At 40.0% G+C, this 262,545-nt stretch overlaps 4 protein-coding genes and 1 pseudogene across 7 annotated transcripts; 2 read left to right on the top strand and 3 right to left on the bottom strand.

Moving 5' to 3' along the window:
• Positions 1-34,287: 34,287 nt before the first annotated feature.
• Positions 34,288-117,422, top strand: XPO4 (exportin 4; the record flags this gene model as incomplete). 2 transcript variants are annotated; one of them, XM_080926014.1, is made up of 23 exons in its annotated part: positions 34,288-34,356; positions 49,630-49,735; positions 55,062-55,203; positions 59,578-59,716; positions 68,528-68,644; positions 69,336-69,488; positions 79,941-80,054; positions 84,228-84,385; positions 84,623-84,797; positions 92,640-92,816; positions 93,397-93,539; positions 94,001-94,146; positions 95,000-95,177; positions 99,739-99,898; positions 100,607-100,776; positions 102,908-103,082; positions 105,979-106,272; positions 106,989-107,169; positions 110,042-110,160; positions 111,432-111,562; positions 112,276-112,393; positions 113,606-113,698; positions 115,747-117,422. In XM_080926014.1, 23 exons carry the CDS (start codon positions 34,288-34,290, stop codon positions 115,942-115,944), a joined length of 3,456 nt encoding a protein of 1,151 aa, XP_080782140.1. In that variant the 3' UTR covers positions 115,945-117,422. The 2 variants fall into 2 exon arrangements, with proteins under 2 accessions (XP_080782140.1, XP_080782141.1); XM_080926015.1 differs by lacking the exons at positions 111,432-111,562; positions 112,276-112,393; positions 113,606-113,698.
• A 9,375-nt stretch (positions 117,423-126,797) lies between these two features.
• EEF1AKMT1 (EEF1A lysine methyltransferase 1) lies at positions 126,798-146,091 on the top strand. Of its 2 annotated transcripts, none has more exons than XM_080925926.1 (5): positions 126,798-126,831; positions 131,784-131,946; positions 139,059-139,141; positions 145,019-145,299; positions 145,802-146,091. In XM_080925926.1, the coding sequence occupies exons 1-5, from the start codon at positions 126,821-126,823 to the stop codon at positions 145,930-145,932; spliced, it is 669 nt and encodes a 222-aa protein (XP_080782052.1). In that variant the 5' UTR covers positions 126,798-126,820; the 3' UTR covers positions 145,933-146,091. The 2 variants fall into 2 exon arrangements, with proteins under 2 accessions (XP_080782052.1, XP_080782053.1); XM_080925927.1 differs by lacking the exon at positions 126,798-126,831 and adding an exon at positions 126,846-126,881.
• Positions 146,092-149,387: 3,296 nt separating this feature from the next.
• Positions 149,388-169,823, bottom strand: IL17D (interleukin 17D). Its single transcript, XM_080925914.1, has 3 exons — positions 169,094-169,823; positions 168,416-168,711; positions 149,388-151,950 (listed from the first exon to the last, which is right to left on the bottom strand). The coding sequence occupies exons 1-3, from the start codon at positions 169,106-169,108 to the stop codon at positions 151,644-151,646; spliced, it is 618 nt and encodes a 205-aa protein (XP_080782040.1). The 5' UTR covers positions 169,109-169,823; the 3' UTR covers positions 149,388-151,643.
• A 35,640-nt stretch (positions 169,824-205,463) lies between these two features.
• On the bottom strand, positions 205,464-205,836 carry LOC308428388 (ribosomal protein eL22-like 1; the record flags this gene model as incomplete). Its single annotated transcript, XM_080926811.1, has 1 exon — positions 205,464-205,836. The coding sequence occupies exon 1, from the start codon at positions 205,830-205,832 to the stop codon at positions 205,464-205,466; it is 369 nt and encodes a 122-aa protein (XP_080782937.1). The 5' UTR covers positions 205,833-205,836.
• A 16,939-nt stretch (positions 205,837-222,775) lies between these two features.
• Positions 222,776-244,637, bottom strand: LOC308428382 (PRAME family member 8-like; annotated as a pseudogene). The gene is made up of 2 exons: positions 244,351-244,637; positions 222,776-223,331 (listed from the first exon to the last, which is right to left on the bottom strand). The product of its transcript is annotated as a PRAME family member 8-like (transcript).
• Between the last annotated feature and the right edge of the window lie 17,908 nt (positions 244,638-262,545).

The raw sequence follows: 262,545 nt of genomic DNA on the forward strand, positions 1-262,545 counted from the left end.
AGCTTTACTTGTCCCACCAGGGAAACAATGACTGACAGAAGCTCACAGCCTTTTGTTGGAAATAATGATTGGTTTACTCTGTGGTAGTCATATGGTTTAAAAAGTCATTATTTCCCTACAGACAACAAATGGTCATACTTGTGCTTCCTGGGAGTACAGAATAAGGAGAAATGTAATGTGCCTTGGGAGGCTACTGAACCTTTTTTTCCCACCTGTTTTCTTGACAATGGGTCCTAGCAGCTATCCCAACATGGAAACAAACTCTTATTCTAAGCAATGCTGAGATTGAGCCCAAGGTCTCATGCTGAGATTGAACCTCAGGAAAGAGCTACACTACCACGAAGCTATACCCCCTCCCCAAATCTCTTCATTCTTTATTGTTACTGCATAGAATTTCATTAGCAGTTTTTAGAAACAACCTCCTTGTATTGACAGTAAGTAACTTGGGTATGTTTGTTTCCAGACAGGACCTCATCATGTAGGCTGTTTATGAACTCACTATGTGGAGCAGGCTGATCTCCAACTCACTGAGATGGCACCTGCCTCTGCTTCCCAAATGCTGGGATTAAAGGTGTGTGCCTGCCAGGCTGGCCTCCCTTTTTTGAGAAACCTCTATACTGATTCTGACAATGATTGTACAAACTTACATTCCCACCACTAAAGGATAAGCATTTCTCCTTCCACATACTTGCTAGTACTTGTTTTCTTTTTCTTTCTTTCTTTCTTTCTTTCTTTCTTTCTTTCTTTCTTTCTTTCTTTCTCTTTCTTTCTTTCTTTCTTTCTCTTCCTTTCTTCCTTTTTCCTTCCTTCCTTCATAGATTTATTTTATGTGAGTATACTATAGCTGTCTTTAGACACATCAGAAGAGGGCATCTAATTTCATTACAGATGGTTGTGAGCCATCATGTGGTTGCTGGGAATTGAATTCAGAATCTTTGGAAGAGCAGTCAGTGCTCCTAACCACTGAGCCATCAATCCAGCCCTAGTACTTGTTTTCTTAATGATGGGTACTCTAACTTCAGTGAGATGCCATTTTGAAGCTGTCTTGGTTGAACATATAGAACCCCCTCAAGCTATTGATGTTGTAAGGAGCAAACTGGATGGTGGGGGCTCTGCCTTAACAAAGGGGTGGTTAAGGGCACTGAATACATTTTTTAAAAGTAATTGTTGGCATGTGCATTTCTTCTTTGTCTCTCTATCCATTAACCCTTTATTGATTGTATGATCTGGCTTTTTATTTATCTTTTGGTGTTTAATGTTGTACATCCTTGATATTCATCTAGTGTAGTTGGCGAAGATTTCTTTCCCCATCCTGTAGCCAGACTATCTTAGTTATCTTCCCTTGTTGTAATGAAACACCTCGATCAAGGCAACTTACAGAAGAAGGGGTTTATTAGGCCTTGCAGTTCCTTGGAGTAGAATCCTTGGTCACAGGAGTGGGAAGCTAAGGAGTGTCAACTTGAACTGCAAGCCTGAAATAGAGGCTTTGCCTCAGAGTCTACCTTTAGTGACATACCTCCTCCAACAACCACTCCTAAGACTCCCAAACACCACCAGCTGCGGACTAAGCACTTAGATGCCTGAGACTGTGGAGGACATCTCATTGGGGCTACACAGTTTTTGTTCCTGAGCTGCTCCTGCCTTAGCCTTCTGTGTGCTGAAATGAAAGTGTGTGCCATCACATCCAACTCTACATGAGTTCTTGGAAAGTACATTAGGAACAATCTCTTTCTATCTCTTGCTACTTCTCTCCAAACAACCACTTTTGCCTTCAACTTTGTTCTAAGGTTTCCATTATATCCTTAACACGTTTTTAATGATTTATCTTGATTTATTTTTCTTTTAATAACTACATTGTGATCATTTTCTCATACTTTCTACCCCAATCTGTTTCTATCTCAATCCATGTCTATCATAATTTTTAGATGTTGAATTTTTTAATATAACATTAAGGCCATATAAGTTGTCTTTGAACCAAATAATACATTGTGGTTGTGTTTCTCTTCCCTTTAATATTTGACTCCTTATTTAATTTGCATTACTGTCTTTAAACCTTCAGAAGGTTTGACTTTCCTTGAGATTTTCCCCTTATTTAATGGAGTGGAGGTCTTTTTTCCACTGGCTGCTCTTCCAGAAATCCTGAGTTCAATTCCCAGCAACCACATGGTGGCTCACAACCATCTGTAATGGGATCCGATGCCATCCTCTGGTGTGTCTGAAGACAGCTACAGTGTACATAAAATCTAAAAGAGAGAGAGTGAGGAAGGGAGGAGTTGGGGGAAGGCAAATATCTGTTCAGAGGAACATGGAAATTAAATGGCAGGGCCAAGGCTGAGACCCATGTGTCAGGAAAACCAAAGTGATTTTCTCCTGTTCTTGCCCCAAATCTGTCAACACAGGAGACTTTGGTTGTGGGGAGTCGAATGCGGACGCCATTACAAGATGGTGCTGGCTCCCACACGGTTTGAGGTAAACAACTCCATATATAGTAATGCTCTTGTCAGCTAAGGCGCTGCACCCTGTGCATGCGCAGTACATAACCTATCTCCGGCCAATCCCGAGGCCTCTGGTGTCAGCAGACTGGTGACAACCAATCATGGCAAGCCCTGTATGTGCTTCTCCCTATATAAGCGGACAGCTAGGGTAGTTCGGGGCCCCTTGCTTCATGCTCTCCCCTTCAATCAAGAGGCTCCCACAATAAAGCGTGATCTGAGAAGAATCCTCTGGTGGTGGTCGTCTTTCCTCGCTGGTCGAGGAGCGCGCCACATTTGGTGACCTCAGAAGGCAGGTTATCTCCTGCTAGCAAGTAATTCTTCTGCACCATCACGAAATAACTAGTCTTCTAGGCTACTTGGAGGTCAGGTCCTACAGGTTGAGGGATCTGTCCCCAAGAATGCCTCTGCTTCAGCTACCAACCAGAAGCCTGTCGGCTAGACTAAACAGTTATAAATCAGGGTCCCTTGTTTGGCTTGCTGGTACATACCTTTAATCCCAGTACTTGGAAGGTAGATATAGGTGGATCTCAGTGAGTTCAGAGACAGGCCAGAGTTACACAGTAAGACATGGCCTAAAACAGAATTCTATAATATACCTTTGGCTTTGATGGATTTGTTAAGTAGTGCCTACCCAGGTTTATTATGAAGGATATTACAAAACATGCAGATACGGAAGCACTTAAGGAAGGTACAGGGCAGGGGCCTTTAGAATTTTTATGAGGATTTCTTTCTATAGTTGCATGTATTTATCAGGTTTTTATTGCTGTGATAAAGACATGACCAGAAGCAACTTGGGAAGAAAAGGCTTTATTTAACTTTACAAAAATCCCCTTACTAAAGAACACAAGGCCTAGGGGCAGGAACCAAAGGAGAGATCATGGAGGAATGCTGCTTACTGGCTTACTCTCCATGGCTTGCTAAGCTTGCTTTCTTTTTAAACCATGTTTCACAGTGTAGCTACTGCTGGCCTGAAACTATGTAGGCTAAGCTGGCCTTGAACTTGGATACTCTTGTCCTGCTTCCCAAGTGCCGAGACTAAAGGCTTTTGCCACCATACCAGACATTTAGCCTGCTTTCTTACACAACCAAGGACTCCCAGCCTAGGAGTAGCACCACATCCTGGAGTGCTGGGCTCTCCTGTATAAGTCATCAATCAAGAAAATGCCCTATAGATTAATCTACAAGCCAATCAGATGGAAGCATTTTCTCAGTTGAGGTTTCTCTTCCTAGAGGACTAGCTTGTGTCAGGTTGATTAAAAAAAAAACAAAAACAAAAAACTAACCAGGATGGCCCAAGGGATTCCATTCTAAGCACAGAGGCCAGTATATGCCTCAGTTTCTCTCTTCCCCAGAGCTGAGAAGATAGAACTGAAAAGTCCCAACCTTCTAATCCTGCCTTGGTCTTTGAGATGTCACCAGTCCACATCCTCTGTGAAGGAGTTGACAGGCAGGAGTCCACTGTTAACATACAAAGTGGCATGTATCACTTTAATTATTTCAGGGGTTCGGGGAGATGTACTGGTTAAAGGTATGTTATTAGGAAATAACTGTTAGATGTATTATTTCTCACTGCTGTGTTCATGACAGAGAGGGGGGGTGGCAGGAATATGAGGCAGTTGTTCACACTGCACCCTCTACAGAAGGGAGGAAGAGACTAGACAGGAAGTGTCCCCTTATAAAACCTCAAGCCTCCACAACCTTCTCACATAGCCTCTAGCTGGGGAACATGTGAACCTGTGTGTAACACTTTACATTCAAGCTACAATTAGAATCATGTGTTTCAGAATAATCACAACTTGCCATCTCTGTTTCTATATCACTTTCTGGAAGATTTCCTTGACTTTATCATTCAGGGTTATATTAAACTTTTTTTGAGGGGTAGGCATTTTTTCTTGTTCCCTAGAGTTCATTTTTGTTTGCTAATCCAGTCACTCTTGTCTTACCCCTTTATTGCTTGTCTGCATCTCTCTGAGGTTATTTTTTTAAACTTTATTTTAAAAAACAAAGATAAATGTATAGATTTTTAAGCATTTTTTGCATAAAAGTATACAAACACATTTTTATAAGGTTGTAATTAACTATTTGTGGGTACCTATACATACACATATGTATATATGTAACAATAATATAGGAAAAGAGGTTATTAATTTGAGGAGATAGGAGAGAAACTGGGAGGGGCTGTAGAAAAAAACGGGGATGTGATACAGTTCTATTTTAATTAAAATATATTCTTTTTTTCCCTTTTTTCTTGATCTTCACACAGTCTGTGGGTTGTTTCTGGGGTGTTCAGGGCTTTCTGGGGTTAGTATCCCATTATCAGTGACTGCATATTATGTCTGTTCTTTTGTGACTGGGTTATCTCACTCAGGATGATATTTTCTCTAGATGCATCCATTTTCTTAAGAATTTCGTTAGGCCATTGTTTCTGATAGCTGAGTACTACTCCATTGTGTAAATGTACCACAATTTTTGTATCCATTCATCTACTGAAGGACATCTGGGTTCTTTCCAGCTTCTGGCTATTATAAATAGAGCTGCACTCTCTGAGGTTATTATTTCAAGGTAGTCTATACTTCTTGCACAACTGTCTCTCTTTCCTCTAGCTTCTTTCTAAAAGCTTTGTGCTGTTTTGTTTTGGTCCTCACTTTCATCTGGGGTCTCCTCACATGACACTATTTTACTTGCTTGAAATAATGGCATTACTAAGATATGAAAATCACACATTATGAAATTCACTCGTTTACAGTGTCCACTTCTGTAGTGCACATCTCTAATGCTTGGAGCACTTGAGAGACTTAGGCAGGAAGGTCATGTATTTGAGGCTAGCTTGTGCAACAGTGTGAAAAACCTTGTCTTAATAAAACAAAATGGGGCCAGAGAGATGGGTTAGTTAAGAACATCTTTTCTAGAGGACCCTGGTTCCTCCCCTTCACGCCCCTCCCCAGCACATATGGAGGCTTACAGTAGTTTCTAATTCCAGTTTCAGAAGATCCACTGTCCTCTTCTGGCCTTGAAAAGTACTGCATGCATGTGATGCACAGACATACAGGCAGGCCAACACCCATAACACACAAAATAATTTTTAAAAATTAATTAAAGCAGCTATGAAAAGAAAGAAAAAACTATATGTTTGGTAGGTTTTAACATATGTATGTAGTTGCATAATGACTATAATTGTACCACTATTCCCGTCAGCAGTCACTCCCCTATGTCTCTCCCCAATATGGACCACCTCAAAGGAAGCTAAGAGTCTACCTTTGGTCTCTATGGATCTGCCTCTTCAAGATATTTTTTATCATTAACCTTTAAGCACTTTGTGACCTATTGTGTTTTGCTTCTTTCGCTTAGCAACCTGTTTTCCAGGTTTATCCACACTGTAGCACCTGCCAGCATTTCATTGCTTTCATGGGCAAGCAATATTGTTACAGGAATATGAGGTTTTATTTGTGCAGTCACCAGTAGATGGGCACTTGGATGATTTCCACTGTGGGTCTTCTGTGAATAGTGCTGTGTATGAGCAGTTTTGTACAGATGTTTTCATTTCTTTGGAGTGTATGTACCCTTAGTGTAAAATTGCTGGACCAAGTGATAAGTTTGTGTTTAAGTTTTTGAGGAATTGCCAAACTTTCCCAAAGCAAAGAACCAGCCTACATCCCAGGAATGCAGGACATCGCTGTGTTCTCCCCATCTGCACTGGCATTCTTCTTATCTGTCTTCTTACCTTAAGCAGAAGAGGTTAAAGGAGTTTTACTTCATTGTGGCTCTGGTATGAATTTCTTTAAGGACTAATGATATTAAGCTACGTTTCATGGGCTTATTAGTTTTATATCTTTAATGAGAAAATGTCTCCAGATTCTTCACTTACTTTTACATCTAATTTTATTTTGCTCATGGCTTATGAGAGTGGTTTATATATTCTCTGTCCAAGTGCCTTATCACAAATACAGTTTTCAAATATTATTTACCATTCCCAGGATATTTGACTTTCAAGTTCTTTAATAGTTTTTATGTGTATGGATGTTTTGCACATGTGCAGTACCCACAGAGGCTAGGAAAGGGCATTGACTCCTCTAGGACTGGAGTTATGGATGGTTGTTAAACTACCTTGTGGGTGCTGGAAACTGAACCTTGGTCTTTGGGAAAGGCAGACAGTGCTCTCAACCACTGAGGTGTTGAGGTTTTATCTTTTACTGTCTATTGTAATGCTAAGTGTGGCCCCCAAGACCTGGTGTCCCTATGACTTTGGCCTCAAGTTAATTCTGATAGGTAAATAAAGATGCCAACAGCCAACAGCTGGGCAGAAGAGATATAGGTGGGGGTATAGGGGGATTGGGGGCAGAGGAGGACCACAAGGAAGGATGGGGTGCAGGAGAAGAAAAGGAGAAGCTGCCATGGGTTAAGAGTCAAGAAGCATGGTCCTGAGGGCTGGCCAATTGGAGCTATGAACAGCCCAGATGAAACATAGTAATAACTCAGGGTTATCAATAGGAAATAGATTCTAACAACATGGAGGGTTGACAGCTGCCCAGCTCTTGTGTTGTTTAAAGCTAATTGTAAAGATAAAGGCTGTGAGTGTGTGTGTGTGTGTGTGTTTTAAATCTGGCAACTCAATAACCAAAAAAACAGAAACCCTGGGCCAGGATTTAAATTCTGAAGCGTCCTGCCCCAGTGTCCAGTTTCTTTTTGCTTCCATATCTTTTCTCTTTTTTTCCTTTCTTTTTCTTTTTGCTGTCCAGTCCTGTCCTGTCCTGTCCTTGCTTCCTTCCTTTTGTTTTTTGAGACAAAAGTTTCTCTATGTAGGCCTCGATGTCCGACCTCAAACTCAGAACTCCACCTGCCTCTGCCTCCCAAGTGGTTAAAGGAATGCACCACCATCACCCAGTTTGATTTTTAGTTTGAGACTTTTTGTTTTTGTTTTGGGTTTTGGAGTCAGGGTTTCTCTCTGTAGCCCTGGAACTCACTCAAGAGAACATGCTGGTGTGGAACTCAGAGATTCACTTGCCTGTCTCCCAAGCACTGGATTAAAGGTGAGTGACACCACTTTCAAGCTTGTTTTCAGTTTCTAAGTGGTGAAATATTTGTACTTCTCATTCTCAGTACAAATATGCTTTTTATTTTGATGGTGTACATTTTTCTTTATAGTACTGGGATCTACTACAGAACTACATTCCCATTTTCTAAAATAAGAATATCTTGCAGCCCAGGCTGGCCTTGAACTTGGTTTCCCTAAGCACTGGGATTACAGTTGTGCTTGCCAGGATGTGTCTAATAACTGATTTCTTCAGTTGCTTATGCTCTTGGTGCTGTGCCTAAGAAGTTTGTACTTAATCCAACATCATGAAAAATGTACTCCTATATTTTTTTCTCCAAGTATTTTCTAGTTTAACTCCAACAGTTGGGTAGATCCATTTTAAATTTTTTGTGAGATGAGAAGGAGGCTCTAATTTCATAAGCTTGGGTTGAACCATTTGTCCAAAAGACTCTCCTTTTTTTTTTTTTTTTTTAAACTCTTGGTGTAGATTTTTTTTTTAAAATCCCAATCCAGGGTTTCTACCATGCCTTTGACCATTTAATTCCCAGATAAAACATACACAATCTTTATATTTACACACAATCTTAAACAGCACAAGAGCTGGGCAGATACCTACCCTCTATGCTATTAGAATCTACTTTCCTATCGATAACCCAAAGTGATTACTATGTTTCATCTGAGTTGCTCTTAATTCCAGTTGACCAGCCCTCAGGGCAATGTTTTCATGAATCTTAATCCAGAACAGCTTCTCTCTCCTCCTCCATCTTCTTTTCCTCACGGCTCAACTCTGATCCCAAGCCCAGGAATCCTAAACCCCACCTATGTCCCTTCTGCCCAGCTGTTGGCTGTTGGCATCTTTATTTACCAATCAGAAATAACTTGGAAGCAGGGTCACATAGTGCCACTTGGATCTATGTGCAGACTAGGGGCCTGCACTTAGCATTTTAATAGACAGAAAAACTAACTCAACAACTTTTTATTTAATTTTGTGATTTTCACATCATGTACCCAATCCCACTCATCTCCCCATCCCTTCCTATCTGTCCTCTGCCCTTAAAATAAATAAGATAAAATAGAATAAAAAAAAAAAAAAAAACTTGTCATGGGAACTATAGTGTGTCATAGTATGTCACACAGGTTTCCATCCACATTTTTACTTGCAGATGTTCATTGCAAAGAGTCATTGGACTCTTCGGAGGCCTCTGGCTTCTGCTACACCTTCCCAAGGTCGTCAAGTCTCCAGTCCCACCTTTCTCCACAGTGCATGTATCGCTTGTTCTCACTTTCTCTCCATCACTCTTTCATCTACCACAGTGGTGCCAGCAGCAAGTGCTTGGGTGTCATTGTTCTGGCTTCCATGGACTATTATTTTTAAGGTTTTCATTAGCAATATTAATTATATGTAATAATGGGTTTAATTATAACACTTTCATACATGCACATAATGTACTTTTGTCATGTTTACCTCCATTAATTTGTTTAAAAAAAGAAAAGAGTTAAAAATAACAGAAAATCAATTTACTAGTTCAGAATATTGCATACTCAAGGATTCTGGTTCCATTTGAAGTACTAAAATAAATAAATAAATAGGCTATAGATGTGGATGTTTATTTCTGGACCCTCAATTGTATATAAATAACCTTTGTCACCTGTTATTTTTGTCATTCTTGTTTCAGGTTTTTTTGGGGAAGGGGGTATGGGTTTATTATTGTTTTGGTATTTGTTTTCTTGTTTTGTTTTCTATTATTGTCTGGTATTGGTGTTTTGTTTGTGTGTTGTTTTGTTTTTGAAACAAAAGTTTCACTACTCTGTAGCCCTGGCTGACCTGAAATTTACTATGTAGATCAGGCAGGCCTTGAACTCACACTGATTTGTCAACCTCTGCCTCCTAAGTGTGCTGGACCACCACTATCTCCCTATGTTTTGTTGTTGTTGTCTATTGTTTTTGACTAGCTCTGGCTGTGGCTAGCCTAGAACCTATTGTATGGAGCAGACTAGCCTTGATCTTGTGGAGATGCAACTGCTACTTCTCTATCTACTTATAAAGTATCAGGAAACCAGAAGCTCCACTTGAAGTCTGTATCCTTAATCATACTCCATTTAGATTTTGAGACAGGATCCTTCACTGAGCCTCTGGCTTCTAATTGGCTAGGCTGGCTGGCCAATGAGCTGGAGGGATCCTTTTGTGTCTACCCTCCACCATTAAATGCTGGGACTATAGGCTTATGCTCATGTGACTGGCTTTTTACATGAATGCAGGGAACCTAACTTATACCTATGCATCAAGTACTTTACTAAGCCATCCCCACAGCCCTCACTGTACTCTTGAAAAACAATGAAACAAAACACCTTTCCTTTTCCTGGATTTCATCCTCCCTCATCCAATTGATTCATTTCTTTTGTTAAAGCAAGGATGGGAAATGGAGAGGGGGGTGGGAGGGGGCAACTTGAGTTTTACTGACTTGCCTAATAGGAAATGAGGCATCCAGAGTTAGTTCTTTCTAGAAATTGCTGGGAGTGGGAGCCACCTGGTGGCCAAGCCTATGTAATGAGGCAAATGTCTTAGGACTGCTGGGCTGAAGTAATTTCCAACGTATCAAAACTGCAGCTTGGTTTTTATTTTTTAGATACTTTCACTAGCATACAGTAATTATTTCAAAACAATGAGCTTTAGTACTACACGTGTCTCACACCTACAATGTCATTATTCAGAAAGCTGAGGCAGGAGATCACTGCAAGTTCAAGATCTGCCTTGAGAAATCCTGCAGAAGATGGGAAGAAGGATTATAGGAGCCAGAGATGTCAAAGGCATCAGGAAAAATCTACAGAATCAACTAACCTGGGCCCAAAGGGGTTCACAGAGACTGAAACGACAACCAGGAAGCTTACATGGGACTAACCTAGTTGTGCATCTTGGTTTTCATGTAGGATTCCTAACAACAGGGCCAGGTGCTTTCTCTGACTCTACTGCTTGCCTTTGGGACCCTTTTCTCCTACTGGGCTGCCTCTCTAGCTTCAATAGAAGATGCACCTAATCTTACTGCAACTTGATATGCCAAGGCTGGTTTATATCCATGGGAGTGGGAGTAGGAGGAAGGACTTGGAGGAGAGGCAACAGTAACCAAAGACTGAAACACCCACTCAACAAAGACCAGACCAGATATCAAACATTAAGAAATACATGAAATATCATAACTCCAGATGCCTAGATACCAGCATGAAAACAGAAACATGAACAGCCAATACAATATGCCTTCACCAAAAGCCAGTAACCCTATTCCAATAGGCCTTGAGAAAAGCACAAGACAAAGACTTCAAAATAGCAACCATGAATATGTTCAAGGACCTTAAGAGGATATGAATAAAGCCCTAGTGGAGTCTCTGAAAAGACAAACAGTTGGATGAAATAAACAATTCAAGACATGAAAATTGAATTTAACAACAACAAAAAATTACTAAAGAAAACTGAAACCAAAATAAAACTGGAAATGAAAGATTTAGGAAGTCAAACAAAATGTTCAAATCTCACCAGTGGACTATAAGAAATGGAGAGGCCAGGCATAGTAAGTGTGTTCCTTTAATCCCAGCCTTCAGAAGGCAGAGGCAGGTAGCTCTCTCTAAATTCTAGGCCAGCCTGGTCTGCATACGGAGTTCCAGGACAGCCAGGAGCTCCATGGAGAAACCTTGTCTCAACAAACAAACAAATGAAATGAGAACACAGCATTCCAGACCTTCCAGGACATAGTGAAGGTGGTCCTAAGAGGCAAGTTTGTATAGCACTACACCAAAAAATGAGACAGAGATCATATAGGTAACTTAGCAACACAAGTAAAAGCTCTTGAGCAACATTCAAATAGAGTAGATGACAAAAAAATAAACTCAGGGCAAAAACCAATGAAATAGAAACAAGCAAACAATACAAAGAATCAGTGAAACAGATTTGGTTTCTTGAGAAAATTAGTAGGGCCAACAAACCTTTAATCAAAGACAGAAAAAAAAACTGGAGATGATGGTGCATGCCTTTTATCCTAGCACTCAGGAGACAGAGGCAATAGGATGTCTGAGTTCAAGGGCCAGCCTAATCTTACAGAGTAAGTTCTAGGACAGAAGACCCAAATTAATTAAAGATGAAAAGGGAACATTATGTCAGATACTAGGGAAATTCAGAAGATTATAAGGACATACTTTAAAAACTTGCATATCACCAACTTGGAAAATCTAAAAGAAATGGATATATGTTGGTACATACAGTCTACCAAAGTTAACAAACAGAACCATAACCTCTAGTGAAATAGAAGCAGTAATTGAAAATGTCCCAACCGAAGAAGCCTAGAGTCAGATAGATTAAGCACAGATCTACCAGATCTTCAAAGAATTAGTACTAGTATTCCTCAAACTATCCCACAAAATAGAAACAGATTACCTAATCCTAGTTACTAAGCCACCAATATACCCTGATACCTAAACCTCACAAAAACTCAAAAAAAGAAAATTATAAACCAATATCTCTTATGAATATAGATGCAAAAATTCTCAATAAAATACTTTTAAATTGAATTCAAGAACAGATCAAAAAGATTATCTACCATAATTAAACGGACTTCTTCCCAAGGATGGTTTATTCTATGCAAATCATTAAATGAAATTCAACACAAACAGATTGAAAGATTAAAACCACATGATCATCTCATTACATGCAGAAAAGAAAAGGCCTTTGACAAATTCTAACACCCTTACATAATAAAATCCTGACAAACTAGTGATACAAGATACATACCTCAACATAATAAAGGCAGGTTACAGTAAGTCCACAGCCAAAGGAACCTAAATGAAGATAAACTCACTGTATTTTTACCAAATGAAAACAAGGTTAGGATGTTCACTCTTTCCATACTTAAGAGTACTTAAGTCTTAGCTAGAGCAGTAGTACTAAGAAGCCCAAAAGACAACCTGGAGCTGACTCTGATGCAATCACATTAGGGTCTCTTTATTACAAACTTTGGGCTTACTCACTGCCACCTCACACGAAGATTTGGTGAAGCAGCCCTGAACCTTTGTTGGGACAAGGTTTTATAGGAAATGGCAAACTGGGGGTAAGGAGGTTTGAGCCTGACAAGCATTGAATTGGGGGCAGTGGGTATTGTTGTCCTTTAACATAATTGACTGGTGTTGGGTGTCAAACCATAAACTTAACTTCTGCTTTTCTCCTGACTGGTAGTAGTTAGGAAGTGAAGTTTCAGGGGTTGGCTTGTAACCTGGAGGTGCAGATTAGTTGGGGAAACTGGAAACTGGTGCTAGATGCTTGTTGGGGAGGAGTAACCTGGAAGGTGGTGCTAGGTACTGGGAGGCCTGTTAATTTAAGTCAAGTTCAACCTTAGGTCAAGTTCTCTAAGATGGAGTCTGAATCCAAGATCTGGTCTCTCAGAGCAATAAGACAGCAGATCATGGAGATACAAGTAGGACAGGAAGAAATCAAAGTATCTTTGTTTGTAGATGGTATTAATAATATACATAAAAGATCCTAGAAACCCCAGTGGGGAATTCCTATAGCTGGTAAACTCTTTTAGAAAGTGTAAGGATATAAAATTAATAAACAAAAAAACCAGTAGCCCTCTTGTTAAAAGATGACGTCCCAGGGGCTGGAGAGATGGCTCAGTGGTTAAGAGCACCGACTGCTCTTCCAGAGGTCCTGAGTTCAAATCCCAGCAACCACATGGTGGCTCACAACCATCTGTAATGGGATCTAATGCCCTCTTCTGGTGTGTCTAAAGACAGTGACAGTGTACTTACATATAATAAATGAATGAATGAATAAATAAATAAATAAATCTTTAAAATAAAAAAAAAGATGACGTCCCAGGGTTTCAGCACCAATGTTAGGAAAAGGATGAAGAGAGGGGGAGGGGCGGTGGGATATGGCCCATGGAGGTGTGGTGAGGCCTGAAGGCGAGGGGGATGCCTCTGGGGGATCCACATTGGGAATCCCTTCCCCTGAGGGACCAGCTACACAGCATAGAGTTTATTCAGGTCAAGGGGAAGTTAAGAGGGCAGTAGAGGGGGGGTGGAGGCCAGCGATGAGCACATGGAGAGAGAGGGGAGAAGGGAAGGGGAGGAGAAGGGGTGAGAGAGCAAGAGAGGACAAGAGAGAGAGAGAGACAGAGAACAAGAGAGCAAGAAAGAGAGGAGGGGGCAAGCAACCCCTTTTATAATGTCAGGTCACTGGGGCGGAGCATACATGACTGTTGCCAGGTAACTGAGGGGTGGGGTTTACAGAATCCCAACACCTCCTACATACAAATGACAGACTGACAAAATAGAACAGAGCAACATTACCTTTCAAATAACCTAAAAGAAAAGAAAAGGAAATAAACTTGGGATAACTACAATCAAACAAGAAGACATATAATACAAACTCTGAGTCAGTGAAGAAAGATTGAAGACATCAGAAGATGGAAATGTAAGGTTTGAGGATACAAGAGTTTCCAAGAAAGTGTTTGAGGTCTAGGAAGGTGTTTTGCGGTTGGTAAATTCAAGTTATAAATGTTAGTTAGAGGATGTAAAAAAACCTTGGATGGTGATAAGAGAGTTAAGGGACATGGGAGGAAGGAAAATGCTTTAGATCCCTCCTTCCCCTCGCTGTGCTTCTGCAGCACTGAGATGCCGAAGTTCAGAACTTCTACATTAAACAGTAGTAATGCTAACATATCTGAAAATAATCTTTGTAAACTTAAAAAAGATTCTTATAAGACTCAGGGAATCCACTCAAATCCACCTCCCAAAGGTCAAATGGGCTCTGATAAGTAATATAAATCAACAGCCTGTTTCCTTCCCCCACCTGCCCATTCATGAGGGTAGGAGCCTAGTCTTCACACAAGGGCCCAGCCAGAGGGGAATCCTTAGCCTGGCTTGTTGGAATGTAAGGCTGTCTAAGGGGTATCTGGAGAAAGGCAGGCTGCCAGACCTCTTCCTCAGCTGCTGCTACCCTGGAGTTGGTAGCAGGCAATGTGACTCATTGAGCAGCTAGATGCTGGAGCTGGAGCCACTAAGCAGAAAGTGGCTTTGGTGGTCCTGTGCATGCATCCAGCTCATTGGGCTAGGACCAGTGACAGTGCTTTGTGGTAGAAGACTCTTCCCGCAAGTGTTATAGATCAATAAGACAATCTCTGGTGAAATAAATCATGCATTTTATTAAACCTTGTGGATAGGGACCTTATAAACATTTTGGGATGGGATGGGACCTAGGGGTAGGTGCTTCCTATTAGCTTGGTCTGAGATGTTAGGGATGCTCTATCTGCATGCAAAAGGACTTCAGGTGTTGTCTCTACATGGCGAATTCTCATGGTCTTCCTAGTAGGGTGTCATGGTCCTCCTAGTAGGGTGTCGTGGTCAGGAACCAGTTAGAACTCCTGCCTATGAATTTTCTTGGGGTTCTGCTACAACCTTACCAGTTCTTTTTTCTGGTGGCACAGTCATTGCTCCACAGGAGCCCTTTCCCTGGTATTGGGACCCTCCCTCTCCCAACCTGCCAAGATCATGGGCCTAGAAATTTCAAATGTTCACTGAAGAAAAATGTTTTTCCCTAAATTCTTTAACTTTATCTTCTTTATAAAGATATAGCCTTAACATATATATCTGTTCCAGCATCCTGTCAGGTCCAGGTATTCCCTCAGAGCCTACATCAAAGATAGCCCCAAAGCAGTTACCCACAGGTGTCTGGCCCAGCCTTCAACTGGGCCTGCACACTCCTACCCCTAGATGTTCCACAGCTTGAACAGCAGTGAAACAACCTGCTCTTCCTGCTGACATCCCGAAGCTTTTTGCCACCAATCCCATAATAATGCCTCAAAGTCAGCAGGACATAGTCATAGACAATGACCTAACCCCTGATTCATTTATTATCAACAAAAGACTTGGGTGTTGGGTTTCTGACCCTGGACAATGAACTGAGGTGCATGTTTTACATACCAAAGCAGACCTGGCCTCCAGGTTCTCCTAGCACCCCTCAGTCTCTACCTGGCATACCCTGCCCTTTACCCTAAATTTTCCAGGCCAAGGGCTGGGTTGTCCTACTTCTGGAGGCTCTTCCCTATATAATCCAGACATTTTTCATTCTTGTCTTTGCAAACACGCTCTCTTTCTCTTTCTCCTCCCCTCTGTTTCCCTGATGGTGATGAAAGACTAGGATAAATCCTGACCCCCTAACAGGTAAAGTAGAAGATCCCTAGCAGGTAGAGTAGAGCCAAAAATGTAGGATAGCCAGTTCAGCGACTCTGTTTCAGGAACTGACTGACCATAAAACCATAAAAGTTAAAATAACACCCTATAGACAATCGTGAGAAACCGGGTGTTTCCCTGGTGATTCTTCACTGGTATTTTTGGCATTCTCCCATGATGTACTTACTCCCTCCTTCCTTGGGTTGTAGTTCCATCTTTTAAAAACTCCTTCTCCCAGCCACTCAGGGTCGAACTCCTTTACCCCATGCGTGGGATACGAGTCCCGACCCCAGTGCACTGGTTTTGTTAATAAACCTCGTGTAATTACAGCAAGGACGGTCTCTTGTGAGTTCCTGGGGGGAAGGTCGTGTTATCCTAAGACTTGAGTGAGGGTCTCCCCTCTGCAGGGGTCTTTTATTTGAGGGCTCGTCCGGGATTTGCGACCACCCTCATCTCCGAAGACCTATTTGGAGGTGAGATATTGTCTGTGTCTTTGTAATTGTCTGTGTCTTTGTAATTGTCTGTGTCTTTGGATTTCTGTGCCGGCTAAATTCTGGTTCTGTACTTTTGGTTCTACAGTTGCTCGAGAGTTCTGGTTCTGGTTTTGCAGTCGCTTGTGTCTCGGGTAGAAACGGAGACTCATGTCTCGGGTAGAGGCGGAGAGTGTGAGTATTGGTAGACGTGCCAGGGGCTCACTGACTGCATTGCCTTGGGAGATGTCCCCAGAGGTCTTAAGGAACCCCAGGGACACCTGGGAGAATCCTGTCTGGGTGCCAGTGAGGATACAGTAGTTCTCCTGGACTGGAGAAGTTATAGCCCTCCCAGCCATCTGTATTTCTGGAGTGGTTTTGTCTGTCTAGGTGGATACAGGCATCTGTTAGCCTTTGTCTCTGTGTCCTAGGTTTCTGTTTTGTGTTGTGACTTTGACAGTGCGACAGACTTTGATGACTCCTCTGAATTTGACTTTAGATCATTGACCTGAAGTTAGGGATAGAACATACAATTTGTCAGTTAATATTTAAAACGAACTATGGCAGACTTTTTGTTCCTCGGAGTGGCTGATGTTTGGCTTCCAGAGAACACCTTTGACTTACATTACTGTCTGGAAAGATCTGGTTCAGAATCCCCCACCTTGGGTCAAGCCCTGGGTGCACAAACGGAAGCCAGGCTCCTGAGCCCTGGCTCTCTGAGTCGGAGCACAAACTGATACCTGAAGCTCTGAAGCCTGAGACTTCGCCAGAGAACCAGCTTTCGGCTCCTTCTAAAACCTATCTGGACATTGAGGAGCCTCCCAAATGGCCAAACTCTCCACCACCCCCTTATCCTTTACTCCCAGCACCTGAGAATTCGGCTGCCACGAGGGGCGAACCAGCAGCTGGGACCAGAAGACAAAGAGTGCAATGTCTGGGGGGACCAGGCTTGACTCTGGCACTGCTGCTACATGCCATTGGGCCCCCAGTAGACACACCCAACCTTCAGCCCCTTCAGTATTGGCCATTTTTCTCTGCAGACCTTTATAATTGGAAAACTAATCACCCTTTTCAGAAAACCCCGCCAGCCTGACCGCGTTGGTAGAGTTTTTGATGTTTTCCACCAGCCCACCTGAAATGATTGTCAGTAGCCTTTGCAGGTCCTCCTCACTGCCAAAAGAAAAAAGAGGATCCTATAGGAGGCCCTAAAAAACATCCCCAGAGCAAATGGGGCACCAACCAACCTTCCAAATGAAATAGATGCCAGGTTCCCCCTTAACCGACCTCATTGGGACTTTAATACGGCAGCAGGAAGGGAGTGGCTGACAGCCTATCACCGGGCTCTTGTGGCAGGTTTCAGAGGGGCTGCTAGGTGCCCCACTAATTTGGCTAAGGTAAGAGAGGTTCTTCAGGGACCTGTTGAACCACCATCTGTGTTTCTTGAATGTTTAATGGAAGGTACAGGCATTATACTCCCTTTAACCCAACCTCTGAGGGTCAGCAGGCAGCAGTGGCTATGGCCTTTATAGGGCAGTCAGCATCAGATATTAAGAAAAAGTTACAATGGCTAGAGGGATTGCAAAACTATACCTTGCAGGATTTGGTGAGGGAAGCAGAGAAAGTGTTTCATAAGTGGGAGACTGAGGAAGAGAAGTGAGAAAGAGAGAAGTAGGAGGCAGAGGAAAGGGAGGACTGGGGGGACTGTAGACAAGAAAGGAATTTGACTAGGATTTTGGCCACAGTAGTGAGGGACAGGGAGTTAGGAATCAAGTCTGGCACTAGGAAGGAACCTCTCAACAAGGATCAGTGTGCTTACTGTAAAGAAAAGGCTACTGGGCCAGAGATTGTCCCAACAAGAAGAAAAAGGGACCCCAACAACAGGACCCCTGGACCTGTGGCCCCAAAGTTTTGACCATAAAAGTCTCAGGTTCAAGGAGCTACCAAAACCAAACAATGTTTATGGACTATCTGAAGAACCGTGGATCTTGGAGTGGGCCAGGTATCCCACTTATTCATAGTAATACCAGACTGTCCCCGCCCCTTGTTGGGGAGAGACCTCCTGACTAAGATAGGGCACAGATTCACTTCCACTCTGATGGACCAATGGTTAGATGGCCAAAAGGGGAGCCTGTGCAGGTTCTAACCATCTGGTTGGAGGACGAGTACCAACTCTTTAAGCAAAAACAGCCTGCCTCAGATCAGATGGACTGGTGGCTGCAGGCATATCCACAGGCCTGGGTGGAGACTACAGGAATGGGGGAGGCTGAGAACCAGTCCTTGCCCATATGTAGCTGAAAGTCCAGGCTAGCCGTGCGTCAGCACCCCACGTCAAAGGAGGCAAGAGACAGGATCAAGACACACATCATCCTGATACTTCAACTTGGGGTTCTGCATAAGTGTCAATCAGCCTGAAACATGCCTCTCCTACTGGTGCAGAAACCTGGAAGCAATGACTGCTGGACAGTTCAAGATCTCCAAGAGGTAAACAAATGGTGGTCGATCTCCACCTCACGGTATTTAACCCCTATAACCTGTTGAGGTCATTGCCCCCATCCAGAACCTGGTATACAGTACTGGACTTGAAGAAAATGCATCAGTGGACTCATCTAGAGGTAGACAAACTTGTAAAGACTGTCTTGAGGTCAAATTATTTTGTGCCAGATTTGAGTAGATAACTGTGTGCCATGCCAGAAAGCAAATGTAAGTAGAAGGCCGTGGGGGAGAGAAGATAGACCTGAGGTTTACTGAGAAGTTGATTTTACAGAGACTGAGCCAGGAAGATATAAGTATCTATTAGTCTTTATAGATACCTTTTCTGGGCGGGTAAAAGCCTCCCCACAAAGAGAGAAACGGCGGTAGCAGTCATAGCTAAGAAGATTCTAGAAGAGATCTTCCCTAGGTTTGGCACCCCTAAGGTAACTGGATCAGACAATGGGCCAGCTTCTGTTGCCCAGGTAAGTCAGATATTAGCTCATTCTTGGGGACCAATTGGAAATTACATTGTGTTTATGACCCTAGAGCTCAGGTCAGGTAGAAATGATAACTAAAACCCTAAAAGAGAACAAAATTGGCCTTAGAGACCAACTGGATGATTTAAACTCACCCCTTACGAAATTCTGGGGGGGGGGATGCTCACTGAGTCAGGAGGAGTGCATGATCCTGATGCTGTTCTTTCTAGACCACTGCTTGCCCACCTAAAAGCCCTAGATGTAGTGGGATGTGAAACCTTGAAACAGCTGAAAGAGGCCTACAAAACTGGGAGTTCGGAAGTACTCCACAAGTTCTAGGTTGGAGACGCTGTCCTGGTCCGATGTCATCAAGTGGGAAACCTAGAACCTCGCTGGAAGGGGCTGTATCTGGTGCTCTTGACAACTCCCACAGCAGTTAAAGTTGAAGTTATTTCAGCTTGGATCCACACATCCCACGTCCAGAAAGCACCAGAACCATCCCAGGATGAATGGAAACTGGAAAAGACTGCTGACCCTTTTAGGCTGCGCCTGTGTTGTAGGCGTAACTCAGATGAAGGGTAAAAATCTCCATGCCCCTCAAAAACTGACTTGGCAAGTCTCTACACAGACTGGAGAGGTGATATGGTCCACCTCCAAAGTGGCACCACCATTCACATGGTGGCTAGCACTTACTCCTCACTTCTGCCCGTTGGCAGCTGGGCTGGACACCTGGGACATTCTGACACAGACCCTCAGAAATTGCCTCTGGAAGTCCCTGGGAGACTAGGGTTTTACGTTTGTCCCCAAGATGGCCAAGACTGGGCCACCACTCAACGGTGTAGGGGCCTAGAAAGTTTATATTGCACTGCCTGGGGATGTGAAACCACTGGAGAGGCCTACTGGAAACCCAGTTCCTCTTGGGACTGGATTGTAGTACAAAAAATATTATACCTCCCCACTCCAGTGGCGGTGTGGCCGGTGGGACGCAGGAATCTGTGGCACCAGCCCCACTTGTTTGCCCTTAAATATTACCTTTACCACCCAGGGATGGACGGGAGATACATTAAAATGGTTGACAGGAAGGGCTTGGGGTTTTCAATGGTATTTTCCAGATAGATTGCTTAAAAGGGATTTAGGTGCTGCCTTCACAATACAGTTAAAGGTAGAGAGCTTTCCCGCTCAACCCATAGGTCCCAACAAAGTGTTACCTGAACAGGGACCCCCTGCTCCAATTACTCCAGTGACACCCCCACCTGCCATACACCCCTCTAGGTCATCTCTAAGTTCACCTTCACTCTCTCAGAGCACCAGACAAAGATTGCTAAACCTGATCCAAGGAGCATTCACTGTATTGAATGGGTCCAGCCCTAATATGACAAAATCCTGCTGGCTTTGCCTCTCTGCTGGATCCCCTTATTATGAAGGTATTGCAGTGACTGGGACTTTTATTAACTCTACTAGCCATGATGCCTGTGCCCTGCAGGTACCCTTGAAGATGAATTTGATGGGCACTCGAGACCGTTCTGCAGGGAACCCATTTTTTTTAACCTTAGCAGTCATATTAGGGCTTGGAGTGGCTGCAGGTGTGGGAACGGGCACAGCAGCACTAATACAGACCCCTCAATATTTCCATTCATTAAGATCTGCAATAGATGAAGATTTGCGAGTCCTAGAACAATTCATATCTCAGCTTGAAGAATCACTGACCTCACTCTTGGAGGTAGTTTTGCAAAATAGAAGGGGTCTAGACTTACTGTTCCTTAAAGGGGGGGAGGGGCTATGTGCTGCCTTAAGAGAAGAATGCTGCTTTTACGTAGATCATTTAGGAGTGATTAAAGACTCTATGAGTAAGCTGAGAGAAAGACTAGACAAAAGAAAAAGAGACAGAAGAACAACAAGGATGAGGGATGGTTCAATAGATCATCACATGGCTGACCACTTTAATCTCCTCATTAATGGGGCCTCTTTTAATTTGGTTTTGCTTCTTACATTTGGACTATGCATCCTGAATAAGTTAGTAGCTTTTGTTAGAAAAAGTGAGTGCTGTGCAGATTTTGATGTTGCACCAGCAATATGGAGCTTTACAAGGTCAAGAAAATCAATAATATGAAGATACTAAGATCTAGTTGTATGATTAGAACTAGGCCCTAGAAGAAGTGGGGAATGAATGACCAGGATAAATCCTGACCCCCTAACAAGTAAAGTAGAAGATCCCTAGCAGGTAGAGTAGAGCCAAAAATGTAGGATAGCCAGTTCAGCGACTCTGTTTCAGGAACTGACTGACCATAAAACCATAAAAATTAAAATAACACCTTATAAACAATCGTGAGAAACCGGGTGTTTCCCTTGTGATTCTTCACTGGTATTTTTGGCATTTTCCCATGATGTACTCCCTTCCTCCTTGGGTTGTAGTTTTTTCCTTTAAAAACCCCTTCTCCCAGCCACTCAGGGTTGAACTCCTCCACCCCTGCGTGGGATACGAGTCTTGACCCCAGTGCACTGGTTTTGTTAATAAACCTCATGTAATTGCAGCAAGGACAGTTTCTCGTGAGTTCTTGGGGGGTTGTGTTATCCTAAGACTTGAGTGAGGGTCTCCCCTCTGCAGGGGTCTTTCAGTGACTTCTCTGGCCTCCTTCCTGGGGCATTGAACTCTCCCATCCAAGAGCAGTTTCCCAATAAACCTGTGTGTGCTCATAAATGGGTAGGATTAATATGGTGAAAACTGCCATCCTATAAAAATTGATCTACAAATTAAACTAAATCCCCATCAAAATTCCAAAACAGTTCATCAACAAATTTTTGTTGTTGCTTTTTTTTCAAGACAGGGTTTTACTGTGTAGCCCTGGATGTCTTGGAAATCAAAGTGTAGACCAGGCTGGCTCAAAACTCACAGAGATTTGCCTGCCCCTACCTTCTGAGCACTGGGATTAAAGGCATGGGATACCACCAACCAGCTAATTAAAAAAAAATTATTAATTTTCTCACTGGGAATCTGTGATCAAGTTATACTGAATGAGAAAAGAATCTCTCTTTGTAGGGAGCCGTTTATGCCACACCCAAATATGGCGCCGGCTTCCCGCCGAGAACTCGGCAAACAGAGCTGTTGCCCAGCCAAGAGACTTAGAGCGCATTCGCCATATATGTCACAGCCTGCTCTGTTACACCTCTTCTTCCATCATCCCCCACCCTGAGTCTGAGGTCAGCCTGGTCTACAAAGTGAGTTCCAGAACAGCCAGGGTCACAAACTGAAAAACCCTGTCTTGAAAAACAAAGAAGGAGGAAAAGGAGGAGGAAGGAAGAAAGAATAAGAGGAAGGAAGGAGGAAGAAGGAAGAAGAGGAGGAAGAAAAAGGAGGAGGAAGAGAATGAGGATAAGAAGAAAAAGAAGAAAGACTAAATAGGGAACGAGGAAGGGCTGAATCCAGCTAGTGAACCTGAGTCCTGGAAGAGGATTCAAAACTAATTGTTTTCCTAGTTCTAATTCTGTCTTGGAGTTTTGGGTTTTAGTGTTAGATAAATGCATAAAAATATATTCAATAATGAAAGTATAAAATCCAGTGCAAAGGAACCCAGTTCCTGTTCCAAATGGCTACTCTTAACTGTATAGCAGTTCATTAAGTCTTTGGGTCTGGCTACTTTCAGTGTGTGATTTCTTTCTTTTTTCTTTTTGCAACATTTTAAAATAATAAAACCAAACTGAATAAGAATCCTCAAAAGAAGAAAACACAGAACAAAACTTTATAAACAACTGGGAAAAAAAGAGAAAATACTAATGGCCAATAAAAAAAGATGTACCTCTGTTGGTAGAGTACTTGCTCTGCTTATAGGAAGCCCTGGGTTGGATCCTCTTTATTATATTAATTTAACTGAGAATAGTATCTCACACTTATCATCCCAGAACTGAGAAGGCAGGAGGATCAGATATTCAAGGCGAGCCTTGGCTACATAGTTTAAGACCAGTGTTGGAAACATGAAACCCTTTCTCAACCAAGTGTTCGCCATTCTTAGTCACCAGGGAAATGTGAAATAAAACTGCTCTGATATTCCGTTTCTCCTCAGGCAGGATAGCAATCATGAAGAAGGCAAATGGCTACAAACATTAGTCCAACTATAGGAAAAGGAGAACCCATATCTTTGCTGGTGGGAATGTAACCATGTATAGCCATTATGGCAACCAGTATGGGTGTTCTTCAAAAGGAAAAAAAAAAAAAAGTAGAACTATTATATGGCCTAACTGCCCCACTCTTGGGTGTATACCTGAAGGGCTCTAAGTCAAGAAACCAGCGATACTAGTCTATATTTATAGCTGCACTATTCATAATAGCCAAGAATTGGACCAGCCCTGGAACCACCCTAGATACCCATCAACAAATGACCTGATAAAGAAAGCAGGGTGCAGATATATAACAGTTTTATGTAACAGTAAAGGGAAATGACATGACATTTGCAAAACTGAAGTGACTAAAAATTGTGTTACATGGAACAAGCCAGACTCTGAAAGAGAAATTCTATTGTGTTCTTTTATATGTAGTGCCTAGATTTTAAATGAAATGTGGGGGCTAGACAAGTGGCTCAATGGTTAAGAGCAGGTGGTTCTTCTAGAAGACTTGGGGTCTGATTCACAGCATTCACATGGCAGCTCCCAACCATCTGTAACTATAATTCTAGGAGATCTGATACCTTCTTCTGGCCTCCACATAAATGTAGTACACAGGCATGCATACAGGTAAAACACCTGTACACATAAAATAAAAACATAGTTTAAAATTGAATGTATCTGTATAGGTCATAAAACTCGAAAAATATGAGAGCAGAGAAAGAGCTCTTAAAGGAAAGGAAAATATAGAAACAATGACAGATAAATAAAAAAGAAGAGGCTCAGTGTGGGGGATGCCCGTAATTCCAGCACGTAAGGCATGAAGGCAAGAGGACCAGGAGTTTAAGCTCACTCCTAACTACATGCTAAGTTCTAGGACAGCCTAGGTTATATGAAAACTTCCAGGCTATGGACCTTTGGAGAAATTAACAGCATAGAAAGAATAGAGAATTGCTTCAAATCCCACTCTTCATTCTGAATAAAGATAAGGATTGTCCTGATTAGTTTTATGTCGACTTGATACAAGCTAAAGTCATTTGGGAAGAGGAACTCTCAGTTGTAAAAAAAAAAAAAAAAAAAGCCTCCATAAGACTGGGCTGTATACATGCTGGTAGGGCATTTTCTTTATTAGTGATCGATGCAGGAGGGCCAAGCTCAGTGTGAGAGGTATAAATCACGGGTTAGTGGGCCTGGTTGCTATAAAAGAAAGCAGGCTGAACAAGTCATGAGGAGCAAGCCAGTAAATAGCACTCTTCCATAGTCTCTGCATCAGATGTTGCCTCCAGGTTCCTGCCTAGACTGTCTCTGATGATGACCTACCTGTGTTGTGGAAGTGTTAGGAAAATTAGCCCTTCATTTCCCAAGTTACATTTTGGTTGTGGTGTTTCATCAGAGCAACAGAATTCTGAGACAGTACAGTCAGATAAGGTGCCTGAAATAGTCTTTGATAAGAAGACTTGAGGGTTAGAGGCTGTAGCTCAGTGGTTCAGTACTTGCCTAAGATGTATAAGACTTTGGACTGGATCCCAAGACCAAAAAAAAAAAAAAAAAAAAAAAAAAAAAAAACCAACCCAAAGTGGAACTTTGTTGTTTTGAGAAAAGTAAGATTCAAATCTTTTATAGAGGCAGGGATCCTGCCATGGGTGAGGAAAAGGGTTCTAGGTAGAATGTTTGGCTTGTGCTAGGCCCTGGGTTTTAGCTTGTGTTAGTGTGAAAGGGAATGACCCCATTGGGTTATATATTTGAATGCATAGCCACTAGGGAGTAGAACTATTTGAGGATTAGGAGGTGGAGGACTGTTGGAGTAGGTCTGGCTTTGTTGGAGGAAGTGTGGCATCTTGGGTGGGCTTTGAAGTTTCAAAAACCCACACAGGCTCAGTCTCTATCTCCCTGCCTGTTGTCTGTGGATCAGGATATAATTCTCAGCTACTTCTCTAGCAATATGCCTGCCTGCCCACTGCCATGCTCCCACCATGATGGTAATGGATTCACTTCTGAAACTGTAAACAAGCCCTAATTACATATTTTATTTCTATAATATACTTATTTTTATGTGCATTGGTGTTTTGTCTATGTATGTTTATGTGAGGGTATTGTATTCTAGAGGTGCAAACAGTTGTGAACTGCCTTGTGGGTGCTGGGAATTGAATCTGGGGTCTCTAAAAGAGCAGTCAGAGCTCTTAACCACTGAGTCATCTATTCAGCCCCACATACTTTCCTTTCTAGGACTTATCTCAGTCATGGTGTCTCTTCATAGCAATAGAACAGTGACTAAGACAGTGTTCCTGCACTGCAAAGTATTTATAACTTAAATATCAATCTTTTTCAAGTATTCAAGCATTTCAGTGTTCAGCATTAAGAACTAAGTAACACAATGGCAGAGCTGTAAATGTAACTTTTATTGGCAAGGTGTAATTGTGATCTTGGAGGCTTACTGCTGAATAAACACATCCTTTATAGTTCTCTCTGAACTTTGTCTGGCTGGTTCAACCCTGCTGTTTTGGCCCAAACTCCTCTCCAAGCTGACTAACTAAAATGACTTCTCAGCCTCTGACTGAAGTGCTCTGATTGACCTCAAACTAACTCTGGCAATCTGCTCTGGTCTTCTGGCTCCTTCTGATTCTCTGGCTCCTTCTGTCTTCTCCCTGGAACCTTAAAGAAACATAAACACAGTCCTAAAACCTAATTGAGAAGTGTACAAAAGCAAAAGCATCATGAAACATGCAAAATTAGAAAGTAACAGAAATTAAGATAAAGATATTACTTAAAGAGTAGATAGTTTTATTTGAATATGCATTGGTGTTTTGCCCTTATGCATGCATGTTTAAGGATGTCAGATTCCCTGGAATGGTAGTTACAAACAGTTAAGACAGAGAACTGACCCACTGCCATCAGAACCGACAACCTGCCCACAGAGAGCTGATCACCCAGGAGTGCTCTCATTCCTAAGCCCACAGGTGAGACCCCACTTTCTCTCCACTGACTGTCCAAAAAGAGACTCACCAGGACTCACAGGGCACAGGAATCATGGGGATGCCTGGGACTGAATCCTTCTGGTCTCCATCTGAGCCCAGAGCTAGGGCTGTCCTACTGTCATCAAGACCCAAAACCTGCCCACAGAGAGCTGATCACCACAGAGAGCTGATCACCCCTAAGCCCACAGCCTCACAGGTCCACAGGAGGGACAAGCTCCAGTCAGAGAAAGTAAGACCAACCAACATCACAGATAACAAGATAGCAAGAGGCAAGTGCAAGAACCTAAGCAACAGAAACCAAGACAACCTGGCAACATCAGAACCCAGTTCTCCCACCATAGCAAGTAGTGGATATCTCAACACACCAGAAAAACAAGATCTGTATTTAAAACATACCTGATGATACTTTAAGAAGGACATGAATAACTCCTTTAAAGAAATACAAGAGAACACAGGTAAATAAGTAGAAGCCCTTAAAGAGGAAAAACAAAACAAAACAAAAAAAAAATCCCTTAAAGAGCTACAGGATAACACAGCCAAACAGGTGAAGGTATTGAAAAAAACCATCCAGGATCTAAAAATAGAAATAGAAATAACAAAGAAATCACCAAAACCCCCCCAAAAAACCCCCAAAAACAAAACAAACAAACAAACAAAAAACAAAAAAAAAAAAAAAAAAAAAAAAAAACCCACAACCCTGGAGATAGAATACCTAGGAAAGAGATTAGGAGTCGTAGATGCAAGCATCACCAACAGAATACAAGAGATAGAATATAGAATCTCATGTGCAGAAGATATCATAGAAAACATTGACACAATAGTCAAAGAAAATGCAAAAAGCAAAAAACTCCTAATGTAAAACATCCAGGAAATCTAGGACACAATAAGAAGACCAATCCTAAGAATAATAGGTGTAGAAGAGAGTGAAGATTCTAAACTTAAAGGCTAAGTAAATATCTTCTACAAAATTATAGAAGAAAACTTCCCTAACCTAATGTAATCCACTATGTAAACAAACTCAAAGAAAAAAACCCACACGATTATCTTATTAGATGCTGAGAAAGCATTGACAAAATATAACACCCCTTCCTGTTAAAAGTTTTGGAAATATCAGTAATTCAAGACCCATACCTAAACATAGTAAAAGCAATATACAGCAAACCAAAAGCCAACATCAAACTAAATGGTGAGAAACCTGAAGCAATCCTACTAAAATCAGGACAAGACAAGGCTGCCCACTCTCCCCCTACCTATTCAATATAGTACTGGAAGTCCTAGCCAGAACAATTAGACAACAAAGGAAGTCAAAAGGATACAAATCAATAAGGAAGAAGTCAAAATATTACTATTTGCAGATGATATGATAGCCTACTTAAGTGACCCCCAAAATTCCACCAGAGAACTACTAAACCTGATAAACAACTTCAGCAAAGTGGCTGGATGTAAAATTAACTCAAACAAATCAATAGCCTTTTTCTACTCAAAGGATAAACAGGCTGAGAAAGAAATTAGGGAAATGACATCCTTCACAATAGTCCCAAATAATATAAAATACCTTGGTGTGACTCTAACCAAGCAAGTGAAGGATCTGTATGACAAGAACTTCAAGTTTCTGAAGAAAGAAATCAAAGATCTCAAAAGATGGAAAGATCTCCCATGCTCATGAATTGGCAGAATTAAAATAGTAAAAATGGCCATCTTGCCAAAAGCAATCTACAGATTCAATGCAATCCCCAACAAAATTCCAACTCAATTCTTTATAGAGTTAGAAAGAGCAATTTGCAAAATCATTTGGAATAACAAAAAACCCAAGATATCAAAAACTATTTTCAACAATAAAAGAACTTTTGGGGGAATCACTATCCCTGACCTCAAGCTGTATTACAGATCAATCGTGTTAAAAACTGTATGGTATTGGTACAGAGACAGGCAGGAAGATCAATGGAATAGATTTGAAGACCCAGAAATGAATCCACACACCTATGGTCACTTGATCGTTGACAAAGGAGCTAAAAACATTCAATGGAAACAAGACAGCATCTTCAACAAATGGTGCTGGTTCAATTGGCAGTCAGCATGTAGAAGTATGCAAATTGATCCATTCTTATTGCCCTGTACAAAGCTCAAGTCCAAGTGGATCACACATAGCACCAGGTACACTGAAACTAATAGAAGAGAATATGAGAAAGACCACATAGGCACAGGGGAAAAAATCCTGAACAGAACACCAATGGCTTATGCTCTAAGATCAAGAATCAACAAATGGACCTCACAAAACTGCAGCTTCTGTAAAGCAAAGGACACTGTCAATAGGACAAAATGGCAACCAATAGATTGAGAAAAGATTTTTACCAATCCTACATCTGATTGAGGGCTAATATCCAATATATACAAAGAACTCAAGAAGTTAGACCCAGAGAATCAAATAATCCTATTAAAAATGGGGTACAGAGCTAAACAACGAATTCTCAACTGAGGAATATAGAATGACTGAGAAGTACCTAAAGAAATGTTCGACATCCTTAGTCATTGGGAAATGCAAATCAAAACAACCCTGAGATTCCACCTCAAACCAGTCAGAATGGCTAAGTTCAAAAACTCAGGTGACGACAGGAGATGCTGATGAGGATGTGGAGAAAGAGGAACACTTCCATTGTTGGTAGGATTGCAAGGTGGTATAGCCACTCTGGAAAGCAGTCTGGTGGTTCCTCAGAAAATTGAGGAGGATCCAGCTATACGACTCCTGGGCACATACCCAAAAGACACTTCAACATATGTAATGAGGACACATATTCTACTATGTTCATAGCAGTCTTACTTATAATAGCCAGAAGCTAGAAAGCACCCAGGTGTCCTTCAACAAAGGAATGGATACAGAAAATATGGTACATTTACACAGTGGAGTACTATTCAGTTGTTAAAAACAATGACTTCATGAAATTCTTAAGCAAATGGATGGAACTAGAAAATACCATCCTGAGTAAGGTAACTCAGTCACAAAAAACACACATTGTATGTACTCACTGATAAGCAGATAGTAGCCCAAAAGCTCAGAATGTCTAAGAAACAATTCACAGACCTTCTAAAACTCAAAAAGAATGAATACCAAAATATGGATGCCTCAGTCCTTCTTAGAAGAGAGAACAAAATACTCATGGGAGAAAATACAGGTACAAATAGTGGTACAGAGACTAAAGAAAGGATCATCTAGAGACTCTCATCTGGGATCCATCCCATATGCAGGTACCAAACCTAGTCACTATTGCTGATGCCAAGAAGTGGTTACTGGCAGGAGACTGATATTGATGCTTCTTCAGAGGCTCTGCCAGAGCCATATTGATACAGGTGAGGATACTTGCAGGTAACCATCGGACTGAGCACAGGGACCCCAATGGAGGAGCTAGAGAAAGGACTGAAGGAACTGAAAGGGTTTGAAATCCCAGGGGAAGAACAACATCAACCAACCAAACCCCCAGAGCTCCCAGGGACTATAACATCAACCAATCAATAAACTAGGAGAGATCTATGGCTCCAGTTGCACATGTAGCAGAGGACAGCATTGTCTGACATCAACGGGAGAAGAGGTCTTTGGTCCAGTGAAGGCTTGTTTTCCCAGTGTAGGGGAATGCTAAGGCACTAAGGTGGGAGTGGATAGTTGGGAGTGAGTTCATCTTCATGGAAGCAGGGGGAAGTGGAACAGGTATGGGGGGGTGAAGGGAATAACATTTGAAATGTAAATACAGAATATCCAATAAAAATGATAAAAAAATAAAAAGACAGACAACTTAGGTCTTCTCAAAGAGCAGCCAGTACCACTGAGCTATCTCTCCAGCCCCAGAATGGATAGCTGAAAGGTGAGTTCTCAGATCTCTCTGGCTTTAGCAGGCTCTTTGTTGTGTATGTTAGGGAGGGGTAGTCGGAGCTGCTGGTTTCTGCAGCAGCAGAGTTCTTGGGGTTAACTGTATTTCACTTAGTGATATACCTTTTCCTAAAACCTGAATTAAATAAGGATTTCTGTTTCCATCACTCATATTGGAGGATTCCTAGCCATTGCTGCAAGCAGGTTTGACTTTGGCTTTTCTCAATCACTAGAGGATATCTGTGTTTTGACCTCTTTGAGAAGTTATTGTCAGCCCAAGAACCAGCTATCTATATCCTGACATCTTATCAGTAATTCCTCATTACTGCTGTCAACCATCCAGGTTCTGGATGTCCCTTTTTTACCTTCAGCACAGAGGTACCAAGTAGCTTCTAAGTCAGTCTAGTTTACAGGCCCATCTTTGATAAACTTTCCATGAAATAGCACTGTGCACTTGAAACACATACCACCATCAAATAGTAACTTGAGTTTTTTTTTTTTTTAACCCTTATTAATTACTTTTCTGTTGCTATGATTAAAAAGCAACTTAGAGAAGAAAAGTTTATTTTGGCTTATGGTTCCAGATGGACAGAGTCCATCATGTTGAGAAAGACAAGCCAACAGTCAATGGTGCCAGGAGTAAAAAGCTGGATTACCATATTTCATCCACACTCAGGAAGCAGAGACATGAAACAGGAATTGAGGAAAGGCTATAATGGCCAAAGCCTACTCCCAATGAAGTAATTCCTCTGGCAAGGTTCCACGTTGCCAAAATAGCACTACTAACTAGCGACCAAGTGTTCAAATACATGAATCTGTTGGGGGCATTTTTTTTATTCAAACTATCACATTTCCATAATACAACACTGTTGTGAGAGGGGTAAGCTGTTGAATAAACTATCATTAACTCACAAGTGAAATAAATCCCAGCACTTGGGAGGCAGAGGCAAAGAACCTAGCATATGGAAAATCTGGAACCCAGCTGTGAAATGTAGGTGTGGATGCAGAGTGATTCAATATAGCAATACATATACACATGCACAGATACGATGGGAGATTAGTTAGCCTTATGAGAGAAAGAAAGAACATACTCTACAAGTATGTTAGTCTTGAAGATGATTTTACTTCCTTCCCATTTGGATGTCTCACTTATTCTTCCCTACTTCCTCCGATAATGCCTTTCTGTTTTGTACTAAATACAAGTACAAGACACTTGCATTTGTAGATTTCACATATTCAATCAAAGATTTTTTTTAGTATGTACATGAACACATGCATCCATGTTAGCAGTATATGTATGTATATATTTATGTGTGTGTGTATGTGTGACTACAGTGAATTGAACCTGTGTACTACAAGAGAAGTTAAGTGTTCTTGCCTGCTAAGCCATCCTTCATAGCCCCCTATTTTATTTTACTTTTTTCTTTCTAGGGATTGAATTCAGGTCCTCATAGTTGCAAGGCAAGCCCTTTATGGACTGAGTTATCATCTATTCTGGTTGCTTCTCTGTTGCTTTGAGAAAAACCATGACCTTGCTGAAGGTGTTTATTTCAGCTTACCATTCATCATTGGGAAGCCATGGCTGGAACTCAGGGCCAGCCAAGACTGATGTAAAAGCCATGGAGGAATCACTTGTTCTCCAGGGCTTGCTCAGCTTGTTTTCTTATAAAGCCCACGGGTGGCACCACCCACAATGGGCTAGGTCCTCCCATATAAATCATGAATCAGGAAAATGTCCCACAGACATTCCCACAGGACAACCTGGTAGAGGCACTTCCTTTTCCCAGCTGGCTCTAGTTGGTACCAAGTTGACAAAAACCTAGCAGTACATTTCTTCAGCTCCACAGAGATGCTTTGCATAAGTCACAAGTGGGAAAAATACAAGCTCTTTTAGTTTACAGTTTTGGAGGTTCAAAGTTCAAGACTAGGTGGATGTTGTTTGGTCTGTGTGAACGCAGTGAATCACAATGACAGAAGTGCATCTCAGAGTGAGCAGCAGTCAGACCTCAAGGCAAAGTGGAGAAACTGGCAAGATTCTATACCCTTAAAAGTTCTTTTTTTTCCCCCACACCTTTCATCACAGTACTCAGAGCAAAGGTAGACAGATTTCGGAGTTCAAGGTTAAGTTTTAGGATAACCAGGGCTACACGGAGAAACCCTGTCTCTCAAACGAAACAAACACCTCAACATAGTTGGAAAGTGAGATGATAGAAAATTATTTAAAAAGATGTTAGTTTGTAGTTGTTGTTTTTAAAGACAGGGTTTTTCTGTGTTAGCCCTGGCTTACGTATAACTTGGGTCTGTAGAACAGGCTGATCTCAAACTCAGATCTGCCTGCCTCTGCACATCAACCATTAATCAAGAAAATGTCCCACAAATTTTGCTCACAGGATAATTTGATGGAAATAATATTTCAATTAAGATCCCCTTTCCCCTGTGTGTCAAGTTGACAAAAACTAACAAGCACAGTGTATATTACAGCTAGCTGTATGAGAGCAGACAAGGGTGCAGAGGTCAGAGGACAACTTTCCAGTCAGTTCTATCTGCTGTGCATTTTAGGATTGAAGTTAGGGTCTCAGGCTAGTACTTCAAGCTCTTTATCTGCTGAGCCATTTAGCTGGCCCAGGTTCACACAAATCTTAGCAGGAAACCACCATTTACAGTATTTTAACCAACTTTGCCATCTGGTAATGAAATGAAAGGCACTTTATTTCTCAAGCAATAAAACATCTCATTAATTTACTTTCTCAAAAATAGTAGAGATGTCAAAAAAAAAACCAAAAAAACCCAAACCAAATAACAACAAAACAAAACAAAAAAACAAAAACAAAAACAAAACAAAACAAAACAAAAAAAAAAAAACCTAGCTATGCTCTTTAATACCAGCACTGAGGAGGCAGAGGCAGGTGGATCTTTGTGTTTGAGGCTGGCCTGGTCTACAGAGTGAATAGAAAAATCCTGTTTAAAAATAAAAGCACCGAGGGTAGATGGGGTGAAGAGAAGGAATTACATCTGTTTCAATAGTGATGCAATTCTGGGGGCTAGAGAGATGGCTTACTGGTTAAAAGCACTGGCTGCAGTTCCAGGGGACTCAGGTTCAACTCCCAGCACCTACAAGGCCACTTACAACTGTCTACAGTTCCTGTTCCTGGGGGTTTGCCACTCTCAAACAGAAATACATGCATGTAAAACACCAATGCACATAAAATTAAAAAATAAATCTTTTAAAAATTAATGCAATTATATTTTGGAGGCACAAAACCCTGCCTCAAAGCGGGGTAGGCAGAATTACACATCTCTGGGGAAACCAGAAAGGCTTCAACACAAGGAACGCAGAAACGTGGATTTACCCCCCTCCCCCAACCTTCAAGCAGATCAGGCACTCAACAAAATTCAGAAAAGGGAGAGGTCAGGTCGAAACAATAAAATGTTTCAACTAGACCACTTCTTTTGAATACTGAACTAGCTAGTGTCGGGACTACTTTTTGGATATAGACTTAAAAACAAAAATCCTAAAGAATGGGAGAGAAGACAGCGCACCTTTCCTCACACTCTGTACTTAGAACTGCTATAAAAACTCCTGAAGCACAAAGCTGATGGCAGTTGAGCTGTTACTGGATTCAGGAAGCCTGGTAGTTAAGGAGAGGGTTTTAATCAAAACCAAGAGTTCCATCCTCTAATGCCCCCTTCTCACCGCAGAAGGAACCGCGGATAGGGAGACAAGAAACGCATGGATGCAGAGCGCTTCCAAGGCTAAGAGATCCAGCTCCACGCAGGACAGCCTATGCTAGCGTGAGGAAGCTGCGGCACGGGCAGGACACCAGTACCTTAACTGGCAGGCAGCTAATGGGCAGCGCGACTCCGACCCAGGACCGCGCGGCCCGCGCCTAGCAGGAAACCACGCATGCGCAGAGCCCAGAGCCGCGCGGGATGCCCGGCCGCGGCTGATAGAGCCAACCGCCCGGCCTTGCCCGATGCCGGCTGCCGGCGCCCTCTTTCCAGCGCCGCGACCGCGCTCACGCTTGTCTCCTCCCAGCTGCTCAGGACTCGGTGGTCCCGTCAGGCCGCTGAGGGCGCGACGCCGACGGCGGCTGCGACAGCCCCGGAGGCGCGAGAGGCGCCGGGGTCGCGGCGGCGATTGGCCGGCTGCGGCGCCTGCTCCCATAATGCAGCGCATGGCGCGTCATTGAAGAGAGACCATGATGGCGGCGGCGCTGGGGCCCCCAGAAGTGATCGCTCAGCTGGAGAACGCGGCCAAAGTTCTGATGGTGAGGACGCCGGGCTCGGAGAACCGCAGGATCAGTGGGACTCCCGCTGGTTCTCTTGGGTTAGGCATTCTGTCCGCTGGGTTGGTGGCTGGGAAGGGCCTTGGGATGAACCCTGAAGTGGTGGTAGTGGCGTGGCGCAGGATTCTCCATCCTACTTTCCTCCTTGGTTCTTTACTTTCTAGTGCTATCTCCTTTCTTGACCGCCTTGCTCCTCAGCCTGGCATTGGGGTGGAGTGGTGTAAGATGGAGAGTTTCATGTGCCGCCAGCTTCGCTCTATACCGCGCTGGGCAGACTGGGTAGCACGGGGTGAACCCCGCAGGACTTGGGTCAGGAAACATTCTTGGGACTGTGTGCATGACTCTAGGGAGTTTATCCTGTTAAGTGAGGGATGGCATAGTCTGGGTGCTGTTAACAACCCTTGTTCCCTTGTGCATAGGGTCCACTAGTCCACTAGCTCTTTGCCTGACATGCAGTCTGTTCTGGGTAACCGCAGCAGGCGGCACGTGGACGGACCGGCAGGAGGGAGGGAGGGAGGCTAATCTTTAGGACCAAGGTCGTTGGGGCAAAACTTGGTTCAAGACTGAGCTCCTTATGGGTTTCGCGTTTTGGAAAACTGACTCTGTTGTACTCATTAGTTGAAGTCTTACAACTACCACTAAATAGTTTGATTAGGGTGTTTGAACAGGACGAGTCCGAATTATGAACAGTATTCTACACAGGGAGCAAAAGTAAGGATAAACTATGTTCAGTTACTTAATAAACTGCGTGTCTTATGCTTGCTTGGCTCAGCTTAATTTCTTTCTTTAATTTTTTTTTGTAAATTATGACGACAGCATTTGTAGCTTTTTTTTAAACTTAGAGGTTCATTTTATTACTTGAACTGATTTAAACTTTTTAACAACTAAAAGCAGCCAAATTTTTTTATTGAATTTTTTTTAACTTACATTTCAAATGTTATTTCTTTTCCCGTTTTCCCTCTGGAATCCCCCTCTCCCTACCTCTATGAGAGTGTTCTCCCACTCACTCACTTCCTCCCATTTCCCTGCCCTGGCATTCCCCTACACTGGGGTATTGAGCCTTCATAGGCCCAAGAGCCTCTCCTCTCTTTGATGCCTGATTAGGCCATCATCTGCTACATATGCTGCTGGAGTCATGGGTCTCTCCATGTGTACTCTTTGGTTGGTGGTTTAGTCTGGGGGTCTGGTTGGTTAATATGTTCTTCCTGTGGGGTTGAAAATTCCTCAGCTCCTTCAGTCCTTTTTCTAACTCCTCCATTGGGCACCCCATTTTCAGTCCAATGATTGGTTGAAAGCATCCGACCCTGTATTTCTCAGGCTCTTGCAGAGCCTCTCAGAAGATAGCTGTATCAGGCGCCTGTCAGCATGCACTTCTTGGCATCCACAATTTTGTCTGGGTTTGGTGACTGTATATGGTATGAATCCCAGGGTGGGGCAGTCTCTGGATGGTCTTTCCTACAGTCTCTGCTCCAAACTTTGTCTCTGTATTTCCTCTTGTGATATTTTGTTCCCCCCTTTAAAAAGAACTGAAGCATCTACTCTTTGGTCTTCCAATTTCTTGAGCTTCATGTGGTCTGTAGAAGATTTTTTTTTTTTTTTACCCTGAACTTTTTTACTTTAAGGTTAGTTTTAAGGATTGTATTGGAGCATTATATTTAAGGATATTTTGCCTGCCTCTGCTACCAAGTGCTGGAATTAAAGTATGTACCACCACACCTGATGGGGTTGGGGAAATGGCTTTGTTTTGAGACAGGGCCTGTCCTAAACTTGCTTTGTCCACTCTAGCCTTGAATTTTCTGTCTCCTTGCCTCAGCCTCCTGAGTGATGAGATTATAGGTATGTACCACCTTGCCTGCTTGGAGAAGTATTTAAATGAGCTTCCCAAATTCATTTTTCAAAAAGATTAAGGTTGTTGCCTTTTGCTTGAGGATAGTACCTATTATACAGAGTAAAACAGTCATACTTTCTATGCTAATATTTTCTTCATCGAGAGTTTTTTTTCTTCAAATTCAATCAGGTAACCTAAATGTAATATTGAAAACTTGATATTGAAAATACATATTATATTACAAATTATAACAAATATCACAAATTATAACAGAAATACTGGACTGTATTATTTTAAAGTAAGTCAATATACAAATATTTCCCATCCCATTTCCCCTTCTTATGTAATCTGCAGAACAGTTTAAATATGCTTTGCCTTTTCCACTGGCTTTTACAACATATATTCTATGTTTTTTTCCTATTTATTTATTTACTGGCTTTTACAATACATATTCTATGGTTTTTCCTATTTACTTTATTTATCTATTCATTTTTACATTAATAATGATATACTATGAGTATTATCTCTGACTTTTCCTAGCAATACCTTTCTGAACAGTAACAACTCAAGCTATACAGAAGTGTGGGCTATGAGGGCAGTTATAATGTTCCTACCACTCTTCAGTGATGACTGTTTCCTGAATAGCCATGTGGAACCTCTAGCATTGTAAAAAACATACATATAGGCCTACCTGCTGTGGCTGCTCATTCTTCTAATTCTAGCACTTAGGAAGCAGAAGCTTCCTAACACAGGAGGATCTCTGTGTTTGAGACTAGTCCTGGTCTACTTACTTCTAGGATTGCCAGGGCTACATATATATTGTGAGACCCTATTTCAATAAAACCCTAAGAACCAAAATAAAACAAACAGCAAACAAAAAGTATATCAAGAATTATTATGAAAATAACCAAGAACTTTTTAAAGACAGGGTCTCTACACAATCTTGTCCTATCCTGGAACTCACTACATAGACCAGGCTCATCTTGAACTCACAGAGATCCACCTCCCTATGCCTCCCAAGTAAGTACTGGGATTAAAGACATGTGCCACCATACCTGGAACCAAGAACATTTTTATAGTAAAAATGAAAGGTCTTCAGACTTGATATGCCACTTAGTAAAGTATGTATAGAAACTGCAATAATTGAACAATAATTTCCACGTGCATTGGCCTGGAAGAGAATAGAGAGTTGTAATGGAATGATCCAAAGCAAATAAATATGATGGTGCTTTAAGCTGTCAACCTAAGGGGCAATAGATTCTGCTAGTAGAAGTATGAAATATGACAAATTGTGGTAAAAGGTTTGCATTAAGTTTTAAAAGCCTTAAAAATTCATCAGTTTTTTTTTCTCCTGCTATTTCACTTCACAGTCTATATAAATAAACTGGTATTCTATGATAGTTAATGAAATTTTATGGAATTAAAAAAAACATAGATCTAATGTGTAGTGAGTTTTTGGGGGGAGGTGCACGGTTTGAGACCAGATCTTTTTATGTAGCCCTAGGTGTCTTGGGACTCCCTAAATAAATCAGGCTGGCTGCAAATTCACAGAGATCTTGGTGTGCCACCACACCCAGCCTGATTTTTTTTTTTTTTTTTTTTTTTTTTTTTTTTTTTAATGAAAGGATCTGAGTGGACATGGAAAGTTGTTCAGGATAAGTAAGGTAAAGGTACAGAAAAAAATGTCCTATTTTGGTTTCTTTAAAACATAAAAAATCTAGCAGGATGTGATGGCTCATGCCTTTAATCCCAACACGTTGATCCCAACAAATTCAGGCTGGATCTCTGAATTTGAGGTTAGCCTGGTCTACCACAGATAACAGTAGTTCTCAACCTTTTTAATGCTGTGACCACCTAATACAATTCATCTCTTTATGTTTTGGTGATTCCCAACCATAAAATTATTTTTATTGCTGCTTTATAACTACTTTTGCTGTTGTTATAAATTGTAATGTAAATATCTGATATGCAGGATGTCTGCTATGTGACCCTTATGAAATGGCCATTCAATCCCTCCAAGGGGTTTGGAACCACAGATTGAGAACCACTGAGAGTTCTGGAGCAGTCAGAGCTACATGGTGAGATTCTGTCTCAAGAAACCAAAAACAAAAAAACAAAAACCCAAAAAAACAAAAACAAAAAACAAAAAAAAAAAAAAAAAAAAAAGGAAAAGGAGAGGAGGAGGAAGACTATCTACATGTATTTGGGTATCCATAGAACTGGAAGGTCTACACTAAATTGTTCAGAATAACAATGGACTGTGATTGATGTGGCAAGAGCCCTTGGTTTCTGTTTTAGTATATAATTTGAAGTTTTTATAGTATAAAACATTACTTGAATCATAAATGATTTCTGAATTCAGGTCCCCTGCAAGAACAGTACATGCTCCTAACTGCTATACCATCTCTGTAGCACCCCAGAATTAATTTTTTATTTGATAATTGTACGTATTTTTTTTGGGGGGGGGGACCAGGTGATATTTAAATACATGCATATATGTACATAGATATTATGTAATGTTCATAAAGAAAATTAGAAGGGTGTCATATAGTTTACACTATGGCTGGGTTTGTAGTGTTGCATTTGTCAGGTTGTTCTGTTTCCAATTCATGTAATTGCTGCTAGCTTAGCATAATTTTGTCAACAAATATGCCTTTTAAGTGAGGAAAAGTTAATAGAAAGGAGATAGGGACTTACTCTGTAAATTATGAGAAACATTAGGTCACCTTTTAGTAACTATTTCACAGTAGGGCCTTTCAAGGTTTATACTGTACAAGTTAATCTTGTGGTGACTGTAAAAATCCCAGATTCTATTGTCTTGTGTAGAGAAGTCCTGATTAAGTAGACAGTATTTCATTCTATTTCCTGGTCTGTAGATCTGAAAGCTCAGCAGAGTTGTTGGCCCTGCTTTACATTCTAGCTATGAAGCTGTTCTCACCAAGAATCTTTTTCTACCAGGGCTAGCTACATAATTTGCAGGGCCCAGTGCAAATAAAAATGTTTAAAAGGAGATTGAAAGTGCTCCTGAAGGTTGCAAAATTCAAAGCATTTTCTTGTTAAATATTTTATTATAAAGCAGGTGGTAGGGAATGACTTAGTTGGTGAAGTGCATACTGGGCAATCATGAGGACCTTCATTTAGTTTCCCAGAAGCCAGATGTAGACATGCATGTGTATGTTTGTAACTGTAACTCTGCACTGGGAAGAAACAGACAAGCAGTCCCTGGAGCTTGCCACCCAACCAGTTTCAGCAGTTGATGAGCTCTGGGTTCAAAATGAGACCTTGTCTCAAGCAGGACAAGATGGAAAGCATAGAGGGAAACATCCCCTCTAGTCTCCACAGAACACCTATGCATGTGCATGAATGAGAACACACTATGCATATATGTAATAGTAATTTATGAATAAGATCAGTCACAGGACATGGTACTTTGGTATCACAGTGTTTAAAAATAATTACTATTATTAACTGTTGTGGTAAATATTAAAAAATGATTCTGTTGCTATCGGGCCCCTTGGTCTTACTACTCAGGAGCTGCAAGCCGCCCTCTCCATGAAGTTCCCTTCCCCAGGCGATTCACTCCCCCCACCCTGTTGCTTCTGTCCTGGTGATCCAGCACAAACATTACTCCAAGGCCCGGTAGCTTATCAAGGAGGCTTATATATTAAATTCCCAATCCACAAACCCTCTACACAATAAGCTTACAACCAATGGACAAAGATACAAACTGCCCCTTTATACGAGATAAGAAGACTCATAGAAACCCTCAGAAATAATAATAGCAACCTTGACAAGCCAGAGATGCGCCGAGAGAAACATGCACATCCTCCATCTCCATTCCTCCTGGAATCTCTCTTTCTCCACCTCCAGCCTCCACTTCTGCACCTAGACCTTTCCCTGCCTATCTCTTTTCTGTCCAATCATGTATCTCCTTAACATAAATCTACAATTAACTTTATTTTATTTGTATGGGTGTTTTGCCTATATGTATGTCTATGTACCATTTGTATTCTGAGGTCAGAAAAGGATGTCAGATTCCCTGGAACTGGAGTTTAAGGTTGTGAGCCACTATGTGGGTATTGAGAATTGAACCTGGGCCTTTTGGAAGAGCAGCCAGTACTCTTTACACTGAGGCATCTCTCCAGGCCTCATGATTTATATATAATATAGTTGATGTGATATCTTGATTGGTCATGCCTTTCTATAAATGTATTAATTTTTTTATTGTATTTTGTTGTTTTGAGATAAGATCTCACTTCCTGGCTGGCCTGGAACATAGAGCAGGCTGACCTTGAATTCTAGAGATGTATGTGTCATGTGTTCTCAAAATTCTTTTTGCAAGTTCATCTTCAGTCAGTAGAGTTGAAAGTGACATCACTGGCTAATGCCAAACATGAATGCAGTTTTTCTTTCAGAAAGATATTTCTGTTGATGCATCTATTAGTACTGCTGCTGCATTTTAAAGCTAATAACATTAGAGTAGTTTTCTAGTTAAGTATTTTGAAGTATTGAGTACCTTTAGAGCTGGTGATTCTTATAGATTAAAAAAATTAACTATACAAACCAGGCTTATGTAAAGTTTGAATTTAGTTTAGATGTAAATGTACATAGTATTTCTGTCTTCTGACAGTTGTTACTGGTAGAAGTCATACAGTACAGTCTTAGAGAGTCACTTCATGAATTATAGAAGTAAAAGTCTCTGATTATGCATCTTGCTGTTTTATCTTAAGTTACGAGAAAATAACTTTGAACTTCTTCCTCATTAGAAATTAGGTCATGTAAAATATCCCTTTAGGTTGGTGGGATAGCTTCAGTGGTAGAGCTCTTGTCCAGTGTGCATCAGGTTCTGTGTATAAAACTAATCTCTCCATTTTTAAACTTTTAGTTACTTGCTTTTTTGGTGGAAATTCAGAAGCAGTGTTTGTAAACTGAAGAATTCTAGTGATTTCTTGAAGTGATTAATTCTTTTTGGTCTATAATTTATTGATCCAAGTTCACTGAGTGTAGATGACAGTTTCTGTCCTGGTGCTCAGGTTGTGGTTAGGGTTAAGGGTTAGGCTCTACTCTAGGTTCCTGCATAGTCTGTGTGTGAAGTACCCTAGCATTTCACTGTTGCCAGCCAGGGTTAGGTCTCACCTCAGCTACCTAAGAGACCTTGGTGCCCCAGGTGTGTACACATGTGGTTGGCCCCCACCCTTTGGACTTTGCTTAGAAAACACAAGTTTCTAAGCACTTCAGGGCAGCAATAATGATGCCCTTTTGAGAGCAGAGGCCCTATGTGACTGTATAGAATGCCCACCCCTGAAGCCTGCTTGGCTCTTGCATTACAGAGCCATCCATCACCGTTGATTGGCTCTCTTCCAGAGCATTTCTTGTCTCAGTTCAGTTGACTTAAGATGCCCTTCTCTGACTTTTGCCTACTTAACACTTTATTCTCAGTTTCTTTAGTTGTGTATTTTGGTCTAGACTAATGCTTGTTTGTGGCTCCCCTTGCTTTGGTAACATTTTTTAAGCATGCAGTGATACACAGTGTGACTGTTGCTTACTGCTGCAGCTAGCAGAAAGCCCTTGCAGCATCAAGGGGTCATGTGAATTGCTAACTCACTTTTGTCCTGCAGCATCAGGCTTATAGAGGGTTACATCATGTGCATTTGATAGTCATTTGAGGTGGAAATATTTGAGCAGAATGTTGTAGGGGAAGGCAGTGTTGTGGGAGAGTCTGAGACAGACTTCTCAGGTTTGAACAGACCCATTTTTCTTCCAAAGGGCAGCAGCAGGCTTTGGATAAGTTACCGGCTTGCCAAGCTTCTTAGAGCACTTCTCTCTCTGTGAGTCTCTGGCCACTCCAGTTTTCTTAGTTCTTGCTGTTTTCCATCTCAACACAAGGCATTTCATAAACAATTCATTCTGCCTAAAGAGTGCTGTTGACTTTTCAGGGAAGCCTTTGTTAACCTGGAAGGTAAGATCCACCTTTTCTGTACTGACCCACATTCACAACTGCCTGTGTGTTATTTGATCAATATTGGCCTCCCTTGTTAGACTCTTAATATCTTTAGTTTGGTCTTTGCTTGCTTTTCTTTGAAGTTTTTGCCTAGCATCTGGCACAAGGCTTGTCTTAGAGTAGTTGCTTTAGGATATGTTAATGAAGAAAATGAATAATTAAATTCAGAAGGAAGTAGGTTGTTGTGACCCAGAGGAAATAGGCAGCTGTGGCCTGTATTAAGTCCTTTTTGTCACCACAATTACCTTGAGTTTTCCTATTGGTGGGACTGAGGAGTTGTGGAAGGTGGTAAGATTTTGAACAAGATTGGAGTGGGGAATATATTAATTTTTTAATGCCAAAATAACTGAGGAAGGAGAAATTACTGTGTGTGTGTGTATGTGTATGTGTGTGTGTGTGTGTGTGTAATTTGGGGAAGGTGAGAACTAATTCCTCAAACAGGCTTAGACTTTGTTTTTTCAATGTTCATCTAAAAATTAATGAAAACTTTATTGTAATCTATAATATAGCCATGTTTAATTACGAAATTATTTACTTTCACCTATGAGGTGTCATCATGGAGAAGTCACACTGTGTGTGTGTGTGTGTGTGTGTGTGTGTGTGTGTGTGTGTGTAAAAGTACAGGTGGAAAAGTTATTGAAGTCATAGGAATTAAAAGGCAGTATAATAAAGTGTCTAGAATATCTGGTTTTTGTTTGTTTTTTTCTAATAATGATGGTCTGTGATATTTAGCAAGTTAGTTAGCCTTGGTGTCTGTTTTTCAACTACAGTAGGATAATGAATGGGACTGGAGACATGGCTGAGTGGCTGAGAACCAGGCACTGACTGATTGCTCTTGAAGAGGATCTAACTTCAGGTTCCAGCACCCATGTTAAGTGATTCACAACCTCCTTTAACTTCAGCACTAGGGGATCTTAGACCTCTGGCTTCCAAGGGCTCGTAGTCACATGCATACCCACACAGAGACATGATTACAATTGAAATAAATTTTACAAAATTAAATAAAACAGGGAATAACATTTTTAAAAAGAATAAAACGATTATTTAAGAATGTTTTCACTGCTCTAACAAACCTGTGTTTTCTTCTTAATATTTTATTAAAGTTTTGTTTCAGTTTTACATCTTAAATTTTCCTATATATAAAGTGGATTTATTACTTTGTACAGTGTATATAAAGATCTAGTTTTATTTCTTTAAGATATCTAATTGTTACTGCTCCACCAGCCTGGCAAATTTGACCGTCCCTCATTGATGTGTCTTACTTTGATCTGTTACTGGGAATTCTCTCTGTTCTTTTTTAATTTTGCTTCAGGAGAGTGGAAGGAGGTGCATGTGTTAAAAATCTTTGCTTTAAGGCTGTCTTTAAGTTTGAACCATTCATTCTTTCAGAAGTGTCTGTCTGCTTTGGCAAGCTTTTTCTTATTTTTCAAAATTCTACTCTTTGGCTCTTTTCATGTAGTTAAAATTGTACAGCTGTAAAAACCTTGTTGAGATTTTTAACAGGATTGTATTGTTTAATTTTGAAGGACCTGTATACTTACTTTTGAGTGTAGGTCTTATGTTACTGACTTCTCATTGCCAGTGGGAATCTGAAATGTGAATAAGTATTTATTCTTGAGATTTCCATATGAATATGCTGCAGAGATAGGATTGAAGCTGGGCTTCTCTGATTGTATATTCTATTCTTGTCATCAAGTGATATTTAAGGCTGTGTAAAAGCTATGAGATAGTGTAGAACTGTATACATCAGGAAAAAATTAAGAGCACCAGAGAGGAGAGCTACAGAAATACATAAATAAGACTGTGTGGGAAAGAGGAGAACATGAGTTAAGGCAAAGTTGTGAGGAGTGAGGAATATTTTGCAACAAATTAGAGAAGGTGATAGAAAATGAAGGGAGTCTTAGTGGAGAGCTCAGCATTCTGGGAAGCTTTTAGACATGGGTTTCATGTATTGTCAAGCTTGGTTCTTGGTATGTACTCAATTTTTCTTTACTTTTTTTTTTAAGCTTTGAAAATAAGAATAAGATCATTTTTGGGAGACTGAGAAGAAAACATAGTTGGTAGGACAACTTTGGAACTAGAGGAGCTTGGGGGATTGATTAATCACGGCCTTGACTCTCACTTGTTAATTAGCAGAAAAAGACAGTGCCTCGAATCTGTAGAATTTCTTGTAGAGCACAATTAAACATGCTCATTCATTCATTCAATCAACCGATTAATTAATTAGTTATTTAATTATTTGGGTTTTGTGGTTGTTATGTTGTTTTTTGAGAGAAGGGCTCACTATCAGACTGGCCTCAAACACAGAGATCTTCCTGCTTCTGCCTCTTAAGTGCTGGGAGACAATGTCCCCCTATGTAGACCAGGCTGGCCATCTGATCTCTGGGTGCTGGAATAATAGAGTAAATGAAAGTATCAAAATTATCATTTTATAGGAATAGTTTTAAATTTAAATAGGAACAGTTATAAGAGCCAAAGGTTCAAGAAAATATAAAGGGAAAACTGAAAGTTAAAAAAATTTTAATTGAACTCTTCACTGATTAAATCAAAAGCTACTAATATTTGTGTGTTTGGTTGGCATGACTGTCATTTTGTAATTAGAACATGAAGCCATCTATTAAAAGATGTATGAAAGTGTTAATTACATATTTATGGTATAACTTCAAACCATGTTTTCTTTTACTTTCATAGTGTTTTTTTCTGTCTACAAATAGTACCTGATTATTCAGTCTGACTTTAGTGTTCTGTCTTTTTAATGACCTGTACATAATTGTATATATAATAAGCTAAGAATATTAGCATATTCTACTGAGAGGCAAAACTCAATGCTTATCCCTGGGATAAGGTTCGTTTTGTTTTTGTGAGATAGGGTTTCTCTGTTTAGCCTTGGCTATTCTGGAACTCGCTCTGTAGACCAGGCTGGCCTCAAATTCAGAGACTGACCTATCTCTGCCTCCCTAGTGCTGGTAGTAAAGGCGTGTACCACCACCACCCAGCCCAGGGATAAGTGTGTGTATTTGAGGTCAAATTCTGGTTATGATTTTTATTGACTTGGCAATCATGGGGATTTAACAATTTCTAATCTTAGATTCTCCATTTAAAAGAAGGAAGATAATTCTTACAAGGATGTTCCTGGAATTAATGAGTTAATATGCAAAAAGAATTTGGCATTCTGTCTGACAGTTTTATTATGATTGTAGTGTTATGACTATTATTTACAGTTTAGAACACACTCATTGCTTTCTAGGCAAAGAGTGGAAGGTCTATAGAATGGGATTTGGAATTAGTGGCTGTTCTGAAGGAAGGCTTAGCAGCATGGTAGTAACAGCAGTTAGAATCATTTAGTGGATGCAGGGCTTATGAACTCTGTGATTCCTGCCTTGTCTTGTAGAATCATGTAAGTGCATTCCTAGCTCTGGCATGGTGCTCAGTATATTCCATGTCAAATACACTTGAATAGAAGCAAAACACTGTGCATGTCATTTAACCCCCCTGCATTAGTAAATAATCTCCAGAATTCTAGTTTTGGATTCTTTTGGCTTTGAGTCATTGTAGGTTTTTACCAGGTTTTGTAAACTAGCAACTGCTTGTCTGTGCTGGTGGGATAGTGAAGTTGGGGAAAGAAATGTCAATCTTCTTGTGTTGGGGTTGTGAGTTTTGGGTCCTGATAGCCTGTATTTATTTGTAGGAACACACTCAGTTTTGTCCCATCTTGCTCTTTCTTTTCCTGATGATCCTGAGATTAGTCTCTTGCCTATCACTGATCTCTGCTACCATCTCCCATTGTTTCTACGGCTGATGCCTTTTATTCCAAATGTGAAGTGTGAGTTTTTACTGTTGTCAATGAGAGCTAAAAGGTCTCTTGTTACCATTCTTTACTGAGCTTTACAGACCATTTAGAATATCTCAGTGTCTGAATTGGGTCCTTGAAGAAGGCTTAAGGGAGGTCAATTCTTCTACTTTGAGCTATCTAAGAACTTTGTTCATGAGAATCCTTTGGTCATACTGCCTTGGTTTGATTCCTAGTTCAGATTTCTATTCTAGCATGTCCCTGAGCATATTGATGACATTATCTGTAGCTTAGTTTCCTTGTGAAACACAGGCAACATGCAAGAGGTACATTCTAGGATAGTCAGTGAATGTCTAAAATCTGTACTTAGTTCTTTCTGTATAGTTTTCCTCACATATTCCTGCCTATGATGAAATGTAGTATATAAATTAGGTCCAGAAATCAATAACAATTATAGTGAGATAGAGATGTTATTATAGTGTGCAGTCTTAAAATTGCTAGCAATGGTTGGAAAGATGGCTCAGTGGTTAAGAGCACTGAGTTCAAATCCCAGAAACTACATGGTGGCTCACAACCATCTGTAATGAGATTTGATGCCTCTTCTGGTGTGTCTGAGGACAGCTACAGTGTGCTTATGTTAAATAAATAAATAAATAAATAAATAAATAAATAAATAAATAAATAAATCTTAAAAATATTGCTAGCATCATATAGCTTTTGTGTTTTGTACTCATTGTTCAGGAAAATAAATTTTGTTTGAAAACTGGCATACTGTGACATTTGAACTGATTACCAAGATGGCTGCTAGGAGACATGAGTAGATAGTGCATGTGCTAGACAAACATGATTTTGCATTTCTGGCTGGATGGAAGGGTCTGGCACCAGAATTCATCACACCATTACTCAGACTCGCACACAGTTCAGAGTTTGAGTTGCTTTTTTCTGGAATTTTGTCTTTTTTTTTTTTTTTCAGATTACAATTCATTTGTAGGTAAGAGAACTACTGTAAGGTTAAGCTTAGAGTATGGGGGTGGGGTGGGGTTGGGTGGTGGAGGAAGGTGGACCATTGCTTCTTCCTCCAAGTTGTCAGGATGAGGGCAATTATAGCTGCTTTCTTCCACTGTTCCTTTTTTATAATAATGCTTGGTGATGCTAAGCATCTCTCAATCCTTTTCATTGAGTGCTGCTCTGTTTTGTATGTGGTAGGTTCTAGGGACTTAGAGGTGAGTATAACAAAGTCCCTGGTGCCGAAACCTAACACAGCAAAGGAAGGAAGGGAGTGACATTATGGAGAGTTTGGTAATTATTACATATATAGAGAAGGAGATTTTACTCAGTGGGGGAAGGATAATAAAGGAAGGGCTGAGGACGGTTTTTAGAGGATGAGTTGGGATTTCTGAAGGAAAGACCTTTGGCAAGTATGGGTGGGGCACATTAGATCAGGACTATTTGGGAAACTTTTAGAAGAAAGTATGTATATATACACTTTAACTTAATCCGAGTGCACAGGTGTACACACACACACACCACAAGTGTCCCTTTTTACTGGTTCCTGGTTCTATCCTTCTGAATGTTTTCTATTGCTCTTTCCCTTATTACCTTGCGGTACTGAACCTGAAGCTCACTGGTTCAGCTAGGCTGGCTGATGGGGAGCTCCCAGGATCTGCTACCCACCCCTCTTTTCATTCCCATACTGAAGTTACAAGTGTGCATAGTCATGCCCAATTTTTACAGGATGCTGGGGATTTGAACTCAGGTCTTCATGCTTGCATAGCCATGGCCCATGAAGCCATCTCTAGCTTTTTTGGGATTTTCTGACTGAGATAACTTGTTTTTTGAAAAATCATTGCTAAATCATTTTAAAGCGCTTTTGCAGTTGTTGAGATGGTGTATACTTTATTACCTAGACTGCTTTTGAACTCTTGTACTCAAGTTATCTTTCTGCCTTAGCCTGACAAGTACATGGGGCCACAAGTGCTCAGAACAACAGCTTTCTTTCAAGAAAGAATTTACAGTTTTGGATTTAGGAATCTAAATTCTGTCCTGCCGAATATGTTGACCTATTAATTTTATGTGGATAATATCTATTTAGGTGCCTAAATAATAACCTTTAAACTATATGCTATACATGAATGTATTCATATCTTTACTTTTTATAAAGTATGTGTGAGTAGCAGAGAATGTTTGCACCATTAGCTATAGAGGGAGTGTTTGTTTATAGAGTAATAACATAAGGGTAATGAGAAGAAAAATGATCCAGACTGCCCAGGTAACCCAGTGTTGATTTCTATTACAGCTGTGTGAGTGGGTGGTATTCACTAATCTGCAGTGTTAAGTATGGAAACCTTGAAAAACACAACTAACTCTGTTCTCATGGTTAAAAAAAAAGAAGAGTTTACAGATGAAAGGGCAAAAACTTCTAGTTTGGGTAGTTACTCCCAGTATTGTGTTACTGAAACCTAATTTGAAGTATTAAAGAATTTAAGTCAGTTCTGTAACACAAAGTTTGGTTTTTCCTCTGGAGAGCTGTAGGGGGTGCTATAACCTTAGGAATAATGAACACTGGCTTTAACTAGCTACAGAAATTCAAAGGGCAGAGTGTCAGTATTTAGAAAGATTGATAAGACAATATGTTAGTCTGCTTGGTTGAAAAAAATGTGTTTTATCTTTAAGATTCTTTGGTATAGTTAAAATTACACTCTTTTTTTTTTCCGTTGAATTAATGTCTCACTGTGTTAATGTGTGTCCTACACTGGCCTCAAATTTAGATCCTTCTTTCAAGACATGTGCCACCACATCTGGCATGGTTGTCTTTCATTATATTAGTTAGAATGATAAACTGTTATCTTTCCCAATCTCTTCCCCTTCCCTTAGGTCTTATATCAAAAGATAATTAAACCATATAATGAGAATAATTTTAACTAAGTCTTAGTAGAGAAATAAGCCTTGTAATAGGATTCTATTTTAGCTAAATCTTTTTCAGTAAAGAAATAATTCCCAGCACCCACATGACAGTTCACAACTATCTGTAACTAACTCCAAGATCTGACAACCTCACACAGACATATATGCAGGCAAAAGCGTAGCAATTTGCATAAAATAAAAATATATTAGTAAAAAAAAAAGAAATAGCTTTGGAAAACAAATTATTGCACTGAAGAGGAATTAAAATTTTTAATTGAGTTTATTGTTCAGAGAATTTGTATAATGTTCTATGAAACCCAAACTTTTAATATTTACAGATTTTTGGTAACTTGGATTCAATTTCTGCCCACTGAAGAGCTTTGGCATTTGAAATTTGTTAAGTTAGTCTGAGCAATAGATTTTGAAGCAAAGTATGTTAAGGTTACCTACTTTTTTAAAAAAATGGTATATCTAAGTATCTCATTTTCTGAATTGTAGGCAGCTTTAAACAGTTCTGAGGCAAAGCTTGTTTCTTTGTTTTTTTTTTTTTCTGAAACTGTATTTTATATATTTATTTTGAAGTTCTATACTGTAGTTTCTTAAAAACTTAAGCAAATGTTTTACCCTTCTTTTCTCCCCCAAAAGGGAAAAGGTTTTCTCTGCAGTGGAGAATGCACTGATGTTGTGCAGGCTTTCTCATTTGTTTGCTCTGTCTTTGTTTTTACTCTAAAGGCACCACCTTCCATGGTCAGTAATGAACAACGCCAGCATGCAGAGCACATATTCCTGTCATTTAGAAAATCCAAGTCACCGTTTGCAGTTTGCAGGCATATTTTGGGTAAGTTTTCACTTTAAAAATATTTTCACATAACCAGAGCTTATTTTTCTGTCTTGAATGTTAGTTATTATAAATCCCTTTTAACACAAGCAGATTTGTGCAGTTAGTCTTTCTTACTAAGGATTTCTGTATTGCAGTAGGTATATTTAAAGTATTCTGTGAAACCAGAAAGGAGACTTAGGGAGAAGGATCTGATTTTGTTTGTTTGTTTTGTTTTCAAATGGCATATCATTATAGGAATTGTAATTAAGTTCCCTGATGCTTTTTTAAAATTTAAGGTTTTTTAGGGGAAGATCTGTATTTTCTCTCTTTTAGTTTCTTTTTTTTTTTTTTTTTTTTAAACTGGTTTATATTCAGCTTCCTTAGCTGAATTAGTCACTTTTGGGAAGGTTATCAATATAGGTAAATAAAGGAGTGATTTGTACTTAGGGTTCTTATGTCTAACATATACAGGAATGGTTTCTTACAAAACAGTTACGGGAATGATAGTTCTCTTGTCTATGATAGCATTTCCTGAGAGTTGTATATAATGCTGCCATTTGCCTCTTCTGTACTTTTTGATAGTAAAAAAGGGGGAGATTTCAGTTTGTTTGTTTTTGTTTTTCAAGGGAGGGTTTTTCTGTATAGCCCTGGCTGTCTTGCTGCTCGTTCTGTAGACCAGGCCTGCCTTTGCCAGGAGTGCTGGGATTAAAGGGATGTGCCCCAACACCAGCATTGTTTTTATTTTATAACCTGATTACTGTTGGCCTTTTTGTTTAGTTGGAAGTATCTTACTTAAGTTTTTAAAAATTTTTTTGAGTCTGTTTCTGACTACAGAATTGATTACTTGATAGGAACTAAAACATCTGACCATTTATTCTTATGATTCAGGTAGGGTTTATCTGTACTTCCCAGTACTCTTGGTTTTTATACAGAGATAAGCTATAATGATGATCATGTCTTCTAAAATGTTTTACATATCAGGCTTATAAAGTGAGTGGTCTTAGGTTGTAGTGGAAAGAGTTTTGTTGAATTATGAGATCTGGCTGCCAGTGGTGTTTCTACACAGCGTCAGCTTGAAGAGGTCAGCCTCTCTGAGCCTCTGTCATCTTTACAATAAAAATAATGATACCAGTTGCCTTCATGGGTGTGGGCATAGCAGTCTTAAGGTCTTGGGAGGTGCCCATGTTGTCGTGCATAAAAAAAGCATTTTGTGGACAATAAGTGAACATAACCACATTAATTTATTAGGTTTTTATTATTTTTTTTAAAATGATCATCTAAAAGTAAGTGCTTTGGCTGGCAGGAGCTAGGAGCGGTAGGAAGGTAGCTGTGTCAGTCAGAAGAGCTTATCTTTAAAGCAGTAGTTGTTAACAACTGCCTTTTCAATGCAAAATGAAGCCATTTTAATGGACTTTCAGTTGAGTTTTATACTTGAATGCATTTGTTTCTTTTACTAAGACATTCTTTTGCTCATACAGCATATTTAATTAATATTAAATAAAAGGAAGAGCTAAAACATCAGTCTAAAGACTTTAAAAGGAGTAACATCTTATTTTTACCATGAAATTATTTTGAATTCACAGATTTGAGAGACTATTGTGTTAAACTATGAACCTAAAATAGTTGGAGTTTGAGTTTATTGGCAGATAATTCACCTGCCTCACCTAGGGTTCCACCAGCATTTCATCTGACTTTCTGTTGAATGCAGCTGTGATTGTCGACTATGTTATAAGCATTTTATTAGCGTTTATTTGCTTATAGCACTCTCATTTTTCAGTGTGTGTATTTATGATGTACGGTAGCTTTCATAAGGGCAGAGCTTGTCTGGACACTGTAAAGAGCAGTAACCCTGTTTTTAGTTGTGCTTAATTCTAGTTGTGCTTTCAAAGTCAGCTCAAGTTTTACCTGTTAACTGCTTGAAGGATGGAGTCCGCAGCAACATGCACTATCATGAATGTACTGCGAAGCTCTGGGTTACGTTAATGTTTGCATCTAAACTTGACCAAAAATCTTTTTTAACCCCTTAGTTGCTACCAGCACAGAAGGGCAAATTCCTCTAAGAAGACTTCTCATACAAGTGGCAGTCAATCACAACTCAAAATTTTCACATTCTTATTTAGGGATGATACGTCATTTTGTAGAATGTCTGGGAAATATTATTTTCTGATAAAGAGCAAGTTTCTGTCCTCTTAAAGCCTTCTCTTTTCTGGCTTCAGTTTTATGTTTTCATTTCACCTTATTTCTTCTTCTTCTTCTTCTTCTTCTTCTTCTTCTTCTTCTTCTTCTTGTTCTTGTTCTTGTCCTTCTTCTTCTTCTTCTTCTTCTTCTTCTTCTTCTTCTTCTTCTTCTTCTTCTTCTTCTTCTTCTTCTTCTTCTTCTTCTTCTTCTTCTTCTTCTTCTTCTGTCTTTTTGCTTTTTTTTTTTTTTTTTTGGCTTATGTGTGGGTTGTCTGACTGTCTCTGTGTGTGCACACGTGTGTACATATTGCATGCTTAAGTTTAGACTGTTTCACCTAAGATGTCTTTGGCACTTAGGAACTTACTAGTTTTTTTTTAGGGTTAAATGTTTTTGTTTTGTTTTAAAAGACAAAGAAGCCCGAGTTTAATTCTTGCTAAAGAAATAACCAAGAAATGAGGGGATTGGCTTATTACTACTTCTGAAGTGACTCAGTAGTGCTCCTTTGCCTTCTCAGGGAGGGATGGGCTCTACTCACTCATCTTAGGCAGCCAGCGCAAAATGAAACAAACTAGCATGTTTAGTAGGGCTAGTAAACTTCTCTGTATCTGGAAAATTGTCATTGGTAATACTGTCAGTTTTATCTTCAGCTGAGACTTTACTATTAGTAAATGTAGGTGTCATTATATAGGGAATAGCTGGCATTTCAGAGCTTACAGTCCTGTGGTTTGAACAGAAACCTTTAAGGTTAGACTGCAGTGGCTGATCTATAGTAGGCTTGCTTTTATATTTAGAACACCTTTTTAAAATTAGTTTTCCTTTATTATTAGTTTTACTTCAAGTTTTTTCAAAGGGTGCTATTATGTTTCAGACAAAATATAATTTATTTTTTGTTTTAGAATAAAAATGACTTAGTTCTGTAGTCATTGAAGTTACTGTGGTAGCAAAGAAGGCATTCTTCAAAGTAGCCTTAGGTAGTTTATCATAGCACTTGTAGCCAGCAGCAGCTCTTCCTGGAGTGAGGTGAGAAATTGTAGCTGAGTTGTTAGTTCGTGTCAGTCATCTTCATAGCAGAGTGAGACTGAGGCCTGCGTGTGTGCAGAAGCTCTGCTTCTGAGTACTAGTCAGTGTGCAGAGTGCTTTCTGGCTTCTTTTACACATATGCTGTGTGTAAATGCACACTTTGAAGGCTAATAGCACTGTTTAATCAGAAAATGTAATACTCATTTAGGAAAAGTCCTACTTTTCAATTTGGAATTTGGCTTTCTTTTCCAGGATTTCTCCATCCTTAGATACAGCTTCTTATAGTAAGTTAGAGATCCTCATTTCCTGCCATATAGAGGTAGGTGTTGAAGAAAAGTTAAGAAGTATCTCTTGAAAACTTTGAAGTGTCATTCTTGTGCAAGACAGAGAAAAGGCTAGGATAGAAGCTCGGTTAATTTAAAATAAGTGTGTCTCAGTATTCAGCTGACAAAAGGTACCTTCTTGGTCTTGCCTTAGCACACAATTGTGTGCTTAGCAAGGATTAGTGTTATTTAGGTGGTCATGTGATGTAACATTTCCTCTCTGTTGGGCAGCAGTTTCTTCAGCTATAAGATGGAGCAGTTGTATAAGATGATCTTTGCTGTTTTTAACCTTCTGTGAGGCCTTCATATTTTTGCCTTCTCAAAATCTGTAGTCAAGAATTTAATTGTAGATGGAAGTGAAGACAAACAACATCCTTTCAAAAACAAATTTTAGTTGAGATTATATAACTCACTGTTTTTAGACAGTCATATTTCTTCCTAAGGGAGATAGATATAACTTGTTTGTGGCTAAAATTGTTTGACTCTGATAAAACTTCCTGCCACTCCATCCTCATTTCTGGAAAATTAAAATTTTTCTATAATAAGGTCACATTTCAGAAGCTATTTATTTTTAAAATTAATCACTTATTATATTGTAAGTTTTTTTTTTTACATTTTTGTGACTTCCAGTCATTATCTTAATCAGTTCATGTTAATGTAGCAAGGACTAATCAAACCTTAGAAACAGAAGCCCCAGATTCCAGAAGGTTCTTTCTACTTTTGCTATATTCAAGCCTCCTGTCTATAATGACATGCTCTTATTTAGGTACACCCATATTTTCACAGGTAATGTGTTGAGAACATTGGTAACATTTTTAATACATGAGCTTGCGCTAGAACCCAGTGCCCAGCTATACTTCCTGCTCGTCTGAGCTCTCAAAGGCATCATTTTTGGCCTAAACTTACTTTCTCATGGCTTTCAGATACTCATATTCAGTGTTCTAGGCATACAAATCTGGAGTCTAATCAGACTTTATTAAGAGTTTCACATGTTTATTTTTTAGACTTTCAAGAATTTCTACTTTTTCTTGACTTCATTTTGACTGTTTTCTCCCTTTTGATAGTGCTATTTAAAAACTATAGCAGAATACACTAACAAAAAAATAGAAAATTAATATAAAATATTTTTTACCATGTTAATTTTCTATTTTTTTTTTCTGATTCAGGTTTTAGCTCAGATACTATACCTTGCTAGGTAGGCGTGGTCTTTCTAAGTGTAGCCTTGGGATTTTACTCAGTTTGATCAGTACTGCAATCAGAAAATTAACAAGAACTTCTCACCTTGTGTAAATGTGGTTCATTAGATTTGATCATTTTGAAACAAAGAGCTTGGATATGGCTGTTTATTTCTGAACTTGCTATTGAGGTGGGCCATTCTGACGAAGGCTATAGTATTTTAGCAGCATGGCTCATCATAAATAGTAATGTTCAAAGACCAGTTTAATAAGATATTTTTCTAATAAAAAATTTCAGTTTTGCACAGGGTGAGAATCTCTTAGTCCACTTTCTGATTGCTTCATATTTTTATTTTTACTTTTTAAAGCTGTGTTATTTTTTAGTTCTTCATGCTTTGGAAGTAACAGTTGAAGAGAGGTGAGGAAAGTTTGTGAAAATTGTGATCGTGATTAGATGCCACCTGCCTGAGGTGTCTTCTGAGAGGAACTAACCTCTTTGTGGTGCTAGAGCAAGGTCACTGGATTAAAACCAGACCAGGTAACCATCTTATTCCTTGTCTGAAAAGTTCTGTCTTAAAATTAATAAATGCAAAGTACACATGGTAACATGAATTACTGCTTAAAAGGGGTTTTTAATTTTCTCTCCAGAAACCAGTAAAGTGGACTATGTCCTTTTCCAAGCTGCCACAGCCATAATGGAAGCAGTTGTCCGAGAGTGGGTTCTCTTGGAAAAAGGCAGCATCGAGTCACTGAGAACATTCCTCCTAACCTATGTTTTGCAAAGGCCTAAGTAAGTACCTGGGTGGTACCACTAAAATAGAGGAGGCTGTGTTCAGCCTCTATGATCTGTCCTACTTGACAACCCTTCCTTTTTAATGGTGATGTGTATTGGCAAATTCTGTGCACTAAGAGCGCTGACTGCTCTTCCAGAGATTCTGAGTTCAAATCCCAGCAACCACATGGCTTCTTACACCCATTTGTTATGAGATCTGATGCCCTCTTCTGGTGTGTCTGAAGACAGCTACAATGTACTTATAATAAATAAATAAATAATAAATAAATAAATAAATCAATCAATCAATCAATCAATCAATCAATCAATCAATCTTAAAAAAAGAAATACATGATACTGTTCTTGCTAAACTTTGAAGAATTTGATTATAAATTAAGGTTGATTTTTTTACTGTCAAAACTTAATTTTTTTTTTTTTTTTTTTGTTCTTAGATGCTTGGTAGTATAGTTTATTTCTTTTAATATGTTAGAGGAAGTTTGGCAAAGGCTGAGTATTATAAGATGTAGCTACATAGCCCCAGAAAGGAAGAAGAAATTAAACCACCAATAAGCCAAATGTTACCTACATATACATAAAATATTTTAGAAGAAAAAAATATTAATTTCTTTATTTACTTTGAAAAAGACCAAATTCCAGGAGTGAGGTAAATGAATTTTCTTTAATGTTTAAATATTCTTACAAGACTGTACATTGATTCTTTATGGGATTAACACACTTTTGCTATATTAGATGATTGTTTTGATCTGTACTGGCAAAATAATTTCAAATAAATTTTGATAATATATTCTTATAGTTAAAGAAAAGTTGAGAGAAATCTTCGTGTTTATATTTATATGATAAAGAAAGTAACTGTGTTTATCTGTAACAATACTTTTAAAAAGATTAGGGGTTGGGTATGTATTGCAGGTTTTCTGTTTTATATTGTTATTTTAAGCTAGAAATGGTATATCCTGCCTCTAATCTCAGCATTTGGAAGGCTAAGGCAGAAGGAATGCTTCAAGACAAAGCTAGACTGGTCTGCAATATGAAACTGTCCCTAGAAACTGGAAAAGAAAAAAGAAAAGAAATATCTGCCATGGGAGCTGGGGGGGGGGGGCAGTCAGTGGTTAAGAGCACTAGCTGTTCTTTCAGAGGACCCAGGTTCAATTCCTAGCATCCTAAAACCTTGCATCTTAAAACTGTCTATAACTCCTTTTCCAGGGAATCAAACGCCCTCACAGACATACATGGAGTCAGAACATCAATGTGCATAAAATAAAAATTAACTTATTAATTATTTTTTAACAAAAGAAAAAGAAAAAAAAGTTGAAGAGATGGAACAGTAATGGTGCTCACAACCATCTATGATGGGATCTGATGCCCTCTTCTGGTGTGTGTGAAGACAGTGATAGTGCACTCATAGAAAAAAGAAAAAAGAAAAAAAAAATGCTACTAGAGGCTTTAGTATTTAGGCCTCTATGTCTAAAGAAGTTTTTGTGGTAACCTTTGACCCCAGGCCTGGTTATTGTCAAAAAGCATCTTTATTTTCTTGGGATTTTGCTGTTTTTACTTTCCTAGAATAGTGATTTGACACTTTTTATGTGTTTGAATCAACTTTCATAACAGAATAATTTTCCTAAGTAGTCAGGATACATTACAATAGGATTTCTGGCCTCCTTGACAGCCTTTCACCACTCTATTCCAGAACTTTGCAGAAGTGGGGTAAATGTAAAGTGATATTGAGTATGTATAATATAATGTGTATGTAATTAAGATGTTTATACATATGCTTTCTTGTGCTATCAACATTAATTCTATTCCTAAATCATTTTGATTAGTTAAAAGCTATTTTAGAGTTGGTTATCAAAGGTTGTGTTGAAATAGTTCATTTCTTTTCTCAACTGCTTGTATGTGTTAGTGCTGTGTGTATGGTGTTAGGTGGCGAAAAGATCTTGTGCCTGCTACATCTAAGTATTGCCTCTTCCCCTAAACTATTTTGAAAATTTTTTAAAACTTACAGCAAAGATGCCACAGTAAGTAACACAGTGAACACATACCCCTTTCCTGATAGAAGCTCAGTTAACATTTTGTCACATTTGAGCAAATTGCCACCCACATACAATGCTTTCATCTTAAATACTGACTATATTTCATACTATCAATGTTCTAGACCTAATTGTCATATTTATATTATTATTAAATATCATTCTGATTATATGTTTGAGTTCCTCAACTATTTTACTAAGGTTAGGTATATTTTCCAGCCCTGGGTTATTTTTCTTAAGAGCAGTCTGTCTCTTTGGCTCTGTTAATATATGCTTTCTATATTTAGGTAAAATATGTTGTTTGTCTTTCAGTCCAGAATTTAACTACAGTTAGATGTTATATCCTGTTATGCATTTTTTAAATATTTTATGTGTTTGGGTACTTTAAATTTTTAAAGATTTATTCATTTTTATATGTATGAGATTTTTGCTTACATGTATATCTCTGCACCACGTGTGTGCCCATGGAGATACCAGAAGGCATTAAATCCCCTGGAATTGGAGCCATCATGTGTGTGCTGAGAACTGAACCCATGTTCTCTAGAAGAGCAGTAAGTGCTCTTGACATTTCTCTAGCTCCTGTGTATGAGTATTTTGCCTGCGTGTATATATATGCACATGTGCATGCCTTGTGCTCAAAGAAATCAGAAGATGGCTGGAATTATAGGTGGTTGTGAGCCACTATGTGGGTGCTGGGAATCAAACCTAAGTCCTTCATAAGAGCAGCAAGTACTCTTAACCACTGAACCACTTCTCTAGCCCCTGTCACATCTCTTTAAAGCCTGAGTAATTCTGCTCTTTTTTTGTTTTTAATTACATGGGCATTCTTATTTTATAGAATGCTCTCTGGTGTGGATTAGAGTCAAGTAACAAATCTTGATGTACTATACAAGCAGGATTATACAGGTAGCTTATGTGGTACAGTCTAGTGTACATATGGCTTGTGTATTTCGGGTCCTTAACCACTAGATAGATGTATAGGTTTTTTTTCTTACCTCCCAATTGAGGTAAAGTTTGGATCTGGTTTGATATAGTATGCCTTTTTTTTCTAGAGGCAGGTAGCATATTAGTCAAGAAAGCAATGTGTATTCATTACCATTCTGCCATACTTGACTCTGTGACCTTGTTCAATTTATGTTAATTTTTTCAAACTAACTTTCTGATAATTAACTGGGTTAATAATGTTCCTTGAACATGTTAATTTACAGAAACTCTTTCATAAAACCTATTAAATGTTTTAATTTTCTAGTTCTTGCCAATAGAGATTTTTTTCTTTTGGGTAAGGTCTCACTATGAAGTTCTGGCTGGCCTGGAACTTGCTATGTGGACTAGACTGGCATCCAGAGGTCGTCCACTAGCCTTTGCCTCCCGAGTGCTGGTAGTAAAGGCACCTGCTACCACCCCAGCCCAAAACTATGGAAGGAATATTTTGACTTTAGTTTTGATATAGGGACACGTGTTTGAAATTATTAATCTTGAGTTTTACATAAGTTAGTGTGCTTAGAGTAGGGTAGTTGATTTTCAGGATAGTGTTAAGTAGTAGTAACAGATAAGTCATGTCACATGCTGGTGCCTTGGGAGCCTTTAGTAATAACTTTCTGGAGAAAGTGACATCACAGCTTTGGCAGAGGGAATAGAACGTAGGACTGGAAGCATGAGTGTTGAGCCAGAGACTGAGTTCCATATGCCTGCCTACTGAGTGTGTGGAAAGAGTGAGGTCAGAGAGCAGAGTGGTGCTTGGCTGTCACAGACTTTAAAAGTACATGACTGTATGTATAACTGTCCAAACTGGGATACCTTTGAAAGTAAAAGTAGGCAATATTAATAATTATTCGGGACAACAGAATACTGGAACTCTTCTAGGAAAGCTACAATTGGTCTTGTTGCCCATGGTAAGGGATGTATTTGTCTCAAGGGAACAAGGTCACATTTTTATGTCATTTGAGAGGTTGTATTATTATAAGATTGGTGTTTTTGAATCCTAACCTTTAAGAAGAGGTTCTGAAAAGGCATTTAAGTCCTGGCCTAAAATGAATGATGTAGCCTAGATTAGGGGAGAACATTAGTTTTTACAGTATTCCTGACTATTGTCTCCATTTTAAAGAAGAGAAAACCAAGACTTTATTTTGGGTTGCACAGCTAGTAAATAACAGAGTAGCCCAGGGTCACTCAGGTAGTAAATTGACCTTGGTTAAAGCTGTTCAAGTGTATGAGTTTTTCTATAATTTAGGAGATTATACTACTCTCAGGTTAGATGGTATTATTAGAAGCTTCTGGTACAGTGTGAAACTTGTGAGTATTTATATTAAATATAGGTAAATGTTTTCACAATTTTTATGTTTTGCAGCCTCCAAAAGTATGTTCGGGAACAGATTCTATTAGCAGTAGCAGTAATTGTAAAAAGAGGATCATTAGATAAGTCAATTGACTGCAAAAGCATATTTCATGAAGTCAGCCAGTTGATAAGTAGTGGCAATCCCACTGTGGTAAGTATGCTAACTGCTTGTATCTATAAATATTTTTTATTTTAACTATCACTTATTGCATTCTGGCAATAGTAGTATAAAAGAAAGGCATGCAAACTAATGTGCCAAGCAGTTTTTATTTGTTCAGACGTTTCTTCTGATCTCTAAATATATGTGTGTAATACAGATATAGTATACTTAGCATTTTCATTTGAGGCTTGTTTTTTTCTGTGTTGCCACTGTGTTCATAATCATTTTAACTGATCGTAAAACATGATGAGTTAATACACCATGATATTCTTTTTTCTGTGTGTGGAGAGACCAGGACTTTGTTTATATCTTTAGCTGGCCTGGAATTCACAGAGATCTGCCTGCTTCCCCTGACTCCTGAGTTCTGGGATTAAAGACATACACTATCACTTGTTTTTGTTTTTGTTTTTTTTCCCCATAGTTTTAATCATTCTTTTGAACATTTCTTCACTGTAAGCCTTGGAAAGTACCAATAATTATAGAAATGAATGAGTTAAGTGTAAATGGTATTTAAGATAATAAAAATCATCAATTACACCATGATTTCCAGGTGATTTTTATCTTGTGAGTAGATGTCAGGCCATTGTTCTCGACCAAATTGCTTAAAGGAGCATGGTTTTCCTGCCCTGTCCACATTTCAGGAGTGTCTAGGTGTAGAAATTTCACCAGAGGCTATATTACTGACTAGCTCTGACTCCTGGGATGGTCCCTGTGGAACTGGAGTTAGTAGTACCTGGACATTCTGATTATTAGGTATCAAATCTAAGTAGATTTTTTTTTTTTAGGTATCACAATTAATTTTTTTAATTGAAAGATTTATGTGTGAGGCTGTACAATTTACAGACTCTTCTGTAAGAAGTATGGAACTTATTTATTAGTCGTGGTAAGACTTGAACCCAGATCCTTGCACAGGCAAGGCAAATGCTGTGCTACTGAGCACTGAAGCTGTTTCTGTTTCTGATGTAGAACTGTGCTAGTGTTAGAATAGTTTTAAAATGACAACCAAGATTATTTATATGGACTTGGTAGTCTTCCCTTTCACAGGAATGACCTTGTGTGTAGTCTGATAATCAGTGTGCCCTGGATGTTCTGGGTTGCATTACTCCCAGAGTTGCTCCCCTTTTAGATTTTGTTTTGGGACACCCTGTTGCATTTTGATAGTCTGGCCAGTTAAGTGGACAGGATTGGGCTGGAACAGTAGCATTGGGACCTGTGGCTAAAGCTCTCTGGATTAGATTGTTTTTCCAGGTAGGCCTCTCCTGCATGTCTCTTAGTCCTGGGAGAGCACAGTACAGGTAAATTGTCCTTGCTTTTTTAGGAGTAAACACATGCTAGAAACCTAGTTTTCTTCTTTCTTTTCCCTTGGATAAATTTAATGTAGCACAAAAAGTGATTCATGGCCAGTTGACAATAAGCTTATCTTGAGTCATGCAAATAACATGTTCTACAAAGGATAAAACAGACAGTGCAGTTAGAGAGCATTTTGCTATATTTATAGCACATACATTTGGATAAATTTAATATCCTTGATATTCTTGAAATGGTCAAAACCAAGACCCCCCACATATACTAATACATTTGCTACTTCCTGTGCATGTGCATGTTTGCTCATGCGTGCGCGATTGCGCGCGCGCACACACACACACACACACACACACACACACACACACACAGTTTTTGAGTTAGGATCTTGCTTTGTTACTGGCTAGTCTGAAATTCACTGTGCAACAGTCTGGCCTTGAACTTTTTCTTTAGTCTTCTCTTAGGATTGAAGGCATGTACCACTGTATGCAACAAGGTTTTTGTTTGTTTTGTTTTGTTTTTTTTTTTTTAGTAAAATTTCTAAATAAGAGGACTAAGAAATTCTGTAGTATTAGCAATTTAATATGTTGGAGATGGAACCATTTTTAATGATAGATTGAAATGATTTTGCTGAGCACATTGTAACATTAAACTTAAAAATCCTGTTTATGTGGTAAGTAAAATGTAAACATTGTGGTCACACATCTTTGCCAGGTTGTGTAAAGCTAGTTTAGTAGGTCCAGAAAATGAAATTGCAAACCAGTAAAATGTTTTAGTGTATCTTCTTGGATGGTGAAGAATTTGTGGGAATGGTTCGGAAATTTAAGGCTTTCTTAGTTTCATAGACAGGAATAACCTCAGAAGAAATGGTTAGAGCTTTGGTGGGAAAGTAGCATGCTGAAACAGTTGGTGGTCGTTTATGTGGTAGTTTCATGTGATACATGAAGAGATAGATGCCAGTGATAGAAATCATCTGACAGCTTTTTAAAAACTTTTTAAGTTCCATTTACTGTTTTATGCATGTGCATATGTGGATGACGTCTGGGAATCAGCTCTTCCCTTTCACCTCGATTCTGGCAGCAAGTGCCTTTACCTTCTGAAGCAAGCAAGCAGTTGCCCTGGCTGATGGTTTTCTGTGGATAGAAAGAGCTGACCTTAGGAGCTGTGAAATCAGATAACTCAACTTTCTCTTGTACTACCTCTAGAAATGGCATCTCTACAGACCTTCACTGGCCAGAAATTAGTGTTTGGCTGCTTACCTTCCAAATACTGGTGTTGGTTGTCTCCCCCCCCCCCCCCCTGCACTAGCTCTATTAGTCTCATGAACCTTACATGGATTTTGAGGCAGTTACCAGTTGTAGAGCAACTGTTTTTGGTTCATAGTTACAGTTCTGCCAAATCACCAACTTCTTACCTGGAACAAATATACACTGTAAATTGTCTAGGCATTAATTCCTTATAATGTAAAGCAGATGTCCTAGTGTCATTCAGAAGTGTTTGCACTATCTCCCTAGCAGCCTCTCAAACCATTCTTTGAAAATCTTGGGAACATAAGGTCTAATAAGTCACCCGATATAACGATTCTAAGTGTTGAAACACAGAAGATGGTATCTACTAGTGAAAGCTAATTATTTGTATATTTAAAAGATATGGTCAGCACACTAGCTTACTTTTAAATATTTTTAAGAATTATGATTGTGGTTTCTTGCAGATCATTTTATAGAAAGTTTTATAAATGTGTAAAACCTTGGAGAGGATATTTGATTATAGTGCCTTTCTTTACTGGTGTGCTCTTATTTTTAGCCTTTATAAAACCCTTTTTTTTAGTTTATCTTTAATTTTTATAGAAAATAGAGTTTTTCCATATAATCTGATTATGGTTTTCTCTTGCTCAACTCCTTCCATATTCTCCTCGCCCACCCAAATTTATGCACTTTCTTTGTGATTAAAGTACAATTATCTAAAAATAATAATAAAATAAAATAAAACAAAAGCAAACCAGAATAAGACATAGAATTTTTAAGGAACATTTCTTAGATGGTGTAGCTTTCTGTGTGCCATAGTGCATTGGTGATGTATCACGCATATACAGCTAAGAACTATGTCATTCATTCTCATCTTTGCAAACAGGGTTTCTTAATTCTGTGGTTATTTCATCTCAGCTGGGAACTGTCAGGCCTGCTGTCAATACTAGTTTGAGAGGAATAGGGAAACTCCTTCCTGGGAGATTAGCTTAGGTTATTTTTTAGGCTGACATACAAACTAAAAATTTAATCTATTTCATGTTTGCCTTATTTCCTTTGAAAGTAATAAGCCTATGTTAAATCATTCTGAAAGATAGTTAAGCAGTATTTAAGCCTCCTTTTCCTCTCTTTTTCATGTTGGGCAGAAGTGGGTGTGAAATTCACTTGTCTACCCAGGGCTGCCCCTGGATGAGATAGACAAGTTAATCTCCCTTATCGCAAAGTCTCATTGATGTTTTCTTAGAAGAGCAGCTGGAGGTCTGCTATATAGTATGGCAACCTTTCATACAGTTTATTCTTGGTAATAAAGATCCTGAGGCAAGAGCCAGGCTATTATAAGAGACAGTCTTAAGCTTGTGAAGTGAGAAGGCAATCTGTCTCTGGGGGATTTTTTTTTTAAGTCTTTTTTTTCCTCACGAGCATGAAATGAATGGCTTTGACAAGAAATGTGAATGCTACTCTTAGAATTTTAAGATGAAGACAGAGTTTTAAAAATTGTCAGTGAATAAACTTTTGAATTTCTAGTATTTCAGTGAAAGAAACTATACTATGAAAACAGTCTTTCTTTGAGAGTAGGTGTCATGTATCCCAGGTTGACTTTAAAATTTGGGATATAGCTATGAATACCTCAGACTTCTGATTCTTCTGTATTATCTTTCAAGTATACAAATTGCAGCCATGCACCACCAACACTCAATTTTATATAATGCCTGGGACCAAAACCAGGGCTTCGTGCAATACTAGACAAGCACTCAACCAACTCAGCTCATGAAGACTTTTAGACTTTTTTTCCCGGTAACATTGAGACCTTATTGTCTTGTCTTCTATTTGCTTTATAGATCTAGATTTATAATCAGCAAAAATAGGAGTGGGACATGAGTGATTACTCAGTGTTTAAGAGCCCTCCCTGTTCTTCTAGAGGATTGGGTTTTGGTTCTCAGCACCTGCATGGTAGCTCACAAGTGTTTGTAACTGCTATTTTAAGAGATTTGATGCCTTATTCTGGTTACATACATACATGCAAATACTCATAAATATAAAGAGTAACCTTTTTAAAAATTAGGAAACTTAACATATTTATTTTCTACCTCCTCCTGTGTTAATAGTGATATACAAATAATTAAAGATTCATTGATTCAAGTAATATCTAATGATTCTCTTCTAAGTGATAGTTATCTCATAGTTCTAATTTTGGCAGTCAAGAGGTAGGACCTAAACAACTCAATTATATGATAATTACAAAAATACTACCTTTGTTCTACCTTATCCTAATTGTTGCATTTACGAAGTGCTTACAATAAATAATTTAATTTTAATGCAGTGTAACTGGTAGGCAAAGAGTAGATGAGACTTTATCCGGATGAAAATGAATTGCCTTGCCTGCAGTTAAATGGGAAACAGTGTTTTAATTTGCATTTTTCTGTTTCCCTAGTCTAAAGAGTAGGTTTCTTATATTCCTAAGGATTTCTACAGGCTGTTTTTATTGCTAATACAGGCACAATAGATTTGTAACTGGGTTTCTAAATGGTTACCAAATGAGGATGGTGAGTGAAGAGCTGCCTGCTGGTGTTGTCCTATTGCAGGCAGCAGTGAGCCATAGACTGCCACAAAGGCCACTTGAGAAACCCTGGGAAGTGCACATAAATCAACAGGCATGGGAATCTGATAGCCTTTTGTTTCTCTAACAACCATTCATTGTCATATAATTGCTATAAAAAGGGCTTCTTGTAGAAAAATATACAGGGTATAAGTTCATTTAAAACATTTTTTGTTGTTGTTGTACAGATACAAACTTATTCTTTATGATCTTACATAAAGGAAACATTTTTTGTGATAACCTCTTAAAATTCTGAAAATTTGTGCTTATGGCTTTAGTTAAAGCCCTCCTTAGTATGAAAATCTCCTGTTTCCCAGTCCATTTTCATCAGATTTCGCTGAAATTTCTAATGACAGCTTTTGTTGTCCTTGAGTATCTAATATCCACTTGATTATCAGAGTCGATCTCTATAGTATAGAATGCTATCTAGCTGTGACTGACAAAGGGCGGAGTTAGCATTTGAAAGTGCTGGTGGTTAGACGGGGAGTAAAAGGCACTGTGCTTATGTCCCTGGAGCACTGAATGAATGCCTGCAGCAAGTAGACAGGAATCTTCTCCAGTGGTAAGTGAGACCCAGAGTTCATGATGTTAATTTCATATCTACACAAGTTTTTCAAATTGAACTCTTTTTTTGTAGTATCTGAAAATATCTTACTAAATTTCAGTTATCTGAAAAGTGATGAGTTTAGGTGTGGGTCAAAATAGCATCTAATATCTGCATGCTCTAATTATCTTCATGTATTAAATTTTAAGTGATGTAGTGAAATACAAAATAATTTCTACTAAGAGATTTCTGTTTTTTTTTAAAACTAGAGAAAGGAGTATCAAGCATATAAACTGTATGTTTTGTAACTAATATGTGTACATGCATTAAGAAACTAAAGAGCTATATATAAATAGCTTACAGTAATAATCCCCAGATAGTAAGATTATAGGTAATTTTATTTTATCTTTTTTAACCTTCTATTTTTTCAAAGATTAAAATATGCTATATTATTTTCACAAGCTGAAAAAATACTTATGTTTAGGAAGCTAAATCTGTGATGAGAACACATCTTGTTCTTAGTGTTTGTGTATTGAAAATAAGGGTTAGAGGGATGTTCCTCCTTAGGAGCTCTCCCACCCACAGAAGCTCTTCTCTTACTTTTCCTTAATAAACGGACATTCATCTGAAGAGTGGGGTCAGGGAGAGGTAGAGGAATTGAAACTATACTCACTTGCTTTTATGGGCTACTGTGCACATCCTATGTGAGTTTGCTTTGTTGGATGGCAATGTTTTTGATGCAGTTGGCTTCTGTTGGCTCCCTGTATGCTGAGCTATACTGTATAAAGGAAACCTACTTGTTGAAAATCTCAGTCCCCCAGCAATGTTCACTAGCTTTCCCTTGTTTATATTTTTATTTATTCATTTGACCATGAATATGAGCTTAGGAAATACTTATAAGATCAAATCTTTATTATGAATATGTTTTAGTAATTAAAATTAGGCATTGTACTAAAAATCTGAATATGACCATAGTTTCAAAATATAGCACTTTGTGTAAGTACCCAGAAACCAACCTGTGGTAAGTTGTAAATTACTTGTAGAAAGGTATTATAATGCATTATTTTTAAGGATGGTGACAGTTTGCATTTAACAAGTGCTTCTAGATTTTCAAAAGTGAAGTTAATGTGTAAATTATGTTTAGTGATTCATATCTGAGGTTAGTTTTCTTGTTTTAGACATGTTTTCAGATATTTTATTTCTTCATGATATAGTTGGTGTGGTATTACGTAGAACAGATGAATGAGAAGTAAGGCTAAGAGTTACAGAATACAGGCTACTAAAATTGTCTTCAGAATTATAGACTCAGACATTACTAGGTCTTGTGAGCTTATGTTTTTCTCTAAACTATTTATTTAATTTTGTTTATTATTTAGTATATTTCTCCCACCAAATCTTTTATAAGACTGTGTGTATGTGCATTTATGTATATAATCACATTTAAAGATGTTTGATATTATTTTAATATATCTGTGAAGTATTGATTGCTGGTGCTTTAATTTCCTTTTTAACTTTCTGGGGAGTATTTTTGAGGCAGAGTCACACTTTATAGTCTTTTAAGCTGGCCTCAGATGATCCCCAGCCTTAGCCTCCAAGTAATGAGGATTTGGAGAACTATGAACTATATGCTTCTATGCTTGGCTGATGAATGATACTTTAATCACCATTTAAAATGAATATTATTTAACTTAATAAATGCTTGAAATCCCTTTGAACAGTAAAGATAGGAACAAATTGCTCTCTACACGAGGTACTTATGCCTGATTTCTCAGACTGCTTTTCTCAGTCCCGCAAAGGTATTTAAACAGGCACACACTTTTCTGGAAGATTTGGGGATGAGTAGACTTTTGTATTAAAATGAGTGTATATTTTGAAGTAAACGAGTGTGGGGAACAGGGAGGGCTAAGTTCATTTCTAATGAGGAACACTTGCCTAATGATCGTAATGACCTTGGTTCAACCCTCAGTACAGACAATAAATACTAACAGAAGTGTTTATGTGTGCACAAAAACTAAACTAAGAGTAGCTATAGAATTTTCATTATTAAAGAAGGCACTTTTAATAGATACTTCTGGATTTTTCAGAATTTATGAAGTTACTTACCTGTGCTTATTTTGATTGTGATAAGAGGTGAACAGTATCTACTTCCTTTAAAACTTAAAAAAAAAAAACATTTTTAAAGGAAAAATTTAAGAAGTAAAAGTAGTTAAATGTTTATCCATGTAACTGTTACTTACCTTAAGCAAACATCAGTTCTACAAGTCTTTAGGAATTTCACTTTATGTATATTTGCTAAGATTTGTCAAACTAAGCATTTATAAGGTCAAGGTACTAACATCAGAAGCATTTCTGAACAAAGATACAGTTGGTAGGGTGGGTCCCACTGTGTTCAGCTGTTGTGTAAGCTAGCAGAAATAGTATCATCTTGACTTTAATCTTTCGGTTGTTCAGAGGTAGTGTGCATATTTCTGTTTAACCCCTGGAAATGTGCCAAAATAATTCATAGCCTTATCTCCATCCTTGTTACCTTGACTCTAAATAGTCTGTGAATAAGATTGAGGAATTGATATTCTAAGTGTATCTCGTGGACCCAACAAAAAGGAAAAGTTTCATTCTTTGATTTAAAAGGTTTTGAGGTACTACCTGTTTGAGGTAGACTAAAGTCTCTATTACTTTTCATCTGTTTGAGAACACATTTTACGTTCATCAGAACATAAGAGTGGGAGGCATGAGGCTGAATGTTGATGGCCTCTGTTAGATGTCTACCCTCTTCAAGTAACAGTTCTTTCAAGTGTAAAAATGTATGGATTATCGTGTAATTTAAATAAATCAAGGTGTCAGACAATTACTTAATTATTAACAACCATTAAAAATATCAGTTGTGCTCTAGGATTGAGTAAAATTGTGTCCTGAGTTCCAGTCTTCTGTGAGTCCAGATGTAATGTTAGCATTTTCCACACTACTTGGAAGGAGAGCCAGTCCTCTTAGTCACATTCAGGGTTCTGCTGGACAATTAGAGGCTCTGGAGCTATAATATAGAAATTATGTTTGAACAAAATATATTGAAACTAAGTTTTGAAAAAAATAATGACTTAAAATTATTTCTATCAATATAGCAAACTCTGGCCTGTTCTATTCTAACTGCTCTATTGAGTGAATTTTCAAGTTCAAGTAAAACTAGCAACATTGGACTGAGTATGGAATTCCACGGTAACTGCAAACGAGTCTTTCAGGTATTGATGCCTTTGTTTTATGTTTTAATTATTGGGCAGTCCTTTTTGGTTTGTTCCCAGTGGTGAGAGTATTTGTTTTAGGTATTTGAGTAGTAGCTTATGCCTGAAGACTTGTGCTGAGCTTTCATAGGATACAGTAAATTGTTAAGTTTGATTTCTGTAATTGATAAGTTGAAATTCAGTTCTCATCTTTAAGTAACAAAAAAGATAACATTATAATAAATATATTCCTTTGTTTATTGTTTTCTTATCAAGTTTTGATATAAATATTTCAATTGATTCTTCTAGCTTTAAAAATAGGACTGGCACAGTGCCAAAGAAGGTCATATATTTAAAATGTTATTGCAGATGGTGTGGGCTCTTTGTCTCTCGAGTGTATTGTTTGACTCGAGTAAAGTTATGTGAAGGCATTGGCTTAAGTCCTGAGGCTCTGCACTATAGCAACTGGCTTTGCCAGCTCTACTGTCACATTCGCCCTCAAAGGCTTTCTTGCATGGAGGAGCATTTATATTACAGTTTATAGTGTCACTTGAAAGCACACTGATGTTAGAAGCCTCAAGATGGAAAACATTCTTAAAGAAGTAGTACCATCTAATGGAAACCTTAAGGTTCTTGTTTGTTTTATGATTCTAAAAAGGAATGCACTTTGAGTAAGCGTCTTGCAAATTTGTATGTGATTTATTGTTCATAGGAAGAAGACCTTCGTCAGATCTTCATGTTAACTGTTGGAGTTCTGCAGGAGTTCAGCAGACGGGAGAACCTCAGTGCTCAGATGTCCTCAGTGTTTCAGCGATACCTTGCACTAGCCAATCAAGTCCTGAGCTGGAATTTTCTCCCTCCAAATTATATCCTTTTAACAGTGGGATAACAATGGGATAATGGTATTGACTTTGTAAAAGATATAATCATGAAGCTCAGTCCTGTATATCCTTAGCTTTTTGTGTGTGTGATGCATTCTTTTGGGTGGAGGTTTTATCTTTTTGAAGAAATGGAATTTTATACTGTAGTACAGTTGACTGTAGAAAGGATGAAATCATATTTACTACACTTCGAAGAGGATTGAATGTATGGCGGCTTTTGGTGGTTAATATGGCTGTTGCTGACTAAGGAAAGAATGGTAATTCTGGGAAGTAAAAGACAAAATGTATTTTGAAAGAAATGCATTTTTATTCAGCAGTATTTCCTTTTGGTTATGTGATTAGATTGTTTTCTGACTTTGCTTAGTTAGGACGACTTTGTTTTTGTCCTTATGCTTATTGCTTAAGTGTATGTAATAAGGTAGTAATATGCTTTTGGTTCAGAGCATCTGCTGCTGAGTGTAAGGGCTGTGGTGCCTGCTTGTAGCTTTGTTCAGTCAAGGAGATCTAGGTTTAAGATCTAGGAGCTTTAATCTGCCCTTTCCTAGGGCTCTGGAAGAGTTTGTTTCAGAGAAAAATTTGATTCCTAAGAAGATAAGAAATCTTATCAGAACTTTAGGTTGAGGCTCATCTTTGTTCCAATAGAGTCAAGATCATATATGTAGGTTTGAGACCTATAAAAATGTGAGACTTAAGGTATGTGATAAACTGTGATTTCCATTGTCAAGTTACTATATTTGTCTACTAGAAAGTAACTGTAAAAGGCAGGTGGTATGAGAGAAAGTGAGTCACTGACTCGTTAAAGCAGGAATTCTCCAGGCTTCTTTGCTACTAAGTTAATCACATTCTCCTTTATGTCTGTTCTTTCTTTTTCACCTGTTAACCAGTTTTATATCTTTAATATATAAATTTAATTCTTTAGAGTTGTAAGGGGTACATACTTTCTTTTTTTACTTTGGGTTTTTGAGAGAACTGATTTCTGTAGCCCAGACTGGCCTTGAACTTACAGGTGTCTTTTTGCTTCTTCAGTGTTAGGATTTTATTTTAGGCCTGAGTTGCCATGCCTAGGCACATGCTTTCTTAACTCTTCATTTTTAAAACATTTTTCTTTTGAATGTCACATTGTTTGCTTCAGGCTACATTTTCTTTCTTTTCAGTCCCTCTCTTTTGAGCTAAGACAGAATCTGCAAATCTAGCAGTCTGGTCTTGAACTCATGATTATTTTTTTTTCAGTCTCCCAAATGGTAGAATTATGGTGTATGATACCACATCCAACTTGTTTCTTTTTTTTTTTTTGTTTGTTTGTTTGTTTTAATTTTATATATTTTCATTGTATGAATGTTTTATTTTTCATGTGTGTGTCTGTTCACCACATTTGTGATTCTTCCCATGAGGTTAATCAGATCCCCTGCAGCAGGAGTTACAGGCAGCTGTGAGCCATTTTGTGGGTACTGGGTATCAAACCCAGGTCCTCTGTAAGAACAGCCAGTGCTCTTCCATCTCCCAGTTCCTTGTTTTGTTTTTTAAAGGATGACTTGGCAGACTTTATTCAAAAGAGTCTATTGTTAGAGTTTAACTACCACTGTAGCAGGATCTTGTTGTGAACCAAGATTAGACTAGTTCCTGCTCTAAGTTTTTTAGTTAAAAAAAAAAAAAGATCAAAACAAACAAACAAAAACAATTAAAGGGGCAGTCACTGAGCCTGCATCGATCTGCACTAGGTTCTCTGAAGGCATGCTATGGTTGTTAGTCTTGTGGTTTTGTGGGACTCCTTTAACAGTGGGAGTGGGGGCTCTCTGACTCTTTCACTTGCCCTTGGGGCTTTTTTCTTCCTACTGGGTTGCCCTGTCCAGGCCTTGTTTTATTGTAACTTGTTTTTGTTGTTGTTGTTTTTACTTTGCGAGATAAAGTTTCTCTGAGTAGCTCTGGCTGTTCTGGAACTGGCTCTGTAAACCAGGCTGGCCTGGAACTCAGAGACCTGCTTGCCTCTGAAAGGATTAAAAGTGCATACTACCACCACTGCCCAGCAGTCTAATTGTAACTTGCTATACTTTTTTCTGTTGTTATCATTTGGAGGCCTTCCCTTTTCTGAAGGGAAATGGAGAAGGTATGAATCTGGGGGGGAGGGAAGTTTAGGGATGGTGCTGTGAGGGTGTATTGTATGAGAGAAGAATTAAAAAGCAAAACAATCAGAATGGAAAAGATAGCTTAGTAGTTTAAGCATTGGCTGCTCTTCTAAAGGACCAGGGCTCTATTCCTAGCACAGAACCATCTGTAATTCATTTCAAGGATATGAGGCTTTCTTCTCCTCAGGCACCAGGTACCCATATGACCCACAGATATCCATGTAGGAAAATCACCATTATACATAAAATAATTTTTATAAGAAGGTCATATATGATAGCACACACCTGTAAACACAGCATTCACTTGGGAGATAAAAGGAGGATTGCCATGAGTTCAAAGCCAGAGTTACATAGCATAGACAGAGTTTTAAGAAAACCAACAAAACAAAAAAGACATTGAAAAAACTTGGAACAGATTTTAAAAGTACCAGTCCATATGGAACTATCAAAACATTAATTATGTATGTAGTAAAAAACAATAAAAATTACACTGCATATATCATAGCCAATTCTAAGTGTTCTAGGGGAAAATATAGTTGGCAGAAAGTTACTATTTTGAAAAGAGAAACAGTTTCTTCAGAGTTTGGAAACAAAATTTGTCTGAAAGATACACACTCATAAAATATTTTATGAAGTCTTAGACACAGCATTGGAAAATAAGCACTACTGCAGTGTTGCCAAAGGACATAATTCCTCTAAAGGCCCTGAGGGCTGCTGGGTGAGCTTTGCCACCTGTGATAAGAAGTTCAAGGTTATCCTTGGCTGCATAATGAGTTTCAGGCCAACCTGTGAAACATGAGGCCCAAAAGAGGGTCTGGATCAGGAGGGATGGCTAATCTGGTAAAAATGCTTGCTGCTCTTTCAGAGGATTCAAATTTTCTTCCCAGCACCAATGTTGGACAGCTCTTAATTGCCTGTCTGGCTCCAGGGGATCTAATACCCTCCTCTGGCCTCCATGGACACATGCACAGACACACGTACACATAAATATAAAAAAAAGAAAAGAAAAAAATCAGAGACACTGGCTTTGATCTCTCATTTTTCCTGCCTCAGCCTCAAAAGTTCTGGTATGTACCACCATGCCTGGCTCATGAGAATATTTTTCTACTTCATACTTAAGAGTGAATGTTTATGTGTACAGTGACTTGTATAGTTCCATATATTTGTAAGCTAGACGATACCTGAGTGTTCTTTTGAGTGATAGACTTCAGTTTAGGAGAACTTGGCAATGACATTAAAATGAAGGTACATTAATTAATGAAATTCTTCTCAAAGAACCCAATTCTGACTGAGTTATATTTTTGACAGTTGCTTGTAGAGCCATCTATTGTATACAAATGGTAGGGGGAAAGTTGGGAAAGTGTTTAGATTTGTACCATAGAGAGTCAAATAGGGAAGCTTAATTAAAGTGGATGTTGATGGCTTTTTAAAAACTCATTACCTTATAGGGGAAACAAATAGTAGCAAGTAGGTCTTAAAAAATGTCTTAGTCTATCTTATGTCAAATGTTTGTGATCGTTTAGAATACCATGCTGTGTTCATTCACCTAAATAAATCTTGAGGTGTAATTTTTTTAATGTATTTTAGTTTTTTATCTTTTTATTTGATATATTACCTGTATAAACTGATAATATAACTGCTCCATGGTATGGTATTTATTGTAGATATGAGGGGAAGACCCTATCTCTATAAAGTGGGAACAGCTCAAAGGTCCATCAGCTGATAAGTGAATAAATAAGATGTGGCATATCCATACAATGATATATTATTTGTTAATTAAAATAAATGAAGAACTAAGAAAGTATTATGAAAGCTCAGATGTAGAGAGAACTTTAATACGTGCTTGCATGTCTATGCAATATTCAGAATAAGCACATTGGAGATAGAATACATAGGGGTTACCTAGAGCACTGGTGTTGGGAAGACATGAGGGATGGCTGTAAAGCATACCAGACTTCTGGGGTGATGAATATGTTCTAAATTTAGATGTGCTCATGGTACATAACTGTGAATATAGTATGGCCATTGTATCACTGAACAAATTGTATAGTATGTGAATTATGTCTCTGTGAAGCCTTTAAAAATAGCTGGCATGCCAAGGTTTATCATGCTGCCTTACTGATTAGCTGTCATCCTTCTCCCTGTGATTCCTTAGTAGAATTGTATTGTAGGGAATGATTTGGAGTGAAGATGGAATTTGGGGAGTCATTACTGTAATATGGGCAATTGAAATTGAGATAGTGGTATCAGTCCTGCAAAGAGTAACAGGAAGCTATGGTCTTAAAAGGCAGAAAGAAGCCAAGGAGACTGAGAAGACCAGCTGAGTATATGGGAGAAGCAGGCCAGGAGAATTAGAGGAGAAAAGACAAGAGTTTCAAATAAAGGGAGTCAGTATCTACTTTCAAGGATTACTTGTAGATAGTTTTTAGTTACATCTCATATCATTTAGACTTATGAAAATCTGTTTGAGGGGGAGGGTAAAGTTGTATCTAGAGATGGAGTCATGCATAGTGAGTGAAGAAGGTGAGTGTAGATATTCCATAGAATATCTCAGTCACCTGTGCTGCCACTAGACTGTGAATTTGAGTCAGGAGACGACTGGAGAGGAGAATATTTATTGCCCAAGGGGAAAATAGAAATAGGATTTAGGAAAGGTTATGTAATGTTGGGTTAGGCCAGTGATATAAATGTTAAGATGGCATAGGCTCAAACTGAGATTGTGAGGAAGGTAGGAAGCCTTGTGTTGGTGTGGGATACGTGACTTCATGATAACAGAGTTTTGTTAAATTTGGTTGGATTAGCTTTAAGATTGCTTGGATCTAGATGAACACAGTATAGAGTCTGATGGAATATTTAAATACAGATGTTGCACAGAGTTGTGTTCCTTCAATTCATTGAGTAATTAATTTCACTCCCACTGTTGTTTGTATTGCTATTGATGTGATACATTGGGCAGTAGGTAAAATGAATAATCACTATTTGAAATCAGTCATATTCTTTTCAGGTGTGTTTCTATATTCCAGAAAACGTATTTAAAAAGAAACAGCAGAGTTTCTGACTCTGGGCCATTGTGGGGAAAGAGTCATTGAAGAACAGACTCTCTAGTCTTTCGGTAGTTAATTGTGCTGATTATATGCATAATTGTTCAAAAAATTCTGTTTAATTTTGTAACTCTTGGACATATTGTTCCTGCCTACCTTCCCTCCTGATATATTCCGTTCTCCTCTTGGTTCTAGACGGTGCTCTACCACACTACTTCTAGTCACTGCCATAGAAGGTACTTACAGTGCAGTGAGAGTGCTCAGAGGCAGAGAAAGCAAGGTGGACTAAGTTGTTGTTTCCAAAGTCATTTTATCTTCTCTTTCTGATGTTTACATAGTTCTTTGTGTAGTTTAAGTTTGTGTAAGAATAGAGGGATAGAATAAATAAATATTTTTAAATCAAACGAGTGAACGGCCTTATTCAACTGCCTTGAAAACTTAGGTCAAAGGTGTCTGCAACCTGTGTGTTGGAGGCAGCTCTGTTTGGTACCCCTTACCTTTTGGATTGGGAAGTTCATTCATTCATTCAGGTGTAAGTTTAGGCAAATATGGTTTACCTACTATATTTCTCACTAGAAAATGATTTATTTAAAATACTTAACACTTGTAAGGAATTTGTCTGCTAGATTCTTAATTGCCAGGCTAGGTTATCTCAGTTCATTCTCCATGAACCACAGCAGGGCAGTCCTAGCCTGTGCTCTGCAGCTTAGAGTATGGTGTTGCTTACTTTGGAAAGTGATGGTTGTGGAAATAGAGCTGCTCTCTGGATTATATAGGTTGTCTCTGCTTTAGGTTTTCGGACAAGTGAGTCATAAGGAAAGAAGAACTATGTGGAGGGTTCTGCTTTATTGATTCCTAAACTGAATCCTCCTAGGTCTGTCTATGCATTTAACTTAAGCAGCAGAGTCTTTGTTGTTTTTAGAAAGCTGTTAAGCAGAAAGCACATTATGACCATGTGAGTTTAACCCTTTTGAGGACTAATTGAAGCAATTTTTGACATAATTTAGTGTATCATTAGCAGATTTGGGTTCTTTTTTTTAAATGTTTTTTTCTTTGTATTCTAATCTCAGAAAGATGTATTTATTTTATATGTGAGTGCATTGTCACCTCTCTTCAGACATACCAGAAGAGGGCATCAGATCCCATTGCAGATGGTTGTGAGCCATCTTGTGGTTGCTGGGAATTGAACTCAGGATCTCTGGAAGAGCAGTCAATGCTCTGAACTACTGAGCCATCTTTCCAGCCCCAGATTTGGGTTCTTAATTACACTGGTGATATAGCAATACAAACCTATTGCTGTTAATGTAAGATTACTAGTCCACTCAGTTGAATATACAAAGGCAGTTTTAAATGTTCTACTAGTGCTCTTGGTATTGTATATTTGTTTAGATAAAGATCATCATGTAAAATTCACGTTCCCACTGAGAAGATATTAACATTGCCGCCTCATCAGCACTTGTTTTTTATGTCTGTGGTCATCCTTCTTGCCTCTATTTCCCTAGTGCTGGGATTATAAGTATGTGCTCCCAGTTTATGTAATGTTGGAGATTGAACCCAGGTCTGCATGCATATAGAAAAATCACTTTGTCAACCGAAGTCCATCCTCACATTTTTTTTTCTTTCAACTGTCACAATATGATACCCTTACTGAAGGTATTAGTAAATGAACAAGAACTAATTTGTTTATGTAAGTTCTTGTGTCTTTTCAAACTGCTGCTCTACCCTGGAGTTGGGATGGATGTACTTGCTGAGAACCGTCTGTTATTCAAGAACTTGACACAGAAGACTTAGTGGGATTAGCCAGTGAGAGTCAATAGTAGGGAGTGATTAAACTTGTCCTCTGGCTCTTGGCCTGTGTGTGTTTGTCTTGGTCCTGAAGTTACTGAATAGGGCAGGTGGTGTGGATGTGTTTTTGATTCCTCAGAAGTCTGTGAGCTTTTTTTCTTTGGAAAATTTGAGAGACTCTTTGTGGAGAGGGGCAGGGAATTAGTTTCTGCTCCACACTACAGTAGAATTTACATGCAGCTCTGGCTGATTTTCCAAGAGATTAAGATAGAGTTGAGCTTGGAAGCCTGGTTGAATTTTTTAGCACTTTAGTTCTGCCCTTTGTTAGAACCTGGCTGAGACTGAGTGGGTTTGTGCTTAGTACCATGACAAACAGGGCCTACAACACTGGGACCCTGTAGCTTCTTAATTCTGTCAAATATGAAAAAGGGAACATTAGATGAGGTTGACACAATTTTCAAAATGACACAGGCTTATAATCAGTGCAGCTCCATATGAATACCTTACTTGTGAGGTTATATTTTGTTGGTTGCAAATGAATTATGTAAAAATGTAAATTACACAAGCATTTAAATATTTAGAAAAGTAAAATTATTCCTCAGAAAAATTTGGAATTTACACAGTTTTTTTGTTTGTTTGTTTTGGTAAAATAATAGCTATTTACTGTTGTGATTCTTGTGCTTCACGAGATCTGCCTTCTGTGGTGTACTGCATACAATGAAAATAACTGATCAATCATTAGCATACCACTTAGTCATTTAGTCAATGAGAATCAAAGCTTCGAAATCTTATAAAAGAGCAACTACTGTTTATTTAAGTTATTTTTAATGAAATTTGCTTTATTTAACATTAAAGTAATTTCTTAATTAAAAGTACCTTATTGTTCTGGTGTGAGAGAGAAGTGATCAGGAGCACATGCTCTCTTGATACAGAGCTCAAGTGCCATGGTACATGTGGAGGTCAGAGGACAAAGTTGCAGACTGGTTTCCTTTCTACCTTTAAGTGAGTTCCAGGGATTGAATTCAGACAGGCATCTGACATGCACAGCTAGTACTTTTACTTAGCAAGTGATTTTGCCAGCACTCAACTTTTTGTTTGTTGCTTTTTGAGATCCGGTTATCTATGTAGCTCTTGCTGTTCTTGAACTCACTATGTGGAGTTCTGCCTCCCAAGTGCTGGGTTTAAAAGCATGTGCATTGCATCTGGCTCAGCATTTTTGTAGGACATTGTTGTAAGAGTAGAAAAGTTAGATTTCTAAATTTTGACTGTAATGATTGGCTCTTTGTTATTTTTTTATTTAAAAATTGAACTATCTTTGTTCTTTACATTACTTTGATATGTATAGTCTTTCTACATATATTTTGATATGTCTAGACTAGATCTGCATGTATGTGTTCACTTCAGTGTCATATGATCTCTAGACTGAAGAGGGCATCATGCCAGTTCAAATTATGCACTATTTAAATAATTGAGTGTGTTTCATTACTGACCTTTAATAACATAATTAAAAAATACCTTTACTAAAAGTAAAAAAGATAAATGGGTTTGTTTTCTGTTTTAAGAGACACAAAGCCTTGATTTATTTACTGAGATGATCTGTTCTGAACGCTAAAGATCCCTTACCACTTTATTGTGAATTTTAAAGGCATATAAAAGGCTACACTGCTGTTGAAATAAACAACAAATATCAGCAGTAAGTCCTTCAGTTTTTTTTTCTAAAAGGTGAATCACTTTCCTTTGGTAACTCTTGGTCATTGGCCATTTTTCTTTGTGCTGTTCTGGCTTCCTTTTCTTAGGGTTTCATTCTCTGTGTCCACAAGGGGGCGGATAAAGGAAGAGGGAAATGCTAAAGGAGCCTATTCAGGGTTTCTCTTTTGTTAGTCAGAATTAGGAGTTTGGGAATGACACCGGAAAGAAACAGTGATTTCCTTTCTTAGGACAACTGAATGTCCTCCACAGCCCTCTTCAGAGACAGAGACAGTCTTATAAATAACCAACTTTTAAAGGGTGGTTTCCAAAGCATTGTTACTTATGGCCTCCTGTTTTTTTCTGCAAATAATTTCTCTCTTTAAAAAAAAATAACTTGGGTATGAGGAAATGGTAGCATTTGACTGTATGCCTAATTTTTTTTTTTTTTGCAAGAGTGTCATCTTAAATGCCTGTATTGAGATTTCTCACTGTATGATGTAAATATTGCCTAGTTCAGTTTGCTTCACAAAGAAGTACCATTTCCATTCTAGGCAGCCTTCTCATTTTTTAAAGCCTCGTTTACTATGGCAGTGCCATTGAGTAAATTACATTCATCAATATCTACTGATATATACCTATTATGATGATTAATTTATTTGCAGCAAATGTATTCAGTTGAAGTATATTTGATATTGAATACCTCAACATCTTGTATACTGTTTGAGTCTATGGGAAATGCTACTTGTTCAGTATGTGTAGGGTCGTATATGCTTATGTATATCAATGTACATGTGTATATATTTGTGTAGAGGACAGAGGACAATTTCTGAAATCATTTTTTAGGAGACAGGGTCTCTTCTAGCCTGGAGCATATCAGGTAGGCCAGCTGGCTGTCTAGTGGGTTCTGGAAGATCCATGCCTTTCTGCCTTCCCTGAGCCTATGGAATTTTGAATAAAAATACGTTTTCTGTCAACTGCTTAATTCTTTGTTTTGACTTGGTGTTGGGCTACTGTGATCTCAATTTTTCTGTTGCTCTTTTATGTTCTTTTCCTTTGAATATTTTATATATATATATATGTGTGTGTGTGTGTGTGTGTGTATGTATTTGGAAAACTGCTATTTTTCCCTATAATCTTATGAGATTTATTTTGTGTATATGATTTTAGCTGTTTAAGATAATGGGTGAAGTAATGGGGCAAAGTTACAGAAATTGATTCTTTAAGTTTAGTTTTTTTTTTTTTTTAAAGATTTATTTATTTATTATATGTAAGTACACTGTAGCTGTCCTCAGACACACCAGAAGAGGGCATCAGATCCCATTACAGATGGTTGTGAGCCACCATGTGGTTGCTGGGATTTGAACTCAGGACCTCTGGAAGAGCAGTCAGTGCTCTTCACTGCTGAGCCATCTCTCCAGCCCCTTAAGTTTAGTTTTTGATGTCTGTTTTTAAGTCACTTCTCCACACCCCTTCCTTCTGTTGCTTCTATTAAGATCTCTAATTCCAAAGGTTTCTGTACCCCTACAGTATGGTACACATAAGGACTAAAACCGGAAGGACTAAAACTGTTACCTAACATTCCTATAGCATTCTTTTTTTCTAACACTTAATGCCTTTTATTCCTTAGCTTCATGCCTGAATTATGTACCATATGTGAAGAGGCTTAAACTGTTTCCATTGCATTCTTTCTGTCTGGCTGCTGTTATATTTAGGGTATACTTATAGTTTAGACAAAGTAAGAATTTTTTTTTTTTTTTTTTTTTTTGTTGTTGTTGTTGTTGACCTTGACACTAGATAACTGGGCAGACATTATATAGCTATGTTTGAATCCTCACAAAATGTGCTGTTGAAGCCGACAGAATCCTGGCGGGAGGCTCTTCTGGACAGCAGAGTTATGGAGCTTTTCTTCACAGTAAGTCCTCATCTTCAACTCTAGTTAGCAAGGGGCATGGTAAGAGGAAATGCCTTTGTTTTTCATAAATAAAACAGGACAGATTTTCCCCTTGTTGGTTTCTCTTCTCAAAACTGACTTGCTGAAAGAGAAATTATGACAAAGTTCTTGCTAATTTGCAAATACTCTTCATTTTGAAGGACTTAGATTCTACAACAAAACTTCTTAGACTTTGTAACCACTCTTTACAGTCTTAAAAATTCAGAATTTCCTAATAACTTTTGTTTGTGAGGGTTACATAGCTATTGTTACATTACATAGTGTTATCACATTATGAATTCAAACTGATAGAAGCGAAAGAAGATAAAGGTATGAGTCATGGTCTTTTGTTTAAAATATAGCACATTCTTACAATAAAAGTAAACTGAGATCTGGCTGAAAACTTGGAAAAATACTTTATTTCACTAAAAATATTAACAGGAAACTATTATATCACAACATAAATACCTTCAATGAACAAATACTTTGAAATGTGTAGTGAAAACAACTGGGATTTGGTTTTGTTTGCTTTATATTTTGGCAAATCTCTCTAACATCTGGTTTAATAAAAGCCAACCAGATTTTCCTGTTTTATCTTTCAGTTTGTATTTAAATAATGTGACCTTAAGAAAAGTGTTCTGTGTGCATGTATGCAGTTCATAGGGAAGAGCAGAAACGTGTTAGTGCTCTTATGAACACAGTACGCAGTGGCTAGTAGGTTGAGGGATTCCTGGATTACATTTTGAGAACTGCTCCCTAGTGAGCTATATTCACATGACCTGAGCTAAGTTAATGTTTAAGGGCAATTTATCTTGAATATTTCAATTTTAACTTTAAAATAGCCTCTTAGTATCATCTAGCTACAAGAAACAGTCTATTCTCTCGTGTGCCAGTGAGTTTTAGAATTTAAAAATACATGTATATGTTTGTTGCTAATTTTCAGTTATAGAATAGGTGTATAGTTAGATCAATAACTTGTACAAAATAAAAATCAATAAAGTCTAAGTAAACACCACTTAAAAGATAAGAATAAGGCAATTTTGTTTAATTTGAGTCATAGTTTATCTTTTCATGTGTTTTAAAGTATGAAGGAGCCTTTTTGACCAAACCACTTATATTTGAGTGCTGTGGTATATATTTTAAAATGTTTAGAACATATTTGTCTATCTTTAGCCATTCAGAAAACACATTTTCTACCATAGTGTCTTATTTTGTAGTTGTGCAGATCACACTCTGGGTCTTATGTGTGCCTGATAAGCAATGTGCCACTAAGCCTCATTGCTGCCCTTCATAAGGTGTCTTCTATGGAAATCTTCAGTCTGAGCATCCAGTTTCCTTTTAAAAAACAGAGGGGGAAAATGTAAAGCCACAACCAAGATCAAACAGTACTTGCAATTAAATTTTAAGGACTTTATGTGGGACATAGCATCTGACAGGAATTGTTTTGATACAAGTCCAAGTTTGGTTCTTTGTATTTTCTCGACAGAAAGTAGGTCCCACTCCAGCAGTTTGTGAAAAGGTAAAAAAACTTTCAGGCGTATTGCAAACATCTCCACTAGATCTGAACAGCTGTCTAGACAAAGCAGACAGCTGCTCCTGTCAGCTGTAACTACCACATGCAAATAACTTTGAATTTAAAAGTTAACCCTTTTCTACTTTGTCATTTTAGTAGTTTATGAGTATACCTATTTTCATTTAAGCAATTTATAAACATTTTTTGTTGCAAAAAACATAATCTATTTGAGTTTTACTAAATTTACCTTCATTTATATGAATTAATTACTCAGTTTAATCTTTCTTTCCATTAGATGTCATTATTATGCTAGATTTCAGTAGATAAATGTACTGTTGCGTGGAGTGAAGCCTTTTCTTCCTCTTCTTTCAGACAGTACTTTCCTGGTTGTGACTCTAGTATTTGCCCTCTGTGTGGATATTGGCATTCTCAGCTCTGCTTTGCTTTTTATACCCTCCACACTCCCAGGCTCATAATCTGCATGCTCACTGGGTGTTGCCATATGGTAGCATACTGGTATCTGATGTTGAAGCAAACTTGAGAAGAAATCTGTCCTTCTTCCTAACTTGTGCCTTCTATATGCTTATTTGGTGAATGGCCTCTCTGTGTTTGCCTCCCTGGTGTTAAGACTTGGTTCTCCCTTTGCTTCCTTTCTGTATGGAGGTGGTAGATCTATTTTTTAATTGTATGATATTCTTCAGATTGAAATCCATGTTCAGTTATGAGAGAATGCCTTTGCAAATTGACTGACCATGAGTCTGTATTATAAGAATTAAATGTTTAACATGAATTTTATGTGCACGCTGTTTCATGAAACAAATTAATCCTTTGTCCCAGAACAGTTTTTTATTTTATTTTGAATTATAAACACTAGCTCTCTCATTCATTAAGCACATTCATTCTTCTGTGTTTTCATTCTGGTCCAGGAGTGAATTGGACATCTGGCTCCTATGGAGCAGACTATGTGACAAGTCTCTCTTGTCCCAGTTTGCACTCTATGTCTTGGTACAGTCTGGTCCTGGGCATCTCAGTAAACTTTTGACTAGGATTCAGAGCATGAATTGTGCTTTTAATATAAAGAGCTTAAAAATACGTATTCTAGAGTTTGCAACCAAGGTGTACATATGATTCTGTGGGTTATACTTTGAAGTTACTGTGTAAAGCATAATATACATTGGTTTATAGGTTGAAAAGTATTTTTGTTCCAGGTCAAGGGTTAGCAAACTCTTTCAATGTGCTATCATTGCTGGCCCACAGTAAATATTTTAGGCTTTATATATAATGTGGTCATACTCAAATCTCTCACTGTAGTGGGAGTCATAAATTGAAAATAAACAATCAAGAAAAGCTGGTATTTCAGTAAAACTTTGCTGGTAGTTGTTAAATTGAGTACTTTGTATAATCATCTTTTGAATTTTTTTTTTCCTTTCTCTCACTGTATGAGAAAAGCCCTGCTCTAAACTCTACATCCACCCAGATTTGGTCCATGGGTCAATGACTTGGCAACCCTTGTTTTAGACCAGAGTTTTTAAGTCATTTAACTGTAATGTTTAGCTCTATTATACTGGCTTAAATTTCTTGTTTTGACCTTAAGTCTAGAGGCTAAGGTTAGTAGAATCAATTAACAAAGATTTACTATGTTCACAATGTACCGTACTGTACCAGTGAATGCATTTTAAAAGTCAAATAAAAACATTCTGGTGTCAATTCATAAGTGATTGACAAGAGTCAAAGACACAGTGGTTTAAAAAAGAAAGGAGGGTTAGAGTGCTTCAGTTAAATGCCTGTGGGAAGTAGCATAGGGCTAGCTGGTATGGAGGTGAATATGAATATAAAGAAAAAACTTTATAATTTGTTTCTAGCATTTTCTGTCCTATTTTAATGTCAGATCATAGAAACGAAGCCTTTAATATCTGAATTTAATAGTACTGATGTTAAGGAGCAATATTCTGAGAACCTGTTTTTGTTTGTTTGTTTTTTTTGTTTGTTTTAAATAAAACATTGGGTAGTATTAGCATTTCATTATTAATAAAATCTAGTTGTATGGTTAAATGGATCTATGTATTAAGTGCAAATTTTATTTAAAAAACATTCAGTATTAATAGTGATACTATGATATTAAATGAAATGTAAGCAAGTTAGACCCATCTTAGAACTTAAGCATATGCTCCCTGTTCATGAGTGGAGGATATCTAGAGCTGGTGATAGGTAGTGTACAACTGTTTACTTCCCCTAAGACAGCATCTATACTGGATTGAACTTGTCTGCTAACTTTAGCAAGAAGCTGTGGTGGGGCATAGTTAGCATAATACAGATGACTGTCGTCGTTGCTGTTTTTAGCAGAAGCAGTATGTCTGACTGGCTAGCATCTGTTTTCTCTCCTTGTCATAATATGCTAGAGACAGTTCAATTTTCAAAATATAGGTAGCCCTCAGCTAAAAGTTAACTGAAATGCCCAAAGTCATGGTCTATGATGTCAGTTGAACTGAAGGATGATTTTTGGGTTTGGTTTAACTGAAGAGTTAATTTTCTAGAAATGACCAGCTACAGGGAATTTTTCTCTTACCTCATTTGACATGGCTCTCACATGACCCCTACAAAAGAAGAATTTGTTTTTATGGATTAGTAATTCTTTCTAACAGGTACATCGAAAAATCAGAGAAGATTCAGATATGGCACAGGATTCTCTACAGTGCCTTGCCCAGTTAGCTTCTCTCCATGGACCCATCTTTCCCGATGAAGGATCCCAGGTTGATTATCTAGCACACTTCATTGAGGGTTTGCTGAACACTATCAATGGGTAGGTATGCTTTTTCCTTTTGTACTGCAGTGGGAACCTTTTCTTCTAGTACTTAATACAAAGTGGGGTGGGGGGAGCTAAGGATTTTTGGCTTTTCCTGTTCTGTGTTTTGAAGTAGAACTGTATAGCTAATTTGAAATTAATACAGAGATGTGCCTTTAGAAATGAATGGCTGATAATGTTTTTGTTTGGAAATGTAGTTTATTTTGTATGGATTAATCCTCATTACTTTTGTAGGATTGAAATAGAAGATTCTGAAGCTGTAGGAATCTCCAGCATTATCAGCAATCTGATAACTGTGTTCCCTCGGAATATTTTAACTGCCATCCCCAGTGAGCTCTTCTCCTCCTTTGTAAACTGCCTCACACACCTCACTTGTTCTTTTGGGCGAAGTGCTGCATTAGAAGAAGTGGTGAGTGACTTCTAAAGTCTGTCTGTGTCTGTTTCCCATAGGAAATTGGTGTTATTGTTAGAGCATTGTCTCATGACAGTTATTTAAACTGAGAACTAGTAGCTGTTGTTAAAATTACATTTTGTACATATATTAGTGGCACTGTGTATGGAAACATGACATGAATCCATTATGGATTTAAATTAGTCTTGGAAATTATAATTTTGAAGTAATTAAAATTCAATGTTTTTGTTAAAGTATGTCAATTAGCCCATTTTAAAAGTGTTTTACAAGTAGTGCTAAATAATTTCATGGTTGGATATAATTATGTACAACTAAATTTTATCTATGCTATTAGTATTTTTATTTAAGACTTAGTTGGAAATTATGTGATGTGTATTATTTATTAGTATAATTTGTTAAACCGATTTATATTTAAGTTAAGACTGGTAATAATAATGATTTTGGGGGTATGTACACTTTTTTAGATGCTTTCCAATTTTTATCTTTAACTTTAGAAAGTATTATATAAAAATTCCTTGACAATAGTTACTTTGTAACAGTTACTATGATAAATAACTAGTAATCATGGAAAATAATTGACTTATTTCTATAAAGTAGTTACATAGTTGTTAAAATTGATTTGTGTGTGTGTGTGTGTGTGTGTGTGTGTGGTTATGCATTAAAAGAAGATACCTCTTAGAATTTCATGTTAAGTCCTGAGTTTATATCTCTGGAAATGTTTAGCAATTTGTAAAGCTTCTGAAATGTTAGGGATCTGGGAATGGTTGTATTTATGTAATTAGGCTCTTTTAGAATTTAATGAGAGATTATGAACAGGGAAGACAGGGCTTTATGTGATGGAAGCTATATATTAGAGAGGTAGAACTTTATAGGCATCATGTGAAATTTGCACTTCTCAAGATGGTCATTTCTGTTTTAAACATATAAGTCCATATTGAAGTTAAATGTCCTAACTTAAAAGTTCTTTCACAGGCCCAGACTCAGATGTGAAGTTTGATGTAACATGGCTTCCTTGTGATTATTCTATTTTGAGTGAGATATAGTCAGGATTTAGTATGTTGATTATCTGTTTAGACACACAGCTACTTTTAGCTTCTCTAAGAGGGTTCCTAGATTTAGTAGACTGGCTAGAATATATGTAATATTGTTGGTTTAGAGATTTTATCTTTGAAATTTATTTGAGCATCTGTCAATTTGGCATAGAATTGTCGGAATATAGGAAGCTAAATCCACTTTCAAAGAAGCAGATATTTCTTAGCTTCTTTCAGAAGGCATGCTGTACTCAAAGTTAGACTATACCTAATAGGTTTCATTGAAGAAAACAGCTGTTTATGTCTGTTAATTCTCTCAGTTTATGTTTATTTTTAATAGTTATTTTTAAGGGTAACTGGCTACCAACTATATAGGACAGAAAGAAATTTTGTCTGAAGCTTTGTATTAATTGTGGAAGCCACATTAGGTACGCCTGGGCAAGTTGAAGGTTGGGGGGTTGTCCCTGTCATGTGACTTGTATGAATGCTAAACAGATTTCCTTAAAAGGCAGTTAAATCTCTTGTTTTATTATCTTGTGTATATTGGAGAATATTCAGCTAATAGCTGAAGGTCACAAACAAATCCAACCAAAGCAGATTGGATCTTCTTACTTACGTATGTTATCTTTTGTTTTCTTGGCTACTGAATACTAGTTTTAATATATAGAGTTGTACTGAGATGGAGAACAAATACTTCTTTAAGGAAATTTTGGAAAAATTGAGTATGTAAACAAACAGCTAAGGAAGCTGAAGATACATCTGAAGGGAGGCAGTGGTTCATAGGCTGAATGATCATAAACACAGGCTGTTGGGAGACTTTTTCAACTTCATTAAGTATGTTTCCTCCTTGGCAAAATCAGGCTAACAGTGATGTGCTCCCAGCCCCCATTTTGTTTTGGGGTGGGGTGGCTTTTTTTTTTTTAAAGAGAGCCTGGGTCTCATTTTGTGTTTTCTGTCTCTGCCTCTACCCAAGTGCAGACATAACAGATGTGCGCTACTTACCTAGCTTCCTTCTGATGTGAAAATGCCTATTTGAGGTCAACCCTCTGCTCAATGAGATAGAATCTCATAAAGGGACTTTTTTTTTTTTTTAATTGGCGTTGAAGTAGAGAACAGAAAGCAACAGTTAACTCTGGGAGATGATGCTGTTTTGGTATAACTTGACCCTTTGTTGTTAAGAAGTCCTCCTTCCCTGTGATTCAGATAGCTGAACAGGCACCCTGAGGATATTCTAGCCCCTGTTCACTCATCATGCTTGCATTTCTTTTCTTGGAGAAGTTGAAATGAGATACAGGAATATTGTTTAGGCTTTGTATGGTGAAATAATATTTCTTTCCAAAAATTAAGATAATTTTGGCTCATATCTCTAAGAATATTTGGGAAGAAATCTTTTAACTATTGCATCTTAAAGACTATTATTTTATAGTATTTTGAGAATTACTTTCAGAGCTGAGTGTAGTGGTACACATCTTTAATCTCATACTTGAGAAGCAGATTGGTTCACAGAGTTCCAGGACGGCCAGTTCTACACAGAAAAGTCTTATCTTGAAAAAGAGGGAAAAAAATTGCTTTGTTATATTTAACTCGGGTTGGATCACAAATCTTACTATACAATGTTTTGTGACTTGAATGTTAATCAATTTTAATGTTTTAAATAGGTGTTTTAAGTCTTGTAAGAATGCATTTGAAGTATTAGAAGTGGGATTAGAGTAAAGTTTATTGACCATCTCACTGTTCCTTAATATGGTGTTCTTTGTTATTTTAAAATCTTTTTATTTATTTTTATTTTATATGCATTGGTGTTTTGCATATATCTATATGAGGGTGTCATATTCCTGGGAACTGGAATTACAGATGGTTGTAAGCTGGCATGTGGTTGCCAGAATTGAACCGGGCCAGTAGAAAAACAGCCAGTGAGTGCTCTGAATCACTGAGCCATCTCTTAAGCCCCTCTGTCTTTAAAAAAAAAAAAGTTATTATTGCCTTATTTAACTTAAGTGATACAACAGAAAAATAACAACATATAACATATGGTCTTTCAATGTGTTTGTTGATATTTTATTGTACAATGCAAATATTATTTGTGGTGTGTCATTGTGTATGAGGTTGTGCCAGTACCAAAGTATTTTAAACATTGCAAAATATTTTATTCATACAAAGTATACATGTTTTGTTTAAATGTAATGAATAATATAGAGGGAACAACTCTTTATCACCAACCTAGATTAAGGAACAGTGTGCCAGGTGTGGCACAATGGCTCATGTTGGTACTTCCTGCACTCAAGAGGCTAAGGCAGCAAGATGGTAAGCTTGAGGTTAGTCAGGACTTCACAGCAAAGAAGTGTGTTGATAGAGCTCTTTTGTCCTTGTGTATCTGTGAATTGTGTATAGTTTCCTGCTCCCTTCCTGTTCCTGTGATCAGGTTTCTCTTATATTCCTTGGTTCTGCCAAATACTCTTTTCCCCATGTCTGCAAGTAGATGCTGCTAGTGAATATCCCTGCTGCTGTACATGGCACTGTATCTCTCTGTCATCTTCGGTGGCTGACTTTATTTCTATTCTCAAAGTTCTTATAGGCTGGAAATAGGAAATTCCAGAGTTCAGTAAGACTAAAGAACTCCTTAAAAGTTATCCTTATAAATTAAATTCTCTGTGAAATGAATTGTTTGCATCACTTTAATTGCATATTTTTATGCAACAATAATTACTTAGGAAAACAGTCTGGGGGCTGTGTGGTGCTTTGAATAAGAATGGCCCCCATAGGCTCATGTTTAAATGCTTAGTCCTCCGAGAGTGCAGCTACTTGGGAAGATTTAGAGGTGTGGCCCTTTTGGAGTAGTATGGCCTTGTTGGAGGAAGTGAATCACGGGGGGGGGGGGGGGGGGGGGGCTTTGAGGTATTAAAGAGCCCAAGCCAGGTTCAGTGGCCTTCTTTTCCCTCTACCAGTGGATTCAGATGTAGAGCTCTCAGCTACTTCTCCAGCACCATGTCTGCTTGTGTGCTGCCATGTTCCCTGCCATAATAATGCACTAAACTTCTGAAGCAAGCTCCAGTTAGATTTCTTTGTAAGTGTTCCCTGTTTGTGGTATTTCTTCACAGCAATAGAACACTGATAAGACAGGCTAAGAATGTAGCTCAGTGGTAGAGCACTTAATCCATAATACCTGAGGCCCTCAGTTTATGCTCTATTGTCATGAACATGGGGTGGGAAGGGCAAATAAAAAATATTTGGTAATGTTTTCTAGGTGGGCAAATACTAGTTCCCAGGAGTCAGGGATAGAAGATCTCTATGAAATTTACCTGCATTAATTCATGGTTGTCACTCAGAGTCTATGGGTTTCACAGGGCTCATTTCTGGTGGTCTAGACTCATTGTTATATCATCATCATCATCATCATTTCTATGTAGTCTTGACTGTCCTAGAACTTGCTATGTCCACCAGGCTGGTCAGAGATCTACCTGCTTCTGTCTTTGCTTCTCAAGTGCCAGGTTTAAGGCTACCTCCCAAGTGTTGGGTTTTAGGTATTTGCCACCATGTCCAGCCTCCTGGTGGTATAAATGCTTTGGATTTGGACAAATGCATAATGATCTGTATCTTACCCTAAAGAGTATTTTACTTCTGTAAAGATTCTGTGTGCTTCACCCGTTCATTATTCTACACCAGGCTGTGGAAACTACTGGATGACAACATATTTCTCCCTGCTTCCCCCACCTCCTTCTCTCTCTTCCTTTCCTCTCTCTCCTCCTTTCTTCCTCCCTCTCCCCCTTCTCTCTTTGCCCCTGCCTCCAAAGTGATGGAATTTAAATGTGTGTACTGCCATGACGAGACACACTACTCTTATTGTCTCTAAAATCCTCCTTTTCCAGACTATCCTGTATTTGGAATTATAGAATGATGTTGGGCTTTAGTCACTGAAATTATATTCATTATCAGACAGGGACCAGAGCAGATTCCTGTCATTTCACTATTTTTGGGACTGTATATTAAAGCTTAAGTGTCCTTTTTTTCTGTATCTGAAGCTTCATATCTTCCCTACATCTTCAGGCTAGTTATAGGCAGAGAGAGAAGTGCTAATAATCATGTTTTTGTTTCTCCTCCCCTCTTCATATTTAAATGGAGTAAAGTGGGGTCAAGTAGGTCCCATAAGCTCTAAGCCCCTCTCCAAAGCCCTTCTGGCATTAGGCCTTACAGTGCTCAGAGCATGAGCACATAGTGTCTAGATTGGTCTCCTTAGTCATCTGCGCACATGCTGCCAGCAGGCTGTTGGGTCTGGGCCAGAGTGGCTATGGAACAGAGCCAAGGTGTTATGAAAAAGCACCAGCTTAGGTTTCACTTCTCTGGGATTAGACTGGAAGATCCAGTTGCCAATTGTCATCAACCAAATTTCTCACACTTTGCCTGATGAGTTACTTTATTAGTGTACAGAAGAAACCAGAGGTTTGTTTTTTTCCAAGAAGCTCAGTCTTTATTTTAAATCACCATCCAATGTATAAGGTCTTGTGTATTCTACTTGATCATTCTAATATCGTGCTTTAATGGAGGAATTGTGGAGAATTCCTTTAATAATACGAATGTAAGGTTTTAATTTTTTTAAAAAACTTTTTACATTTTGATTCATATCTTAAATATGTACTTAGAAAAATGATAGTAGGTCTTTAAAATGTCCTGTGTTTTTCTTTTTGAGACTAGATCAGAGGATGCTACTCCTAAATCCTTTTAGATATGTTACTAGTCTGTTTATTTTGGCAAGATAAACTGTTAAGACTTGACAAATGATGTCTGCAAAGCACACGCCTTGTTAAGTATATAAACAAGCCACAGATGTTTCTATGGGAAGAAAGTATCCTATTCACTTCAGGACTCCAATGCTTAGCTCTTCAAATTTGAGGAAATTATAGAAGGAACAGAGCCACCTTTCCTATTGTTTATAACCAACAGTGTGCTTTGATTTTTCTAACTTAAAAAAAAAACTGTATACTAACTGTAAAGAATAATTTTCACATGTACATGTAACATGCTTTGATCATATTCACCTGAACCACTGCCATATTGCAAAGTACAGGCAGCGTAGTTTTTCTTTAAAAAACAAAACAAAAAAAAAATGCTATCTTCGTGTACTTTTGTTGAATGTACTCTCATGAGCATTACAGTTTTGCTTTTTTTTTTTTTTTTAAGATTTATTTGTTTTATATATGTGAGTACACTACAGCTGTCTTCAGACATACCAGAAGAAGGCATCAGATCCCACTACAGCCACCATATGGTGCTGGGAACTCAGGCCTTCTGGAAGAACAGTTAGTGTTCTTAACTGTTAAGCCATTTCTTCAACTCCTACAGTAGTTTCTTGATAGAATCAAGAGGAAGCTTGATCTCTGTACTCCTAAGGCCAACTGAATATGTTCCTTGCCTTTCATCTTACCTTATGTGTGAGGGTCCTATCTACTCAGTTGATGTTCCAGCACATCCAAATTCCTGGTCTTTGCGGCTTTTTAAGTACAGTGGTTTGTTTGCTTCTTTGTTTGTTTTTCATCAGAATATTAGATCAATCTAAGGATTTTAGACCACAAATAGCTCTGTAGTCTGTTATTTGTATTTCTCAACTATTTCTTGGGAAATTCCTTCGTTATGTCTCAGTGGTGTGGTTTTGGTATGAAATTTTAACTGAGAAATAGTAGCTATTCATGAACAAGAAAGAATGGGTAATGAAATTACAAATAATCACCTGAATAGTTAAGATCATGACAGTCTCTGCACCATGGGGTGAGGGGCTCAGCTGGGTGAGGAGAGGTGTGGCTTCCTCTTGGTTTCTTACCTGCTTACTCTTCCTTCCTTCCTTCCTTCCTTCCTTCCTTCCTTCCTTCCTTCCTTCCTTCCTTCCTTCCTTCCTTCCTTCCTTTATTTCTTTTTTAAAGCATGTCACATATCTTCCTTTATAGGAAAAACCTTAACTGATGAAAAGTAAGAAATTATTTATTTTTACATTCTTAAGCCACTTAGCTTACTCTAGTGATGGGGTAGCTTTTACATTCTCTAATATGAGTTGAGTCAGTGGCTATTATATTTCTTGAATATAATAAATATTTCTTACTATGTGGAATTAGCTGTCTTTTTTTATTAAAATAAAGTACTTCTTGTTAAGGAATATCTGTAAAACTTAGCGATCTGATTAGACCAATTTGCTTTTTTACTAATTTTAAAGTCACTTGAAAATGTTGGTCTTGAAGATTGTAGCCCAGTGGTAGAGTACCTGCCTAGCATATGCCAGGTCTTAGATTTCATTCCAGTACAAGAAAAACAAATGTGTAAGAATTATACTAATAATGTTGTATATTCTTGTTTTTAGCTTTTCAAAAAGCTAATACCACTTTTATTTTTAAAACATAAATTCCACAAAGCACTAAACAGTTAGTCTTTTAAAATAAACATTAATTCCATATTGCCAAAGACTTACTTCTTTTGAAATTTGGGGAATTTTATAAATGCTTAATAATTAGAGATGCTTTTTTAAAAAGGATTTTATTATTTATTTAGATATGAAAACTCTTGCTGTAGCTGTATTCAGACATACCAGAGAGGGCATCGGATCTCATTACAGATGGTTATGAACTACCATGTGGTTGCTGGGAATTGAACTCAGGACCTCTGGAAGAACATTCAGTGCTCTTAACCTCTGAGCCATCTCTCCAGCCTGAAATACTTTTCTTTTAAAAGCATTTAAAAATTGTTTTTGTACATAACTGTATACCTCTTCCAATGCCCATTTATTTCTCTGCATTGTACTTGTTTAATGAATCCTCTTCTCTTTTAGCTTGATAAGGATGACATGGTATACATGGAAGCATATGATAAATTGCTGGAGTCCTGGCTAACATTGGTCCAAGATGACAAGCATTTCCATAAAGGCTTTTTTACACAGCATGCAGTTCAGGTGTTCAACTCCTATATTCAGTGTCACCTTGCTGCTCCAGATGGCACAAGGAATTTGGTGAGTTTTAAGCAGGGTGGAATGAAAAATTACTATAGGTTCTATTTAATCATATTAGACAACATAAAATACTATAAATTTGGGACAAATTCTCTCAAAGAATTGCTGATAAAAATGTGGTTCCTTTTATATATCTACCAGTTTTCATGTGTGGGCTGTTAATTATAATTGCCTCCTTTTCAAGTTTCCAGTTAGCCACTTCTGTCTTACCAGGTGTCTGGTAACATCCTATATTAAATAATATCCTATATTCAAAGAACTAGGGAATCATAAGATGCTAGATTGTTTTAATGACAAATGACAGTCCCCAGCATAAGAGGTATACTATAGGTATGCAGCTAGCTGTTAGCATGTGCACAGAGAAGCATTTTGTTTCTTCCTTCTCTTCAGTGCTATCCTCACCTCACCCTTTTGATGGCTACCAGGACTGCTAGCAATGTTGGAAAAGAATCCTAGAAAGGTGTGTCTGTAGGTTGGCTCTGACCAGGTCTTCCTGAAGCCAGACAAGGTCATAGACACACAAGCCTTATGGAACATGATGCTATATTTCCTCATTGTTTCTCTTCCTTTCATCAAATAGACTGCCAATGGTGTGGCCTCTCGTGAGGAAGAAGAAATAAGTGAACTCCAAGAAGATGATCGAGATCAGTTTTCTGACCAATTAGCCAGTGTAGGAATGCTAGGAAGAATTGCTGCCGAACACTGTATGCCTCTTCTGACAAGGTACACACAGTTCAGGAACCCCTTGGAGAAGAGCTCTCTGCTCACAATTTCCTGGAGAGCATTGAACACCCCCACCCCTTCCCAGCACATTGGACCCAGTGGACAGAAGCATGTTATGATTATAATTTTTTTGGCTTATCCAGTTGGAGCCCAGGCACTACAGTGTAGACTGCAGGAATTGTGGAAAACAAGGCATGAGAAATGACTTGGAATAACCAGTTTCAAATGCCTGTCATATAAACCTTGCTTGTTCGTAAAGCGTTATTTTAATTCTATGTCATAAAATATACATTATGTTTCTTCTAGTGCTCTTGAGAATAGTTGTGTACTATAAGATTTTTAAAATATATGTATTTTGTGCCAACATCTTAGTTTAAGTTGTGAAGTTATATTGAAGTTATCAGTGTTCTAGACCTTCCTATCCTGCACTTGATTAAGCTATTGTTTCTTTTCTCTTTTAGTTTATTAGAAGAAAGGGTAACAAGACTCCATAGCCAGTTACAACGGCATCAACAACAATTACTTGCTTCGCCCGGATCAAGCACCATTGATAACAAAATGCTTGACGATCTCTACGAAGATATTCACTGGCTTATTTTAGTTACAGGTTAGTTAAGAAGCTTCATATATTAAAAAAAATAATTTAGAGCTGGGTGTGGTGGTATATCCTTGTAATCCCAGCCCAGAGGAAAGCTGAGGTAGGAGGATTGAGGTTTTGAGGCTAGCTTGGGCTACCTAGCGAGACCCTGTCTCGCATCAACAATATATATATAAATATATTTCATATATAGTGATGAATGACTTGGATACAGATGCTGTTTGAGAAGTAGACATTTTTTAAAAACCACTGGCTATCATGTTATATGTCAAGTGTTTCCTTTGGATCATGTTGTAGCCCCTTGAACTAGTAGTGTTCTGTGATGTTTATCATCATCATCACCATCACCATCTCTTTCCCAACTAACAGATGAAAAGGCTGAAATATAAGAATGGTCATACAGCAGTCATGGTTTGGAGACAGAATGCAAGTCTAGGCAGTCGGACTTTTAGGGTCTTTTTCCTTGACCACTACCCTATTAGTGATTCTATATTGTAATCAAGGGAAAAAAAACAAAACAAAAAACACTTGACTTTTAAAAAGTTGTATATGAATAAATTCATGATATAGTAGCAGAATTCCTATTAACAGAATAAATGACTCAAGTTTTCAAAGCCTACATGTCACCATGCATTATGATACTAAACCATTTGACCTTGATCCTTTACTGTATTTTTGAGGGCTTTAGTTATCTAAGAAATTGACAGTTGCTGCACCTCATCTTGAAATTAACAGATTAACATTATAATTTACTTTTACATCAACCTATATGATGTATATAAATCAAAACTGAAAGCATTTATAGTGCAATTTGGTAAATAGATTTGTTAAGTGTTCATTTTTAATTTTTTTTAAACTGAAGGCTACCTCTTAGCTGATGATACTCAGGGAGAGACTCCGCTAATACCTCCAGAAATAATGGAATATTCCATTAAGCATTCATCTGAAGTTGACATTAATACAACACTTCAAATTTTGGGATCTCCAGGAGAAAAGGCTTCTTCCATCCCAGGGTACAGCAGAACAGATTCTGTGATTAGGTAATATGAACTCTATAGCTGCGCTCTTGTAATTTATTGTCTCGTGAACTCTGAGTTGATGGGTAGTTGACTGGAGGGGTAGGCGCTGCACTGTAAATTGGATACATGAAAGAAGCAAGAACTTAGAGAAGCCTGGAAACACAAGGATGGCAGGGGCACGCTAGCAGGAGTTGGCAGGACTATCTAGCACTGACAAGAACAAACGTAAAGTGAATCTGAATGCAGGACTTGGAAACAGTTTTGAAACTATAATTTATTAAGAATTTAGTGTTTGTCCATCACTAAACAGTAATGATGTATGTGTAGGAACCCTTCATAAGGGAAAAACAGGTTTTAGAAACCAGGTGAGCCTTAACAAGTATGTATTGCTTATGTGTCAGTGGCTTCTTAAGGAAAACTGTCATTATTATATTATAGAAATAGTTATTCTAAATATGTGAAACTTGAGAGCCCTGTCAACGGTAATTACAAGACAGCAAGACTGCCTTTGAGAGGATTCACTATTCATCTTCCTGTTAGTAAAGGCAATGTTTTTATTCTTAATTTGGAAACTACAGGGAGTAAATTTGAATTAATCGTATTTTTAAAGATTGATTTGAAAATGTTTTTTTATTCATTGTCTTTGAGTCTCAGTTGCCTTGCAGAGAGTAGAGATGGTGGTAGCATTGGCTTGTTAGTTACTCGGGGTTATGTCCCACTTTATTTTTTCAGTGCAATCCTAAGAGAACACTTAAGCCTCTACAATAGAAGATACGGGTTTTGTTGTTATGTTGTTGTTTTAAGGTCAAATATGAAGCTGATACCAAGGAATTGTTTGGAACCTTATTTTCTTTATTGGTACATTCTTTTGTTTGCCATAAATATAAGCAAAGGTTTTTTGGGTTTTTTTTTTTTTTTTTTTTTACTTTGGTTTGTATCCTGGTGAATGTTATTTCTAGGATTGTTTATTTCCAAGCTGTGCCATGGGTGTGTTGTCCTACTTCTTGTAGCAGGTACCATTAGGACCATTTCCTTTATATCAGTGTGGGAGCAAATCATTTTCATATTAGAGAGCACCAACTATGGAGTGTTAGAATAGCTAAGTTTTTGTTGTTTTTATCTAAAGAGTTATTGTAAAATTGATTTGATATATGGGAGAAATAGCCTTTGGTTCACTAAAAATGTAGTTCATATTTCTTGAAGAAAATGAATTTCTCCCCCTTTAGAGTTATTGTTAAGGGAGACCTGGTCAACAAGTGATGGGTGTGTTAGAACACAGGAAGTGCTGTGGGTGAAGAGCCAAATAGGGCAGGGCACCTGAAGCACAGACTGCTGCAGGGCTTCTTACAATCTCGATTCACATGAGCTTCATTTATTAAATGACTCCTGAGCAAGGATTAAGGTTGTTGATAAGAGAATCTTGAATGTGCCCAAGGGAAGAACATTCCAGCTAGATCGAAAAATAAAATAACTAATGTAAAGGCCTTGGCCATTACTGGCATGGTCAAGCAGATATGGACAGAATGCTATTGTGGACCAAGCTGAGAGAAAAAAGATTTTTAAAGGAGATGGAATTGTAGAAATAAGTAGGAGGAAAAGTTCACCTTCAGGTGTTGTAAGACATCTTTGCATTGAGGAAGATTGGGGTGCTGCTATAAGTTCTGAGTAGGGAAGTAAGTCACACATACAGAGCTTTCCCTGATTTCCACTCTGATTACCAGTGTAATGAGTGGGGAAGTGTGGAGACTGCCTGTGGGTCTAGTCATAATCAACAGAGTTATCAGTAGTACCCAGACTAGGTTACAGCAAAAGGTTGTGAGACTAAGGCCTGATTCATCATGCTGACTTTTTGGTTTATTACAGTTAGAATGCAAATATAATATCAGACTGATTTGGGAAGCTGAGGACTGCTGGAATATAAAGTATTCGACAGTGTAACTTGACTAGGCTGGGATTTAAGGATGGGACTCCTAAGACACCAGAGTGTTTCAGAAGTCTTATTTTTCCTGATCTACTGGCATAATATTTGGCAGACTGCTACTTGAACGATGAGAGGAAGGAAGGCATTGTGGGATGGAGAGGCACTGATAGCATAGGAGAGGTGAGGTTAAAGAGGCAGGAGAGGGGTCTGTTGGGTTCATGAGCAGAATTTGCAAGAGGAAAGTGAGCTGTTTTATAGTCTTATGGAAGGTGGAGTTAACTGACAGGCCAAGTTGGGAAGCAGTTCATTTTCAGTTTTAGGGAGAATTTGGAAACTGGCTCTTGGATTTGAGAGGCGTTTCTGAGAGTTCTCCAGGCTACTGCTGATTTCTGGGCATGGTACTGAGAAGAGAAATAAGGTTCCCAGGGACCGCCTGACCTCTGTTTCTACTGCCCTTTTAGCTCTGTCCCACTAGACAAAAGAAAGGCTCAGGCTCCCAGTTTGGACTGGCATGTATATGGGTGCCCGAAGACTACCAAAGAAAAGGGCAGTTCCAGGTCACCTGGTGTTGGTAGCTAGGTAGCCAGCAACATAGTTCATTGCATCACACAGCACCAAAAGGGGCCCGGGTTTGGCCAGATGGAATGACTTGATCTTGAGTTGTTTTTTGGTTTTTGTTTGTTGTTTTTTTTCTTTTTAAGACCAGCCCCCCCCTCTAGATTTATTTATTTATTTCATGTATGTGGGTATGCTGTAGCTGTCTTCAGACATACCAGAAGACGGCATTGGTTGCCCATTACAGATGGTTGTGAACCACCATGTGGTTGCTGGGAATTGAACTCAGGACCTCTGGAAGAGCAGTCAGTGCTCTTAACCGCTGAGCCATCTCTCTAGCCTGAGTTTTGTCATATAACTTATGTAATTCAAATAACAGATACCCTTAGTGTTTGAAAAATAACTTCTGTTTTTTAATGGGAACAAGTTTTTTGTTTTGGGGGTTTTCTTCTCCAGTGCTTATATCTCTTGAGAAAGAAATCAACTTTTTCGCTGCACTTTGGTTTATTCTGGCAATGAGTAATATTCACAAGTATATAAACCAAGTAGGAGATATAAAAACCCTTTTGTATTATTCCCCAAAAATGCACAAAATTGGGCTGACAATGTAGCTTAGTGGTAGACCACTTTGCCTAGCATGTGTAAGCTTCTAGGTTGGAAGCCTAGCACTGGGGTAAATTGCTTTGTAATTTAAAATTGTGTTACATTTGTTCTATAGTATGCTGTTAAGTATAATAATAGTAAGTCAATCCAGAAGACTTTTAATTTCTAAAGGTCTTCTTAAAGTTTTATAGACATTGAAAATATATAAAAAGTATAATATATAAATGTTTGTATTATAGAAAATAGTGCAATTGGTAAATAATGTTCTTTGTGGAAATAAAGTTTGAATAAAGGAAGTTAGTTTTAAATAGACAGTGGTAGTTGTCAACACTACAAATATTGAATTTCAGTACATACTTTTAAAGTACCAATATAACCTTTTTATTTTAAATTTTCTTAGGCATTTAATTATATTTAAAATAATTTAGTATAACAGGAAAATTTATTACATCATCATTGGTGAATATAAGGTTATTGGGGTTTCTGTTATTCTTGTTCACGTAAACTATGAAATTTAGAAAGTTTGAGCACTGGTTCATGCGAATAGTTTGATAGTGTGGGGGGTGGTAGTTACAGGGGATGTTAGACAGACACTTCCCATTTAAAGAAAATCCAGAGAATAGTCTTCAGTAAAGATTGGGAAATAGTAAGCAGATAGGTTGGGGACATAGGAAATGAGAACAGGGCAACCATGGAGGGAGCTCCTTCAAAGGGGCAGGGTGGTCAACAGCACCAAGTACTTCTTGGTGAGAGATCAGGTCAATAGAGAATGCACACGCCCATCTAGTTTGATTACACATGAATTTTGCCTTCTTGAGGTCAGGAAGGAATAAAGCAGAGGCCAAACCATAATGATTAGAGTCTTAGTCTGGGCACTGATATTCATTACAACTTGTGCTTCCTTGTTTTTGTTTTTGTTTTGGTGAAGTCAACTTAGAAATATGTAACTTCTTCTATGTCCCTTTCCTATTCCCATAACATGGGAATAGATAATATGTTATTACTTACTTAGGTAGGTAATAATTCTAGGATGTTTTTATCTTAAGATGCCATTAAGAATCAAGATTACAAGACAATATGCAGGACTATGGGATTTGGAGACAAGGCTGAGTACTTAAAACATTCTATTCTAATAAGTTAATTCTCAGATCTTAAAGCATAACAGGACTCGTCTTTTGTGACACAAAAATATAAACTGTCTACTGGAGGAGCGATGAAAAATTTGGCTTATATTCTGAACATTTAATTTTATGTGTTCCTTCATTTTGAATTGGGAACTACACTTTAGACAATGTCGCTAAGATTTATGTCTGCAGTTACAGCCTGAGCAGAGGGTGCTTCTCATTCCTCCTTTGTCTTGACTCTAGAAGATCAGAAATGATGTGGGGACTTTATCTACAATCCTATTGATGAAATTTTCACACATAGCCTGGTATAAAGAAGCAAAAAAGATTTTTATAGGGTAAAAAAGTTGGGTTAGCAACTTCTGTTTTCTCCCCACAGGCTGTTGTCTGCTGTGCTAAGAGTCTCAGAAGTTGAATCTCGAGCAATAAGAGCAGATCTCACTCATCTACTAAGCCCTCAAATGGGCAAAGATATTGTTTGGTTTCTAAAACGCTGGGCCAAGACTTACCTCCTGGTAGATGAAAAACTGTATGATCAGGTGAGGACATAAAAACCAGTAAGTCTTTTTGGGTTTATGATGATGGCAAGTTTTGTCTGTCTGTCTGTCTGACATATGAAAACAAAACTGTTAGCTGGGGTTGGTGACACATACCTTTAGTCCCAGCATTCAGGAGGCAGAGTTAGGTAGATCTTTAAGTTTCGGGACAACCATAGCTAAACAGAGAAACTGTCTTAAAAGAAAAATAGAGAAGGAAGAGGAGGAGAAGGAAAAAGAGGAGAAACAGAAGGAGGGGGAAGAAGGGAGAAGAACAACTGTTTAAGAGAAACAACTCTGGCATAAAGAAATGAAAAGGATTTTTACAGAAAATATAAGGGACTTGAATGCTGTTGCTTTACATTTTTAGAGTACGGTGTTTGATTTTATTGATTTTTAGCTAGTATTAAGATACTTTACCCATTATATTACTATGTTTTTATATTGTCTTTGAGATGTGCGTGTCTGTTTTAAATATGTCACTTTTCAGTTTGTTAATAATTACTATGAGATTAAAACTGACAGAAAAATTAGTTGAAAAACATGGGTGGATTGAGGATTATCTTTTTTATTCAACAAATGAAAAATGATAAAACTAATGTGAAGTGAGAACCTCCTTAGGTTTCTATGTTAATTTCCTTGTTGATTTTCTGTGGATTATTTTTTTAGCTGATCTTTCTGACTTTAGAAATTCTTACCTTTTCTCTTAAGATAAGTTTGCCATTAAGCACAGCATTTGGAGCGGATACAGAGGGTTCCCAGTGGATTATTGGCTACCTCTTACAAAAGGTCATCAGCAATCTGTCAGTGTGGAGTAGTGAGCAGGACCTTGCAAATGATACTGTTCAGCTCCTTGTCACTTTGGTAGAAAGAAGAGAAAGGTAAGGAGTGGGGAGGAGCAGGGACTTTGGTTTTCTCTTTAGTGACTGGCAAAAGGTTACAATATCTAAGCCCATTGATTTTCAAAGTAGTAGTTTAAAACCTCTTCATAGTGTTGTTACAAATGCATATGGCAGCTTTCTCTTTTATTGATGGATAATTGCATTGGCTGTTGGCATCAGAAAACCTGTTTTTAAAACCTTTTAGGAGCTGGAAAGATGCCTCAAAGCTTACATACACTGGCTAAGCTGGGTGGTAGTATTGCACTCTTTTAATCCCAGCTCTCTGGAAGGCAGAGGCAGGCAGATTTCTGTGAGTTCAAGGCCAGCCTGGTCTACAAACTTAGTTCCATAACAGCCACCATACAGAGAAACCCTGCTCGACAAACAAACAAACAAATAAATATCAACAACAACAAAAACACTGGCTGTTCTTCCAGAGGACCCTGATTTGATCCCCAGCACACAACTTGTAGCTTACAATTGTAATGTGACTCTGGTTCCAAAAAATCTGATGCCATCTTTGGGCATCTTTAGCCACTGGGCACACACAATATACACAGACATACATGCAGTCAAAACACTCATACACATAAAATAATAATCTTTTAAAATCCACTTTGATGTTTAAAATTTTCATTTGATATATTTCAGTATGCCTCCCACACACACCTTCCTGCCCCTCAGCCCTCACCCCCTCAGAGGGTGTACCATTGGCGGTCCTATGTGGTTTCAGCTCAAGAGATCTGTCTATGTTTGCCTTTCAAGTGCTAGCATTAAAAGCATGTGCCATCATGCCTGGCTCAGTGGTCCCCATTTATTGGTGAGAACAACTGATGTTTAAACTGATGTTGCAAAGTAAAACTTTTAATGCTTTCTATAGTAAATTGTAGGTGTACTTCTTTTTTTTTTTTTTTTTTTTTTTTTTTTTTGCATAGGAATTTTATTGTTGTTGATGCTATTGGTTGTGACTGCTGTTCTGAAAGATCTCACTTGAGCATGAGATTCAGGACTGTTCTAGCTCCTTGTCCCTGTCCCATGTTTTCCCTGGGGAATCTGATTCTGCCTATCCCAAATAGAGAGGATAGCAACAGACCAAGGGAAGGACAAGCCCAGATTGCTGAAGCAGTGAATTTACTGGAGTATGGGTAAGGGGTTACTTACAGTGCAGCTGAATTACCAAAAGCAACCTCTCTACCTCCAATGAATGGCTGCTCATAAATGCTCATCACTGGAGCTTCTTGTACAAGTTGGGGCAGCCACAGCACCAGTGAGTCGCCTTAACAATTGATTACCACTGACAGAACCTGGGAGATGGGCTTCCTTAGTCTTAGAAGTTACCTAATCCTCTCCTACCTTCCACAAGGAAACAGCTATACAGCCATTCTCATTTTATAGTCAGATAATTGATGGTGAAAAGAAACTAAGTAAAAAGTTTTATGTTCTCGAGCAATTACTGGGTTTAAATGAAGACCAGTGTAACTCAAGAGTCCATATTGTGCTACTGTCTTTTTAAATTTATGTTCAGAGGGGTAGAAGAGGTAACTCAGTAGTTAAGAGCTCCTGAAACTCTTCCAGAGGACCAATGCTTGTTTCATAAAATCCACACTGAGTGGCTCACAGCTGTCTGTAACTCTAGCTCAAGAGGATCTGGTATTGTCTTCTGGCTGCTACAGACACCTATGCATATGTCACACACAGACTCACATATCCACACACAAAGAATTACATTTAGTCATATTCATATTCTCAGTACTAAGGAGGCTGAGGAATGAAGATTTCAAGAATGTGGTCAACCTGAGTAACATAGCAAGGCCTTGTCTTGTTAAAATTGGCTAAAATTAGATGCCATGTACCTCTCAAACCTCTATCCCTTTTATTATATGAATTGCCTGCATGGGTTCGCATGCACCATGTTTCTGCAAATGCCTGGAGAGAAAACTGGTCTTCACAAACTGGAGTTATAGGTGGTTGTGAACTGCCATGTGGGTGCTAGGGACTGAACCCAGGTCCTTAGTAGTAGTCACTTTTAACCATTGAATCATCTCTCTGGCTCTGTCCAGTGTTTATTTTCTTAGTAGATATATATGTAGTGAGCGTAATATAACTTATGTTTTATTATTTCTACCTGAAGGGCAAATTTAGTAATTCAGTGTGAAAACTGGTGGAATCTAGCAAAGCAGTTTGCAAGTCGAAGCCCACCTCTTAATTTCCTGTCCAGCCCAGTGCAGAGGACACTGATGAAGGCTCTGGTCTTAGGAGGTTTTGCACATATGGACACAGAAACCAAGCAGCAGTATTGGACTGAGGTAAAAGTTTCTTCTCTTTTAATTCTTCTTTTACCTTACAGATATTATAAAAGAGTCTTGAGACAAACACTTAAATAACTTTCCTTATGTTTTTCCTCCTCATCAACCAGTGGAAGCTTATTTGATAAATACTGTGTCAAAGCGTATCTGGCCCTACTTATCTGACATATTGACTATTATTAATGGTTTCTACGCTTCAGGTACATTTTCCTAAGCCAGATGAGAACATGAATTGGTGTATCTTTATCAAAATGCAAAAAAACAAGGTGGGTGGCTCAGAGATAGAGCACTTGCTTTAGCATGCCAAGGCCTTGGGTTAGTCAGCCTGACCCCAAAAGCAAAAGAAACAGTGGCGTGAAAAACCACAAGGCATTTTCTGTCTTGAAAAGGAGATGAAAATTACAGTTTATTTTGTTTCCTGGCACTTCTCTTACCATAATCGGCTTAACAACAGATTCTCCCTGCCTTGAATTTAGGAGGCTGCTTATGTGTCCCAAGAAGGTGTTCATAGAGTTCTTTTTAAGGTCTACAAGATGAGTCTGTGGCTTTTGGTAGTTAGTGACAACCTTTGGCACTTCTGTTGTTCACAGGTTCTCTGTGTACTCTACATGCAAATACTCTCAATGTATAAGATACTGTATTGGAGTAGAATACATTCCTTTATGACTGAATTCTAACTTACTTTATCTCAAACAACTTTATTCAAATGAAGTCATTTTCTGAGCTTCTAATTTAACCATAGTGTGGGCACCTTCTATAATAATTTGTTTCTTGAATCAAGTGTATATGTAGAGGTCTGGTCTCTGGTTCTTATATCTAGAGTGTTTAATACCTGTAAAGGTAAGGGCACAAGAGTAGATAGTCATCTATGTTTTTATAGCTAAGCTAAAACAGGCTGACTTTTTATATATCCCCCCACACCCTCTCATGGAGCAGGCGTCCAGAGAAATGATTCAGTGGCTAAGAATACAAACAACTCTTCTTGAGTATACAAACTTGTCTCCCAGAATCCCCTTTGGGTGGCTCTCAGCTCTCTTTGACTCCAGGTACAAGAGACCTGATACCTCTGGTTTTGTGAGCAAGTACATGCATGTATACATACCTACCACATATAAATATAGACACAGAGCCAGAGATTGACCATAGTCATCTTTGTCAGTTGCTTTCATCCTTATTTTTTGAAATAAGACCTCTCACTGTATCTGAAACTGATTTCAGCTACACTGGCTGGTCAGCAAACCCCAGAGGTCATCTTGTCTACTTCTCTCTTTCCCAGCACTGGGATTATAGGCACACAGTTTATTCATGAGGGCTGGAGCTTAAACTTAGGTCCTCACACTTTATGTGGTGACTTGGCTGGTTTTCTGTTTCATTGCTGTAAAAACACACCATGACCAAGGCAACTTAAGAAATAAAGCATTAATTATGGGCTTGCTTACAGTTTCAGAGAATGACTCTATAACCATCCTAATGGAGAACATGGATAGCAACAGGCAGGCAAACATGGCACTGGAGCAATAGCTTACATGTTGAGATAATAACCATGAGGCAGAGAGAAGCTAACTAGGAAAGACGACTTAACCTCTTCCAACAAAGCTACACCTTCTAATCCTTACCAAAAAGTTTCACCATCTAGGAACCAAGTATTTAAATATGGGCCTATGGGGTCCATTCTTACTCAAACCACCATATGTAGTAAGTACTTTACCAACTGAGACATTTCTTTAACCCTCTAAATACTCTTAACACCCAGAACAGGACTATCTGAAGGTGTATTCTATGGCAAGAATTTTGAAGAAAGACAGGGGCTTTATAATATGACTGTATTACAATAGAAATTGGCAAACTGGCTCATAGACCCAACTTGGTTGCTGTGTCTGTAGATAAACCTTCACTGAGTTATCACTCTGTTCATATAGTGCTACTGAATTGAACACTATGCAGTACTTACTCTCTGGCCCTTGATGGAGAAAAACCTTTTTTGATTTCCTATTAAGGAGTTCTGATTCTTTTCATCTTTATAATTCTTTGGCCAATCACCTGAAAAAAAATGTAGAGAGAAGCTGCAAAATTAAAAAAATGAATGTTGACCAGAGACCCTGTACCCAAAACAATTATATGTCTATGTGCTTACACACACATACACCCTCTATAATCTTATCTTTATGAAGCAGAGGCAAGAGGATTTAAACATCAGTTTGAAGTTAGTCAGGGATGCACAGTGAAACTTTTAAAAAAAACTAATAGGGGCCTGGATGGAAAGATGGCTAAATGGGTAAAGCACTTGTCCTAGGAGTATGAGGACGAGGTTTCAGACATTCAGCATAAAAAGCTGAATGTTTGTGAAGGTTTACTTAAAATCCCAGTACTTGTCAGAGAGAGACAGAGTATCCTCAGGGCAAACTGGTACCTAGGCTTGCCAAATTAGCAAGCTCTAGATTTCAGCAAATACCTTATGTCAATAAAATGGATACCTAATGCCAACACACGTACAATAAAACTAAAAAGAATTGTGAGAAAATAACACCGCCCCCCCCCCCAAAAAAAGGAAGAACTTACAAAGAATAGAATCAAAAGAACCATATTCTGTGATTTGTGTGCCATTTCTGTGTATGTAGCACAAGCTATGATGATTCTCAGTATAAGCAACATAACTCAGACCTGTAATTGCAGCATATAGAAGTCAGATGGGATTCCTAAGAAAATGAGACCAGCCTGTTCTACCTAGCAAGACCCTGTTTCAAAGACTTAAGGGGTAGTGAATCTAGTGGTTCAAATATTCCTTGATTTGTATGCTCATTCTGCACCAATGAGAATATTTTGGGAAACATACTCATCCAAGCTGAGGAATTCACTCTGCATCTTAGGAAGTTTATGCTGTGATGTTCCTCCACAGGTTCTTCAGCCTCTTCAGCAAAGATTCCTGAGAGTGATAAACCAAGAGAACTTTCAGCAGGTGTGTCAGCAGGAGGAAGTCAAGCAGGAGATCACTGCCACACTGGAGGCCCTGTGTGGCATTGCTGAGGCCACCCAGATTGACAATGTAGCCATCCTTTTTAATTTTTTAATGGACTTCCTTAACAATTGCATTGGATTAATGGAAGTTTACAAAAATACTCCAGAAACTGTCAATCTCATTATAGAAGTTTTTGTTGAAGTTGCACATAAACAAATATGCTATCTTGGAGAGGTAAGTTTTATTCCTTTATTTCTTCTGGATTACAAGTCTGTGAAGCGATAATATTCCATTCTTTGCTTCACATTTAGTGCATAGTTTGTTTCTCCAAGATAGGGAGTCAAGCTGAATGAATTGTTACTCTAAAATGTTAGTATTATAGGAGGACTAATATTGTAAACATAGCTGTACTCTTATTATAAGTATACTTTTACTATTGATCTTTAATTGTTCTTGTTGTTAGAGGAGTCTTTGTTTTATTTTGGTTTTGTGATAGGGTCTCCCTATGTTGACAAAGTTGTCCTTAAACCCAGAGTTCCATCTCCCTCCCTCTCCCTTCCAAGAGCTAAGATTAAAGGTGTGTGCCACCACGTCCAGCTTCTTTTATTATTGTTGATGATGCAGTGTGGGTATGTGTGTGAGTGCTACAAGTCATGGGTGAGTCTCTACTTTCTAAGACAAGGACTTACCAACTGACCCTACGACTTACCAAGTTAATCAGGCCAGAAGGGCCTTCTTCTCCTTAGTACTGGGATTGTAATCGTGCACCACCACTGAGGATCTATATTCAGGTACTCGTGTTTGTTTGGCAAGTACTTTACTAACCCTGACTCTCAACCCTTTGTTATTGTTAATAGTAGAGTTATTATTGTAATTTAGAGTAGATTTACACTTTGACTCACCTACACTAGATTCTACAAAGTAATATTGCTCTTCATATTTTCTTACAGTCTAAAGCTATGCATTTATATGAAGCCTGCCTTACTTTGTTACAAGTATATTCTAAGAATAACTTAGGGCGGCAAAGGATAGACGTTACAGCAGAAGAAGAGCAGTACCAGGACCTGCTTCTCATTATGGAGCTTCTCACTAACCTTCTCTCGAAGGAGTTCATAGATTTTAGTGACACAGGTAAAGTCTCTTGGAGTGATCTTCACATTTGCTATTATTGTTTTTGTTAAAGTTACAGATTATTTTCTTCCAGTAAAGTCCCATGAGGAAGCTCATTTTTCCAAACAAATGGAAGTAAATTTCTTTGGTTGAAGGTAGACATAAAGGCCTTTCTCTTGTCTATTTTTGAAATATGAATATGATCTTTTATTTGTTCAGTTCTCTCTTTTGGTATAAAAATCAATTTATTCTATTTTGATCACACAATTTTGTGTTTTTTGATATACAGGCATAGGTACTTTTTAAATTTTTATTGGTTATTTTATTTATTTACATTTCAAATTTCAAATTTTCAAAAATTCCTGGTTTCCCCTCTGCAAATCGTCTCTTCTACCCTCCCTATCTCCTGCTTCTACTCTATCCTCACTGCTGTAGCATTCCCCTACTAGGGGGCATCGAGCCTTCACAGGACCAAGGGCCTCCTCTCCCATTGACGCCTGATAAGGCAATTCTCTACTACATATGCAGCTGGAGCCATGGGTTCCTCCATGTGTACTCTTTGGTGGTTTAGTCCTTGGGAGCTCTGGAGGGGTGTGGGGTCTGGTTAGTTGGTATTGTTGTTCTTTCTATGGGGTTGCAACCCGCTTCAGCTCCTTTAGTTCTTTCCCTAACTCTTCCAGTGGGGTTCCGTGCGTGCTCAGTCTAATGTTTGGCTGTGAGCATCTGTATCTGTATTAGTCAGGCTCTGGCAGAGCCTTTCAGGGGACAGCTATATCAGGCTCCTGTCAGCAAGCACTTCTTGGTATCAGCAATAGTTACTGGGTTTGATGGCTGTGTATGGGATGGGTTCCCAAGTGGGGCAGTCTCTGGATGCCCTTTCCTTCAGTCTCTGTTCCACTCTTACCCTGTATTTCCTTTAGACAGGAACAGTTCTGGATTAAAATTTTTGAGAAGGGTGGGTGGCCCCATTTCTCAACCAGGAGGCTGTGCCTAACCTCTCAATATGGTATCTACAGGTTCTCCTTCCCCTTTGTTGGGTATTTCAGCTAATGTCATCCCCACTGGGTCTTGGGACCCTCTTGCTTTATGGCGTCTAGGACTTTCTGTTGGCTTCCCCCCGCCCCCAATTCCCCATTTCCCATTGCTACACACTTCTGTTCAATTTCCTGACCCTCTGTACACCTTCCCTGTCTCCTCCCACATCTGATCCTATTCCCCCCTTTTCCCTTTCCCCCTCCTTTCTTCCAAGTCCCTCCCACTCTCTACCTCCCAATTACATACATTTTTTATCTAAAAGAAAAATGGGTTCTGCCTCCCTTTTCTCCTCAGTTATGCTGTTCTTGATAAATGTTAACTGCTGCTATTCCCACAATGCCATGCAGCAGGTGCCATGCTATTCTCACTTTACTGAATAGTTGGCTTACTCACCCACATGCTTGTAGCTAGTACATTTAAATTCACATTCAAATCCCTACATGTGTCTGTATACCCTGGTCTATAGAGCAGCAATTCTCAGTCTGTGCATCAAGTCCTCTTTAGCAGATATCCTGCATATCAGTTGTATTATGATTTATATCAGTAATCAAAATTGCAGTTATGATGTAGCAGTAAAGTAATTTTTTTGCTTGGGGATAACTACAACATGAAGAACTGTATCAAAGAGTCAAAACATTGAGAACCACTGCTTTAAAGGGTATTTCATTGCCTTTTCTATGTCTTCTGAGATGATTGTCCATCAAACTTGGCATTTTATGGATACAGCATGGAAAATCTATTGAAGTGGGAAGTACTAGATTTTAGACTTGATAGTCAATTCTGGCAGTCCTCATGTTTGAGGTGTCTGGGGTTTGAGCTCCCCTGGTCTTTCCTCTGTAACACTGGGCCATTATGGTCCGAAAGGGTTAGAGAGATGACTCAGCCATTAAAAGCAATGACTGGCTGCTCTTCCCTGAGGATCTGGGTTCAGTTTCCAGCACCCACATAGCAGCTCATAATTGCCTGTAACTCCAATTTCAGGGGATCTGACACCTTCACATAGGTAGACAGGCAGGCAAAACATGGATACAAATGAAATTAAAATAAATATATTATTCTTAAAAATAACTGACAGACAAGAAGTTATCAGTCAGTCAAATGCATTAGGGGTAGCTTATCTCTGCTTCATGTGTTGCTGCCAAACTTTCTTAATTGTTCTACAAATTTGTTCAGAGTAACAGGCAGGAAGAAGTGCAGCTGCTCTACAAATACAAGAGGCTGAGGGGCTGTTTATCCCCACTGCCTTTAAATGCACCCTTGCCTTCAGTGCAAATTCTCTAAGGTTTTGAAAGTCTCTCCCCTCACTAGTTAGCTTTACCAGCCTGTTAACTTTATCTTCAAACCTGATAGAAGTGGGTTGTTTTTATAAGAGAAAACCTCGTATCTAGTATTGCCTCATATCATGCATTCATGGTCAGAGATTTTTTTTTACTTCTGTGGAGGTTCTCTAAGCTGGTACTGTAGCAGCCCAGGTTAGTTACTTGTCCAGTTCTTGAAATTGTTCTTGATCTGTTGACTTTGTTGGTTCATTTTTCTTGTTCACTGTCTATCCTGTTAGTTTCATAGTTCAATAGGCTTACCCAAATTAGCTGGAGGTACTGAGGTAAGCCGTTAGGGCATTAATGTTAACTTTGCTTTCAAGAATGTCTTTTGTCCTTATATACTTTACTGAATTGGGTACTCAGATTCTCCAACAATAATAATACAAAAGAATGGCATGGGCTGGGCTTATCAGATTTCTGTTATCCATTTGTATTTCTTGGGTCTTTAAACTTGACTATGTTCATGTTTTCATAAAAAAATATGAGCTTTGGAAATTGAATTTATGACTGTACAAGTATGCTTTTTATTTTGATAGATGAAGTGTTTAGAGGACATGAGCCAGGACAAGCAGCAGGCAGATCTGTATCAGCAGCTGATGTCGTTTTATATGGAGTAAACCTAATTCTGCCCTTAATGTCACAAGATCTTTTGAAGGTAATTAAAATAATATGAACATAAGAATATTAACATTTCTGTTTCTATATTTCTACTACAGTTTGCTGTACTTACCTCTTAGTACACAGGCCCTAGTCCTGTGTGTGCAGATAATTAGTGACTCGTTTCTTCAGGGACTACCAGAGAAGAACAGTTGCTAGCAGTTCTAATTCTTTTAGGATTTGTCATTTTGCTTGTAAACTTCATTCTTGGCCAAAGGAGCCAGTGATGGTGACTGTTTTCAAGCATGAGAAATGTAGAATTTTCCATGTAGAAATGTGATAGTAGAAACCAAGGTAATTAAAAAGGTGTTTTTTTGTTTTTTTTTTTTTTTGTTTTTTTTGCATATTATGGCTGTTTTGTGCCTTTTGTTCTATCAGTCAGTATTAAGGGTAGCTGGCACTGAGGTTGCCTTTTACTCATTCCAGAAGTTCTCTAGGGGAGAGGTGTTTGGGTGTTATCAGAGAAGGCTGAGGCAAGAACAAGGCTATACTAGAGGAGGAGAAGGGTGTGTCTATGAACGTATCCCACACACGTGTGCACTAACTGTATCAGATAGGGTGGGTGGTGGTAGGACAGAGGTAGTGAGTGAGAGATAGAGACAAAAGACTTAAGGGTTACTCTTTAAGCTCTCCTGTGTATTTTTCTTTCTGAGGAATGTCTATTGGGTAATGCCTGCTAACCCATGAACCAATAATTTTTGTAACTACTCTTGGAATGGGAGAGTTTACTTGGCTTTGTACACTTGTTTGCTTTTAATGTTTTTCCATTCTACTAGGTCAGCCATTGTAAACATGTGGTGCACGTTTTCTTTGTGGTTAGACTAGATTGCCTACTTTCCCTCAGTTCTTCAGGGTTGTCCAAGTAGAAAGATGGAAGAGGACTGACTACTACTTTATGCTTAACGTTTATCAATTTCACATGTTTTCTAACACATTTAAATGGGAATTAACACATTAACCAAAGCCTTTGTTCTCAGATCATTTACTTGTTTGACTGCTTTGCTTATTTGTTCAGGGTCAACACAGAATACCAGGACTTTTCTGTATTTCCCATTAGCCTCCAGGAAGAGAATTCCTTCTACTATGTGGTTTTTGAATAACAGCTACTGAAAGATTCCCTTTACTGTAACTTATTTTACATTTCTGCAGGTCATAATGTTTTCTATATTTTGTATACATCTTGAAGATTGTTAATAGTAGTTATGAGCTTGTTAGTTTTTTGTTTTATTAGACAATATTAAACAAAAATATTTAATATTTCTTTTTCAGTTTCCAACCCTTTGTAATCAGTATTACAAATTGATTACATTTATTTGTGAGATTTTTCCTGAAAAGATACCCCAGCTTCCTGAGGATCTGTTTAAGAGTCTGATGTATTCCCTAGAACTAGGAATGACATCGTATCCTTTAAATAAACATTGTTATTAGGGGAGGGAGATTCCTAGTTAAAGTTTAAAGTTTTAAAAATGATTGTTTTTCCTTTATAACTCAATTTGTAACTGCTTTAATTCGTTTCCTCTCTTCCCTCCCTCCTTCCTTCCTTCCTTTCTTCCTCTCCCCCCCCCCCCCCGCCTCTCTTTCTCTCTCTTTTTCTTTCTTTCTTTTTTGAGTCAGGGTTTCTCTGTATAACCTTGGTTGTCCTGGAATTCACTCTGTAGACCAGCCTCTGCCTACCCAGTGCTTTGATTTAAGGTTTGCAGCACCATGCCCAGCTCTAATTCTGTTTCTTTTGTGAATTTCTATGATTTTTTTTCTTTTCATACATACAGCACCTGGCCATTCCTTCATTAGGTCATATGATATATTGCAGTTGGTTCTCTAGTCTCAGCTTACTGACATTATAATGTCATCATTTGTATAATCATCTGCAGAAACAAGTTAGACATCACTGGATCTGGAATCTCTCAGAGACCATCTAGTATAGGAGGCCATCTAATATGGAAATACTTCTTTTCTAACTCAGTTGAGACACTGCAATCTGGCCTACCCCCTACCATCTGAATTCTTTCCTACAAAAAGTCTTATGTTGACTGTAGCTGTCATTTTTTCTTTTTTGATCTTTCATAAAGTCAGGTATATCTGATATAGTTTGCTCTTTGACCATTGTGTTCAGAATGAGTTCAGAAGTATGTCAGCTCTGTCTCGAGGCCTTGACACCATTAGCGGAACAATGTGCTAAAGCACAAGAAACAGATTCATCACTTTTTCTAGCAACACGACACTTCCTTAAGGTAAGATGTTTGATGGGAGCTGAGACTCAATATAAGCTCTGTTACAGAGTGATCAAAGCCATCCTCAAACTAAAAAGAGGGAGCTTTTTATTTGTAGGTATATGGGTGTTTTGTCTAGATGGATGTCTTTGTGTCACATGAATGTCTGGTGCCTGTAGAAACCAGAAAAGGGCATCAGATCCCCTGAAACTGGGTTTACAGACAATTGTGAGCTATTGTATAGATGCTGGGGATAGGGTCCTTTGGAAGGGCATGGTCCTTTGGAAGGTATTACACCCCTGAGCTATCTTGCCAGACCCATGGAACTCTTTGATTTAAATGAAGATGTACTGTTAGGAAAGAGGAAATATTTTATTTGCTGTTTTTTGTTGTTGTAGGTTGGTTTTATTTGATTTTGACTTTTTGAGACAGGGCTTCTCTGTGTATCTTTGGCTGTTATGGAACTTTCTATGTAGACCATGCTGGCCTCTAACTCAGATTTACTTCCTTCTGAGTCCTCTAAGTGATGGGGTTAAAGGTGTGTAGAGAATAATTCCTCAGGAACATGTTCTCTTCCACTTCTGTTTTGGTTGTTTGTTTGTTTGGGTTTTTTTTTTAAAAGAATTATTTATTTATTTATTTTATGTATATGAGTACACTGTAGCTGTCCTCAGACATTCCAGAAGAGGCCATCAGACCCCATTACAGATGGTTGTGAGCCACCATGTGGTTGCTGGGACTTGAACTCAGAACCTCTAGAAGAACAGTGTTCTTAACTACTAAGCTATCTTTCCAGCCAGCCCCCCCCCCCCCCCCCGTGCCTTTTTTTTATTTTTTGTTTTTTTGGTTTTTTGTTTTTTGTTTTTTTAAGACAGGGTTTCTCTGTGGCCCTGACTATCCTGGAACTCACTCTCTAGACCAGTCTTGTCTTGAACTCATAGATATCCACCTACCTGCCTCTGCCTCCTGAGTGCTGGGATTAAAGCTGTGCCCCACCACTGCCTAACCCATTTTGTATCCTTGAATGATACTGTAAATATTATGAGGAATTTGATACTTTTGATTTAGGTTCCATAGAAAATGTGTGTTTTTTCGTGGGTTAAAAAAATGATTTAAAAATTAACTGGTTAATGTGAGAAATAGACTATAACTGCAGTCCTCTTTTCAGACCAGAAAGGACTAGAGATTTAATTACTGTATATCTTATGGATATATCTCATTATATACTTTCAGCTGGTTTTTGACATGCTGGTCTTACAAAAGCACAACACGGAGATGACAACTGCAGCAGGAGAAGCATTCTACACATTGGTGTGTTTGCACCAGGTATTGCACCCCTTTACACACTGGCTCTTCATGGATACAGCGACACCTAAGCCCATGACCCCAAGGAGGTTTCTCAGCTTCCTCATGAGCTCTAGAATTATGTTTTATATTTATAGGCAGTCTGTCAGATCAAAAGATCCTGTCTCTGTTAGGAGCCATTCTCTGATGCAGTTCTCACTCAAGCTTAGCTTTAACTGCTTTTGCTAGGAGCCAGGTGCATGTGTACAAGCGACTGGTGTCTTTGAGGAATTCAGAAAGTGGCAAGGTGAATCAGATTGGGAGCAGGAGTTTGCCTTCACAGAGTGCAAAAAACAAGAGTAGTATTTTGTTTAGTGCTTTGAAAACAATGCATTATTTTGTTGTTGCTGAACCTTAAAGATCCTAGAACAACACTGCCATGGGATTAACTTAACAATGTGTATCCCAGGCTGAAAGTAGGCCTTTCTTTCTTGTGCTGTGCTCTTGTATTTTTTACAAGTATTTCCTTTCAGATATGTACTCTTTCTCTATCATGTTGGTTACTAAGATATCATGGGTTTCTTACCCATGTGTATAAAAGCCAGTACATTCTGATTACCTTGTCAAGAGTCTTTAGAGTTTTCATTTTAGAGAAGCTCAAAGGGGCCTGGGAGATTCACTTCAGAGAGTGCTTTAGATACTTTCCACCAAGCCTGATTACTTGAGTTCAATTTCTTAGTCTTATGTACATGGTAGAAGGAGGGTATCAACTATACAAGTTGTTTTTACACACACACACACACACACACACTAAAAAAATCTAAAACAATTAAATAAGACAAAAATGGTGCACATGAAGGGACCCATGGCGCCAGCCGCATATGTAACAGAGGATGGCCTTATTGAGCATCAGTGGGAGGAGAGGCCCTTGGTCCTGGGAAGGTTTCATGCCCAAGTGTAGGGAAATTGCCAAGGTGGGGAAGTAAGAGTGGGTGTTTGGGTTGGTGGGGTGAGCACCCTCATAGAAGCAGGGGAGGGGAGGATGGGATGGGAGTTTTCAGAAGGGAAACCAGGAAGAGGAATAACATTTGAAATGTAAATAAATGAAATACCCAATTAAAAAAGACAAGCATGGTGAAAAGAGGACCAACTCCTATAAACACACATAGCACATACTCATAAATAAATGTCAAAAATGGTTTGGTTTTTTTGAAAGACAAAAGAGTGTGGGCACTTTGGAACAGCTAGTGTGATTCCTGCTGCCTGGACCAGAAGCAGTCTTGTTTCTTAAGTCAGAGATTATCTAAAATTATACTGGCCTCCTGAGCAGGCCTATCCTTTGCAGAAAGCAGTTCAGGTAGCCACCCTGGTTCTCTGTTGTAGATAGTGGGGTGGGGGGTTGGGAAGCTGTGCTCTACTTCTCTTTGCTGTATATACTGTCTGATTACTTCATTTGGATGTTGTGATAGTCCAAGAGGCTCATGAAAATTAATGGCAGACCAGCTTTCTCCATAGTGCTTCTATACTAGGTCACTTTCCCTTAAGCGCCTGCACACTAACCTGTATACTAATGTTATGAGAATGGATAATAAAAATAGAGGATGCCCCACTGCCACAGCGCTGGCTTGGGACTTTCAAAGTGTTCTGCCTCTACTTTGAGAAGCTCTCAACCCTTCTCCATGCTCCTGCTACCCTCAGAACTGGGAGGACAAGATATTAGCATAAGCCACTGGAGAACTGTTCACCTTAACATTTCAGGCACAGGAGTTCTGAACAAAATATAGACTGACCAGAAGAGGCAAAGCTGGGACCACATAGGTCTGGAGCCAGAATGTTTGTACTCACGCTTTATAGCAGTATGATTTTCAGTATATTGCTTAATGTGGCAGACCATCTGTAAAATGGGAATATTAATAGTGATCTCAAATAGCATACATATTAAAATAATTAGTGCATAGATAAGGCAAGAACAAGACCTAAACACTGAACTGTTATAAAGTTTTTGTCTGCCTTGCCTCAGAGCCAACCCCACATTCCCTGCTAGGAGCTCCAAGGAAAACATTATTAAAGCTGCCTTGTTTCTTCTGCAGGCTGAGTATTCTGAACTGGTTGAGACATTACTATCAAGTCAACAAGACCCAATCATTTACCAGAGATTAGCAGATGCCTTCAACAAGCTCACAGCTAGCAGCACTCCTCCTACCCTGGACCGAAAACAGAAGATGGCCTTCCTAAAGAGTTTAGAAGAATTTATGGCAAATGTTGGTGGTCTCCTTTGTGTAAAATAAACAACAGAGCTATATGCTTAACTTAGATCCTTTCTGCAAAGTGCACTGAATTGCTGAAAGTTGACTTGAGTCTTGTCCTGTTCCTCAGTTCATTTGACCATTTTGGATTTTGGCAAGCCTGAGACTTTGGAATTTGGTGAAACAGGAAGGAAGGGTCAACTTGAAATCAGCTTTGTCATTAGGTGTTAGCCATGATCTGCCATATACTTGTCTTCTAGATTCTGAATGGTGATTTACATTTTTCAAAATGCAATTCCATATATGTGCAAACAGATATGGGCACCATGAAATTCATATTCAGTGCCTTTTCCCCTTTTTTCAAAGCATAGGTGGCTAGCCAAAGTTGATATGTTCTTGGCATTAGTTTTCAGAATATCCATAGGTCCTCCTCACTTGAGGATCTGGTTGTAGGAGGGGATTCCTGGACCCTACTGTGCATCATTAGAATATTTGGTTGTTGGACTCTAGAGTATCCATCTTAATAAGCTCCTTCCCTCCATTACCCTAAAAGTTTTGAATCAATGCAAGAGATGCTGAAAATGTGTAATAGATTTTGTGCTTTCCAACATTTCCTACCTTTGGTGATTATGATTACGCAGGAAGAAAATCCTTGTGTTTATTAGATTCATAGTCCGTCTTTTCCCCAAATCCTCCCTTTCCCTTTCAGCTTCACTGTTGCAGGTTTTGTGTAATTATTTCAGGTTTCTAATCAGACTGTGATGCCTGAACTTGAAGAAAGTACGTGTATATTTTTGTTCCATAAAGATGACTTTAGGAACTGTAGCCATTTCATTGCCTTAATTTTAAGAGGAAAAGACAAACTAGATTTGTTTTAGAGAGAAATTAAGTCTTGACACTTAAGAGTTGGCTTTGGGTATTAGCTGCTATGAACCTCTTGCCCCTTTGATTATGTATTTATGTGAGTTTATCGGTGAATGGAAGAGCATCCCATTGTGGTTGCCTTTCTCAGTGTGTTTCTGTCCAGCCACACAACCCGTATCTACTCTGAATGGCTTGCTTAAGCAATAACTTTTTAATGGGTGTGAATTACTAATTCACGCAAACTATTGCACATCGGGGCATTAGGGGCAATAATTATGCTAAAGTGGGTGTTATCCTCATGTCACAGGAGGCGCACTAATTCAATTTCAAAGACTTAAAAATTTAACTTTAGTTAGACATGGTGGTGCGTGCCTGTATTTCTGGCATTCAGGAAACTGAGTATGAAGGCCAGGCTAGTCTAGGTTACAATGTATGATCCATCGTTAAAAAAAGAAAAATTCTCTTTAGCTCCTCTGGCTTTTCTAATCAGGATTTTTATACTGCTCCCTTGCTCCTCTTAATTTTTGTGTCAGCTTTAATTATGAAAATGAGAGCTCATTTATAAATAGCAGGCCTCTGACACTGCCCACTGCAGGACCAGTCACACAGTGCAGTGGCAAATAGAGGCCTCTGACCTAGGTGCATCTGAGACTGCCATAGAAGGGCAGGCTCCTCTGCTGTTCTTGATGCCTCTCTGCTAAACCATCTAGCAAGAACTGTCCTCCTACCTGAACTGCACAGTCGTGCATCTTAAGAGCTGATGCTCTGGGAATTTTGTGTAACTCTGCATAAGCAGAGCATCTGGATTATATCCATCCTGTACCTGTGATGGTAGGTGTGCCAGGATGCAAATCTTAGGGCCATAACTTTTTTGAAAGTCCTTTCTTCTACATTGATCACCATTTAGTAACTGTAAGATGGGGGGGAGCGATCTCTACTGCAAAGAAGATACATGCTTTGTATTTTAAATACTTGGAAATTGTTGTTTTTCGATTTTTTTCTTTTTAATTGATCTGCAGTAGCAATCACTCTGTTTTGTATTGTTCTTGATGTCTGTGTTTCCTCAGCAAGTGTGGTTTCTGTGTACCTGTGTGTGTGAAGGGTATGGGCCTTTTGACAGAAGGCCTTGAGGTACAACTGAATAGATAGGTCATTGGCCAGGACAAAGCAGTTACAAGTTCAAGCAGGGATGCATAGGAAAGGATGCTTTGGTGTGTAAGAGAGTATCTATCTGTGTATAATAACTTGTATTCAGACAGAACTATATTTATTAAATTTGACGAGATGCTAGGATGATATACTTCAATTCTGTTACACCCTTTTAATTGAGGACTTCTTTTTTTTAAGATTGGACCAAATAATGTTTAAATGATCACCAGAATGTTGATTAGTGGCAAGCTGAGGGAAAAGACCCTACCATATTTTAGATAATGGGAATGCCACTTAATTGTCCCACTTACCTTTCAGGGCATTTGTGAATTTGTTCGCTTTACTGAGTATTTGTTTAGTTTGGTCTTTTGCCCAGTTTTGATTTTAGCTTTGTTTACTAGTGCTTCATGAACTTCTGAACTGTATTACTATCCCGCTTTTTTTTTTTTTTAAATGTTCTTGCCCTAGTGGGTATTGAGGCCACTGACTTCATGCTCATGAACTAGCTTTTCCAATTCAAACTGACTGTTAAGTTGTTGGAAAATGTTTTTAAAACAAAAAAAAAATATGTGCCCTTTTAAAAATACATGTTAAAGGGATACTGTCAAGTATTTGGTTTTATGATTTTTTTGACCATTTGTTTCCTGGGGCACAATCAGTAAGTAATCTACACAGTCACATGGAAGTTGTCTGCTAACACTGGTGCTAATGTAACAGCTCCTGCAGTGGCTCCTTATGTCTCCTTTAGGTTCTTTAGGAAAGGGTAATTTGACTGATATCCTTGTGTCCGGTTGGTAGTTCTTTGAATATTTCAACTACCTGACAGTATTTGTCAGAGTCCTTTTCCAACACAGTAATTGACTCTTCTGGTAGAAGACTGTTATGTAAACATGTAATTTTTACCCTAAATTTAACTTAAAATTTTAAACTTATTGTATGGAAAATATCTAATGATAATCATTTTAGTCTGTTCAGATGAGATGGCTACTACTGTTTGTCACAATTTCACTTAAAAACATATATATAATTTTCCCCACTCAACACTTTTTGAAGTCAAGTCTGCATACTCACCTGTCTTTTATTTCTGTTAATACTTGTATGAATCCCTCAAATACTGAAGGAAGGCTAGCTGTTAGTTTTGATAATTTCAGGTTGGAGCTTCCTAGGGGATAGTGTTGATTGTGATTGAACCCTGAAAATATTTTTCTTTGTTATATTCTTACATATATTTTGTTTGCCATCTTTGTTGTTACAGGTGATTGTCATTGGCCCTTCTAAGTTAGCTGTGTCTTGCAAGTAATTATCAATACTGTCTTCTGAGTAAAACAGCATTTCAAGTCTGAAGGAACTGCAGTGTTGTACAGAGGGACTCTTGTCTAAGAAAGAGAAAGGAACTCATCTGAATATGAGGAGGTTTGGTTTGGTTGGTTTTCAAGACAGGGTTTCTTTGTGTAGCCCTGGCTGTCCTAGAACTCAGAGATCCATCTGCCTCTGACTCCTGAATGCTGGGATTAAAGGCATGTGCCACTATACCTGGCTAGATATGTTTTTAATATTATAATTTTCTACAAAATCTTCCTCAATAACAGATGACTTGGATATATAATAGTATTTTAAATATTTAAAAATTATGTGGATTTTCTCTGACTAAAAACACTGCATTTCTTTAAAACTTGGCTTTCTAGAATTAGAAAGAAAAATGTCCAATTTTGACATCTAGTTGAATTCAAGTTGATTTAAAGGGCTATGGCTCAAGTTGAACTTCATTTTACCTTAGGCATAAAAATTGTGAAGCGTTCCTGGTTGATTATAGTGGCAAACCATGACCTATGTAGCCAAAGAATATATTTGGTTCAGGTAAAACTAGAAGATTAATAATGGACATTCATTTTGCTAGTTTTGAAGATGGATGAAGAGATGTTTCTGTCCTATAGATATATATGTGGAAGTCTCTTTAAAGACTGAGATATTCAGCTGTGGTCATGATTCCCTCCTGTCGAGTGGAAGGTGTATGACTGGCACCAGTCAGCTCCCTGTACCCACTGTGGCCTGCTCTTCACCTGTTCCCAGAACTTCCCAGTTGAGGGAAGGTTTGGCTTCTTGTCCTGTTTGTATTTTTAGGCCTCTGAACTTTTAGGAGCTGTCAGGTGTGTTCTGGCGGCTAATTTCCCTAGCCTGAAGTAATTTACCATATCTGCACTATGTACCTACTGGGGGGTGGGGGTGGGGAATCTGACCTCAAGTGTGCTCTGAGCCCAGGTTTCCTCATATGGTGTCTTTTTCCACGAAATTATGACAAATTGCAAATCTTGGTGTTGTGATCTTATTCTCTGTACAAAGAAGGAAGCTCTATGCCATGAGCTGTGGTTTAATGGTCACAGAATGTCAGTACTGCTGTCATTCAGCACGTGTAACATTTTTACGTTTATAAATATTAAAATTTTAAACTTACAGTAAGACTTTTTAGTTTTTTTTAAGAGACCCAGGGAGTATATGCTGTTTAAATATTTACCTCTATTAATATAACTAATGAAGGCATTTAATTTTTCAAAAGATAACTGCATTATGATTTTAGGAAATAAACCAAGGCTATGTGTAGAGCCAGTTATATCCTGAATATCAAATTGATAAAACTTCATTTGTATTTTTTAATCCATCAATGGGCGTTAAAATATGTGTTTTCACTAAATATTTTTATTACATTTTTGGTTTGACCATGTGTGATTTGTTCATGGGTGCTGTCTTAGTGTTTTACTGCTGTGAAGAGACACCGTGACCACAGCAACTCTTGTTTTAAAAAAAAAAAAAAAAGCATTTAACTGGAGCTGGTTTACAGTTTCAGAGGTTTAGTCCATTATCATCTTGGCATGAAGCGAGGCAGCACACAAGCAGACATGGTACTGGAAAAGGAGCTGAGAGATCTACATCCAAATCTGTTGGCTGCAAGAAGCAAACCACTAGGCCTGGCTTGGATTTTTGAAGCTTCAGACCCTACCCCAAATAATACACTTCTCCAACAAAGCCATACCTCCTAATCTTTCCAAATAGTGCTACTCCCTGGTATATAAGCATTCAGATCTATGAATCTATGGGAAGAGGGAGGCATTCTTTTTCAAATCACCACATTCCACTCTGGCTCCTATAAGCTTGTAGCAATATTATTAAGCAAAAAATGTGTTCAGTCCAACTTCAAGTCTCCATGGTCTATAGCAATTTCAACACTGTTTTAAAGTCCCAAGTCTCTTTTGAGACTCAGAGAACTCTTAACTGTAATCTGCTGTAAAACCAAAGGTAGACCATATACTTCCAACATACAGTAGCACAGGATATACATTATCATTCCCAAAGGGAAGAAATACTGGGCTAAAACAAGAACAGAAAACAAGTTGGGCAAACTCCAAATTCTACATCTCATTGATGTCAAAGCATTCTTCAGATCTTCAACACACCTTTTATTTTTTTTTAACTTCTTTCATTTTTGTTGGTTGCATCAACCCCCCCCCTTCCTTTCCTCCCTCCCTCTCCCTCCCTGGCAGGCCCACACCTGGTCTGCTGCTTTCCTTGGCAGATATTCCACAGCTCTGACCTTAACATCTAGGAGTCTTCAATGAAATCCTAGTTTCACCTTCATAGCATCACACCATGGGCTCCCTGCTTTCTTTTCAGAAGTTGGAAGTTTAGCTGGGTGTGGTCATGCCCTTATGTTACCACTCTCTTTATTCCTTTTACCTTAGACTTTTCTTTAAACTTGTTATGTGACTGAACAATGGATTTAGCTCCCCGAACACTTCCTGATGGTCTTCCCCCCCCCCCAAACTGTACATTTTGTATTTTTTCTTGCTCAGCTTGCGCCTTTTTGTTATAAATCTGCATTAAAATGACCACTAATAACCACATGACAGTCAATACTAGGCTCTCCTGAAATCTCCTGCCAATCCCAGTAATCTAGAACTTCAAATTAGCTTGGGGGGAGGGGTTTCAGACACAAGCAGAAAGCAGCCATGTTCTCCAAAATATCACAAGAACTTAGAATATTAGGGCTGTCTCTAGGCCAGTTACTAATATTTTCTGAAACCCTTGAGCCCAGGCCATCATAAGCTGCATTACTCTCAGCATCACTCTCTTCCATGCTCCAGGTATGGCCCATCAAGCCCACTTTTAACTGCTTTCATAATTCAAAGTCCATCAATAAACAGCATAGTCAGGCTTTCTTAGCAATAGCTCACTTCTGGCACCAATTTATGTCTTCATTGGTGTTCTGTTGTTATAAAGAGACACCATGACCACAGCAACTCTATAAAGACAAAACATTTAATTAGGTCTGGCTTATAGTTTCAGAGGTTTTAGTCCCTTGTGGTCGGAAGCATGGTACTGGAAAAGTAGGTGGAAGCTCAATCTGGATCCGCAGGCATTAGGGCTATCTTGGGCTTTTGAAACCTCCGAGTCCATCCCCAGTGTCTCCAGCAAAGCCACACCATATCATTTCAAATAGTGCCACTCCCTGATTTACAAGCATTCAAATACATGAGCCAATGGGGGATCATTCTCATTCAAACTATCACAGGTACTTAGGGAGACAATTACTGAAATGTGGTTATTGGTAAATTGGTGAGTCTCTGTGTAGAGTACCAAGAGAGGAAGTTGAACCCCCTAGAGTTCAAGTTACAAGCATTTGTGAGCTGATTTAGAAACTTTTCAACATCTGAGAAGGAGGCAAGAGGAGGATGTTGGGTGGCCTGCTTTATTACTGCCTTAATCCCTTGGGACAGGGTCACTTACTGAACTCGGATCTGGCCAGCAATGCCTACCTCGAATAAGGGTTGCCAGGGATAGACTTATGCAGCCACACTAGGCTTTATGTATGGGTGCTGGGAACTCAGGTCTTTCTATTGTATGCTGAACCATCTCTCCAGCCCCACATGCTAATTTTTTAAAGGAAGAAAATGTATCGAAAATATTTTAACCTGATTTTGCTTAGAATAATGTTTCTTGTGTTTGGAGTTTTGTTTCCTCTCTATGTATTAAAAGCAGAACCATATACATAGGCAGGAACCACTGAGGGTCAGATCTTTGGAAAGGTTCAAAATATAAAATTCTGTTTTTTAAATGTTATGTTTAGGGCTGGAGAGGTGGTTCAGTGGTTAAGAGCACTGACTGCTCTTGCAGAGGTCCTGAGTTCAAATCCCAGCAACCACCTGGTGGCTCACAACCATCTGTAATGGAATCTGATGCCCTCTTCTGGTGTGTCTGAAGACAGCTACAATGTACTTATATATAATAAATAAATAAATCTTTTTTAAAAGTTATGTTTAAAATTATATATAGATATAGATTCTGGATGGGATCTTGTTCCTTCTGTATTATCTAAAATGACATTTTCATTAAACTTTAGAACTAAGTGGAGACAAAGGGTTAAGTTGGTGACTTCCAAGAGGGAAGATTGTGGGTGAAATTCCACACAGTGCATTTGGCATAAATCTAAACATACATGTCAGCAGCCCACTGAGTTCCTCTATATTGAGTGGATTTTAACAGCATGAAACCCAACTGGGTAAAGTCTGGTGTTTTCCAAAGTAATGAGGAAACATTGCTGTCAGGGCTGAAAAGATGGAGAGAGAACACTTGTTCATTCAGAAGACCCAGATTCAATCCTTAGCACCCATATGATGGCTCACAGCCATCCATAATTCCAGTTTCTGAGGATTCAACATCTTCTGGCCTCTAAATGTATATAGTATATATAGCATACGAGCACACAAAACACACCAAAATATAATAAAATATTTTTTTTAAGAAAGGGCTGAAGAGATGATGGCTCAGTGGTTAAGAACACTGACTGCTCTTCAGAGGTCTTGAGTTCAATTTCCAGCAACCACATGGTGGCTCACAACCATCTGTCACGGGATCCAATGCCTTCTGGTGTGTCTGAAGACAGCTAAAGTGTGCTCATATACATAAAATTTTTTAAAAAGTAAAAGAAAAACTGTTAACAATAGAACTTAGTAGGGATGGGGTATTTTATTCTATAGTGATAGTGTTCTTAAGGGCACTTTCCCCCCTAATGTTTATGTGAGTGGTTACATGAATGTATATGCACCATGTGCATGCTTGGTGTCTGGGAGACATAAAAGGACATGAGAGATCTCCTGAAGCCAGTTTCAGGAACTTGAGTCACCTGGTGGTGACTTTATCCTCTAGAACAACAATTCCCACTGAGCCATTTCTCCAGCCTTAAAAAAACGATGCTTTTAAACAGTGATAAATAGTATTGGATGCTCACCAAGTTCCATGTTAACTACTTATAAGGATTCAGTCACTTGGTAAATTCATTCTAACAAAGGCTTTACAACCAACAGTTATTAAATATTGTGTATAGATTGTCCTGAAGCTGTTTGTATTTTAATGTTAATTCCACTTCCCCAAGAAGGGTTGGCTAGTCCTTGACTCCAACTGAAACCTCCCATTTTAATTAGTAAAATAAAGGAAAGCCAGTGACTGGGCGGGGTGAGGAAAGTAGAGAGGGCTGAGAGATATGAGGAGGTCAGAGGACTGAGTTTAGAGATCGTGGCAACATGGAGCTTACCAAGGACCAACTGGACCCAGGTGGAATTTATTGGTGTTAAAAAACTATGAACATTAAGGGTTTTACAGGCCTAATATCTCATATAGAAGGGCAGTTTGTATCTTTATCTATTTGATGCAATCTTGTGTAGAGGATTTGTGGATTGAGAATTGAATATATAAACCTATATGAAAGGCTCTCGAGCTGTAGAGTTGTGCCTGTGTGGAATTTGGGGATATAGAAATACCCCGGGACAGAGGTGGAGAACAGGCGGTAGTAAACCACCAAGGGAAGGGAGTTGCATGGACAAGTTGGGCTGGTGGCGGCTCAGACTGGGCTCCAGAGGTGCGTGGGGCTCCATATCAGGGTCAGGCCTGAGGAGTGAGACCTCAGGGCCAGTAAAGAAATAAACCGTTTTTTATTTTTTAATATTTACTGCAACAATTGTGTGTTCACAAAACTACAAGTGGGTTCAGTCACATGTAAAGGTCAGCACTTTTCCTCACTGAGCTCTCCATAGATGGTCCTTAAATTTTTTACATTAGACATACTACTCTTGTCTCTATTATTTCAAAATGACCGTGTTTTCAGTCAGCTGTCTTGGTCCACTTGTGCTCTATACAAGAGGATATTTGAGTTGGTTTGTTTAAAGAACAGCATTGTTTCTTATGGTGTTCTGGTGGTCAGAAAGTCCAAGATGAAGGCATGAGTGTCTAGTGAGGGCTTTTTTGTTTATTCACATAACTGAAATTGGAGAATGGGAGAGAGGAAGGGGGGAGGGGAGGGAGAGATTGCAAGCAACACCTTCTGTCCAGTCCCTTTAGAAGGGGTCTGATGTTGTCAGTGAAGGATGAGACTTTAGGCTTCATCACTTCTTAAAGCCTCACTAAAGAATGCTGTCATATTGGCTACATTGAATTTCTCATGGTATCATGGAAAGCAAGGGATTTCTATGCACCTGATTCTGTTTCTGAGAGGAAAAAGTCTGATTCCCAAACTTGACTTTCCTGCCAACACTAACATATGACTTAGTTTATTATCAAATCTTATTTTGATTTGATTAATAATTTAAATTATTTTTTAAAAGATTTATTTACTTATTATAAGTACACTGTAAGTGTCTTCAGACACACCAGAAAAGGGCATCAGATCTCATTACAGATGGATGTGAGCCACCATGTGGTTGCTGGGATTTGAACTCAGGACCTCTGGAAGAGCAGTCAGTGCTCTTAACCACTGAGCCACCTCTCCAACCCCTCTTAATTATTTTTAATTTGTGTGAAGTTAAAATCTTAATTGGATTTCCTTCAATACAGTCTAGTATCTTGTATCTTGTGTGACTAGAATTCTGGAGACTCCCTTTGCTTGGTACTTTGGGTGATTTGAATAATCTTGTGGTAGAGCTCTCAAATGGTGGAGTCTGGGTTTACATTTCAGTAATATGTGTTACATAAAAAAATACATTTTTTAAAGGGCCAAGTTTTCGAAGCAATTGGACGAAGATCTTTGTGAGTTTGAGGCCAGCTTGATCTGCAAAATGAGTACCAGGCCAGCCAGAACTACATTAAGAACCTGTCTTGAAAAACAAAAAAACAAAACAAAACGGTTGAGCTTTCTGGTGTCTTCAGACACTTTAGTATTTAAAAATAGCATATAATTGGATACATGAAGATAATCATTGTGGGCATACATACTTAAATGGGAACTTTAAAAAATTAGGTGCGAAATAGCTTTAGCACAAGGGTTTTTTATTACGTCCTAAAAGTGGGTGGTTTCTTCATTTTCATTTAATAGTGTTTTTTTCCCCCGTTTTGATAAGTTGCACTTGATTTGAACTATTTTAATAGTCATTCGTTCAGAGAAATTGAAATAAAAAAGTATGGTTTTCTACAGACAAAACACTATACAGATATTGTGACACAGTCCATTATCAAGTTGTTTATTGAATGACATCAGCAGCTGAACAATGATGATTTAAAGCTGCTCAGCCAGATCATGAAATCGATAAAGGGAGAAGAGAACGGCAGGAATATAATGTAGTTTGCCTACCCTTGGGAAAGAAAAGAAAATCTGTGACTTCAACATTGAAAGCTCTGAAAGACTAAAGGGTTTAAAAGTTTTTTCTGAATCCCCTTAATATTATGAATCCTTTATTTAGTCCGTGATTCAATTGTAAGATTGAGTTCTATATACCAAAAAACCTGCCTACCCCAACCGGAAAATAACTGGGCGGGACTAGACGCTCATTGGCGCCCTCTGTCCAGTCGGCTTCAGCGCAAAGGCGGAGGTCCACGCCCCTCGAGCCCCCCCCCCCCCCCCCCGCTCGCCTTGTGACGACTGCGCATGTGTCCGTGGTGAGTGGCGGGCGTGGAGTCGGGCGGCAGAGAGTCAAGGGCAGTTTCGGGTGGGTTCTGAACTTTGGCGTGGGACTTTGTCAGTGGAGACTGCGGCGGATGAGCCGGGTCCACACTGACCCTTTGAGACTTTCCCAGTAGGGACTCGTCTCTGCGGGTTCCGTGGACTTGGACACCTTGAACCGGAAACAATTCCTTAGTGGTCCGGTCAGAATGGTGTTCTAACCTGATGCGGGAAGACGGCGGAGGTGGGGTGGGGGCAAGAATATACAGGTGGGACAAGAGGAAACCACGAGCCTTGGCCTGGGGCTTGGGTGGCTGGGCTGTGCATACAAACTTACAGCGTGCTGTGTGTTTATGGTCTGCTTTCTCTGTAGAAGTTTTATCTCAGGTCATGATGGGATTTATTATTTTGAGATGGTCTTACCGAGTAGCCGGGCAGGCCTCGAACTCCTAGCATTTTTCCCCGTGTCACCGCACCCAACAGTCTTTCTTTAAATAATAAATAATACTTAACAAAATAATCAGTGTTTAGAAAATGAAGGCAGAGAGAGACTTGTATGAAAATGAAAGCACAAAAAAAGATTTTTATAGCTGGGTGTTAGGCAGTGCATGGCAGATCTCTGAGTTCAAGGCCTGGACTACAGAGCATTTTCTGGGACAGCCAAAGCTACACACACACACTCACACACACAGAGAAAGAGAGAGAGAGGGGGGGGGGAGAGGGAGGAAGGGAGGGAGAGAGAGAGAGAGAGAGAGAGAGAAAGAAATCCTATCTTAGATAAATAGATACCTTTGTATACAGATCAAGTTCAAGGACAGCCAAGGCTACACAAAGAAATCCTATCTTAGATTAGATAGATGGATGTAGACTGGCAGACAGACCGAGATAGATTGCCTGGTCTACAAAACAAGTTCCTGGACAGCCATAGAGACTATCTACCAGGCATTTCCAGCCTTTGACATTGCAAATGCTCAGGAACAACCAAGTTGAAAGCAATGTCATTTCTAGTTACCCTGGGTGCATATGTCTGAGCCACAGGTTGAGCATACCTGACTGGCCATTCTCTTCCATTTGTCTTCTAGTACAGGTACCCAGCCTTCAGTTTAATAATGACTCTGATATGAGTCTTTGGTTCATTCTCTTCCTGCTGGGTTACACTGTCTTGACCTAAATATCTTGGAGAAGGTACTTTGATACTCTGTGGAAACATATAGTATTGTTAGTTTTTTGTTATTGTTTGGGTAGATGATATGTGTGGAAATAGAAGATTTTTATACAAATCAAGAGTCCCTGCTGCTGCTGATCATTACAAACCTCCTCTGCTCATCATGGTAGTGCATCTTCCTGTAACCCCGTTTCCATCCTTCTCTATCTAGGCAAACTGCTTTGACTTGACTTTTCACCAGGTTCTTCTCTGTTCCTCCACGATGCTGAGCCTTTCTTCTGAAATAGAGCAATCTCCACCTTGCCATTTCTTTGTCTCTGGAGTTTCTAGACCTCCTTACTAAGGATATTTCAGGATGGATATATCTTTGAAGTAGAGGGCTGTTCTATGAACTATAGGAAGTTCAGCACCATAGCTGACCTTTATCTACTGGTTGCCATAAATATCCTTGATTATGACAATCAAAAATATTTCCAGATGTCTGCAAGTGTTTCTCCTGGGAGAAGAGTGACTCCTGGCCCTCCCATGAGAACCACTGATATAGAATATGAGCCAGTAACACTCCAGGTCAGTTTAATGTAACACAGCCCTTTTCAGACCTGCCTAACACAATATCACAAGCCTACTTTGATATTATAAAAAAAATACAAAACAAGGTAACACATACTTGTAATCTCAGGAAGCCAAGACAGCAGGATCATGAGTTTGAGGCTAGCCTAAGCTACATAGTTCCAGGAGAGCCTGGGCTAAATAGTGAGACCCTGTCTTCTGTATTTCCCATCTCTCCAAATGGTTAGTAATGACAGGAACTTCTGTCTTCGACCACTACCATAGTAAATAGAACTTTACCAAGCATAGTTCTCACACATAGAGGTAACCACTATATAATCTTATGGCTTTTATGTACTTTTTTATCTTCACAGTTCTGAACTTTATTTAAATGAAGTTATTCAGATTTTCTGTGGTTAGTACTGGGGATTAACCCTGTAGTTTTTTACATGCTAGGCAAGCACTTTGCCACCAGGCCATACCTCAATCCCTTAATATTTTACATTTTATTACAGGATATCACTGAGTTTTGCATATGTATATTCATATTTCTGTATACATATGAGTATATAGGATAAATAGATTTTTAGAAAGGATGAACTATGATAGGCAAGAGTGCTATGAATGCAAAATGAAAATTAACATTTTAGCCCCTTTTCTGGGAATAATTGGGAACAAAAAAATACAGCAATGTATAAAAACTTTTTTTCACTTGTGATCATCACCTAAGATCATGAGTCACCCTTCATACATAGGCATATAAAATAAATCAAACACTTACTGATAGTAACCACACATTTTTTTAATTTTTTATTGAGTGTGTTAGGGCACTTTGCCTGCATGTATGTACATATGTATGCTGTGTGCATGCCCAGTTGCCTGCTAAGCCTAGAAGAGGGCATTGGATCGCCTGAAGCTAGAGTTACAGATGACTGTGAGTCAGCCTGTGGATGCTGGGAACTGAGTCTGGGTCCTCTGCAAGAGCAGCCTGTGCTCTTAGCCACTAAGTCATCTCTCCAGCCCCTATAAATTGTAATTCTTTGATGTACATATAGTTTTACTACTACACATAAAGACAGATTTTCATACTAATAGATACACTTGATTCTTTTTACATAATGAATTAAGTCATGGCTGAATATTTACTATTGCAGGGTGTAGAGCCTCCAGCATTTCCTGGAGTTCATCAGCTTTGGTATGATTGCCATTAGTAAGTATGTACTATGAGTGGTAGGTGTCCATTATTGCCACTTCAGTAATGTCAATTCCAAGGCAAAATTCATTAAATGACTTTTTATGAAACTGGAACAACTAGTTACAACAGCATTTTTATTTCTAGATTTTATTTTCAATTTTTAAAAATTATGTGTCCTTTTGTGGGTGTGTATAGTGCCTGGGGAAGCCAGAAGAAGGCACTGGACCCCTTGGAGCTGGAGTTACAGATATCAGCCTCCCAGTGTGGGTGCTGGGAACCAACCTCAGGTCCTCTGCAAGAACAGTATGTGCTCATGACTACTGAACCAATTCTCCAGCCTCACAAACAATAGTTTTTAAAATCAAATATTCTAACTCAGTACAATCTAAAAATACTAATTTGATACCTAAGTGCTGAGGAATACCAGTAGGAAAATACCAAATATGTTTTCTGTAGTTCATTGTTTCTTTAAGAGTAGAAAACTGAGCATAGTACAGACAACAAAGTTCATAATGTGCTGTGTGGCTTGATGCCATGCCTCCTGTTGTATACAGAGCCAAGGCTATAGTAACAGTGCTTCACGAAACAGCCTCAGACTCATAGGTGCTGAGTTCTCAGTTAACTTTTGGTTGTTGCATATCTAGTAACCTTTCACTGATACCAACACTCCCCGCCCCCCATTGCACATTTAGCTATGAAACCTCATGTATGAGGTCATAACCCTTAGTTTAAGAAGTTAAGGAACATCTAGGCTATATATGCACAAGTTTTTTAAGGTTTGGGGCACCAGACATTCATGTGGTACATGGACATATGTGAAGGCAAAACACCTAAAAAAAAAAAAAAAAAGCAGGTAAAGAAAAGATTGAACACATTGAGTATGGATATGAAAAACTCTTCCTGTTAGTAGAGATTAAAAACTGTGTATCAAAGATGAATCTGGGGTCTGCTGAGATTCTTTAGTGAGTAAAGTTTCTTGTGAACAAGCCTGTTGCCCAGAGTTTGATTTCTAGAACCCAGATTGCCAAGACTTTTTATCAAATATGTTGCAAAACTATAAACTCTGCAGGCCCAAGAACCTCAGTAAATCCAAAGTACTAAAAACATGTAGAAAGTGCACCAAGGAAGAAATAAATAGAAAAAAAATCTTAAAGACCACTGGGAAAGAAAGACACAGAATATGAGAGTGCTGTGGCACCCTGAATATTCGAAAGAGAACCACTCTCTAGGAGTGGGTTCCTTTCCAGTTCTGTTTGTTTGCTTGCTTTTTGAGACAGTGTCTCCATGTAACCCTGGCTGATGTGGAACTAACTATGTAGACTTGGTCAAACTGCCTCTCCCAAGTGCTATGATTAAAGGGGTGTGCCCCATGCCTGGCTATCATGCCTTCTTTCAGGGTTTCTGCTGCATCTGCCTCCTATCTCTACCTCCTATTTTTTACCAGTACTGGGGCTGGGATATCATGCAAGCTGCCCCATCTGGTTGGTTGGTTGGTTTTATTTGCATTTTAAGTGAATGAGCATTTGTCTTAATAGATGTCTGTGTACCACATGCATTCCTGGTGCAAGTAAAGGCCAGAAATGGGCATCAAATCCTCTGGGACTGGAGTTATAGCATATTGTGAGCTGCCCTGTGGGTGCTGAGGATAGAATGAGATCCTCTGGAAGAGCAGTCAGTGAGTGCTCCTGACTGCTGAACCATCTCTTTATCCCTTCATCTGGCTTTTTTACACGGATTGCAAAGATTGACCTCAGATTACCAGGGTTGCACAGCTAGTGATTTCACCTGCTAAGCTTCATCCCCAGGAAGTTTAGTGTGTATGCTTTCTGTTTAAAATTCACTTCTTACTAGGCAATGGTGGGCATGTCTTTCATCCACCCAGACAGGTGGGTCTCTGTGAGTTTGAGGCCTGGTCTACAGAGCAAGTTCTAGAACACCTGGGGCTACATGGAGAAACCCCGACTCAGAAAAAAAAATTCTCATTATTATTTGGTGGGCATAGGAAACAAGTACATACAACACATATTCTTGCATTGCAGGTCGCAGACACTTTGTGAAATGAGTGATTCAGAAGATGACGACATACCCCAGCTTTCTTCCCATACCTTAGCTGCTCTCCAGGAGTTTTATGCTGAGCAGAAGCAATCCGTCAGCGGAGAAGGGGATGATAAATACAACATTGGGGTAATAGAGGAGAACTGGGTAAGTGAATGTATCCATGTTGGGAAGTAGCAGTGCGGTGTGTGTAGTTGTTGTACTTGTCTTCCCTCTACCTCTGTCACTCAGGAGCTGAGAGCTCCATCGAGCCAGGGCAGAAGGCAGCAGATGGATGCCCTAGGACAGATGCACAGACTTTCCTGGCTCTGACTAGCTGTTGGTGATCAGAGAAGGGGTTTTGCAGGTAGTGGGACAGGAATGTCCTGTCCACAAGGCACACTCTATTGGTTTTCATAGGACCCAACTGGTTCTGTGGTTGAAAAAAGATCCAACATTTCAGTAAAAGGAATAGCTGAACCTAAGCATACAATTGAAAATTGATGAGAGAATTTTTAAAAATAGGTCAATTTCTAGTTTTATACATTTTGTATTGTAGCCATATAAAAGTAGGTGTGGTGTAGGCTATGGTGCATGCCTGTAGTCCTAGCACCCAGGAGGCAGAGACAGGAGGATCCAATAGCCTCGGGTCCACCACAACAATATAATGAGTTTAGGGACATAGCAAACCCTTGTCTTAAAAAAATAAATAAAACAAAAAGAAGTAGGAATTAAAAAAATAAACTACTAAGGGACATCTCTAACATAAGTATTTTAAAGTATCAGTTGAGTAACAAGGTTTCACAATTGTCTGCTAGCTGAGGTAACAGGCCCATCTTTCCCTGTCATTTGGTAAGTGGAGAAAGGTCTTATATCTTGTTTGTTTGTTTCAATTTTTGCATTTGTGCCCAGTTGAGATCCTTTAATGTATGTTACACACAGTTTTCTGATCACTCTCCAAACACACTTAAACCTACAGTATAAAAATGTTCCCCTTCTTTATGCTATGTGTTCTATGTAACCAATCAGCACCTTTGTGATTTCCTTTCTTATATATTTATTTTTTGTTTTGTTTTAAGCTGGCCTTGAACTCCTGATCTCCTGCCTCTACCTACAAGTTCTGGGATCACAAGTGTGTACCACTTCACCTAACTTGTCTATGAATTTCACCTTTTAGCTTGATCTTCAGATAAGTAGCATGAATTTGAAGTATTATTCTTTAGGTGGGCTGTCTTTTTTTTTTTTTTTTTTTTTTTTTTGGTTTTTTAAGATTTATTTATTATACTGTAGCTCAAAGGGCATCGGATCTCATTACAGATGGCTGTGAGCCACCATGTGGTTGCTGGGATTTGAACTCAGTACCTCTGGGAGAGCAGTCAGTGTTCTTAGCCACTGAGCCATCTCTCCAGCCCCGGGCTGTCTTTTTCTTCAGCTTAATCTTTAGATAATTATGCAATTCTTTTCTGACTCTAAAAGTAATATACGGTTGTTGTACAAAATATATAAAAAAGCAGTTACAAAGCTAGTTTATTCCCACTACTTACATATCTAATTGGGGGAGTTTAATTTAGTTTATTGATAAAAGTGAGGAAATATCCCAAGGAGATCTTTTTTTTAATTCCAGCACTCAGGATGCTGAGACAGGGGGATCATTAGATCAAGGCTGTGGTACAGCCATATCCACTGGAAATTTCAGAAGACATGAAGCCAGCACAGCTGAGCTGAATGCTGTGATTGCTGTCATTCTTTCTCTCAGTTTTAGGTTTTGGTCTTCACATGCTGCATTCTTGGGAGCTTTCTGCATTATGATTAATTTTATATCTTTTTCTGAGAAAATATTTAGGAAAGTCTTAAACTTACTTAAACTTCTGCTTTAAGGGAAATAACTGTCTGGCCCTATTCAGAAGTCTTCCTGTGTCCTGGAGATCGTTAAGCATGGATAAGTCTAATATTAGCTGGGAATCCCTGAATGAAGCTGTTACTCCAGGAATCTGTTTGGGACATCTGCCCCCAGGCAATCTCAAACAGTATAATTGGTGAGGATCCACAGAGACAATTGACAAATTCTGACTGGCCCGGAGAAAAGGTTACAGATTCAAGGCCTCCCTTTACGATAGTTTAGAGCACTCTGAAAATGTAGTTGAAAGATAGGTGGTCATACAGGATATACCCCTGGAGGAATAGAACTCAGTAAATGAGATAGATAACTAAGATAATCTTTTTCTACTTTATAGAGCAGGTGATAAAGCAATATGCTATAAGGAGTTAGGTGATACTATTTGCTATTTATAAAAGACTGGTTCATAAAAATTTTCTGTTTGTCTGGAGTGCTTTAAAACTGCAAACACTGTCAGCCTAAAAGCAGGCTGTCATAAAACGAATGTGTTTGCCTTGACAAAAACATTCTTTAGATCCTTTGAATTGAAGTTATAGTGCTAATAATAAAAATACAGCTTGTTCTATTTGTACTTTCTAATTGTGACTGAACTTGTAAATCTGGACATGTAATGAAAAATCGAACCCATGTCCAAAGACAAATGATATAATTTGTACTGTTTGGATAATCACCAATCTGTCTGTGTTCTGTGAAGCCTATATAAAGAACAACCTGATTGCTAGTCACTCAGAGCTGCAGGATTCCCCAGACCACCACCTCTGATTCTTTCCTCTGTGATTTTTTTAAAAATCCCAGCACTCAGGAGGCTGAGGCAGGAGGATCAGTAGGTCAAGGCTATGGCACAGCCATATCCACTGTCCCCCAGGAATCTTGGCCTGAATTATATATACTATGAGACCCCATCTCAGAAAACAAACAAAAGTAACCAAGGACTGGAAATGTAGCTCATTGGTGGACCACTGCCTAGCACGTATTCCATACATGTATTCCTGTGCTCCATACCTGGCAATGCACACACATCCACACGAGCATACAGAGACACAAGAAAATTCTGGATATGGGAAGTAAGGAAAATCCAGGAGGAGGGTTTATTAGTAAAGTACTTATCAAGCAGACATGAAGCCTGAGTTCAAGTTCAGCAGCACTCATGTAAACAGCTGGAAAGGATGATGTGCACTTGTGAGCCCAGCACTGGGGAGGTAGAGACAGGAGGATTCCTAGCCTACAACCAGCTAATCCAACCACATTAATGAGCTCCTGAGTTAGTGAGAGCATTGTCAAAGAAATAACAGTAAGGTAAAAGGTGATAGAAGGAGATCCCAGTTTTAGACAGACACATGCCACACACACAAGATCCTCAGACCTTCCTGAGGAACAGCAGGTCTTCCTAGAACCTTAGGATTAGAGCCACATTGCCCCTCTCAATAACTCTAAAGCTGGATACAATGGCACATCTCTGTTACTAGCACACAGGAGGGTGGAGGCAGAAGGGTCAGGAGCTTATGGTTATCTTCAGCAGCATAGCAAGACTGAAGCCAGTCTCATCCCTACCACCCAACCCATAAAAGAAACTAGGATTGCTGGCTGGGATGTTGGCTGCCTTTAATCCCAGCACTGAGGAGGCTGGAGCAGATGGATCGCTGAATTCTAGGCCAGCCAGGGCTCTGTATCAAAAGATAAGTTAATGAAGGAAGGAAGGAAGAAATTATAAATCTAAAGTGCTGAAAATATTCTGATAAAAGTTGTATTTAGCTAAGTTGTCAATCAAGTATGAGAATAGAGAAATACATTTTAGACTTGCAGCACTTCCTCAACAAAGCTTAGCTCTAGCAAGTAAAGGAAGGAAAGAAGGCATGAGCTCTGCTCTAGCAAGGAAAATGTGAACCAAGGAAGGTAGGTGTGAGCTCTAGGGAGGTGACTTTCTGACACACAGAGCAGGAGATAGTTCCCAAAGAACCATGACACCAAGTCCCAGGGAGGTGCTTTCTGAAACCTGGACAGTAGTGAGCTCCAGAGGGCAAAGTAGAATGACAGAGGACCCCACAGGAAGTGAATTCTGTTCAAAAGCCAATAGAGGGTTTGAGAACTGAGGGTAAGGATGAAAGACTAGACACAGCTCATTTGTGGACACAGCTCGTGGGAGGGGGGGACAGGAGAATCAGAAGTTTCAAGCTACATAGGGAGTTCAAAGCCAGAGTGGGATATATGTAAGACCCTGATTGTAATAAAGAAAGGGAAGGAGCAAAGGGAGTGGGGGGAGTAGCAATCATGCACGTATATTAACTAGGAAGAACCAGCAATCACACTGAAAAAGAATGTACTCTTAGTGTAATTTGTGGCTCAACACTGTTGGTTCCAGTTATCCAAAATGTGGATTCCAAATACCTCAGGAGATGAAGGGAGAAAGTGTGTGAGAGAGAGCAAAGTGTATACCATAGGAACAGATGGTTTAGAGATTGATTCTAAGCATAGTGATAGAGGTGTGGAGCAAAGAGATGAAAGAAAGCAAGAATTGAAGATGATAGCTTCTGAAGAACAGGGCCCAAAAGTGAGGTATGGAGTAACAGGCTTAATTTTCTTTTTTTTTTTTTTTTTAAAGATTTATTTATTTTATTTATGTGAGTACACTGTAGCTGTCTTCAGACACACCAGAGAAGGACATCAGATCCCATTACAGATGGTTGTGAACCACCATGTGGTTACTGGGAATTGAACTCAGGACCTCTAGAAAAACAGTCAATGCTCTTAACCTCTGAGCCATCTCTCTAGCTCCCTTTTATTGTAAATCTAGTAGTTTGGGAAGAAAGGTGCTTTGCTTATAAAGCTGTGTTCCTATAGTACAGAAATAGGACTTTGGTTCACTACTTTGGAGGTGGGATTAAAAGGATCAATAGGGGGCTGGAGAGATGGCTCAGTAGTTAAGAGCCCTGACTGCTCTTCCAGAGGTCCTGAGTTCAAATCCCAGCAACCACATGGTGGCTCACATCCTTCTGTAAGGAGATCTGATGTCTCTCCTGGTGTGTCTGAAAACAGCTACAGTGTACTTAAATATAATAAATAAATCTTTTAGAAAAGGGGGACCAGTAGTTCTTGAGTAGGGGAAGGAGAGAAAGGAAAAAGAAAATAAAATAATTTTCTTATGGAATGTCAAGGAAAACCAAACCATAGACCACTGACAGTGTGGGATGAGGAAGGGCCATTTGCAGCCTTCCTGTAGACAGCTCAGCTCTTGTGACTACGCCATCCCTGCCTCTGTGATGCAGTGAGATGAGGCTCCATAATGTCCCCTGCCAAGGAGCATTCCTCCAGCCGTCCGTGTGAATCCATGTAGATACAGACATGAATTCATGCATTCATGGAATGGCACATGTACATTCTGTCTTTGGAAACATTGTGAGGCTTGTGTTTACAAGTAAATATTCATTCAGCCAATGATGTGCAAACTAAATGTGAAATACATAAGATTCCTGGTTTTCTTAAAATATTACTGATTTAAAGAATTGCATATTTTCATAACATTTTCTGTTTTGAATAGCAAATTTAGTTTTCGTAATTTTGAAGACTGCCTTGTTTTGAGTAATACAAACACTGACTAGTAAACCCTTCCAGGTAAACCTAGCACATACAAGGCACTGAATTTAATTTCAGGAGTCCAGGGTTGGAGAAATGGCTCAGTGGTTAAGAGCATTGACTGCTCTTCCAGAAGTTCTGAGTTCAATTCCCAGCAACCACGTGGTTGCTCACAACCATCAATAACGGGATATGATGCTCTCTTCTGGTGTGTCTGAAGACAGCTACAGTGTACTCAAATGCATAAAATAAATTAATAACTACAAAAAAATTTCAGGAGTTCAAAGGAAGAAGAAAAATATTTAGCCAGGCCTGATAGCTCACACCTGTGATGTCAGCTTTCTGAGGGGCTGAGGCAGAATGGCTGTGAGCTTGATTGACATCAGCCCAACATGAGCTGTAAGCTCCAAATAACAGTTTAATACTAATAGAGACACATGCACATACAAATAAAACTCCAAAAATAATATGAGTTAATAAACAATCAAGGATAGTATAATAGTAAACAAAGAGTATTCTATGGCAGGAGCAATGGCTGCTGTGTACGCACTGTGATGAGAGAAGGACCTCAGTGCAGACGGGGCAGAGGCCCAGGGGACAGCCCAGAGCATAAAGATATTTGCCAGGAAAAAAAAAGTCCAGAGTGACAGCTGCATTGCCTTTAACAAAGTTAAGCACATAGAACATCAGTGCCTTGGTCTCTCTGGATGGACTACAGTCCACTTTGGGTACACACTGAATCTTTGTCACCTGTTGGATGATGGATGGATCACAGCCCACTGATTGGGTGTATGCTGTACCTTTAGCAGAGTACATTGTGTGGGTGCACACTGCATCTTTAGCATAGCCCACTGAGTAGGTGCACACTGTATCTTTGTAACCTGTTCTTCACATGGTAGGCTCTTGGCTTCTTTGTATCCTTGACAGATTTTCATTACTTTAAAAATAATCTTCTAGAACCTTGAGCCCCATGTATGCCAGGCAAACACTGTGACCTACATCCCCAGACCCTGGGCAGAGTTTTAAGTCAAAGACTGTTTGTACAACAGCTAGGTCTTGCTGGGGGCAAATGGTAAAGAAATGGGCTGATTACAGAGGAAAACCAAACTTCTTTTCTTCACATTAACACCACCCTTCGCTTACAAGATGAATACATAAGTAAGGACCACCAGAACTTTAAGGAAAGTCATCAGTCAGGATGAAACAAAACATCAAAACTGGGGGCCGAAGAGACTGCTCAGTGGTTAAGAGCACTGACTGCTCTTCCAGAGGTCCTGAGTTCAATTCTCAGTAACCACATGGTGGCTCACAACCATCTGTAATGATATCCAATACCCCCTTCTGATATGTCTGAAGAGAGCAACAGTGTACTTGTATAAATAAAATAAATAAATCATAAAACAACCCAACAAAACTAAAGCAAGTCATAACTGTAAGTAACATGGAGGAGGTGAAGACGGGGAAGCCGTGGAAACCGCCAACTAGCCACAGCAGTCTTCAGCGTGCTTGCCTCTGCCTCTGCCTCTGCCTCTGCCTCTGGATCTGGATCTGTTCAGTGTTGGCCCACTCTAGAAGCCAAATCCAGTTCAGGTGGGTACCTTCTGCTACCAGGGGAGCATTGGCTGGTGTTAGCTCTGTGATATCAGCAGTCTTCACTACTCAGTGTGTAGATTCTGTTGATGTATTTGGGAACAGTACCGATCTTAAATAACTTAGAAGAAACGTGAACTGATGGCAATTAAGTTTGTTTAGGAGGTGTGAGTTGAAGCAGTTTATATAAACTCTGAGATGCTGTCACCTGTCCCTGTTACAGCAGCTGAGCCAGTTCTGGTACAGTCAGGACACTGCTTTGCGCCTTGCACAGGAAGCGATCAGTGCTGCTGGAGAAGGTGGCAGGTGAGATTCAAAGTTTATTTCTTTTTCTTTTCTTATTTGAGGAACAAATTTAGTTTGAGGAACACATGAAAACACAATCATGTCACTGAAGAGGCACAGGTATATAAGTGAATATTTTGAATGTTCTTCCTAAATGAGATAATTTCTTAAAAGTCTGAATTACAATATGAAAATGTTGTCACATGGTTTGCCACTCATGACTCACTCAGAACTACTTCATAGCTAGGTAGTGGTGAGGCAGAGGCAGAGGCAGAGGCAGGTGGATCTCTGTGAGTCTGAGGCTAGGCTGTTCTACAGATTGAGTTTCAAAACAGCCAAGGATACACAGAGAAATCCTGTCTCAAAAAAACTAGATCCTCCCTAACCCTAACCCTAACCCATACTAAGTATAGGTACACTAGGAAATGTATTCACTGTAGCCTCTCTTTGACACACTCCTCCCCTCACTCACACACTTCTGACTCCTATAGCTCAGGCTACCCTTTATAGATTTTAGAGCAAGTTACATCCTCCACTTAAGGGGAAGATATATTCCTAGGACCATTCTCCTGGCCACCGTACCAGGATCTTCCAGCCACTTATGCCCTAGGTACACATCTCCTATGCTTCAGTCCCTGGGTTACAGCCTTGTCTATGTGGGTCACACCCATGGTTTCCACAGAAGAGGTCTACAGGAGTGAACCTATCAGGAAGTGGTTTTGGTTTCCTCTTTCTCTGAATTATAATAGTTTTGCTGAGTGTCTAATTCTGAATTTTGAAAATGTTGTTTAAATTGTTAAGAAACCCAACATTCAAGCTGGGCACTGGGGAAGCAGAGACAGGCAGATCTCAAGGCCAGTCTGGTGTACAGTGAGAGTTCCAGGACAGTCGGGCCACACAGAGAAACCCTGTCTTGAAACAACAAAAACAATCAAAACACCAAAAACAAAACCGAACATTCAAAAAGAAAAGAAACCCAACATCATTTTGAATATTTGTAGAAAATGTGCTTCCTCCATCTCTATCCATGGCATGTGTGGAAGTTTCTCTTTATTCCTGTTTTTCAGTGTCTTGATGGCACTGACCCTAGGGAGCCCCAAAGTAATCCTTTCATTCTTGTTTGATTTGAGGATATACTAAATTATTTCTTTGATTTCACCCATCATTACTTCTCCCTCAGAATAACACCCTGGCTGAGTACTAAGCTTTCAACTCCTGAGTAGTGTCTTCTTCCTGCACACCCTCTCAGTCGATGCTAAAGTGATTTTCCCTGCTTACTTGATTATTGGATATCTATTGGATGTTAGGTGTTCTCCTGGCATGTTTGATGAGCCATGTCTCTTCCTTCATTCCTAAGAGTGGGTGGGACCCTTGTTATGCCTAAGGGTAGACCTCAACTGTTCATTCTGTTTGGCCTGTGCTGAGGAGTGATTTCAGGGTCTACCAGTGAACTGCACTCCCAGTTCCTCTCTTTACTGTGGCGTCTGTAGTGAGGGGATCAGGATGAGCTATTTCCCAGAAAACTTCTAAGTCTGTCCAATGTGCTGGCTGGAGGTCCAGGCAGGATTCCCCTAATTCCTGCCAGAGGTTACAAACATCTGGTGCTGGTGTTCTGGGCCCTTCTAACTTCTCTTCTCCCTGCCATGGAGCTGGAATTGAAGCCCAGAGCCTTTTAGCTGGCTCTTCCATGAGCTACATCTAGCCCTCTTCTAATTCCCATAGGGTACCACTCTGTCGTCGGTGCTGGGTGTTCCCTCTCTAGCATCTGACAAGCCACAGAATATTCTTCCAGGTCTCTCTAGTTACCTCAGGACATGGGGATGTGAAAGAGAATACTGGGAACAAGCTGTTTCTTAAATAGATCTCTCAACAACTTCTGTTTTTAGCCCCACCTTCACTCCCAGGTCTTGAATTTCCTGGGTCTGCGTTACCCTGAGCCCCTTGGGGATGCTTCAATGTAAGACGGGTACTGCCCAGCTCCCCTGGCTGCTAATGCCAGGCCAACAAGCCAACCACCACCCATCTGTCTGCTCTTTAGCTTCCTAAGTGTAGTGCTTTACCTCCTGTCTGCTCCTCACTCTCTCTGTTCCCTTTGCTCTCAGAAATTTATGCCCAAACAACAAAACAAAATGAAATTTTACTTGTTTGCTTGACAGACTTGGATAAGAAAATACATCCGAATGAGTGTGTCCCTGTGTCTACTTCAGCTGCAAGTCTTGCTCTTCTGTCTTTTGATTTTCTGTTTTTCTTTCTTTCTTTCTTTCTTTCTTTCTTTCTTTCTTTCTTTCTTTCTTTCTTTCTTTCTTTCTTTTCCTTAGCTTGCTGGCTTTCAGCCACTGATAAATACTTGAGATATTGGCTCATTCAGGAGGCTTTGGTCATGATGAGTTGGCCTTGGGAAGCAGTACTTACGGCAGAGGTATCAAAGGAAGCATGTTCCTTCTGACCCAGCTTCCTCTCAGCCCCTTCTAATGTCAGAGACCAAGGGTTTATCTGTATAGGACATTTGAGGTTTAAGCTATTAACAGTATTTTCTTAGATACACTGAATTTTCCCATTAATTATTAGTTTTACCACTACATTAATTAGATGCAACTTTTTTGTTTTTTAAGGAAAGTTTCATCTTCTTGCCTTTCCCACTCCAAGGGCTTAGATTTTAAGTGTGTACCACCAAACCTGACACCTTTTTTTCCTGAAAGGTGAGTTAGTGTTTGTTGGAGCCATGGCAAACTGTGTAGGCAGCATATAGTGGGCTGCTATGTTGTGCTCCTCCACTGTTCCTCGGGCCTCTGGGAGTAGCTACTCTTATACGCTACAGTTTCTTGGATTTTTAGTTTTCGTATTTTTTATCTGTTTGTTTTAGTTTACTTTTATTAGTTCTTTGAGAATTTTGATTATATTCACTACCCTACTCCTCCCAGGTATATTCCCCACCCCTACCCCCACCCCAGTCTACCCAACTTTATGCTTTTTTTTTTTTTAAGCCATCAGGTACAGTTTGTATGGAATATGGCCTTCACTGAAGTGTGCTCAACCACTAGGGGCCTTAAAGAAAGCTGACACTCCCTTTGCCAGCAGCTGTCAGCTCCTTAACTAGAGGTGGGACTTGTTACCCACCTCCCCTCTCTGTGCTAGAGTTTCATCTGGCCTGAACCTGCACAGGTCTCTTTGTTGTTGTTTTGTTTATGTTTTGAGTTAGCATCTTACTGTGGAGCCCTGGCTGTCCTAAAATTCGATGTGCAGACCAGGCTGGCTTTGAACTCACAGATCCACCACACCCAGCTCCCTGCACAGGCTTTGAGCATGCTGCCTCAAGTGCTGTGAATTTGTGTCTTACTGACCTCTGTGTTCAGAAAACACTTTGCTTGTAGTCATCCACCACCCATGGCTCTTTAAGTCTTCCAGGCTCTTCTTCTCCTCTTCCCAGTGATCCCTGAGCACTGGGAGGAGGGAGAATGGTACAGATCTCCCACTTAGGGCTTATGAGGAGCAGCATTCTCTCTTGCTTGTAAGAAACATGCCAGGTTGGAGAGACCGGTAGGAGTTAAAAGTGTTAGCTGTTCTTGCAAAGGCCCTACATTAGGTTCTAGACACTGGCATGGTAGCTCACAACTACCTGTAACTCCAGTTCCAAAGGATCTGATATGCTAATGACCTCAGAAGACCATGTATGCATTTGTGTACACACATCCATGTACATATCCGCATACATATGTAGTACATATATACATTCATACATACATACATACATACAAAACAAGAGGAGCTGGGGTAATGCTTCACTGTTAATTTTAAACCACTGGCTGGTCTTTCAGATGGCCTGGGTTCAAACCACCATCCACATGGCAGCTCACAGCTATCTAAACTCTAGTTGGAGAGGATCCAATGCCTTCTCTGGCCTCCATGGCCACCAGGTGTGCATGTGGTACACAGAAAACACACATAAAGTAAAACTATTTTACATCTTTAAAAAAAAGGAAGAAAAGACTTATTTTAGAAGCTTAAGTTTAAAATTAACTCCTTTTCAAGACATACTTGTTTCTGTCTGTACTGTTTGTATATGATGTGTGTGTATACCTGTGTCTATCTGTACTGTTTATATATGGTGTGTGTATACTTGTTTTTCTGTGAGGGCATATGCATATCACAGTACAGGGGACAGCCTTGGGTGTCCATCCCATCTTCTACTTTATATGGGTTCCAGGCATGCAAAATAAGGTAGGTCATCAGGCTTTCCTGAAAAGCTTTACCTGTGGAGCCATCTCCCTGGCCCTTAAGCCTTTTAAAGTCAGTAATCCATGCATGTAACACAAATCTAGAAGTTACAAAAGGGATGGAGAAAAAAGGATAGAAAGTCTAGCTTGTTTTCTTTGTATTCTCTGGGACCCAGTCCTCTCCCAGAAATCACCTATATAGCTCTACACCCATGAAAGCAGGGGCATTGGCACACCTGCAACCCCAGCACTTAGGAAGTGCAGGCAGGGGGATCAGGAGTTCAGTGTCACCACAGCTATGTAGTGAATTTGAGACTAACCTGGAACACATGAGATCCTGTCTCAGATAAACAAAAAACCCACAAAATAACCTTATATTGTGGTAGGGTTCACTCTAAAATAATAGGTGCATTATTTAGGCTTTGGGTTAGCCATGTCTAACTTTAATCATAATGTGTCCTTTATATTTTTTTTCCATAAACATGAGTATATTCTTTCAGCCTCAACATTGTGAGTTACACAAGTATTTTGGTTTGGTTTGGTTTTGGTTTTGGTTTTGGTTTTGTAAGACAGAGTTTCTCTATGTAACAGAGCCATGGCTGTCCTGGAACTTATTCTGTAGACCAGGCTAGACTCAAACTCACTGAGATTCTCCTATCTCTACCTCCCAAGTGCTGGATTAAAGGTGTGTGCCGGAGGTTGGGGATTTAGCTCAGTGTTGAACCTTGCCTAGCAAGCACAAGGCCCTGGGTTCCATCCTCAGCTCTGGAAAAAAAAAAGCGGGGGAGGACGTGCCACCATCCCTGGCTGGAGTTGTACATTTTAATTACCAGGTTCCTCAGAAGTGAAGCCTGTAAACTTTTCTTTAAACATTGCTAACATTTACTTACACTATTACTTCTTTTAAGAAAATATCAGATTTCTTTGTTCAACAAAATTTTGGTGTCTATATTAGCAAGAAAAACTTCTTTAGAGTTCTTCTCTAAGAGGTAGAACTGATGAATTTATAAATCCTACACTTAATATTCAGTGGGTTTTTTTTTTTTTTTTTTGTTTGTTTGTTTGGTTGGTTTTGGTTTTTTGTTTAAACCCAAGGAACTAAGGTAAAAAATAGGAGCTGTCAATGTTAAACTGAATTCTGTAATTAGTAGCTTTTAAATATAGCATGGGTTTCAAGTGTTTCCATTCTTGTGTCCAATGTATTTGTTAATATCACCAAGAAAACCTGAAGTATGAGCATCTGTAATAAATGCTGCTTACAAACACTGACATTTGGAAGAAAACTTGAGATCTTTGTTGTAATTTCATCTAACATGAAAAGTGGGCACTGTACTTGATGCCCTAGTAACCATGGGAACTGACAGAAATGTCCTGCAAAGTAAACAGGGCAGCCTTCCCAAAGCCTCAAACACTGGAAACCACTTGGCTTAAGGTGGTGAGGCTTCAGGAGATGTACTGGGTCCTTATGTATAATGTCTTCAACAGAGACTAACCTTAAACCATCCTAGGATCTACCTTTTAGGGAATAGCATATTACATCTTAGTTGTTTTGGAAAAGGATCAGATATGTACAGTAAATAACTTTTTTCTAGAATCAGAAAAACAAACAATTCCTGAGCACAGAGACTTTTATGAAGTTATTATTTGAACCATTCATGATTTCATGCTATGTACTTGCTTCCAGAATTGCATGTGTGAGTGCGCCCAGTGTGTATCAGAAGCTCCGGGAGCTTCGTGGGGAAGACATCTCTGTATACATCTTTGAATATGACAGAAGATTCACCATATATGGGGATGAATTTATCTTCTATGATTACAATAACCCACTGAACTTGCCTGAGGGAATTGCTGCACATAGCTTTGACATTGTGGTTGCAGATCCTCCTTACCTGTCTGAGGAATGTCTCAGGAAGACATCCGAAACAATCCAGTTCCTAACTCAGGGCAAGATTCTGCTGTGTACAGGTAGATGCCACCTTCACATCCTCTAAGAACCTCTGTCGGGTGCTGGGTTTAAGAGTTTCAAGAGATCACAGAACTAGATCCTGAATCTGCCACTTACTGTATGACCTTAGCCAAGTTATGTGACCTCTCTGTGCCCCAGAGGGCCATTGTGAATTGAGTTATATAACACACATGAAGTATTTAGCATGGTCTGACCTGTGCACATGTGGATACATGTTAGATATTTCTTTTGTCTAGTCACCACTATTATAGACACATACATGCACATGGAACATCTGTGCATCCCATAATATACACATGCCCACAATAGAAAGAAGTGGGGAAAGTACACACTTTGCAAACATGTTAGAGGAAGTAAAGAAGAATATACAGACTGTATCCTATGTGCAGTGGGAGTATCCCCAGTTATTCTGTGGTTTTCATCTAGGGCCCTCTTGCAGCTCAGATGAGCCATGCTTGGGGTCACTTCTGACTTTTAGCTCACTTGGTCTGTTCTTTGCAGGTGCCATCATGGAAGAGCAGGCAGCTCAGCTCCTGGGTGTGAAGGTGTGCAAGTTTATTCCAGAACACTCCCGAAACTTAGCCAATGAATTCCGCTGTTATGCAAACTATGACTCTGGGCTGGATTGTTAAACTTAAATGTACAAGGCCATAGTTACAATGAAGAACTCTGCATCCATTTCCCAATTCTCTTTCTGTGGAAACATCGTGACCTCCCCTTCACTCTGCCCTGGTTGGGCCTCCTCTGACTTATTTTTCAAAATAAAATAAAAGTCATTGCTGATTCTGTCATGAAGTTGAGATTCTTACATCAACCCAGTTCTGTGGACTTAAAGTGAAAAGAAATATTAGAAGCTAATTGTTCAACGTGTGAAAATAGAATGGCAGGCTTTTGCCTGCCCAGTAGACTGAGAACTCTGGCAGCTCCTCAGAGACCTAACCTACCTCCATGAAGCAGCTTGGTCCACGGCCAGAGTTTGGACTCCTCCTGCGTCCCACCTTCCCTCCAGCTCTGAGAGCTCTGGTGAATGTGGCACCTTGCTCTAGACGAGGAAAAGGCTGGCAGTGCCAAGCAAACTTCATAACCAAGTGACAGCTGGGGTGTGCTAGAGCCTTGCTGTTATAGCTGTTTACACCCTTCTGTGCTCCAGGAGACTATACAAAAGCAAAGGGACAACTTAGGCCACACCTGTCAGTAATCCCAGCACTAGGGAGGTTTAGGCAGGAGGAGTGTCCTGTAAGATTCTGCAAACAAAAGCATGGATATGTAGAATTCAGAGAGCTATTGAGAGACATCATGCTGGTTGGAAAAGCCCACACTCCCCACCACAATACTTGAGAATGGAGAACAGCATAGCAATGATGGGATCAGTGTGGGCATGGCAAAGAAGGCTGAGTGTGGCCAAAAGGGGCCTTCTTTGTGGAACTGGGATGTTCTGTCCTTCCTGTGGTATCAGTTTCACATTGCACAGTGCACGTGAATCTGGCTGACTCCAAGTGGCATCCAAGAACAGAAACAGCGTCATCACACTACAGTTACCCAACATACTGCTTTCAGGGTACTAGGTCTCAGGCCCTCCTTCCATATGTCAAGAAGTGAGCTCTAGCTGGACTATGGAAGGATTTCTGGTGCTAAGGTAAAAACCAGCTTTCCTCGGAAACTTGTGAAACCAGCTTTCCATGCCCAAAAGGACTCCCTCTCCCTGCTACTCATCCTCTGAACAATCCACCCTGAGCTGTCTTGGTACTTCCTGTTCTCTGTTCTCATCTCTCGTAAAGTCTTCGTATGCTCTTACTAACTCCATTATTCTCTTCTTTCTCTAGCCCTGGCCATACCCAGTCTGTTTTCCTTTCCTCTGCTCTGAACTCCCCCAGGTACCCCCATTGATATATTCTCTCTTACCCACAGTAAAAATCTTTCCCCTAATGGAGTGGCCATGTTAGCAGTTTCTGTGCTTTGCCCCTTCACAGAAAATGAGTTAAGGGTACACAAGATCACTCTGATGGTTTGGTAAATTTTGAGACCTATGATCACATCAAAATTGAAAAATAAAAAAAAAGGGGGGAGGAGGAGGAGAAGAAAAAGTAAAAGAAACCCCCTTCTCTGGGATAGGATGTCTTTCTTTGACCAAAAGAATGTCAGATGGCCAACACATGTGACATATCCCCCCACTCCCACACTGACCAGCTTTTCCTCTGGACACTTCTTTTTCCAGGCAGAAGCTGCTTTAGCATCTAGTCCTTGGACAGCACCACAACTGACCTGTAGGAAAGGGGAAATGATCCCAGTTGTGCACACCTGTGCTGGCTAGTTTTATGTCTGAAGTTTCAGGAATCAAACACTTTGATGTTTTTTTCATAAAAGAGTTAACACTCATGAGCACTGAAATGAACTCAGAAGGGAAGTCATTGATGAGAAGTTATGGCAGGGACTCATTGTGCATTGTCTAGCTCAGCATCTTGACAAGTTTTTGTCAACTTACATAAGTTATAGTCATCAGAAGAGGAGGCTTCAATTGAGAAAATGCCTGTAGGCAATCCTGTTGGGTATTTTCTTAATTGGTGATTGTTGGCCCAACCCATTGCGGATGGTACCATCCCTAGGTCCTGGGTTCTGAAAGAAAGCAAGCTGAACAAGCCATGAGGAGCAAGCCAGTAAGCAGCATCCCTTCATGGCCTCTGCATCAGCTCCTGCCTCCAAGATCCTGCCCTGTTTGTGATCCTCCTGTCCTGACATCCTTTAAAGATGCACAGTGGTGGGAAATGCAAGCCAAATAAACCATTTCCTCCCAATTTGCTGTTGGCCATGGTGTTTCACCACAGGAATACTCACCCTAATTAAGACACCAGAGAAGGTGGGTTTGTTACTATAGCTAAATCCAGCCTATCCTGACTCATAGGCAGAGGCCAGGCATGGCTCTCAGATTCTCAGACAGCATCATTTTAAAAAATGCTAATTTTTATGAGCTATCTGGCACATGTTGTACATTGTTTAAAATGTTCTTTAAACAATAGTCCCTCCCTTACTGTTTCCATATGAACCAACTTGCCACAAACTCCTTAAGTGAGAAACAGACATTAAGTGGCAAATTATGTGTAGAAATGAAATGTCCAACTTAGGAATTGTGGACAGCTAACAGTGGAAAAATCAGAAACCTACTTGTCCTGTAAGCTGGCATTTTTTCATCCAAGAGAAGTCTAGAGAACTAGGCCAGGAAGCCCTGGCTGCCCGCCCCTGCCCCTGCTCCCATCCCTGGCCTGTCCCGGTCCAGCCCTCTGGTGCCAGCTAGACCCTCAAGTATGCAAGGCCAGCGCTCTAACCTGATCTTCAGCCCTGTAACTAAACAAGTTTGTTTAAGAAGCAGCCAACATGCTTTGTGGCTTTTGGACCCTTGATATTGCTTCAGCAGTGGTAAATCTGTGTTCATACATGACCTGTTTTTGAACCTCATAAAAACCTGCAGCTGTTTCTGCAGCTCTTGGAACACATTGGATGCATTCCTGTGGAGGTACTTTGACAAGTTTGAGCAGGACCAGGAGGTGTTCTCTCTCTCCACTCATTCTGCCTGCATAGATGCTCAGAAGCAACTTGGCCTCTCCTACTTTTTATATGGTTTGAATGTTAAGTGTCCCCCATAGGTGCATGTGTCATTTTCAGATGAACAAGTTCTAGGCCAGCCTGGGATACATGAGACCTAGTCTCAAAAAGCATAAAAACAAAAACAAAACAAACAAACAAAAAAACACTCAACCACTGTAGAAGGATTGGTGGTCCTTGTGCTTGCTCACAGGTAAGTCCTAGGAACCTGGCATGTTAAACATACAGGAGTGTTGTTCCTTCAAAGGAACAGACATAACCTGTTATCTGCCCAGAAGTCTGGAACAGACATGTTTAATAACATGGTAACCTTTTTAGACCTGTTTAGACCACAGCAGATTCTCCCTATGTCCTTATCCTGAGTTTTTTTTTTTTTTTTCTTTTTTTTTTCTCAGTCTATACAACCCATCTTTATGGAAGATGTCAGGTACTTACAAATAGTTTCAATGTAGTCATATTGTATCTTTATTTAGTTTACTTTGTGCTTTACTGTGTACATGCAATTGAGTTGTCACCAAGAAACTTTTCACCAAATTGTACTGTGCTTAAATATGCCTAAAATAAAATACTTGGGGTCAGACTCCCAGATACTGAATCAAATTACAGAACTACCTTCTTGCCTCCTGTGAATCATTGCTCTGCTAGTCATGGTTGTAGTCCCTGAGCAGCACACCACAAAAGCCACTCTGCCACAAAAATGATCAAAGTGAAGGCAGGCCCTTCTCACACCAGCTCAGTAAAATGTCCCACAGGAGTTGTCCAAAATGGTGGCTCCTGTTAAAATGGCCTCCACAACATCTCCTCAGTCTTCAACCCTCACAGGAACTACAGTAGCTGTCTACAGTGATGAATTGCCCCCAGGGGCTGCCCACAGTGGTGACACATTTCCTGCCTCAGCCTACAGCTTTTGTGAAACACCATTGCAGGAGCTGTCCCCACAGGAGCTGTCCACAATTACATCCTATCCTACCCACAGCACCCTCACAGAAATGGTGCCTCAGAAAAGCCAGCTGCAGCTGATTATGACCTGATTTGAGCAAGAATCAGTGTCAGATTCCATTAGTGTATAGAATAATGTATAATTTAAAACTTAAGAGTTACTTCTGGAGTTTCTCATTTAGGAGATGGCAGAACCTGGAAGTGGGGCCAGGAGGAGGGAGTAAGACACTAGGGGCATGCTTCTGAAGAATATCTAGGGACTCTGGATTTTTTTTCTCTCTGTCTGTTTCCCCATCACCATGAGCTGAGCAGCTCTGTTCCATCTGCCCCCAGCCATATGTCCCTTGCCAGGAACCCACAGCAACAAGGCCAAATAAACTATAGGCTGAAGTCTGATGTTCTGAGCACGGATAAATTCTCTACTGAAAGTTGGTGTTGCTGAGGTATTTTAACACAGTGACAGAATATGGTGCTATGACATTTCCCAGATGAGGAAAACAGCCCAGAAGAGAGCTAACATGTGGCAGCCCAATTCCCTTCCGGCAGCTCTTGTCTTAGTTTAAGAAAGAGACTATGTTTTGTCCGAAGTTGTTGCCCAAGAGTTTGGTGACAGGAAGTGAGCATTCAAAAGACACTGTATTAGCTTCCTATTGCTCTAGTACAGTGCCTGAGATAAGCATTAAAGCAAAGGTGTACTTGGGCTCACAGTTCTGGAGGCTCCAACTTAAGGTAAATGGGACTCATTGTTTGGGTCACTGGTAGGTTTGGCAGATGGTGGTACCAAGAAGCCTGTGACGGGCAAAATAGGTGTAGGGCTAAGTGCAGGAGACAGGTCCCCCTGGGCACATCAGGAGTGACCCAGGGACCTTCCTGAGCCCTTTTTATTTTCTGAAAGTGAGTCAGGAGAGGGTGTGGCTCATTGATACAGATCCTACTTTGAATGTTTGAAGGCCTGCATTCCCTCCCAACACTCCAAGCATGTTTACCTGAGCAAAATCTGGGAAGAAAGGAAATGTACACAGTCAGGGAATCCTTCAGCCCTGTTGTTTTAGTGACTGAAAAAGAATGTGCCCAGAAGTAGACTTCCCACCTAAATGAGAGTAAGGGTTTGGTTCACAGTTTAACACCCCGAGACTTGGCCTTCCCTCTTCCTCCTCCTCAGAGTTGGCTTGATCCAAAAGCCCATAAAACTAAGCCCATCTGTGATTGGAGATCCCTAAGAATTGGCTAAGATGTCACATTCCACCTCTTGCCACAAATTAAGACCAGTGGCTTTCGAATGTGAAAGAATAATACCAAAAATTTAATCCTCATGAAGTTGAGACCATCCATACGCCAAAGAACAAAAGGAAATTTAGTTCCTGGTTCCTCACATCCCTCCCTCTCCACGGACCTGGGAGGCCTTCGGTGCACAGATCAGGAGCATCCTTTTCACCTTGGTAAGCCTGGGCAACAGGAGGGACTCAGAGACAGGGCACAGTGCAGCTGAAAGAAGTTCATCTGAGCAACACAATTATGCGCTCAAGAATCCTACTAGAGGAAAACCAGACGTATATGGTGTGCTTGTATATCAAAAATGTTTAAAAATAAATGCTCGCTCTAAATTACTAGTATGAAAATAGTTTCTGCCACTATTCAAAATAGTAGTAGGTATGTAGTGTCTACTTTGAAAAAATATATTTAAAGCTTATGTAGCTGTCCTTTTGGAAAAAGAGGGCAGCGGGCAGGAATCATGGGGTGGGTTTTGTGAGGATCAAGGGACCTGATGCACACACAGGGAGCTGGGCCATGGCGGCAGTCCCCGGCATCAGCGCCCCGCAGGCCTATCAGCCGGCCCCAGCAGCAACTTGTCCATGCTAGAGTTGGCATTGTCCGCGGACTTGTCCGGCTCGAGCACACAGGTGCAACCCACCGGGATGGTGATGTAGTGTTCGGCGTACACCCAGCGGCCGCCCACGCAGGCCGCCGTGCGCCGAAGTACCACGGCGGGAGAGAAGACTGGTGCGCTGCGAAAGCGGAAGTCCTCCTCACCATAGAGCCCGGTCAGGCAGCCTCGGCACAGGCAGTAGGCTTCCGGCAGGTACCGTGGAAAGCGAGCGGGGTCGTAGGAAATCCTGCAGACAAGAGCGAGAGTGAGGGCTGCAGTAGGAGCATCACTGCGACTTCAAGGCCAACTTGGGTTACATAGCAAGCCTGGCCAAATGAGAAAGGCCTGAGAAGGCTGGACTTGACATGCAGCCCGCAGTGAGCGTTCTGGTAGGGCATATCTGGAACACAAAGCTGTGAGCCCCGACCCGGAAAAGATGCTCTATTTGACCACTATCATTTCAGATGCTGAAGGCGGCATGGACCACTATGCCTGAGTGCTTGTAAAACCACCCTATGTCAAAGTCACTAGCACCACATAGCTGACCAATGCATTAAGACAGGACATGGCATCATTCTCCTGAGCTGCTATGTTAGTTCTGAGGAGCCATCTCTGTGATCCCAACTTCCAAGCTTACCAGGCTCTGCAGGTCCAGATGTGTTCCCTGCTGGGAGGTATGCAGGGACTAGTTCCTACAGAGAGTCACACCTGTGCAAAAGGCCACAAGGTGACCCTGTCCAGATGCATGCTCTCTAAAGGAGCTAAAGCAACAGCAGGGAACAGGAGAGCTGGCCAGGGATATGTGAAAAGTGAAAATAATGGTATAAGTTCCATCACTGATTTTCTTCCAACTCTTATAAGTTTCAACTCATATGCCAAATGTAAACACCTCCAGGTCAGCCTATGGACAAATCCCAGGGGAGGCCACAGGTCAGCTAAAACAGGTGGCTCACTTGGAGACAAAAGCAACCCCAGAACAAGAGCCTGCTCTCACAGAATCCACCTACACAGCTACAGAAACCCAGGGGATCACGAGGAAGAACCTAGGACCCTTCTTGATTGTCCCCTTTAAGAAACAAGGGTTATCCCCACTGTTTGTGAGACTTCTGTGTGCCTAAATTCATGTTAATCTATCCATCTAGAACACAGGCGATCACTTTCCTCTGGACAGAGTTCTAGAGACCCTCATATCCATCATCATGGCCTTGACCTTTGCTAACATGTCCAGCAGCAGACACATCTGAAGATCTACTATTCATCAGCAAGGGAAGCACCAAACAGAGGCCTCTGAATCTAGTGAAGAAAATAGAGGCAAGATGGGGAGAAGAAGAGGAACAGGCTTGGAGATCTTTCTGTTTTAGAGTTGATGTGGGAGAGGGGACACTGGCCATGCCATTCCTGCAGAGTATAGTATACACCCAAGGACAGTCTTTCTCCTTAATACTAACAAGAACACTTGCCCACAAAAAGACCTTACTTTGAAAGTGCATTCAGAGCACACATGCCATAGCAGGACCTCGTCTGCAGAAAGCAGCCCTGAAAATGGTGGTGCTGTTTGAGAGAGAGGTATATAGGGTCAAGAAGGCCTCCTGGGCATAGAACAGTTTGATTTCCTTTACACACTGTTTCTAGGGACCAGAGAGATGGCCTGTGTGCTAGGTGGAGAGATAAATGCAGCCTGACCTAAGCAAACACTAATTTTGCCCTTCTGTGCTTCCCTCCACCACAAAGTATGCAAACACCTACTTTTAAAGTCTGTTGCTACTGTTTGCTCAGTTCCACTATCAGGAATTTGGGAGCAGAATGAACCTAGTGAGTGCTTGCTGGGACCCATCTGTCTCCTGACATTCCCTCTCACTGAACATATGAAGGAAAAGGAAGTCCTAACTAGCTAGGATGCATAATGTCTGCAATTATTTTCAACATTTATCCAAAAAACTGATAGAACTCGATTCAGTCCTAGTTCAGGTAGCTGGAATCCAGGCAGAACATCTATGCACACCCAAAGGCATGCAGCAGAAATGAACACAAGTAATCATGTGGACTGTGACCCAGAGCAAGAGGGTAGAAGGATATTTGGAGTAGAGGTCAAAGTCACAGAAGGAGAGTACAAGGTGGGAGGCGTCAGAAAGGAGAGTGATTCTGTGTCAGGAACTTAAACCTTAGTTAAGGATATGGATGGGATGCTGACAGGTTTCATTGAATGATGTGACCCAGTGACACTTTAGAAAGATCCCCCCAGCTTCCTGGTAGAAGCATGTCTGGGACAAAGAGGTAGATCTTGGTTAAGGATAGGGTTTGAATGTCAGGATATGGTTTGTAGTTAGATATGGAAGCATGTGGAGGGAAAAGGATAACAGCAGGAGACACCAGCTTTTGAAAAGCACCAAGTCTGAGTACAGAGACTAGAGCTCCAGGCTGAGAAAGGCAGAGCCTAGAGATGGGACTGCTCAAAATTTTCAGTGAGGATGGAGCCAGTTCATCAGACACAGACATAAAAGATGTTTCAGTCTATTTGTTGGAGCTATAGCATAATACTAGAAACTGGGTAATTCATAAAGAATAGGATGTTTACTTGGGTATGGTGTTGCATCCCAGCACTGGGGAGGTAGAGGCAGGAAGATCATGAGTTCAAGGTCAGAGTGGACTACATTGTATGGTTTCAACCACTCTTTAATAAAAGAGAGGTTTATTTAACATTTAGCTCGGTTGATTTAGGAGTCTTGGAAGCTCAAGAACATGGCATTCTTGAAGCATTTTACATGGCAAGGCATATCAAATAGCAAGGCAGATCAATCACCCCAGCTCAAATTCTTTTCATTATGAAGCCATTAATGCCAACATCAAGTGCTATGACCTAGTCACTTCCCAAGAGCCCACTCCAAACATACCACCAACATATGAACTTGAAGACTGAGATTCTTTCTTTTCTTTTTGTATTCTTTTCTTTTTTAAGATAGGGCTTCTCTGGGAAGCCATGGCAGTCTTGGAACTCACTCCATAGATCAGCCACCACCCAGTTTGTTTTGCTTTTATGAGACAAAGTCTCATTATATAGCCCTGGCTATATTGGAACCTGCTATGTAGGCCAGGATAGCCTCAAATTCAGAAAGATCCCAGGTGTGTGATGGCACATGCCATTAATCCCTCTTCGAGTTTGAGGCCAGCCTGGTCTACAGAGTGAGAGAGAGAGAAAATGAGTTTCAGGACAGCCAGGGATACATGGAGAAACCTGTTTTGAAAAACAAACAAGTGAAAAAGAGATCTGTCTCTGGTTCTTGAGTACTGGGATTAAAGTTGTGTGCCACTACTCCTAAGCTTGAAATTACTTTTAAATGAAGAGCCAAAAAAAAAAAAAAAAAAAAAAAAAGAAAGAAAGAAAAAAGAAAAAGAAATCCAAAAAATATTGTAATTAAATCATGGGAGAGTCATGGAAATCTAAATCTGACTGACTGACTGTAGTAGAGGGCATCAGAGTGACTGAACTAACAGTTGGTGTGTTGAGACTCTGATCTGTGTGGCAGCACCCTTGACATTTGGCAGTTTGTACACCAGTGGAGACTGGTGATGGCCCTAGGTACTTTAGTGAGCTCACAAGGTTGTGGGGCCTGCTTCTAAGATCATACAAGCCTGTGAACAGGCAAGACCATGGGCAGCAGGCATTGGGATCATAACCAATTCCAGTAGAGGGACTGGGAAATGCTACAGGGACCTGGAGGATGAAGTATAGGGCTTTGCTAAGCAGAGAGGCAGAGGAGGCTGCAGATAGAATGAAACAGCACACACCTGGACCAGGAAAGAGATAACTGTTGCAAAAAGTCACATGGCTGGAGTGATGTGTATGAGGGTTAACATAGGGCATGCGGGTACATATGCATGAGTGTGTATAGAAGAGAATGAGTGTGTGTAAGCATGTATGTGTGAATAGAAGCATGGGAAAAGGTTGGGTGTGAAATATGAGGACATGTGTGTATGTAGATGTGAGGCTATGTGAGCATGTATGGTACACAGCTGTACATATGGACTTGAGCATGTTTGAATGTGTTAGCATGTGTATTCATGTATGTGATGGCAGGCTAGAAAATCTGGTGGGCGGTATGGAGTGTATAACAGCCCTGGAGCCAGAGCAGGACAAGAATTTAATCTCACAGCTCTTTGAATGGGGAAAGAAGACAGATCACACAGCATCCAGAGAGATTCCTGAAGAACCCAAGGAACCTCTCAGAAGACCTACAGAGATGAGGCACTTCTGTTTGACATGTATGTTTGCCCTGAGACCATCTTCTATCCAATTCAATATCAATCAACATCCTGGATATCCTTTGGGAACAGCCAGCACTCTGGTGTCACTCTGGTTAGTTTTGTAGGTGAAACTATTCTTGCTTGGGTACCTGATAGCCAAAGGCCTGTCCAACTAAAAATATCTATCCCAGTATACCAGTTGGTCCCCAGGCCAAAGCTTTCCCTTTTCCTTTGGGCTAAGGCCAGTGACAAGATACTCCCATGTGCCATCCTTACCTGCCACCTGGGATAGAATGTAGAAGTATGGGGTATTTTCAAAATGTCTTTGACACCTAGATTGTTTCCTCACACAGGAGGTGTTCAACATAGAGACCAGATGTGCCATTCATGGCAGTGGCTCTCACTCAGAGGGATCAGGACCACAGAAGGGCAAGTAGCCCCTGAGTTGGCAGACACCCAGCTCCCTGCCAAATTAAAAGGAATCACCAGCTCTGTGGGAAAGCAAGGCCTCTGTGGACCCTTTCTCTTCCCAAACATGGAAATACAACCCACCAGAAACCACCTGGCCTCTGAGGCCAGGCTCCTGTCATCTTTGAGTTTGCTGACCGCTACTCTATGCAAACTTGGCCTGGGACTCGGTTGAAACACATCAAGTTTTCCCCACTGATGAATATGTGGTGTGGCCCTGGCCCTGTGTGAAGTTTGGCTCTGGTGAGTGACAGCTGGTGGGGCTTAATCCAAGAACAAAGGACAAGTCCTCCAGAGATGATTAGAGGTGATGGAAGCTGGGCTCTTGGAGGAATTTAAGTGACAGCAGAGACAGAAAAAGAGCTCTGCCTCTGGGGCCTGGATATGGTAGGAAACAATTCTAAGCGGTCTGGAGGCGGAACTCAAAGAACAATGAGCACATTCCCTGGAGGAATTTGCCACCTGATGTGTGCTTATGAGGGCCAAGTGAAGCCGGGCAAGGTCTCCCACATCCAAAGCATTTCCATTTCAAAGCCATGGAGTCCAGTAAGACTGATTCTCTCTAGGCAGGCAACCCAAAGATCCCCACTCATAGGCACCAAACAGGGTTGGGGGTGGATTGAGGGGGGCCTGGCCAGAAGTCAGGGTGTTAGGAAAAGGATGGAGAGTTGCGGAGGATATGGCCCATGGAAGGTGAGGTGAGGCCTGGGGGAGAGGGAGATGCCTCTGGGGGCCCATATTGGGAATCCCTTTGCCATGAGGGACCAGCCACATGACAGTATAGTACAGAATAGAGTTTATTCAAGTCATGGGAGAGTTAAGAGGGTAGTAGAGGCAGAGAGAGAGAGAGAGAGAGAGAGAGGGGGGAGGGGAGAGACAGAGAGAGAGAAGAGAGGAATAGAGAAGTAGAGGCCAGCCAAGAGCATGTGGAGGGAGAGGGGGGAAGGGAAGGAGAAGAAGAGGGGTAAGGGTGCAGGAGAGCAGGGCTGCAAGAGCACAAGAGGCCAAGAGAACAAGAGAGAGGAGGGAGCAAGCAACCCCTTTTATAGTGTCAGGTCACTGGGGCGGAGCATACCTGGCTATTGCCAGGTAACTGAGGGGTGGGGTTTACAGAATCCCAACACAGGGCACCCATGAGTAAGTAGGAACAAAATGGGCAGCCGGAAATCTTGCACACTAGGGACTAGTGAGTTTAGCCCAGCAGACTTTCCAGAAAAGGCAGGGACCTGTCAGATATAAGTTCTGGAAAGAAAATGTTGATACAGTCTAGTTGCTGGCCAGTAACCCAGAGCAAGTCACTGATGCTGCCTATTAAGGGAGATGATCTGATAGAAAAGCTACCTCTCCAGTTTCCTGAAGGCTCATAGACCAGGCTTGACTCTCCAAGGTTTTGGAAAATTCCCTCAAGAAAGCATATTCCTTTAGTCCATAACATCAGCACATCTCAACCCCAAATCCCAGCTTAGAACTTGGCAAGTTGATTTAATTCACAGGGAAAGAAAAGAAAGGCTCAGAACCGGCAGGGCACATCCCAGGGAGAATGGGGGGGTGAATTCTCCAAGACAGTGGGAAGTCCGGGATGGATAAGCAGCTTCCCTCAGTAAAGCTGAGGTTCTTCTGAGAAGGCCCTGTTTGTACAAGACAGAAGGCAAGACTGACAACATGGCATTCACAGAGCACCCGTGTGGCTCTCACTTGAAATACAGGTTCTGGCAGTCTGCGGTGTATGACACACATGTCAATGTAACACTCAGAAGGCTAAGGCAAGAGGACGATAAGCTATAGGCCAGCCTGAACTACACTGAATATGGATCTCTGTTTCCTGAGAGATGTGCCAATCATCCTAACTTGTTTGTTATATAATTCACTCATATATTGAAATCTTACATGGTGCTTCATGAATATGCATGATTATTGTGCTAATAAAAATTAATTTTAGAAGAATAGAAACAGTTATGGTTCTCAGTTTTCTTGTCTACCTTTGGAGTACAAGAGCTCTGTGCTTACTCACTGTCCAATGACCTGTTCTGCTCACTTAAGCTGGGCATCTTCTTGATTACACAGAAATATGGCTACACCAAGCAGCAGTGTCTGGCTACATCTGCTCTGGATGGCAAGCCATTGCTACCACAAACAGATAGCAACTGGTGGTCAACAACTGGATGACACATTTTCCCAGTGCCTTTTCTGTTTGACCAAACCAGCCCCCATTGGCTTCCATGCTAACAGTAATTCACACAGAAGGTCATTATAACCCAAGTTGGCACTGCCATGGAATGGCTGTGGGACTTAGTTGTACTTCACTGGAGGCACATAAGTGAGTTTTTTAAAAATAGTAATGCTCTTCCCTCACCCCTAGAGATTCTGAATTAATTGCTCTGGAATGGAGCCAAGATGTTGCTATTTTTTAAAGAAGCTTTCCAGATCACTCTCACAGATAGCTCTGTACAGGCTGGTTGGTCTCCACATTTAAGAAAAATGAAGCCAGATCTGATGGTGCACACCTGCAATCCCAGCACTTGGGAGGCTGAGGCAGGAGGACTGCCACAAGTCCAAGGCATGGGGGCTTATATAACAAGACCTTGTCTCAAAACAAAAAGAAGTAATGAATTAAGAAGGGTTTGACAGCTGGGTACTTCTCTGTGGGAGAAGCTTTAGGCTCCATTCCCAGCACTGGGGGGCGGGGAAACTATCCTTCCATTTTATCTTTGGAGTTAGTTCTGCAGCTGGGGCTGGCAGGAGCCACCAAACTATAGGAAAATCTCCCTGTACATAAACTCCAGGGCCTGAAGCAGTGGGCTTTGTGGGGGAAGCAGGGGTAACTGAGGACACTGGAGGCTACAAACAGTCTCTTCCCTCTAGGGGGAAGCTGTGGCCAGCAGGCCCATCAGCTCCTCCCTCCTTCCATTTGCTAAGGCCCCAGGGAGCCAAAGAGCTGCAGTGTCTGCTGCCAAGAAGCACTGAAAAACATTTCTCTGGCCCCTAAAAGAAAACACTGTGCATTTCTCATGAAAGAGGACATGGAAAAAAGTCAGCAGGGATTGCAGCAGTCCTGACCAGGATGTAGATTCTCTCGGACTTCACCTGGCCTTCAGCTGGCCAGGGAGAGTTAGAGGTAGAGGTCAGCTCTTCTCTAGCTGCTGCCATCTGAACTTGGCAGAGCTGAGATTGAGCTGCAGTAGCTCCAGAGCAAATGTAGCTCTCCTACCAATGAGCAAGCTCATGGCTACCAGCAGCAGGAAGGTTCACCTGCCCACCTTCCCTTTCACATATCCGGAAAAATAGAGGTCACAGAATAATGGAACCTGGCCACCTGGGCCAACCTAGTTGTCTTCAAGGTAGTGACTACAGTTCAGTCTAGGGACACTAATAAGAGTCCACACCTGGTACATAGTGACAGTCCAACCTGGGAATCCACTTATTCTGTGTAAAACCTATTCACCAAGTAGCCAAATGAGATGACAGAGTCTTGGGAAAGAATTTGGGAGTTCATGGTGGCAGTAGGGTCTTACACAGGGAGAGAACGGAATGAGGACAGCCCAGACTTCCCCGGGGTGTTCATTCTCTTGTCATGGCAAATGTGAGCACTGGGAGCAGCTGGGAAGCATCTCTTCAAAGGAAAAGCTCACTCATGCCCACAGGCATGGTGGCTCAGCTCTCCTGGGAAGCTGCAGAATGTGGGTCCAGAGCCACCTTTGATGTTCCCGACCTTGGAACAATAGGGGAGGTGCCTGGATGTGTGAGGGAAAAGCCCACCTGGTCTATGGTGCCAGCTGTCACCATGGAGGGGTAGTTCACAAATATTAGCCTCTGGTCTCTTCCTTCAACTCCAAGAGTCCCTAGTATTTTCTCCTTGACAATTTAGTAATTTGGGGAGTTGTATCTTCTGTCCTCCACCTTTTTAATGTGCCACTTGTGGAGGACTATATCAGAAGGAATGTCCCTTCGTGTCCTATGTGGGTCTGTCTGCATTTGCCCAAATCCTTCTGTTGGCACGAGCACCCACATTTTATTCAGGTGAAGAGCGTTGAAAGAGGTGTTCAGAGTGAAATATTGTCATCCTCCCTGGCAGCACTCTGCATGCTAAAGTAAAGCCCTGGCCCTGGGGAGCCACCAACCATCAAAGCTGACAGTAATCCGGGAACAATGCCCCATGACAATATTTTTATTTTTATTCTCTAACAGGTGATAGGTGTGGCAGAGCTGACTGTATTTTGAGAAGCCCACGGGGGGGGGGGGGGTACTCAGCTTTGTACTTGAGCAAAGTCAAGGTCATCTGTCCATTAAAAAATATTCACATATATATATCCAATATGAAAACACCAACATCTCTTACTTAAACTGCTTGGGAAAAGAAAAGTATACCTCCTTTTCTAAGTGACCAATAGGGATGAACAGTATTATGAAAACTCTCAGCTAGACCTAAGGCATTCTCTTGGGTGTCTGTCCCTTTTCTAAGTTACCCCTTTTTTCTTAACAGAATATTATCCTAATAAGCTGGTGTAGGAAGAATGTAGTGCCTGCTACTGAGGCTCATCCAGCACATTAGATAAAACAGAATCCCCATCTTTCTGGAAGACAGAGGGGTCTGTGACATCTTAAGGTTATTTGGAGCAACCCACAGCTATGAAGCAGAGACACAGGAAAGAATGAACTTCCCAAGGAACGACTTACTTATGAAAAGACCCTCTACCCCAAAATCCAAGGCAATGAGAGGCCCTGAGCCACTATCCGGCAGAATGCTTGCACTGTGCTGCTCCCTGTTGGCCAGTGTTGCCTCTTCAGAGAGGAATGGATTCCCTGGGCCCAGAACTCTGGTCAGTTTTCAGAATTCTGTACTGGAGCCTTGGCAAAAACAAAATAAAAAGAAAAGAAAACATATGACAATGAGAGAGTATGCTTTTAAGTGGCAAATATGAATGTTTTTAAAGGGTAGGTGTTGTGGGGATAGTTTCTTCTAACATTAAACTATAGATTCCCCCTAACCCTTAGCCACAAGATACCTTCCTGGAAACGTGCCTCTCGTGCCTGAAACAACAGAGAGTTTACTGCTTATAAATTAAAGTTTAAGTTAAATTAGGTTCTCTATGTTAAGTAAAATAAAATATTCAATACTGTAGTAAAAGTTATGTGAATCTCAACATCCCATCGATTTTGAGATTCATGCTTCTTGTGAGGAGATGCAGTGTCTACATGAGATGAAGTGAGGAAGGTAAGTGTGCTGACACATCACTTGTGCACAGCATGGGAGTTCTGAGATGTCACTGTGATAACCGAGATAGTGTATGGCTGCAGAGAGCAGCAAACTCACTGTGTTTACACTGAGCAAAGTGGTAGTTCATATCCTGGGAAGGACAAGGTTTCATGGCTCTGCTGAGATCATCTGCATCTTAAAATATATGGGTTTCTGGAATTCTCTCTTTAGTATTCTCAGATCACAGGTGACCCTGGGTAATTCAAGACACTGGAAAGGAAGTCACAGATAAGGAAGGTGAAGGCATTGATGGTGCTCTTGATTTCTTTACCTTTCTCTAACGCTACATGTCTTTCATGTTTTAGTCAGGATAATCTTATGTAGGACGAGAGTCTTGAAAACATGATCCTCCTAACTCAGCTTCCTGAAAGCTGGATGGCAGGTATGTATCATACCACCCTACTGCCTCTGATTTTTTTTTTTTTTTAAAGATTTACTGGGTTGAAAGTGATGTGAACGGTACCTATGTTCATAGCCAGTGGCTCTTCTTGTTCCAGTAAGGGCCCCGAAAAGTCCTTGTTAACATTTGATGGGTAAATGTGGCCTTAGGTTTGATAGAATAACTAGTGGACATCTCACAGGGCAAAAGAGACACTTAGATGAGCCATTCTTCTTGTTAGCCTGACCTTTCCTTTTAGGCCTTTATAAATCAGAACCCTCAGGGAACAGGCCACAGTTTGTCAGAGCCCAAGTTCACCCTGAATGCCTGTGCCATCACTGGGCAGGAATAACCTTGTCTGCTCATTGATATAACTGTAAACCATATGAACTGCATTGGTACATTTAGAGAGAAGAAGTTTCTTCATACACTGAGACTGTGCTACAGGGCTATGGGCAGATGCTAAGATGACTCCTTAATTCCTTGTTTAATCAAACATCTTGGTGGGCCACATGTCTGCTTTTAAGTCATCTGTCCTCCCCAACCTTTGCTCTCAGTACTAGGCCATCAAGATGTTTAGAGAGGTGGCAAGGCCACCCCCAGCAGGCTGGCACAGGGCAGCCAGGGTGTCCAGGACAGGGTAGGCTGAAGTAAATGGGATTTCTTCCTGTGGAGAACTCTGCAAGGCAGAACTTTGAACATGAAATTTACCTTGGAAAGAAGGAAAGTCAGGGGCATATGAACCCGCCTTAGGCAGGCTTCCAGAAAAGTACACAGACCAAAGAACTGCAAGGGATTAGGGGGTCACTTCAGCATCTGCCCACAGGCCTGTTTCAATTTTACTTACTGTTGGTCACCAAGAATCAACAAATTTTATTTGTTGTGAAATAAATTTAGATGTAGGCTCTTAGAGGAAGAAAAGGTATATAAAAAAGTAACAAATAATACCTCAAAATAAGCTATTTTGCATTATTCATATCCTAGAGAAAATGTTTTTAGCCTACTATTAGAAGAATAAACAAGCTAAAATTGCTCAGAGTACTGGGAGGTGTTTATCTTTGGGTGTCATCATACAAGCTGGTGTGTCTTTAAACAGTAATAAACTCCAGTGTCCCAGCAGTGCATTTCTCAATATATTAAGTTGCTGTTTTAAAAATGTTCCTGAGCAATCAAGTTGATTTATTTTTTGCATTTTTGTGTTTGAAGCAAAGGAGAAAAAGCATATTTGGCCACAAGATAAATGAGAAAATAATTTTATGTTCTGGAAGATGAATGTTGCTTTCCTAATAACATACCGGGATCTGGATGAAGTCAGAGGTGCCCAGGCCTACAATTTTGGGTCTTTTACCTGTTGACAATCTCTTACAGCCTAAGCTGTGATGTCATCAGAGCTCAGTCCAACCATGGGGCCACAGACTTCTAAGAACCCCACCTCACTGTCTGCAGCACCTCTTCTGAGAGTCCCTGGCCCCTTCAAATGGAGGCTCTGGGTGTCTTTCTGATACTAAAACTGCATTTCTGCAGCTTCTGCCTTTTCCTCATGGTTAGGAGACTTCTCTTTACTCTATTAACAAAGACAACATTTTCAGTAGGCACAGTATCACAGGTCTGTAGTCCCAGATACTCAGAAAGCTGAGGTAGGAAGATTACTTAAATTCAGGAGTTTGAGACCAGCCGGAGCAACACAGTGAGACCCTTTAAAAATAATGCAGGTAGGTGTGGTCACAGCCTTTAGTTCCAGTGCTCTATGGCAGAAAGAAAGAAAGAAAGAAAGAAAGAAAGAAAGAAAGAAAAAGGAAAGAAAGAAAGAAAAAAGAAAAGAAAAAAGAAAGAGAGAAAAGAAGGAAGAAAAGAAAGACAGGAAGGAAGGGTAGGTGGGTATTATTATATATATGTTATGTTAATTTCCCTTTCAACACAAATGTGACCAACTTTTCCCTTAATGGATGGTAACTGATCTAATTAAGTGATCTGAAAGCTATCTTCTTTATAGCTGCTTATGCAATTCCCTGTCTATCCATGGACACTGTGATACCTTTCACCCTTGCCGTGACAGCAATGACTAAAGTTCTTGCTCACCAGTCATATGGTGTGTGGACACCTGGGTTTGCAGGAGAATTACTGATTCACTGGGTCAATGTGATATGACTGATACTGAACCAGGCACAGGTGTGCACCTGCAACTACTTGGGAGGTGGAGGTAGATCACTTGAGCCCAGAGCCTGAAGTCAGCATGAATAACAGCAAAAAACCCTCTCAAGACATATTTTTGATAATTACAACCCCTGTTTCCTTCTTACCAAGTCATCCCAATTCACACCCATCCACTGCACCAGGATGTCAGCTTCCCTCTTCCCCCACCTTTGTCAAAACAGCTCCATGAAGGCTGCAAAGAACAGTTTCTCACTGGTTTCCATGTGTTTTGCTTCCTTAACTGCAGTAATCAGCTCTTCATGCTGAGAGTCAGATCACATCATTTTTCTTCCCTGCATGTGCCCTAACCTTGGCCCACCTTCCTATGATGTCACTGGCTTTATTGGTTTATGGGAGCTCATTGGGAAAGGAGCCCTTTGTGACATGGGTTGCAAATGTTTCTTCCTTTGGCTTGCCCTGCATTCTTCTATTTCGACAAGACAACACAGCATGTAATTATATAATCGCACTTCTTGATCTTATCTTTTATGGTGTCTGGGGCTGTGAGCTGCTAAACAAGCCTCCTCCACACCAAGATTATAAATAAAATTGTTCGTGTTTTTCTTCCTCTTTGTGGCCTTATTTTTCACACTTAAATCTTTGAATCATCTGGAATTTGTTGTCACACAGGAGTGAGATCCAACCATATTTCCTTCCAGCTGGAGACCCAGCTGTCCTAAATCCATGATTCCCATTCCTCACACACAAGAGCCAGCTGATATCTCAGTGCCAGCTTTAAAACCTGACTTCCACCTACAGTAATCTTTCTTGTGCTGTGGTATTTCTGACTCTATGCCTGTTTTCCTACCCATCTTCCTTAGCACTCTACTTTGCCTATAGGGATGTGGCCATCTCAGGCCTCCATCCCCATAGGAGACGGCTCTGGGAATCTAGAAGAAAAGCAAGTTCCCCAGACACTCTAGTACCATATATGTAATGGTATAGAATATGAATAGGTCCTACGCATTCCCTCCTGTACCATCTATACATGGCCTGTAATGTGACCTAACACATATTCTACACTGCTGCACAGTGTAGGGAGTAATGATGAAAAGATTGCATATTCTGACATGCAAGCTTTCTCAGGTATTCTTGAAATCCAATTGGTTGACTCTGTGAATGCACAATCTGCAGATCAGAGGAAGGTTGAATGTGCCACTTCTGAGCTGGTACCACTCCTGTACGTGAGCTGGTTTGGTGGGATTTCGGCAGCCCTCTCATAGATGAGCCTTTGTACTTCCTGGAATGGACTTTTTTTTTTAACCCTCCTTAACTCAGGAGGTGACAGTGGAGGAAGTGCCCAGAGAGGTGGAGAAACAGGACAGGCTTCAACAGCACCTGCAACAATGGCCTGCATGGTCCCCTGAAGCCTAGCTCCCTAATAATCAGTGTAAGCTACCTGGATCCTATTTTCTCACAGGGCAGATATGGGTGATAACTCACCACTGTTGTGGAGACTGCGGATGAGAATGAGTAAGAGGCCTAAAGCTATCTGATCTGCCAGTAGCAGATGGGAATAGCCCCTCCAGATCCTGTCACCCCAAGTATGGGGCCTACAGTTCCCTCCCTATTCCTTCCCTGCTTTCAGATATGGCCATGGAAGAAACAAGTGTCAGAAACAAGGTCCTGCAGCAGGAACAGCTTAACTTAACTCCCCATGTAGGATACCGAGTAGAGGATCTCCAGCTTGTTCTTCAGCCTCCCTCTCTCCTTCCCCCTCTTTCTCTCATCCTTGCCACCTGTCCCTCTCAAAGGCAGTAAGTCTCAACAGGCTTAAGACTTAACTCCACGCTTCATCCTCAAACATCTGTTACAGACTATGCTTTACAACCTTGACCAGAACCATAATGAGACGTGCTTACAGAGACTTGAAACTTTCTGTGTGTTACCTGTGTGTACTTTGGCCTGGAGGGCCAGCATCAACTCCCTGTTTTGCTGTATAATACAAAACTCCCTGTTTTCCCTGTATAAAGTAGGATTTGTTTTAGAGCCCCCTTCCTACTCTTTTGGGCCCACTTCCATGTGGGTAGAGCTGTGAGAAGGGATTTGTCACAGGTGGACTTGGCCTGAAGAGCAGCCAAGTCAAGGGCTGGGTAATTGGGGCAGGGGTGCTCCTCAAGGGAACTGATAAAATTGGCCCCCACCTTGACCCAGGGCATAGTTCACACCCCTGTTGCTCCCTCCTTCCTGGTACTCAGCCAGCCACTCAGCCAGCTCTTCCTTTTCAGTAGCACTGGATCTGATCCTGTCTCTTTCCACTGCTGCTGCCTCTGCTGAGGCCATCATTATCTCCTGGAAGCTCTGCAGCAAGACTGTTGGGCACTGCATCTCTCACTGAGACCTGCTACAGTTTGTATATTAAGTGACTCCCCAATCCCTCCACACCATGACAAAGGCTTGCTCCTCAGGGTACTGCTATTGGAAGGTTGTGGAGCCCCAGCTGGAGGCCTTTGGGTCACTTAAGTGTGCTCACAGAGGAGACTGAGGTTTTGCTTTGCCACATGCCCAGAAACAATGCCACCTGGTACTCAGTGGGGTACCAGAAGCCTAAAAGCATAAGGTCTGCCTGATCATGTACTGGAATCTCTAAAACTGAGCCAACTCTTTTTAATTTTTAACTTTATTATTTTGGTTGTTAGTTTTTATTACTTATTTCCTTACTTATTTTGTGTATCAGGTGATACCTTTGTATGTGGAGGTCAGAGGACACTTGCTGGGGACTATTCTCTCTTTCTGTTGTGTGGGTTGTGGGAATCAAACTTAGGTCCTTAGGCTTGCCAGCAAGCACCTTTATCTAATGAGTTAACTTGTCGGCCCACGTATTTGTTATAGTAAATTGACTAATAACATCTTCTCTGGAATACAAGAGTGGATCACCATACGGTTTTAGAAATGAAGAAACACTCAGGAGGATCTCTGTGAGTTTGAGACCAGCTTGGTCTACATAGAGAGTTCTAAGACATCCAAGGCTGCATAAAGAGACTCTCACTCAAAACAAACAAACAAACAAACAAAAACAAACAACATGTTACTGGGGTGGGATTCAACTCAGTGGTGAAACACTTCTTAGCAAATCTGAGGCCCTGGGCTCCATCTCCAGCATGACAAGGCAAACATCCACAAAGCCTTGCAGGTAGTTCTCTGAAGACACCTGCCTCTTTCCTCTGCCCATAACTGCCCTTCCCTAGAGTCCACCCCATCCTGGAAAGGCTCTCATCTAAGGTGCCTATCTTTCTCGTCTTCAGGATCGTGTGAAGGTTACTTAGGCCTTCTGTCATGGGCATCTGCACAGGTAACCTGGCCACACTCTTTCTGCACATTCCCACACTTCCCTTGGGCATGTTCTTCTTTTGACACAACACCTGGATTAGGTCATCCTCAGAATCTTGCCCATTCTCCACACCATTTAAATGTCACACCTTCAAAAGGATGTTCTCTCCCTCCCTCAACTTTAAGCTACCTCACACTGGGAGCTTTACTTGTCACCTGATGTGCTGTCCCCATTAGTTTTCCCAGACACTTTCTCAGAGAGTGTGCCTCCTAGCTCTCAGCGCCCCAGCACTTCTAGATTACACTCCTACAAGCCTACTGTAATAAAGGGTTATATGGCTTGGTTCCTCATAGTGTTCCTCATCTGGCAAAGAATAGGTATTTATTGCATAACAAATACAGAGAGACCTGACAAGAAAAAGCAGCACTTCTTCAAAGAACGAGACAGACCTTTGTAGAAACCAATCGCTCCCAATTTAGTTATCCCAACTGCCTCTCCTGGCTCCTCCCTGAGCTCACGGAATTGTAGACCTTACCTGGCCTGCCTCCTGTAGCTCATCCCAATAGTTCCACCCGGCCCCACCCAACACCTCCTCTCGCTCCTCGGACCCCGCCCCTCAGACTCCACTCCACCTCACTAGCACCACCCGACCTCCCTGCCACTCCCCTCTGGCTCCAGTCGATTCCACTCCATCCCGTAGTTCCACCCGATCCCCCTCAGGACCCCTTCCATCAAGCACCGCCCACCTATACTGCAGGCTTCGCCCCTGTGGCGGCCTCTGCCCCGCCCAGACCCCACCCGACCCCGCCCCATCCCACTTGTTTCGCCCCGCCCCTCCCCATCGACTCCACCCTGCCCCACCCACCTGTTCTGTAGGCCCCGCCCCGCCCCTCGGGCCCTCTCACCTGTACGCCCAGGGCGACACGCTGCGCAGGTTGGTGGGCGGCCGGAAGCGGCGGTCGGCGGACCTGCCCCCGGCCGGGCAGCTGGTATTGCGCGCCTGTTCGCGCGGCCCGAGCTGCAGCGTGTGGTGGAAGGCGCTGAGCACACCGGCCGCCAGCCGTCCGTACAGCTGCTCCAGGAGCTCCTCGGGCCGGTCCGCGCAGTCCCTTTGCCGCGCCGGGCGCCTCCCGGTCCTCAGCGCGCCCGCCGCGCGGCCAGGCGCCAGTGCCAACAGGAAGCCGACCACGAGCATCCAGACCTGCGGGACAGGCCTCACTCAACCTCGTGGGACCCGCCCGGCGCTCTGCACACCGTGAGGCCCTCCCCGAGCATGGGCGCCGCGCGGGCCGGCCCCCGAGCGCCGTCCCCGCCCGCCCGCCGCCCTCGCGGTCCCCGGGGCCCGGCCCGCCGCCGGCCTGCGCTTCCCCGGCCCCCGCCGCCGCCGCCCCCCAAAGCCGGAGCCCGCGCGGGGGGCGGGTGCGGGGCGCGCATGCACGTGTGCGTGTGCCTGCCGGGCTGCTGCGCGGCGGGCTGCGAGTGTTTGTGAGACGCCTATCCTGGCCGTCCCGCCGTCCTCCCCTGTCCCTTAGCCCCAGCCCGGCCTCGGCCATGCCCTCGCCGGTATCCCCGAGGGCGCTCACCAGTGTCCCCAGCATCGCGTCGCCGTAATGCTTTCCAGACTTGTTTGGAGGGGGCTGAAGGTTCTTCTGCGAAGTAAATAAAGGCGCCGCACACCCGGGGCGTGTGGCCTGCGGGCAGGGTGTCTCCCCTACAGAAGTGGACTGGCGGACAGCCTGGCTGGAGGAGGAGGTGGTGACTGGCCTCGACGTCTCGGCACCGACCAGTGGGGCCTCCGGGATGCAGTCTGGAGGCCGACTTTGGCTCAGAGGAAACTGATTTCTCTAAGGCATTAAAGCGGTACAGGAGATGGACAGGCCACTTGGAAATGAATGAACTCCAACCTAGAAGGACTCTCCTTGGGACCACTTCCTCTTCTGGGATTTCATAGTTTGAAGGATTTTTCTAGACATGAAAAACCAGTTATGTTCTGTGAGGCGAGAGGAGACTGTTTTCTCTTAAATACTCATAAAATGACTCCATGCCTCTTATTCAGCTAAAGGCAGAGTAATAAATACCCTCCCCCCCTGACACATGCTGTAAATGGGCATCCCTTGGTCTAGTTTTACAGTGTTGGAGAACTCAATCATGGTAATTAATTGTGTGAGCAGACATGTAAAATGAGCCTAAAGTTCTGTGAATAAATTAAGGGGAATCGGCTCAAATGAAGGACTATATTGAATCTAAAGAGAGCTTGCTCAGTTACTTGTTCATTATTTAAATATGTCTTGCCTGCCAGGCATCCAGCTAATGAATATGACTACTTTTGAGCATTTACTCTTTGAGAATAAAAACAAATGGTTGAGACTTCCTGAACACTTTCTGAAAGTGTGACAAGTATTTTTTGACTCCCTAAAACGGCTTGCAGCTTTGGGTTTTAACCAAGTTGTAAACCAGTGGTTAAACTGCATTTCAGTTCTGCTATGTAGAAAAACACTTGCTTTCGATGTTTTAAAACTGAAATGCTTTGTAGCAGCTTTTGGTCCCTTCAAACCTTACAGCTTAAGCCTTTTACAATTCCTGTAAACACATTCGGGTTTATGGAAAAACTTTCTGACTAGCACATAAATTGTCACATTGTTAATATTGTCTTCTGAGAAGACATTGGCACTCAAAAACTACTTACTTTCCATTTGTAGGAGTATTTCAGGGTGAGCTTGTCATTAGTAGAGTTCCATGGAACTCCACTGTGCCAGTCAACAAAGTACCTTCCAGTGTCTAACCACTGGACAGCTCACCTCTCCTGGATTACCTTTAACAGTTTTCAGTTTGTGGAAGTCCCCAGGTACTGAAAACTTATATTGAGTAGAGCATAAAATTCATTTGTGATTAACCAGAGCAAAACTTATAAATAGATACAGATTTAAAAAAAAAAGAGTTCCCAGATCTGAACATTTTATGAAGATACAAGACATGTTAAACTTGAGGCTGTGGAGATGGTTCAATGGGTAAATGGACTTGTGTTCTAGGGGTGGGCCAGGTTCTATCCATGGGGCCCAAATAAAGTTGAAAGGAGAGAACTTCACAGAGCTGTCTTCTGACCTACACATACATCTTAACATTCATGTTCATTGTGGTGTATGTGCCATCACATACCATTTTACATACACAATTTTAAAGATTAATCCAGTTAAGAGTACTGGCTGTCTTGCAGAGGACCTGTGTTTGGTTACTAATACCAAAATGGTGGCTTACAACCATCTGAAACTGTAGTTCCAGATGGCTTCACATGGCTGTTGCAAGTCTAGCAAAGCTGCAGGAGCAGCCTTTGAGGTGCTCATGAGGCTAGGAAAGCATCATGTCTCTTGGAATTGGTGTCACAGGTGGGTTGTAAGTGGCCTAATATGAGTGCTGGGAACTGAACCCTGGTCCTCAGCAAGAATGATGGACAGACAATATTAACTTCTGGGCATCTCTCCAGTTATTATTTGGCACTATAACTTCCAAAGCCAGGTTGTGAGTGGCTACTTCCATGCTGATCTTGGATTTACGAGTAAGGTCTATATGCAAACATTTTTTTTCTCCTCAGAGGCTTCCTCATAGAGCTCTCTTCACAGCTGCCATGTACCCAGATCCTCCTTTTCATGAGGATTTTTAACACTTGGACCTTACATTGTTTTTTTGCTTCTTAATCATGCACCTTCAGCCCAAACACAGTAACACCCCTGTTCTGAGTGCCCACTTAAATTTTTGTCTCCCCCAGCCCTGGTCTGATCTTTGACATCAAATTGGGTAGCCATATCCAAGAACAGCTGACTGTATCTTAGTATCTGATTCTAGCACCTGTGCATATCCCGATCTGCATTTCTGACTATCTCTTTAGATCGTGCCATTTTTCTCTAACATCGCACTTTCAGTCCTCAGTCTTCTCTAGTCCAGTTTCATTGCTCATCTTTATTATCACACTCCTATACTCCTTTGGTGCTCTTTCATTCTGCAGTAATTGTCTGCACTAAGCTCTTTTTAAAAAATTACACATGGTTTGGGGAGGTGACTCAGCCACTATACAACCATGAGGACCTGAGGTTAGTCTCCCAGAATCTATGCAAAAAGCTGGGCTCAGATCAGCACGTTTTTGGGGTTTTTTTTTTTTGTTTGTTTGTTTGTTTTTTTGTTTTTGTTTTTTTCTGGTTTGGAGAATGTTCCCCAAGGTCCATGTATGCAAGGTAGGTCCCTGGGGCTCTCTGTCCTTGAAGGGGTTAACCATGAGATGAATGGGGCTGTTCTGCTATGATGTACTTCTAGTACTGTCACAGTGTTCTTCTATAGCTGTGAAGAGACACAATGACCACAGCATTTAATTGGGGCTGGCTTACTGTTCAGCAGTTAAGTTCATTATCATGGTAGTGGGCATGGTGGCAACCAAGCATGGTGCTGGAGAAGGAGCTGAGAGTTCTACATCTATATCCACAAAAAGCAGAAAGGGAAAGACATAGCTTGGAGTGAGGTTTTTGAAACCTCAAAGCCCACCTCCAGTGACACACTTCCTCCAGCAAAGACCGACCTAATCCTTTCAAACAGTGCCATTCTCTGGGGATCAAGTATTCAAATGTATGAGCTCATGGGGCCATTCCTATTCAAACCACTACAAGTGCCAGCACAGGCTCAGAGCAATAGGACTCTCTTAAGGATTTACTGCTGTGAACAGACACTATGACCAAGGCAACTCTTATAAAGACAACATTTAATTGGGGCTGACTTACAGGTTCAGAGATTTAGTCCATTATCAAGGTGGGAGCATGGCAGTATCCAGGCAGGTATGGTTCAGGCAGAGCTGAGCGTTCTACATCTTCATCTGAAGGCTGCTAGTGAAAGACTGGCTTCCAGGCAGCTAGGATGAGGGTCTTAAAGCCCACACCCATAGTGATACACCTACTCCAATAAGGCCACACCTACTCCAACAGGGCCATACCTCCTATTAGTGCCACTCCCTGGACTGAGCATTTACAAACTAAAACAAGGACCAAGTAACCAGAGACTAAAGCCAGTGAAGCTCTAAGCTAAGATAAACCTCCCCAACTCTAAATTGATTATCTCAGGCATTTTGTCACAATAGTGAAAAGCTGATTAGTTATTTTTCTCATGACTGACCAAATCCCTGAAAATAGAAGCTTTACGAGAAACATTTATTTTGGCTCAGATTGAGACAATCCAATCCATGGCAAGAAAGGCATGGTGGCAGGAGGTTCTGGGATGCAGAAGTGTAGCTCACTCACAGCTCAGAAGACCAGAGTTAGAACCAACCTATGACTCCTATGAGATACCATCCCAAAACACCATCACAAGCTGGGGACTGGATGTGCAAACACATGAGCCTGTGGGGACATGTCTTATTCAGACAATAACACTAACAGCATTCAATACAAATATCTTATTACATCTCCTACCTTTTTCCTCTTCTTCAAGGTCATTAACTTAGATCTGTTTCCATCAAATCTCATTTTTTCTTCTGTAGACACATAGGTGAACTGTCACCACCACACGAACACTGGCCTACTTCACTCAAGCTCATATACCCTCAGTCTTCCCTGATGCACTTCCTGACCCCAGGGGTTAACACTCTGGGCTTGACTCTGCTTTGACAGCAAAGTGTTGTGGTTTGTCTTTGTTCTCTGGTTCCTGTTGCTCAGTGTATTCTAGCTTGGGATCTTTCCCCAATAGCTCATTGAAATGACTTTGAGAAGGTCACAAGATGATATAATAATCATAATCATAATGATAATGATAATAATAATACACAATGTATAATTACTGGCAAAGTTAAAATCTATGAGATTTTCTGTGTAAAAGCTTGACTGTTCCTTTATACCTTTGGTTGGATTGAGCTTTCCCTGCCCTTTTTTTTCAATGTATGCATGTGTGTGTGTGTGTGTTTATGTATATGTGTGTGTGTTTATAATTTTTTGAGAACTTCATATATCAATATCACCTTCCTCCTTCCCCTCCAACTCATGTCCCCCTCTCAAATTCATGATCACTTTATTATTATGTATATATGCTTATTACACACAACACACACACACACATATATGCCACTGAGTCTATTTAACTTTTTTTTCCAGATTTATTTATTTTATTTATGTGAGTACTGTTTTTATACAGAAGATGTGGCATTGGATTCCATTATAGATGGTTGTCAGTCACCATGTGGTAGCTGGGAATTGAACTCAAGACCTCTGGAAAAGCAGTCAGTGCTCTTAACCACTGAGCCATCTCTCCAGCCCCATTTAACTTTTTAAAAATATGAGCATGTCCAATCAGAGCTGACTACTGGGATCCCTGAAGGAGACTGATTCTCTCACAGGCACTGACCACCTGTAGCTCTTCTTCTAGAGGTGGGACCCTGTGGAATTGTCCCTGTTCACATTGGCATGTCAGTGTTGTTATGCTGATCTTGTTTAGGCAGCCATATTGTTGAGAACTCATGTGTGCAGCTTCTCTGTCATATATAGAAGATACTGTCTTACAGCAGATGTCCTGGTGTTCTTACAATCTTTCTGCTTCCTCTACCATGATTTTCTATGAAAGTTGGGTGTAGGGGTTTTAAGGATGTGTCAGTTGGGGTTGGGCACCCCACAATACCCTCATAATTTAAAATATTTTGGGGTGAAGTGACATTTGCTTGCAATGTTAGCTACTCAAGAAGCTGAGGCAAGAGAATCTTTTGAGTCCAAAAGTTCAAGACCAACTATCCTGGACAAGAGTTGATCTCAAGACAAATAAAATGGAGCAGCCAATTCTTTGGACTATCTAGAGCCACTCAGACATGTCTAAAGAAACAGAAGCCATCCTGCCCCAGCCTCATACCCAAAGCAAGGAATGGGCCACCTGATTTTGAAACACTGTTGCACTCACCAGTGGGAACCATAAAAAAGAGCAATGGGTTACACATAGGTTTGTGTTTTCTCTAATTGTTTTCTTGTGCTGCATTCAAAATAGAACCATCTTAATAATGAGACAAAATCCCAAAGACTCCAAAGAAACCTAAACTCTACGCAGTGTAGCTTGAATAAAGATCATATTTATCTTAATAATTTCTAAGTCATAAAATATATTAAACTTACTGTGGGTCAATAAGGAAGTCATTAGCCTAAGGTTTTTAGTTTCATTAGCTTCATAGTTTTTATTCTATTTTTTAAAATGACAACACAAATCTATCCTCAGAGAACAAAATACACTTATTTAAAGTTTCAACAGTGTACAAAATTAAAAGTTCAGACATTTGATCTCAGGTTTAACATGAGCATTACCTTATAAGACAATATCCTTCCTTTGGTAAATGAATTATTTGGCCAGAGAGAGAGCACAATTGGAAAAAATGCTTGTCTTGCAAGCTGGAGGACCTGAGTTCAAGCCCCAGAGTTGGTTTAAAGAAAGCTGGATTTGGTGGCATTTGCTTATAAATCTCAGCAGCAAGGAAGCAGAGACAAGTAGATCCGTGGGGGTTGCTAGCCAGTCAGTCTTGCCTATATGGCAAGTTCCAGGTCAGAGGAACCCTGTCACAAATTTTAAAAGGTGATGGATGGTGCCTGAGGAACATCTGAAGCTGTCTTCTGGCCTCCACAAATATGTACACACATACACACACACACACAAATAGCATATTAGAGTTTGTATTATTCTGGGAGCAAGTCATCTCTTAACTCTTCATCTGCAAAATCATCTTTTTTTTTTTTTTTTTGGCTGCAGTTTTTGGTCTTTCTATCTGAGGGCCCAGTGGATCCACATAGGAGGCATCTAGGTTTCAAAAGAGATCATACAGTTAGAGCAATAGAGAAAACAAGAAACTTGAGAATAATGCAGACAGTGCAAACCCAATGACTCAGAGTGAACAGAAATGCTCTTCCAAGGCTGTGACTTCAGTCTGCACAAGTCACATTCTCAGCAATTCCTCGGGACACACTTGTCACCTCCTGGTTTTCCTTAGACCAGCTGTGCTGGAAGAGCTATTGGGAGTCAGGGAGAGCTGAGTACCAACACTTGCCTATTTCTTTGTTACCACTACTTTTATAAGGTTTAATTGTCCCAGGAAAAGCTCTAAGCTTTGTACTCAGTCATTCACTTTTACTACTGCCACTATTGTTCTGGCCACTATCTGAAAACAAAAATAAAAATGTATTTGTTTAATATGCCAAGGAGTCATAACACCATTTTTTCATATGTACTCTCCTTTTTTTTGTCTTGTGACAGTGATTCTTAAAAACATTTTTTAAGATTTATTTAATTTATACATATGAATGTTTTGCTTGTATGTATGTATGTGCACTGTATGAACACCTGATGCCTGTGAAGGTCAGTAGAAAGTATCTGATTCCCTGGAACTGGAGTTACAGATGGTAGTGAACCACTACATGGGTGCTGGGAAATGAACTTGGGTCCTCTACAACAGCACAAATGTTTTTCACCCCAAACCATCTCTCCAGCCTCCATGACAGTGATCTTTTCAATATAAGGTCTAGTCACTAAAATAAATAAGGTTAAAGCCTAACTATATACATTTCCACCATATGCTTTCTTCAAATAAAAATGAGTTCAGTTTCCAAGAGAGGCAGTCTTTGCTAATTGACAAAGAATGTGCTTCCTAAAGGGGCAGGTAAGCGCAGAGAATAACTTGGGCTATTCACACATCCATCTCTCAACAATGCACCTAGCAACCTGCCAGCAATCTAGGACCCTGACCTGCAGAGAGCTGTGTATATACCTGCTTTAAACAAGAATAAGTTACTCTCCTGAGCAACCCTTTGATAATCCTTGGTTTCTACAGAACACATTCTAGAATGCCATATGGGAACTATAGGCAATGGGCCAATCCACCTTAGACTGATTTTGGGTACATGTGCAGTTAGGCAAACCATGTCCTCAAAGTGAACTTTTAAAGATCCTCTTATGCCTATGCATAATTGGGGCATACATATGATTAAAATCAGATGCATTGTGGGAATGGGCAAGGGCTTATGCAACTGAAATCTGTCATTCAAAAGAGAGAGCCACCTAAAGTATGCCCATATTAACGAAGCTGCCCCTTCAGTTGGACTCCAGGATAGGAAGCCCTAAAAGAGTAGCTAGAGCCCTGAGTACCCTCAGCTGGGTAGCAGGCTGTTAGTCTGACAGTGCTTAACTCAATTATTCTATTTCTTTGCTTGATAAAGGTTCCTTGATGCTCTGCAATCTACACGGACTTTTATTTCATTCTTAAGAGGCCAAGAACCTGGAAACACTTAGCCTAGACCCTGCTCACTGATAACAATCAGTGTTAAGAGAGAAAATTATTTACAGTGATTGATAAACTCAAGGCAAAAAAAAAAAAAAAAAAAAAAGAAAAAAAAAGAAAACTGTAAAGAGAACATAAGAAATGAAATTCACTTTTGTTAATTTTCTAGGTGGTTAGAATAAGAGTGAAGTTTAAAAATCAGATCCAAAAGCAATGATCTGCCCAACCTGAGTATGTATCACATTTATGTAAGTAATGACAATGGGAACACCACATGGGCTCCTTGCCTTCTGCACTGTGTTGCTTGCATTGTTGAGTGTTAGATTCCAAAGTGCACAGTACAGAAGGAAAGGAGACAGCACTTAACTCTGTTCACCTGACAGCCTTCGGGTGGCTTTTATCTTAAATATTTCCATGAAGTCACACCCATAACACATTGTAAACATCCAATAACATTGTTTGCATTTTTCTCATTTTATAGATCTCTGGACACTTCCTAGTTTACATTATGACTTCATTCTGGCAGCACCTCTGTAAGTTGTTATGTTTAGAGAGTCCAAATCTTAGGGTTCCTGAAGGCAAAATCCTTCATAAAAAGATAGCTAGGAAGCCTGGTAAAAGATCCTGTCCTGGGCTGGTAGCAGGGGCCTGCAGTAACTGCCATAAGGGACTCAATTAAATGCTAAATATGTGTGTAACTCTTTGTTTGAATCTGGGTTGCCCCCCCCCCCCGTGTGTGTGTGTGTGTGTGTGTGTGTGTGTGTGTGTGTGTGTGTGTGTGTGTATGCAGACACATGCACATGAATGGAGGCCAGAGGACGATCTCAGATGTCATTCTTTATCAGGTGCCTTAGACCTTGCTTTTTGGTAACAGTATTTTATTGGCCTGGTAGTCACTGATTAAAACAGGCTGGCCTACTGACAAAGCTGCTGAGACCCTTCTGTTTCCACCTCCTAGCACTGAGATCACAAGCAGGTACCACTACATACAACTATTTATATGCGTTCTGGGGATCAAATCTAGATCCTCCTGTGCTTACATGGAAGGTACTTTACAGATTGAGCTATTATCTCTCCAGCCCTGATTATCTTTTAAAAAATGACTTCCATTAAGGACACAGATATTTTATTTTATTATTTTATGTGTATTGGTGTTTTGTCTGCATGCATGTCTGTGTACCACCTGCATGTCTGGTGCCTACAGAGAGACCAGAAGGAGTTAGATATCTTGGAACTGAAGTTACAAATAGTTATGCACTGCTAGGAATTGAATCCAGGTCCTCTGCAAGAGCTACCGGTGCTCTTAACTGTGGAGCCATTTTACCTGGCCCCAAGAACACAGACATTTTAAAGGTTTTGTGAACATTATCAGCATTCTCAGCAGGGTGGAGCACTTGAGATACCAGCAGGAGAATTTAGTTTATAAAGACTTCCCATCTTGGGGGCACAGTGGTATATGCCTGTAATCCCAGCACTGGTGAGGCGGAGGCTGGAGAGTTGCTACATAGCAAGTCCCAAAATAGGCAGGGTATGTACACCGGGAGACACCATCTCAAGAAAACAAACAAAACCAAACCTACTCAAATTCAGAAACAAAGCAAAATAAAACTCCTGCCCATCTTACTGCAAGTTCCTACCCTTGGGATTTTTTTTTAAGACAATGCTAATTTTATAAGTTAGCTGGTCTGCCTTTGTGTCCAGTGAGGCTGCACATTTTACTTCCATGTACAGGAGGACAGTGTATCTTCTCCCCCTGTGGTCACTGCTTCTGACTGGACTGATGACTCTCAATGGGTACACTGGCCCTTTAAGTTATCAGGGGCCAGCTGAGCATTAAATACCCCATGATTCTTCAACCTTGCTATTCTCTTAAGCTAAGAAGCCCTTCAAATGTCAAATGTCAGCTTATTTTTGAAAGGAAGTACTTCCTAAAACAAAGCTTTTCTAATAAAAGTAACCATTCCTCAGAATATGTCATGAATATAGCAGCTATAATGCTTTCAAATTTGTTCTTTAAGGATGCCCTTTTGTATAACTGTAACTCTGATTTCCTAATTTGTCAGATATTTTTAAAATTATTTTTGGTCTTCCATCCCCAAGATGATACTGATATAAAAATAATGAGAAGATACAGTCTTGGAATGTGGGGAAATGTCTGTATCTGGAATACCAATGCAAATGGACACTTACACAGACACACTTGATCCTCACCCTCACTCCTTCCCTGCTGACACCTGGAGACTTCAGGAAAGCTGACCCTGGCACTGCAGTCACTTGAACCACTCACCAGGGGTGAGCAGGGTGGCTAGGCTATTCAGGGGCTCAGGGAAGAGGTGAGCAGAAGTACTGGGCTAGCAGAGTTTTAATATCATACTTTGAACTTTAAATACCTGACATAGAAATCAGATCTGGGAGGGAAAGACATAAGGGCAGTGGCATTTACTGAGAACCTGCTATGGTTAGGGACTTGAGGCATACTTATTTGTGGGTAGAGAGGTTCACTGAGGCATGGTGTTACACAGCTGAAACCCCAGCACATTGGAGGCTGGGGCAGGAGGATTGACAGCTTAAAGGCTAGCTTGGATTGCATAGCAAGATCTATTTCTTTGTTTCTTCCTTAATACAGAGACAGAGTTTCTCTGTATAGCTCTGACTGAACTTGGACTTGCTGTATAGACCAGGGTGGCCTCCAACTCAAGAGATCCACCTGTCATTGCTACCCAAGTGCTGGGACAAAAGGCATGTGCCACCACACCTGGCTCAGCAAGACCTATTTCAAAACAGAAAGACAAAGATAAGAAGATAAGAAGGAAAAACAAAGGAATAACTGATACAATAAGTTTCTGTGTTTTGGAGCAATGGTGGCACAGTCTTTAATCCTAGCACATAGGAGACAGAGGTAGGTGGATCTCTGTGAGTTCAAGGCCAGTCTGGTCTATGTAAGCTCAATTCTTTCTTTTGGCAACGTTATGAAGGTGGATCCTATTTTCAGTCTCATGTTACTGACCAGGAGTGATGACAAAGTGCTTAGTGACTTGCTTAGGCTAACTTACCATATGGTTTGACAAATGAGTTCACAGACACGAAGTGAGTTCAGGGACTGGGGAACTAACCATAGCGATCTTAAACTCAGGACAAGCTAAGGGCCAGAGGAAGGGCATATGTTCTACCAAAGACACAGAAGTGGACCACAAAACCACAAAGTTGTTGAGGGAGACATTTCTGGAGGTAGCTGAGGTATAAGGCTACTGAAGTTTTAGGAGAGTGCCACAGACATAGAATCTCATATAGCAGAATGTGTATTTGCTAAGGCCACTGTAAACTAGCCTATGATGTCAAGGGAAATTCCTTGGTACTTCCTGTCACTACCATCATAGAAAGCTTGGATTGAGCAGGGTTTGACATACTACAGGCCTGTGTCTTTTCATACATATAACAAGCTAAGAAAGGGTTACATAGTTTCAGTGGTTAGGAAAAGGCAAAGAAGAATATTTCAAAACATTTCAACAACAATACATTCAAATCTGTATGTCTAATAATTTAGTCTGATGCCCATTCACTAGTATAATGTGTACAGATGCTTTAAGGCTACATTATCTGTGGTCTGGCTTGACTTATAGAATTACTAAACCAAATGGAATGTCCTGCAGAGCAGCTAACAGTGGATACTGACATGTGTAAAGTTCTAGATTCTGCCACTGAGGGACATGAACATGGTATGTCCCTCTATCCTCTAATGCTTATCACTAAGAAGGCCACATGCTGCAAAATGGCCATATACTAGTGTGTCCAGTAACACCAGCAACTTCATCTTTGGAGCAAAGGGCTGCTCAAAGTGAGGTTGGCAGGTTGCTCAGACAGGACAGTCCCCAGCCTGGCCCTGAGGGCTTGCTTCTCTACAAGAGTGGCCTACTTCAGGTCTTGCTTCTCCACAAGAGTGACCTACTTCCTCTTTCCAGGTGACTCAAGTGCCATACCTTCTTGGTATGATTGTAGTGACCACTCCAGGATGCAATCTGGGGTTCTCTCTACTCCTGGGGCACAGGAGTGTGGTCTTTTCACTCTGCAATGCCATAAAATCCCAGGAAAAATATTGAGAGCTATTCTAGTTTTAAAAAAAGACAACAAAACAAAACAAAATGCCTGCTTTTGGGACTATAATGTCCAAATCAATTGTCCCTCAAAAAGTTAACTGAAAAGTGAATTTCTGTTCGCTGAGTCATAGTGCTTTCTTTTCATTATAAAATACTTGGGACATAAGAAGACATATTTTCACGGGGGAGGGGGTTGTTCACATCCAGGACGTTGTCAAAATCACATGAATAAACACAGCAAGGGGGCTGGGGAGATGGCTCAGTGGTTAAGAACACTGACTGCTCTTCTAAAGCTCCTGAGTTCAAATCCCAGTAACCACATGGTGGCTCACAACCGTCTGTAATGAAATCTGATGCCCTCTTCCGGTGTGTCTGAAGACAGCTGCAGTGTACTTATACATAATAAGTAAATAAATATCAAAAAAGAAAAAAAGCACAGCAAGCCACTAAAAATTACACAGAAGAAACAAAAAAAGAGCAATTTAAAACAAACCCTTAATAACACAGTACTCAAATTACTCTACAAAACCATGATAGGATAATTAATCTTGTACCAGCAGGCATTCTTGTGCCATGAGGACAGTTACACATGAGAAGCAGACATGTGCAGGTGGTTTCCTGGCCTCTTAAATGGAACCAGCACACCAGGTGAGAACAGGGTTATACTCTCCTCAGTTTATCCATGGAGAACAGAAATATGGGATTATGAAGATTTTGAGATTGTAGGGCATGTGGCTCTGAATTTAGATGCTGACAATCACTGTGGCTTAGTTTAATCTTTTTTTATGTCTATCAATATATTACTAAATTTTGACTCCTAAACTCAGCTTGTAAAAGAGCAATTCATTTTTACTTCAAGTAGTTAAAACTATTTATGTTTATTTCATTTTAGCTAATTCTGTAAACATAAAGCTCAAAAAAATTCTGTGCATGTCTGTGGCCTCAGTCCATGGGAGGCTGAAGCAGCATGGCCAAAAGCTTGAAGGTTAGCCTTGGCCACCATAGTGAGTGTTTCAAAACACTTACTGCAGTAGGTGTCATGTGTGTGAGGATAAATGAGGAGCTGTGGGAAGAGGTGTCTCAAGGTGACATCCTTTTAGTGACAGTGACAGGGTAAGACCTAAAAGGAACCATACAGGTACATACTGGGAACTGGCTACCATAACAGCAGCAGTGACCTGTCCTGTAACCATATAAGACTCAAGTTTGGCATCTACTCAAAGTGGAGCCATGGTTCTTCTGCATGGGCTAGGTTGCTATAGCAGGAATAGCAGAGCTGGGAGCTCCTGAGACTTGGTAGTGAAATGTTAAGAGTGGGCTTTGGAAATATAATAAGCCTTCTAGATGATGCTGAGTCTGAGCTACTGTGGTGAGAAAGAAGTGAGTCTATTCTGAGTCTGAAACACAAATCCCAAACAAAAAACCCAGAGCTCTCAAGAGGTGAACCCTGCAGAGACAGCTATGCTATACAAGCCACTAATTCTGACACACCCAAGTTCCTTGTATTCTTCTAGACAAGGCTGTCAAAAGCTAGCTGGGGCACTGCATTTTTGTTTGTTTGTTTTTGAGACAGGGTTTCTCTACATAGCCCTGACTATCCCAGAACTCACAGAGATCCACCTGCCTCTGTGGAGTGCTGGGACTAAAGGCCTGTGCCACTACTTGGTTTCTGTGTTTGTTTCTAACACATCGAATTGTACTTGCTTAACGCAGGCTTTATGTGGATCCCTATTGAAAGCTTTTCTTCCTCATCTGATCTGTGGATGTTTGGGGGCTTAGCATTCCCGTGTTAGAAAAACTGTTAGGAATCACAGGTTAACCTTGATGGTGTGGAGAAGGGGCTTTTCCTCTCCAGGAACCCCTAAAAGGAAATGGAAATGAAGAGTACCTGAAGACAGAGGTGCTGATACAGTGGATTTGAGGGTGTCCTGGGGTAGGGGTGGGGGTAAGGTGATGGACTCTCAAGGCAGGACAGAAGAAGGCAGCCATAGCTTGTTTATACTGATTTCAGGGTGGGTGCTGACAGAGGTGTTCACGTCTGACCACAAGATGAAGTGAAGACGTCAGGATTAACATGCCTGAGGTGTTAGAAAATAAGGAACAAAAAGGCCAAAGTTAGGAGAAATGGCAGCACCCACAGAAGGTCCTAGGCTGCCCTTTAAACTGGTGCCAAGCAAACTGAGCGGCACGAGGCCCTGCTTGGAAAGTGCCACCAGGATTGAGTTTCTCCTTGGAGCAGCTTTTGTGAGCATAAAGCTCACTTGTGTGATAGTATTTGTTTTGGCCTGAGAAAGCGAACTTGATTAAAGTTGGCAGTGGAGTAGTGGGAAGGTGGGGCTGGGGCAGCATCCCTGACAGAGGCTTCCTTCTCTCACTCCACTGTGAGGAGTTAAGGAGAGGTGTAGAAGGGTCACTGGGGGGATGGGGAGGGCTGAACAGCCTTCCTGTATATTGCTGAGAGCCCTGGGCAGACTTTTCCAGACTCCCTCCTACAGCACATCCTTCACAGACCTGGGGTCTCTCCATGCAGGCTTTCAGAGTGGAAAGCTAGGAGACTCAAGCTTCCAGAAGGATTTCACAGGTCTACAAATGAATAGGCAGTCCCAGAGTGTAGGTGGTGAGTTTTGGAAACAGGCTAGTCTTTATTCCGAAAACTCAAGTTTGAGGAGGCTGCTGCTAGAATTTTTCCTTTTTGAGTTTAGTTTAGTTGTTTTGAGACAGAGTCTCACTCTATAGACCAGGCAGACCTGGTATTCACTATGTAGCATAGGCTGACTTCAAACTCATGGTGGTGATCCTCCTGCCTCAGCCTTTGAAGTGCAGGGTTTACAGGTGGGAGCTCTCTCGCCCAGTCCAGTCCTAGAATTTTACTGCACAATGATTATCCTAAAGATCAGCTATAAAAGGGACACTCATTATAAAAGAGTGCAGGTCACATGGCTTCCTGTTTCTATAATCATGCACTGTCAGTTTAGTCTGGGGAACCTTCTAGAGTTTCTTTCTTTTGGGGGAGGGGAGGGATGATAGTGTTTTGGAGTATAGCTCATGTTGGCCCAGAACTTCATATCTTGTTCCTGCCTTGGTCACCCAGGGATGAGATCACAGGTGGGTGACATTTGACCTGGGTCAGGAGTTTCTTTTTATGCCTGCACAGATTCTTGCTGCACAATATTTGGCTAATGCAATTTTTGAAATATATCCTTAGTCTGTCACAGTTTAAAAGTCTGTGAAGGCCAGGTTTTCAGGTTGCTATATGTTAACTTCTTATGTATTAAACATGATAGGCTTTATTTTTCTCAGTGGGGCTATTCATATATGACACTAAATTAAGAACACTCTGAGGTGTTGTATGTGGCTATTCAGGAGATATTCTAATACTCCACACTAGCTTCTGTCTTCACAACCTGCTTAGCTCAGAACCTCTGGATAGGGGCCTGTGGCCTTTACAGCTGCCTCCAGCTAATGAAGGAGTGGTGGCCTAGACCTTTCAGACTCAAGATGCAGCTCAGCTTAACTGAAGTTCAAGTGGATTCTATAGAGCAGGAGTTGGGGAGGTATCTGGGAGCTAGGATCAGTAAGAAGACAGCAGTGTCCAGCAAGGCTACAGGATGCTGACTAGGAGAACAACTGCTCCTGGACATGGCACACTACCTTTGGTGCTCCTTTGATTTAGGCTCAACACTGTTCTTCTCACCTCTCACACTTTGTGTCATGGTTCTTGTGGACTAAGGAGAAACAGACCAGGGGCTAAAGGTTTACCTGGAGAAGGTTAGCTCTCAAAGAACCAAGCTGTCTGGCTAGAACTACATGCAACTGATAAATACAACTGTGCAAACTTGTTTAGCAAAGTAGAGCTCTGAATTCATGAAAGGACTTTTATCTCAATTGCATTTCTATCCACAGAAAAATCAGAAAACCCATGTGCATTCCCTTCCCATGCAGCCCTGGCAGTGGCTTTGAACCCTGTGTCCTTCTACCTAGATGTCAACTGTCTTGTCTTGAGTAGATGACCACACCCTACTCTCTCCCTCTGTCACTGTCATACAAGTGAGCTACAAAGCGACACTGCTGGTTAATTAGCCAGAGCAGGGCATGTGTAGGACAGTCTGAGTATCAGAATGAGATGATGTAGAGAAAAATCAAAGATCTTAATTTAGTATTTATGGTTCTTTCTGTCAGCATATTTAGAACTATCACATTTCTACTGTCACTACTACAATCTCACAGAAGCTAAGAAAATAAAACATAAAATTTTCTATAATGCTTTACTAAAAATGATGTCACAAGGAGTCAAAATCAAGGGATTTAAAAATGTCAAGAACTTGAAAAGCATGTAAAGCATTTACGGCTGGTTCACAAGCACAAGTGTGCTGTCAAGATCAAGAAAGGACTTGACCACCAATATCTTCTCGTTAGACTGCACTGCCACTGAGGTCAGACTGAAGGTTCAGGCTGTCAGTATCCCTGAGCCACACAATTTCTCATTCTAAGTTCTTTACATGGGAATTTTAAAATTATAACACTGTAAAACCTCATTCATATGCCCATCTATGCCAGTCCTCAACCTAAACTTGATAATCAACGAGCAGAAGCAGGTATGTAATTTAAGAACTAAAATATGAGAGGAGGGAAAGGGGAGTGTGTGTGTGGGGGAAAGGGGATGACATTTGAAATGTAAATACAGAGACTATCCAATAAAAAAAGAAAAAAAGAATTAAAATATGGTAATATTTCTAAATATATATCCCTACCAGAACAATCAGTTGCCAAGTTAGAATAAGTAACGCTTTACTATGTATATAAACACACAATGAACATGAAACATATAAAAGACACTTCTATATGATTTCAGTGTTTCTAGAAACCTGTCAAATCCAGTGCTCTGGTGCATAGAAGACACTCACCACTGCCAGCGCTCCCCTCTTGTTTGCTATGAGAACCCACACTGCTGTCTCTGTCTAACTTTATACACTACAGCAAGAAATAAGAAGACAAGTGGAGGAGAGTAAGTGACCTCCCTTCAGAACACATAACCAAAGACAGCAAATTTAAAACTAATATTACCACATCACCCACAACGTGAAAAAGGACAGAATTCGTTTGAAAGAATTCTTACAGAGTACACAAATGGCATTCTGCTCAACAACAACAATCATTGCACAGCCAAGTAATTAAAAAGTCAAACAGCATTTTCTTGATGAAAAGGATCAGGACTCAAACATAATAACAGTTTGAGAAAAAAAAGTGGAAGAGGAAAAAAACTATATATGTACTGAAGGGTATTTCCTTCTCTATCCCGAATGTGTAACAATTTGACCTAGTCCATTGGAGGGTTCAAAAAGGGCATCCTGTCTTTTGACATTAAACTTCTTCTTCTTTTTTGTTTTTTTAAATGTGTAGCCCAGGCTGGCCTCCAACTCGTGATCCTCCTGCCTCTGCTTCCTTCAGCAAATCCTACTGGCATGCGCCACCACAACTGGTGGCATTAAACTTCTAAAATGCATTATTAAAATCTCACATATACCTAAGATTTGACCAACATCTCCAGGCTGTGATATTATGTGCAAGTGTGCAAGTGTGTGTGTCTGTCTATGTGTGTGAATGTGTGCATGCACACTAGCCCACACATATGCATGGAGGCTAAAAGTCAATGCTAAATTTTTTTTTAGTTTTCCTTTACCTTAATTTTTGAAACAGGGTCTCTAAACCTGGAAGTCAGGGATTTTGCTACACTAGCTGGCTATAAGCTCTAGAGCCCCTCTTGTTTCTGCCCTTCTGTGTTGGGATTACAGATGACCTTTTACATGGGTGCTGGTTCCTCAGGCCTGCATGGGAAGTTGTGATTTTCTTTAAATTTCTTTCCATAATATAAGGTTCTTTGTGTTTCACTTAAGTGTCAAAATTTTTAGAGTTATATTTTAACTAAATACATCATTTAATATTCATACATGCATATAATGTATTTGTATTCAATACAACAATTTGTTAACAAAATGTAATATTTGTAATATATAAGCATTAAGTGTTGGAGCCCTCAGTTTCATAAAAATAAACATCAAAGGGCCAGATAGGTCTTGATACAGTAATAATAATAATAATGACTTCAACACATTATTCTTCTCTTAGATAGATCATCCAAGCTAAAAATCAGTAAACTGCAGTTAAACTATAAATTAATATATCTATAGAATATTATACCCAATGGATATGGAATATACATTCCTCTCAGCAGCCCATGGGACATTCTCTGACAGAGATTATATTATAGGCTACAAGGCAAGTCTTAATAGCAGCAAAGAAATAAAAATTAATGCTTATATCTTTTAAGTTACCAGCTGAATAAAACTAGAAGTCAATAGCAGGAGGAAACTAAAAACACACAAAGAGCTGGAGACTGAATAACTAGTGGGTTGTTGAAGAAATCGAGAGAAATTAAAAAATTCTTCAAACTGAATGAAGTCAGTACTCATCAGAACCTTTGTAATATAGCTAAGGCAGGTCTAGGAGGAAAGTTATGGTGATCACTGTACATATTAACTATTAGAGGGCCAGTAGATAACTCAGTGGGTAAAGGCAGTTGCCCTGAAAGTCATGTGACCTGAACTTGGTTCCCCAGATCACAGTTTAAAGGCAGGAGAAGAGAATCAATTTACAAAGTTGTCCTTGACTTCCACATGTACACTGTTGCATACATGCCACCCCCAAACACACACTTGCAATAACACTTTTTTAAAAAAGATGTATTTATTTATTATATATAAGTACACTGTAGCTGTCTTCAGACATACCGGAAGAGAGCATCAGATTTTATTACATATGGTTGCTGGGATTTGAACTCAAGACCTCTGGAAGAGAAGTCAGTGCTCTTAACCACTGAGCCATCTCTCCAGCCTCAATACTTTTTTTTTTTTTTTTTAAATAAAGTGAGCTGAAATAAATTAACCAAATGATGTATCTCAAGATCTTAGAAAAATAAAACTAACTTGAAATAGTTGGCAACAAATAATAGGATCAGAGCAAAATTAGTGAAATGCAGACTAAGAGTAGAATACACAAAATTAAACTGAACAAAGACTATGTTCTTTGAAAAAAAAAAAAACACAAAGAGGTTGAAAATAGCTAACAAATTTAACCAAATATAGAGAAAAAAACTCACATTAATAACATTAAAAATGAAAAAATGAAAGGTTACTACAGATTCCAGTGAAATCCAGAGGATTATTATAGAATATATTGAGAAATTCCAAAGGACTAGAAAATTTAGAAGAAATAAATTTCTAGACACAAACAACTCACCAAGATTAAATCAAGAAGATAGAAATAACTTAATGGTGTCTATAAATATCAGTGACACTGAAGGTGCAATTGAGTCTAACAACAGTGCCCAGGATTGGATGGGCTCACTGCAAATTCTACCATACAACCAAAGAAAAGCTAACACCACTGTTCCTCAAATTGTTCTATAAAACTGAAGGGGAAAGACACTATACCAAACTATACCAAACTCTATACCAAACTCATTCTACAAATCTAGCATTAGCCTAATACCAAAACTGGGTAAGGACAGAACAAAAAATTGAGGAAACTATGAAACAATAAACATTCTCAATAAAATACCTGCAAACTGAATTTAAGAACACATTAAAAAGATAATACATTGTAACAAAGATGGCATCATTGCAAGGTTGTAGAACAGGTCAACAGATGCAGTATAGCATATAAGCAGACTAAGTATTTCTGAATCATATAGATGCAGAAAGGCCTTTGACATTATTTGACATCTTTTTGTGAGAAAAGCCTTGAGGAAACTAGGAATAGAACTAAAGACACCAAGTAGCCAAAGCAATCCTTCACAGAAAGAACAGTGCTGTAAGTATCACAATATCCAATTTCAGAGACACCCTATCAAATGTGAAAATGGCTCTTGTATCCTTCTCAGGACACTTGGAATAGGACCCTTAGGAAGGAATGGGCTTCTACAAGTGCCAAAGTATTTTATCCACCATGCTGCCTCATCCTCATCCACAGCCTTCCACTCCCTTGTTTGATCCCTGTGTTCCTAATAATCATAAATCTCTTCTCTCTGTCCATTTAGACTTCTGGCCCACTTTGGTCAGCCCTTGTCTGACTCATCTTTCTGGCTCACTCACCAAGAGAAACCTAAGCCTTTTTTGCTTCTGTGACTCACCTCCTTCCCAGGACACTAAGAAATGGCCAGCCACACAGATGGACACCACAGGGCACCAACAGTATAGTCAGAGTCTTGGCCCAAGCCTACAAAACTCTGTTTTCTGTCCTCTTTGCCTGCCTGCTGCAGGAACTAGAGGTGGAGCATCCCATTGGGCATGTGGCTTTCTTCCTCACTTGCCAGACTTGCAGTTTCCCTCCAGATCTTCTATTCAGGGATGCATGTATGTTCCCGGTGGCTTCCCTCTTGTCTGTTGGCTCAAGGATTTATCTAACATCCCTACTTCATCCATGTACACTCAAATACAACAAATACTGTCTTGATGGCTTAGTGGATAAAAAACCATTTGCTGTGCAAGCATGCTTACTGAGTTTTACCCCTGACCTTCATACACACTGTACCACATGCACACTCACATTATTTCTGTATCTCCTTGTAGCTCTAACTCTTTCTCTTTACACACACACACACACACACACACACACACACACACACGCACACATTTTAAAAATCAACAAATCCCACCAGAAGGAATCTTATGGGCCAAGAATTTTGAATACAAATCACCAACATGACACTCAGGTTCAAAGAAAAGAAAATGTGAAGCCTTGGTCAGCTCTTCATGTCTGAAATTGCATACTTAATAAAGGTCTAACCAACAGAACTTCAGCATATAATCATCCTCAGCAGATGCAGAGGAAAACCCCCAGGGACACAGCCATGCCAACAGAAATCTCACCAGGCCACAGATCCACCTCTGGTGTGCCCTCAGGGATTCCTGGGCTGGCTGGGAATGGACTGAGAAGTCAAGCAAAGATAGGAAGAGCTCAGGAGGGACCAGGTTACAGAGCTATCTAACAGCTCCTGCTAGGCTGGGTGGAGGAAGACAGCCCCTCCCTATCACAGTGAATACACTAAAAGGTAGCCAGCAGGGTGAAGGGGAGGAGCCCTGGCACCTCTGAGGTGAGAAAATAGAGGTTGAGTAGGTAGTTTATTAAAATAATGATGGTCAGAGCTAAAATTTGTGGAATTAGAGACTTAAAGAGACACCATGGCCAGGCTACCACTGTGGAGTCATTACTTTATTTGCTAGGGAAACAACTGTCATTTAAATGGTAAAAATCTAGTGATTTGAATGGAAATGTTAGCTCAAGTGACTGTGAATGTACAAATCATTTTCAGATTTTAGTTTGCCGAGTAAAGTTAGTTCTTTAATAGCTTCTAAGGTTCATTCTCATTTTGAAAAATGGCATACACAATATAGATATCATGACAGCCTTTTGAACAGAATGTGTTTTAGTAGATTCTCCTTCCCCTCGAGTCTCTTACACACTGCTATCCTTAGTCTTCCCCTTGTGCCCCCAACCCATCTCTTTCACATTTCTTGTGTCATTATGCCCACCCTCATCTGTCCTCAGCACCTCTCGTCTCCTTTCTAGGTTTTACGATTTATAAATACACACACACATACTCTCTCTCTCTCTCTCTCTCTCTCTCTCTCTCTCTCTCTCTCTCTCTCTCTCTCTCTCACACACACACACACACACACACAGAGGCTGGGATGTACTTATGAAAGAGACCATGTGGGTTCTGTCTTTCTGAGTATGAGTTGCCTTACTTAATATTATATTTCCAGATCTATTCATTTTCCAGCAAATTTCATTGTTCGTTACAGTTGAATAAAATTCCAACTCTGTCTTCTGATGTAAGCTCCTAGCCCTGTGCATTTCAGCTACAGAAGAAAATTAAGAGACAGTAGTTTTCAGCCTATATGAGATACCTGTTCCTGCATTTCTTTCATATTTTCCAACCTCTTGAGTTTTGTGGCATATTCTTGAACTTCTTTAACTTCTTTTAATCCAATATCTATGCATAGATTAACCAAACAACTCAAACCTAAAATAAAAAAAAATAAGAAAAGAAAGCTGCACAGAGCTTTAATACTGGCCTTTTGGCAGAGGCTTGACACTAACAGCATTTCATTTTCTCTTAGAATCATAGCTAGGTATGGTAGTATACACCCTTAATCCCACCATACACCAGCAGATCTCTGTGAGTTCGAGTCTTCCTGGGCTATAGAATGACTTCTAGAACAGCCAGCGCTACACCACATTGAGAACTTCTCTTAGCCCCTATTCCACCCCAAACCTATAACTACATCTTGCATTTTCTTGACTTCCTTGGAGGTGCTAGATCACAGGAAGAACAAGGCACAAGGAAATCACTGGATGAGAACTTAACTGTAATGTGCCAATGAGATATATATACACACATACTTACATAGAAAGATTCATGAGACTTGGCTACAAAACATAGGCTGTACATGCAAAAATGAAGATGGTAAATGTTTTTACAGCTGCTAAATTTATTCTTTTAATCAATATTGTTCACATTAAAGAAACATATAATTTATAGTCAGGCTTGAAGCCAATATCAAATATGTATAAGATAATTACATGAGAGAGGGATGTGTACACCTGTGATCTGATAGCAAGGTGAGAAACTAGAATATCTGTTCACTTTGCCTCTGTCTGTGTGCTTTTCCCATCCATTTCACACTTCCATTTCTGGAATTTCTGTGTGTTCATCACTTCACTGCATGAAATAATAATCACATATATTTCACACAATATGTTGAGTTGTGTTTACACAAATGACTTATTTATTTATTTAGAGACAAGTGGTTTCATGTATCCCAGGTTGGTCTCAAACTTGCTAGGTAGCTGAGGATGACCTGTACCTCTTACCTGTGGCTTTACCTTCATAGAGCTGTGATTACAGGCACAAGCTACCAAGCCTGCCTTATCGTTGCTATTGTTGTTAAGTAGATTAGAGTTTTTGTCTGGATTTAAGATTATATTGATAAAATTAGCAAAATTAAATAAGGTGTGGCAGTTTACATCTGTAATCTCAGAATTGAGAGGCTGAGGCAGGAGGACTGCCAGTTTCAGGTCAGCCTGGACTAAGATGAGACCCTGTCTCAAAATAACAAAGCTTTAAGACACAAAAAGTGAATTAAAAACAAACAAAACAAAATGATTTTCTTTCTAACTAATGAGAATGAAATTAATTAATAAGACCTACCATTTGTTGTCTCAGTACTTCGAGATTTTATTTTGTGTCATTCCAAAATAATTTGTTTCTCTCAGTATAACAGCACTGCAGATTATGGTAGAATATTTATAAAATATATAAAGGCATAAAAATGAAAGTTAATCATGTCTTCTCTACTTCCAGAAAACCTAACGATTTTGAGTACTTTTTTATACTCTATTGTCAGTTATCAAGAGAATAAGCAAAAACTAAGTTAAAAACTAGGGTTTTTTTTTTTTTTTTTTTTTTTTTTTTTTTTTTTTTGAGACAGGGTCTCATGCATGCCAGAGTGGCCTACAATCCATTATGTAGCTGGGGCTAGCCCATGACTTCTAAACCTTCTATCTCCCCTCCCAGGCAAGCAACACTATGCCCAGCTTCAGCAATGCTAGGGGTCAAACCTAGGGCTCCTTGGCTGCTGGGCACATATTCTACTAAGTTATATTTCTCATCTCTAAAAAATAGTTTCTAATACCCAAAAGATACCCAATGATATCTGAAATTCTATTTATTTAATTGGAAAAAGTAGTTCCAAATATGCCTATTCCTTGGTATGAATTACAAAGCAGAAGATTCTGAGAATCCAAGCTTTCAACTACTCAGGCTTCTAGTAGAAACTCAATTCCAGCTTCCAGGAGCCTGTGCTAGCTTCCAATGGCAACATCAGTTTCTGAGTCACCAAATCCCTTTCCATAGGAGTGGAGTACTACTCATCAGGAAGTGCTGGCACTGTCATGGTTTTCTCTACCGGAATATGGTAGTTCACTATGATGCCCAAGCTGTTTGTTTAGCTTCCTTCAGTAATGCTGGGGCTGCAGGCACCTACCATCCTGACAGGCTTAAACCATACTTCTTGTCAGCCTTAGAGTAAGGAGGGTATCCCTTACCACACTGCCATCAAAATTATACTTTATAACTGTTAGCTAGAAGCTAGATTAATTTTTATTCTCGTTTGATTGAACATAGAAAAAAATCCCATTTGGACTCTAAATTTTGAGTCAGCTTTCTGGTGAACTTCCAAATTAAGTTTTAAGCCAGTTTTTTGTTTCTCCAAGAAGCAAGATGAGCATATTTGCTAGGTCCTAAGTTTCTAAGACTATTGTTCTGTTGTGTTCACATGCAGAGGTAGACTGTCCCACTGCTGTTGGTACTTGGTGTTCACCATTGCTGACAGCTACCTGTGTCTGGCTTTCTTTGTAGATGAGTTCTTTTCTGTTCTAAAATCTTCTACTATATCTGCGATTTCTGCTTTCATTACCATTGTTAAGGTTTACTTATTGGTAAAATCCTTCAATTAGATTGTCTCTCTTGATTGTCTTTTTTTCATTTGTCTCAACTGAACATGTGTATAACTTAAAATTATTATTATTTTAATTGTGTGTGTGTGTGAGTGTGTGGTATGTGGTGTGTGTGTGTCTCATGCCTTTACCCTTTGAGCCATCCATCTCTTCAGCCCTCTTTTGCCTTCTTTATCAATTCTTATAGTCTGTATTTTTTGTTTTCTCTGTAAATACCTCCAGTTTTTCCACCACTTGACTTTAATTCTCCCACATTTTTAGTGTCCTGATGAGCCTTTCTTTTGAGCACTCTTGCCAATCACTGTTTGTTTGTTCCATCCTGTTGTCTTTTCATCTTGGTCTCTAACTTCTTGTTTCTGAGACAGAGGGAGCAACTACTTCTTCATATTCTCTTCTGGTTTCTATAACAACTTTAACCCTTTCATTAAATTATTAGTCAATAAATTAACAACACCAGTTTATTATTAATGATTATTAATATACTACATTAGCAATATAATTATTAACTTATATTATGATTGAATCTTAAGGATTTGTTTATATTTCTTTGGTAAACTGTACTTTCCATTGCTCCATACTGGTTCTTTCTCCCCTTTCTAGTGCTCAGATGAGGAGAGATTTACCCAGACCCCATTTGCCAACAGAGAAGACTGTGTGGGTCCTTGGTCCTGTTCTGCTCTACACACAGGTCAGTGTCCTACTTCAGCTGACTCTTCAGTCCTCTCTTGTATAAGTGTGCCAGCTCTTGTCAGAATTTGTGTGTCCACTGTCTATAGGCAACTGCACTCCCATAGACATTGGTTTTTATTACTGTGCTTCTGTGGCACATCTGCAGTTTCTCTCTTTATACTATGACATTCCCTGGGGCCAACAAATGGCCACCACTTCCATCCTTAAAGAAAAAGTTCCCTAGACTACACATTTCCAAAGTACTCACATTTCATGTCTGCTGCTCTTCTGTTTCTGCTTCTACTTCCCCAGTGACTTTCTATGATCAGCGGTTTCTGGCTGGTAACTTCTACATATTTGTTCTCAGTGCTGGGATCAAAATTATTACATAAGTCACCTGTATAACATTACCTTAACAGTTCATAACTCAAGGGCAGTTTATGCTTTGTGAATGATACACCAGTGTCTCTCTCTTCTGCCCTACCTTAGAAGAGCAGCTTAGAGGCAATTTATAGAAAATAAAAATGACTAGTTCCAAGGCCAGCTTGAGTTATATAGTAAGCTCTAGCCTAGCGTGGGCTACAGGAGACTCAACTTAAACTAACAAAACCCCAAAGCAGTTTTGGTAGCTGCCTTTTAAAATGCTTGGTATCGTCTGTAAGGCTGTAAAATAGGCCAATTTTTAAGTTTAGAAAGTTTTCTTATTTTGTGTGTACAGATGTTTTGCTTGCATGTATGTCTGTGTACCACATGTATGCAGTTCCCTTAGAAGCAGGTCATTGAATTGTTATGTTCACCAGAAAATGATTCTGCTTCAGATAACATTCCACAAACTTCCCCACCTATGGCTCCAGTTATAACAGTCAATTGATCATACTTGTTTTGAAAATTATATAGACAAAAGTCATCTTATATATTCCTTATATGTACATAATCATTAATTTAATTTTTAAGGCAACTCTTAAAACACTCTATAAAGAAAAAAATAAAATAAAATGTGGCCTTGCTGGTCCTGAGCCAAGGCATTGTGGCTACTCCAGTGGTTTTCATCAGGAAGTAATTTTACCCTGTAAGGAACATTTTGTTAAGACTGGAGACTTCAGGTTTCAATAACTGCAGCAGGAGTGCCACTAACATCTAGCTGTAGTCTGAGCATCTGCTTATGCAACCTGCTGAATGGCCTGCACTCCAGGATCAACTGTTGGGCTCACAAAGGTCCGTTTGCCCACAGATCACTAGAGAGACCAGGAACATTAAGCACACAGAGGCTCCTTGTAGAAGATAAAACACCCGTTTTCCTATGAAGAAGCCTGGGATTGGATTTTGTTAAGGTTCTGGTGACCTTTTTGCTATCTGTGGAGAAAAAAGAGTGGATATGGCAGACCTCACCCACCTTTTGCTATAGAGGCAGAATTCACCCAAATTTCCCAGAAAAATTATCTCAGACTCACCCTTCCTGAGCTTTATTACAAACCTGGAATTGGACTGATTGTTGCCTGGAAACATTTTCCCAAATTGCAGTGTGTTTTAAATATGCTAACAATGACCCACCTGACATTAGACTCTCCTATTTGATACCTGTAGGAACCCCCTTAATCAACCAACTCCAGGTGCTGGGCAGGTACTACCTTCATAAACATTCCTGGACTTCTGGCTCCTGAGGGGTCTCTCATGTGACTGAGACTAAGAACCACATTGAAAGGTGTTTAAACAGAAACAGAAAATAGATACCCAGCTCCACTGCAAACCTAAACAGCCTTTGAAGGAGGACCTAGAGTCTGCACTGTATAAGAGCTTCGGCCACATCCTCACTGGTGTCTGCCTGAGGGTTGTGAGGTGATAAACCTACTTCTGATCAGGGTTAGACAACTTCATCATCTCTCTGCAGTGCTGCTCTTCTAAGAGCTAGGCTGAGACTCTGCCTACTCCTTGGATCAGGCTGTACCAACAGAAACCTGGGCTCAGGAGGGAAGTGTTTTTACTGCAATATGCTGTATGTATTTATTATTTTTGAGGACAAAAAGACTTTTCAAAGATGTTCTCTCTGCTACAGCACTGTTCTCAACACCTCCCACACCTCTCAATGACTATCATCATTGAATGAAGAGATTTCTTCTTAAGGAATTGCTCTTTGCTTTTTTGTTTTTTTTAAACAAAAGTGGTAAAAAATTCTAAACTTACTATGACTTCCTGCTTTTCTTTGACTCCAAGGCAACTCAGGACTAAACTGACAGTTTAGTGGTGATGTGCAGTGGATGAATGTGGCTATTTTCTATTTTTCTTAGACCAAACTTTATAGTTTCTGCTGTAATATTTTTTACTATCACTGTGAAAATCTTCAAATCCATAGTACAACAAGAGGGGATACATAAATGGTTTGCACATGCCATGCATACTGTGGCACGAGTGTGCCTACCTGCATATTATATATATATACATACTCCATTAAAAATCCTACAAATGCCTTCCCTATAAAAACATCATTGTTTCTATGAACTCAGGTAACCGAGGATGACCTTGAACTCTGAACTTCTAACCCTCATACCTTCACCTCCTCTGCACTAAGACTACAGGCATGTGTCAGTGTATATGGTTTTAGTTGCTGTGCTTTGTTCATGCCAGGCAAGCAATCTGCCAATGGTGCTATAGCTACTTCCCCTAAATTTGTTCTTAAACCTTATCATAAGGAGCCTGGCCCATCTGCCACCCGGAACGGAGGCTCGTAGAGGCTGAGCAACTGGCGGGTGGGAGACCTGGGCTGCCGGGGAGCAGAGAGATCTCTGCGGAGTGCACACGGAAAGTGCACACCCTACCTTGCCCTGCCCTGCCTTGTCCGATCCAGCGATTGGGAACAGAAAATTAGAACTTCTGTTTCCACCCGGAGGCGACTTCAGGATGCAGAGCAGAGCCTGGCCCATCTGCTACCCGGAACGGAGGCTCGTAGAGGCTGAGCAACTGGTGGGTGGGAGACCTGGGCTGCCAGGGAGCAGAGAGATCTCTGCGGAGTACACACAGAAAGTGCACCCCCTGCCTTGCCCTGCCCTGCCGTGCCTGCCCTGCCGTGCCTGCCCTGCCGTGCCTGATCCAGCAACCAGAAACTTCTGCTCACACCCGACGACTCTGAGGCATAAAACAGGGCTCTGCCCATCTGACACCTGGACCAGTGGAGAACCAAGGACATAGACCAGATACAAGGGAAAGGCAAGAACATATCACTGACAACAAAATGGCAAGAGGAAAGAGAAAGAGTATATCCCAAGGAAACCAAGACAATCTAGCAACACCAGAACCCAGCTCTCCCATAACAGCAAACATCGGAATTCCAAACACTCCAGAGAAAGAAGACACAGACCTGAAATCATACCTCAAGATGCTGATAGAGATACTTAAACAAGAAAGGGAGGAAAAGCAAAAAGATTGAGAAGCTTTTAAAGAAGAAACAAGAAAAACACTCAAAGAACTCAAAGAACTAGAGGAAAACAGAACCAAAGAAATAAAGGAATGGAAGAGGGAAATTAAAACAGAAATTGACACAATAAAGAAAACGCTAAAAGAGATAACCCTAGAGTCAGAACACCAAAAAAAGAAATCAGGAGTCACAGAAGCAAGCATTTCCAATAGATTACAAGAGATCGAAGAGAGAATCTCGGGGGCAGAAGACAACATTGCAAACATAGACAAAACAGCCAGAGAAGATGCAAAAAACAAAAAGCTCCTAACCCAAAATGTCCAGGAAATCCAAGACACAATGAGAAGACCGAACCTAAGGATAATAGGAATAGAAGAGGGAGAAGAGTATCAACTAAGAGGCACAGTAAATATCTTCAACAAAATCATAGAAGAAAACTTTCCTACCCTCAAGAATGAGATGACCACGAGCATAAAAGAAGCCTTCAGAACTCCAAATAGGTTGGACCAGAAAAGAAATACCTCCCGACACATAATAGTAAAAACATCAAGTGCCCAAAGTAAAGAATACTAAAAGCAGTAAGGGAAAAAGGTCAGGTAACATATAAAGGCAGACCAATCAGACTCACACCCGATTTCTCAACAGAGACTATGAAAGCTAGAAGAGCCTGGACAGACATCATGCACTCCTTAAGAGAGCACAAGTGCCAGCCCAAGCTGCTATACCCAGCAAAACTATCAATCACCATCGATGGAGAGACAAAGATATTTCAAGACAAATCAAAATTCACACAATATCTGACCACAAACCCAGCACTATAACGAATTATAGGTGGAAAACCCAATACAATGAGGGAAAATACAGCCTAGTAAAAACAAGAAAACTCCTAAACAAGAAAACTAAAAGAAGAAAAAAACACAGACACAACTCAACCCAAAAAAGCAATAATGGCAGGAAACAGAAACAACTATTCCTTGATATCTATTAACATAAATGGTCTCAACTCCCCAATAAAGAGACATAGACTATCAGACTGGATACATAAACAAAATCCAGCCTTTTGCTGCATACAGGAAACTCATCTCAGAGACAGAGACAGACACTATCTCAGAGTAAAAGGGTGGGAAAAAAAACTTCCAAGCAAACAGCTCCAAGAAGCAAGCTGAAGTGGCTATTCTAATATCGAATAAAGTAAATTTCCAACCAAAAGTTATCAAAAAAGATAAGGAAGGACACTTTTTACTCATTACCAGGGAAATCTGTCAGGAGGAACTCTCAATCCTTAACATATATGCTCCAAATAAAAAATCACCCACATTCATAAAAGAAACCCTACTAAAGCTCAAAAAATACATTTCACCCCACACAATAAGAGTGGGAGACTTTAATACCCCACTCTCACCAATGGACAGATCAGGGAAACAGAAACTGAACAAGGACACTGCAAAACTATCAGAGACTTTGAACCAACTAGAATTAATAGATATATACAGAACATACTGTCCTAAAGTAAAAGAATACACCTTCTTCTCACCACCCCATGGCACCTTCTCGAAAATTGACCACATAATTGGACACAGAACGAGCCTCCATCGATATAAGAGGATTGAAATACTCTCATGCATCCTCTCAGATCACCATGGTCTACAGCTGGTCTTTAACAACAACAAAGACAACAAAAAGCCCACATACACATGGAAACTAAACAACGCTCTGTTAAAGGATAGCAGGGTCAAAGAAGAAATAAAGAAAGAAATTAAGGATTTTCTAGAATTCAACGAAAACAAAAACACAACATACCCAAACCTATGGGATGCAATAAAAGCAGTATTGAGAGGAAAACTCATAGCCCTAAGTGCTTCCAAAAAGAAACTGGAGAGAGCTCACATCAGCAACCTGACAGCACAGCTAAAAGCCCTAGAACAAAAGGAAGCAGATATACCCAAAAAGAGTAGACGGCAAGAAATAATCAAAATTAGGGCAGAAATAGACCAAATAGAAACAAAAAGAACCATTGAAAAAAATCAACAAAACAAAGAGTTGGTTCTTTGAGAAAATCAACAAGATTGATAAACCCCTAACCAGACTAACTAGAGGGCAAAGAGAGAGTATCCAAATTAACAAAATCAGAAAGGAAAGTGGCGACATAACAACTGAAACTGAGGAAATTCAAGAAATCATCAGATCCTACTACAAAAACTTATACTCCACAAAATTGGAAAATCTGGAGGAAATGGATGAATTCCTAGACAGATACAAGGTCCCAAAGTTAAACCAGGACCAAGTAAACCATCTAAATAACCCTATAACACCTAAAGAAATAGAAGAAGTCATCAAAAGCCTCCCAACCAAAAAAAGCCCAGGTCCAGACGGTTCAGTGCAGAATTTTATCAGACATTTATTGAGGATATAACACCAATACTCGCCAAACTATTCCAAAAGATAGAATCAAATGGAATATTACCCAACTCATTTTTTGAGGCTACAATAACCCTCGTACCTAAACCACACAAAGACCCTACAAGGAAAGAGAACTTCAGACCAATCTCACTTATGAACATTGATGCAAAAATACTCAACAAAATCCTTGCAAACTGAATCCAAGAACACATCAAAACGATCATTCATCATGACCAAGTAGGCTTCATCCCTGGGATGCAGGGATGGTTTAACATAAGGAAATCCATCAACGTAATCCACCATATAAACAAACTCAAAGACCAAAATCACATGGTCATCTCACTAGACGCTGAGAAAGCATTCGACAAAATCCAACACCCCTTCATGTTAAAAGTCCTGGAAAGAACAGGAATCCAAGGCCCATACTTAAACATAATAAAAGCAATATACAGCAAACCAACAGCCAACATCAAACTTAATGGCGAGAAACTTGAAGCAATCCCACTAAAATCAGGGACTCGACAAGGCTGCCCACTCTCCCCCTACCTATTCAACATAGTACTGGAAGTCCTGGCTGGAGCACTTAGACAGCAAAAGGAGATCAAGGGGATACAAATCAGAAAGGAAGAGATAAAAACATCACTCTTTGCCGATGACATGATAGTGTACTTGAGTGACCCCAAAAATTCCACCAGAGAACTCCTACAGCTGATAAACAAGTTCAGCAAAGTGGCTGGATACAAAATTAACTCAAATAAATCAGTAGCCTTCCTATACTCAAAGGACAAACATGTGGAGAAAGAAATTAGGGAAAAGGTATCCTTCACAATCGTCACAAAAACTATGAAATACCTTGGTGTGACTCTAACTAAGCAAGTGAAGGACCTGTATGACAAGAACTTCAAACCTCTAAAGAAAGAAATTGAGGAGGATCTCAGAAAATGGAAAGATCTCCCATGCTCATGGATTGGAAAAATCAACATCTTAAAAATGGCCATCCTACCAAAAGCAATCTACAGATTCAATGCAATCCCCATCAAAATTCCAACCCAGTTCTTCATGGAATTGGAAAGATCAATGTGCAATTTCATATGGAATAACAAAAGACCTAGAGTAGCGAAATCCATCCTCAACAACAAAAAAACATCTGTGGGAATCACTATCCCTGACCTCAAGCTATATTACAAGGCAATTGTGCTGAAAACTGCATGGTACTGGTACAGAAATAGGCATGTGGATCAATGGAATAGAATAGAAGATCCAGAAATGAGCCCTCATGTATATGGTCACCTGATTTTTGACAAAGGAGCAAGTAAACATTCAATGGAAAAAAGACAGCCTATTCAACAAATGGTGCTGGTCCAACTGGCACTCAGCATGCAAAAGAATGAAAATAGACCCTTTCTTATCTCCTTGTACGAAGCTCAAGTGTAAGTGGATCAAAGATCTCCACATTAAACCAGATACACTGAAACTATTAGATGAGAAAGTAGGGAAAACCTTAGAACACATAGGCACAGGAGAAAATTTCCTGAACAAAACACCAATGGCTCAAGCTCTAAGGTCAAAGATTAACAAATGGGACTTAATGAGATTGCAAAGTTTCTGTAAGGCTAAGGACATCGTCAAGAAAACAAAACGGCAACCAACAGAATGGGAAAAGATCTTTACCAACACCACATCATATAGAGGCCTAATATCCAAGGTGTACAAGGAACTCAAAAAGCTAGACACCAGAGAATTAAATAACCCTATTAAAAATGGGGTACAGAGCTGAACAAAACGTTTTCAGTTGAGGAACACCAAATGGCCGAGAAACATCTGAGGAAGTGCTCGACATCCTTAGCCATCAGGGAAATGCAAATCAAAACAACCCTGAGATTCCACCTCACAACCAGTCAGATTGGCCAAGATCCAAAACTCAGATGACAGCAGATGCTGGCGAGGCTGCGGAGAAAGAGGAACACTTCTCCACTGTTGGTGGGGTTGCAAGCTAATACAACCACTCTGGAAATCTGTCTGGTGATACCTCAGAAAATTGGATATAGTACTACCTGAAGACCCAGCTATTCCACTTCTGGGCATATACCCCAGAGACACTTTAATACACAACAAAGATATATGCACCATAATGTTCATAGCAGCTCTATTTATAATAGCCAGAAGCTGGAAGGAACCCAGATGTCCTTCAGAAGATGAATGGATACAAAAATTGTGGTACATATACACAATGGAATACTACTCAGCCACCAGAAACAATGACTTAACCAAATTCTTAAGAAAATGGCTGCTTCTAGAGAATATCATCCTGAGTGAGATAACCCAGTCACAAAAGAACAGACATAATATGCAGTCACTGATAGTGGGATGCTAACCCCAGAGGCTTGCACTCCCCCAGAAACAACTCACAGACTGTATGAAGTCCAAGAAATAAAGAAAACAAAACAAAACAAAAAAATATTTACAAAACAAGAAAACTTTAACTATTTCCATGTTACATTTTGTTTTACATGTACTTTAGCTCATTGTAACTATTAAGTTTTCAAGGCATACAATCAAACCTTGAAAAAAATCAAGTACTGACTAAAAAATATATTCATATAGTTTTATATAAAAATTATGTTAAAATCTGAAAAAAAAGTACTGACAAAAAATGTATAATTTTAAGCAAAAAATGTTTAAAATCTGTACATTTATCTTTGTTTTGTAAAATAAAGTTGTTTAAAAAAACCTTATCATAAAAACTTGAGATGTAAATTTTTTTAATAAATAAATAGAATGAGTTACTATACTTAAACACATCAACAACTAAATTCTATAAAAATGTATACTTATGGAGTCAAATTTTCTGACCAAATAGAAACTTTTAAACATATGTGCCACAACTGAGGCACCATTTACACATACAACTACTATAGCAAGTTTAATTATTTAGTAGAACACAGAATGTGGTCCTTGCCTTCAAAGTTATAAATGTAAGGTCACTTACATTCAACATTCTCTGGAAATTTCCTGTGAATCTCTTTGTAAGTGTCTAATGCCTTTTGGTAGTTGCCTATAAATAAAGAAAAAGGAAAATATAGTAGCTAGCTATATAGAGTTATAGAAATTTTACTAAATTTAATAAAAATTTTGATTCTAATCCAAAGCATTGGCATACTTTAATAGGTTAGTAGAATGCATTTATGTTTGCCATAAGCAAACATACATTATTCTTGAATAATTTCTGGGAGAAAATATACATATAATGTGAGTGTAATGTTTTATGCCTGTGTCTCAGCACTCAGAAGCAGAAAGAGGAAGACTGCTACCAAGGACAGGCCAGCCTGACTACACAGTGATTGTTAGGCCAGCCAGGCTTATACAGTAAGACCAGGCTCAAAAAATAAAATAAAATAAAATAAAAATAAACAAATTAGAAAAAAAGTTAGAATAGAAAGAAATGGTTGAAATTTAGTTTTTACTTCTCAACAGAAATAATTCAGAGGCTAACATTAAGATCCATTCAGACCTTGAGGTGTGGCTCAATGGTCCTGTACAAATAAATGTGCACCTCATAGTCCATCTGACAGGAACCATGGTAACATGATAGAGCGAGCCCTCCAGTGCCTGCTTTAGGGCCACACTAAGTTTGTAATGTATATTTGAGCCACTCTGAAGACATTAACAGGTATCAGGAAACCTCCACGCACAGGACAGTGACAACCTCGGCCTAGTTGAATCTCTAAGCTAAAGACACCATTAAGACAGAAAGAAACAAATCTCTGCACCTAGTGATTTTTATTGTAATTTTACATAGTTCCTGCTGTTCCAGTTCTGAATTAAGAATCACTCAGACAGAAAATGGAAATAGAAACTCATATAAAAATATTATTTTGGGGTTAGCTTTGAGAAACAACCCGTTTTTTAGGGGAGTTACTGGAATACATGATTAGTTCTACCTTGAAGGCTGGGTGTACTCAGGCTTGCTCTTAAGTTCAAACCCAGTGCCAACCCCCTGCTCTTGCCCCAAACAAAACCAAAACACACCCACTTTGTAAGCATAACGTTTTCTGTATGTAGTAATTATTTTTTTTTTTAACATGATATAATTCAACTATGTGTAGCTATTTAGAAAGCTAATGTTTAATAATAAACATTCAACTGGAACATGTTTATATTCATAATTACCCAAAAGAAAAGACACAAACTAAATAAGAAATGAAAAAGTCAAACATTTACCACTTCTTCTAAAACAGCTAGCTACCATCAGCTGCCACTTCACCTGGGTGGGTTTATAAAAGCAAGAAATTAATGGAAATTAGAGACAGAACAAAAATAATAAGACCGTGAAACATTCATTAAACTTTCTACCTCTAATTCCTTCTGACCTTTTGTTTATTTAATATGTGTTAATAATATACAGGCTCATCTATTTAGAACCTAAAAAATTAAAACAAGCAACAAAAACAACCCCACCCTGGGATCTGAATGAGGAACAGCCTAGGGACCTAGTTAATACTCCCTTGCCCTTCAAATGTACCTTCTACTTACCCAGTGACTTTCAGACAGCCTTCCAATGACAACCTAGTTTGATGGAAAGCCTACCAGCTTTGGGATTGGACAGAGGTGGGCCTCAATCTCAGCACTTCTATGTGGCAAATTGTTAATTTTAAGCTCACTGTCCACACACTTACCCACTGCAATCTAAAATATGTAGTCAACTATATACTTTCTCTCTGAAACCTGTCACCTTCTCACCCACATGCTATATCCAAGATTCTAACCCATTTTATATACCTTCCATTCCCTTTCTGCCTCTCCAGAGCAGGAGCTAGACTCCAGGTCACACACACACACTCTCTTTGTCAGAAGGTCTGTCCCAGCCTCTGACGTCCTTTCACAACCTGCAGAGTCAACTATTCTATGCCAGCTTCTAATACCAGACTCTTAGCACTGCACTACCACACAGGGGTTTATCTTTATCTCTGAGTACTGGCATCACCCTTCCTCTTCATATTGTTACTAGCATCTGACTTCCATGGCAGTTAGCTCAAAACTAACCCTAACCCTCACCCTACTCTGTGGGTTGCTTTTGTACTTTTGTTTCATTTGATAAATAGAAAATTGAAAATGTGATGATGTCTAATTGTCTATTTCTGGGTTTTGATATCATTTCTAAGAGTTTTGCCACATTCAATGGCATGAACAATTTTTACCATTAATTTTGTGTTTTATAATTTTTAATCTTACATTTACTTGGGTCTCATGGAAAATCCTCTTGCCTTAGTCTCCTGAATTCTGGGATCACAAGCCTGAGCCACTACTCATATCTGGGGATAGACTATGATATCCCCATATGATACATAAAAATCAGAGTTAAGGATGGAACCATGTGGAAAAGTCCAAAGTGAATTTAAAAAAAATAGAAAAAACTTAAATTTTAAAACAGTTTATTTTTTTTTTTTGCTTTTAGAGTAAAATGACTTTTATTTATTCATAAAGTCCAATTTTTTTTAGCATACTTCCATTTTATTAAAAGCAAAGGCCAATTAGTCCTCAGACTCTGAACCATCTTCATCTTGACTAATCTGGAAATAGCGAAGTTCATAAGTCTCCTTGTCAGATGCAAGCACACGAAGCCAATCATGGAGATTATTCTTCTTAAGGTACTTCTTGGGAAGATATTTCAAATACCTTTTTGAGAACTGTTTCTCAGAAACAACTGTGATTTTATTCTTTAGGCATTCAATATGAACAACATTTCCTAGATTTTTAGTTTTTCCATTGACTTTAACCTTCTCCTGTAGAAACTGTTCAAAATTTCCAGAATCAAAAATTCCATCCTCTATAGGATGAGTAAGGTCCAAATGAAACCCCCAGGTTGACTTCTTAGGCTTTTTGTCTTTCTGAGGCGCCATGTTGAGCAGCAGCCATGGGAAGAGGACCAGTGGTTTAATTTTTAATTAAATTAATTTAATAAAATTGAACATTTTTAATATTCAATATATAGCCACTGTAAATTGAAACCAACATAACTTTCTTCTATTAAGACTCCATTAGCAACAAAATTGTTCTAAGACTGAGAAAGTCACTTTGTAATTTGTCAATAAATTCTATTTTCTCACTGAGATACAGGTAAGAAAAACAGATAAAATATATTATTAAAAGTATTTTAAAATTCCTATGCAACAGAAAATATATTGTCACAATAGAGACAAAGAACAATGCACAAAATATAAGAAAATAAATATAATTCATTAAGATCTTTTCATGAATTTATTATGCTTATCAGATATTACTATTTATGCTTTATTTTTTATTAGATATTTTTTGTTTACATTTCAAATGTTATCCCCTTTCCTGGGTTCCCCTTCAAACCCCCTATTCCATCCTCCCCCTGCATCTATGAAGGTGTTCACCCACCCACCCACCCACCTACTCCTGCCTCTCCACCCTGACGTTCCCTTACACTGGGGCTGGGGCATCAAGCCTTGGCAGGACCAAGGGCTTCTTTTTTCCACTGATGCCCAACAAGGCCATCCTCCTATGCAGCTGGAGCCATGGTTCCATCCATGTGTACTCTTTGGATAGCGGTTTAGTCCCTAGGAGATCTGGTTGGTTGGTATTGTTCTTATGGGGTTGCAAACCCCTTCAACTTCTTCAATTCTTTCTCTAACTCCTCCATTGGGGAACTGGTTCTCAGTTCAATGGTTAGCTGTGAGCATCTGCTTCTGTATTTGTCATGCTCTGGCAGAGCCTCTCGGAAGATAGGCTCCTGTCAGCAAGTACTTGGTATCAGCAATATTGTCTGGGTTTAGTGACTGTATATGGGCTGGATGCCCAGGTGGGACAGTCTCTGGATGGCCTTTTCTTCAGTCTCTGCTCCAAACTTTGTATCCATATTTCCTCCTGAGACTATTTTTGCTCCCTGTTCTAAGAAGTACTGAAGCATCCACACTTTGGTTATCTTTCTTCTTGAGCTTCATGTGGTCTGTGAGTTGTATCTTGGGTATTCTGAACTTTTGCGCTAATATCCACTTATCGGTGAGTGCATACCATGGGGCTTTTGTTGTTGTTGTTGTTGTTTGTTTTTTTTTTTTTTTTTTTTTTTTTTGTTGCTGTGTTACCTCACTCAGGATGAAATTTTCTAGATCCATGTCCTAAGAATTTCCTAAAGTCGTTGTTTTTAATAGCTGAGTAATCCATTATGTAAATGTACCATTTTCTGTATCCATTCTTCTGTTGAAGGACATCTGCATTCTTTGCAGCTTCTGGCTATTATAAATAAGGCTGCTATAAACATAGTGGAGCATGTGTCTTTGTTGTATGTTAGAGCATTGGGTATATTTCTAGGAGTGGTATAGTTGGGTCTTCCGGTAGTACTATGCCCAGTTTTCTGAGGAATTGTCAGACTGATTTCCAGAGAGGTTGTACCAGCTTGAAATCTCACCAACAATGGAGGAGCGTTATTCTTTCCCCACATTCTCACCAGCATCTGTTGTCACCCGAGTTTTTGATCTTAGCCATTCTGATTGTTGTGAGGTGGAATCTCAGGGTTATTTTGATTTGCATTTCCCTGATGACTCGGAATGCTGAACATTTCTTTAGGTGATTCTCAGCCATTCTATATTCCTCAGTTGAGAATTCTTTGTTTAGCTCTGTCCCCCATTTTTAGTAGAATTTTTTGATTCTCTGGAGTCTAACTTCTTGAGTTCTTTGTATATGTTAATATAAGTCCTCTATCTGATGTAGGATTAGCAAAGATCTTTTCTCATTCTGTTGGTTGCTGTTTTGTCCTAATGACAGTGTCCTTTGCCTTACAGAACTTTTGCAATTTTATGAGGTCCCATTTGTTGATTCTTGATCTTAGAGCATAAGCCATTGGTGTTCTGTTCAGGAAAATTTCCCCAGTGCTCGTGTGTTCAAGGATCTTCCCCACTTTCTCATCTATTAGTCTAAGTGTATCTGGTTTTAATGTGGAGGTCCTTGATCCACTTGGACTTGAACTTTGTACAGGATGATAAGAATGGATCAATTTGCATTCTTCTACGTGCTGACTGCCAGTTGAACCAGCACCATGTGTTGAATATGCTATCTTTTTTTTCCACTGGATGGTTTTAGCTCCTTTGTCAAAGATCAAGTGTCCATAGGTGTGTGGGTTCATTTCTGGATCTTCATTTCTATTCTATTGATCTACCTTCCTACCACAAAACAACCCCCACAAAACCCCAAAAACCAAAAACCAATGGTACCTACCTACCAGTACCATTCAATTTTTATCACTATTGCTCTGTAATACAGCTTGAGGTCAGGGATGGTGACTCCCCAAGAAGTTCTTTTATTGTTGAAAATAGTTTTTGATATCCTGGGTTTTTTGTTATTCCAAATGATTTTGCAAATTGCTCTTTCTAACTCTATAAAGAATTGAGTTGGAATTTTGTTGGGGATTGCATTGAATCTGTAGATTGTTTTGGGAAAGATGACAATTTTCACTATATTAATCCTGCCAATCCATGAGCATGGGAGAGCTTTCTATCTTCTGAGATCTTCTTCAGTTTCTTTCTTCAGAAACTTGAAGTTCTTGTCATACAGATCTTTCACTTGCTTGGTTAGAGTCACACCAAGGTATTTTATATTATTTGGGACTATTGTGAAGGATGTCATTTCCCTAATTTCTTTCTCAGCCTGTTTATCCTTTGAGTAGAAAAAGGCTATTGATTTGTTTGAGTTAATTTTATATCCAGCCACTTTGCTGAAGTTGTTTATCAGGCTTAGTAGTTCTCTGGTGGAATTTTTGGGGTCACTTAAATATATTATCATATCATCTGCAAATAATGATATTTTGACTTATTCCTTTCCAATTTGTATTCCTTTGACCTTCTTTTGTTGTCTAAGTGCTCTGGCTAGTACTATATTGAATACTATATTGAATAAGTAGGGAGAGAGAGGGCATCCTTGTCTAGTCCCTGATTTTAGTGGGATTGCTTCAAGTTTCTCTCCATTTAATTTGATGTTGGCTACTGGTTTGCTGTATATTGCTTTTACTGTGTTTAGGTATGGGCCTTGAATTCCTGATCTTTTTAACATGAAGGGGTGTTGAATTTTGTCAAGTGCTTTCTCAGCATCTAATGAGATGATCATGTGTTTGTTTTGTTTTGAGTTTGTTTATATAGTGGATTACGTTGATGGATTTCTATATATTGAACCATCCCTGCATTCCTGAGATGAAGCCTACTTGATTGTGATGAATGATTGTTTTGATGTATTCTTAGATTCGGTTTGTGAGAATTTTCTTGAGTATTTTTGCATCAATATTCATAAAGGAAATTGGTCTCAAGTGTTTTTTCTTTGTTGGGTATTTGTGTTATTTTAGGTATAAGCATAATTGTGGCTCTATAGAAGGAATTGGGTAGTGTTCTTTCTGTTTCTATTTTGTGGAATAGTTTGGAGAGTATTGGTATTAAGTCTTCTATGACAGTCTAATAGAATTCTGCACTAAACCTATCTTGTCCTGGGTCTGTTTTTTTGTTTGTTTGATTTTGTTTGTTTTGGTTGAGAGATTTTGATGACTGCTTCTATTTCTTTAGGGGTTATAGAAATGTTTAGATGGTTTATATGATCCTGATTTAACTTTGGTATCTTGTATCTGTAAAGAAATTTGTCCATTTCACCCATATTTTCCAGTTTTGTTGAGTGTAGGCTTTTGTAGTAGGATCTGATGATTTCTTGAATTTCCTTTATTTCTATTGTTGTGTCTCCTTTTTTATTTCTGATTTTGTCTATTTAGATACTGTCTCTGTGCCCTCTGGATAGTCTGGCTAGGGGTTTATCTATCGTGTTGATTTTTTTTCAAAGAGTCAGCTTCTGGCTTTGCTAATTCTTTGTAATTTTTTTTTGTTTATTTGTTTCTACTTGGTTGATTTTGTTCTGAGTTTGATTATTTTCTGCCTTCTACTCTTCTTGGATGTATTTGTTTTTGTTTTAGTTCTAGAGCTTTTAGATGTGCTATCAAGCTGCTAGTGTATGCTCTCTGCAGTTTCTTTTTGGAGGCACTCAGAGCTATGAGTTTTCCTCTTATCACTGCTTTCATTGTGTCCCATAAGTTTGGGTATGTTGTGCCTTCATTTTTATTAAATTCTAGAAGGTCTTTAATTTATTTCTTTTTTGACCAAATTATTGAGTAGAGCATTGTTCAGCTTCTATGGTGCATGCCTCTGTGTTTCTCTCTGTACCAATAAGAGGAAGAGTGTTTCTTTTTTTGTTCACATGTACATTTAGCATTAAACATCCTAAGGGATAAAGGTGAGTTTTTTTTTTTGGAAGATATATTCTTAGACTATAAGAATATATCTCACATAGCTATCTCATCTTCAAGTGGCATGATGGAAGATTTTGTACCCAACCAGAGAAATAATAGCAACATTAATGCAGAAAGTGAAAATAAGATTTATAGTCATTGTCATATCAGAACTTATAGTAGCTTGAAGGTATCTGTAACATGCCTATAGGAAGAAACTACTAATCCATAATTATACATAGAAAGTAAAGTAAGAAAAAATAAGGACTTGGGCAGGCAAACAGATGTTGAGTACACATCATCTGTGTACTCAATTCAAACAGTGAATCTACTTCAGGAAAAAATACTTTTTAAGGCAGGAAAGACTATGTATGACACCAGAGAGAAACCTGGGTCTATACTGTGCAAGACAAAACAAAAAACAAAACAACCCCCACAAAACCCCAAAAACCAAAAACCAAAACAAAACAAAACAAAAAAAAACCAAAACAAAACAAAACAAAACCTAAGAATCAAATAAATGAAAGTTTAAATATTTTTTTTACCTCAATTTTCTCTAAGAAAACCTGGCAGTGGTAAAAATAGTGTCAATAGTTTCTATGTTTACAGAACATACAGAAGTAAAATATGTGCTAATGCTATTAACAGCACCACAATGTTAGGAAGGAAAATTGAGAATTTATTATGCTTAGGTCTTCATAGTGCATATAATTTGAAGGTAGACTCTGATTCATTAAAAGTGTAGACTGTAAACACCAGGATAACTGCAAGTATTAAAAATAATCGTGATGTTCTTTCATATTGAATACAACATGCACTCTAGATGAAGGAAGACCTGGAATTTTAGAATCATGTGGTTGTTTACTTCATGAATAAGCACCATAGTAATGCTGGACCAAGTAGACCTCAGAAAAAAATTATGACGAATGATGTTGCTTAGGAGGAAAAGGCTAATTATTAAGAATATATAGCAATTCAAAAAGTATATGCATGGAGTGTGAGAGTCTTTAAGGAGGTAGAATAAAGTCTTAAAAAGAGTCCAGGTGATAGTGGTTCATACCTTTAATTCCAGCACTTGAGAGGCAGAGGCAAGAGGATCTCTGTGAATTCTAGGCAAACCTGTTCTCCAGAGGGAGTTCCAGGTCAGCCTGGACACAGAGAAACCCTGTCTCAACAAACAAACAAACAAAAGAACAACAAACAAGCTCTAAAACCCAAACAAACAAACAAAAACAGAAGAAAATGTGCAAACCCACAAATGTAAATTCAGGACTCCATTTTTGAGCTGTGTATGGTGGTTTTCATGACTGTAATTCCATTAAGGAGTCAGAGGCAAGATGATTAGATGTTTGACCTAAGACTACTCTCATCCCCAACTGTATAGTCCCAGGTTTGTGTGCAGTTGAGCCTTCAGGTTCTGGCTAAGGCTAGAAAATGGACACTTTTGGGTCTAAACTTCGATTGTCAGAAACCACCTGGTGTCTGCTGAGACATTTTTGCAAACTGGATTTGTATCAGACCTTGTACAGAGAACTTCAGTCTGACTTCCATGAGTCTAGGTTTTTGGAAACTGATACTCACCCCACACCCCCCTGCAAAACAGCGTCAGTGGTTGAGTACAAGTAGCCCAGGTGCTGCCTAACTCCACCTCCCTCCCATCCACTTAGTTTTTGTCTTCCCAAAATTATGGTTATGCTCTATGTCTTTACTCTTTAAAAGGTACTTTATTTTAATATACAGGTACAGTTTAGAGCAGATAACTAAAAAACAGACAAAGATTGTTTAATTCAGATATGCTTGATGGGTACTAGCCCTCAAACCTGTCAGAGAACCTGCTGAATATGGCATTTAAGATGCTTAAACTCACCATGACAGAGAATCCCAAATCCTAGCAGTGACCCCTTTATGGTTTCCAAGAAGATCTGGGCATAACGACAAAGGACTCCACCTGGATCGTGGTTACACTGATGACAGGGCATAATTGCCCCAATGCCTTATCCACTGCCAGGATCCTGCCCAAATTGTGGACAAATAGGACACAGGACATGCCTTGTATTGCTTAAGGAAAAGTAAGGTCAGTCTCCCAAGTTTCTCCTCCACAGGAAGGTCTCTCAGATTTTCCAGGCCTGGAAACCAAAGACTGATCTTGTTGTGGGACCTATGTCCCCATCGGCACCACAAGAACCTAGTTGGATGGCTGTCTAGGTAACTGGTAAATCTCTGCCACTTTAATTGATACATAGGCCTTTTGAATTATACTTCCTGCTTACTCAGGTAAAATCTATTTTTCTCAGATCTCTGAAGGTTTGAAGACTAGACTAGTGAAAGAAGTAACTTTTTACTATTCCTTTATCTAAAGAAACTCACTTTACAGTAACTGATCCCGGTTATCAACCACCTGTGTCTCATGTTGAATAAATAACTGGATAGGAGAAGGTGTAAAGTTTAAAGTTTATCTAAGGTCTGAGGATATGAAAGCTCTGAGAAATTGTTTGTGTGGTGGTAAAGCGTTTGGACCCAAGATCCACCTAGCACAAGGAAGCTGGGGTTACTTCCTGGAATGCCAGTGCTGGGGCACCTGTGACAGGAGGGTCCTTGGTTTGTGACCCACCAGCCTTAAGTGCAAGTTGAAGGTCACAGTGAGACACCTTGTCTCAAGAGAAAAAATGATGTTGGTATGTAGATTTATGTTAAGGTTATACATGATTAGACAGTGGAAAGGTAGGTGAAGAAAAGGTAGGAAAACGGGAGAGGAACAGAGATTGGGGAAGAGAAATCACGATGGAGCCAGGGAAAACAGACTTAGATCCTGGTGGCTGTAATCGGATATAGGTAGATATAAATATTTAAAGAGATTCTATGGGTCTTTATCTCATATGGAAGGACAGTTGTATCTTTGTCTATTGCTATAATTTTATTATGTGAATTGAAAACCTATCATATAAACCCATTTGAAAAGTTACCAAGCTTTGAAGTGATGTTTGTGATGGGCAGTGGAGGAAAGAAGATGTTGGGGCGATAATTCCACCTGGGACGGAGGCAGTAGGGCAGGCGGAGTGAACCGCCAGGGAAGGGAATCTGGTGGAGAGTGTGCTCATGGACTGAGTTACAGCTCTATACTAAAAGTGGCGCCTGCAGAATGAGACTGCAGGGGCTGATAAAGAGATAAGCCTTTTCATTTCATTTTTAATATTTACTGCAACAGTGATACAGGGCTCCTGAGGACAGTGTGATGGTTTTCATATGCTTGGCTCCGGGAGTGGCACTATTAGAAGGCGTGGCATTGTTGGAGGAAGTGTGTCACTCTGGGACTGGGCTTGGAGACACTACTTCTAGCTGCCTGAAGATGCTCAGTCTGTTCCTGGCTTCCTTTGGATGAAGATGTAGAACTCTCAGCTCCTCCTGCACCATGACTGCCTGGATGTTGCCATGCTCCCACTTTGATGATAATGGACTGAACTTCTAAACCTGTAAGCCTGCCCCAATTAAATGTTGTCCTTTGTAAAACTTGCATTGGTCACGGTGTCTGTTCACAGCAATAAAACCCTAACTAATACAGACAGATACCTAGAGATACCACTAGTTTCCACACATGCACACTAGACATATTTGTGCAGAATTGGAACCTGGAAGATGGTAGACATCCCCCTACCCACCCAAATGGAAAGCTCACTCACCAGCCCTTGAATATGTTGACATAGCATTTCTACAGAATCTGTATATATTCTCACTGAACTTTACTAAATCTTTTCTTCACTTTGTGTTAGGGTTCAGCCTCAACATAGGATCATAGTTCTCAACTGGAAGCAGGTATATCTGGAAGATGCATAATTAATAATCACAGACTACTTTTTGGGTACAAACTGACAGGCAATTTTTCAAGGCTTAAAGTTATCCTCCCTCCCTCCCTCCCCTCCCCTCCCCCCCTCTTTTCTTCTCTCATTCGCTCCCTTACAGCTTGAGGCTGCACACACTCTGCATTCTCTTGTGCACTCTGCTTTTCTTCTTTGCACTTTTCTTTTCTCAAACTCCCACACTCATATACATGTTTGTTCCCCTTCACACACACTCTCCATACACACCTTATATTCTCTCTTCAATCACTCTTCACATACTCTTCTCATTCTCTCTCACCTTTTTCTTCCCCAGTCTTTTATTGATACTCCAAAAGCAGGTAGAAAAAAAGATATTGTATAATTATTGCCAAATCAAATTCAAAAGAATAACTACAGTTCACAAAGAATTAAGAATTACAGTTGTTCCCCAAGGTTTCAAGCTTCCCCTATTCCCAGGCCTGTGGCTGAAATAATAATAATTGCAAACTTATCATTATTTAAACTTTAACTTACTATACTTCAGAGCTCAGAGCATTTTTCTGTGAAGTTCTAATGATAAATGACATGGGCAGATCTGCCAGGCAGTGGCCAGAAAGAATCAAATTAACCCTTAACTCAGTAGTTCTGCTAGCTTTCTGTTCCTGTACATTACACACAATGATTCTCCTAAGAATCCCAATATTTTGACTTAGTTTTACTAGTATATAATTTTATGCATTTTATACTTTCTTATCCAGGAACCACTCTCAAATATTATGTAAAATTTATTTCATAACTTTTTCCTTTCTTGGGGTCCTAATGTTGGCTCTAATTCATTTTCTAATAACTCCTTCAAACTTTCTTTGCAAATCAAGCATTAATCTGGAACTACCATTGTGCAATTGTTACATTGTTTCCAAGATGAGAACACACAGAATGCACCTGGACCATTACAACTGTGCTGTGCTGTGCCCCTGTGCCTCAATTTCCAATTGTTTAAGAATCATTATATCAACAAACATCTAGTTTCACAGAATCCACCAGAGCAGAAGGAGAAAGAAATAGGAAAGTCAGATATAATAGAATAATTATGCACACCAAGGCCAACTGAAAAGTAATGCACAAATGAAATCTATACAGCCCTTGTCCAGGGCAAAGGTTAGGGGAAATGGGAACAACTATATTTACAGAGAGTTGCTGGGGCTACTGTGATGTCTCCATACCAGCTTACTGCTGGCAGTCCCTGTCATAGTATGCTGTCCCCAGCAACTTTGGGGCAGGGCACATAAAAATGTGATTCCCAAGATCTTGAGGGAGACTTCTTCCACTGTGTGGACCTGAACTTACGTCATCACTTTGGCTGCAAACAGAGCCCCATTGCAGGCCTTTATTTTTCCAATATTCATTTATTTATTTATTTGTATGTTTCCAAGTAACATCTTCAGATATTCCTTATAACCTTTCAACACCGACTGCCTGTGCATCTGTGTTTCAGGTACAGTGTTGAGGCACATGGTTCCCATGGAATTAGCACCTTATCTTATCCCTCCCATAGATCTGCATGGGCTAGCACGTATTGTCCTTTGCAAAGGCTAATCCTACCTTGTACCCTAACCCTCTTGAAGTCATGACCTCTTGAAGACACACAAATCTTTAGCCCTTCCCTGCTCTTCCAACTCAGTCCTTGACCTTTGACTTTTCAGACCATAGACATTGCCATCTTGACTCAGCGGTAGTCACATATCTGTGGCTCTGGGCTCATCGGATTGGATGAATGAGGAATTATTTTGGGTGAAGAGTGACAGCAATGAAGGCCAAGACGGCAGAGAAACATATTTACATTTCTGGCTATCATATCGAGCTTAACATCGAGTACTGGTCATTCTCAGCATCCCGTTCCAGCTTATGTCAACTTCCAGTTTTCCAGACAAAAACTTCTGGATTTTTCTATGAACTGGAAGTGAAAATTGGTCTGGGCCACGTGTTTGGTGGGATATTGAAAATGAACAGGACCATTCAGTCCACCATTAGCTGATTCCAGAACCACTGGTGCCTGTCTTTGCTCAAATGTAATTGAAGAAAACTTGCTTGATAGACAGGGTTAGCTGGTTATGATCTGACTTGGGCCCAGTGGATTTTTTTTTCTGAATGCCCGGATGCCCTAGTCCACAGTGCATGCTTTAATGCTCATACTCAGTTCCCCAAGATGGCTCAGTGCCTGGGAATGCTTGTAGCAGACAATGAGAACCTAAGTTAGAGTCCCAGGTTGTGGAAGTGTTGTGCCCAGATTGTAAAAACCCCAAACAGACCACCAGGAATCACAACCCAATGTAATCTGTATTCAAATTCAAGTTTGGGCCACCAACCTTCCTAATGGGGTGGGAAGGAGAGTGAACCCCAGGTCTAAGTGAAGGGAGTTTATAAAGGAAAAAAACTTTAAGTGGAGGTTTCCTAGCCTTGGCATTGCATGAGAGGGTAAAGGAATGTTGGTTTTTCAACTCATTGGTTTATAGCATCTGGTTAAATCACAAGGAAGGAGTATACATCAAGAAGGAGTACCTTGACTTGGGAAAGATTTATGTTTTCTTAGCCCACTGTTGTTATCAGCCAGCTGTAGCTGCTGTGTCTGTTTTGTAGCTGCCAGGGACAGTTTGTGATTTTTTTACTTTAGATCTCAAGGGAGGAGGCCATGCCTTTTTAAGGGCAAGTTAACTGAGAATGGAGTCTTAACAAAATGGAGTTTATTCTGCTACCTCACTCCCTTCAGAAGTTGAGAACTGAGTCCTTCAGGTGTTAATTATGACATTCATCATGTTTTCTGTGGCTCTTGAGGCCACACATGTGCACAAAATAAGTATATTGATAAGGCTGGCAAGAGGCTAAGTGGTTAGAGCACTGCCTGTTCTTGCAGAGGTACCAGTTTGATTCCAAGTACCCAGGTGATTCACAACCACCTAGAACTCCAACTCCAGAGTTCAGAACCCCTTTCTGGCCTCTGTGGGCACTGTATGCACATGGTGCCCAGACATGCAGGCAATACATAGACATACAGATAAAATAAAACGTTTCCAGCACTTCCACACAGTTCTACCTTTCCTTGAAGCACAGTATGACCAACACCGGGCATTATTCCTTATTAATTTTGTTAGCTTTCAACATTTTCACTTTTTTTGTTTTTCCATTTTATTTTAAAGATTGTTTGAGACAAGGGTACATTATGTAGACCAGGCGAGCCTTGAACTCACCGAAATTTCCTCTGCCTCTGACTATAGCTCCGGAGTGCCGCCCGGTCTCTGCATGTCCAGGAACCCTAGCCACTTCCTAGCCCACCTCTACTCTCCCCATCCTCACCCCCAGGTCCCTCACAGCCATCCACTCCTGAGCCCTCTCTCTTCATTGCGCCCACACATACCCTATCACCACCTCTTTTTTTCTTGTCTCTGGAAGCCTGTGGAGTCCGGCTTCGGCCAGCAGATGGCGATGGCGCTCACCTCCGAGCACCGCACTGCTTTAGGTTGAGCATTGCAAAGAAACCTTCCAGAAGGAAAAGCCCTTACCTCCTGTCGGTGACAACCGGGCTCACCCTGCACAAGACGCCCCCAAATGCTCAATGTCTCTGGCAAATATTCGATCAGCGGCTGCGCCCCAGACTGTCGAAGGGGGAGCAGGGGGAGTGAAGCAGAGCCTTGAAGTCTTGGCCTCTTCCAAGGCAGAGAGAGCACTGAGGCCACTGTGTGCATGTATGTTCGCACACGCGCGCGTGTGTGTGTAGTTGGTGTTTGTGTTTAGTGTGTGCTCTTTAGTGTGTGGTTATTGTGTGGTGTTTGTGTGGTTGTGTGGAGTGTGTGGTTATTGTGTGGTGTTTGTGTGGTTGTGTGGAGTGTGTGGTTAGTGTGTGGTATGTGTGTGTATGTGTGCATATATGTGTGTGGTTAGTGGTATGTGTGTGTGTGTGTGTTTAGTGTGGTATGTATGTGTGCATGCTCACGTGTGTCGGGGAAGTTGGACACGGGTCTCATGAGCAAGAAGGTAGACACATAGTAAAACAAAAGTATTTTAATCTGTTCAGGGACATCACTCAAGGTTCACACTCTAAATTCCTAACTATGGTCCTAAGCCTATCTCCACAAGGCTCACCTGTATGGCATATCTTAGCTAAAGGACAGTCTCAAAAAGAAGTCTGTGAATTAAGGGTTAGGATTGGGGGTGGTGGTGGTGGAGGGCAGAGATGACTCATGGCAGATCAAGGTAGCTCTCTCTCCAGGTGTGCAGAGCAGAAAATTGCCCTTGGTCTCTTATGCAGTTGCGTCATGTGTCTGGCTATGTGACTGAGTGAAGTCACTGGGTTCTAGTCATCAGGTTCAACCTTGGGTAGAGTGGAGATAACTGACTAAGTTATCTTTACATGTCTAAGAAGGCTTTTTTTCTGTGCTCATTACAAGGGGCTACCGTGGTGGGGATGATAGGCACAGGGGCTGCCGTGGGGGAGGGGCACACACAGGGGCCATGGTATAAGGGAGGCGGGAGCCACAAAACAGGGGACACTGGGGTGGGGGGGTGGGCAGAGGTAGACACAGGGGCTACTGTAGTGGGCCCTGTGTGAGTCCAGCTGAGGAATGCACCCTGAGGTGAGGATGTGCCAGCTTGGGTGTTTTCCTTCACCTCCACCTTCAGCTGCCTGACACTGCTGTGTTTCATTTTCTTCCTTCTAGAAACCCAGCTACGGCGATTCCTAGAAGCTGACTCAGGAGGGTCACGAGGTCTATGTGCATTTTTATATAAGAATAAATTTAAAAATAAAATGAGCTTCCCTCAGTGGGTGCAGGTGTGGTGTGCGATGTGGGCGTGGTGGGTCATGGCCTGGGCTGGATGAGAGGGGTCGAATGGCTGGGGGTGGGGGGCAGCAGGAGGGGCTTCCTCCTGGCTTGAACTTGGCTGACCTATGAGGCTTCCTCTGGGATCCCTGGAGGCCTCAACCTCCATGGTGGTGCATGTGGGCTTCCTGCAGGCGGTTTGTGCAGGTAGGGGAGAAAAGGGAGCCCGAGGGAGGGGAGTTCACCCAGGTTGAGTAATTTGGGAGTGAACTAAGTGTTGTTTCTCTTGTCTCCTTGTTCTTTTTAAAAACTTTTAAGTGTGTGCTGAGCATATATATGTGCACCACATGCATGCTTAACTAATACGCCTGGCAAACTCTTACTCTGTGGATAAAAAGGACCGGTACTAGCCACATTTCTGACTTCTCCCCCTAGGGAGTGGAGGTGCCTGGTTCTCTATTCTTGGTATCTGAAGAGATGCTAATGAGGCCCCTGGTGCTTATCTGAGAGTGGAGGGAGTCTGAAACCCAATAGTAAAGTCCGGGCTTAAGGAACACAGAGGACCCGGGATTGGGAAAGGGCTTCCTCCCCAGCTCGGTCCAGATGATGGAGAGGCTACAGGAATGGGGGGGGGGGGAGTTCGACTTTTCTGCCTTCCAAAAACCTATACCTGCTCCTTGTAGGACTTAATCTGATTTGTGACCTCAAGAATCTTCTAGATGAATCCCCACAGCCAGAGCAGTGGCACCTCTGGTGGAATTTTGGTGAGAAAAATGGTGGTAAGGGGCACAGTTAGTTTCCTCTCTTCATACTGGGTTTGGGGTTTTGGAGACTGAGTCTCACTGTCCCCATCTGGCCTGGAGCTCACATGATCCTGTCTGCCTATCTAGGATGAAAGCCCTGCACCCCAGCCTGAGCCCCTCACAGTGTCTGAACCTGTGATCCCCTGACAGCACAGGTGAAAACCACCATAGATCAGACCAGGCCCACACTTTCCCAATGTCAATCAAGTGGTGATTAACACTAGGAGTTCACCTGTTCCCTAGTGCATGGTGTGGTCAGGGCTGGAGCCCCTCCTAGCAAGCTGATCTTGAGTTCCTTGTGTTAACAATATATTGTGGTTAAACTTCGGTGCCCAGCTTTAATCTCTGCACTTGGGAGGCTGAAGCAGGTGGACCTCTTAGTTCAAGGCCAGCCAACTCTAAGTCGTTCCAGAACAATCAGATACATAGACCCTTTCTTGTGTGTGTGTGTGTGTGTGTGTGTGTGTGTGTTGTGTATTCTCCTTCCTTCCCCCTGCCCCTTTTCCCTCCTTGTTTCTCTAAACGTCAAGTTAATTTCAGACGTCTCTGTAATAAATTGACTGTAGGGCAGTGGTTCTCAACCTGAGGGTCTTGGACCCCTTGTTAGGTGCATACCACATGTCCTGAATGTCAGCTATTTATCCTACTAGTGTTACAGTTATAATGTAGGAACAAAAGTAATGTTTTGGTTGGAGTCACCACAACATGAGGAACTGTACTAAAGGGTGGCAGCATGAGGAACCACTGTTCCAGGGTCCAGAAGGTTCTACCACGCTCCCTGCCTAAAGAGTTCCAGGGTGTGAAGAAGGTGGACATGACTCCCCAATTGGGTGGCTGAGGGGAGATGCAGATTTTATGGTTTTGACCTTTGACCTTTCAAGCCTTCCATCTTCCCCATTCAGTATTTGTCCATCAAGGAACAGCTGTCTGAGGACCTCAACAGGTGAGTGCTTCTCTCAGGGCTCAACAACTTGAGATAGGTCCTTGTCCCCCAAGAACAAGCATTGCCTCCACAGCAAGAAGTACAGCCTGTTTTCCATTAAAGTGATCTTTCGGTTTGTGCTAAAGGCAAAGTGGTGTTTTTTGTAAAGGTGCAGGCTTAGGAAGGAGAAGGGCAAGTTCTAGGACTATAAACCTGCCATTAGAGTTTATAGTTAGGGTTAGGGTTAGTGTTAGGTTGGAGGAAGTTAGTCAGGTAGGGTTGGGGTTGGGTTTAGGGTTAGCGATTTACGGTTAGGGTTATGGATTTAGGGTTAGAGTTAGAGTTAGGGTTAGGGGGTTAGTGTTAGGGGCTTAGGGGTTTAGGGTTAGGGGCCTAGGGTTAGTGTTAGGGTTTAGGGTTAGGGTTAGGGGTTATGGTTAGGGGGTTAGGTTAGGGGTTTGAGTTAGGGTTATTGTTAGGTGTTAGGGTTAGTGTTAGGGTCAGGTTTAGGGGTTAGGGTTAGTGGTTAGGGTTATGGAATAGGGGTTAGAGGTCAGGGCTAGGGTTTAGGGTTATGCGTTATGGTTAGGGGGTTAGGGTTAGTGTTAGGGTTTAAGGTTAGTGTTAGGGTTAGGGTTAGTGTTATCTCACCATAAAAGTGGATACACAAAATCTAATAAAAGAGAAAGTGGGAGATTATCTCTTAACACATTGACACAGGAGATAACTTCCTGAACAGAAATCTGTGGTTCTTGCAATGAGATCAAAAATTAACAATGGGACTTTATGGAACTGAAAAGCTGCTATAGAGCAAATGAGTGCATCAACAGGCAAAAATAACAGCCTAGAGAATAAAAGAAGATCCACAGGAGGTCTATATCTGACAGAGTGATAATATCGCTCTGATGAGTTGAAGATACTGGGATGAACCCTACTGGATCAGAATAAATGATGTTTTTGATGTGTTCTTAGATGCAGTTTGCTGTCGATATTTATATGGAAATTTGGTTTGATATCCTCTATGTTTTTGTTGAGTCATTGTTGTGTGGTCTGGGTGACTCTGGCATCATAGATTACATAGATAGGGTGGATAGACATCCAACCATAGTACAGGACTGAAACTGGAGCCCACAGCAAACTAGGCTTTTGCTCACCAAGCAGGTAAAACTCCACATACTCTCTTCACTGTGTTGTGTATGGGATAACATTGGAGCAACACAAATGTCAGGCAAGTACCCTGCTACTGAATAGCTCCATTTTAATTAAATAATTTCAAATCCTTTTTGAAGTGGAGGGTTTTCTTCAAAGTCTTATTCAATTGGGTGTATATGCATATGTATTATGCATATTGTACATGTAAAAGCTGGGATCCACAAAGGCCTGAAGAAATGGACCTACCAACCTGAAACCTGAGTTCTAGCTGAGAACCACCTGAAGATATTAGTTCTGAGATAGAACTGTGGTCCTTTTTTAAAGCAACTTATGCTCTAAAGATATGAATCATCAGTTTTTGTTTATTTGTCTGAACAGCATGAAAGGAGTTTTTGTTTTTGTTTTATTTTTATGACCAAACTGCCAGAAAGTTCTCAGGTTTCAGGCAACATGCCTGTTAAATTGACAAGCAGACAGGGAAACAAAATTTTGGGAATTAAGGAAGAAGGAGTGTAAAAGCCATAGAGGTTGTTTTAATGACTTCTGTACCACAGTCCAAACTAGATGTCCATATGTGAACCACCTTAGCTGATAACTTTATCCACCTATCCAAGATTTTGGATTGTGACAGGCCTGGTCTCAAAGTGTTCATTTTGACTCTTTCCAGAGGGTCTTTTTGCCAAAATCTTTAAATTGAGACACTTTATTTCACTCAGATAACAGTAATGACATCTACAAAAAGACTTATGTTATATTTATTTACTAAATATTTCAATAAAAAAACAAAGTTTACAAGACCAGGACAAAGCTTTTAGATAATCTGTCCTGGAAAAATCTACTCAAATCTACCAAGTTGTCTGACTCCACAAGTCTCCTGTTCCCACAGTCCAATTGACTGTTCCCCCATGTCAAGTTCAGCCTCCAAGATCCCAGCCACTGCACATACTTTTGTTTCCAACAATCTGAGCAGTGTCTAAAGCTATAATCACTGGGCACACCAAATGAGAAAAGTGTCAAAAGCCTGTTATTATTCACTTCTAGAAGTCCTGCATCCATGTTTACCACCAACAACCACGAAGTCTGACCTCCTGGCCATGGACACAGCACAAATGACATATCTGTAGCAAAATAGATGTTCTTTGGTGCCTTATATCCCTGAGTGTATCCATGAGCTCTAGACAATGTTGGGAAAATCTTACTCTTGAGACATGAGCCAGCCAATAATAGCACTCCAGAGGGGCAGGGTATTGTTACACATTGATCTTGTTCCAGTTGGCTGTGTGCTGCAAAAGGTCCTTCAGGATGGGCATGAAGAAGCTATTGTGGTAGGAGTTGACCTTTTTGAGCTGAGAGCATTGTATGAGGGCAGGTAGGATGGTATTGAGCTGGGAGTCCTTCATCCTACATCCCTGAAAATCCAGTGTCTGAAGAGTGACACTTTCTCTAGGGAACCCATCAGAGGCATAAGATCTAAACCATATAAGATCACTCACTCTTCTAATCTCCAGATGTTTTAGTCCAAAGAGGCTCTGACAACAAGAAAAGGAATTCAAGCCTCTCTGTGAAATTGGGCAGTGAGTGATAGAGAGGCTCTCCAAGGGTGTCCTCAGGTGCCTAGGGATAGAACAGGAGGTTAGTTCTGGATAAATTTGTTGTAAAGGTTTGGCTAAGATGTACACAGTGGTAGAAAGAACCAGGTGTGCCAATGTCAGTTTGACTAAATGATAAAGAACCTCATCTATGATGCTTCTAGTTGGAAATTGCCCCGTCATGCCAACCCCACAGTTTATCTACTTACTGGCTTCATTCTCAAACTGAAAACTAATTCATTCCATAAGCCCAGAAAGCACACAAAAAGAACTTTCATCCCCAGAAAATCCTGATAGAATCTGAATATTTGCTGTGAGCTTACTGAATCTGCATTTTATTGTTCCCTTGGCAGTCACACTTGTTCTCATTTAGAGCCCAAGCTGTAATCCCTTTCTAATGCACTCAGAACTACTTGGGTAAAAAATATTTTACCCAAGGGGATTGGGGAAAGTTAGAAGACTGTTCTCAAAGATCTGTGCAAATAGTTCATGTTTACATTGTGCTAGTAAGTCACCACTACACACTCTCTTTCCTGTTTCATTTTCATTTAATTGGGTGAGCTTGATCCTCAGAAGAATTACAACCCATTCTTACTTATTCTTTACCCCAAATCACTTCTCAAATACTTAAGTGCTCATTTGAGCCAATGAGTTCACTTGTAAAATTTACCTTGTATAACGTAGTATACATGGAAACAAGACATAACTTCCAGAGTCTTATGAATCTTTAAATGTTTGTTCCTAGTCACTAGGTGTCATCTTACATCACTAACCCTTAACACAAGAAAGACAGATTTGTTTTGGTAGTTGACCCAGCATTCCATTCTTGCTTACCATAGGACCTGATCCATGTGGTCTCTGAGAAAATGGACACGATTCATAAAGAGATGCTGGAGACAGTTGAATTTGGAGAACTTAGAAATAAAGTTGTTGATACTCTTAGCTTCTCTGTCTCTTGTTCTCTTGCTATTAGGGAAAGTCATCTTCTTGACAGGTGCCAGGAACACTTTGTGAAGATGTCTGAAGTATCAAGCAAAATATGCCAGCTCTAACAGAGTCCAATCAGTATTCACTTCTAATTCTGTGATATGTTCTGGATCAAAAACATTCAAGATCTCTTTCATAACTTCTATTGGCAGGGCTCAGATCTTCATTTTTGTACAGTAGAAATGTAGGGAGCCCTTTCTCTGCTGGCTCCACTTCAAGAAGCATGTGTGTGTTTCATAAAGGCAGGACATGATGAACAGTTCATCTATGACCTTCAGATGCTGCCCCAGGGCATATTTGGGAAGGATCTTCCCTACTTGCTTTTCATCCAAGGTTTCTGCTGAAGATGAGCGGTCCTGTGTACCATCCCACATGTTCCAGAAGGCATGGTACAACTTTCTCAGGTCTAGAACCTGAAGTTTTTTCCCTCCTGTGGGTAAAACATATACATTTCATCAGACCCTGGATCATCTTTTACTACACATATCTAAACTTATCAGTCCCCCCTCATTATGGTGTATTTTTAAGCACCTGATATCCAAGGTGGACTCAGGTATGCTACAGAAGCTTTCCCAGGCTGCTCTACACTTGATTACTTTTCTTTCACTAATGCAAACTTTTATCTCTTTAGTCACATTATTAATGGTAGTGGGAATATCAGGGATAGACTTATTCTACTATGAGCCTACACTTACTATAGCCCATATTCAACTCTATTCCATATCCACCAGTCGTCAGTACAAGTATACAGTAGTTTTCAAAAACCCTTTATCCCTGTATGATTCCATCAGAAGTTTCTGTTCCACTTATGACAAAGCTAATCTCCCCGACAATCTCTTTTGTGTACTCCACATACTCCTTACTACAGTACTTGGATATTGCTTACCTGGGGTGAAACTCTCAAATCCACTCCATCTAGCACATCCTGGAATGTTTCCAGGCTAAGGGTCTCTAATAGTCCCCCAACAGGGAGACAGGGAAAAGGCCAGGCTTCCACCATTGCCTTAACAAGCTTGATATGTCTCCCAGCACAGGCCTCCTTGAACAGTGCTGGGACGAGCACATGGGGAAGCTCCTACAGAGAGGATATTGCCAAAGCCTCCTCTCTCAGCAGAGTCTAACTTGCCAGCTGTGGAGTGTGGGTGGGGTCTGAACACTCATCCTCTAAGGTCTCCAGTCATAAATTTCCTGGAGAGAAGGAATCAGAAAAGAATATAGTTTCAAAACAAAGTTTGTACAACTTCCTTACCATCACATCAACTACTAAGTTTCTGAGTCAAACTGATGGCATAAAGACAATTTCACACTGGCATCATGGAAGCCTTTTTATTACTCAAGTCAGTCTATAATTTTCTGGTCAAAATATTTTATGTGTGTCCCCTTTTAATAAGAGAGAACGAGAAAGAAAGAAGAAAAGAATGAAGAAATGATAAGAAGAAAAATGTGAGATACTCTCAGGACACACCGGGAATGACAGGAGCTGAAATATGCAACAGAGTGGAGATAGAACCTGAAGAGACCTCCTCCAGTAGACAGGCATTGCCCTCAGTTGAGGGAAGGGGCCACTCACCCATCTCTAAATTTTTAAGCCATAATTGTTTCTGTCTAAAGTAAAGGCAGGGGAAAAATGGAGCAAAGCCTGAGGGAAAGGCCATCCAGGGATCCCATACCTTGGGATCCAACCCATTAGGAGACATCAAATCCCAAAACTATTGTTTATACCAACATGTGCTTTCAGACAAGAACCTGGATGGCTGTTCTCTGAAAGGCTGTGCCAGCATCTGTCCCAAACACTTGCAGAAACTTACTGCCACCATTGGACTGAGCTCTGGGAATGAAATGGGAAAAATAGGGAAGAATTCAAACAACTGAAAAAGATTGCAACCCCATAGGAATAACAATATCACCTAACTGAAACACTCACATTTCTGATGGACTAAACCACCAACCAAAAATTATACAGGGGTGGGTGCATTGATTCCAATAAATATGTAGCAGAAGACTGCCATATCTGGCATCAATTGGAGGGGAGGAGCTTGGTTCTGTGCAGGCTTGTTGTCCCAGGGAAGGGGGATGCTAAAGGGGTGAGGGAGTAGTAGGTGGGTGAATAGGGAAGCATTCTCTTAGAAGCAAAAGGAAGGGACTAAGGGAGGGGAGCTCATAGAGGGGACACGGAGAAGGGGGAAAACATTTGAAATGTAAATTGTGGTATAGCAAGAAACCGAAGACATTCCGGACAAATCTTTACAATTTGACATGTACATTCTCTAGAAATTTCAAATTGTTGTCTCAGGCCATTACTATTTTTATGGCAAAGGATGAGATTATAATCTGCCTGGTATACAAATCTGCTGTGGCATCACCTTTACTAAGGGATCCAGGCAACTCAGTATCTCTTAAATACCCTATAAGATATGGGACAGTAAATTCTCTCAAATTAAGTTGTATTTGTATAAACAATTACAAAACTCAAGAATTAGCAATATCTAAAAATGGAAGAATTTCAAGCAATTGTAAACCATTTCTATATATAGGCTATCAGTATATAAATTTAAGGTTCAGCTAATTTTTTAACATCTAAAAACAGTGGCTACAGCACATAATCTAATAATCTATGCTGCAGCAGACAGAAACTCAAGAGAATGAACACGTGATCCAATTGTATATACTGCTTTACCATAGATGAGCCATCTATAGATACAGCAATTGCATTATCTATGGGCTGCATGCATAAATTTACAGGAAATATAAAAGCAAGCATAGGGAAAAGAACTTCAACAACTTGTCTTTCGAATAATGATTTATCAATTTTGCTTGAAAAGTTTGCACATACAATAAGCCAAACATCAGTATTTAGCAATAACAAATTTAATTGCTGTTTGGAATAAAGAACAAATATTTTATCAGGTTAAGACATTCCCTTCTTTAAAAAAAATACCGTCACGATTCTATCATATAGTTCTGTATTAACACAGCAAAGGATGTTAAAATTTTACTTAAAGAGGAAGAAAGATGAATTCACATTAATGGTTTCTTTTGCCAAAAGGACTGCTGTGGGTGTAAGGCAAAAATACAGACAGCCAACAATTGACCATAATCTATATAATAGCTGTTAACTTAATTGCTTCTCCTATATTTTCTGCAAAACTTTTCACCCCTCAGTTAACTGTAGAAAGGGACTAGGATATAACTGATAACCAAATTATTTGGATCCTTTTCTGGAGCAGCAACTATTAGGAAAAGGATGAAGAGAGTAGGGGGAGGGATATGGCCCATGGAGGTGCAGCGAGGCCTGGGGGCAAGGGAGATGCCTCTGGGGGACCCATGTTGGGAATCCCTTCCCCCGAGGGACCAGCCATATAACAGTATAGTACAGAATAAAGTTTATTCAAGTCATGGGAGAGTTAAGAGGGTAGTAGAGGCAGAGAGAGAGAGAGAGAGAGAGAGAGAGAGAGAGAGAGAGAGAGAGAGAGAGAGAGAGAGAGAGAGAAGAGAGGAGTAGAGGAGTAGAGGCAGGCCATGAGCATGTGGAGGCGATAGGGAAGGGAAGGGTAAGGTGGCGGGGGAGAGCAAGAGGCCAAGAGAGAGAGGAGGGGCAAGCAACCCCTTTTATAGTGTCAGGTCACTGGGGTGGAGTATACCTGGCTATTGCCAGGTAACTGAGGGGTGGGGTTTACAGAATCCCAACAGCAACCACTCCCCAAAAGTTATAAAGCTCATTATAAAAGCAAAAACTCTAGCTAACAAATCATCTACAACAGTAAACATTGAGGATTTTAAGTCCCAACTTCCTGCCATTGAGGCAGCAGCAAAACAATAAAAAAACCATCATCCATTCCCTGAGGCTAAACTTTTCAAAGACCCCCATTACTTCAAGGACTCTTCAAACCCACAAGCAGACAAGCCAAATGCAAACCCTTTACAATCATGAGGATGCAAAGGAATAGTATAAAAACAATCTTTTAAATCTATGATAATTTTTTTGGAATGGCAGCCAAAGCAGTAAACCAGGCTGTAATGCTTTTCTAAATTCAACAGCCTCATCAACCCTTCAAAAAGCTGCAACAATCTCTACCTGCTTGATGTTTTTTCTTAATTAAAAATATGTGAGTTAAAATCCTGAGCCTGTGATAAAACTGCAAACTGCAACACCAGCAGTTTTACCATAAATTTTAAGTTTCTTTTGTAACATTAGAGCATAACCACAATTTTAGAAAAGCAAAATCAATTTTTTAACAGTGCAAATGATTCATTCTTTATAAAGTCAATACAAAGTGCACTAATTTCATGCCACAAAGTTTGGCTGCAAGTTCTTATATATGAATGCATGATGAAGCAACTTTTAATACCTCATTATTTTAAATTGTATCTTTAAAGCCTTTTTTCTAGAATAAAAATTACATCAAATATTTTATCAAGTTTGGGGTATCCATAGAAAACCTTTTCCCTATTTACATGTTGTTTAGGATGACTCCCACCAAGTTACTAGTTTTAAACAAACTTTTGTTACCAATGTTACAAATTTTTAATCATACCCAATTGCTTATAAGCCAATAATCTAAGACCAAGACATGCAGAGCATATTTATACCTTTGAAAACCAGTCAAAAGCAAACATGAAGTGACCATACATCTTATATATTTAAACCAGATAAAATTCTCACTTTTTCTAGCTGTAATTTCAAGAAATGAGCACCTTATCACCTGCTGAGCTCAATAAACATGTCAGAGATTTTTCTTGGAAAAACAGCTATCAGCTCTAAACTGAGACATTGCTGGCACCTTTACAATTGGCCTGTGCAGACATTCAGCTCCCAGCAAGTCTCCAGCTGAGCTCACTTTGGGTGCAGGACTCTAAAGGCCTGCTTTTTATTTTACCTTTTATTATTACTCTTTTAGACAGGAGTTAAAACTAAATCAAGAGGTGAGCAACCAACAGATAACGTTTTAAGCATTTTTCTTTTGAACATGAAACACGAGCAACACTCAAGCAATGAAAACACAAACACAAATTGATACACATGGATGGACAGACAGCTTGGCAGGCCAAGAGACAATACATAGAGACAATACATGAGAGAGAGAGAGAGAGAGAGAGAGAGAGAGAGAGAGAGAGAGAGAGAGAGAGAGAGAGAGGAGAACTAGATGTGTCAAAGGGACCCTGATATCTTTCCTAAGGAACCTAGAACCAGAACTGGACATTTCTCCAGTGGAAGCCAGAGAGTCAGGACGTCTCCTGACCTCCTGCTCCCCCTGGAAGAACTCTGGAATGGTTTACATTCATTTTCCTTCTCTTTTGCCATACCATCCCAGACAAGAGAGAGGACTGTTTTTCTGAAACCCATTCTCTCTCTCTCTCTTCTCCAATTAAACTACCTCTAATCTGTTTACAAAGACTTAAAAACACCCATGAGAAATATCTTTATTCTTCTAAATCTTTAGCACAGCACATACACAAAAACATTTTACTATTACCTCTTTTATGCTTTTTGCTTAAGCACAAACCACTAGTTGATCCACTGAAAGGAAATTAAATTCAAGGTCTGATAATCCTGTTGCTGGTTTTTTGGTATTTTCTTCATAGTATATTTTAGTCTTTAATAATTAAGACCTTCCACAATCTGACAGTCTGTAATGCTGAATTCTCTTTTTAAGGAGAAATAATGTTTCCTATACTTTCCTTAGTTTTAGTTGTCTGAATATGATTTGTTTAGGTTATCTCTTATACAAGGAGATGGAATGCAGGGTGAACAGACAGAGAGAAGTATCTTGTCAGTTGTTAGCTAGGAGATTTAGGGCTTAACTGCCTTCTCTGGACACCTGGGCACCATCAATTGCAGAGCTCTAGAATTCACAGTCATTAACGAAGCTGTAACTTATCTTGTATAAACACCACGGTGCCTGGGACTGTAAAACCCCGGAGTGTAGTTAATTCTTGTGTAGATACCAGGGCCCTGGGAAGAGTCCATGTTCTCACATAGGGGGAATGGGGTGAAGAGGTCATTGTGTGGGGCTCGGGCTCCTGACTTCCTGACTGCAGTGCGTGTTGGGTGAGCTTTGTACTCTAATTCTTCCCAGCCCTGACCTGGGGTATAAAACCCCCCAGCTTTCGAGTCTCAGGGTCTTTACCTCTGTCTCCTGCATGAGATACGTATTGGCTCGGAGCTCCGTCATTAAACTGCCTCATGCTTTTGCAGCAAGAAGGTCTCTCGAGTTTCTTTGGGTAACCCCGTGTCCCGAAACTCGAGTGGGGGGTCCCTGAAAGGGGGTCCTACACACCAACTGTGGATCCCATTTTCAATCCACCTCAATCTCCTCACTTGCTGGCCAGCTTCTTCCGTGGGGTGAACCCTTCAGGACATTCCCTCTTTCCCGGATCTCTGTGGGACTTCCATTTGTGGTGCCCACACCACTACTCCGAATCGGGTGAAGGCCTAAGGGTTTGAAAGAAAGACACAACTCAATTATTCCTGTTACCAGAAAATGCTTTACTCCATCTCCAACTCCAACTGCAACTCCCTCCAACATATATACTTGCAAAAGCAGTTACGAAGGCAGTATGCAAAGTCCCTAGCTGCTGGGTAAAGGTGCAGTCTATATGCTGAGGTAGCCAAAAGCTGGAACAGGAACAGGAACAGGAACAGGAGCAGGTGTGCAGTAGGCTTATGATTGAGCATTAGTATTACAAAGGAAGGTGTGTTTTCCCAAAGTCAAGGCATATAAGTGGGCAGTTAGTTCAGTTAACCTTTAGCAGATGGGGGTTGGGCATAACTCCCAATAGTAAATAAATAAAATAATCAATAAAAAGGGGAAAAGTGAAAACCAAACCAATAAACAAAAAAAAAAAAAAATTAAAACAAACCAGCAAACAAATAATATAACACACACACACACAAACCCTGGTGTTGTGGATCAATATTGAATTCCCACTATGCAGAATGATGAATTTTCAAGCTTTCCTAGGCCCCAAAACAGACCATATTCAAAAACAAAGCTATTTTAAAATGATGCAATGCAAAGTCTAAGGTAAGATATTTGAGTAACACACAAATATACTTTTGTCTATTGTAGTTAAAGAAGACCAAAGATACATGGTCTACAGGTCTACAGCATGAGCCAGGATCTCAGAAACAAACACAAGTGTTTCTGTGAATGGGAATATGAGCGAGCATGCTATTATTAATCTTAGCACTGAGGAGGCTGCTGGGTCAGGAGAATCTTGATTTCCAAACTACCTAGAGCCATATGGCCATTTCTAGGAGAGGTATACAACATAGAAAGACCTTTATTTTATTTTTTTTAAGGATACAAATCTTTTATTATTTCAGATTTAGCTGCTGCCGCCATCTTTTTCCCAGTCTTTGCTCCCTGTCATTTAAAGCCTGTGCTTAGGGCTGCAAGGTACAGTTTAAGAGGGAAACTTGCACCCAGGGTAGCATGCAGGATATTTTTTTAATTGCTCATTTCACTTGCTGTTTGAGGATCTTATTTCTTTTGATTTTTTACATGTGAGTTAACAACACTCTCACAGTCTCCCTTAATTGAGTATAAAGACACTTAAGTGATCAAAGCATTCAGAGCCTGGCCTGGCAATGCACTACTTAAAAACAGGAGAGCATCCATGGAAAGACAAGGCAGCTCCCAAATCTCAATGCAGTTGTAAACTCTAATACCTTGTAGAATTATAAATGCTACAAAATTAATGAAACATTATTTAAAAGTTTTAACTTACTTTTATTTTCAACTTAATTTCCCAAATTTGGAATATTCTGGGTCTATGTTTACAATCTTTGAGAAACAAAAAAAATTAAATTAGGTTAATTATTTCAAATTGGTAAAATTAAAACTTTCAGATGATGTTTTGTGAAAGTTTGTGGCTATTATGCTTCTGTTGCAGTGTCCCCAGGGAGCCCACAGGACAGTAAGTGTGAAGCAGTCACTAATTTGGGGACCCCTTGTATTTTTTCTATTTGATCATGATCACTGAATTGCTATGTTGTTTGGCATTATGAAAACATCTTTTAATACTTGTTTAACAAACAAGAGAGAAGTAATCAGAAAAGGAAAAGCACCATCATTAGTTCACAGGAAATGCAGCGTGGACACAACAGAAGCAGTCAGTATCGGATACTTTCTCTTTATGGCTCCTAACACACCAAAATGCTAGCAAGCAGCGCTTGCAAACAACATGAATGGTGGGTAAATGTTTCCGAGCAGCTTTCTGGTAATTTAAAATGATTGCCAGTAATGACTAGCAGCTCTGATGATACAGTGGGAGAACCTTTAATACCTAATGATGCTACAATCTGCTCCTAGATGGTTTCAAGAATTTCATGAAGTCATTGTTTATAATAGCTGAGTAGTACTCAATTGTGTATATGTTCCACATTCTCTGTATCCATTCCTCTGTTGAAGGACATCTGGGTTTTTCTAGCTCCTGGCTATTATAAATAAGGCTGCTATGAACATAGTGGAGCATGTGTCCTTGTTATATGTTGGAGCATATTTTAGGTATATGCCCAGAAGTAGTATGGCTTGGTCCTAAGGTAGTTACTATGTACAATTTTCTCATGAACCACCAGACTAATTTCCAGTGTTGTTGTACCAGCTTGCAATCCCATCAACAATGGAGAAGTGTTCCTCTTTCTCCACATCCTAGCCAGCATCTGCTGTCACCTGAGTTTTGATCTTAGCCATTCTGATTGGTGTGAGGTGGAATCTCAGGATTGTCTTGATTTGTATTTCCCTGTGAACTAAGGATTTTGAACATTTCTTTAGGTGCTTCTAATACATTTGATATTTCTCAGTTGATAATTCTTTGTTTAGCTCTGTCTCCCATTTTAATAGGTTTTTAAAAATTATCTGGAGTCTAACTACTTGTATTCTTTGTATATATTGGATATTAGCCCTCTATGAGATGTAGGAATGGAAAAGATTGTTTCCCATTCTGTTGGTTGCCTTTTTTCCTAATGACAGTGTCTTTTGCTTTACAGAAGCTATGCAATGAGGTCTCATGTGTCAATTCTTGATATTAGAGCAGAAGCCATGGAATACTGTTCAGGAAAATTTTCTGAGTGACCATGTGTACAAGGGTCTTTCCCACCTTCTCTTCTGTTAGTTTGAGTGTAACTGGTTTTATGTGGAGGTCCTTGATCCATATGAAACTTGAGATTAGTACAGGGCAATAAGAAAGGATCAATTTGCATTCTTTTTCATTATGTTCACAGGTTGGTCCAGCAACATATGTTGAAAATGCTATCTTTTTTTCACTGTATGGGTTTATATCCTTTGTTAAAGATCAAGTGACCATAGATGTGTGTGTGTGTGTGTGTTCATTTATAAATCTTCAATTCTATTCCATTGATCCACCTTCCTGTCTCTGTTCCAATACCATACAGTTTTTATCATGATTGCTCTGTAATCAGCTTGAGGTCAGGGATAGTGATTCCCCTAGAAGTTCTTTTATTGTTCAGAATAATTTCTGTTATCCTGGACTTTTTGTTATTCCAAATGAATTTGCAAATTGCTACTTCTAACTCTATAAACAACTGAGTTGGAATTTTGATGGGGATTGCATTGAATCTCTATGTTGGCAATATGGCTATATTTATTATATTGATCCTGGCAATTCATGAGCCTGGGAAATCTTTAGCTCTTTCAAGGTCTTCTTCAATTTCTTTCTTCAGAGACTTGAACTTCTTATCATACATATCTTTCACTTGTTTGGTTAGAGTCACAACAAGTTATGTTATATTATTTGTAACTATCATGAAGAGTATCATTTTCTAATTTCTTTCTCAGCTTTTTTATCCTTTAAGTAGAGGAATACTACTGATTTGAGTTAATTTTTTTTTTGTTGAATATTGCCTACTTTATTTCCATACTTCAACAAAGTAAAAGCAATACATTTTTTCTTAATATAACTATCTGAAAGAGAAATCTAATTTTTGAAAGAGTTAATGGAATAATCTTGGAAAACTGCTAGCTTGCAAACAGAAGGCAAACATAACAAATGGAAGAAAACTATTAAGGACATTTTGGTGCATGCCAATATCACTAAGCTGGTTTAAGTGGTTTGAATTCATGTAACACTTGGAAACATGATGTCATTGGCAATACTATTCCAGTCCATTCACAGAACATTAGGAACACTCTGCACACCATGCTTCCATTATCTGAATTCACAGCCGGCACAGCATCAAATCCTCATCTACAAGCGGAGTCACAAGAAGCAATAACAGGACTGTGGTGGCTGCACATCTGTAATCCCCATTCTATGCTAGAAGATTGCTGCGAGTTCAAAGTCAGCCTAGGCTACAGTGTGAGACCTTGTCTCAAGGAAACAAAGGAAGGAAGAGTAAGAAGGGAATTGAATGGAAATGAGGTGACAGGAAAGAAAGGGCAAAGGGGAGGAGACTGGACCTTCTTCTGGACTATCCGATTCCAACGGTCTCATCAAAATATTGGAGGTCTGCCATAAAAACAGTGATACCAAAGATTCATGGCAACATGTTAATGCCTAGTAACACGGCCGAGTATTTGTTCTAAGTTTTCAAGAGTGTGGTAGGAACAGAAGTCTGTGACATACAGCTGGAGAAAGCTGGGAGTGTAAGACCTCAGTGGAAGTAATGACAATGGCAGCTGAGAGGGATATACTGCAAGACAGAGCTGATGGCAGTAGCCCCAATAATGCCCATCAGTAGAGCACTCAGGATAAAGCTAGTCAAGACAACCACATCCATGTCTAAGATATGGCTGGTTATGCGACTCAGGAGTTTCTACTGCAGTAAAGACTCCTTACTGTATAACAGCTCACTATTCTAAACTAGATTAACCCAGGTACAATTCTTACTATTCTGAAAAGAAATTTTACACAGTAGCTCCAGAGTTATTCTGGATAAAAAGTATTAGATTACTCAACCAAACTTCAAAAAGGTGATGGACTGGGTAATTTATTAACTCTCTAAAAATAACTTTTAAGACTGCACAAGAGAAAGGATGTCCACAAACAGTATCTGTCTTCTGAAGACATTGCTATGAACTAGGGCTGATGAAAATGTCAGTATATTAGGTTTTGTAATAAACTTTTTCATTCAGTTTATTTCATAGGGAACCAAATAGTGTCTTATACCATTAATATAAGCATAGATATATAGATGAACAAAATCAAAAAAAAAAAAAAAAAAAAACCAAAGAAAAACAGATACACGACCATTTGGATAAAAAGACATGAACTTCCCCTGCCATGATAACTAATTATTCTTTTATTTTTACTTTAGAACTGCTCAGTTTCTGCTTAAAACTTTTTCAAAGACTACTTTAGCCTGTAGGGTCCACCAAGGTTCCCTTTCATATATACGAGTTAACATTTTACTTCAGTCTCAATAACAGTGAGACTCAGCTTTAGAGGTGAGGTAACTTCTTAATTCAAACATTTAAACGTTTACAAGCATAAGCTTCACCCATAAATGACCCAATAAAACTGCAACTGTTATAATCAAAGCTTTAAATTATCTGCTTTAAAAATCTTCATCTACTATTGAGAAGCACAGGGAAGAAACTCCTATTTTTTGCAATGTAACCATGTTGGCTTGATGTTTTTTGTACTTAATAATGAATTACAGGAATGGGAGCAAATAGTAACTTGCCCTGAAGCACAATCTGAGTCGATGGACTTTTGTTGGCTTTGTCTCACATTATAACACCACCTGGTGTTCATGATGCACAAATGCTATGAACACCAAAGTCCCTTCTCTGTGTCTAGAAATGTTCAGGCTTAAGAACAAAAGAAGGCTCAGAAAGGAGGAAATACAGGGACAAATAGAGGAGCAGGGACTGAAGAAAAGTCATCCAGAGACTGCCTCACCTGGGGATCCATCCCACATGCAGCCACCAAACCCATGCACGATTGCTGATACCAAGAAGTGCTTATTGGCAGGTGCCTGATATGGATGCCTCCTTAGAGGCTCTGCCAGAGTCATGCAGATACCGCTGAGCAAATTTAGAAGTTTGCTCATAACACAGCCTCATTCTCTACTCCCGACCAAAAGCAACACAATAATTTAACTACAAGCAACTGTACATATTTATTATACTAATAGGTGACCACCTAGGCTCACTTAGAAGACAAAGAGCTCTTGGCTAATGCTCCTGCCTGCGTTTCCAGCAGCACTCTTACTTACACCAATATAGGCTTTCCTGATATCCTAGGGTGTCTTAGCACTTCTGACATTGTCTCCTTTGTTTCTTCCATTCTCTCTTCATCACTGGAATCCACAACAAATATTACCCCATAGGATTCAGCATAATAATTCTTCCAAATTCCCCGAATTCGTTTTCCACCTCCTAAGTCAAAGATGGTAACTTCAAATTTTCCTTGTCTCAGATCGATTTTAGAAAATCCAACAGTGGGAGCCACGTCTTCAGGATGCTCTCCTCGGATTCCCTTTGCTGTGGCTGTTTTACCAGCATTATCAAGTCCGACCATCACAAGTGTCACCTTTCTGACAGGCTCCCGCCACCGCTTGAACAAGTTGCAGCAGTTGGCCATCAGACTGAACATCCCAGGTCTCTCCTCCCGCCACCTCCCATCCGAGCTTCGGGAAGGGATGAGTCCCGAGCTCCCCGGCCCGGCTCAGGGGCCCCACGTCCTCAGGCTCCCCTAGGGTGGACTGGACAAAGGGCAGGCCGGGAGGGCAGTGACCGGGACGGATCCCAGGGTCCGGCCCCTAACCGCGTCTGCCCCCCGCCCCGGACAGCCGGTACTAAGGCTCAGGAACCCCGGAGTGGCGTTAGTGGGACTCCAGAGAAAACCCCCGCGTCGACGTGCTGACCTTGAGTTAATTTTATGTCCAGATACTTTGCTAAAGTTGTTTATCTACTGTGGGAGTTCTGTGGTGGAGTTTTTGGGATCTTGTAAGTATACTATCACATCATCTGCAAATAGTGATATGTTGACTTCTTCCTTTTCAATTTGTATCCATTTGACCTCGTTTTGTTGTCTAATTGCAGTGGCTAGGATTTCAAATACTATATTGAATAGGCAGAGAGAGAGATTGGGCAGCCTTTTGTAGTCCCTGATTTTAGTGTGATTGTTTCAAGTTTCTCTCCATTTAGTTTGATGTTGGCTTCTAGCTTGCTGTATATTGCTTTTACTATGTTTAGTTATGAACTGTGAATTCCAGATCTTTCCAAGGCTTTTATCATGAAGGAGTCTTGGATTTTATCAAATGATTTCTCAGTATCTAATCAGATGATTGTATAGGTTATTTTTGTTTTGAGTTTGTTTATATAGTGGATTATGTTGATTGATTTCCATATATTGAATTATCCCTGCATCCCTGGGATGAAACCTACTTGCTTATGATGAATGATTATTTTGATGTGTTCTTGAATTTGGTTTGCAATAATTTTATTGAGTACATTTGCATCGATGTTCATAATGGAGATTGGTGTGAATTACATCTTGGGTAGATGGAGGAGGGTACTGTATGTGAGAGAGAGTCTAGACAGGAACCAGAGAGATCATGTGTTAGGAGGATGGAAAAAGAGAGAAGTGGAATTTGGGACCTTGGAGATTCTCTGGGATGAACTAGAAACTCAGGACAATGGAAACACCAGGAATCTATGAGGGTGACTCTTGCAAAACTCTTGCTATAGGACATATGGAACATGAACCAGTCTCCTCCTGTAACTGGTCAAGACTGTACTAGTCAGGGTAAGCAGGTGAAAAGAGTGTCCTGTGGAGTGCATCATAGCTCTGGGGAAGGTAAATATCAGGAGAAACACCAGGTTCTAGGACCAAGCAAGGTCATAGTAATTGATGGTATAGGGCTAGAACCACCCTTGGTCCTCTCTAGGTGGGTTGGAGAGGCCACAGACCCTTTGTCATATCTATACTCTTCAGAATTGTTAAAGAAAGGTCCACCTCTCTGCTGAGGTAACTTCTTCAGGGACTTTTGGCTAGTTAGACATGATTGAGACTCAAAGACAAATGAAGACACTTTATGTGTGCATGTTTGCTGCCATAGATATGAGCCCACAACTTGGATATCAATCCATGGCAATCTCATTTCTAGTCCTGGGCAGCTGGATCCTTAGTAATCTCAGGCATATTTAAAAATTAGTATTTTTAGTAGGTAGAGCTCTTAGGAAAGTTGTAGTTCTTTCTTTTGTCCTCCCTTTCTTTCTTTCTTTCTTTCTTTCTTTCTTTCTTTCTTTCTTTCTTTTTTTCTTTCTTTCTTTCTTCCTTCCTTCCTTCCTTCCTTCCTTCCTTCCTTCCTTCCTTCCTTTCTTCCTTTGTGGAGCAGGTTTAAATCTCCAAATCACAAGCATATGGGTCACAAGCATGTAATTCTTTCAACTTTTAAGATAGATTTTCAGTGTTTCACTATGTTTTGAACTCCTACTCAAGTGAAAAAAGTTATTTAAGATGAATCTGCAAATGCCAATCATCACTTCTTGAGGCAAGCAAACATCACTTTAAGGAAAATATTAGATGATCACACGTAGCATTCTGACAAAACCTGTTTTACACAGAGTGTTGTGTGAGCACTGTTGCCTGTGGAAATAGCTAATCTTTATGCCTAACTGGAGAAGTAGTAAAAAGACCAACACCTGGAGTGATTCAACACGTAGAATGGAAAGAAGTATAACCTGCTAACTCATCAGCTTGATACCTGGTGAGGTAATGATCCAACTAATATTTTGCTTTACCGAAGAATGTAGAGGACTTGCATAAATGGGTTCTTCTATAGATAACTAAAAACCACAACAAGTCATAGGGTACAGATTGAAAAAAATTCACAGACTATAATTATAAGGAATGTTTTTACATTTACATTATTAGATTGCCAGTATTTCATGATCTTGCGAGTTCCCAGATCTCTTTGAGAATATTCCCAAATGCATAGATTGGCTCAGTTTAAGCTGAATCCTGGCAGTTGTGTTCTAGTCTGTTTTTTTTTTTTTTTTTTAAACTGCTAGTATTTGTAAGATCTGGTGATTTTAAAAAATGTTTAAAAGTTCCTATACATCTTCTAGGGTTGAGGAATCAATAGAATACATAAGTGTCCAGGTAAGCCAGAAAGTATAATAACTAAGCATGCCATAAGCACTCTAGTTAGCTCTCATATCTCCTTGTTTTTAATTCTGTGATGATGTTGATTGAGCCAGGAATTTATAGGTGACTAGGCAAGAGTTCTAAGGAGCTGTGTCTCCATCATTGGTGCTGACAGTTTGTGTAACTGTAAAGATTTGAAGGGCAGATCTCTGTGTATCCAGTGTTCTCAGCAGAGACACCCCCAGTGTGGAAAGCTTCTTTCTGTTCTTTATCGCTGGTACTTGCAGCTATCCTTGCTTTTATGGTTGATTCAAAGCAGATCTTAACAGCCTACCCCCACTGCAGGAACCTCTTTTGGTTCTTTTTTCCCTAGCACTGTACTGGTTCTGTTTTCAAATTTAGTTTGTGCTCATGTCTAATTAAATTGGAGTTGCAGGGAACTTTAAATTTTTTTGAAGCCTGAAAATGAGCTCAGTTTGATTGAGATTTGGAGCCTGAGACAGGTGGAAGAGCCATTGATAGGGAGGGGGATGGGAGAAAGAAGAATAATTGATTGGATGGGAGATGGGAGAAGGGAGGATAGGAGAGTAGATAGACCACTAATTGGCAGGTAGATGAGAGGAAAGAGGATAGAAAGGAGGATCAACCATGGATTTTGGGGTGCATAGGAGGAAGAAGGGTGGGCCACTGATTAATTGGCTGGTGGATGGGAGGAGGGAGGATGGGCGAGCATTTGGCTTTTTATTCTTGTCTGATTTCATTCCATTTTCTACCACCGGCTCTTGGCATCATAGGTTAGGGTTATTGTCTCTACTAATTTTGTTCTCACAACTTTGCTTTAGACTAATGTGAGGCTAGTTGCTTCCAATTTTCCTGATGACATAGACATTTTTTAGTTTATGTTCATTTTACTTGGTTCCAAAATGTAGGGCCTTGGCATTGATTATAAGAAAAGCAGATCAGGGTCATGTCTAATGGTATAAAGTGTATGTATGTGGAAAGAAAGAACAATAGAACACTGGTGCTGATCCTAGGTACTCTTAATCTGAATTCTCATTTACTGCATCAGTATTTTCACTAGAGCAATCATAGAAAGTAATATGACAGAGAAAAAAAGTGAGAGCTACAGGTTAAGTCACTTCCTTATTGCCAACTATGAAAATGTTCATTTTGGGTCATATTGAAAAAAGGCATTGTATCCAATTTAAGTGCCTTTACAATTATTCTCTAGTTAGAACTACCTGATATGATAGTAAGGAGTTAAGTATCATTTTCTAATAGTAAGAAGCTATGCCCTTATCTGTAGTCAGGCTGTTACTCTTACCTTGCTCAGCAGGAACCTAGGTGCATTAGGGATACAATCACTTCCTGTGGCAAGACGCCCATATCTGACTATTATAAATGCTGACCTTTACATCAACAGGGAAACCAGGGTTTTTACTATGAACACAAGTGTGTAGTGTAGCAAGTCATAGATTGATATGAGCTGAATCATGCCTGTGTTTGCATAAGTCTACATGACCAATAAAGACATGATAGGGTGGAGTAGGTCACCCAGGACTTTATTGTGTCTTACATCTGAGATGGTATTTAAAAAATAAGGCACACTCCTCACCTGCCTAACCTGAAGTACCTCTGTAGATGATAACTAAGAGGTCCTGGGATTTTGTCTGCTACAAAATTAGAAAAAATCATTGTGGAATCTCTTTCTCCTGATGTCATTGACATTTTTCAGTCTGCATGCATGTTTAGTGCTCTTCAGTACATAGGACCTGTTGGTATATTATGTGAATGGCTTTAGGTTTATTCTCCTATCTCTTGATATGTCATTAATACCTTGGGCATTGCCTTCCTAAGGGACCAGTTGTCTGAGCTGATTGTTTCAGCCTTTATTTCTATTAAGATTATTATCTTCCGACCATCTATTGATCATATGTCTTGATTATAATCTCATTAGTTCTTACCTTTATTTCCTTTCCTTTTGTCTCAGTCACCATCTTGCAGCTCACATTGTCTCTCTAATGAACTGCAGCCAGAATGAGTGTGTAGTTATTGGCTCTCCTGGTCCATGAAAACTAGAGCTTGGCTGAAAATTTTTGGACGGTTCAAGCCACTAAACTCTCCAACAGCTTGGAATTCAATTCTGTTAGCTGCCCAAAAAACGAAGAAGGGATGAGGAAAAGAGACAGACAGTAAGTAATCTCTTTAATAAATGTAAACTTTCTGAAGCTAACTTTGCTTTTTCTTATAATGTTTCCCTTTGTCTTCTATGATGAACCTTTTTCTAAGAAATATTGAAGATGTGGCTAAAAGTTATGAAGATTGTTAGGTTCAAAAAAGTCACAAGTTAACTTGGGTCAATAGCACCAAGATGTGTTAGCTGGAAAGTGGTGGCAAACACTTTTTAACCCCAGCACTTAAGAAACAGAGGCAGGCAGATCTCTGAGCTCATGGCCAGGCTGGCCTACAGAGAGAGTTCCAGGACAGCCAGAACTACACAAAGAAACCCGGTCTCAAAAAATAAACCAAAATAACAAACAACAAAAAACACTCCCCACAAAAAGAAAGAAAGAAAGAAAGAAAGAAAGAAAGAAAGAAGATATGAAACTATTCAGTGAGAACTGGAGCTGTGAGGAAAGCCATGTCTGTTTTCTTCTAATCATAGAATTCCTGAGACATACTGGACTCACAAAGAATGGCAGGAAAATTAGACCATTCCTCTTCTTACCCCTTAGTTCCTGGACTCATGTGGTCTTTTGTTTGGGATATACTAACTGTTGCAAGAAATTAAAAAAAAAAATCACCATTCCACACTAGACAGGGCACCTTCGTTCCACGTGGCACCAGTGGGCTGTTCTCATCTTGGCAGACTCTTGGACTGAGCTCCCAAAATTTTTCTACCTAACTCATTAAGTTCCTGTGACGGGTTGCTGTCATTTCAGCCCTCCACATCTCACTTACTTCCAGCCACTGTACTTTTCTCTGGAACTCAGTTGAGTCTCCATGTGAAGGAAGGATTGCTAGAACTTACATTTCTACAACAACCTTAGCTTCAGAACAAGATACAGTCCTGTCATACCAAACTCAAAACTATGTAATAATTAAGCAAATAAAGGGGAAAATTCACATATGAAGTGATTTGTTGTTAATTAACAAGTTAAAACTTTAAGGGGTATGGTGTTGTGGAGGTATTCTCACAGTGAGCTCTGATTCAATGAAATGGATGTTATGTATAGAAGTAAGAGGGTGGAGTTTAAAGATATAATCCAATTCCAGTTTGGGGTTGTAAGTGTGGCTGCAATAGGGAAGAATAGTCAGAGAAGTATATAAAGGCTTTAGTGAAGCCTAAGAACTCACTCAGAGACCTGGAGCCTGGATGAAGCCCTGGTTTGCCTGGGACTCAGACATCTATCTGCAGTGCACAGAACTGATATGTAATGATTTTCCCTTGAGTCATGCAGTTTGATGTGGAGAAATTTAGACTCTGGGATAGCACAGGAATTTTTTTTCTGTCTCATTAGAGGAACAAATTGAAGACCTTGTGTTTCATTCCAAATGAACTTTTAGTGTGATCTCCAATATATTTCTATGACATGGTGTATTTCATTATTGTGCTCAATATAAATTTTTTGGGACAAGGATTTTCTATATTGTATAGATTCTCCTAGAACTGGCCACATGGCTCTGAGAAAGCTGGACATAAGAAAATTCTGATTGTTTCCTCATGTTTCCCTTCACCAAAATGATAGTCTTATTTATTTTTCTTGGACCCTGTCTCACATGGTAGACCAGAAGACCATACATCTTTGATATTCTTCAACACCCATCAGCTGGAATTACATTTGAGTTACTCAAATGTATTTTCTTAGGCTTTGATTGGCACCTTTTATACATAGCTATGTTCTAAGGATATATTCTGTTTCCTGGACCCAGAAAACTCTAAATATTGAAGCAATACAATGACTTCATTCTGCTAACTAGGAATCAATATTGATCCATACCACCAGGCATTTTGTTTGTTTGTTTGGTTGGTTTGGTTTGGAAAGGCTCCCATGATACCATTGTGGAAGTTTGTTGTTCCACCAGCAGTTTAGAATGAAGAAGTAAATTGATATCTCAACCATTGCCAGAGCAGTAACTCAAAAGCTTAATGGTTGATGTGATGGTGAGGAAGTTTTATAAACTTTGTCTTGAAAGTGCCTTCTTCCTTATTCCTTCTCCAGGAGGCTTTTAACTGGAGACCTTAGAGGATGAGTGTTTAGACCCCACCCATGTTCCAGAAGGTTGCAATTCAGACTCTGCTGAAAGATGAGGCTTTGGCCATGTTCTCTCTGCAGGAGCTCCCAGTACTATTCAAGGAGGCCTGTGCTGGCCGACACGCCAAGCTCATGAAGGCCATGGTGGCAGCCTAGCCTTTCCCCTGTCTCCCTGTGGGGGCATTGATGTAGACACCTAACATGAAAACCTTGCAGGTTGTGCTAGATGGAGTAGACAGACAAAAGACAAGAAATTTTCACCCCAGGTAAGCAATAGCCAAGTACTGTAGAAGGGAGTACATGGAGTACACAGTAGAGATTGTCTGGGAGATTGGCTTTGTCATAAGTGGAACAGATGCTTCTGAACACATCATCATACAGGAATTCAGGGTTCTTTAAAGCTATTGTTTACATGTACTGAGGACAGTGGGTATGAATTAGAGTTGAATATGGACTAGAGTAGATGTAGCCTCACAGTAGAATGAGCCAATCCCTGGTCTTCCTATAGCCATTAATAATGTAACTGAGGAGAAATAAGGTTTACATTAATGAAAGAAGAGCAACCAAGTATACAGAAGTCTGGGAAAGCTTACTAAGTACAAGTAAATTGCAGATTTCAAGAATCCATGCATGATGATGCTATCGAAAGCATCTGATCCACTTAAAACCAAGCCAACCTCCCTAAAAATCTCTGCTGTGTACTCCACATGCTTCCTTCTACAGTCCTTGGTAATTGCATATCTGGGGTGAAAATCTCTTGTAAGTCACATCTTTACTCCATCTAACACAGCCTGCAAAGTTTCCAGGTTAGGTGTCTTCATCAGTGCCCCCATAGGCAGACAGAAAAAGGGCCAGGCTGCCACCATTGCCTTCACGAGCTTTGTGTATCTGCCAGTGCAGATCTCCTTCAACAGTTCTTGGAAGAGCCCAGTAGGCAGCTCCTGCAGAGAGGACTTCTGCAAAGCTTCATCTCTCAGCAGAGTCTGAATTGCCAGCTTCTGCAGTGTGGGTGGGTTCTGAACACTCATCCTCTAAAGTCTCCAGTCAGAAGGCTCTTGGGGAACAAGTCAGTAAAAATTATGCTTTCAAGTCAACGTTTATAAAACTTCCTCACCATCATATCATCCACTAAGCTTCTGACTTACTGCTCTGGCAATGGTAGAAACATAAATTTACTTCTTCATCCTAAACTGATGGTTGAAAGATAGACTCCCTTCAATGGTATCATGGGAGTCTTTTATTCATTCAAATGATTATATAATTTTCTGGTAAAAATATTTTATGTGTGACCCTTTTGTTAAAAGAAAAAGAAAGGACGAAGGGAAGATACAAAAATAGAGATTTCCCAGGACCCAGTGGGAATGACACTAGCTAAAATATTCAATAGAGGGGTGATAGAACCTGAAGAGACCACGACCACTGCATGGGCAAGCTTCCCAATTGAAAAAAGGAGCCACCTACACATGTCAAAAAATTTAACCTAAAATTATTCCAGTCTGAAGAAAAATTATGGACAAAAATTGTAGTAAAGAGTGAAGGAGAGGCCATCCAGAGACCTCCTACCTTGGGTTCCATCCCATCAGCAGACGTCAAACCCCAACACTATTGCTGATGCCAAGATGTACTTACATATAGAAGCCTATTATGTCTGTCCTCTGAGAGGCTCTGCCAACATCTGTCTAAGACAATTACACTCACAGGTAATTGTTGGACTAAGACTGGAGACCTCAATGGAAGAGATAGGGAAGAACAGAAGGAGCTTCCTTGTCGTGCGCCCCACTTTCTGCCAGCAGGAAAAGGCATGCAACAACAGGATTCTTCTGTGAACAACCTTTATTGTACAATACTCTGAGCAGGGGGACCCCGTGGAAGGAAAATGCACCGCTTATATATGCCCAGGAGACTCGTGTTGCTACCTGATTGGTGCACCCTCCAGTAACTCATTAGCATGCCCCAAGAGTGGGCTGTGACGTCTGTGGCACATGCGCACTATGTCTCTTGGGCTCTGTTTGCTGAGTCATGGGCGGGAAGCTGGCGCCATGTTTGGGTGCGGCACAAACGGCTCTCAACATCTCCCCCTTCTCTCTTAAATAAAACATGGCCGATCAACCATCAGGCTCTTGTTGGACCTTTAGGGTTCAAGACCATGATCAACAATAATTTTGGGTAAGGCACCTTCCTGCGTGCAATGGGAACGAGCCCTGCAGGGTGCAAAGGCTGCCTATGTGTAGGATACCTATTCCTGGTGCAATGCCTCAAAGGCTCAGGGTGCAAAGGCTGCCTATGTGTAGGATACCTATTCCTGGTGCAATGCCTCAAAGGCTCAGGGTGCAAGGGCTATCCAGACACAGACCCAACACTTGTCCTAAAGCATATCTTATAATTTTGGGTAAGGCACCTTCCTGCGTGCAATGGGAACAAGCCCTGCAGGGTGCAAAGGCTGCCTATGTGTAGGATACCCATTCCTGGTGCAATGCCTCAAAGGCTCAGGGTGCAAGGGCTATCCAGACACAGACCCAACACTTTTCCTTAAGCATACTAAGCCAAACAGAGGGAGAGGTGCCCATTTTGAGTGCAGCAAGAGCTTGCGCTATGACCACTTTGTCACACTGTTGTTGAGTACGGAGTTTGCACACCATCTAGAGCAGAAACAGTCTCTCTGCACAAAAGCATGCCAAAAATTACTTGATAAGGCAAGAGTTTTATAATCTCCTAACCCTGCTATCTCCATGTCTAAAGGCAAGTACGGTACATCAAAGGTTTTATAGGTGCCAAACAAAGGAGGAAATAGTTTTGTATTAAGGCAAATGGGCATCAGTTTTGGAAACACCGACAGAATCTCCCAACTCGGTTCCACTTGAATCGTCATGCAGGACAGGCTCATCAGAAGCAGGTGGAACAGCTTTTTGTTCTGGTAGCACTCGACGTGTTAGACGTTCTGGGATCCAAATCGGGCTTTCTTCTCCCTGTGGAAAAACACAAATAGCTCCCCTGGATCGTATTAAAATAAGATCTGGGCCTTTCCAATTACCAGTGAGGACATCTTTCCATTTCACTAACTCTTTAGGTGGCACAGGCCATTGTCCATGGCACTTGGCAGCTGAATGGCCATGAGCATCCAAATTTAAAAAATTTAAGGTAAGAAGTATAGTAGAAATGGCCATTTTGGGTGTAGGGGGCACCTCTTCAATTCCCCCTTTTTGTTTGTTTAAATAAACCTTTAGGGTGCGATGAGCACGTTCAATGATGCCTTGACCCTAAGGATTATAAGGCAATTCTGTCAGAAGTGAAACTCCCATGTGATGGCAAAATTGCTTGACTTTTGCTGAAGTATAGGTAGGACCATTATCTGTTTTTAACATTTTAGGTATGCCCCATGCACTCCATGCTTCAAGACAATGAGTAATAACATGAGAAGCCTTTTCTCCCGATAAAGGAGAAGCAAAAATGACTCCTGAACAGGTATCAATGGACACATGTAAAAGATACTGAGATAATTGTTTAGAATAATTTGCAGCTTTAGTAAAATTTTCATACTGAATACTGGTCACACATAATCCTGAGAACTTCCATTGGCAGCCCAGCTGGGCAACCTGCCACAATATATCCATACATTTTTGAACCAGATCAATTTTTTAAGGTATTATTATAAACAGTTCTTATATTAGGAGAAAAGTTAAAGAGGTCCTTAACTGTCTAACATACTCTCCGAGATTGACAGCCAGTCTAAGGATGCAGGGCTGAATCTCTTCTTCCTGTACAGAAAGGTGACCACTTAGGTTGGTCTGGAATAAACAAATTACCCTTTGGCTGGGAAATAGGCCAGCGACTGGCAATCCAGGTGGCATTAGCCTATCTAGGTTTTTTGTATAATTAGCAGTGACTCTATAAGTTTGGACTGACTTTGCCAACTCTAACTAGCTTATGCTGGAGGCAGTGATCATCCTCGAACACAGGAAACATTTGCCTGAAGGCATGGTGTGTCTCGGGCACAAAAGAACTTGCACTTCCTCTCTGAATAGAGCAGAAGAGCAGAGGCGGCTGCTTTAAGAGCTTCCAGTTTTGCTATAGGAGTCTTCTGCCCGGGCTGAAACCGCTCCGCCTCACATTTTGCTGCCTCCTCCTCTAAATCTTCCTCTTCTGCCAGCTCTAAAGCTTTTTGCTCTTTTAGCAGACACAAAGTATCCTCTCTGGGAAACTTGTACTTCGTTTCCCGGGGCACAATCGTCTCTTCTCCCGGTGGTCTTTCCACCTTTCGGTTTTCTTTCAGTTTCATTTTGAAATTCACTCCGTTTCTGACTTGTTTTGAACATGCCTCTCGGAGCCTACCTATTTTACTTTTTGTTCCTTGCGCGCTCCCTATTTCATTCCACTCCGTTTCTGACCCGCCCTCTTGGTGCTGCGTGATAACATTTTGTCTAGCTAACTTCCACAACAGTATTGTTACAATAGTTACCACAAATGCAAGCAATAACCCTTCTACTGCCAGAGAAAATCCAAGAAGAGACATGCCTCCGTTTTTGGCACGTTCTTTTGGCGCCCCGTAAAATCTAAAGAGGAACATGTCTCTCGGAGCTTACCATTTACCTTTTCGCAGTTCTGAATCCACTTTAGCGCTTCCCACTTCCCGCCGGCAGGAAAAGGCATGCAACAACAGGATTCTTCTGCGAACAACCTTTATTGTACAATACTCTGAGCAGGGGACCCCGTGGAAGGAAAATGCATTGCTTATATATGCCCAGGAGACTCGTGTCGCTACCTGATTGGTGCGCCCTCCAGTAACTCATTAGCATGCCCCGAGAGTGGGCTGTGACGTCTGTGGCACAAGCGCACTATGTCTCTTGGGCTCTGCTGAGTCATGGGCAGGAAGCCGGCGCCATGTTTGGGTGTGGCACAAACGGCTCTCAACACTGAAGGAGATTGCAGCCCCATAGGAAGAAAAACAATATCAACTAACTGGATCCCTCAGAGCTCCAAGGGACTAAGCCACTAACCAAACAGTATATATAGGTGGGTCTATGGCTCCTGAAATATATGTAGCTGAGCATTGCGTTATCTGGCATCAATAGAAGGAGCCATGCTTGGACCTGTGGAGGCTTGTTGACCCAGTGAAGGAGGATGCTAGAGGGGTGAGGGAGGAGTGGGTGGGTGACTGGAAGAGTACCCCTTTAGAGGCAAAGGGGAGGGAAGATGGGTAGGTAGTTTGTCTAGGGAAGTTCTAGAAGGAGGAGAATATTTGAAATGTAAATGAATAAGACATCAATAAAAAAGAAAAAAGGAAAAAAGAAAAAAAACCTCAAACCAATCAACAACAACAACAACAAATAAAATAAAATAAAATAAAAAACTAACCAAACAAGCAAACAATAAAACAAAGAAAAAAACCTTGTCTTGTTGACCAATATTGAATTCCTACTAGCTAAGATGACAGCAGTGGGTTGGTAGAATTTTCAGAGTTTCCTGGTCCCAAAAGCATAATTCTAGCTATTGAGAATTAAAGCAGATCAAAGACACATGGTCAACAGGTCAACAGTGTAAGCCAGAATCTCAGAAATATGAATGCAAGCACTCATTTGTGTGAATGGAAATATGAGGGAACTTTCTAGTAATCTTAACACTGTGGAGAGACTGAGTCAGGAGGATCTTGATTTCCAGCCTACCCAGAGCCACATAGCCATTTCTAGGAGAGTTTGGACAATGCAATAAGATCTCCCTTTTCAAATTCAACCATAATAATAACAACAATAACAGTGTAACACTGATTTTTGTTATGAAGCTAAAATTTTGTTTGGAATTATATCCAAGGTCTTCAATGTGTTCCTCTACAGAGACAAAAATTACAATTTTGGTCCTATTCTGGAGTCTAAAATTCTTTACATCAAGCTACATGAATCAAGGAAAGCCAATTACATATCAGTTAAGAGCATTGCAGATAGGTCTCTGAGTCCAAACCAAACCAGGCAGCTATCCATGCTTCAGGTTTGAATATGATCTCTGGTTCCAATGAAGGTTTTAAGGGGTTAGGGTTAGGGGTTAAACAAGGGTCCTTGTTTCTTTCTCCCCCTGCCCACACACTGTCTTCCTCTCTGCCTATTAGTCTTGCAGGCCTTTTTGCTTGGAACCTGTGAACCTGCTGGAAGTTTACTCACAATAAACTTCTTTCATGATCATCAGAAAACAAACAATTAAACAAACTAAAGCTCAGCAACCCACAGATGAACTGAGATGCCTCATGTTTTAAGAGCACATGTTGCTTTAAAAGAAGAGCGAAGTTTGTTTCAGAGCTAATATCATCAGTGGCTCTCAGCTGAAACTCAGGCTTCAGGTTCTAGGCCCATTTCTTCAGGCCTCTAGGATCTCGGGTTTTAAATGCACAATATGCACAATTACCTATGCATATAACCAGTTTGAGAATGTCTTAGAAAAAAATCAATTCCACAAAGATTTCAATAAAATATCTAATTAATTAAAATGGTGATGTGCAATAGCATGGTGTTTGCCTAACTTTTGTGTGGCTCCAATGTTATTCTCCTACACCACACAATGAAGAAAGTATGTGGTGTTTCAGGTGTGTGCATTGAGCTCAATTGGTGAGCAATAGCCTAGTTCACTCTGGGTTCCAGTTTAAGGTTTGCACCATGGAGGGATAAAAAGTACTATCAATTTGTATTAGAAAACTGTGTATTTGTCTGCCTGTTTGCCTGTCTGTCTGTCTATCTGTATATTATATGAGGAGACACTCATATTGATACCCAGACAACAATGACTCAACAAACAAATTAGAATTTCAGACCAATTTTCCATATGAATATTGATACAAAATACTACATAAAATACTGGGAGCCCAAATCCAAGGACACATCAAAAACATTATCTATCATGATCCAGTAGACTTCATCTCATGGATGCAGGAATGGTTCAACAGAGTAAAATAAACACAGCAGTATAATCCACCATATAAACAAACAGAAAAAAAGGCCACATGGTCATCTCATAAGATTCAGAAAAAGCCATTTACAAAATCCAGCACCCTTTATGTTAAAAATGCTGTAGATACCAGGGATAAAAGGCATATACACAAACACAATAAATTAAATATACAGAAAGATGATAACCAATATCAAATTAAATGGAGAGAAATGTAAAGCAATTCCACTAAAAACAGGGACAAGAGGAGGCAGTCCACTACCTCCTTATCAATTCAATATAGAATTTTATATTCTAGCCCAAGCTAGAAGACAAATAATGGGATTGAGGGGAAACAAGTTGGAAAGAATGAAGTCATACTATCCCTATTTACAGACAATATGTTAGTATAAATAAAAGACCCCTGAAATTCTACCAGAAAACTGCTTCAGCTGATAAACATTTTCAGCAAAGTGGTTAGAAATAATGTTAACTCAAATAATTCAGAAGCCCTCCTTATCACAAGAGATAAAAGGGCTAAGAAAGAAATTAGGGAAACAACACCTTACAAAAGAGCATAACTATATGAAATTTATAGGTGTAACTCTATCTAAGCAAGCAAACTACCCGTATGAAGAACATCAAGTTTCTGAAGAAATAAATTGAAGAAGCTACTGGAAGGTCACTTATACTCCTGTATTTAGAGGATTAATGTAGTACAAAATGCCATCTTATCAACAGCATTCTATTGATTCAAAGCAATTCCCATTAAATTCCAACACATTTCTTACAGAACTTGAAGGAGCAAACAAAACAACTTGCATGTGCTGTGAAGATCATGTCTGTTCAGAGAAATATTACACTTTGTAACAATGCCTCGCAGTCTAGGCAAGACTCGTTTTGGGGGTCATTCTTCATCAGTCCCCTGAAGCTTGCACCACCACCCTGGATTAGCTCCCCTGCTGTTCTTTCCGTGATGACAATTATTAGTTCATTTGTGTTTTGATGTGTCATCAGGGGAGCATGCATGCAGAGGGGAGAGGACAAGAACCTGAAGTGGTTTCTCTTAGTATATCTGTGGAATTCATTACTGAATTTAAGCTTGGGAGAAAGTGCTATTCCCCTTTGAGCCATCTACTGGCTGTTAAGCTCTCTTTAAGTTTTTATTTAGAAATTTTGTTTGTTTTGTTGTTTGGAGTTGTTGTTGTTTTATTTGCTTGGTTTGTTTGTGAGCTGAGTTTGTTTCTTTGTTTAAGGTCCTGCACTTGAGCCATCACGGCACCACCCTTCTTCAACTTAGAAAATAAAACTCTAACTAATTCTAACTCTCAGGTTGATAATCTTACGTTTTTAGTAGACTCTTGTCTAACATGTTGGTTTGCTACTGATTGCAGTATATATTTTAAAAAGACCCTTCAATCCAAGACATTGCCAGCATCTTAGAGCCATATGGTATCTGCAGGGTGTTTTCATCTCAGTGATGGCTGCCTTCCTGAGACTCTCTCTGAAAACTCTACTCACATTCCCCACAACCACCTCCTGTGGCTATGGTCACAATTCCCAATAGCCCAACAAAATCAAAACTTTAGAAGCTTTTTTAATTTACCAATCAGATTTATACCAGTAAATTCTCACTCCATAAAATGTCTACACAATAAACTCATATCCAATTGAAATGATACAATCTGTCCATCTAGACAAGACAAATTGCCCCATAATAATCCATCCATATTATGACATTTATTGCTACCTGTGGCTATCCAAAGCCACATGGAGATGGGCCATCTCTTCCTCCTCCATCTTGGCTTCTTCTCCCTCCTCTCCTATCTCTTCTGCCTTTCCAAAATTCTGTACTTGCCCAACTTTTTCACTGTCCTGTCACGTGCCTTGCCTTGTCTTGTGCCTTTTTTTTTTAACGTGCATTTAAAACACAATTTATTTGTGTGGAAACTGGTGGTTTGTGTTGCCATTGTAATTCTTCTAGGTTTGAGTTGCATGAGAAATCTGTCTGAGTGTCAGATGTTTACTTTGTGGTATGAGCAGGTGAGTACTTGTGCATTAGTGCAAAATCTTATTATTTATGTGCAGCTAATTTGTCAGAATGTTAGAAACTTTGTGTGAGATCTACAGAACCTAAGAAAAACTTGTGAAAAGGTAAGTGACTTATGATAGCATGGTGATTTTTCAAGGTCTGAGTAAACATTTGTGCAGTTCTGATGGTTATGTGTATGTGTGCCACCTTCTGGTTGCTATTGGTAATGCAGGCTGTATCATTTTCCAGGTCTGAGTGGTGCCACATTTGCCTTCTGTGAACACCACAGTCTGGATGTTTCATGTTACTATAGGCTGTACTTTTTTCTGGTTTTAGTTTTTGTTGCTGTCTGTCTCTGTTCACAGATTGTCACTGGCACCACATTCTTCTCCGTACAAGGCCTTTAATTTGGTTACTTGTCCAGTTGCTTTTAAAACAGACTAGTCTGGGATCTGTGGCCAAAGTGGAGCCAGGAGACATCCTGAGTCTTTCTTTGTCTGGGTTGGGCATGGGCTCAGGAGAGCAAAGAGATGGCCAACAATTTGGTGCTTTCTTATAGGTGTGTGCCACTTTCTGGTTATTTCTGAGTTCTGCCTAATAGAGAGAAAGGTTGGACCTGTACTTTGGGTGTCATAGAGTGGTTTTTGCATAAGCACCACTTTCTGGTTGTTTCTTGTTTCTGCTCCATAGACAAGGAAGGTTTTATTTGTATTTTTATGTTGTTTTTGTGTTTCTAGTTATATGATGACTTTGATGAGGTAACTTGACAAAATAACTTTGATGAGATGACTTTGACAAAGTGACTTTGATTTTAATAGACATATTAACATGAGACAGACTACATCTGCCACATTCTACAGATCACTTCACCACAGAAGAGGCCAAGAATCTGGCTCCTGGCCCCACACGGGAGCCCTCCCAAATATGCTTGCTTTCCCCTTATATACCCAGACTGAGATTATATCACCAATGAAAATAAGAGGAAGTTCTTGGTCTACCTTCAGGCTCTTCTGGAAGGTCTCAAGGTCTCAATTTTGTCAGAGTGTATGCCATTAGTCGTGGAGAAAAGGAAAACCCTGCAGCATTTTTAAAAAGAATCATGGAGGCGTTTTGACAATACACCCCCATGAACCCTGAATCATTAAAAGCAAATGAAGAAATCAGTCTAGATTTATTAATCAGGCAGCACCATATATTGAGAGAAAGCTCCAGAGGGTTGAGAAGTTAGGAGAAAGGAGTCTGAGGGGCACAGTGATAGTGGCAGAGAGAGTATTTAATAAATGAGAGACTACAGAGGAGAAGCTGATGAGATAATTGAAACAACAGATTCAAGATCTGACAAAGTTCAGCATTCTGTCTTGCTAAAATCTGAAGTTAAAGTCCCTCCATCAAAGTTCATTCATGTATATGGGATCAACTGTTTATAGTCTTTTCATACTGCAGCTTTGGGAAAACTCCATCCCTTGGTTTGTGTTGTCTCCACCTTCCTGGTGTGCAGTCACTACTGTAGAAAAGTATCAATAGCTTCATTTCATATAAACACGAGTAACTTCCAGACACTTGAATAGAGGACTGACAGCACATTTGGTTTTTAAGTAATCTGAGCCAGTTCTGCAAGTGACTGTGTTTTGTATTACTGTGAAGATATGGAAATGTAGTGTATTATAATTTAAAGTGATTGTAATAATAACTTCTTGATTTCTACATTCCTTTTCTGAACCTTCTTGGGGTTTTCTTCAGAAGCAGCTTTTCCATGCTCTTACAAATTCCATTTTAGTAGGAATCAAAAAGTGTTAGATTGAATTGGAAAGTGCTTGATGCATCTGGGCTTGGGGGTCACAGATTGAAATGTCTCCTGTGTCACATTCTGGAGGTTACTTCTGTCTGTGACAACAGGGAGTTTCCTTATGCATTCTTCATTTGCTGCTGTTTAAGTTGACAACTTCCTTCCCAATAAAATTCACTTACACCTCCTGCCTTTGTAGCTCTGGTATTCACTTTACCTTGTGATAGAAGTAGCATGTTGCTGCCAGAATACAAGCATTGCTTTGGGCAAATTAAAATGCATGTCCTTTCTTAATACACTAGAAAGGAGAAATAAAGTGCACAAGTCCAAGTCTAAACTTTAGTACTTTTCCATGCAGATTTGCGCACATGTGAGGGGGTGTCTGGTTTGTCCAGTGATTGTTCTTTAGAGAGTTGGACCACTATATTGTGTGTTTGCTAATCATTGACTGTAGTCCCAAAAAAGCCTTGTGAAAATGTTATGCCCTATGTAACAGCAGAGTAACATAAAATAAAACTACATTTTATAAAACAAAAAAAAGTCCCTTCATCAGTTTATATACTTGGAAAAATCATACCACTAAAATTTTTTTAATAAATTCTTTGTTTCTGTTTCTATAATATCATATTTGTTTGGGAAAGTCTCAGTCATTCTTGAAAATGTATCTATAAACACAAGCAAATATCTGTATCCCAGTTTTCTTGTTTTTATCTCTGTAAAGTTCATTTCCTGATAGACTCCTGGTTGGTGTTCTGATATTGAGTACTGGGGTTCTTTACATTGGCTACTGCATTGGTCAGTTGACAGGACTTATAGCTTTTAATAATTTCTGTTGGAAACAAAGAAATGTACATTGACTAGGATCTTGGAGGCTGAGCTTGACATGGGGAACATTCAGATGGACTATGGAAATGGGGACTTAGTGGAGCCAGAAAGACAACTTTGCAGTTTTGAGTGACTTTTGCCAGGTCAGTTTAACTAGATATTTTCTCATGAACCTGCAAACTTTTTGTTCTTCACTAAGAGATTTAATGAATGAATGCAACATGAGTTGTTTGTTTAGATGTCATTACTGTTGTCTCACTGGAAAAAGTATATAAATTAAAGGATTTTTCCACAAATGCTCTCTGGAGAGAATCAAATAGTAGACATTAATGCCAGTCATGTTAGGATACAAAATCTAGGGTAGGTGGATAAAGTTATCAGTTAAGGTGGTTCACATATGGACATCTAGTTGGCTTGTGGTACAGAATAAGTAATAAAAACAACTTCTATGTCTCTTATATTTCTTTTTTTCTTTCTCCTTCCCACATAGTGTCTCCCTGTTGGCCTGTGAACTTTGCAGACCTTGTTGCTTGGACTTGTGAACCTGCTAGAGTTTTGCTTACACTAAACTCATTTCATGCTCTTCAGACAAACAAACAAAAGCCCAAGAACCCATAGATGAAGGGAGATTACTCATGTTTTAAAGAGCACATGTTGCTTTAAAACAGGACCTAAGTTTGGTTTCAGAACTATGATCATCAGGTGGCTCTCATCTGTACTTCAGGTGGTAGGTCCTTTATTTCTTCAGAATCTGAGGTTTTACATGCAAAATATGCACAATACCTATCTGTATACACTTAAGTGAGAATGTCTTGAAAAAATCCTTCATTTCACAAAGTCTTCAACAAATAAACTAAGTAATTAAAATGGAGATATTCAGTAGCTGGGTGCTTTACTGAGTTTTGTGTAGCTTGAATATTATTCTTCTACACCACACAATAAAGAGAGTATGTGGAGTTTCTTGGGTAATTTGAACTTTTGGTCTAATATCTGCTTATCAATGAGTGCATACCATGGGTGAATTTTTGTGATTGGGTTACCTCACTCAGGATGATAGCTTCTAGTTCCAACCATTTGCCCAAGAATTTCATGAAGTCATTGTTTTTAATAGCTGAGTAGTACTCCACTGTGTAAATGTACCACATTCTCTGTATCCATTCTTCTGTTGAAGGACATCTGGGTTCTTTCCAGCTCCTGGCTATTATAAATAAGGTTGCTATGAACATAGTAGAGTATGTGTTCTTGTTATATGTTGGAGATTCTTTTGGGTATATGCCCAGAAGTGGTATAGCTGGGTCCTCAGGTAGTACTATGTCCAGTTTTCTGAGGAACTGCCAGACAGATTTCCAGATAAGTTGTACCAGCTTGCAATTCTACCAACATTGGAGGAGTGTTCCTCTTTCTCCACATTCTAGTCAGTACCTGCTGTCACCTGAGTTTTTTTATCTTAGCATTTTGACTGGTGTGAGATCTTAGAGCAGAAGCCATTGTTGTACCGTTCAGAAAAACTTCCCCAGTATCCAGAGAGTTCGAGGCTCTTCCCCACATTCTCTTCTGATAGTTTGAATGTATCTGGTTTTATGTGGAGGTCCTTGATCCATATGGAACTTGAGCTTAGTACAAGGCAATAAGAAAGGATAAGTTTGTATTCTTCTTCATGCTGGCCATGGGTTGAACCTGCATCATTTGTTGAAAATGCTATCTTTTTCTCCACTGGATGGTTTTAGATTCTTTGTCAAAGATCAAGTGACCATAGGTGTGTAGGTTCATTTCTGGGTCTTCAATTTTATTTCATTGACCTACCTTTCTGTTTCTGTACCAATACCACACAATTTTTATCATGATTGCTCTGTAATACAGCTCAAGGTCAGGGATAGTGATTGTTGGGATTCTGTAAACCCCACCCCTCAATTACCTGGCAGTATCCAGGTATTCTCTGCCCCAGTGACCTGACACTATAAAAGGGGCTGCTTGCCCCCTCCTCTCTCTCTTGGCCTCTCTTGCCTCTCTAGGCCTCTTGGCCTCTTGCAGCCTTGGTCTCCCACCCCTACCCCTCCTCTTCCTCTTCCCTTCCCCTCTCTCCCTCCATGTGCTCATGGCTGGGCTCTACTCTTCTCTCTCTCTCTCTCTCTCTCTCTCTCTCTCTCTCCTCTCTCTCTCTCCCTCCCTCCCTCCCTCTCTCTCCTTCTCTCTGCCTCTACTACACTCTTAACTCTCCCATGACCTGAATAAACTCTATTCTGTACTATACCGTTGTGTGGCTGGTCCCTCAGGGGGAAGGGATTCCCAACATGGGCCCCCCAGAGCCATCTCCCTTGCCTCCAGGCCTTACCGCACCTCCATGGGCCATATGCCCCCCACTCTCTTCATTCTTCCCCTAACATTGGTGCTGAAACCCCGGACGTCATCTTTTCACAACATTGGTACCCCATGACTTTTTCTTTCAGTGACTTTTCCTTTCATTGGTGCTCCATCATCTTTTCTTTTCAGTGATTCCCCCGAGAAGTTCTTTTATTATTCAGAATAATTTATGTTATTCTGGACTTTTTGTTATTCCAAATGAATTTGCAATTGCTCTTTCTAACTTAATGGAGAATTGAGTTGGAATTTTGATGGGGATTGCATTGAATCTCTCTGTTACTTTTGGCAATATGGCCATTTTTATTATATTAATCCCGCCAATTCATGAGAATGGAAAATCTTTAGATCTTCCAAGATCTTCTTCAATTTCTTTCTTCAGAGACTTGAACTTCTTTTCATAGATATCTTTCACTTGCTTGGTTAGAATCACACCAAGTTATTTTATGGTTTCAGCCTAGAGAGAGCTGTGTCACTGCCATCAGGACTCAGGGCCTGCCCACAGACTGCTGAGCACCCAGAAGAACCTCAGAAGTGCTCTTCCACCCGAGCCCATGGAGACAGAACTGAGTCAACACCATCAAAACTCACTGCTTGCCCGCAAAGACCGAACCCCCAGGAGCAATCTCCCTCCTGAACCATGAGCCCTCAGACCACCAGGAGAGACAATCTCTAGTCAGAAACCTAACATCACAGATCACAAGAAGGAAAGAGGAAAGCACAAGGACCTAAGAAATAGAAACCAAGACAACCTGGCAACATCAGAATCCAGTTCTCCCACCACAACAAGTACTGGATTTCCCAGCACACCAGAAAAACAAGATATGGACTTAAAAATCATACTTCATGATGATGATGGAGGTCCTCGAGAAGTGCATGGATAACTCCCTTAAACAGTTACAGGAGGACCAGGAGAATATATGTAAATAGGTAGAAGCCCTTAAAGAGGAAACACAAAAATCACTCAAAGAGCTACAGGAAAACACAACCAAACAGGTGAGGGAATTAAAAATGGAAATAGAAACAATAAAAAAATCATAAAAAGAGACAACCCAGGAGATAGAAAAACCTAGGAAGGAAATTAGGAGTCATATAGGTGCAAGCATCAGCAAGAGACTACAAGAGATGGAAGAGAGGATCTTAGGGGCAGAAGAGAACAGAGAAAAAATTGACACAACAGTCAGAGAAAATGCAACTGTTACTCCAGCTGTGTGTTATCATCAGGATGAAAAGGTGCCCTTTCTATGCCTTGGTTACTTGTAAGAGCCACTGTTTTTCCTATGAGAATAAAATTAAATTGCTTCTCTAAGTATAACATATGTTCTTTAATCAATTAGGCACTAAATCTTAAATAAACTAATGTACTCATCACCATATAACATCACCTAACATTTTTGTTTTTGTTTTTAAGACAGGGTTTTCTGGAATTCTCTATGTAGACCAGGCTGGCCAGGAATTCACAGAAATTCACCTGCTAGGATTAAAAGCATGCTGCCAACAAGCATGACTCCAGTAATGTTTCTGATAAGCTGAATCAATATAAAAGCAGCAGAGTCAGTTTTGTGTGTGTGTTTGTGTGTTTTGATTTTTCACAATGAAAAACAGGCAACTCTGATCTTAGGTTCAGATTGTAGGAGTAGACAATGAAACAAAAACTATAAACAAACTTTTAGAATTCTGGTATAATAGGTTTACCCGCCATATTTTTTTAAATTTAAAAACAATAGAAATAAATTGGAGATTCATGCATAGCAATGAAAATCTGCTTTTTAACATATATCCAAATGTGAATTTCAGACCCGCAGATTTTGCTTTGGTCAAGAACGTATTATTTCCTTTTATGTATTAATTTATAAGACAACTATAATGTTTTAAAATTGATTTGCAAGTGAAACTACACAGGCATAGGGAGCAGGAGGCTCAGACCAAAGAAACATAACGCACAAAGCTTTCCTGCTAAACAAAAGAACAATAGACTAGAGGGTAAAATCAATTCTTTCATATTCAAAAATCCCTTTCAGAACTGAATCACAACTGCCTAGGACAAAAATAAAGTCTTGTTTGGAATCTAGAATATTCTTGGATTTTCACATAAGAGAAATTGACTTTAAAAAGAAACTTCTAATGTAGCTTTCTTTTCCAGAAATAACTAAAGAAAAATCTAAAATAAAATAAATGTTTCTAATACTAGTAAGCAGTACACACCTAAACCTGAAATTTCATTTAAATAACAGACTGTCCAAATGACTCAACTTAATGATACAAAATTATCACAACCCAAAAGTTAAAATGTTTACCTACATTGAGGGAGGAGAATAATTTGAACAGGAGAACAGAAAGTCTGAAGACACAGGATACGAGAAAATTCCCCTTAACAAACAATAAAAAGATATGGAAAATATCCAGAAGCCCTCATGAATGTAAGATAATAGAGTTCTCGTTTTAAGATACTTTTCTCTGTATATTTCATCTTACACTAAGCAGTAGTTTTCTAATTTCTCTATATCTATGATAACAGAGTCCAGCCAATTTGAACAAAGGAATAGATTTGGCTGAGAAAAATCAAAATACTTTCCAAAGAATACATTGTTATCAATTCAGACACACACACACACACACACACACACACACACACACACACACACACACGTACATGTGCATGCACACATATTTATATGTATCAATAATCTTAAAACAAAAAAGAATACAGACCTTTGAAATTTGTTATATTTCTTACACCCCATGAGACAAAGAGGGAATCAGTATCAGCTTGCCTTACCAGGATCTGATGTCTGGTTGCACTCAATACTGACATTGTATTGAGTCAAGGAAAAAAAAAAAAAAAACCCAAACTAATTCTTCTCATAAAAAACAGATTTGGTTAATTTTAGAAATCACATTTAGGATAAATGGTATCTTAACATAATGTGCAATATATTATGGACTGTATGCCACCTTTTTTTCTATTTTTTTTCAAAAGATTTATTTCTTTTTTAGAAATTTTTTACTGGGTAATTTCTTTTTTATTGAATACTCTCTGTATTTACATTTCAGATGTTATCCCCATCCCCTCTTCCCCTTCCACTGCCTCCATAAAGGGGCTTCCTTCCCAACCACCCTCTCCCAGCTCAGCACCTTGGCATTCCTCTACACTGGTAAAACAACAAGTAACAAGGACTTGGGAAATAAGTTAATATTGTATTATATTTGCTGAATCTAGACATATGACTTTTAGTTAAAATATTTGAATTATGTGTCTTTTATATGGGCTATTAGGGTTGGAAATTTTAGCAACAAATTGACGCACCTGTGTCTGGCTCAAAACTGAACTAATCTGAGATGAAAATCCACCCCCTATCCACCCAATATAAACAACCAGGGTTTCATTCTAAAGCCACAGGAGGGTGAAAATTAAACATGTAATAAATCGAAGGGGTCTACAGAGAGCTGAGAGGCTCCCTCCCCAAGTCTCAAGCACACCTAAGCAACCAGAGGTAGCATCCCAACCCTGAGCTGGGACAAAAGGTGGCACCAATGTCACAACATAGATGGGGTTCCCTGAGCCTGAGAGAAGAACCAAGGACCCAAATTCAAGGCTGCCTGAGAAGCTGCCTTCACAACTGAAGGTAAGCAAGTGAAAGAACAGCAGCTATCTTTCCAAAGCTTTCTCAAGGGAGCAATCTAAGCATCTCAATCCCAAGCCAACCTTCTCCTGCACGCTTTCCGGTTTCTGCCAGGTAATTGAGGGGTGAATCCCAACATTAAGAGCCATGGCCCCAGAGAAACAATGTGAAATCATCTAAACCAGTAGCAGATAACCAGGCAATTGAGCACCATGGTATATGAACAGAGATCTTAAATGCTAACTGTGTATCAGCTGGCTGCACCCACTAAGCCTCCCCTCAGCCCTGATATCTGATGATTTCCATATGTACAGAGATGAATCGTCTCTGCTCTAAACTTTTATATTTTTTTAACTTACCCTGTAAAATGACTTTTTCCTTCAATTTTATTATCTCTCATTGCTGCAGCCAGAATGAATTTATAAAGTTACTTTTATTGTTTAACCCTTTCATTGGTTTCTTGTCCGTAGCATAGGCAAAACAGATCTCCAGACTTAACAGGACCTTCATTCTCTCATCCTCCATTTGCCTCCTCAACTTCCTTTGTCTGGATATATTGGTCCCTACAGCCTATGCCACCCTCTTCTTTCTGCTTCACAGTTCCTAGAGTGTTCCCTGACCTCCATTCTCTGCCTGTGCACATGCTGCTCTGGTATTCCCAACATAACAACTAATTATTCAGCCCATGTTATTACTTTCTTGACATGTTTGACCTATGTCCCCCAAAGGCTTCCCTCAGATGGTAGCTCTGAATTTATCCTGCAGTTGTTGCTCCTCTCACCATACTAAATGCATGTTGAACACAGGAAGTCAACATGTTTGTCCACTGGCACAAAAGATGTGGCATAGTGAGTGGTGGACAGAATGTATGCTATGACTAATTATTGGGTTACAATGAATTAATGGGTTAGAGTGAACTGTGTTAGAACACATGCATTTTTAGTCTCAAAAATAAAGTTTTGTCATTTTTCTTAGTGGAAATAATTGCGGTGTAGAGACAATTTTTAAAACAACATTCTCCCAAATCTTCGGTTTCTTTCTTCCTCCTTTTTTCTTCTTTTTGGCATTTCAGGACATGACCTGCTGGTGGCCTAGCTTGGAGTGCTATCTGTAACGCCTGAAATTAAGCTGTATCTATCTTTTGAGCTGCAGGTCCAAAGAAAAAAGCAGCTTTCTAGTGTTGGGGATGGAATACAGAAGTTGAGTTTATGAAGGAGAGTGAGAGAGAGGTATAAGGAGAGCTATTTTATTTGAATATCTCTTGTCTTTCTGGGGGAGGGACCCTCAGGTTTGTAAAGTTAGCTTTAAAGATTACTGATTGTTTTAAGTGTTTGCAAACTCTTTTCAAATATCTAACTTGGAAGAACAAAAGTGTTGAACTTTGGGAGAAGAGTTGTTGGCTTCAT

The sequence above is a fragment of the Micromys minutus genome (genome assembly GCF_963924665.1).
Source record: "Micromys minutus genome assembly, chromosome: 12".
NCBI classification, from domain to species: domain Eukaryota; kingdom Metazoa; phylum Chordata; class Mammalia; order Rodentia; family Muridae; genus Micromys; species Micromys minutus.

Bases quoted from the DNA above. Each gene is read 5' to 3' on its own strand.
- IL17D (XM_080925914.1), bottom strand. The intron at 151,951-168,415 runs GTGAGAGGGCCC...TCTTGTCTGCAG, and splicing joins GTGTCGCCCTGGGCGTACAG to GATTTCCTACGACCCCGCTC.
- EEF1AKMT1 (XM_080925926.1), top strand. The intron at 131,947-139,058 runs GTAAGTGAATGT...TCCCTGTTACAG, and splicing joins GGGTAATAGAGGAGAACTGG to CAGCTGAGCCAGTTCTGGTA. The intron at 145,300-145,801 runs GTAGATGCCACC...TGTTCTTTGCAG, and splicing joins CAAGATTCTGCTGTGTACAG to GTGCCATCATGGAAGAGCAG.